Source organism: Adiantum capillus-veneris, chromosome 19, assembly GCF_014529385.1.
Source record: "Adiantum capillus-veneris isolate H3 chromosome 19, ASM1452938v2, whole genome shotgun sequence".
Classification (NCBI taxonomy): Eukaryota; Viridiplantae; Streptophyta; class Polypodiopsida; order Polypodiales; family Pteridaceae; genus Adiantum; species Adiantum capillus-veneris.
The window spans coordinates 874,675-1,163,032 of NC_140949.1; the positions used below are offsets into that span (position 1 = coordinate 874,675).

At 41.5% G+C, this 288,358-nt stretch overlaps 3 protein-coding genes, 1 long non-coding RNA gene and 2 pseudogenes across 8 annotated transcripts; 4 read left to right on the forward strand and 2 right to left on the reverse strand.

The window, feature by feature from the left end:
• Positions 1-12,007: 12,007 nt before the first annotated feature.
• On the reverse strand, positions 12,008-13,659 carry LOC147433449 (uncharacterized). The gene has a single exon (XM_086489723.1). The coding sequence runs from the start codon at positions 13,278-13,280 to the stop codon at positions 12,969-12,971; it is 312 nt and encodes a 103-aa protein (XP_086345849.1). The 5' UTR covers positions 13,281-13,659; the 3' UTR covers positions 12,008-12,968.
• Positions 13,660-15,433: 1,774 nt separating this feature from the next.
• LOC147433450 (uncharacterized) lies at positions 15,434-141,272 on the forward strand. 5 transcript variants are annotated; one of them, XR_015185265.1, is made up of 3 exons: positions 15,453-15,906; positions 86,900-86,997; positions 139,671-141,272. It is a non-coding gene; the product is annotated as an uncharacterized LOC147433450 (long non-coding RNA). The 5 variants fall into 5 exon arrangements; XR_015185268.1 differs by having other exon boundaries at positions 15,456-15,906; positions 86,909-86,997; XR_015185266.1 differs by lacking the exon at positions 86,900-86,997 and having other exon boundaries at positions 15,434-15,906.
• Positions 39,843-40,190, forward strand: LOC147433451 (uncharacterized). Its single transcript, XM_086490134.1, has one exon. It carries the CDS (start codon positions 39,876-39,878, stop codon positions 40,188-40,190), a length of 315 nt encoding a protein of 104 aa, XP_086346260.1. The 5' UTR covers positions 39,843-39,875.
• LOC147433452 (uncharacterized) lies at positions 40,215-42,689 on the forward strand. Its single transcript, XM_086490133.1, has one exon. It carries the CDS (start codon positions 40,215-40,217, stop codon positions 42,666-42,668), a length of 2,454 nt encoding a protein of 817 aa, XP_086346259.1. The 3' UTR covers positions 42,669-42,689.
• Positions 43,171-47,964, forward strand: LOC147433453 (uncharacterized; annotated as a pseudogene).
• Positions 141,273-233,780: 92,508 nt separating the features above from the next.
• On the reverse strand, positions 233,781-236,395 carry LOC147433454 (uncharacterized; annotated as a pseudogene).
• Positions 236,396-288,358: the final 51,963 nt, after the last annotated feature.

Sequence of the window (288,358 nt, forward strand, 5' to 3'; positions counted from 1 at the left end):
GGGATTTGCAGATGAACATGGTTTCTGTTTTTCTAACCTCCTCATCGTGGAAGAAATCTATAAAGACATGTAATGGCATAAATAGACTGACTCGTACTTGCTTGCTTGCAATGTTTGGTCGCAAACACTTCAAAATTTCCTGATGAAGCTTGAGTTTAAAACACTCAGAGGTTTCTGAAGTTGGAACTGGCCACTTTGGGGAATCTTGTTGGGGAAGAGGGAAAGGTTTCAAAGTGCCAAATCCATGGACAGAGCAAGGGGCGTTGTAAAAGTAGTCATAAAAGAAAAATCCCCTCTCTATGAGAGCTCTTCTCGCACTAGTTCTGTACATAAGTTCTCCCACCGAAGCATGAAAAGCATCAAAAATACCAATTATGCACTCAACTGGTTGCCTGTCTTCTTTGTTAGAAGGATAAATATCTGCAAAAACAAAAGATAAGAGAATGGTCACAAGAAATAGTCAACAAAATAACTTGAAGGATCTTTAAAGACTTTTTAGCAATATAGTAGTCACACAGTTTGGTCTATGAGCAGGAAACCCCAAAGGTGACTGTTTTAGTCATAGTTCGGAGTGCATATATGGATGCTCAATGAGCACCTCTTTCACTGTCTTTCTCGTTTGAGACAAGCGAAAATCTTTCACACGTCCTTTATAGCTGTTGATGAATTCATTTGACATCCGTTTTCTTCTTCTTGTTTGAAGCAGAACCCAACTACCAATGGTGACTGTGGTAGACATCTAGCGACCATGGTTTAAGTCAAAGCTATTGAATAGTTCCACAGATTTAACAGAGGCGGATGGTCATCGTGGTCGTCTTCCTTCCATCTCTGCTTCTATTAGCTGCGAAGTGACACTATGCAAAAACAATAAAAGAAAAGAGGCTCACTAGTTTACACAAGAATTAGTAGCTTGAAAAGTGTTCATCAAAAGGTGTGCCTCATTGAATGTGAGTTATGGTACATTCGGCGTTCGTCGCCCATGGCAGGGGAATAATTTGCACAAATCGCGTCGTATCTTCTTATTCAGATCTTTTTAACAGAAAAACCTCTTTTTTGAAAACACAAAAAATTGAAATAAAAATCAAATAAATTGGAGCTACCGTTGTGGTGACTCAAACTCTATTGGTCGAACAACATTCTCTCTCTAACGCCAAAAAGTCCTTTTTTGAGTCCAAACTTTTCCTAATGGCTTGCAGAACACGAGGTTGGAAAAGCACCATCGAGGAATAGTGTTAACGTCATCGACTACCCATCGTCTTCTATGATTTGGGATCCAATTCTAACAATATGTACATATATGCACAATGCATGCAGAGATTAGAATCTTGGACAAATTGCTTCGACTCCATCTTGACTATGCATATTCTATTAAGCCAACTAAACTTGCAGACGAGTGCATAGAAAAATGCGAGGCTTTGCTCTCTCAAATGGGTTTTCATGGTGGTCAAGTGCATCTAAAAAAGATCCCCCTCTTTCAAAAAGAACCGGTGATGTTTTGCAAGATGTTTCAATGGGTGGAGAAAAAGCCAGAAGATTTTTGAGTAACCATGACAACAAACAAGTTGATGCTATGTGGAACTGCTGGAAGGATCTTTGTATTATAACAACCAATGTCAAAAGTAGACCAGATGTAGCCAACAAACGCATGGAAGTATGAAAGAAGCTCGAGAATTTTTTGAAAGTTTTGAAACAACAAGTTAGCTCTGCTACTTATGCAGATAACTTTAAAAAGACAATAAAGCTTTTAATAACTAATATTACAGATGCTTGGGGAGCAAAAGACATCACATATTACTTGGTGAGTATTCAATTACTTTCTAAAGTCTGGATAGTATTTTACTTTGCATCCTATTAAGTTCAACTAACTTTTTTTTAATTTTAGCATATTTTGTACCTGCATGGACCATATTTTGCAAAACAAGGACCCCTTGCAACATGGAATACTCAGGGAATGGAAAAAACTCACTATCAAGCGAGGAATTCTTTTTTCAAATGTACGAGAAAGGGAGGTGGACAAAGAAGAAGCAATGCACTAAAGGAATCATTCAATTGGTTCTATAGGAGGCAATTACAACGGATGAGATCAAACAACCATGCTGCTCAACCACATATGGAGATTAATGCTTCACTTTGAAACTTTGTACTGAATCTTTCTAAAGAGATCCAAATTCAAAAAAGATATTTTGGTGCAAAAAATTGTCAACTTTACATCAGTTTTTTATTTATTTTTAATCTCTAGGCATGTCACCCCTATATCTCAAAAACTTTCTCCTTTTATAGCCCCCAAAAAGGTTGACATTTTTCTACTCAGCTGTTGCTGCATAGCTAGAGTAGCAAAGAAAGTATCCTGCTCTTGAGTCATTGAATCCTACATCATATCCAAACATTCGAAGTGCTGCTGCTCTCTCAAGTAGCATGATCTTGTTTGCATTGATTTGAAGGGGAGTGTGCCCTAAAAATCGTGACAATATCTTCAGTGCAAACATTGGCAACTCAGGATCTTCAAAATACTTCATGTGGAAAGCACAGAAGGTGGCACTATCCAATGTAGGCATGTAGTGCATGAGAGAGGAGGCAACCCTTCTTGAAGAGCTCTCTATTGCTTTCCTCTCGAGCCTTTAGCTCTCCCAAGAAAATTGTCTTTGTCAAGGAGTTCAATCTGCAAAACAAGACAATGAGTAATTAAAACAAACTTGAAAAAAAAGAAAGATTTCAGTAGGGAGATCACCTTTTGCAACTCATCTTCGGCAATGACTTTTTCTTGAAGGAGATTGCATGATCCGGCCATCTCTCTTATGTCAACTTCCTTTCCAATTTTTTTCAGCTTAAAGTATCTGCCAAAAGATTGGATGCCAAGCTCAACAAGCCTCTTCTCAAAATCCTCATCTTTGAGGGAAGGTTTTTCCTCTTTCACTCTTCTCATGCATAGAGCAAGTGCATCAGGAGCAGGCAAAAAATCTTTATTGGATGTATGAAGATCAAGTGCCAAAAACTCCTCTTTTGACTCTTCTTCTGTGTCAATAAAATCTTTGGCCACCTCAGAAGCTTCAGAAATGGTTGCAATACAGTAGTCCTCCCTCATATTAAGCAGACACAGGATATGATGGAGAGGGATATACTCTTTCCCATTGATAAAGAAGTCAGCAAGGTTTGGAATAGTAAGGGAAGCTTCAGATACCTCTACCTCATCTGTTGGCTCATCAATGACAGTACTAGCTCTAAATTGAGCCACATCAAAATTTGCACTCTCCTGCTCCTCAGTTGCAACATCAACTTCCTCCTCTTCTAGAATTTCACTTTTCTCAAGCTGCAAAACTGCGGAAACATTTTTATTTGTTGCCTCATCTGTATCTTTCACTTCATCAGCTTTGCCTTGGATGTCAACTTTAAGGAACAAAAAGAAAATAAAAGCAACTTCTTTTGGAACAAGGTTACAAGGCTTTAAATGTAATTGACAAGAAATGGTAGGTGGACAAACAAAGAAAGTCTTCTTAGAAAATCTTCCAAACCTCCTTGTTACTTTGCTCTTCTCAATTGAGTTTGTAGTATATTCGGTTAGATGATAATAAGTCTTGCCATCTAAAACCAAACACTTGCCTTCAACTGCCTCTTCAAACTCTTTGAATTCTTCTGCCAAGAAGTCCTTCAAATGGTCTAACAAAGCTGCAAGATCAAACACAGAGTTGAATATTTCATATGCTTTGGTGTACACCTCCATGTCACCACCATCCATCACAGCCACCAATAGTTTCTCACTTGGACTCTCCTCCAAAATCTCCTCCCAGCCTTCGTTCATAGTAGAGGAAAAGTCAACAGGTGAAGCTAGGTACAAGGTCGGGAAATACGCCCAAAGCTTTATAGAGCAAGGAGGGGGAGGGCTAAACTGAGAACAGAGCGCTCCACATTGGGTCTCAGAACCTCACTAGCACGAAGCGATAGGGGTGGGTTCCAAGACTAGCAACTTGCTCGTATCGCGTCGTGTCGGTGTCAATGAGAGGCTGACCCCAACGTTTGCAAATGAGTACCAGTGCCAATGAGAAACCCGAACCACGTGATATGCGTTGGACCCCGGCTGGCAACTGCCTACTTGCGTGTCGTGCGGGACGAAGCCACACCAAAGCGAACAAGAACCCCGAACGACGCGATAGAGGATGGACCACCGACGTGCAAATGCAAACAGGCGCGTCGTGCGGGACGAGAGGATTAGTACACAAAAACTAGTAATAACTCGCGTAGTATGGGACGAGTAAACGTGCAACATTAATAACATTCAAGACCAAGATTTATATAGGATCCAAAATATGACTGTTATTGACACGTGTCAGCCATGCATATGTGCCACGTGGCCTGCATACAACGGTCATCGTACGGACGGTTGTATGTATATAAAGCCTTGTCACGTGCTCATTCTTTGATTTCTCCCATACTCCACATTCGCGTCCTGTCGTCCTTAACTACCCGCACTTCGACTCATCTGCACTTTCGACTCAGCTAAGCTGTGAGTTTGTCCACTAAGCCAAGCTTCTTCTCAAACGACGCGACCCGGATGTGTCCAAGCATGTGGGTGCACCTTCTATCGCTTCGTGAAGGTCTTATTTCTTGATTTGTTGAAAAAGTCTTAGCATCCCATACGACGCGATACGGGCATGTTGCAAAGTCTGGGTGAGCCTCTTATCGCGTCGTGCAGGTGTTTTTGCTCGGCTTACTAAAAATTCCAGAGCTCGCATACGACGGGATACGGTGATGTTCTAGGGTGCGGGTGTGCCCTCTATCGCGTCGTACAGGACGTTTTGTGAGTTTTCTTTGGAGGTTCCGGTGCTCACATACGACGCGATAAGGACATACTCCACAGCGTGGGTCACCCTTCTATCGCGTCGTGTTGGTGTCACCCTTCTATCTCTCCCCAATACCATTCTCTTCACACACGGCGCGATAGGAACATCTTGTAGGTTGTGGGTGACGCGTCTATCGCGTGGTGCTGTGTTTCTTTACCCAAATGGCGAGGACTAAGCAGACTGCAAGGAAGGTCTACCAAGCCCCAACTGATCCAGAAATAGATGATGTTGAGAAAAATGCAGAGAAAGCACCCCCTCCACTACCTCATCAGAGGCCCAATGCTAGAAAAAGATTGAATTATCAGGTGAAATCCCTAAGAGAAATAAGAAAAGCACAAAATTCTACTTGTCTACTGATTCCAAAGCTCTCTTTCATGAGAGTTGTCAAAGAGATATCAGATAGACTTGTAAGCATGATGAATATCAAAACTTTTGTCTCAGTAAAGTGGCAGTCTCAAGCTGTGATGTGCCTTCAGGAAGCTGCTGAGGATTTTCTCATAGACTTTATGAATGATAGCTACATTGAAGCTGCATTTTCTCACAGGGTCACACTTATGAGCAAAGATTTTGTGCTTGTGTCAAGGCTAAGGTACAAGTTTGATAAGGCTCTTGAGCTCATTCCTAGTGAGGATCTTAGAGCCTTCCAAATTTTAAACATCCCTCCTTCTAGGCAGCAGAAAGATTCTGGGGTTGTCATTGAGGATGTTACACATGAGTACGAGACAAGAAAGGCCCAAGATATCAAAGCAGGAAAGGAAGTTGAGAGGGAGCAAGATATGATATCAGAGGATGCTATCCTTACAGAGCAAGCTGAAATTTTAAGAGCATCCAACTCTCTTCTTTATGAGAAAGTCACAGGCCAAATAGTAATGGATGTCTTCTTGTTTGGAGATACTGAGGCGTATTTGGACATATTTCCTCAAGACACAAGTATGATTGTAAATCCCAACATTGAGCTTGGTGACACTGTGCTCTATATCTGTTTTAGGTATGTGTTGCTCCTTTGCTAATTATTAGTGCATGTGCAAGGCGTCTAGGCACAAGGGGTTCATTGGGGCTTGTGTTTTCTTTTCCAGGTGTCTTATGAGGGATCTTCCAGAGGCTCTAGCTATGCAAATTTCCATTCTTGACCCTCTAGTGACACAGTGCCTTTTTAACAAGCAAGGAACCCTTTCAAGTTTTTTTTAATGATTTTAACATGCTAACCTGCAATTACGTATTATACCCCTATGTTGAAGGGTAAATTTTAACTCCTTACATGTTATTTTTAACATTTTGTGGTATTCTTAGCTAATTGTTTTTATTTTGTAGAGGACATTGGAGTCTTATTATCTTCAATCTTTTGGAGAAAGATATTATATTTATGAATTCATTGTCAAGTATCCATGGGAAAAGTAAACTGTAAGTATGAAGCATAATCTATGCTTGATGATAGCCCATTGTTTTCTATTAGTAGCTTTTTGATTCAATGTCTTCTTGCAGTGCTGCCAAACTTATTGTTGGTCACCTGAGTACCACAAATAAGGATTACAATATAGAATCTTTCAAGTACTACAATCAAAAAGTGCCTTTACAGACAGACTCAACATCTTGTGGATGGAAGGTACTTGCAAATGCATGGAGATATCTTGATTCAAGGTGCCGGATGACTACACTCACTGTAAGTGTGGCTCATGTATTTATTTTGATGTTTATGTATGTATGTACTCATGTCCTTTAGTTCCTTTTTCTATTTTTTTCAGATGCATGACTATCCAGAGTCTTGGGTCACGTGGGTGAGAGAGAAGGCTGTTTCTATGGTTTTGGAAAGATCAATAAATCCAAATGATCCAGAATCTCCTTTGCCACCAAAGAAAGATAGAGCCACCAAAGGTTTGGATGCAAAGAAAATGGATCAAAAGAAGAAAAGTCCTGCAAAGAAGATCCATACAAAGAAAAAGGATCACAAGAAGAGTCCTGCCAAGAGGAAGAGTCCCACGAAGAAGAAGATCCCTGCCAAGGGGAAGAGTCCTACCAAAAAGAAGATCCCTGCCAAGGGGAAGAGTCCCGCCAAGAAGACTACCAAGGGGAAGAGTCCCACTAAGAGCCCTGCAAAAAAAAGAGCAGATACAAAGGGCCATCCTATCCACTCACCATTGAAATTCAAGGTTCAAAAGCGTCGTACACTTAAGAACAGTAAGGGGGAGGCACCTAGCTCACCTTTCAAGCTACCATTCATGTTGCCAAAGAAGGTTGCCAAATCACCCAAGCCAGCCAGTCCTCAGGAGCCAAAGCACCAACCCCTGCCAAGTCACCTGTGCCAAGCCCTAAGGGGCCCAAAGCACCAACCCCTGCCAAGTCACCACCACCACCCACTCCTGAACTTTCACCCCCTTCTGAACACAAAAGGAAAAGGGTCTCTGAGGATGCAGAATCCTCTCAAGCAAAAAGAAAAGTGGAATTTCATGATTGATTAGTCCACAAAAGCTATGTACACTTTTGTTCATTTTGTCCATATGAACATATATATATATATACCCTTTGGTGATTCATAATTTTGTACTTCAAATACTTAATACCAACTATCGATTCTTAAATGTGTATCATGATGTCATGTAAGTTTAAAACAACATAAGTAATGTTCACAATAAGGTAGAGAAAAGATAAATATATTTGCAAAATGATTAAAATATTGAACTTGTTTTTTCAAGTCCTTGCAAGTGGCTCAAATACAACTCTTCTGGGGGGAAGGCATGTGATGCAAGAGGTTGAATTCTCCATCCTTGTGCTCACCACAATTTCATCCACTTTGAATCTATACTCGAGAGATGTTTCATCAAGAAACTCAAGAGATTCTCTAGCATCATTGAGTTTTCAATTTGTTGTTAGTATCAGGCTTCTATACTGGGTGTGTAGATGGACTGTGACCTTTAGTTCAAACTCTGGACAATTTTTCTCAGAGTCGAGAGGAACCCAGCTACCTAATTTGCTTCTCCATCTCCTATAGTCGTAGCCCAGAACTAATGATTGACGACATAGTTGATATGAGATAGACATAGAATTTGGGCTTACTCTACAACTAATATTGTCACCAATATGGAAAGTTTCTTTGGTGCTCCATCCGTCTCCAAGAACATTATCCAATTCAGTCATAGAAAGTCTTCTATTAAGCCACATCGTCTTTGTCCTCTGCAAGTCCATTGTTTTGAAACATGCCACAAAGACATGTATAGGCAAGAACCATTGAACTTTAATCCTTCTTGATATCCTTCCCGGAGACATAGCTTTAAGGATGTCTTCTTTGATCTTGGATTTGAAGCTTGATATAGTACATGCATCAGGAGCTTCCCAGTCAAGTGAACTTATGGTGGGAACGGGTAACTGATGTAGTTCTCCATATGCACCTTCTCGTGATGGAACTTTGTATTATGCAAAATAGACAAACAAATCCATTGTTTTGTAAAAGGAAGGTGGCTTGTCAGCATACATAGCATCTGCAATCCCTTTATGCATTGCTTTGAACGTCCCACTTAGACTCTCCACAGGCTGCCATTCCACAGCTGTTGAAGGAAATATATCTGGAATGGAATCAAAAAATGAGAAAAACAATGGGGTAATGAAAAAAATTCACTGTATCAAATAGTTCTTTTTGTACTTACAGTAAGAATTCAGTGTGGGATGTTCTTCCCAGTCTAACACCATATCCTTGGCCATGTACACATGTTGAACATTAGCTAGCCAGCCATTGTCGGTCACTTTGAAAGGAAGAACACGACCTTTCCAATGGTTTTTTACTTTATCGCGTTTAGTTCTCTTCACTCTGTGTACACCTTTGCATGAAGGAAGCATTGTTACCCAGTCATTCACACGAAAAGATATGGGCTTCCAAAGACCATCCTCTCTAACGTTATGAAAGTCACAAGAAGTTATGTTATGTGAAGGGCGACGTGCAAAAGACGCCATGGAAACTCAGAGATTAGAGAAGAAGAAAGAAAGTATAGACGGAAAGACTTAAAACCTCTCACAAACTAGAGAGCGAGAAAGGTATACGTTTGAAAAAAGTAAGTGATTTGTCATTAATGCCCTTGTTTTGAGAGCCTTCTGACATAGATTTCGAATCTTTTGACAACGCTTTTGTGAAATATAAAATAGAATAAAAGACGAGACTTCTTTACTTTGAGCCGCAAATTTAATGAGCTCTCTCGTCGAAAGCACCCAAATATAGCAGTTTCATCCTTATGATCAAGATATTTAGCGGTTCTCCGTCAAAATAGGACCACCAAAACCCACAATAGAGGAGACAAAAGTGCCATACTTTTGTATACGTGTCAAATAACTATTGGACTATTCCTTAATCCTTAGATTAACAAACAACCCTTTTTGAGTCGTTTTTGGCCCTAATGAGAATGCAAGGTAGGTTCCAGTGGTTTCTTCTCCTCCGCTTTCTTCTTATTGGAAGGACAGTTGGGTCGTATATGACATGTCTCTCCACACTAAAAACGTTTGTCTTCTGCTCTAAATTTTTGAAATTCAACAAAAAAAGAGACTCATTGTTTTGATTTAGGACCTTCTCACTTCTAAAACCGAGCAGAGATAAAAGAGAAAAACTGCTTATTATCATTCCGAGGCCGATCATAAAGTCTTTCTTGTCTAGCACAACAAGTGCTCGTCGTCTCCATCTTCTTGGGTATTCCAGGTATATGCATACTCTCAACTACTATCACTGACTCCGTCATGCAAGCTAGGGACTCATGTGTCCATGAAAGGTGAAACTTTGAGAAGAATAGTCCAAAAACGAATCAATGTAACTCGTGATTTTTTGTGTCTCCCTCTAATATAACCAACCCCACTTCTTCACATCAAGCTCAAAATTTGGACGTAAAAAGTGAGCATAAACTTTCTTCTTAAATTTAGAAGAAGTAGAAGGTGATTACCCATGAATAGAAAGTGTAAGCCATCAATTACTTGTAGTATCCTCTAGATACATAATCGTGTGTAGACTTCTCCGTGAAGTCGTGCAAAGGCAACATCAAATTGTCTAGTTGTAGGATCCCTCTCCCCATTGTAAGAATCAAACTTTGTCTTTGTCCTCCGCCTTGAATGTGCAAAACTTCTTCTTCTTGCTTTCAAGTCTACAGAACTCAAGAATTGCTTTAGACTTCTCACTCAAGTTGAGTGATGGTGCACTATCTATAGATGATGCACTAGAAACTACTAGAGAGTAGTTTGTCTTCTCACTTTCTTCTGAATCTAAAGGTTCTTTCCTCTTTCTCTTCAAAGAACGAGAAGAGATCTTCTTATGCTCTTTAAAGTCTTTCTAAACTGTAACACATGCAATCCCTCAAGCTCTTTTAAAGGTTGGTGTTATGGTCCTTGTTTTGGATTTTGCTTTAGTCCTACACCTTCACCACAAAGTGCATAAGGAGTTGTTTCAATTGCAGTTCTAGCCAAATAAGTGCCTGATTTCCCTTAAGAGAATCATAAGTTTGTCGAACCTCTACCAAAGAAAGACTAGTCCTCAACTCTGAAACTTTTTCGCGTAACTGAGCCATAGATGGCTCTCCTGATGTAGATGACGCCAAAACTATTTCTCCGGATAGGAAAGTCTCCTCTAATAGAAGAATGAAGAGATCCTCGTCTAATACTACTATAACAAAATCAAAAGCATACTAACTAAATACCACAACAATAATTGAAACAATACGACACAAAGAGAGAGAGAGAGAGAGAGAGAGAGAGAGAGAGAGAAGTAATCGACACAACACTAGAAAGATGGTTCGATCCCCCCTTTTCAAAGTATCTTTATTACTGGGTAATCTTTACAGCACACGAATGCTTTAAAACAACTAAAGTGAGCTTTTTGGGCGGTGAAAAGCTAGAGAGAGAATAATCGCCATCTTTTGTTCTAGTGTCCACAACACATTTCTAGAGAGGGAATGTATGCCCCACATGGATATCAAATGAAAGCTCTCTGAACAAGGATTCCAGAGAGAGGTCAATCACGAACATGAGAATGAGAGAGAGAGAGAGAGAGAGAGAGAGAGAGAGAGAGAGAGAGAGAGAGAGAGAGATGGTCATCTTCCTTGAGACTCCACGATATAGTAAGTGCCAATCTCAACCTGCAAACACCATACAAATTAATATGCTCACTAATAGACATGTCCAAACGTCCACGGATGCATTCACAAATATAAATACAGATATACTATGAATTGGTCTCTCTTTGAGATATCTCAAAGTCTAGGAGCCATCTTCCTTTACGTGCTTGAACCCTTTCCATAGTAAACTAGTCATTCCCAGATACTCCTTGTGTCTTCATTCCATTACCCTTCATGTGCACTAGTCCTACTATCAAATGTTTCCTTCTTGAACGCAACCCAGTCACCCCATTCAAAAAGTGACGCATTAGAAACGCGTCACTTTTTCATTATTAGAATTCAAAAACCCTAATTTTGCAACTGGATCTGCATCATCTTTGCAAGTTAAGAGGATGCTATTATGAATTGTTTCGCAAAAGCACTTGAAAATTGCGATCGCGTGCGCTGATCGAAGCGATTTTAATCTGCTCTCACCCAACCTACTCCCTATATAACCAATTCCATGCTAAACCCTAGACCACAGAACCCTTGTTCTCACATTTTTAGACATTTGAAATTTCCCAATACTGTGAAATTACTGTCAAATTCCCACGTGGACCTGCTAAAACTGCTACTGCTGTCTATCTACAAGGCCGCTGATGGAATGCATACACAGGGCCCCACGACATAAAAATCCAAAAGCTTAAAGCAGAGGCGTTAGGCCTCAATACAATCAATCTCATGAAACATGTGTAACCCCAACCTGATTTCAGCAACTTGTGAGCTTGCTTGTACCTCCAATAGGGATGAAAGGCGGATATAGGGGTCCAATTCACAAAACAACTATCTTGTACCTGTCCGCAAACGTAAGGATCGCTGCAACCAAAGACCCATGGCAGAAACCAAGACCAAAAAGAGCAGTAGAAAGAGATTTTTCAAAACCCGCACATTAGACATCTGAAATGCTTATTAGATAGTTCTAGCTTGAGACATTTGTTACAAGCCTGCCTTCCAATAATTACTTCAAACAATAAAACCGAGACACTCATTACTGATGGGAGACCCACAAAAAACAAAAAACAAACAAATTCTCAGCTTTGCTGCTGCTAGCATATCAAAAACAACAGACAGCATTGTTCTTTTAATTCATTTCTTTTTCAAACACTACCAAAACAAGCTAATTAGAAACGAGACCCCTCCGGTAATTGGGGGCCACCAAATCATATACACATTAGAATAGGATAGGAGACTGGCTAAGCTCGCAAGGCGGGTCGTGTGCCCTCTTGTTAGAAGATAGTACATTGTACGAGTTGTACAAAGCATGTCACCTAAATCACCATCACCTGGCTATCCTGTCCCATTCCGAAGATAAAGCCCACATATACCACTAAAACCATGACCATCTAGGAGTAGCGTGAGTCATACTTTTCTACATAGAAAAGTTGTGTCTGCTCATCTCTCTAGGCATCGTGCTTAACCTCGGCCTAAGCACCGAGATGCAACCAAAGCTAGTTGACCCCCTTCTCCGACGGCAAGAAATACCACCGGTCTTGGGCAATGTCATACACAAGAGGTGGCCTGAATCGTCCCTGCAACTCCCAATCTTCAAACACCATGTAGAATAGGCTTCCCTCTGCCCACCAGACTGTGAGACAATTGAAGACGGTAACAGAGTACTCATCAAGAGCCTCTGGCTTGTGCAAAAATGCACACGAGGCCTCCTGCACTGACTAGACGAGGACGACAGCGTCCCATTAGAATGTGTCCTCCAGCTGGGGCAAAAGGCTGCAGCCAATTCCCACAAGTAACTTGGACAGCGCCCCCTGACTTGGCTGCTGAAGGCTCTAAAGTTCCAGATGCGCTCATCACATGGGAGCAGTTGAGACATGACAAACCAGTACTCTTCTTGATCTTCTGTCGTCAAATCGCCTAACTCTGCCAAGGCAGGCCCTCTGAGCATCAAATTCCAATTTTTGCAAACACACCGGAGTTGGAAAAGCTGGCGAAGAGGCAACCGAGAGAATACAAGGTGGAATGCCAAGAAGTCCACATTGCTCATGCTTGGCTCCTCCGCGTTCTACCTTCCTAACCCACAACTCTGTTCTCCCACACGCACACCAATATCAAGCCCACTCAAAAGATTTGCCTTAGCTCTCTTTATCCAATCCCTGGTGGATAGCACCAAGTTCCAACGCCTCCTCTGCTCTTGCTCCTCCACAAGAGCGTAGAGATTACGTGACCAGTACTGCCCTTGCTGTTCTTTGTGTGCCGCAGCCGCATCGACTGCAGCGGCAGCGGCAGCAGCCTCCCAAACCCTTTTGGGCCGATACGCCTTCTTCTCCTGGAACAGAGGGCGGCCTCCGTCAGGACCTGCCCCTGCTGCCTCCATGAAACGTCGTTCCCTTTCATCCGCGCTTACAAAGGGTTCCTGGTGTGTATGTGTGTGTGCAATAGAGTGCCTCCCAATTTGCTTGTATATATTGCTATATAGTAGGTGATTCAATTTATTTAGAGGAAATTGAGCGGAGAATCAAGGGCGATTCTCCTTCAGCTTTCAGCTTTGGTAAGTGTGAACTGCCGCCCGTCGCCAGATGAACTTGAGTTCGCGTCGCCAAAACCTCAGTTCGCATGGGTAAGCTGGGCGTCTTGCATGCAGTACTGAGATGGGGGCGCCAAGGTGCAGGACGAAGATGGAAACACTCAGCAGAACTACGGCACGAGGAGCTGAGGAAGTTTTAGTTTTCTATGCAAAGAAAAAGCAGGTATAGGCAGCTTTCGAAGAGGGCTTCAATGGTCGTGCGATCGGGGATAACAACGTTCTCTTGTCTGCTTGCGTTCGAGTACTGGTTTTCGGTTTTACAGTTCCTCTTTGATACTTGAGAGTTGTAGGAAAAGGATCTTGTTAGATTCCTTGGATTAAAATAGGAGATGTTGCTGTTTTTTAATTAAAAAAACAAATCTGTTAAGTTTGAAAAATAGGAACACACATAAGTTCTGTACCATAGTTTTGGAAGTTTTTTTGGCATGCCCCCATGTTCCCTGCCCTTTTTGGCTGTTGAAAAATAGCTTTTTAGAAATCACAACCTGTAAATTTGTGATTGGCTCTTGAAAATAGTGGCCATTCACGAAAAACAAGTGTGCCTTGATTGTTTGATGGCTTGAACGAATAAACAGGTTTAAGATGTTAGAAATAGTTTCAATTCTTTGTTCACAAATGTTGTGAACACTTTATCTTTAGAAAACAAATTTATGTTTATCTTGATAAATTAACTTGTACACGGTTTAATGGATTAAAATACTTATGAGATAAACGACACATGAACCGCAAAAAATTTACGCATCTTTTTTATCATGTAGTGACTTGCTATTGAGACTTTATATAGATGTTATCCTATGTATATAGTATCTTATACTTTCTAATATATTCTTTTGAAGAACTTAGAACACCATATTTTCTTTCGATATTATATGTACTAGTGTGGCCGGCGCCCGGCGGCCTTCGGCCGCCTCTCTCTCTCTCTCTCTCTCTCTCTCTCTTTCTGCGTGCGCACTGTCTTCACTGTAGCCGAAGATGCAGGCCACACTGTCGGATGAAGCAAATTGCACCACGTGGCCCCCTAGATATCTCTCTGCTTAATAGATAGAATAGATGTAGATATGTAGATATATAGGCTGGATTCACATCGCCCGGCGGAAGAGCTGTGAATTCTCTGCGAGCCAATCAAAATGGCCCTCGCTCACTGCCTTGTTCACATAAGGCGGTGGAAGATGGTGACTGGTTGGGCTTCCACGTCGAGAAAGAATTACACTTTATCTCTTCCACCTTGCCCTCTTTTTCTTCCAACCCCCCCCCCCCCCCCCTCCCCTCCCCTCGCCCGTGAGCACTTCCACCTTGATGCTTTTCTTCTCCAGCCAATGGAGCCGCGCCATGCAAGCAAAGGGACCCAGGGCTGCTCCCGTCTTGTGTGAACGCCAGGCGGCGGCAGAGCTTAGCATGTCTATTTTCCGCCTGGAAGTAGTGGAAAGGTGCGGCACTTCCACCTCTCCAATCTGAACCCACCCATAGATATAGACGAGTACGGCCAGCCGCCTTCGGCGGCCTCTCTCTCTTCCTCCCTCCCCCCTTTAGTTTGTGCACAGGAGCTAAAGGAGTCCCTCTTTTGTTTGGACTTTAGCCTTCAGCTTGTAGATTACGCCACATGTAAAGATGACCCTCACTGCCGTTATAGAATACTAGTGTGGCCGGCGGCCTTCGGCCGCCTCTCTCTCTCTCTCTCTCTCTCTCTCTCTCTCTCTCCACCTGCGTGCGCACTGTCCTCACTGTTGCCGGAGATGCAGGGCCACACTGCCGGATGAAGCAAATTGCGCCACGTGGCCCCTTGAATGTCTCTCTGCTTAATGTTCCAATGCCACGTGTCGAAGTTTGCTGCATCCGGTGAGTTCCAATTTATATGAGTGAGGGGGAGAGAGGGAGAGGGAGAGGCCGTCGAAGGCGGCCGGCCGTACTAGTACATAGAATAGAGAATAGATGTAGAGCAGTTATTGGCATACCTTTTGCAACGTGTCCTAGCTTGTACTCGATACTTTGTAACGTCTCTTGTGACGTCTGCTTCTAGAACTCAATGCCCTCGCAACACCAACAAAAGCTCGAGTTAGCAAAAAACCAATAGAAAAATTTGCAAAATGATACGTTTTTGAGATGCAAAGGGATGCAAATTGGGTGGGTGGAGATCAAATAGCAAGTGTAGGAATGTAGAGGGTGGAGGCGTGCTGCTAGGGCAGCAGATGGGTGCTGTAGGCGGAGGCTAGGCTGGCTGCAGCTGAGCGGAGAGTTGGTGGAGCTGTGTGCGGGCACCGATATGGAAAAGGCGGGCAGGAGCAACAGCCTTACAGAAGGCGACATGCGACAGCAAGGAGTAGTAGCGTCAGCAAGCCAGCGAGCTCTTTGAACAGGGCGGCTGCTCTACAACTGCAATGTGGAGGCAAGCTGGTGGCGACAAGAAGCAACAGCAAAAGTAAGGCCCTATCACCTTTCGTAGCCTTATATATGTGTGTGTATGTGTGGTATGTATGCATGTGTGTATATGTATCGTGTGTGTGGGTATGTTTGTATATGTGTCCATTGTGTGTATGGTTGAAATATATCCACAAATACATTTATGAAAAATGCAAATACTTGGGTGATAGTGATACATATGGATTCAGTATGTGCATTTTCATATATATGTATTCATGGCACTTGTGGTACCATATGCATGTCTATACATAATCAATATTCATTATATAGAAGAGATAATTTACTTAGTGACGTTTTCAGTCATACGATTCACCAAGTCCTTGTTTGAGGATCAAAAACGTGTCACGGTGATTTTATTATGGAAATCATCGAGTAGTACCCCTTGGTTTCACCAAAGATCTGACAATGTAGCCAAGTAAGACTCTGTGTCCCATACCATCCAGCCTCATCCCCTCAAGAATAAAGGCATGTTGACCTAGCCTCACAAGCTCTCCACTAGCACTGTTGTAGTGGTGGTGGTCTTCACATGAGGTCTATTGACTCATAAATGTGACCACTAACAATGGACATGCTCACACTAACATCTGTACGCACTCTACACATCCATCCAATAAAGTCCTAGACTATATCTACTCTTCAGCGGCGGCAGGGATGTATTACTCCAAGTCTCTACTTACCAAGCTCTCCACTAGCACTGTTGTAGTGGTGGTGGTCTTCACATGAGGTCTATTGACTCATAAATGTGACCACTAACAATGGACATGCTCACACTAACATCTGTACGCACTCTACACATCCATCCAATAAAGTCCTAGACTATATCTACTCTTCAGCGGCGGCAGGGATGTATTACTCCAAGTCTCTACTTACCATGCGACCCTCTCTCTCCATCTTACGTAGCACTTTTCACAACCCCGACGGGTGAGACAGAGCGCTTGGCACAGTTTTACTATTGCTCACTAGCGTCCTCCGACTCTAGTTCTCAACTAGGGGGTGTTGCCAGATGGCTCCCGCAGCCCCTAGCTGCAAAATGGTGGCTACAATCGTGTGGTTTGTCAGACATGTGTCCATAAGCCGTTGATCAGGTAGCCGAGAAATCCTCCCACACTCATTTCAACCACCCAGGTGGCCTGCACTGACATGGAGCATAGCTTCGATTAATAGTCAGAAATAGTCCCCTGTTAGACTCTTATCTGTGTGGCACACAGCCGAGCTCCCTTTTCACGCATGGTCAATCATCTAGATTCCATGGAGCATGTGAATGAGCTTTACCCGATGCACTAACCCTGTCGGATGAGTCTTTCACAACTCCATGGCCTGAATCTAGTATGCAGTTCAAATGCATGAAGCAGAGAAGCTTTGATAAACTCCCAACTAAATCCGCACTCTCTCATCCATGGCAGCTCGGTGGGATCTCGTTTGATCACTAGAGTATATCTCTCTCGTCTTATGCTTGTGTTGTTAGCTACTATCCCATATTCATACGTTACAGAGGACCTGGCACAGTGCCACCATCACTCTCCAATAAACATATCACTAGGGTGTTGTCCAGGCACCAAGAGCCACAGGAATTGTGTCACACAGTCCCAAAATGCAATAGCACTGAGTCTCTCTCTCAAATCCACAGCAAGGGCAACTGCAAGTCATAACAGATAGCAAGTTGTATCTTACTAGTACTACTGATGGCTTGTTAAGTATTCGTTTTAAAGACGCACCGTGCTTGAGAGGCTTGTCAGGGGCTTTTGACAACACGTCATCGATGTGAAGCTTGTGCTCCTCATCAGGCATGTCCCTCACGCTGCATCCGATCAAAACAGCTCAATACCTCCTCTGCATTCTCATTTTCCAATACATCCTGTGATGAGTGTATTCCACATGACAACATTCAAAGCATGTAGTTCATTGAATACTTTTTGAACTTGATGAAGATGGCCACACTTGGCATACATGTGTATAAGAGCGTTTGCAACTCTGATGTTAATGTCCAACGACCCGAGCATGAACCTGCTCACCATCTTCTAAAGCCCGTATGCTACCACAAGCATTCAAAACACAAACAATGGTAATCGGTGTTGGAGTAAAGCCTCTGTATTGCATCTGTGCAAAGTAGTCAACCACTTCTCTACCAAGTCTGTGTAGGGCATATCTTGTGATTAGTGCATTCCAAATAATTACATCCTGCAAGGGAAGACCATCAAACACCTCTTGTGCCTTTGCAAGTGCACCACACTTTGCGTATATATTGACAATGGCATTACCGACAACAACATACTTCTCAAGTAAACCACCTTAATAATTTTTAATTTGGATGCTATATATATGTTGAGCAGGTTATTGGCGTACCTCTTGCAACGTGCCCTAGCTTGTATGCGAGATTTAGCAACATCTCTTCTTGCGTCTGCTCCCACACCTCGATGCCCTCGCAATACCAATGAAAGCTCGAGTTTAAAAAAAACCTCATCGAAAGTATTGCAAATGATAAGTTTTTGAGATGCGCGGTATGTAGTGCCCATCAAAAAAAGAAAAATCCATACAACGTATGGTGTGGAATTGGCACAGCTTCCTCCACATTTAAGTAATCCCGAAGGGAGTGTGCCCGTCCTTTGCCGCTTTTATCGTCTCTAGTGTTAGAGCCGCACTTATTCTTCTACTCTAGTGTTGGAGGCACTGGTTTTTAAAAATAATGTATTGGCAAGAAAGAACTCGTTACCTTTGAGTTGGTGTTGATTTGTATCTTCTAGTTGTCATCAAAGAAAGCATTGAGGTCATTGATGGAACATGAGCTCATCTTAATGCAACATGCTGCCCCTTCAACCAACCACCAATATTTGATGAACAAATGTCGACCAGGGCCAACAAACCGTGTCTTTGGATCTTTGACGGGATACATCCATGTAGGAGTAGGCTATGGCTATGGACTGGGAGCAAAGGGAGATGGTTATCATGGCTCACATAAGAACAGTGCGAGGAGAGAATGACGATGGGGATTAAGCAGGGCAGGGCAAGGTCCACACACGCATAGGAGATTCCGAGTGGTTGTATTTTTAGGCTATCGCGTCAGACGCAATATTATTATTAAAACTAGTATATTTGAACTTGGCTTTCACTTCATGGCCATCACCTTCAACTTGCAAGAACCCTCCATCTTTGGCGCCACTACACGCCCTCAGGCACTGCACAACACTAGGTGGTTCCTTCATCTGTTCACGCAATGCTCATTGCTGGCCAAGTAAGTGATGACAAACAAGCAAGCATCTTAGGACCTTTATAACCTCAACCAAATAGATATGTTGCCAATAACCAACCCATCACGACCTCAGGCTTGATGTGCTGGCAGCTTTTGTCAAAACCACACACGTCAAGTAACACACACCGTCCTCAGCCTTGCACTTAACATTGTCTCAACTCTTAATGCCCACTAAGTGGAAGAGAATAAGTTAAAGGGGGGCAGCAAGAGCGTTGCAGAGGTTGTAGAGTAGGTAGGTGGGAATGTTGAGCCAGCTTTTGTCGCTAAGTAAAGAGAGCGTTGAATGCTAGGTAAAAACCGTTGCAGTAGAAACTTCAGTATTATTGATTCCAGAGGACTGCTACTGTGTGTTGTTACAATAAACTGCATATGAACACCGCCCGATATTGACTACTAGGGCAGCTACATCTTTAGCGCTGCGTAATTGCACAAGCTAGGCGGTGAATTGCAGGATAGGTATTCGCAACGGAGAAAGGGTCACGAATTGTAAGCCGCTTCCATCTTTTTAACAGGGGTAGGATTGGGAAGAATCCTAGCCAAGGTACTGCCCAACTGTCGTGCAATCTGGCCAGGCCTTGGTTGGGGCACTGCGAAGGCATATCTGGCGGCAATAGAGCAGAAACGACAACGCCTCTGACTGTGTAAGGTAGAACTTTATCATCAGCCGCGTCTGCAAGGTGGAACATTGTGAGTCTGCAGCATCAGCCGCGTCCTGTGCAAGGCGTAAAAATTGCTTCGCTCTCTATTTGCTTTGTTTGGCAGCACAGAGTTGTAGCACAGAACGCTTCCGCTTTTTTCTTTTTACGTGCTTACTATATTTGTCCGATGACACGGCGCCAAGTGGCATGCTTCTCCTTGAGAACGGTCTTACACAATCAAGGGTAACAAGTGTGTAAGTGCAATGATTTGCTCAAGAAAAATACATCAAGAAAAATACATTTGAAATTTGTTTTGCTTAGTTGAAAAATAAGCTTGTGTTTTTTTTGCTTTGTTGAAAAATCGGTTCTAAATAAAATATTGCATTCAAGAAAATATATATTGACTCATGGAGATAGAGAGAGAGGAAGTGCTTGCATGAGGAAGTGTTTCGGATAGCAGTGGACGTGGGCTATTTTGAGGCATATCAGCTTGACATTCTAGATTTTGCATACACAAAACTCTCTGGAGATTACAAGCGCAACATTCGTCCACCATTCATTGAGGGATAGAAGAAGGATCCAATCAACTATTTGTATCATAATCAACAAGGGATATCCTTGACATGTGGGTATCTTAAGTCACAGGATGTCTGGAAGAGGTAGTGGCTGTAAGTTTGCCAGGGTTCTGGGCTCAGGAACCAAGAATAGAGCTGCAGGCTCATTTGTTTTGGGCTCTGCACGGATGCCTGTATGGGGCAAGTAAGGAAGTAGAATCTACTCTAAACAGCATATCATGGCTAGGCCATGTGTGGGCAGATTTGCCAGTGGTGCAGTTGTACCCATTTCTCGTCAATAATCCTGCTATAGCCACTAACATTATCAACACGTTGGTGCATTTGCTTTTGGAGCCGATTCGACTTACTCTACTCTTTCAACTGCGAGCTTTTGAGGCTTGCTGTTGGAACCCTCAAGCTCTTTGACATATGTATGGTAATAGGAGCCCACAAGAAGCACAAGAAATGTGCCAACAACTCTAGGCTATGATTGTATGCAAGCAACACGAAATGTTGTAAGGGAGGCTGTAGGAGGAGCGGCTATGATGTTGGGAGTAGGATCCTTCTGACTTGCATTGCCCCCAAAGGAGCTTTGTTTTGGATTGTCTCTTCAATGTAGCTTGGTGGGCAGACAGATTGCATGGACCTCACCAACTGCTTCACGCTCCTCTTACAATGATTCATCTTGCTGATCGCCCATCTCTGCATGCTCCCACATACTATTACATTTTCCTTGTCTCGATCTCATTGTACTATTTATACTTTGCCTCCATATTTCGCTCAACAAGTTAATAGCTAGTAGCATTCTCTATGCTCACAAGCTACTGCTGTTGTTACTATTTTGTGTATCCACCAAGATTGGGGCTAGGTTTGATTCACATATTCTCATGCATCTGTACCATCTCATGCTCATCAACATGAGATCTTTGAGATTGTCGAAGCTGAACATAACTGTTGCGGGGGTTCGTGTAAGATGCAACACCTTGCTACTGCTATTGCACAAGTACTAATTCTAGAAGTTGAACATAACTGATGTAGGGAACCCTTGAAGGTGCCACGAGAAGCGTGTGCAAGTGTAAGTGCGAGAGCACACACACACACATAGAGAGAGAGAGAGAGAGAGAGAGAGAGAGAGAGAGAGAGAGAGAGAGAGAGAGAGAGAGACCTGCTTTAGGTGGACCGCACAACAATGTTATTCTGTTGCAGCTCTTTATTCTGTTGTATTAAATAATAAGTGTATAATGGTTAAGTTAGTAGATGGGTTAGTAGTAAGTGGGATGTCCGGCCAGTTAGCCTGAATCCCAACAAACTCCCACTTGAAGGCCAACGCAGCCCAAGTGACCTGGTATGTACAACCTTGAAGCAATCTAGTGGCTTCAACCTATACCCATCAACTCACTGCAATGTATAAACCGCTCCAAAGCTAAGCCTTTCGTCAAAGCATCTGCTGGGTTGTTTTCAGTGTGTACCTTGACCAAATCAATGAGCTTTTTGGCCAAGAAATCTCTCACGAGATGATACCTGACTTCAATGTGTTTCGATTTGGAGTGAAACACAGGATTCCTTGCCAATGCAAGAGCACTCTGACTATCACAATATATCATTGGAGTCTCATCAATGCCAAGATTTTTGACCAAGTGAGATAACCATACAGCCTCTTTATTTGCATCTGACAATGCAACGTACTCTGCTTCCGTAGTGGAAGACGACGTACAATTTTAAAGACATGACCTCCAAGATACTGTTGCTCCAGCAAATATGAAAACATAGCCAGATGTCGATCTCCTATTGTCGACACAAGACGCATAGTCTGCATCCGCATAACCCACGATGGATACATCAATGTTCCCGAAGCGTAACCACCTGCCGACCGTACCTTTGAGGTACCTAAGAATGTGCTTCACTACTTCCCAATGCTTGCTGCTAGGATTTGCCATATATCGGCTTACCACTCCCACTACAAAAGCAATGTCTGGTCTTGTGGCCACCATAGCATACATGAGACTCCCCACTGCTGAAGAATATGGTACCTTAGCCATTTCAGCTCGCTCAACATCAGATTTGGGTGCATCTTCCTTGTTGAGTTTCAAGAATGCGTGCATTTGGTACTCAATGCTTTCTCCCCCTGCATATTGAAACGCTGCAAAACTTTCTCAATGTATGTTTCCTGAGATAACTCAAGAATACGACGTTTGCGATCTCTTTTGATTCGCATGCCAAGAAAGTGCGTAGCATCCCCCAAATCTTTCATTGTAAAATTATTGCTAAGTGTTTTCTTCAAGTCGGCAATTTTTACAATGGATTTCCCAGCTATAAGCATGTCATCAACGTACAAAACTAGAATGATCATCGAGCCATCATCCAGTTTTCTAGTGTACAAGTAGTGATCCTCTTCGCTCTTTTTATATCCTTGAGACCTCATACATGCATCAAATTTATGATACCACTACCTTGAACCCTGCTTTATGCCATAAAGTGTCTTTTTGAGCTTACATACTAGCTCCTCATGAGATGCCCTGAACAAACCCTTCAGGCTACTACATGTAAACATCCTCATCGAGATCTCCGTGAAGAAATGTTGTCTTCACATCCATTTGGAAAAGTTCCATGTCCTCAATCGCTACAAGACCAAGTACGGTTCTAAGTGTTGTCATCTTGACCATAGGTAAGAAGATTTCATCAAAATCGACTCTCTTTTGATGTTTCAACCCTTTGGCTACAAGTCTAGTCTTGTACTTTGGATTTGGATCACCTGAGGTAAATTTCTTCTTGTAAACCCATTTGCAAGGTAAACCTTTCGCATCATTTGACAGTTCTACCAAGTCCCAAGTGTCATTAGCCAGAATCAAGTTATACTCAGATTCCATAGCCTGCTCCCACTTCACCACATCATCCGTCATCATGGCGTCTTGCTAGCAGCTTGGCTCAACGCAATCGGTCAACATGATATAATCAAGACCTGGTTCAAAATGCACAGGTGGACGAGAGACTCTAGTAGACCGTCTCACTCCTTGACCATTACTATCACTACAAGAGGTTGTGTGCTCTTGTGACGCTGTTAGCGACGGAAATACACTGGGTTTTTATAATCCCCGGCGTCGCTAAAACCGTCGCTACGAGAGCGTCGCTATAACCGTCGCTATGATCGTCGCTATATAGAGACGCTCATAGCGACGGTCATAGCGACGGTTATAGCGACGTTTACACAGAAGTCTATAGCGAGGCTCATAGCGACGCTACAGAGCCATAAATAGCGACGTTTATAGCGACGCCCGAGAGAATTTTTTTTTGGTGACAGGGCATTGAATGCCCTGCCACCCATCAACCATATTGTACTTGATTCAGTTTTTAAAAAAAGTGCAAGGGTAGATAATAGACCCAAAATAGTCACCCACAAGACGCATTGTTTGCAAAATTGACAATTGTACACATCATAGGCAAAATGAATTGATTGGCAAATGTAATAATGACAATTGTACAACATCATAGGCATAAAGAATTGATTGGCAAAATGAACTGCGATGACAAATGTAATAATATACATGGTTCAAAAAGACGTATAAAATCCGTCTCATGATACATAAGCTATGAGAAACCCTAAACTAATGCTATCTAGCTACGGCTAAACTGACGTCGTCTAGTCAGACGTCTCATCGCGTCCAAGCGGCGTATCTGTCGGATTCTGCAAAAAAAGACAATAAGACAGCTTTCAGTAAGTATAAACATATAACGACATTTATAAAACAATACAAAAAATAGAAAAGAGTAAACCCTAATACTAACCATGCCGCCGCGAGAACTGAGAATGTCCATCAGGGCGTTTAAGCCCTTCCTGCCTGCGTACTCGCGCTCGTACGGTGTGGGATCACGTCCTGTCATCAACCACTGTCAAAACATACAAAGAATTCATTATGTTAGAATTAAAAAACTCATAAACCCTAAACTATCGAACATAAAGAGCAATGCGAAAACACTTACAAAATCGGCCTCAAATGATGCCCATCCACCGCTCCCCAAGTGGTGCGAGCTCCCTGCCTCTACTCGCGCTCTGGCTGCATCCTTTTGTTGCTTCCACTTGTCGGGATTCTCGCGCGCTGCTTTCTTCGCATTCTTCCAATCTTCTTTGGCCAGCCAATCTGGCCTGTTCCACCCATGCTTGATTGCTTTTTGCACTTCGGAACGCTTGTGTTTGCAGTATTCGTGCATTCGAATCTTCATCAGGTCTTCATTGAAGCGCTGATCCCATGTTGGAACGGAAAACTCATCATGAAGTATGCTGATGACTCTGTTTTTTAAATCACTTGGTACTTCACTCCATTTGTTTAGTATGTAGTGTCTAAACAGCTGAGAGCAAAGATCACGCATGCGCGAGATCACCTTCTTGCCGTCATCATCCATGATGATGCCGCTGCTGAAGTCGACGGAGTAAGGCAAGCGCTCTGGCCGGTGACGCGTGAACCTGGGTGTCCCGGCAGGGGTCTCTAGCGGCGTGTCAATGGGGGTACGGACGTCAGGTGTCTCCACCGGCGTCTGGGCCCCGAAGCGAGGAGTGTCGAGTGGGGTGGCTCCTGGCGGAGTAGGTAGAGGTGTGTAGCTGCTAGGAACAGTCAGCCGTGCAAAACCTGGCGTAGATGGCGATGCTGTGGCTGGTGTGGGGGCGGGCAAAGAAGGGGAGGGTAAAGAGCCTCGTCGAACACGAGGCGGTGTGGAGGCATCGATGGCGGAATCCCCACAACAACCGCCACCGCCACCACTAGAGCGTCGGTGTCTAGACGAGTGTGAAGCTCGTCTCGTCGACGCCGAAGCTTTGGAGCGCGCCGAATGCTCCGAAAGAGAGGGAGATGCGGATGGAGTAGGAACGCGCGATGATGCGCCAGAGCGATGACGCTCCACGTACCACTGTCTCTGCTGCGGTGACAAAGAAGAAAGAAACTCCTCATCATCCATACCTGCATTAAACACACGAATATTTAAACTTAATATTGAATGAATAGAGTAGACAATGACGCAAAGACCATTAAATACAATGACGTAATGACGCATATAACTACAATGACGCAATGAATTGAGTGATTAAAGAGGCAAGTCGAAAACTCAGAATTTTCAATCAAAAGATGTGAGCGCGAGTAGAAAAGAGCGTTATACACCATGGAAGGTACTTAGAGAGCCAGAGCTTTTACAACACGGAGCAAAATTGTTCAAATACAATATTTGTGGCTTTAAGAGATCTCTCTCTCATCCTCGCATAACTCAGCATAACTTCCTATATCTATATAGAGCTCTCCGTTTAAACACATATCCTCTGTTTCATTTTGTAGCTCCTCTGCATGCACCCCATATAGAGTAGTAGCATCTTGATGCTCGTCTGGCACCACCGCAGCGGCTTCTGATTGAGCATCTTCTCTGATCTCCTCCATTGATGCCGTTGTGATTGGCACATGGTAGCCTTCATACGTCCTTGCACTACGAGGGGCTACCTCTATGACGTACCACCAGTTTGATGTAGACTTTGTAGGATGAAATATTACCTGCCAGAGCCACATAACTTACATGAGAGCTTTCAAGCACATAACTTGTAAAAGGGGGATGTTAACTATTTACATACTTACTTGTTCACAATGCTCGGGTAGTAGGAAAATGTTTCTCAAACATGCACACAAGCTCCGCAGCATTTAGTTTGGCGAATGGTATGGAGTCTACGTTGATCTCTTTTTGTGAGATCCATTGCACCAGCTTTGCAAGTTTGTAGATTGTTTTACGGATGTCGAGAGACAAACATCCCTCAATGGCAACCGGTAAAATAAATTGTAAAGTATGTGCAGCAATGATATTAAAGTCCACATTTTATGCAATGATATTAAAGTCCACTATGAACGTACCTGACACATTTTATGCCAATCGTGTGACTTCAAACCGGTAAGCTTTCCTTCTTTAGTAAAACACGTTCGGAGCGAGTGCATTACGCCAGTGGGGGTCCGCAAAGATCGAATGGTCTCTTTTACTTTGCGTTCTTGGGCTCCTATGAAAATCCATGGTGCTTTAGGGAGTTTTATCGATCCATCAGACGCTGTTTGCGGCCAATATTGCTCCATACGATCCACATTTCTAAAGTCAACTCTGGCTCCCAAAGTATCTTTCTTGCCGGTCAGATGGTCCCATAGTAGATTACCCACATTCTTGAATATGTGCATTGGATCGAGCAAGTGATTGATCATGAGTCGAGGCCAGTATGGTAACTCGTACCATAGAGATAGTCTCTTCATCCCTGGAGGCAATCCGTCATCTCACATCTCCTTCTGCTCTAACCATGCTTGTGCAGAAATCCTTGGTGGCTCTCTTCCCAAAAAGCCGTCGCGTAACACATGATTCTCTGGAAGATACGCTTGATGACCTTCGTAGATTTGCTTCTTCAGTGAGGGCGCCCTACGTGCATTCAGTCTAGGTCCACATGTGACACATGCTCTGTATCCGCTTGTTTGAAGCCCTGCATGTATACACATGATAATAGATCAACTATGGGAAAAAACAAGATTTACAGTGTCTGAGTGAGGAGTGTCAATAGATCACCTGAGCATTCTGTTAGCCCGGGATAGTCATACATGGTCCACATTAGAATGCCTCTGATCAAAGCATTCCGTCGTCCTGTGTGTCGGCTCATATCCACCACCTCTATGCCAATCCACAATTGTTGTAGCTCTTCCAATAGTGGACGAAGATACACATCCATATTCCCCACTTTATATCGCCCTGGCACAATCAAGCTTAGCCATAGGTGCCCCTTCTTCGTAGTCAACCACGGGGGAATGTTGTAGTTGACGATGACAACGGGCCATACACTGTAAGATGTTGATCTTTGACCAAATGGATTTACGCCATCCATAGCCAGGCCTAAGCGCAAATTTCGAGCTTCCCTGGCAAAATCCGACCATGTTCGATCTATATGTTTCCAAGCTGCGCAATCTGCAGGAATTCGTAGCACACCATCCGAAGATTTATTCTCCTCATGCCATGATGCTAGGGCGGCCATGGACTTACATTCGAAGAAATGCTTGATGCGAGGAAGCAGAGGAAAATGTCGCAAAACCTTTTGTGGAATTTTTGTCCCGTGGAGATCTACTCGATATCTTTCGGAATCACATTTCGGACACTTCTCCATGTCTATGTATTCCCCTCTGAAAAGAATGCAGTCATTAGGACAAGCGTGGATAGAATTGTAATCCATCCCCAAGTGTCGCAAAATCTTTCTTGCTTCATCTCGGGAATCTGGCATCACATTGTCAGCTGGTAGTATGTGCTCTTTAAGCAATCTACACAACATAAAAATACGATACAGTCGTGTAAAAATCTATCAGATCATTATACATTTAGAGTTTTATTAAAGTAAACTAATTGTAATAGATCACCTGAAAAGCGCTGTGACGCTAGTGTCACTCCATCCAAACTTTGTCTGCATGTTGAGAAGAACCAGGAGTGCTTTCAATCTAGACATACGTGCTCCATTATACAATGGCGTATCGGCTTCACTTTTCATATCATCATAGATAAGCCTTTCTGAATCCATGATCGTCTCGATCATTTCATCAATCTCGGGCTCAAACATTGCCTCGTTGGGAATGTGCTCTGCATGATCATCCCCCGAGCTGTCAGAGGCTACATCTTGTGGCCTCACATATGCCGCTTGACCAAAGCGCCTGCGAACACGTCTATTGGGTTGCGAGATTGTTGCTTGTTGGCCAGCGTCAGAGTCCGACGAGTTATAATTGGCAACAACTCAATCTATAATAGATGGATCGAACTCGCCAAATTCGCGAACGTGCTGCAAAGAAACACGTCTTGTCCGTCGCACAGCATGCTTGCATTGATTACAAGGACATAAGACCCTCGTTGAGAGATAGGTGTTTCGGTTGGACGGTCCCACATCCTCGTCACTACTCATAATGAGGATAAAAATCTTATAACCTGGACAACAAATTTAATATTCTATTGGCATTCTTTGTCTTATCTCTCTCTCTCTCTCTCTCTCTCTCTCTCTCTCTCTTTACCTCACATTCTCTAGTCATGTCCAATCCTCGCACACCTTGGTCTAGAGGTGCACGGAGATCAGAACCACCGGGTTATAATCTCGTCTTTATTGGTCAATACCTATATTTGTGGGTACAAGAAATCTACAGACCCACGTCTACATGATACTGCATGTAGTGGACAAAACCCCTTTGCCTCTTCTCTAGCTGTAGCACTTCACAACATCTTAACATCTTTTCACAGTAGATCTTTTCACTGTTCGTCTAACTCTAAACCCTAAACCGTAAGTAATTCTTGCGTGGACTCGATCTAACGTAAATAAGCGTAAATCTAAATAAACGTAAATCTAACTAAAAATAAACCTAAATCTAATTTAACGTAAGTCTACATCTAACCTAATCTTTAACGTCTTTTGGGATAGTTTCCTACGACGTTGAAACTCTCTTCTTCTTGTGTGTGTGTGTGTGTGTGTGTGTGTGTGTGGGTAAACCTAAATAAACCTAAATAAACCTAAGTCTAATCTAATATAACATAAATCTAAATCTAACGTAAATTATGCTATATTAAAAACAAAGAACTAAACTAACAGGGATTATAAGAACCTTAAAACTGATTTAACACATAATTTTTCACATAACTCGGCAAGAGTTGGCATTCTCATCACTAAAGATGTGAGAGTTAACTTCCGGCGGTGACGCTGCCTCATCTCCATCCACATCTGACGACAGCAATTGGCCCTTTAGACCGTTCTTGCTCTTGTTACTAACTTTGAAGTTGCTGTTGAATGACTAGAGGTTGTCTAGATGGTCATTGTGTCGGGGATGTAGTGACTCTTGCCGCCCTGAAGATCCACCTTCTTCCCTATCTTCTGAAGACATTTCACCAGTACTTTTGGATTGACGGAGCCCACCATGAGTGAAGGCAGCAATACCCTATATTCCATTGAGGGCTTTCTTCACCCGCTTCATGCAGGCATCGTAGTCTATGGAGACCTAAATCTAATCTAATATAACGTAAATCTAAATCTAGCGTAAATAAACGTAAATCTAATTAAAAATAAACCTAAATATAATCTAATTTAACTTAAATAAACCTAAATCTAATTTAACGTAAGTCTACATCTAACCTAATCTTTAACGTCTTTTAGGATAGTTTCCTACGACGTTATAACTCTCTTCTTCTTGTGTGTGTGCGCGTGTGTGGATGTGTGTGCCAATAAAAAGAGATAAATGGTATAACCTTTCTATCACCCATGCCAAGTATGATAGATTGGTTATGCCATTTCCCTCTTGAATAATAGGTCTTGAGTTCAACTCCTCGTCGGCTAGATCTTTAGGTCTTTTAATTTTAATTAGTTTCCTACGACGTTAAATTAGTTTCTCTCTTTCTCTCTCTTTCTCTCTCAATGTGTGCGTTTTTTTGTTAACGCATGTTTTCTCTCTCTTTTCCTCTCTCAATGTGTGCGTTTTTTGTTTATGCATGTTCTCTCTCTCTCTTTTCCTCTCTCAATGTGTGCGTTTTTTGTTTATGCATGCTCTCTCTCTCTTTTCCTCTCTCAATGTGTGTGTGCATTCTTTGTTTATGTATGTGTGTGCGTTTTTGTTTATGTTTGTACTCTCTCTCTCTCTCTCTCTCTCTCTCTCTCAAAAACACTGTGTGTGTGTGTGTGTGTGTGAGAGAGAGAGAGAGAGAGAGAGAGAGGGAGAGAGAAAGAGGGGAAGGGAACATGAGAGTGAGGAGAGGGAAGGAGCATACCTGGCTCTCCTTCCTCTCCTCGTGTGTGTGTGTGTGTGTGTGTGTGGAGAAGAAAGAGAGAGAGAGAGAGAGAGAGAGAGAGAGAGAGAGAGAGTGTTACCTGCTCCTTGCTTGAGGGCGCCGAAAAACTCAGATGGGCGCTCTCTGTTATTTTTTTTGCCCAGTCGGCGTCGCTATGAGCGTCGCAAATTTACAAGTATATTTGCGACGCTCATAGCGACGCCGGGAATTTTTTTTTTGAGCGTCGCTGTGTGAGCGTCGCTAATATGAATAGCCTCTTGTAGTGTATCCGCGCCCTCTGGAGCATTGCTAGTGGAAGGTACATCACTAGCCCGCTGAGTTGATTTCACTGTCTCTGAGGCAACATCCTCAAAAGTGACTCTCCGAATCTCTATTTCTTTGATGGGTTTTTTATGCATCTTCGACTCATTAAAGATCACCTTTGAACTACGGATGACTCGACGAGATTGCGGGTGCCAGAGACGATATCCCATCTCTCTATCTGCACCATATCCAATGAAAATACATTTGTGTGACTTTGGCTCTAACTTCTGTCGAAGTTGTTTAGGCACGTGAGCATAACCTTCACAACCAAAAACACGTAGATGGTCATAGTGGGACTTATGTTTAGACCATAACTCTTCTGGAATATCATAGTTCAAAGGCGTACTAGGGGAACGATTTATAATGTGCACTGCGGTCAAGACGGCTTCTGCACAAAAGCCTTGTGTGAGATTTTCTCTAGAAAGCATGGCTGTGACTCTTTCCTGAATTGTATGATTCATGCGCTCAGCAACTCCATTCTGAGCTGGTGTGTATGGTGCAATAAACTGCCTTTTAATCCCCCTTTTAGCACAAAAATTGTCAAACTCCTTGGAGACACACTCTCCACCGTTGTCAGTCTGCAACCTCTTGAGTTTCATGCCAGACTGATTCTCAACGAGTGCTAAGAATTTTTGGAACACACGAAGAACTTGATCCTTATGTTTCAAAGGATATTCGAGTAGAGTCATCTATGAATGTCACAAAATAGCTGGCCCTCCCTAGAGATTTGGTTGACATAGGACCACAAACATCACTATGCACTAAATCTAGAGGTTTAGCGTGCTTTTGACCCGATGGTAAGTGCACGGACCTAGTCTGGTTGCCATAGATACAGTTTTCACAAACAAGAAACTCAACATAAGACAAGACAGGTAAGTAGCCAAAACGAGTCAGAGTTCTCATTCCTTTTTGGCTAATATGGCCTAGCCGGCAATGCCACAACTCAGTAGACAATAGCTCCTCTATAGATATGTAATCATGACCAACATTTGACACATGCATGGAATACAAGGTACCATGCTTCTAACCTCTGAGTACAACAAGATTACCTTTCCGTACTATCCACTAACCGTTGCCAAATGTGGTGTTGTAGCCCAAATCATCAAGCTGACCAATAGAAATCGAGCTTTTAGTCAACTTGGTTACATGTCTGACATTACATAAAGTAAAGTGCGTGCCATTCCTTAGATGCAATTTGACGTTTCCGACACCCTCAATATCTAGTTCGTAAGCATTAATAAGTCTCACTTTGCCACAAGAGTGAGAATAAGTAGAGAACCGCTCTCTATGTGGTGTCACATGGAAACTCGCACCAAAATCTACTATCCAATTATGTGCATATTGCACATCTTCTGTAACAAGAGCCTCTACAGGTAGATCTGCTATGAAGATCAATACGTTAGAGGTAAGTGGCATAAAAATCGCTGGAAGAGTCTCTACTACAATAGGAGCATTTGAAGATTCTAGCACATTGATCTCCTCTAACTTTGCTTTGCCCTTGTTTGAATCATCAGACTTAGAAGTGTCACCGGATTTTTTATCCTTCTTGCTTTGCTGCCATTTCCTGCAATCCTTCTTCACGTGCCCTTTTTTATGGCAGTGATAGCACTTGACATTACGCATAGAACCCCGAGACTTACTGCGTGAGCACCCACGTTCCTTGCTTTCGGCACGACTTTGAGTGCGACCTCTCTATCTATCACTAGCAACATACGCATCACTATCCTTCTTGCCTTTGAGAGATTTCCTGTGAATCTCCTCGGTAAACAGACTCCCAAGGACGTCATTGTACACTAGACCGGTTACTAGGTGCTGAGTTGCTAATCGTAGTACAGAACGTATCCCAAGACGAGGGTAAACTGCATAACAAGAAGATACATTTGATTTCCTCATCGAAGACCAAACCCTGAGTGGTCAACTGAGTGAAAATGATATTGAACTCATTAATGTGAGTAGAAATAGTGCCCTCTTTCTTCATACGAAGGTCAAACAACTTCTTCATCAAGAAAACCTTATTAGTGGCACTTTTGTTCTCATAATTGGAACACGACTTATCCCATACATCTCTAACAGTCCTTTCTCCAACTATAGTAAAGTACACAGATTCGGCCAAATGCAAACGGAGGGTAGATTTGGACTTAGCATCAAGTTTCTCCCACTCAACATTTGTATACTCGCCCTCTGGGCGCTCCATGACAGGATCCAACTAGCCTTTTTGTATAAGAACATCTTGAATCTGCTCTTTCCAAATAGCAAAATTCGTCCCATCAAATTTTCGGATATTGTAAATATCCTCTTCACCACTAGATGAAATGGCTGCAAACTAAAGATAATATGGCGATAAACATCGGTAATTCTGAGAAAAATTCGACAGAGTTTTCCCAGAAAAACTGACAGAATCTCAATCCCAAATTGTCACAAGAGATCAGTAACGCATCAAAAGTAATGCTCTTAGAGCATAAGACAGGCGCATCAACCACTAGCTATGCATAAAAAGTCAAAAAGCTGACCCCCAGACTACCAACATGACGTCAAATGCATCTAGCCCTCTCTATACATGTCCTATGGCGAGGCCACGAAAAAGGGGTACTCCAGCCTCCAACCGCAAGCTTCAAGGTGAGATTTCTCCTTATCCGAGTGTCGGAATTGGTTCTATGAAGTAGCTCTAGAATCCGGACGCTTAGGAGCACCTTTTAGGTCAAACTAGTTTCAGTTTTGGTGACTTGAATTTTGAAGATATTAAGCCCCAGGTAGGTGTCTGATGCTTTCTAGGATGTCCCAATCGAGTTTGGTTTGATTTGGAGTAGGTTAGCTTGTTGAAATGCTTGTTGGCGAGAGATCAATGTAATTAGTGGAAACAAAGATTATATGCTTGAGATGAGTTTAGAGATTGTTTAAGAAAGACTATATGGTCAATAAGAGATTGAAAACCTCTTGGCGTGCCTCCATGCCCTAGTCGAGTCACTTCGCTTCCTGTATTGACATTTTATGGTTGAGGATTCCAATTCGTCATAGGAGAGTGATAGGTATCGTGTAGAGGGAAAATCCCCGCAACAAAGAGGATAAGGAATACATTCCTTACTCTTTTCCAGAAGAGCTTTTTGAGCCTCTTGAATGGATGAAAATGCTAGCTACCATGGATATTTGCACAAATGAAACCACTCCCACTAAGTTTGTGGATGATGAAGGTTATGATTGTGCACCACTTTGGACGATACGAACCATCATGTTCGGATCCACCACACTTGTGCAAGAAAGAATCCCTCTTATTCAGCCGAACTGTGTTGGCACCAATAGAGGAACAAGAGGAAGAGTCACAAGACATCACGAGTGAGTTTAAAGCATTAAGGATAAAAGATGAAATCTCAATTCGAGATTTAACTCTTTTCACAAAAGACCCTGAAGTCTTCTATGACACTGAACTAGAAATAGAACTGGAAAATTCAGACTTTAGTGGTAGTGATAGTGGCAATCAGGTTGCTCAAAAAACCAGGGAGGATATCTATTTCGACTTTCCAAATCAAAAACCACGTAGGCAGCATAGGTATGCCCAAAAATGAGCCAAAAGCCGTCAAGGGGCTAGACCAAACCCAATGCCTCACATTAAAAACAAAACTCACTTCCTTGAGATAGTAAATGCTCATGATTGCATCAAGGATAAAGTTACAGGTTGTTACTTGACACAAGTCGCGGGGGACACAAAAAGGGAAAACGAGATTAAAAAAAGGAAATCGTACAAAGAACTTTCAGAAGGATGAGAACGTGAAATCGAAAGAAACACAGTCCACTAAATCAAAGATGTCATGTTTGTAAATGGAACAAAAATACAAAGCTTTAGAACAAACCCTGAAATACGTGTGGTCTACGGACTTTGAAAGTTCCAAATTTGAAAAGGAAGACAAACTACAAGTACCCCCACACTACAAAAGGTACACAGAGCAAGACCAAAGCATACTTATTGCAAATGCCTAGTAGAGCTAAACCTTATGCAGGAGTATCGTATGATGGGCCTGAAGACAAAAAGCGAATAGATCTAGCGGAACCAGGAGAAGAACCCAAGCCAGTTTACATAGCTACGGATCTTACTCTTGAAGCGGAAGACTATTTGGTGGCAACTCTTCGTGAATATCGTGATGTATTTGCTTGGTCGTACAAACATTTGAAAGGAGTCAATCCTTCTATATGTCAACACACCATACCCTTGAGAGAGGACACAAAGCCAAGTAGACAACGTCCTTACACCTATAATGAAACCTTTGCTAAGAAGATCAAGGAGGAGATAGATAAACTTAAGGATGCTAAGTTTATTTATGAAATTGAACACATTGAATGGGTTTCTCCCATTGTGGTAGTACCTAAGAAGAATGAAAAACTACGTGTATGTGTCAATCTCAAAAAAGTAAATGCAGCAACCATAAGAGATAGTTATCCTCTCCCAATCACGGAACATGTGCTAGAAAGAGTGGCATGTAAAGAAGCTTTTAGCTTTCTAGATGGTTTCTCTTGATACAATCAAGTGTCCATTGATCCTAGAGATCAGCACAAGATGGCATTTGCTACAGAATGGGGCATTTTTGCCTTTAGAAGAATGCCATTTGGGTTGACTAATGCTCCAGCCACCTTTCAAAGGTTGATGTCCATTCCTTCAAAGAGTACTTGAGATACTTTCTGGAAATCTATATGAATGACCTATGCGTTCACTCAATTATTCAGATGAAGCATGTAGAACATTTAAAGAAAGTTTTCAAAAAGTGTAGAACATATAAGATATGCCTAAACCCTGAGAAGTGCGCTTTCATGGTTAGACAAGGGAAAATTTTGGGAAATATTGTCTCAAAAAATGGCATTTCAGCGGATCTAGAAAAGATTAAAGTAATTTTGGAGTTGCCTAGGCTGTGCAATGCGAGAGAGGTGCAATCCTTTATGGGACACTATGGTTACTATAGACGATTTATCTATATATATAATATGCAGTGATTGCAAAACCTATGTACACTCTCATTACGATTTTCATTTGGATGGATGAATGTGAAACCTCCTTTCAGAAACTGAAAAAAGCTTTGACGAATGCACCAATCCTAAAAGCACCTGACTGGATGAAAATCTTTCATGTGCATGTAGATGCCTCCAATCTTGCTATTGGTTGCATATTAACTCAGCCTGGCAAAGGTAAACTTGATTTTTCTATCTGCTATGCTAGCAGGCAATTGAATAACGTAGAAAATAATTATACAACCATAGAACGTGAAGGGCTAGGTATGATATATGATGTAAAAAAATTTCGGCATTATCTACTGGCAAATCAATTTGTGTTCTTTGTCGATCATCAAGCCTTATTATATTTGGTCAACAAGCCATGCAACACTGGTTGAATAGTAAGATGGTTTCTTATTTTACTAGAATTTGACTTTACAGTTGTTGTAAAAAAGGGCACTACACATCAAAGGTCTGATCATTTGTCGCAAATAACCAATGGGGAGGCTCTTGATGGTGTAGATGATGATTTGCTAGATGCCTATTTGTTCAACATAGAAATGGTTCCAAGGTGGTATGAACAAATGATTCCTTTTCTTTCAATAGGAATTTGGAATTAGGAGTTACATCTAGCAGAAACATCTAGTATAATTCAACAGTCTTCTGCTATCATCTTATAGCAGGTCGATTGTATCGCCAAGGCACAAACCATGTCTTACGATTGTGTATAGATCCTAGTGATTATGAAGATTACACACATATTTCTATGGCTGGTCTTCATTTTTCCCTTGATCAAACAATCAAATGGATAGAAAGATTAGGTGTATATTGGCCTACAATATATACAAATACGAATGATTTTTTATCAAAAATTGTTTGTCATGTCAACTTAGGCCTCCCATACCCTATGCTACTTTGTTTCAAGTAACAGTAGCACCCAAATGGAGTAAGTACATAGTTGATTATTTGACTACTCATAATTTACTTGAACATGCAAATCGGGCTCGACGTAAAACCATTGAAATTGAGGCTCAGGAATATGTAATCATTGAAAATCAGCTCTATAAAAGGGGCAAGGATCAAAAGCTAAGACTTTGTGCAGCAGAACAAGAATATGTTCCTATCTTGCAGCAAGCTCATGCGGGGCTAGCAGGTGGATATTTCTCAGTTGATGAGACTACAACTAAAGCCATAATGATGTCAGGTTTGTGGTGGCCAACATTGTTTGGTGATGCTAAAGAGTTTGTAAAACGATGCAATGATTGCCAAAAAGCAAAACCACCAGTTAACACAGATAGCATGCCCTTACGACGTAGCGGGCATGTACGCACTTAAACATAGACAAAAACAATTTCATGATCAAATAATCATCTTCAAAGAATTTCAAGAAGGTGATTTGGTATTGGTTTATACTTTAAAACAACACACTTTAAAGCTCACTAAACGGGGTCGAGGTCCATATGTAATTGACTCACTTTCCCCTAGTGGTGCAATGAGATTAGCCACCTTGGATGTTGAACCTATGGCTAATTGGATAAGTGGTTGCTGATTAAAGAAATACCATCTCCCTCTCACACCTGAGATGGTTGATCAGATGCATGATGCCAAAGAGCGTAAACGACAAGAAAACTTGATGAAAGAACAAGCACAGGTAGAGGCTAAGTTACGCAAAGAAAAACGTGGAACACGCCAAATGCAAACTTGTGGAAAATGCCTACGGGTGCTGTCAGCCATGTGTCAAATCTCAGACATAGATGAAGACGACCTAGATCAAGGGCTCAAGCCAGCTATAGTTGCTACATTTGGTAGTAATGGCCTGGAATGTCAAGCTTTGATAGATACAGAAGCAGATGTAAGTACAATGCCTTATGGCATATTTAAGTCTATTCCTGACTTCACCCTGGTTTTCCACACGGGTTTTTTAGCATTCTTTGTCAATGACCTAGAAAATTACATAGACTATACTGATGTCTTTGTAATGATTCGTGACATTCCTGTGCACATCAATTTTATGTTATGGATGCTCTCTTTGAATTGGAAACTGTGACATTAGGATAGCCTTGGCAAAGAAAGTACAAAGGATATCCGGATTGGAGCAATGATCGTGTCTACTTTGCGACAAACAACAGGGTCACTTATCAAAATTTTCTAAAGAATGACGAAATTGATCAAGTCCCTACTGCTTTGAAGTATTCCCAGGCTATCACAGAGCCTCCTCCAACACCTAAGTTACACAAGAGTCCCCTCCAGTCCAATCACTAGCTGCAACAAGCTTCCAACATGAAAGGCTGGAAAGCATTGCCGAAGCTACAATCATTCAAGTGGTTGCTACCCCAAAGGCCGCTTCACCGTCATCACCTACATTGTCATCACTGTCACAACCCACAACAAAGTCCAAAACGCAAACAAAGCTTGTATGGAGACCCAAAAATAAACAAACGACATCTGATGGCTTGACGAAAAACCAGCAAAAGGTTGCAAATCTCTCTCCCACAACGAGAGCTTAGTCAAATGTCAACCAATCTTTTTGGGTGCACAAGGACTTACTTGTTACGAACCATAGGGGCGAACGCTTTATGTGGAGGCCAAAACAACCAACCATGGCATCTTTCAAGACCATACACAGACGCTCTTCCAAAGTTTTCAACCAAGTTCCCACACTTAAAGCAGCTTGGCAAACCCACATCTCTATGTCTGGAAGCATGTCCAATTAAATCAAATATCTCAATCACTAGGGGCAATACCAACAACAATTCACTATAAAGACATCTGGGTACAAAAAGATCAACCCAGCCATGTCACCTCAAAATTTTCATCCACCCAGCGTTCTACTCAAAGCACCTGGACCACGACAAGTTTGGAAATGGCTACCAAAAAAGGTGACAATTGCACAGCCCAACAAGACTTTAATAGGATCTACACAGCCTTGGCCAGAAGCTTCTACAGTCACAATTCAACCCCCGCCACCACCACCAATGATGTCTTCTGCGATAATAGAGGTATCACCCACATCAAATGTAATGCACAATATGAGTACACCTCTGTTATTAGCTAGGCTTGGCATTCGTCTCAAAGCTCTAGAACTTCAAGTCCAATTGTTTGGTGTTGAATCGTTGCTGATCCCACACACTAAACAACCTCACAGGAAACCTCGCATTGCATGCCCTTGAGAAACTGGCTCAAGACCCTCCTCTCGCACAACATTGTGTTCCCCATGCATTTTTCTTTCAGCGTGGTAGGGCCCATTATAAGGCAATGCATAACACTGTATCTTTTTACTCCCATGCACGGTACGTACATCGTATCAAGAGACACTCTGGAGCGGGAGGGGGGAGACATGACAAAGAGCGACAAAGTCTCCAAAGCTTCATGGATCCAAACAGGTCAAAAGGATCACAAGGATTAGCTTGTATGTATATCCAAATATAAAAAAAAAAAGAGAGAGAGATGAGTGAAAGTTTTTAAAGCGATTTTTGCTTATTTTCGTTAAATTTTTGGGAGTTTTTGTAAATAACTAACATATTTTGGAATTTTTTTGTTCAAAGGATTGTTTTGTGGGATATAATCTATAGTGCTTAAAGTATTGTGCTTGAACATTCTCAGAGTATTCTCAAAGGGTGCTAAGTTATGAATAGCCGCCGCTAAGAAAATAATAAAAAGTTTGTTTACTTTTAATCTCTAAAAGTTGTTATTTTCTCCATAATTACCAGCAAAAGGGCTTAAAAATGAATCCAACTGGATATAATTACAGCAAGTTATTAAACTAGACAATATTTCCATTTTATTTTATTTTATTTTATTTTATTTTCTAAATTTTGTTGTATTTTTACGATTGCTCTTGTGGTCACCTATTTATTAAAAAAACGCGTACCTTCAAGCCCAAACCGACGAAAAGAGGAGGTGTGACACAAAATAGGTGTCTAGCCAGTCAAAAAGGGGTTGTGATACAGCTTGGAGGACATTGGTGAAGTCAGAACAGGTAAAACAGTGACAGTTGAGTCAAAAATGGAATTAGTCAGGTCAGAAACTTATAGTATATACTCACAAAACCCAATTCATTTTTCATTGTGTGATCTTGTGAGAGAGAGACCTCGAGCTCTAGCTTTCATCGTGCACATAGTAAATCCTATTTGGATTTACTCCCAAATAGGATGTTCAAATGACAAAATGACATCACATGCATAAAGAGAAGTGTAAATTGACCACATCTAGAGAATCTAGTTGCAAGATATTGACCTCAAAAAAGATCAGTAAATCCGTCAAATTGTAAATCGGTCACATAGATTGATTTACTATCAAATCGGTCCTGCAGTAAATCGCTCCAACATATTGATTTACAATGTGAATTTTGATGAGTTTGTAAATCAACCAGATTACATCGATTTGGTCAGTAAATCAACGTGGCAGTAAATCGATCCAATGTATAAATCGATGGGATTGTGTAAATCGATCAATGAATGGAATTGATATTTCCAGAGTCTATGACAGGGCTCACAAGAATCACCGACCTGCAAGGGGTCAAGATGGAAGTCCTGCACCTCACAGAGAAGGCAGTGGAAAAAGCATTAATGCTGCCAACAAGCCCATATTCAGTGTTGGAGAGGAGGACTCAGATCTATTTGAGAATCCAAAGAAGATCAGCAACACATATAATAGTCAGTTGAAAAGTTCAGTGTTGGCTGGTCAAATCAGGGTGGTGCAACACATGTTTAAGTTGCCAAAGCAAAAGCGGCATACAATCCCGACATCTCCTTCACACATGCGGTAGATGAAGGGAGACGCAAGAAGATAAATGCCAAAAAGAACTGGAGGCAAGAAATCTTGGAAGCAGCCAAGCAGAAGACGGGGGTCTACGACCCCCCAGCCATGCGCCCCGTTGGTAAAGCGGGCCCTGAACGAAGACTCCAGGATGATTGTGAAGACGCGCGACTACCCGAGCCGGGCATGGCGACCTGGGTTGCTTGGGATTGTATCTTACGGGCTAGTTAATGTGCCCGACAAAGACCTTCGGGGGGTGAGAATATGCGTATGGGATCCGGGAGAGAAGTACCCATGCAGGGATGTTTCCGCTTGTGGAATGCGCAGAATAGCTGAGTTGACAGCATGCTGGGACATATGGAGCCGAGGCAAAGTTAAATCGGAAGAGCTGGAGCCGTTCTCTGGTTCTGATATGCAGTATGTAGCAAAACAAGGGCTGGCACAAAGGCAGCCTACGGATGGCCGATGGGTCCCACCTCGACAGCCAGGGACTAAAGCGAGTAGCCGGGGATGTATCACAATCGGGATGGGTCGAGCTGAGTCGAAGGACCAGCAAATAAATGAGATGCGTGGTGAGATAGGTAGGTGCAAGAAAAACGATATGTTGAGGCCAGAGAGGTATGGCCGAGGTATGTCCCCTCGACGAGGTGGGCTGGCCACAGAGAGCGAAGGCAACATAAATACGCAGCGCAAGAAGGCGGGCTCCGGTGAGCACCAGCCCGCCTTTCATTCGGGTAGCTGGGCTAGCCGAGTGATTACGCTCAGGTGTTTACACTTTAGCCGGTGCTGGTCCGAGTGGGCTCACGGAACACTGAGCAGTGGACGGTACGCCAGGCATTTTTGGACAGGATTGCTAACAGCACTAAGAGCGTGGGGCTCCCTAGTGAAGAGTGGGGTCACACTGATCATGGTCATGCTGCTCGCATGGTGGGCACTCGATGAGTGTCACGAGGAAAATCGATGCAAGGGAATGAAGTTCAGCAGGGAGAGAATGCGGCGGAGAATTACGCAGGGAACACCAGAAGAGGGGATGAATGCTCAATGGGTGACGCTGCCAGCAGCCATAGATGCACGGTGGATTCCTCCACGTCGCACTAACTGTGAAGGTTCGGGGCGGGACAAGAGGAAGCCCCCTAAGGTCAGGAGATGTTTGGATAGTTTGATGACGACTGATGCTGGGGACGGCTCAAAAACAGGAGATACGGTTGCTCGACGCAAAAAGGGGGCAAATGGTTTCCCTTGGCCGGTTGCTTGGACGACGAATACGTCAGGAAAGGAATTGGGATTCATACATGCGCGTGATGCTGGACGATGTAAGCCAAGTCTTGAGGCTGAAACACATTGCTTTCTGGGTAAGGTATATGTTCTCGATGAGGACATCGAACTTTTTTGGGGGAGGGGAGAGTGTTACGGGTCCCCCTTTTGGAGAGCATTTCGGGACCCTCCACCTCTCCTCGGCTCCTCGAGACTAGCTCAATTTCATGTTCCAAGGCCTCGAGGGCTCCGAGCCGACGAGAGGCCCCCGGTGTGGGAAGACCCGTTAGTGGAGAGAAGCATCGAGTGCTCGACTGGGGCTGATGCGCGAGAACGCCTCTTGGTGGTTTTAAGATGGTTAGGTAATAGGGTCGGATGTGAAGGCAATCTACGGGCGCCTAGGGGATTAAGGCCCAAATGCATGCAAAAGCCAGGGTTATCGAACCTTCGGGTTCAAGGGCCACGACACGGAGAAACAGGTAAGCTCCATCGCCTGGGCCGCGAGAGCGTGCGCCCGGCGGACTTCTATCGTGCCTGCTCAGAGGCGGGCATTGCTAGCACCCTGCGGGGTTGCCTTGGTCGTGAGCTCGCCCGAGAGCGGGAGCCACGAGACCTTTCATCACAGCTCAGAAACAGGTCGCGGGGTAGCCGAGAGCACCCTCAGCAAAGCAGAATCGGTACATCAGGCCTCAGAGCAGCTCCTTCCACAGCTCAGGCATTGAGCGCAGTCAGCAGGCCTCCTACTCAATCGAGGGCTGCTTTCGGAAACCAGGTACAGCGCCTTGAGCAGGGCTGTGCTCAGCGCACGCAGGTACAGCAAGCAGGGCCGACTCCAGAGGGGTTGTGCCCTTATCCCTACAGGTTGCACACGCAGATAGTAAGCAGACCTCCCCCTGTGAGGGTTGCGAGCCGGTCAGGATCAGCGCCCGAGAGCGGGCCTATTGGAGCCGCAGGTCATTCCCATTGTGGGGCTGCGCGCTTGAGTGCTCATTGTTACAGCAGGTTGTATTCGGGAGCAGGCCCGTGGGGCTGCTTAGTGCACGCTGGACAGTTTAGCAGATTTCGGGCGCAAGGCCCCTACATTATTTCTGGATTGTGGTTGGTGCCCGCAGTGGGCTGTGGAATTGAACTTACCCGCAGTGGGTTGTGGATCTTTTGCTCTGCCTGGTCTCCACTGAGCCAGAGCGTCGAGGCCCTTCGAGGCATGATTGCTTATCCACCTGGTCTCCGCTGAGCCAGAGTGCCGAGCCGGCTCAGAGGCTTTAGGCCGGTCTCTCGACAGAGACTCGAGCCCCTTTTTGTTATATGATATACGGGTGAGCTTAAGGCTCCGAACCTGATTGTAGCTCCTTTTTGGATTGAGCCTAGTTGGCTCCTCTAGTGACGCCGGCCACTATAGACCCGGCCACGGTTTGCTCTCGGGCTCGAGAAGCCCTCGTGTATTGATCTTTGCTGGAGTACTGTGGGTTCCCCGTTGTGCCAGACAAGGGGCCCTAACATTTGGTATCAGAGCCAGACCAATGGCTTCTTTAAATGCTGGGTTCGATGTGGAAGTAGCAGTTTTTTGCTTCAATATGGCGGTGAGCCGATTATGCGAAGGATTGGACAGTTGGGGCCAGTGCTTAACGTTGTCCTGGGGTGAAGGTGAAATGGAAGAGCGCTTGAGCCGCGGAAAGGAGGTAAAGGAAGCGTTACGCCAACTGGATCACACCTATGACAGGAATAAAAGGCGTTTCGATTGGGACTGCGAAGAGATGCTTCGAAAAGGAAAATGAATGCGAAAGGAGTTGAAGAGGAAGAGAAAAGGTATGCAAGAGGAGTTGAAGAGACAGGAACAGGAGCGGAAGGCGTTCCATGATGGGATGGCAACGGTATTGGGGCAAATAGACCGCGATGAGGAGATAAGAATGCTTCGTATGCTGGACCGTGAGGTGACACAAAGAATCGATGCTAGCTCCCGCCGAGGAGACTCTTCCCGGAGGGGATTGGATGTATAATGCAATGCACGATCGTGTGAATGGAGAGTGTGATGATGGTATGCTTGTGCCTGAGCTTTGTATGGCTCCAAACGCTCAGCTGAGTGTGAGCGATCGTGAAGGGCAAGTGGTAGCCCCTATTGTATCTGACCTTCCGTGTGTGGACGAAGGAGAAGAATGCATGAGTGAAGAGGAGTGGACAAGGAAATTGGATGCTATGTTTCCCGGCTATGTCGAGGCCCGTTATGAGGAAAAGCTACTGCAGGTTACCGAAGGTGATGCTGGTCATACCCTGTTGGAGGGGGAGTGGTTGGCTTGCGAGCGATACTTAACTGATAGGTACGGTACCCGTGAAGGAATTGAAGAGGAGCACCAGGTGGTCCCTGTTGACTCCTATCCCCCACATGAGAGGGGAGAGTTGGAACACGCAGCATGTAGCGACCTACAGGCTGCTGCATTCGAATTACCCGAGAAAAGGATTGTGGAAATATGTGGCAATAATCCAATCGTATGCGAAGAAGTGAGAGGAGACGCGGTGAATCTGGGATATGGCAGGTTGGTCTTGACGCTTGCGTGCGAAGTGATTACAGAGGATGCGAGTCGGGTGCAAGTGGTCATTGAGATGCGAGACTCAGCCAAGTATATGCTAACAATGATGCACAGTGATTGGGTCACAACATGGGTCAGGGAGATCCGGTTGGGGATGTATCCAAAGTGGCCTTATAGATTGAATGCGAGTGAGGAGCGGGCTGAAGTAAAGCCAGCAGGATCAGCCATCGCAGGACGGCTTTTTGGCTTCAAAGAGCAGGTCCCTGTAAGGACACCCAGGCATGGGGCTGAGGATGGCAGAGCTAGCCAGCTCTCGTATACGTCGCCCTTGTGAGGGGACAGTTGGTGAAAAGCGCGCGAAGCATAACCGTGGGGAACGTGAACCTCATGGACGGGCCTGACGGACCAGAGATAACGCAGCTAGAGGGCTGGGTGCCCCTTTACTCGAGACGCCGTGCGATGAGGCGGGCGATCTCCTCGAGGGCCGAGAGCTTTCAAGCCAAGGCAACCTGCGCTAAGGAGCCGGGCAAGATGCAGAGAGGTAACCAAGGAGGGGCCGAGTGTGTGCCCAAGCAGGACATGATGTGGGGACCTTGGGATAAAGAACCCATAATTTTTTTTTGTGATAAGATGCTGGTACGTGGACAGTATGCTCGCTGGGAGCAGTATCGAATGGGACAGCCGACTTGTTGATATCGAAAGACGGGGGTCTACGACCCCCCAGCCATGCGCCCCGTTGGTAAAGCGGGCCCTGAACGAAGACTCCAGGATGATTGTGAAGACGCGCGACTACCCGAGCCGGGTGGCGACCTGGGTTGCTTGGGATTGTATCTTACGGGTTAGTTAATGTGCCCGACAAAGACCTTCGGGGGGTGAGAATATGCGTATGGGATCCGGGAGAGAAGTACCCATGCAGGGATGTTTCCGCTTGTGGAATGCGCAGAATAGCTGAGTTGACAGCATGCTGGGACATATGGAGCCGAGGCAAAGTTAAATCGGAAGAGCTGGAGCCGTTCTCTGGTTCTGATATGCAGTATGTAGCAAAACAAGGGCTGGCACAAAGGCAGCCTACGGATGGCCGATGGGTCCCACCTCGACAGCCAGGGACTAAAGCGAGTAGCCGGGGATGTATCACAATCGGGATGGGTCGAGCTGAGTCGAAGGACCAGCAAATAAATGAGATGCGTGGTGAGATAGGTAGGTGCAAGAAAAACGATATGTTGAGGCCAGAGAGGTATGGCCGAGGTATGTCCCCTCGACGAGGTGGGCTGGCCACAGAGAGCGAAGGCAACATAAATACGCAGCGCAAGAAGGCGGGCTCCGGTGAGCACCAGCCCGCCTTTCATTCGGGTAGCTGGGCTAGCCGAGTGATTACGCTCAGGTGTTTACACTTTAGCCGGTGCTGGTCCGAGTGGGCTCACGGAACACTGAGCAGTGGACGGTACGCCAGGCATTTTTGGACAGGATTGCTAACAGCACTAAGAGCGTGGGGCTCCCTAGTGAAGAGTGGGGTCACACTGATCATGGTCATGCTGCTCGCATGGTGGGCACTCGATGAGTGTCACGAGGAAAATCGATGCAAGGGAATGAAGTTCAGCAGGGAGAGAATGCGGCGGAGAATTACGCAGGGAACACCAGAAGAGGGGATGAATGCTCAATGGGTGACGCTGCCAGCAGCCATAGATGCACGGTGGATTCCTCCACGTCGCACTAACTGTGAAGGTTCGGGGCGGGACAAGAGGAAGCCCCCTAAGGTCAGGAGATGTTTGGATAGTTTGATGACGACTGATGCTGGGGACGGCTCAAAAACAGGAGATACGGTTGCTCGACGCAAAAAGGGGGCAAATGGTTTCCCTTGGCCGGTTGCTTGGACGACGAATACGTCAGGAAAGGAATTGGGATTCATACATGCGCGTGATGCTGGACGATGTAAGCCAAGTCTTGAGGCTGAAACACATTGCTTTCTGGGTAAGGTATATGTTCTCGATGAGGACATCGAACTTTTTTGGGGGAGGGGAGAGTGTTACGGGTCCCCCTTTTGGAGAGCATTTCGGGACCCTCCACCTCTCCTCGGCTCCTCGAGACTAGCTCAATTTCATGTTCCGAGGCCTCGAGGGCTCCGAGCCGACGAGAGGCCCCCGGTGTGGGAAGACCCGTTAGTGGAGAGAAGCATCGAGTGCTCGACTGGGGCTGATGCGCGAGAACGCCTCTTGGTGGTTTTAAGATGGTTAGGTAATAGGGTCGGATGTGAAGGCAATCTACGGGCGCCTAGGGGATTAAGGCCCAAATGCATGCAAAAGCCAGGGTTATCGAACCTTCGGGTTCAAGGGCCACGACACGGAGAAACAGGTAAGCTCCATCGCCTGGGCCGCGAGAGCGTGCGCCCGGCGGACTTCTATCGTGCCTGCTCAGAGGCGGGCATTGCTAGCACCCTGCGGGGTTGCCTTGGTCGTGAGCTCGCCCGAGAGCGGGAGCCACGAGACCTTTCATCACAGCTCAGAAACAGGTCGCGGGGTAGCCGAGAGCACCCTCAGCAAAGCAGAATCGGTACATCAGGCCTCAGAGCAGCTCCTTCCACAGCTCAGGCATTGAGCGCAGTCAGCAGGCCTCCTACTCAATCGAGGGCTGCTTTCGGAAACCAGGTACAGCGCCTTGAGCAGGGCTGTGCTCAGCGCACGCAGGTACAGCAAGCAGGGCCGACTCCAGAGGGGTTGTGCCCTTATCCCTACAGGTTGCACACGCAGATAGTAAGCAGACCTCCCCCTGTGAGGGTTGCGAGCCGGTCAGGATCAGCGCCCGAGAGCGGGCCTATTGGAGCCGCAGGTCATTCCCATTGTGGGGCTGCGCGCTTGAGTGCTCATTGTTACAGCAGGTTGTATTCGGGAGCAGGCCCGTGGGGCTGCTTAGTGCACGTAGGACAGTTTAGCAGATTTCGGGCGCAAGGCCCCTACATTATTTCTGGATTGTGGTTGGTGCCCGCAGTGGGCTGTGGAATTGAACTTACCCGCAGTGGGTTGTGGATCTTTTGCTCTGCCTGGTCTCCACTGAGCCAGAGCATCGAGGCCCTTCGAGGCATGATTGCTTATCCACCTGGTCTCCGCTGAGCCAGAGTGCCGAGCCGGTTCAGAGGCTTTAGGCCGGTCTCTCGACAGAGACTCGAGCCCCTTTTTGTTATATGATATACGGGTGAGCTTAAGGCTCCGAACCTGATTGTAGCTCCTTTTTGGATTGAGCCTAGTTGGCTCCTCTAGTGACGCCGGCCACTATAGACCCAGCCACGGTTTGCTCTCGGGCTCGAGAAGCCCTCGTGTATTGATCTTTGCTGGAGTACTGTGGGTTCCCCGTTGTGCCAGACAAGGGGCCCTAACACCAGGTGGATACTAAAACTAACCTTACAAAGATAGTGGATTATGAAGATTCATTACCGGAATCTTGGTCAGATCTTCCTTCGCCATTGCCAGAGATGACTTTCCCTGAACTGTCTACATCTACTAAGGACGCCATGACTAGCCAAGAGCTACCCAAGATAGTATTATATCAGGAGGAAAGGGTGGGCTCCAGCCACCAACATGAACAAGAGCAGGAATATCCACGGCTAGGGGCAGGAATGCTAAATGCCTCATTTTTAACTCACCACAAGGAGACTTATTTCATCCCTTTGAGCTGGTGCCTAGAACTTCAGTGGTGACTACACTTGGGACAGATCTTGTTGATGTCAACCACTCTTTAGCTCGTCCAACAACATCTTTCCCTCAAGGTAAACATACACCACTCCTATTGTGGTCATTGAGCCCGTTAAATCAAAAGATTGGGAAATAGAAGTGCTAAAGGTAATGCGAAAGGCCAGGGAAGCACGAAAAACTACAGTCACCTACAACAGAGACATCAAAGGGGACAGAGAGAGGGGTCGAAGGATTAGCTTGTCTCCTTTGTGTGGAGTCTGGCACTATTTTAGTCTTTTGCTTTGGGGAATACTAGGGTGACGCCTTGTATTTTGAGTTCCACCTCTTGTGGTTAGGGTCATACTTTCTTTGGTTCAACATAAATGTGGCTTGTGTGGTTCTAGCTATGCTATGATAGATTTGGCATCCGACACGATGATCGGATGAGCTAACACTGAGTTATCTAGTGCTGTTGAGCATTGTGTGAGATTCATAGGTTATGGTTAGTCGAGACAAGTTGTGGATGAGTGATTTGTAAATCATTAGAGTGTGTGTGAGTAGGTCGGTCTCAATTTGACAAGCTAACGGGATTGCCTCCGTACACCTATGGGTTTGTCGTGTCCTTGGATGACAAGTATGTTTTCAGGGTTGTGCTTGCGAGTATGAGTAGGAGTGAGTAGCTCCCCTAAAACAAATAGGTAATTGGTATTTGGTTATGCAAAACCCAGGGCCTTGTGAGTCACTTACTTCATGTAAAAGGCCTTTAAAGTCAACTTAAAGAAGTAAGATTGCATCATGTTCTTAGAGCTAGTGCACCATTATAAGTAGTTTTGGTTGGAGCAATTGTGCTTAAGCCTCCTCTATTCGCCTTGTGAGTCACTTACTTCATGTAAAAGGCCTTTAAAGTCAACTTAAAGAAGTAAGATTGCATCATGTTCTTAGAGCTAGTGCACCATTATAAGTAGTTTTGGTTGGAGCAATTGTGCTTAAGCCTCCTCTATTCTAGGGAAGTGATTGTATGACCAACATTATTTAGTTCTTACAGATAGGGGAGTGCCCACATGGTCTGTCCAAGGGAGAAAAGAAATGTTTGTAAGGAAGGCATCAAGATATTGGCTCATCAATGATGATCTTTATTGCAAGGGTAGGGATCAGATTACTAGGAAGGTGCCTCTCTCTCTAGATATTTGGAAAATTATAGCAAGTTTTCATGAAGGTGTCTATGGAGGATATTTTGCATTAGATATCACTAGCATGAAGATTTTACAAGCCGGGTTTGTGTGGCCTAGCTTACGGAGGGATATGCATCATTGGTGCAAAACATACAAGGAGTGCCAAAGTTCCGGGGCTCAAAATCTTACCTATGAGCCACAGACTCCAATCCTTTCATACAGTCTATTTGAGAAATGGGAATAGATGCTATTGACCCTCTCCCTTCTACTCAATCTAGCAAACTCTACATTATCATGGGAGTTGACTACATGATTTGATGGGCTGAAGCAGTAGCAACCACTCACATCACTGCATGGCTAAGTTCACTTTTGATCATATTTGTTAGGTTTGGAACTCCACTGGAGATCATCTCCGATAAGGGACAAAGATTCTGAGACGACCTTTTTGGCGAGCTTATGGACAAGCTAGGGATCTCAAGGAGACACTCCATGCCTTATTATCCTCAATGCAATGGCCTAGTGGAGATTGTAAATGGCATGATTTGCAAGATCATCACAAAGCATGTGAACAATTGGCCTAGTGGCTGGGATAAGCATTTATTTTCAACACTTTGGATCTATAGAACTTCTTTCAAGACCTCACTAGATTTCACCCCTTTCTATCTTGTTTATATCAAAGATCAACTTTTCCCTATAGAAGTATAGTTAATTAGCCTCAAAGTGCTAGCCACAGAAGCAAAACTTGCTATAGCTCACCTAAAGAACTACATCTTGGATTTGGAGCACCTACAACTTGATAGAGAAGTAGCAATCTACCACTATGCTATCGTGTTGTGGAATGTCCATATTGTGAAATGAAGTCAATAAATTCCTTCCATATGCTTTTGGATGTATGAGAATGGATGCCACCATATACACATTGTACATATGCTTGTTAACGGCTGCCTTATGTGAACATACTTACTAGTGAATTGGATCCTTGGATACGGTGTTCTCAGGGAGGTCACCTAATAAAAATGTAACCTATCACGTGAGTTCAACAGAAGGGTATTTAAAGTTCTTGAAACTTACAGAAATATAGATACAGAAGGGCATTATTTTTTCAAATTTGAAAAAAACTTACAGATTTTAAAAGAAAAGGCCAGGGTATATTATATTCCTAAAAAAAACTCACAGATAAGGGGTTTTACAAACATGTCTTGAACGCACGTGATATGGTAGTTTTACACATAGTGAACCCCTCGAGACGGTGTTGTTAGTATTGGGTGACTCTAGAATATGCATATAGTTGTTTTGGAATGTTTCTAAGTGATTTTCATATGGCAGGATACTCATCTTGCCTACAAAGGTTGATGTGGATAGTCACTGTCCAAAAATAGTAACTAGTATGTGCAGAAGTCACAGATGTGGAGATGCTCACAAATGATCATAAAAAGTAAAAAACTAATGTTCTATACTAAATTTGAGCTTGAGGGAAGCATTCCACAAATTTAAATATCTTTCTCAGGCCGTTTGGCTTTTTAATGCTAAAAATGGATATTTTTGGGCAATAAATGAAGCTGACGTACTTAAATATTATGAAAAGTGACCCAAAATAAAAATCTGGTCCACATAGTTTTTTTTTTATAATGAAAGAAGAAATTTCAAAAAAATTGGTATTTATCTGACTCCGTTGGCATTTTTTGCACCAAAAGTTGCATTTTTTGGATAAAAAATGACCTGAAAATGGTCAAATCGGGGCCAAAATGGTGTGAAATGACTAAAATTTGACACATCAGTAAGAAGTTCCATGGGAGGTGTAAAAATGGCAAAAATTCTAGAAAAACTCCCCTTTTCTCACATGGACTTCATGCGTTCTCTAGGAGTGTGTAGTGCAGTCCCGCCTCTCTTGTTGCTACTTGTATCTAGGGTTGTAGGGTGTGAATTAGGGTTTCCTTCCTTCAATTTCATGTGTGGGGTTGATTATGGAGGGCCTTAAATCTCTTCAAAATCAGAATATGGGTGTTTTGAAGAAGGAAGCTCGAGTTCTCCAATCAACGAATTGAAATTAGAGGCGAGGCCGCAAGTTTTATTCAAAGAGGTTAGAGTTTCCATTGTCTTTTGTACTTCATGTGAGTTGAGCTATGATGGCTGAGCATAAAGTGGTTTTCAGATTACTTTCTTTTCAAATTGATTATGACTTTGTGATTCTTTTATCACGAACTCACCCTACAAGTCAACATCTACTACAGGAAAATCTAGGAGAGGGTTTGTGATTTCCCTATCACGAACGCTCTTAGTTTTTGAGAGCATACAAAGTGATTTAGGAAGAGGGTTTGTGATCTCTTGGTCACAAACACTCAAGAATCGGGGTAGTATCTTCTTGGTGGGTGTTTGTGATTTGTTAGAATTAGGGTTGCAGAGAAACACACACAGCTTGGAGAAGACGAAGGAAGCTCAAGGCACACAATAGAGAGTGTGTTACTTAGTGTGCAATGGAAAGATAGATAGCCCTAGAGTGATGGGCGTATATACAATGCACAGGGAAAAAAACCTCCTAAAGAGGGAAAAAATGCCCCGGCGGTCCTAGTGTGTTCACACACATCACTACCACATGTATATGGTAACAAATCCCCCCTGGAGTGATGCGTTGAACGAGAGCTGGCACATGAGTAAAGGGAAGTGCCATGCCCTAAGGACATGATCAGTCCACAAAGGGGAGTAAGCCCAAAGGTTTGCGGAAAGCTTCAAGCTTCTCATGAGACAATGCCTTTGTGAAAAGATCTGCAAGGTTGTCCTGTGTTGGCACATAAGCCAAGCTGATCTCTCCTGCTGAGAGCCTCTCCCTGACATAGTGGTAATGCACCTCAATGTGTTTTGTGCAAGCATGAAAAACGGGGTTCCTCGCAACTGCCAATGCGCTCTGACTGTCAGTGTAGATAGTGTTTGTAGTATCTTGTCCAACACCCAAATCAACCATAAGGTGTCTGAGCCATACACACTCAACCGTAGCTGTGAAGACTGCCCTGTACTCAGCCTCACAACTCGAAGTGGCCACAGTAGGTTGCTTCTTGCTCAACCATGATATACATGAACTGCCAAGCATGAAATAAAAACCACTTGTGGACACTCGCGTGTGAAAACAACCAGCCCAATCTGAGTCCGAAAAAGCATGTAAAATCCTCTTGACAGCCTGCCAATGCTTAGACCCTGGGCTATGCATAAATCTGATGATCTGTGAGACTGCAAACTAAATATTTGGCCTCATGTTGCATACATAAATGAGGCAGCCAACAGCAATTTGGTAAAGAGTGACATCAGCAGGATCGCCAGCATCATGTAGACTAAACTTCAAACTTGTTTCCATGGGAGTGGCAATAGGTTTGCAATCCTCAGCTCCAAACTTACATAGCAATGTCTCTATGTAACTTTTCTGACACAAGGCAATACCACCATCACACTGCTTAAATTGTATACCCAAGTAATGATGCAACAGTCCCAAATCTTTCATCTTGAAAGTAGCATTCAAATCAGCCTTAAATTCAGCAATATGTCTCTCATTTGGTCTAGTAGATCAGCAAATCATCGACATAAAGAACCACAATGAGAAATACATCATCCTCACGCTTTACATACAATGTGCTTTCTGTTGGACTGTTACGAAAGCCTCGTTTAACCAAATGAGTGTCAGCTTTCTCTGTGCGCTCCTTGCCGCACTGTCGAAGCAAGGGACTTGCCGATACACCGTGTACGAGCCGCAGACGGCTCCAAGCACACAACTAGTTTTAACTAGTAAGCTCAAAGAGGGCAATGGTGTGTCACTCACCGCCTTATGCTCCTACCGTAGAGGATTCCTCGCCGCGAAGAAGAGGGAGACGCCGCTACGCCGCGCTCAACCGCCTCGTCGCCGTCGTGCCGCCGCAACGCTCGATCGCACACACACTCTCACACTCTCTCTCTCTCTCACACGCACACACACAAGGAGATGGTGAAGGAGAAGGTGGAGATGGAGCAAGAGCAACTTCTATTGCATAATGAGAGAATGACTCAATTTTAGGTTTAATTGGCTTTTATGTGAGCTCACCCCATTCACACTTGGGCGCCCATGCTTAACCAACTAACCCTAGCATGTTCGTGTTAGAGTGCGCCTCTCATCGGCGATCACTCTACCTTTCCCTATTGGACCGACAAGCCCGGTGCCTGACTCTACTTAAATAAATAATACGGTTACAGTGTCCATCGTAGGCGATAGGGTGTCCGTGAGCCACGAGGGTTAACATTGCCCCCCTTCCTGATGTAGATTCCGTCCTCGGAAGCTATTGAGTTGAAGCTTGGTATGTCCATGTTGTAGAGCATCTAGATTTGAATCTGCAAGGCAAAGTCACTGTTTTAGCAAGCGAAATTATATTGCCATAAATCATGAGGGGAATGTAAAGTACATGTGGAAATGAGTAAATGCAAGATTTATGAAATGTTAAACTGCCATTAAGGACAAATAAATTGCACTTTAAGTAAATTAATTAATCAAGAGTTTTGAGCTTATGGGTGAGTCTATCAATTAGTTAGCTATGACTAAGGTTAAAACAACTACTCTAGTACTAGCTAAGCTAAGAAGATTATCTAAATGCAAGATTCTCTAATTATGCTTTTCAGCTTTGATTAGCCAACTTGCTCTCACAACTGCAAACAAAAGCTTGAAATGTTAACTGTAAGCTCAATGGAAGTCTTTTAATTATTTATTTTTTTTAATACTTTTTTACTTTGGGTCACAATCATGTGACGTGTGTGCTTATTTTGTATGTCCGGGGTTTTTTGCTTCTCAAGGAAAAGCGCCTACACTGGGAACCTCTAGGGCTCTAGTACCATAGACAATACATGTGAGTGAAGTACCAATTCAAGCCAGGATTTCTCTTCCAGCGTAAGATTTTTCATTTGTGGCACTTATGTTTTTTTTTTTTTTTGTGGTATTCGCACTAGTGTTTTTTGTTGTTTGAGTGAGCAAGCCTTTCTCTACCTAAAACATTCCTAAGGTCTCAAATACTCGGATAATTTTATTAGCTAGGCCTAGTGGTCAAGTAAATGAGTTAACCTAAAGTCACGGTCTCCTAATCTCCAGGCTCATCCATAAGATTAAACTGGAGTTCAATCAACTTAAGCAAAGACAAATTTATACATCTATAATGGCAGATAATAATCATAACTATTGCACTCAAACGAAGAATGAAAAATCATTATTAGCAATTACACATATCCACCAACATGAATCATGGAAAGTAGTACACCTGGAGGTATGGAGTGGCTCATTTCGTTGAAGCAGATGTCCTCAGCCATGTGGATGGAGATCCATATAAATCCTACCTAACACATCCAAAAACAGGCACTATACTTCTAGGAGGCATGTCAGTGTGAAAAATTAAAACCCCTAAAAAACAAACTCAAAACACAATCTAGATCCCTAACCTACCTATCTGTCACCCCTTTTAGAATCAAGGAAAGAGGATATTATATAAACCGGGCGGCCACCCTAAGGCTAGGCCTCTATCCTCATCATCTAGATAAATAAAATCGTTGTCCGTGAGGCCATAGTCTTCCTCGGTCTCTATTAGTTCCTCTTCATCATCCTCTTGTGCAAGCATGCTAATCAAGAACCTCGCGATGCGTGGATACTCATCTTGTGCAAAAGAATAAGCATGTGCCATTGGAGACACATTCGCTACTGGGTAGGGGTCACTAGTTAGCCATAGACGTATCAGCCATTCTAACTCCTCAAAATTTCTCTCACATGCAAGGCTCTCTATCAAATCTCATTCGCAAGAAAGTATAGGGTAGCATACGTAGAACACTTGAGGAAAAGACAAAGGGTACCTTTCATCAAAAATAGAAGTGCATGCCTCTGGTGAAGTAGCCATTTCTGACAAGACAGATAGATTTGGTTAGGCCTTTAAAACATAAGAGTTGTTTTTGTGTGTTGCTTGAATTGACACGGTGAATTTGGACTTATATGTAAGATCTGATAGGGTGCTCTCTCGTTGCTAGTCGCTCTTGATCTTTACTATTTTTGTTTTTCAGAGTATAAGGCTATATATATACATTCCCTAAGATTGGAATTGAGAGGTCAGGGAGGAAGGTTGAGAGGGGAGCGAGTGAATGATTGATGTTAGCAAACACTCCCCCCTTTCTTGGGTAGATCATACCTTTTGGAAGGAGGTCGTCACCTTTTGAAACCAATTGTTCCAAGTTGTTATGGGTGAAGGTTTTAACCAATAGTTTTCGACCGCCCTATGCGTTTCATCTAGTTGCAAGCGTGGTAAGGTACTCTCCCATGATTTTATTGGCAACGTTGTTGTAGGTGGTGAACTTACCCCGGGAGGTGCAAACTCTTTCGTGCTTGTATGGATATGTACAGTGGTAGGTGGAGGTTGTGTCGAAGCTTCTATTTGCGTATAGGAACTACATGAAGAGCAAGAAGCTTCATTTGATTTCCCTGTTCCTGAGCTAGGTGGAACAAATCGTTCTTTCTTTGGTACCCAAACTAGCTCTAGATCGGGTGTGTAACATTCCATGATTTTTTCTTTTCCGCGATTTTCAATTTGTTTTGGAGCCACAGGATTGGGTTTACATGGGCCAGGTGACAGGTAAGAGTACACTTTACGTTTGGGCACCCAGATTTGATCATTTCCTTCATAGTATCCTTGGGCTTCCAATAGTCGTTTAGGAATCCAACGCATCGTTTCTTTACATTTCTTGGAGTGAGTGGGACGGTTCTTACTAGGTTTCCGTTTTTTTGCATCAACCATGCTCACTACAGAGGCTTCAGGGACCCACTTGTATGTTTTCTCTGTTATATTAGGATGGTTCTTGTGTGTCTGAAGCTTTCTTTCAACTACATCAGTTGAAGCTCTAGAGAGTTGGGCTATGGGGACGTATGGTTCAACCTCCTGGACATGCAATGTCTTGGGTTTTATTTCCTTAGGCAATATCTCAGGGACTATGGCTTGAGTGGTAGGGCTAAGAGTTGGTTTTTGCGTTGTAACACCCCCAGTCCCCCAATCAATAGTGCATTTGGTGGCTATCATCCACGTGCGGCCTAGGTTTATATTACCCTCCATAGTTCCAGTAGGCATGACCAAAAAGTCTTGAGCTACAATTCCATTGTCATAACTGACAGAAGTGTGCCAGATTCCAAAAACCGTAGTTTTTTTCTTGTTGACACCCTTGACTTGGATAATACTCTCAGATAGAGGTGGCTTCCCTAACTGACACCACACCCCATAGTATAGCAGATTATATATAGCACCCGTGTCCAATAAGGCGTTATATAGCACTTTTCCATAGGCACTATTTAACTCAATAGGGTATCGTAGAGGTGTGTCAGAGTCCAACCCCTCCTCTTCGATTTCCACGTGGAATGCATTTGTGACTCCAAGGTTAGCCTCTCGTTTTTGTCTTATACGTTGTTGTCGCTCCTTAGCCTCAGCTTGAGCTTGTATCTTGTTTAACTCGGTTTGTGCTTTGGCGGCCTTCTTTTGATGAATGGCCCGTAGTTCTTCTTGGCTTAAAGGATCATAATATCTTTTGAATTTACTCCCATTGAGGAATCCAATGGTTTCAACTCCATCAAGAGTTTCCACACGAAGGGTACCTTGTGGGGTAATTTCACATACTACTCTATATGGTCCTTTACCAGCATATTTCAACTTTTTATTCTCTTTACGTACTCCATCCATAAGGACTTTATCACCAACTTTGATGTCCTTGTCCTTCACATGGCGATCAAACCACTTCTTTCTCCTATCCTTTTCCACAAGAGCATTTTGCACAGCCAACTGTCTCTCTTCGTCTAGTTTTTCTAAGATAAACAAACGCTCGGTTAAGGGGTTACCATTCCATCCTTCTTGCGAAGCTACCCTAAGACTAGGAATGAAAAACTCCCAAGGCATAACCGCTTCTTGGCCGTATACCATTTTGAATGGCGTACAATTAATAGCCACTTTATAAGCAGTACGATAAGCCCATAGAGCAGATGTCAACTTCAAATCCCAATCAGTGCGATGAGCTTCTACCGTCTTGGTTAAAATAGAGATTAGAGTCTTGTTGGTGCTCTCGGCTTGTCCATTAGCTTGCGGGTAATAAGGTGTAGACTTATGGTGGGATATCATAAAGGTCGTGGTAAGCTCTCTTATTACCTCATTTATAAAATGGGTACCATTATCACTAACAATTTCAAAAGGGCAACCAAATCTTGTGATAATGTTCTCAAAAAGAAACTTAGCTGTTGTCCTCGCGTCAGCTTTTTGTGAAGCCTTAGCTTCAGCCCACTTTGTTACATAGTCCGTAGCAACTAGAATATATCGAGATTGAGTGTTGCGAGCTGCGAGATAATTGGACCTACAAAGTCTAAGCCCCATTTTTCAAATGGTTGGATTACTTTAATAGGATGTAAGGGCATTCTGTCTTTGCGCTGTGTGGTCTTGTAACGTTGGCACTCATCACACCCTTTTGTAAAAAGTGATGCATCCTTAAATAAAGTTGGCCACCAATAGCCTGATTGTAGCACCTTTCTAGCAGTCAGGTCTCCTGAAAAATGACCTCCTGCTATGCCCATATGTGCTTCTTGCAAGATATACAAATATTCATCCTCGCGGGCACAACGCCTAAGAATATCATCCTTGCCTAATCTATACAGAGTTCCGGCAATCAAACAATAGGGTTCACATTCTTTTACTAGCCTTCGAGCGATATCCTTACGAAGTTCCTTGGGTGGAAAACCATTAACTAAAAAGTTAACAATGTTCTCACTCCATTCAGGCATAGTCTCAACTATGAATAGGGAAGTATCGGGTAATTCATCATCAACTCCTGTAGGGGCTTCACCATTGGGTATGCGAGACAAATGATCAGCCATGACGTGCCTTTTACCGGGTCTCACTACAATCGTGAAATCAAACTCCAGAAGAATTAACAACCATCGTGTGATTCTTCCTGTGGAGCATGGCTTGTTTACCAGATACAGCAACGCTTGATGATCCACATAAAATACAAACTTGTTTGCTAGAAGGTAGTAGCGAAATTTCTTTACTGCATAAACCATTGCCAAACCTTCTCGCTCTGTAGTGGTGTAGTTCCTTTCAGCATCGTTCAATTGACGGCTTGCAAAGCTAATGGGATAGTCCAATTTATGTTCTCCTGGTTGAGTGAGAACACACCCAATAGCAAAGTTTGATGCATCAATATGCACATGGAAAATGACATCCCAGTTAGGTGTCCTTAAAATCGGAGCACTTGCTAGTGTTTTCTTCAATTGTTCATAGGCCTGGTCACACTCTTCAGTCCATTTAAATTCAATGCGAAGCTTGTACAAAGGACGTGCTATCTCAGCGAAAAATAAAATAAACCGTCGATAGTAACCCACGTGTCCCATGAACCTTTGAACTCCCTTGTAATTGGTTGGTGGTGGTAACTCTAGAATCACTTTAATTTTTCTCTCATCGGTTGAGATACCATTCTTGGATACTATATGCCCTAAAATAACTCCATGCTTGACCCAAAATTGGCATTTGAATGGGTTCAATGAGATACGATATAACCTACACTTTTCAAACACCTTCCGCAAACATGATAGATGTTCTTTCCAAGAAGAGTAAACACAAAGGTCGTCTAAGAAAGCTTCACAAAACTCTCTCAAATATTCTTTAAAAGCAGTGTTTATTAATCGTTGGAATGTAGCAGGGGCATTTGTTAAGCCAAAAGCCATCACACGAAATGCAAACACGCCAAATTCTGTGATGAAGGCAGTTTTAGCTTGGTCCTCTAGCGCTATCGTGATTTGGTTGTAGCCTGAGTACCCATCTAGAAAGCTATAAGCTTCCTTGCCTGCAACTCTTTCGAGTACATGTTCGGAATATGGTAGGGGGTAATGGTCTCTTCTAGTAGCTGCATTAACTTTTTTGAGGTCCACGCACACCCTGAGTTTCCCATTCTTTTTTGGCACGATAACTATTGGAGACACCCATTCAGAGTGTTCAATAGGATATATGAACCCACATTTGATAAGCTTTTCTAGTTCTTCTTGAATGATCTTTGCGTACTTAGGATTCATCGGGTAGGGTCTTTGTTGTACGGGCTTCGCAGTGCTAATCATAGGGATTGTATGTTGGACCACAGAAGGTGGAATACCTTTCATATCATGGTATGTCCAAGCGAATACGTCCTTGAATTCCTTGAGAAGCTCTTTGAGGACCACCTCTTCAACTTCTGTGAGGTCTTGGGCAATAAAAACAGGTTTTGATTCTTCACCGGGGTCGGCTAATTCTATTTCTTTAACTATTGCCGGACCATCATAGATTCCATTATTCCCATCGATAGGTATTCTTTGGGCTTTTGTGTACACAACCTTTGCTTCCCCTGTGGTGTAAGATTTGAAATGTTCTGGTGCAGGATGCAAGTCTGTGGATTCTGGTTGTGCTTTGGTTTGTGCTTCTATTTCTGCTTTCTTGTGTTGTCGAGCTAACTCTTGGTTTTGACGCCTCCTTGCAGTGCGGCTCAACTTTGGCTTGTCTATGATCTCTAATTGGGCTATGTCATGGGGTCGTGGTCTACACCACAACATTTTGGAGATATTCACCCCAATTGTCTACCAATTTTCGATGAGCATCACATGCTCCTATATAACTGAGCCATTCTGCTGAGGATCTCTTCTTTTTTATCCTAGCACATACATTGGCTCGATATCGACGCCTCTTAAGGTTTTTCTTTTTCTTATTTGAGACCTGCTTTTGATTTGCATTTAGATCTGGCTCACTAAAGGAGTCCTCGTTGGTGTCCTCTTCACTCTCAGGGGAGCTATCATCGGTTGATGTGCTCGGTCCTTCCGAATGTTTTGACTCTGAACTTGCTCCACTCTCTAATTCATGAGATTCAGAATCCGTTTCACTCTGTCCAAGTCGTGTTGGTCAAAGTCTTCTATTGAGCTATCGGTGTCACTGTCAGATTGGTCCACAATTGCCTTGCCCTTAGAAGATGCATGTATGGCACTTATCATGTTCAGAGGTGCAATTTGTGGTACCTCTTCCCCCTCTGGTGTGACCCAAGTGGTTCCTCTATTTCCCCAGGTATCTATGGTTGCAGCTAGGTGTACCCAGTCTACGTTGTCTGATTCCGTCATACCCGGGAACACATCCATGTAAGGAGAATCTTGGCCAATGTCTGTATCCTTCTTACAAGTATAACAATATTGTAGTGGGGCCGAGTGAACTGTGGTGTCAGAGCAATGATCAATAATGGTTTTACTCCCTAAGGGGTGTACCTTACCAGTCACCAAATCCACTCTAAGGACAGAGTCTTGGAATTGCAAATAGACATGATTTTTAGACCAATCGTGAACCATTTGTGCTTCCCTCATGAATGGTCGTCCTAAAATCATTTCATATGACATAAGGTGTTTAGAGAAATCCATTACAATGAACTTATGTCGTACCTTGTGTCCTAGAACTTTGATCTTAAGATCCTTGAGCATCCCCATAGGTTTGGCTATGGTACCATTTGCCATCTTTACCACAATGTTAGTAACACTGAGGCGGGGTTTTCCCATGGATTCCCAACAATCTTTTGTAACGATGCTAACTCCCGCACCACCATCAAGAATTCCCTTTATAGTTAATCCCTTGGTAGTGATGGGTAGGGTCGCATTAGACTCGTCGCCTTCAAAATACTGCCCTAATTCGTCAATGGGTACCTCGATCACAGACTCGTGTCCATCTAAGTCAAGTGATTGCACATGATTTTCCTCATCAATCATAATCGAGTCAGGCCTATTTGGTTGCGTAAACTGCGGTAATCCCGTTCGTAGCTCTCCGTTAAGGAATGCTCGAAGTGCAAGGAATAACTCAGGATCTCCATATAGCTTTGCTATGATCGTGGTTCGGACCTCAGAAGACATGAAGTCCACTAGTTTGGCAACATTCATTGGCGTTTTGCAGGGTGTAGGTCCTTGACTAGGAACTGGTGAGGATGGAATCTCATATTCCTCAATGGGATTAGGTATTCCTTCGTTAAACATCCTTTCCAACAAGAAAGGTGTATGCTCACTTTCTGATGTCCCGTCCTCACTCCCTTCTTGGATGATACTAGATATGGCTAACGGTCTATGGTTCATGTGGGGTGGATGAACTTGCGTGGGAAACACTGTGTCATGAATTTTGACATGCATGGGTTCTGGTTCTAGTTTCCTTTGAGTCTCCTCCACTAAACCTCTTAGATGTTTCACTTGCTCAATCTCGTCTACTGGGTTTGGGTACGTCCCAATCTTATTTTTACGATTCTTCCCTTTTTGCCTCTGCGGTTTATCTTGGGGGTCTTGGATTGGATTTGGAAACACTTGTGGTGTTTTCAGAGGCTCTTTATGGTTTTCTCTTATTCGGTTTTCATTTGGTTCCATGTTACGGTTTTCTTTGTCAGTCTTTCCCTTTGTGGTATTGGTTCTAGTCTCCATTGTCTTGATTGAATCTGAATCATCCTCGAGGTCATTCATATACACGGGGTCATCTCCTGTTCCTATGTTTGTTTTGGAACTTGGCTTTGAATTTCCCGTATTCTGCGACCTCTTCCTTCGTGTCTTCTTTTTCTTTGCTTGGATAACTGACGCGGTATCTCTCTTCGAGGATATGGCCTGGCCCTTGAAGCATGGACCGTGTAATCGCATAAGCGGGTGCGACGGGTGGTATTGGCGATGTCACACTAGCAATTTCGACCAAATTTAGGGGTGTGATTTTAGGCGCATCTGGGTTATAGGGGCATTGGGCAATCAAGTGATCTATGCCACAACGATTACATGTGAGTATTGGCATTGCAGACGTGCTCCCTTGATTCATTTGCATCTGCGCAACATTCTTTTGCAGCCTAATAGGGCACTCCGCTGCCCGATGTGGTCCACCACACTCGTAGCATTGAAGAGGTGGCCTCCTAGCCTGGGTGTTGATATTTTGACCTCTGGATGGGAGAGCAGCAGCTTGATAAACCGGCTTGACTTGCCCCCAACAATCTTCCATGTAGTATATAGGACACTCTTCCAATGTATCAAGTCCGTAGGCAATACTAGTGTCTATTTCCTCCTCACAGCCATCTGCATAAGCATTAGATGGCTCGCAACCCACTTGGTTCATAGGGGCGACCCTTGGATGCGGGGGCTGCGGTCCTAGCACAGGAGGTGGTAACGATGTAGCTTGTACAATATTTTGAGATCTAGGGACCATGTGTTGCGGTAGTTGCTCAACAGGTGGAGCAGGCATCAATACAGGAGCTCGAGGTGCATCCGTCCAGGCTACAGGTGGTCTATTTGCCATCATACGTTTGATCATTAAACAATCCTTAGCTTGGTGACCATACCTACCACATGCGTTGCAAGTTCCATTAAATTTTACTCTAAACGTAGGGCACTCACTAGTGCTATGTGGACCTAAGCAAATGGAACACCATTGTTGCTCCCTTCTTGGATACATGTGACTATTTTGAGGGGGTCGATTATCCTTAAGAGACTCTTGGATTGCCTTGGTGAGGTCTGTCAAGAATGTCTCAAATACCTTTGGCTCATTGGCAATGGGCTTTGCAGTCATGGGTTCATACTCAATGGCTTGTGAGCTAGTGGATCTCGTGTCGGTAGACACCCTCATGCTTGCTATCATCAAGTTGTCCTCCAATTGGATTGCATTGGCAGTGACATCTTCCCAGGTTGTGATACCTCTAATCACTAGTCCATTATAGATTCCTTCATTTCTCAACCCTCGAATGAATCGATCAAGCAGTTGGTTATTGTTGAAGCGCTCATTTACAGGGCAACGAGAGTTTAAGTGCTTTAGACGACTAATGAAGTCTCTTACTGACTCTCCTTCCTTACGTTCGGCCTTCTGTAGCTGAGATGCTACACCCCAAAGCACACCTTCTCGTATGTACTCCTTTAGAAACAACCTTCGAAGGGTAGGGTAGATTGTTTTCTCGTCCACCCTTAGGGTCCTATACCAATCTCCAGCCTTCCCACTTAATGTCAAGCTTAAGGCATTGCACTTATGTAGTTCGTTGCGGTCCCCTAAGGAATCACATACTTGTTCAAACACTTCAATGTGTTTCATAGCATCTTCGTCCCCATTGAATTTTTGCGTGAGTTTGGCAATTTGTACTGCCTTACTTCTAGGCTCTCTATCAGATGCATGACGCATATTTTCCGCGATAGATCGACGCATGGTTTGAGCAAACGCTGCCAAGTCACCTATGTGAGGAGGCAGGGCCGGTGGAGGTACTCTTGGAATCATATGTGGGAGAGGGATGGGTACCGGTCTTGGCATATGTGTGGATGATGCAGGATATGGAACATAACCGGGCATAGGTCCACTGGGATAAGGGCTAGGGAGCGGCACTCGAGGAGCATAAGCAAGTGGTACAATTGGAGGTGTGGGGGAAATGTGTGCATAAGGGGCTAGAGGCACATACGGTCGAGGCCCCATATTAGGTACTACGACACTAGGTAGTGGCACTGCGCTAACTGTAGATGTCATCGGTACATTCTTTGTCAGGCTTATCCCTGGAGTGAGCACTGTGTTTTCCTTAATAGAGGGTTGAGCCAAGTTAGGGAAGCTAAAGTTGTCGCTCGGAGGCTCAGATTGCATAGAGACCCCAGGCGAAATGACGTAAGATGGGTCCATGGGACTCATTAGAGGAGTCTCCATTTGTGATAGAGTAGGCTGTTGAGCCTTGCTCGTATCCAGAAATCTCATGGGGCCAGTTGAGAGTATATTTACCCCTCGGTTTTGCCTTTCTGATTGAATAATGCCATGGATAACATTACAGATCATTTTCTGTTGATCTTCGATACTCGTGGCACTAGAGGTGGATTGTACAATCTCTATCCATCCTACATGGTCGGCGTGGCCAGAGTGTAGATCCGTCAACACCTCAGTGTGGAGGTCGTATGTCCAATGATCATTAATGAACAATCCTTCTAGAGTCGACGTGTTAACGGTTTCTTGTGAGGTAGAAGCAATGTTGCTCCCCGTGGTTTTACTTGTCACCAACGGTACTCTAGAGGGAACTTCTGAAGGAGGCAGCTCAACAGGGCCTTCTTGGTAAGAAGTTGGCAGGATATCCACATGGACACTCTTTGGGGGTGTGGGGTCCACGTGCGATGTGAAAGGAGAGTCCACTTCCCCACCCCCTTCGTGTGCTTCATTTGCATCAGGTTCCGAGCGAGTAGCTCTACCTAATGTTTCCATGAAACGGATAAACATACTAGTACTAGGCTGTGGAGCTTCGGGAGGTGCATGGCCTTCTCTCTCAGTGTTTTGGGTAGGGTTTGCTTCCATGATTTCTGAGTCGGAGGAGGAATCTCTAGCGGCTATTTTAGGGTTTTGGGTGGTGCTACCTTGTGTCTCCGCTGAGGGTCTAGATGCTATCGTGGATGGGTAATGGGTGTCCTTATGAACAGAGGCACCCTCAATATGCTCGTGTTCTAGCACTCGCCCAGAGCGTAAGTGCATGTGCTTTTGATACCCTAAGGTGTCAAAAAGCTGCTCTAGGAGGCCTTGTGACTAGTTTTTAGCGTGTTTTTTGTTTGTTTTTTTGCTAGATTTTTTAGAGCGTGTCGTGGAATGGGCCGTGTGATAGCTCGAAACGAGCGTATCGGTCAGAGGGTCGTGCCGTGCTTTACAGCCCTCCGTTTGGTCACTCTATGCTCTCGGAATCCCTAAAACTGTCAATTTCCAGTAGGGAACTAGGCCCAAACTAGAAAGTCTAAGGGTGCAAGTGGAAAGAGAAGGGAGGAGAGTGGAGGACTTGTCCCACATGCTCTCATTCTCTCTTGAGGGAGTAGGGTATATATATAAGAGTGAGTCTAGTATATATCAGAGGACTGAGGCCTGGGCCTGGGCATGGGCTTGGGCTTGGGCTTGGGGAAATGATCCCGATCCCGATCTACCTTTTATACAGACCAACCCGTCCGTTTTTTTTTGAGATATTATTTGGTACGCGTTTTGGTGCGCGTTGACCTCACCTAACTATTTACTGTCCCACCTACCTACTGACTTGCTAATCAGTGGTTCACCTACTTACTAACCTACTTAATTACCTAACTGTGCACAAACCAGAAAACACAGAAAATGCAGAAATTGAAACTTGACAGAACTGTGCAGTGAAAACACAGAAAATGCAAAAAAAAACGCAAGAAATGCTAACTGTGTGTAAACAGAAAAACAGAATTTTTCAACTGTCTAACTAATTACTGAATGTACGCAGCAGAAAAACAGAAAATGCAAACTGTGCGCATTGGAAAAACAGAATTAACAACTTGTAGAAAAAATACGCCTTCCTCTCCCTCTTCTTTCCTACTGCAAACCACTCATACAAGAAGCACAAAGTGCCTCTTGGGCTTAATGCAGGGCTATTCCCCGGTAGCGGCGCCAAAAATGTGCGCTCCTTGCCGCACTGTCGAAGCAAGGGACTTGCCGATACACCGTGTACGAGCTGCAGACGGCTCCAAGCACACAACTAGTTTAACTAGTAAGCTCAAAGAGGGCAATGGTGTGTCACTCACCGCCTTATGCTCCTGCCGTAGAGGATTCCTCGCCGCAAAGAAGAGGGAGACGCCGCTACGCCGCGCTCAACCGCCTCGCCGTCGTCGTGCCGCCGCAACGCTCGATCGCACACACACTCTCACACTCTCTCTCTCTCTCTCTCTCTCTCTCTCACACACACACACACACGCACACACACAAGGAGATGGTGAAGGAGAAGGTGGAGATGGAGCAAGAGCAGCTTCTATTGCACAATGAGAGAATGACTCAATTTTAGGTTTAATTAGCTTTTATGTGAGCTCACCCCATTCACACTTGGGCGCCCATGCTTAGCCAACTAACCCTAGCATGTTCGTGTTAGAGTGCGCCTCTCATCGGCGATCACTCTACCTTTCCCTATTAGACCGACAAGCCCGATGCCTGACTCTACTTAAATAAATAATACGGTTACAGTGTCCGTCGTAGGCGATAGGGTGTCCGTGAGCCACGAGGGTTAACATTCTCATACCAAGCACGAGGAGATTGCTTCAACCCATACAAAGCCTTCTTACATCTGCACACTTTGTCCTCTTGTCCTTTTATGACAAAACCGCGAGGCTGCATTACATAAACTTCCTCAAATATGTCACCATTCAAGAAAGCAGTAACAATGTCTGATTGATGTACATCCCAACCAAAATGAGCTGCCAATGCACATAGAAAACGTATAGTAGTCATACGACAAGTGGGAGCAAAAGTCTCTTCATAATCTATGCCTTTTTGCTGTGCATAACCCTTTGCAACAAGTCGAGCCTTATGGCGATCGGTCTCACCATCCGGCTTGCGTTTAAACTTGTAAACCCACTTCGTACCAATGGCCTTTTTGCCAGGAGGCAAATCACATAAATTCCATGTGTCATTTTCTATAAGTGCATCATATTCTGATTGCATGGCATCCATCCAATTTTGTGAATTCTGTGCTTCATCAAAAGACAGAGGCTCCTCAACATCATGTAAGCTAGACACAGCCAAAGCATAACAATCTGATGCATAAGATGCATGGCGAGAGCCTCAATGAGTATGACTAGACAAAGGTGCATCCAATTTACTGTCACGCAAAGTGTGCACCAGCCATTTTGTCATACCTCTAGCCTGCTCATTTTCAGCCCTTTCCTCATCAAGTACATCATGTACATCTGCATCAGTAATAGGCTGATCTAAAACATTTTCAGAAACCCCCATAGGCTGTACATTTGCCTCATTGGAACTTACATTCATATTTCCACCACTGAAAAGAGGCAACAAAGTGTCATAAATGTCCTGTGAGCTTACATTACTGTCTCTAGTACATGACAGTAAGGGCTGAACAGAATCTTCCACAAACACTACATCCCGAGAAACCAGAATACGTTTTGTTTGCGGATGATACAACCTGTAACCTTTTCTTTGAGCACTATAACCAACAAAAATACATTTGACAACCATATCATCCAATTTTTTGCACTACACTTGTGGCACCAAAGCATATGCCAAACAGCCAAAAACACGCATGTGCTCCATAGAAGGCTTTCTATCATGCATGCTTCATATGGAGTAATAGACTGCAAAAATTTTGTAGGACACCTGTTAAGTACATAAGTGGCACACATGATGGCCTCAAGCCAAAAAGAATGCGGCAAAGCTTGACTTTTGACCATACATCGTGCCATTTCCATCAGTGACCTGTTTTTCCTCTCAGCAACACCATTTTGCTGAGGTGTATAAGGCACTGTACATTGGTGTTTTATCCCACGACTAGCTAGAAATGCATTAAATTCATGAGACATATACTCCCCCCCTTGATCGGAATGGAGGGTGCCCATAGTACATTTCGACGCATTTTCAGCCATAGCTGGAAATTGTTTGAAGCACATAAAAACTTCGGAGTTTGCTTTAAGCGGAAATACCCATGCATGCCTGGAGTAATCATCAATGAAATTCACGAAGTACAGGTAATTGCCCAAGGACGGAGTTTGCATGGTCCCACAAACATCACTATGCACAAGCTGCAACCTGCATGTGGCCCGAACTGAACCATCCTTTGGAAATTTAGAACGCTGCATCTTACCCAAAATACTTCCTTCACAAACATGTTTGATAGGTGCTTCAAGAGGCGGCAAAGAAGCAACCATATCAGATTTCTGCAAACTCAGCAAACTGGAAAAATTTAAATGATCAAAACGTGCATGCCAAAGTTTTGCATCTGAAATAGCCCTTGAATCTGCAACAACATTTGCAAAATTTTGTCCACACTTGTCATACAAAGTGAGCTTATACAGCCCACGGCACAAAAGGCCAGATGCAACAATTTCATCACCAAAGCTGAGATCGTGAACTGTACATCTGTCATCCACAAATTTGACTACAAGTCCAAGTCTAGCAAGTGAGGATACAGACAAGAGATTCTTCTTGATCCCAGGTACATAAAGTGCATCAACAAGTGTGAAGGAACTGCCATTAGTAGCAATGAGTACAATCTCTCCAACTCCCTGAACTGGATAAGAGGCATTGTTGGCACAAGTGACTGAATTCCCATGAGGGACAGCAGACTCGAGAGAGGTAAACAATTCATGATGTGAGGTAATGTGCTTTATAGCACCACTGTCCAAATACCACACATGTGAATCTGCAGCAACTGGCAAGCATGCATCATGGACAGCAGGATTGTAAGTGCACTCTGTGCTAAAAGCCCATTCTGCATCAACATCAGCAACACAGTCTCCTTTCACAGAAGACTCAACAATGGCTGCATTTGTAGTGGAACCAGCATTTGCAGTGGAACCACCCTCTTTCTTCTTAGCCTCTTTGGCCTTCAACTTAGGACACGAATTGATCAAGTGATCATTGGCTTTACAATAATGGCAACACATCTTCTTTTTTTCCTTATCACCAGAATTTCCAGACGAATTGCTTCCAGCAGAAGCATTAGGAACATAATTTTTGCCACTCGCAATAGAACCATAAGAAGTGGCTGCATTGCTGTTACCACCCTTTCTTTGAGAAGCAATAAAAGCCTGTTCAACTGCACGCTGTCTAGTCCTGTTTTTTTTGGAAGGTGACTCTTGCAACAACAATGTGCATAATGCATCAAACTTGACAACTTCTGGATTTCCTTGGGTCATAAGTCTTCAAGTACTAGCAAAAGTCTGGTAAGAATCTGGTAAGGCATCAAGAACAGTCTGCACAAGGGAACTGTCTGAAATAACTTCACCTGCAGAAAAAATTATTTTATTTTATTTTTCAGAGAAAAAGATCCTTCTATTAGTTAATGAAAACTGCCCATAGGGCTACATCCACCTCTGCAAGAGAGGGCTACAACAAGCATGATGGGGAGACTCCCAATGAAAAAACAACATATATACAATGAGGCTAAATCAAGAGATGGGAGGAGGGAAGAGCCACACAGGTGGACAGTAGTGCCATCTGAGCACCCCCTGGACAATGGTGTAGAAAGGCCCAGGGCGCCAGAGTCGAAGGAAAGCCTCACGGTGCAAAAATAAGTTGCTCATTGATATCCTTGACACTAGCAAGGAAAGTGTCCATATCATCTTCCTCATGCATAATGTTCGACTCCAGCTCTTTATGCAACAAAGCAATTTTAGCAATATTGTGGCTTGCATAAAGACCTGCTAGAATATCCCAAGCCTATTTTGCAGATTTTGCTAAACGGATGTGAGGAACAATGGTGCGCTTCACTGACAACGCAATCAATGCATGAGCCTGCGCATCCTTAACATCCCAACGAGCTTGTTCTGATGTAGGCAAAACAACTCTAAGAGCTGCAATCCTTGCAGCAAGACCTGCAACATCCTCAACATTGCCTACATCCTCAGAACCAGGACGTACATCAATGCCCTGCACAATGTTCCAGACACCCTTTGATACAAGAACATGTTGCATCATATAAGCCCACATAGGGTAGTTGTCCCCATCCAACCTGTCCTTAGCAGCAAACATCTTGAACACATCTGTGTTGTTGTTGTCAGCCATGGTAAATGCTGCACCTGATGTGAAAGCTGCTCGAAAATAGGAGAAACGGAGCGGGAGCAACCTCTACTATATAGCACAAACCGTAGAAGACTATAAGACACCTGTTATGCAGAAAATGGCACTGACAGAAATTCTGTACAAAATGACGAAATAGCCTGTGCAGTACTGCTTGTAGTGGAAACGGAGGCCGAAATGAGCCCAAATCAAAATTCTGAGCAGACCAAGCTCTTTGAGTTTTCCCAAAATATTTGTCGACCTACGAACGCTTGCCAAAGCTCACTGAAATCGGACTCAAGTATGTCTACAAGATCACCAAGTTAGATACACCCACTATGCTGAGAGGTACATGGATCGCGATCCATGTTCCCTTTCAAAATTTTTTCTCCAAATTTTCCCATATTTTTATTGTGTGTAGACAAGGTCATAAGCAGGCTATATACCAATTTTCAACAAATGCTGAGGTTGAGGTACATGGATCGCAATCCACGTTTACCACATCTGGACTTGTCCTCTTAGGTATGTGCTATTGCCTGCAAGCTTTTATCCTGGCTATACCTGACTCAATTTGGAGTTGTCTATCAAAAGTTAGAGCTATTTTGGTGAACTGCACTTGAAACAGCACTCAAAACACTCAGGACCAGAACACAGGAACTTTCTCTTGTATCTTGGTCTATCGAAGGTATTTTCAGCTGAAAATTGAGATTTGGGGTGTCCTCAAGTATGTCTACAAGATCACCAAGTCCGATACCCCCACTATGTTGAGAGGTACATGGATCGCGATCCATGTTCCCTGTCAGTTTTTTTTTCTCCAAATTTTTCCAAGTTTTTATTGTGTGTAGACAAGGTCATATGCAAGCTATATACCAATTTTTAGCAAATTCTGAGGTTGAGGTACATGGATCGCGATCCATGTTCAACCATATCTGAACTTGTCCTCTTGGCAGCTTATTCTTGACTATGTCCACAAGCTTTTTCCCGACTATGTTCTAGACTAGGTGTGTGCTATTGCCCGCAAGCTTTCTTCCTAGCTATACCTTACTCAATTTGGAGTTGTCTATAAAAAGTTAGAGCACTTTTGGTGAGCTGCACTTGAAACAACACTCATAAACAGTCTCAAGACCAAAAAACAGGAACTTTGGCTTGTATCTTGGTTTCCAGAAGGTATTTTTAGCTCAAACTTGAGATTTGGGATATACTCAAGTATGTCTACAAGATCGCCAAGTCAGATAGCCCCACTATGCTAAGAGGTGCATGGATCGCGATCCATGTTCCCTGTCAATTTTTTTTCTCCAAAATTTCCCAAATTTTTACTGTGTGTAGACAAGGTCATAAGCTGGCTATATACCAATATTCAACAAATTCTGAGGTTGAGGTACATGGATCGCGATCCATGTTCAACCACATCTGGACTTGTCCTCTTAGGAGTTTGTTCTTGACTATATCCACAGGCTAAATTGAAAATCTTTTTGGATTTGGACTTGTTTTGACAGGTCAAATTGCCAACAATAGGTCTACACAGCGGTTTTGGTCTTTCACCTGTTTTGCTCCCTTTTGACCCAAATTTGCTCAATTTTTTCCACAACTGGACTTGGAGATATGTTTCCTTGTGTATGCACTACTGATCTGGAAGGTTTTAACTCAAGCTGTCACTATGGGAACATGGATTCCGATCCATGTTTGGAGCCCAAAATGACTTCTTTTGGTTCCATCAGAATCAGCATGATTAGGAGTTCCTATGGTATCAATTTTTTTGAAAATGGACCTCTGGATTGAAAGTTAGGTCAATTCTGGCACTTGCTCAGAGTACTTGGCAGTTTTGGGCTTTTGGACAAGTTTTTGATATCCAATTTCACTTTTGAAAAGAACATTAAACTCCTTGTGATGTCCTTTAACTATGACACAATTTGGCATCAATCTGTGACAAAGGAACATGGATTGTGATCCATGTACCTATGTGTCAGATTGCACTGAAACTTGGCACACAGCTTCCCCTTGGTCCACTATGTGGTTTTTGTGGGATTTGGACTTGTTTAGGTCAGGCAAAAGTCAATTCACAGGTCTGTTTTAGGGTTTTCACTGCCTTGAACTGCTTTTGGCTTTTTTCACCTAGTTTTTGAACTTTTTTGACAAAATTTCTTTGGGGACTTTTGTTCACAATGGTCTCTACTATAGGCTTGACAAGTTTTTTTCCAAAAATTTATCAGAGGTACATGGATCGCAATCCATGTTCTACCACTTTTGGACTTGAATTTTTGGTGTGCTGATAGCTTATGATGTTTGTAGATTGTCCCACAATTTTTTTTGGATTTGGATCAGTTTTGCCCTACCAAATCTGACTTCTACAGTCTGCTATGGCAGTCTTGACAATGTTCAGTTTTTGGCTCTTTTGACCACTTTTTACAACTTTTTTTGCATATGGTTCTTTTGGGAAAAGTATTTGTCTATGTGTCAGCTATCCACTCCGCAAATCTCAGCCAAAAAATTTCAATATTTTTTCATGAGGTACATGGATCACGATCCATGTTTGACCACATTTTGACATGAAACTTGCTCAGCTTGTAGTCCATGTTATGGTGATACTCTTCCCCAAATCTTTTTGAATTTGGACAAATTTTTCTTAGTCAAAAGTGAGTTTTTCTGTCTGTCCTGGGGTTTTTGAGTAGTTTCTGTATTTGGCTATTTTGACTAACTTTTTTCAATTTTTTGCTATGGCCCCTTTTGGCAAAGTTGTTCCACTAGTTATCAGGGATGTACTTGTCAAATATCAACCCAAAATGTGAAAAAGGTACATGGATCGTGATCCATGTTTGACAACATTTTTTCATGAATTTTGTTCTGTTGGTTCTTTATGCCTTGTATAAGTCAAATCTCACCCCTTTTTGAATTTGGATCCCAAAATCTCAAGATTTGCTCAATTTTGTGTCTGCAACGCCTGTTTTACTATTTTTGCCCTAATAGCCAATTTTGAAGTGATTTTTGAGTTTTTCTTTTAAGAAAACTTGATCAGACCAGTTTCCCACTGATGCTCACTGTAACTGGTCACTTTTCACTAAAAATGGATTTTTGGGGTACATGGATCGCGATCCATGTTCCTCCACAGATTCTTGCCAAACTTTCCAGATTGATTCTAGAGAGTATGTTGATGCCTTTGATCCACAAATTTTTGAATTTGGATCACTTTTGAGCTCTCTACCATCAAATTTTGATAATTTAAGAGTTATGATTGTTTTTGCCAAAATATGATTTTCACCCTTTTTTCCTTCAATCTTTTAGTCCAAATTTGATGGTGGTAGTTTCTACTTACCCTACTCCTAAGTACTGAAATGAAACATGAAATAAAAAAAAATTTCAACGGTACAAAATAAAGTCAAAACAAAAAACGGTACAGCACTCTGAAAGCATAGAGAAAATCGGAGAATGAAATGCTTTTGGCTATCTCACTCACAATCCTCTTTACCTATTGAGAATAGATCTAGCAAGTCCTCGACTTCTAGAATTTACCAAGCACTAAACCCCGTGTCTAACTGCTTCACCACTAAGGTGTAAATGGAATGGAAGACAAATCTTTGAAAAAGAACGCTCTAAATACGCACTAGGTCACTCACCATCTAAGGATCACATCCCTGGCAACGGCGCCAATGTTAGCGTATCGCCTCAACGGACGTCTACATCATAGCTTTCTAGCACTAACATAATGTCAATACTCAGGGAAAGTGACTCGGATAGGGCACGGAGACTCTATAAGATCGTCAATCTCACGAAGTGAACTTTAACAAGCAAACACACTAGCTCAACAAGCAAACCAACACTCAAAGATCAGGGAAATGTGCCTATGTCCTTTCTCACAACTCTAGGCCATCACGCCATTTTGGCACTCGAACGGACTCCAAATGCAATGAAACTTTAGGAGGAGGTCTAGGACACCTAGGGGCACTAACCTAGCAAGTCAGGTCGCAATCTGACAAGGTACCAAAATCACGACCCATCATGAAAATGGTCCTGAAAACTGTAACAAAACATGCCAAAAATGTCGTCCTATGGTCTAAGAACACTCTCCTATGGTCAAAACGACCAAAAACAATGATTTAAGCACTCAAATCTGCAATTATAGCTCACAAGCGTGTAGTCGCGAACCACAACAAAACTGACAATGCTTACACTTAATTTAAAGAGCAAAAAGAGAGGAACACAATGCAAGTTTTGGATTTGAAAATAGATTACCCAATCATTAGTTGTGTTGATTACAAGGTGAAGCAGAATCGTAGCTTTAGCATACATTTTTTGAGCTCTCCTCTTTCTCCAAAGATAAGCCTCCTTTCACATTACAATTATTAACCTTTATACCTAGGGCATTCTAAATGGCCAGTGGCCGGCTCACACTGACCTTTACAATTATCATGACATCATTACAACTCAGGGAATTGACCTGTTACTCTAGAATTAGGATCTACATAGAGTATCACTACACTAGCTCAGACAATTAATAGAGTACAAATGTGGTGTCTGGCTACGTGTTCGGCCAGGTGGGTGCCTGTTTGATCTGTCCTCAAACAAAATATTTCATTTGTATGCTCGATGTTGTGTGTCAATATTTTGGCTCATGTGTTTTGTGCATGCACAAACAAGCATCGTCAAGATGACATTATAAAGTTGAAATGAGCACCAATTTTGAGTATGTATTTCAATTGAAGAAGAATAGCAATAAATTGAGCAATATCCCGCATACTTTTAAGGATGCGAGTCAAAATGTATCAAGAGTGCAATCATGAACTTTAAAATATGCAATTACTCAATAATGTGCAAGGAAGAAAAATTTCAAATTGTGGTTACTTTGAGTGATGATTTGGTTTTCTGAGGACGAGGTGCTCAAATTGGTTCACACAAGCACATACACTATTTTTCTCTCTTGCATGAACACTGTACACACATCGAGCTTTGCCTTCCCTCTCGCCATACTTTCCATTGTTTTTGTGTGTGAGAACAAGCCCCTAACAGGGATTTTTTTCAACACACACACACACACACACACACATAAAATCAACTCGAGGGGCCTGCCTGATTTCAATGCCTGTGCCCTTGTTTTCTTCAGCTACCCCACCATCCACTCTCCCTGGCTTGGCGTTTTCGCAACACAACACACACATGATTGCCACCCTGGTCCTTGGCTCACAAAACAGGACACACACACACACACACACATGCTCTCTTGCCCACACGGGGGAAACTTTGGCGCATCCCACACACACTCACTATCTCTCTTTCGATTGCACACACCCGTTTTGGTGCTGCCCGTGCCCAGCCATCCCGTGCCCAGCCACTGTGCTCTGGAGTCGGGCGATTTTGGTGTGTTCTGGTTTCTGCTAATCCCGCGGTTGCCTGCCTGGTCGTCGGACCCTACGAGCTTTTGGGGGATATGTGTTCGAAACGTGAGCCAGGCAGGTGTCGGGCCTCTGGGTGTGGGAGGTGCGAGAGACTAGATGCAAAACACAAAGCAAAAGACTCTGAAAACACCTTAAATGCTTAAAAATTGACAACCGGAATGTTTTAAGCTACTAATGATTAGCCGAAGTGAAATTCGCTTACAAATGTTTGGCGTTAACGACAATGATGGTGTTAGGAGAGTTTAATGCTCTCAAATTAGATCATGATTGTAAATTTCTCATTTATGCCTGCCATTAGAGCCATTTGTAGCTGATTAGGACGTACATACCTGGTAAAATTCCTTGCTTGATGCCCTTGTAATTCCCAATTATAGTAGAGCGAGGTTACCCTCTCTCCTTCTTGCCTTACCGCTCCCTTATCTTGCTACTTAACCCTAGACTCCCTGAATGCTTGCCGAGTTCCGACCTCTGCTCTTGTCGAATTTCCTTCTCCTTAACTTTCCCTTTCCAAAATCTGCTTATCTGCTCTTGCCAAACTTCTCTCGCTTTATCTTTCCCTTGCCGAGATCTGCTTATCTGCTCTTGCCAGGCGCCCTTCTCGTTATTCAGCTAAGTCAAAGTCGAGGACGAGAGAGACTTCGTTCTTGCTTCTTCTCCCGCTTTGCCTTGCTTACCCTCTTTAACTTGATTACGGCCGAGAGAGGGATAGGAAACTCCTTGCTTTGATTGGAGAGAGAGAGAGAGAGAGAGAGAGAGAGAGAGAGAGAGAGAGAGAGAGAGAGAGAGAGAGAGAGAGAGAGACCTCGCCTTGCTTGCTCAAGTCTTGACCTCGATCTGCCTTTCTTGCCTTGGCTTGTTCAAGCCTCGCTTGGAATCCCCTTTAAAGCACCTTCCTTGCATGCAATTGCCTTGACCAAGCTCTGGGCCTTGGCTTGACCAATCTCACCTCGAGAGCCTTTGTTGCTTCCACCAAGCTTGAGAGGGAGAGAGAAATTCCTTCTTGCTTTGAGTGAGAAAAGCTCCCCCTCCTCCTCCTCCTCGTTTCTATTCTTGCTTCGGTTCTCAAGCTGACCAGAGAAGCCCCTCCTTTTCAACTTCGTTCCATTCCCCTAATATTTTCCTCGGCCCATCAGTCACGGCGCCGTGACTGACGTGGCACAGGACGCGGCTTGATGATGTGGTAGTCGACGGATCGAGCCGCTTCAAAGACGGTGAGAGTGGGGTTGAACAACGGCGTCAAGAGCTCCTGAGTGCATCATGTTCCTTGTTTGAGCTCATCCGAGAAATGCCTTGCCCAGGGCGAGCTCCTCTTCCTTCTTTGCGCCGTCTGTGCCGCCTGCTCACACTATCGACCCCTTGCTTTCCCTTATTTTTACACACACCTCTATGATTAGGGTGGCCAATGGATTATAGTGGGTGGGCATCCCTTAAGCTTATGACTTGGGCATTGGGCGGGCAAGACTCGGCTTAAAGAAAAAAAATACTAGGGCGGACATTCGGTCACCACATTTTGCATACATGCTGGCCAAGGCAATCCCAAGCACAGCAACTTCCTTCAACAATCCTTGACTAACAATATTATCAAGAATATTAATGCCCTTATCAGCTTCTTAGTGGAATTACACCTTCAAGATGAAAGCATAGGTGATTGCTTTGGCCTGAGAGAACTCCCTCCGCACTCGTTGAAAATAACCCGAAGCTTCTTACCGCATCCGTGTTGGGCACTCTCAAATCATTGCATTCCAAGAAACGTCATTTCGGACATGATGCTCTTCAAGTACTTATGTGCTTCTGTACGGGCACCACATTTAGCCTATTTAATTTCCAAAGCATATCGGTTTGCGGTATTCCTTGATTGAAGCTCAAAAACTCCTAGATGGCACTCCGACCTAGCCGACTAGACTGGCACGGGATCGGCCCCCAGTGAATCTTTAACGGCCCATAACTTGGCAACCGTAACTCTGATCACTGATCTGAAAAGACCGACACGCTCCACAAAGTGAGAACTTTAGGTCCATGCATTCATTTCATTTCTATCCCCTCAGTTGCAGTTGCCCAATCCGGTATGGATCTCCAATCGACTCAAACTTCAAACTGTCATAACTTCTTCACCGTAGCTCCAATTGACGAGCCATAAAGACAGGCCAGTAGAGCACTTCAAGCACTATGGTTCTAGATCATAATATCACATCTATTCTTGCTTTAAGGATAGCCCTTTTTGGCATCATTAAGGCATCAGTTGGCCTTTTAAAGCCGCATCTCGAATACACTAACCATTAAGCTTGGCCTATTAACAAGCCCTGGTCAGTAGTGCTCAGTAAATGTGTAGTCTTCAAAGAAGCTTAGCTTGCATTTTGTTACTCTTTTTCTCTTCATGGCAGCGGAGCTGCACGACATCCACCCCCTCTAAACCTGCACACCCTCCAGTCTGTGCCAACTGCACTTCAATTCGCATCTGCTATAGGTACCTTAAGCTCTTTTTCATCATCAGACTCATGTAATTGGTAAACATATGAAAAATGAAGTAAGGATTTTACCCTATCCACAATATTCTGCTTAATCATTAGGTAGCTGCACATCAAAAATCTCTGAACCACATCTGCCGTATCTTCAAAGCATTCAATTATGGAAAATATGTTTAGTGAACCCCGCCAGACTCAAGTACTCTAGTTAATGATACACATGGCTTGACCATTAAGCTCGCTTTAGGGAACCCTGTCAAGCTCAAATATGCCTTACTCTGTCTGCACACGGAATGGCCGTCAAGTCGTTTACTTCAAGTTCTGGTAGCAGAACCAACTCAAAAGATGTGAAGATACTTCATCAATTATCCAAAGAAGTCAACTGGAAGCCAGCCATGTAATCTTATTGAATGCATAACCAAAACTATTTTGACTTAGCATAATCTAGAAAACAAAACCTTGTACCATGCTACAAATAACTTTAGTAGCCCCCAGGATCAAATGGGATAATAAGGTCTTGCCCACACACTGGAGCAACATAACATCCACATGAGCATACATTTCCTGTATCAATCAACATCAAGCATTTCTGGTGCAAATATGCTACCCTTGGTTCATATAGCACGCAATTACTATGCATACTGATCAGTATCTATCCATATTGAATGTGCTTACGAACATCCTTAGAATCTCCTGGATCAAACACCATTCAGATCACATAGCATTCATGGTTTCCGCAATATATTAGAGCTTCACCTGAAGCATAGTGCAACACCCACATCCCGTAAACTATTGGCAACTTAAGCTCGTTACCAGAAAGCATTAAAGAAGTCTAACTCCCTTTTACTAGCAGCCAAGACATCATTGCCATAAGCATCAATAGGAATAGCATCCAAATCCAGTCACATCTGACACATTGTCCAAGCAAATGAAAAACCCTCTGCACTTTATGCAGTATCAAGGATGCTTTAGCATCATCACCCCCTCTAGCTTCATAGCGATCACAAAAAACCTTGGGAGTTTCTCGACCTGTATCATTAGAAGAATTTTCACATGTTGGGGGATTTCAGCTTGATCATGAAAAACAGCTTTATCAAGTAGATCTTCAACCATAACATCCTCGGGAAAATCACCCTTGGAAGTCTCAACATTAATCAAAACTGTAGGAGTTATCTCCTCATGCATCCCATGTACAAGCATAGATGTAAAATCCCTGTCTATAATCTGTTCACAATCAGCATGATCCGAGAAATCTTCATACTCATCCATATCATCCTTTGCTTCTTCATTTGCACTTAGCAATACATTATAGAACTATAAAGGCTCATCTGATACCCCCTCTGAAGAGGTATACACATTAGAAAGCTCTTCTATACTGCCATAAACATCTCCTTCAGATCTAGACAAAGATTCACCGATTATAGCATCCTCTTCTGTGATAGCAACATCTGCAAGCATATTGTTAGTAGCAAGCATAGGTTCACTGACATCCTCGTTCATCCTGTACTAGGTCCACAATTTTGGTCACTTCATCAGCTACTGTGTATATAATAGCTTTGTTTATGCAATCATCTGCAGCAAACATGTTGTCCTGTTTGCCTATAGTGCTGATAGTTTTAGAAATATCCTGTAGAGGTGCATCTGCTTGATGAACTCCTTCAGAATAACCCATGTCAAAGTCAACATCTTGTGAACCACTCGGTGTACAGTCTATGTCTTCACTGGAACCATTATTAGAGGCAGCATCCATGCAAGCAATCTTTGAAAAAAATTCATATAAGCCTGTTTCAACATTAAATTCATCATTTACCTTTTCTTTGTTGCTCAAAATAAGCTCCTCTCGAACTGAATTTGCTACTTCTAGCTCAACGTTTTCTTTGGCTTTACTTCTTGCAGAAATAATCTCCCAGAATTCATCATAGTTAAGGATGTGCATCTGATCCCCTTCACCTTTACTAAAGACAACCTTACTTCATTCAGTAATCTCCTTTATTTCCTGATCTAGAATCCTTGAGCTTTCGTAAATAAATTCCTCTACAAAATACTCCCACCGTGTGGGATATGCTTCTGCCAGTTCTTGAACCAGCTTTTTAAAATCCAAGTTTACAGCCTCCTTAAAAGTTGCAATCATTCGATCTTCTGGAACATTTCGACTCTTCATCTCAGCTTCGTAACATGCAATAAAACCTTCTGGATCATATCCTTGAAAAATATAATACCGCTCCCAAACAGCATCAAGTGCTAGCTCTACAGCATCATCAATCTGCTTTTTTAACTGCATGGCTTTTGCTTCCTGCAGACATCCCTAAAATAATTCCATCACTTTTGAAAAATTTGCAACTGCTAGATTTTTATCAAATCCATTGGCACTGAAATCTTCAATAAACTGCTTTAACTATTCTGGCATCTCCATCTTTACCTCCCACCCCGGCTCGTTTCGCATTGGGTTCACTAGAGATGTCGGGGGATATTTGTTTGAAACGTGAACCGGGCAGGCCTCAAGCCTCTGGCTCTGGCAGGTGCGAAAGACTAGATGCAAAACACAAAGCAAAAGACTCTGAAAACACCTTAAATGCTTAAAAATTGACAACCGGAATGTTTTAACCTGCTAATGAGTAGCCGAAGTGAAATTCGATTACAAATGTTTGCCGTTAACGGCACTGATGGTGTTAGAAGAGTTTAATGCTCTCAAATTAGATCATGACTATAAATTTCTCACTTATGCCTACCATTAGAGCCATTTAGAGCTGATTAGGACGTACATATCTGGTAAAATTCCTTGCTTGATGCCCTTGTAATTCCCAATTATGGTAGAGTGTTAACCCTCACGGCTCATGGACACCCTATCACCTACGACGGACGTTGTAACCTACGATGGACGTTGTATTATTTACTTGTAGAGTCAGGTACCGGGCTTGTTAGTCCTATAGGAAAAGGGTAAGAGTGATCGCCGATGAGAGGCGTACTCTAACTGGAACATTCAAGGGATTAGTTGGCTAAGCATGGGCGCCCAAGTGTGAATGGGGTGAGCTCATATAAAAGTCAACTAAACCTAAAATTCACTCATTCTCTCATTTGTGCAATAGAAGAGTGCTCTTGCTCCATCTCCATCTCCATCTTCTTCTTCACCTCCTTGTGTGTGTGTGTGTGTGTATATGTGAGAGAGAGAGAGAGAGAGAGAGAGAGAGAGAGAGAGAGAGTGTGGGCGATCGAGCATTACGAAGGCATGGCGGCGGCGAAGCAGTTGAGCACGGCGAAGCGGCGCCTCCTTCGCGGCGAGGAATCCTCCACGAAGCAAGCGTAGAGCGGTGAGTGACACACCATCGCCTTCTTTGAGCTTACTAGTTTAGGCTTGTTGTGTGCTTGGAGCCATTTGTGGCTCGCACACGATGTATCGGCAAGTTCCTTGCATTGACACGTGCGACATACACGCACATTTTTGGCGCCATTGCCTGGGAATGTTGTGCATTAAGCTCGAGTAGGACTCTGTGCTTCTCCGTGGTGCAATTTCAATTATAGGAAAGGTAGGGAAGGAGTGTGTGTGTGTGTGTTGAGAAGAGGCATTTGGTGTTATACTGTGTGTTTTTTTTGTTAATGGAGATTTCAAAGGTACTGTATTTATTCTCTCTGTATTAAGGTAGTTAGTTTTTTTTGTTAATGGAGATTTCAAAGGTTCTGTGTTTATTCTCTGTGTATTAAGGTAGTTAGTTTTCTGTGTACAGTAAGTAGGAAGTAGATTAGTGAGAGCTAATAGAGTGTGTTAGTGTGTAAGAGTAGGTGTATTAGTTAGAAGTAGGTAGATAGAGTGTGTGTGTGTGCGCTCTTGCGCAGGCCGCGGTGACCTTATCCTATTAAATAATAATTTTAAAAAAATCTTTAAAAAAGAATTAATTAATTAATTAAATAAATAAAAAGGTAGGACCGGGATCGGGAATATCTCCCAGACCCAAGCCCAAGCTCACGCTTAGGCCTAGGCCTCAGTCGCCTTAAAAAAAAACGAATTTTAGCTTCACACGTAGCTCAAAATCGATTTTTTGAGGACCAACGGAACGTCAGATGCCGGAAAATTGTGCTGTAAAGCACACAGCGACCCTCTAAGTGATACGCTCGTTTCGAGCTATCACACACTTTAATCAAAAAAATCAAACATTAAAAAACATTAAAAAAACATCAAAAACAAGAAAAAATCAAGTAGAAAACGGGGTGCAAAACACCCACAAAACAAAGCAAGTAACCTTTAAGGGTACTTGCCGACACTTGTAGGGCACCCAAAGCACATGTATCTATGCTCTGGTCGTGTGCTAGAGTCTGAAAAACTAGCTAGTGCTTCAATTTACGGGGGTACTCACTATCCTTCCACGCTAGGGTCTACGCCCTCTGCAGGGATCCAAGGTAGTGCAACCCAAGACCCCAATATAGCGGCTAGCGACTCCTTCTCTGACTACGATATTATGGAAGAGCATCTTACACAAAGCCCCGGGGGAACAAATGTAACCGTGCCTAGCTGGGCCCAACAACTTGGAACTAGTGTTTTTAGCTGTTTGATGGAAACTTTTAGTAGAGCTACGTGCTCTGAACCTACGGCTAGTGAAGTAAACGAAGGGGGTGGGGAAGTAGAATCACCATTCACATCTCCTATAGACCCCACACTTCTTCAGAGTGTCCACGTGGACATTCTACCTACCTCATTTAATGAGGGCCCTAGAGAGCTACCACCTTCCAAAGTCGCCTCTAAGGTAGCCGTGACTAAAAGTCAAAACACGGGAAGCAACAGTGCATCCATCTCACGGCAACCCTCTAGTACACCAAGTTTGGACGGGGTATTTCTCAATGAAAATTGGGAATATGACCTACACATGGAGACTTTGACCGACCTATACATGGGCTACACATACCATGTGGGTTGGTTAGAATTTGTACAATCCACATCTAGTGCCACTAGTCTAGAGGAACAACAACACATGATCTGCAATGTCATCCATAGGATTATCTAGTCCGAGAGGCAAAATCGAGGAATAAACATACCTTCGACGGGTCCTATGCAATTTTTAGACACGGGCAAAGGGAAACAACCCACTCTATCACAAATGGAGACTCCCCCAGTGAGTCCCATCGATCCCCCATATGTTGTTTCGCCAGGGGTCTCAATGCAATCTGATCCCACAAGTGATAGCTTTACTTTTCCAAGTCTAGCTCATCTTTCACTTGATGACACCATGGCTACCATGCCTACCCCAATGATGGGGATGCCAAGAAACACGCCATGGACCTCATTTGTTAGTAAAGCACCACTACATGGTAGCTCAATGCCTGCAACAGTACCTACAAGTGTGTATCAATCGTATGCACCTATGGCTCACACTCATGTAGTCCCTAACCCTCCCATTGTTTCAACTACCTATGCTCCACAACCACAATACACAAGTTCTTATTCCCATGGGACTATACCGGCTAGCATTAGCATGTCACATCCGACGTCTGCTATGCCTAGGGCCACTCATATGAACTATGGACCACCACATGGCACAACATCGTACCCAACGTGGAACCCAAGGGCTTCCTATGCGCCAAGCCCAATTCCAATACCTACTCCACATGTAGTCTCTGGAGCACCTTCACCCACGGTGCCTGCTCACTTAGCTGTCTTGGCAACATTTGCTCAAGCTATTGGTCGATCTATTGCTGAGAATATGCGTAACACGCCTGATAGAGAGCTTAGAAGTAAGGCAGTACAAATAGCCAAGCTCACACAAAAATTTAGCGGAGACGGGGATGTGAGGAAGCATATCGAAGTGTTTGAAAAAATATGCGATTCTCTAGGAGAACACAATGACCTACATAAGAGCAATGCTTTAATCCTAACCTTAAGTGGAAAGGCTGGGGATTGGTATAGAACCCTAAGGGTGGAAGAAAAAACGATTTACCCTACTCTTAGGAGACTGTTCTTAAAAGGATACATACGAGAGGGAGTGCTTTGGGGTGTAGCCTCTCAGCTTCAGAAAGCCCAACGAGAGGAAGGAGAGTCGGTGAGAGACTTTATAAGTTGCTTGAAGCATTTGAATTCTCGTTGTAATCCAAATGAGCGCTTCAACAATAACCAATTGCTTGATAGATTCATTAGGGGATTACGACATGAGGATATCTACAATGGCCTAGTCATTAGAGGTATCACCAATTGGGAAGCAGCCACCACCAAGGCGATCCAATTGGAGGATAATTTAATGATTCAAGGAGAAAGAGTGTCTGTTGAGCCTAAATCTATTAGCTCACAAGCATCGGGGCATCAGCCAATGACCCTAAAGCCTATTGCTAAGGAGCCAAAGATATCTGAGATGACTTTAGCAGATCTCACCAAGGCTATTCAAGAGAGTCTTAGAGACAATCATGCTTCGCAAAACAATCATATGTATCCAAGAAGGGAGCAACAATGGTGCTCAGTATGCTATGGACCGCATAGTACCAGTGAATGCCCTACTTTAAGAGTAAAATTCAATGGGAACTGCAATGCATGTGAAAGGTATGGTCATCAAGCTAAGGATTGCATAGTATTTAAGCGCGCGATGGCCAATAGACCAACGTTAGCATGGACAGACACACCTCGAGTGCCTGCATTGATGCCGGCCCCACCTCTTGAACAAACATCACAACATAGGGTCCCTAGGGCCCAAAATGTTGTTCAAACAACACCCTTACCACCTCCAGTGCTAGGACCGCAACCACCACATCCGAGAATCACTTCTGTGAATCAAGTGGGTTGTGAGTCATCTATTTCTTGTTTGGAAGGCTATGAGGAAGATATAGATCCTAATATCGCCTATGGGATGGATGTGCTTGAAGAAAGTCCACAATACTACATGGAGGACTATTGGGGACAAGGCAAACCTGTATATCAAGTAGCTGCTCTTGCGGCAAGAGGCCCAAATATCAATTACACTGCTAAGAGACCACCTCTTCAATGCTATGAGTGTGAAGGTCCACATCATGTAGCCGAGTGTCTTATTAGGCTACAAAAGAACGCCACACTAATGCAAACCAATCAAGCAAGCACGTCTACAATGCCGATACTCATGCGTAATCGATGTGGCATAGATCATTTGATTACTCACACGATCGATGCTCCAAAAAAAAAAAAATATTCTTGAGGAAAGAGACACGACATCAATTGCCCAATCTCAGAAAAAGAAGAAAACACGAAGAAAGAGATCGCAAAAAGCAGCGAAGTCAGACCCCAGTTCAAAGACCAACATAGGGACTGGTGATGACCCCGTATATATGAACGATGCTGAAGAAGATTCTGATTCAGGTGAAACCATGGAGACCAAAAAGACCAATAACATAGAAACCAATAAGGAAGATCTTCATGAGCCATAAGGGCCAGGATCCAAAAAGAAGATAGGAACTTACCCAAACCCTACAGAGGAGATTGAGCGAGTCAAGCAATTAAGGATTTTGGTAGAAGATACCCAAAGGGATCTAGAACCAGTACCTAGGAAGATCCAAATTACAGACACTGTGTTCCCTACGCAACAACAACCTCACCAAGTCCATAGACCCTTGGACATACCTAGTGTCATCCAAGAAGAAAGTGACTTAAAGTCATGGGAAAGTGGGCGTACTCACTTCTTGATGGAAAGAATGTTTACAGAGGGACTACATGATCCTATTGAAGAAATGGAGATCCCATCTTCCCCACGTCAAGGGACTCAAGGCCAAAAGGTACCATTAAACATTGCCAAATTGATGGATTTCATGTCTTCAGAAGTTAGAACCACCATCATGTCCAAACTATATAAAGACCCCGAGCTAGTCTCAGCTCTTTGAGCCTTCGTCAATGGAGAGCTGAAGTTTGGGCTACCACAATTTGCACAGGTGGATGGAGCTGGGGAGATGCCAATAGAGGAGGAACACATAGATCCACAACCCAACCTAGATGAGAAACTTGTTATAGAAATACCTGTTAACAAGTTGGGACAATACTTTGAGGGTGATGAATCCAATGCGACTATACCAATCACTACTAAGGGATTAACTGTGAAGGGAATCCTTGATGGTGGAGCTGGGGTTAGCATTGTGACTAAAAATTGCTGGGAAACTATGGGAAGACCTCACCTTGCGACCACAACCATAGTAGTGAAGATGGCCAATGGGTCGATTGTTAAACCTATTGGGATGCTAGAAGATCTCAAGATCAAGTTCTTTGGACATAAAATAAATATTACCTTTATTGTTATGGATTTATCCAAACACACTATGGCATCGAAGATGATCTTAGGACGTCCTTTCATGAGGGAAGCAAAAATGGTGCATGATTGGTCGAAAAACCATGTCTACTTGCAGTTCCAAGATTCTGTCATTCGAGTGGATCTTGTGACGGGTCGAGCACATCCTCTAGGAAACAGGTTTATAGTTGATCATAGATCCGATACCACAGTTCACTCGGCCCCATGGCAGTATTGTTACACGTGTAAAGCGGACACTGATGTTTGGGAATATTCTCCTTATATGGATGTACTACCTGGGATGACTGAGTCAGAAAATGTGGATTGAGTCCACCTAGCAGCAACCATAGATACTTGGGGAAACAGGGGGATGACCTGGGTAACACCTGAGGGGGATGAAATGCCCGTATCCTTAAATATGCTACAAGCAATGCATATAGCTTCTTACAAGACTCATCCTAATGTAACGAAGAAAACATTCAAGTGGGTCCATAAAGCTTCTTTAGCGACCATGGTTAGTGCTGAAAAGCAGAAGCCTTGTAAGAAACGTTCCACTCGCTCCAAGAAATGTAAGAAAACGTGGCGTGGGATTCCTAAACGACTATTGGAAGCCCAAGGCTACTATCAAGGAAATGATCAAATCTGGGTGCCAAAACAAAAATTGTGTTCTTACTTGTCACCGGGCCCATGTGAGCGCAATCCTGTAGACCCAAAACGAATTGACAATCGCGAAAAGAAAAAAATCACAGAATGCTACATACCCGCTCCAGAGTTAGTTTGGGTATCAAAAAAAGAACGATTTGTTCCACCTAACTTAGGAAGGGGGGAGTCCCATGAAGCTTGTAGCTCCTCATGTAATGCATCCATAAAGGTAAAAGCTTCTTCACAGCCTCCACCTACAATAGTGGACCTCCACAAAGCTACAAAGGAATCCACACCTCTTAGTGTTCGAGAATCACCTAATGAACCACTTCAAGTTCGATCCTGGGAGAGTACCTTACCACCCTTGCAACTCGATGAGGCACCTAAGGTAATACAAAACAACTGGTAAAAATCTTCACCTATAACAACTTGGAACAACTGGTTTCAAAGGGTGACGACATCATTTCAAACGGTATGATCTATCCAAGGAAGGGGGGAGTGTTTGTTGACATCCATCATTCACTTGCTTCCCTCTCAACCTTTCTCCCTGACCTCTTAATCTCCCAATCTTAGGGAATGTTTATATAAAGCCTTATACTTACAAAAAACAAAAAAGCAAAGAGAAAGAGCAATTAGCAAACGAGTATGCACAATAAAAGTCAAAACATTGACTCAGACCTACACATTCGCATCCGGTACACTGAAACAGAAACCTATGCCATAAAACACCTTTGATCCTCATCACTCGAGTGATGGAGGGTAGGTAGAATTAGTACGATAGGAGTGTTTCTGTTTTAGAGTTGAGTGATTAGCAAAGTCCACTGATGTGCCTCCTAGAGGTATTCTTTGATTTTCTTAGTGTGTACAGGAACGTGTTGCTGTGGTTAGGATTTGGACCTTCATGGAATCTTTCTCTCGTTCACACTTCAGATCAAGCGCGACCATCAACACAAACAGGTGTTTCTTATCCATTAGCATTTCCCCTTATCTTTTTGCATCCATGATTGTCCGCTTTGATTGTGATTGGTAGCATAATATTCAGCGCATTTGCTTAGTATCAAACATTAAATTCAATGTAATTTTTTGTCATAATCACTTGTTTAGGTTTAAAAATCAAGCAGTCCGACTAAGCTAGTTTGACCAAGTTAGGTGTTAGAGATCTCCTCTTAATACCATGGGGAATCCCTTCCTAATAATCAATGGTTACTTAGGTTCTTAATCCGATTTAGGCAGCATTGTGTGAAATGTACTAGGGCTTTCTAGTGGGCTTGACCTTATTGACCTTTAGCTTAAGTAATATAAAGGGAGTTTACTAATGTGATGAGCCTGGGGAGGGTAACAGTGTTATATGACCCCCCAAAGTTACAAAATTAAAATGTTGAAAATGAACAAACAAAAAATCAAAGTGTCACAATGTAAAATCTTAAGCTGGAAGAGAAATCTCAGCTTGATTGGGTACTTCACTCACATGTATCGCCTATGGTACTAGAGCCCTAGAGGTTCCCAGTGTGGGCGCTTTTCCTTGAAAAGCAAAAACCCAAGGCATACAAAATAAGCACACACATCAAAATTGAATCACTGTGAAAAGCCTTTGGGGGGTCAAAGAAAAGGTAATCAGTCAGGGTATGATTTCATGAGAAATTCCTTTTATCGTAGCTTAACTACAAGGTCTTCTAGGTATAGCCTCTCGTTAGCCCTCGAACATGAAATACTTGGCTGATTAAACAACTTAATTGACCAGAGAAAATTAAGAAGCTTACCCATGGTATTAATAGTCAATCTCTAGTGCCTTTTGTCCGTTAAATTAGCGACCCCAGACTTGTTTAATTTTTTACCTTTACATCTGTTTATGCATTTGATTACCTTACAATTTAATGTTTATTGCTGACAAATTGTTTAAAATTTTGTTACCAATCAATTTGTATGCCTAAAAGTGCATATGCTTTTTAATCGCTTATGAGAATTCCATTATTGTGCCAATGTTGTTTGATTTTGCAATGATTGAAGAAGGCTAAGGACATTCATCTCAAATGCTCTTCCACCTTGACCAACAAGCTTCAACTCAATAGCTTTCGAGGACGGAATCTACATCAGGAAGGGGGGTATGTTAACCCTCACGGCTCACGGACACCTTATCACCTACGACGGACGTTGTAACCTACGATGGACGTTGTATTATTTACTTGTACAGTCAGATACCGGGCTTGTCAGTCCAATAGGAAAAGGGTAAGAGTGATCGCCAATGAGAGGCGCACTCTGTTGAGCGAGCCAGCAGAGGATCACACCCACATTTTTGCTCACACTCATCATTTTTGTAACCATTGATTGTAATAAATGTCTTTCCGACATTGATTTTGAATTGAGCCATTCATTAAGTAATTGGACTCAATTGAGTTTCCAGCTTGTAATCCCGAAGTAATTTCACTCGCTGATGTAATTAGTTAGAGATGTTCTCACCTCCAAGGCTGAGGTATATAAGCCAAAGTTTTTGTAACCTAAGGGGATTCGGTTTATTAATCAAAGTGAGTTTTTGAGCGCCGTGACTGTGTCTGAGAGAGAGTGAGAGAGAGAGAGAGTCTTATCTACTTGCTACGTGAGCTACGGAGCCGCCATCGGAGAAGCGACACCGCCATTGTTAGCGACGGCGAGAGCTACGCACTGATACCAAGAGTGCGCGCTATCGGCTTCTATGTGTGGTAAGTTCCTACGAGCTTCGGTGTGAGTTTTCTTCCAACTCGTGTGTCGGAATAGAGCATGCAGCATATCTATAGAACCACAACGAGTAGAGCTACACATTAGTATCATCGAGGTCAAGTTTCGATCACTTGTATTTTTCGGCCTGTTTTCATACGCGTTTACCACACGGAGTGGTTATAGGTTGATTTTGCAGTTCAAGTCTTTAGGGTGTTGTTCTTACCTAGTGCATAGACTTCCCCTTGAGTTTGAGATCGATTCAATGATTCTAGATCCTGTTTCGTATAGCATTCGTTCGTAGTACGGGTTTCAGTCACTTGCGTATTTTAGAACTTAGATTTGATTTCCTTAGTAGTGATTGTCATTAGAAGGTCGATTAGGTGATTTGACACCCAGCTAGTTGTTTCCATGCGCCTGCGGGTCAAGCTTCGTCCTCGTCTGACAAATTCTGTTGTTGGTTGAGTTCTCGCTATTTAGCTTCCGCTAGCGGCGTAACCACCATAACATTTGGCGCCGCTGTCGGGGACGAGAGCCCTAAGTAGGTGACCTTAGACTAATCCTACGAGGTGAGTCGTATAAACTACTTTGTATACTTTAGTTAGAAAAGATCTAAGAGTGGTGGACTCCGAAGATCTCGAGAGATACTAGGAAGTGGGGTATTCCTGGGTCTTCCGTGTTGACAGTATTTTTAGTTTAGCTTAGATTTGTTTGTTGTTTTGTTGGTGTTGAGTAGTTGTTGATAGAAGAAGAATTTGCTAGTCCGTGAGTGGCAGTGGATCTGTTTAAAATCACAATTACCAAACCCATTTTATGATTAGGAATAGCTTAGGTAGGACTTCATTTGATCTTGATCTAGAGCTAGTAATCATTGGAGTATTTGCTTGATATGGTTGATTGCATGTTAGATCACTAAACCGTCGAGTTAGTAGTGAAACTTGCAATAAACAAAAGTCAGAGAAATTTTCTGTGTATCTGGGAGTTGCTGAGCACTTGAGAAAGCTTTAGGAAGGATTCTGTGCCAAGAAACTGGAAATCTGCAACTTTAGACATCATACGCGTATGATGTCTAAATGACCAAACAGAGACCAAAACAGAAATTTTGACTTTACCAAAGTGTTCAAAAGGGGGGTTATACCTTAATTTCAACTTAAAACAAGAGCATTAACACTCAAAGAAACCCAAAAAGACAAGTCGGAGTCCAAGAAACGCAAAGAATAGAAAATTTTGGATTCAGATCTTGTTTTTACATTCAAACCTGACAAAAACACTTGAAACTCAATTATAAACATTGGATAAGGCTTAAAACCAAGAATAGTCAAAATCTGGGACAAAAGACATCATACGCGTATAATGTCTTTTAGCACATCCACTGCTTATTTTTGATATCTGACTTGACAAGATTGTTGCAAACACTGTAGAAAGCATAAATATCAAGTATTGACCCAAATTGATGAAAAAGACATCATACGCGTATGATGTCTTTGACCTAATTTTGGACATATTTTGATACTTTGCCAACACAGATCCATTGCAATAGCTGTTTAGAGGTTATATTTCAAGTGTCATCCCATTTGGATCACAATTGACCCAAAACAAGTCAAAAGCGGAAAATTGCCAAGAAAAGCCTAAATTAGCCATAACTTGCTCAAACAGAGTTCAAACTAAATTTTGTGAGCGGACAGAGCATAAGGGGGCTACTGAGAGTGAGCATAACCAAAATAGTCTAAATCTGTGAAAAAAGACATCATACGCGTATAATGTCTTTTTCAGCATAACTGCAACAAAATTCTCACTTGATGAAACAGAAGTTGTCCGACTGACAAAATTAAACAATTGACTAAGTATCAATCAGTTTGGATCAATTCTGATCACAAAAACTTGGGGAAAACAAATTGCCGAGACGGAAAAGTTAAAGTCCTTTAGGGGAATTGATGAATTTGAGATCGGGCAGGAATCTCCAGAATAACCAACCAAAACAAGGGGAACAAGCAAGTGTCATATCAACCGAGGGAAGTGTAAACCAAAGTTGGGTGCAACCATTAGAGCCGATCTTTGAAGGAAGTGTCTCTGATACTTCTTCGGAGAGATCTTACGAGATTTTCACCGAACACTTGGAACACTTGAACCTGAACAACAGAGAAAATATGGCAGCAGGATCATCAAATCCTTCCGCCACAATGAAGCTATTGTTCATAAAATACCAGTACGACAATGAGCAAGGTGCCAAGATCTACAAAGATGGAATGGACCTCTATTGTGTAAAGATAGAAGATAGACCTAGTGAGTTCAAGGACTTAGTGCCTGTGAGCTATAGCGGAGATAGATATCTAGATGACGAGGGTACCATGTACTTGGTAGTCCTAAACCCTAACATTGTGGACAAGTGGGGATTGACGGGCACCAAAGCCAATGTAGATGAAGAACTTGAGGAGAAAGCACCAATAATGAACTTACCTGATGCGAGGTTAAGAAGAGAGAATGAAACTACAAGGATCAACACTGATAACATCTATGTGGGGCTATACAAATATAATAATGGGGAGCAAGATCTCTATTATAGATGTGAAGAACCCTACACCGGAGAGTTGACAGAACGAAAAAGACTTTATGTCTTTACCTACACAGAGGGATCGGAAGTGAAAATTGCCGCTTAGTATGGGAGGTAATACTCAACAATGGGCAAGAAAGAATTAGAAGGATATACATACTTTGGGGGACCACTACATCAGTATTATGTTACTTTTAGCTCACAAAGACCAGCACCAACAAATGGAGGGCAAAACCCAATGACGACAGGAGGACAAAGAACTCAGGCTGCTGACTCTTTCAGTCAACCTCAGTACTCGAAGCCCGGACCAATGGGATTATTACATTCGAGAGAGTCAATGGATACGAATTGAGGTAGTGCAGTTCCAATCCACACATATACCACTCCAGGTCCAAGGTTCGAAGCGGAACCATCACATTTACCTCCTAGTAGTAGATTCAGGGCGGGGGAATCGACAAGGGTAACCCAGGAAGTCCATGATGCTAGAGAAAGCTTTAGCCGGGACACAGGAGCAATGAGATTGGTAGCAGACCATAGACGTATGAGACCATCTCAAGTAGCGAAGTGTATGTCAAAGAAGTATGGTGGTTCGGGAGATCCGTATGCACATGTGTCACTCTTTAAGCAAGTCTTAAGAGCTGAGCAGATAACAGATTTCCATACACAATACGAGGGATTTGGTCTTACTCTAGAAGGTACGGCATTGACATGGTTTCAACCACTGAACATAGGGGGATTCCATGACATTGACCATTTTCTAAGAGAGTTTGCTGAGGAATTCTCAAAACAAGGGATTAAGCACAATACGGTCTCACAAATATATGCTTTTAAACAGAGAGAACACGAAAAAGTGAAGGAAGCTTCACTTCGCTTCAAACAATACATTGAGAGATGTCCAGTACGTGAACGACCACAAGATGACAGACTATATGTTCTCTTTATTGAGGGACTGAGAAACGACACTCTCAAGAAGGACTTGCACTTGAAAGCTTGTACCAGTTTCGAGCAAGTGACGAGAGAAGCATTGTACTTAGTGGATAACTGTACGGTTTATGGAGAGGTGTCAGCGGATATAGATTTCGCATCCAGTAGCTCTTTCTCCGTAGCGAGCGAGACTACCACTAAAAAGAATGTTCAAACAACAACCATGCCAAATGTAGAGCAAATGATAGAAGAGGCTCTAAAAAGGATGGCACCATACCAAAAACCATTGCCAAAACCACTGAAATGGTGTGCTATTGAACAAAAATGGACAAACCATCCAACAGAGGAGTGCTATTACAACAAAGGGTATGTAAGGGAGTGTCAATATGTACCTCCTGCTCAATTAGCACCACCTCAAGTACATCCAGTACCTCGATACCCAACGGGAAATGTACCAGGACCTATGGGGATAGAAAGACCGCAACCGGTATTGGGACACCAACCACCTTTACGAGGAGCAAGACCAGTGGGCATTAGATATGCACCAACCTTAGAGAATTAGGAAGAACAAGCCCTAGTCCCTGTTCAAGCCTATTATGAAGAATCTGGTGCACACATGTCTCCAATTGTGTATTACCCACCAGAAGAACCCAAACAACCAGAACCATGGGGCATGATTGGGAATGTTGGAATACCAACAGTTACAAGTGCTTCTGATGAAGAGAGGTACAATTTGGACGCAAGAACATTGATGTTCATAGCTCATGGAGGGTTAACAGGACAAAGACCATCCTATCCACAAAGGACGAATCAAATGGGACCAAGACCAACACTAGGACCCTGTTACAAGTGTGGAGGTGACCATCTGATGAATGTTTGTCCACATACGGAAATCATTAGAATTAACGCTTATTGCACTGAGTGTGGGGTTACTCACCTTATTGAGGATTGTTCAAAGAATCCAAACAAAGTGCAAAAGACGACATTGAATATGCTAGAAACTATTCCTACCAGCAGTGGGTCTGAAAATGAAACTCTGATACCAACGCAAGTTGTTACTAGAGCTCAAGCTAAGAAAACCACTAGAGAACCTGAGAATGGAAAGTTAGCGACCGAAGTGGTTAGTCAAGGACCGCGGAGTCAAAGAAACACATGGAAAGCTAGAAAAGCACGCATGAAGTTGAGAAAAGAACGTGAAGACGCTATTCTAGCTGAGGAACTAAAGAGAACTAAAGATAGATTAGAAAAACTTGAGAGTCAAAACGGGAAACGAGAGATGAGCCCGGAAAGAACGAAACAAAAGAGTATCAAAGAAACGACGAGCTTAAGCTCAGGGGGATCAGTGCTAGTCGACAAAGTACACGAACCATTGGACGCACTGATGAGAGCTTACGAAGCTAGGTTAAAGACCAACCAAACACAAGAACAGAGGTGGATGACATACCCAAACGCGGAATTGGAAAAGCAGAGACTTGAAATGTGACAGAGAATGATCGAGACTGCAGAAGCCTTATTAGAACCACCAAAAGAAACAATAAATTGTGGAACGGAAAACCCAATTCAGCAAGAGACTATCGTTTCACGGGTATCTGAAAAGACTCCCAGTGCACAAAAGCCTGAAAATACACACAAGGATGACCGCATAGTGTTGAACACAACCGATCAAGAGATAGAGAGTTTTCATCCAGTCATACAGAGGTCTTACGGAAGAGATGATGATTACAATGAATTTTGGAAACAAGTGAGAGAGGCAAACTTTGCAAACGAGCTAAGTTGCCAAGCTAATCAGACAAATTGGGAAAAGGACATCAGGAATCCTCCCATAGTGGAATTTGAGGCAGGATCTCAAGTGGACTTGGATCTGCAATCTTACTGGGGAGATGGGGGCTCTGTTAGAACAATGGAGAGCAAACCTCATTCACTGAATACCTTACCTTCATACTTAGGAGAGTATGAAGCAAAATCCGAGATTAGAGCACTTCCCTCACGAAGAATCTCATCAGAAAAAGTCATGGACTCGCAAGGATTGATAGAGATCTTTTCAACACCAGTGACATGCACTATCTCTCTAGCTGAGCTTTTGAGGTTAAGACCACATATGTGGACCACTGTAGGAAAATGCTTGGAGAAATTTGGGGTAAAAGACCCAACATCGAGACTGCAAGAGGGTATACAAGAGCTGAGTAAACCACAAAAGAACGCTAAGCCTGTACCCTTAAACAAGGTCGGAGAGTATTGCGAAGGTGAAGAGGGGAATACAACCTTACCAGTTGAATTCCAAGGAGTAAACACGATGGCAATACTAGACAGCGGAGCTGGGGTAGCCATTGCTACAAAAGAAATCTGGAAAAAATTGGGAGAAACCAGCAATAAGGAAGACTAGGTTGAAACTCCAATTAGCAGATGGACACATGGAGAAACCTGTGGGGTTATTAGAGAAAGTTGTAGTGACTTCTTGCGGCATTGAATACGAACATACTTTTGCTATTGTCGATTTTGGCAAGGAGAATAACTATGATATCATACTGGGAAGACCATTCATGAGACAGTTGAAAATGGTCCAGGATTGGGGCTACGATCACATATACCTGAGAAATATGGAAACCACTACACGTGTGAACCTGAAAGACCATAGCTACAAAGATGTGAACCGAACACCGGTGGAGGAGTTTGATTCTGCTACTTTGGCGGGATCCGAATTTCCAGCTTGGTTAGGTAAACCCAAGGAGTTATGGATGTGTGGAGCTTCGAAATGTGGAAGTCTGAAACGAGAAGAATGTGTTTTAGAAAGGGCTATCGAAGACGAAGCTTATATAGGAGAACCCTTTCCAGAGGACACGCTTGAACCATTAGAATGGACACACATTCTAGCAACCCTAGATGTTTGTGCAATTTCGGATGGTCCCACAACAAAATTTTGCGACAAGGACGGATACGACGTGGTTCCGTACTTCATGTTGAGAACTGTACTCGAAAAAGAAACTGAAAAGAACGATACACTGGAAAAGGAAGATGAAGAGGAGGTGTTTCACGACATTTCCGATCATCCAGAGTGGGGAAATGAAGCAGACAACGAGTCAACGGACAATTCAAGCGGAAATGAAGAAATTATAACGGATGTCCGATTTTATGATTTTCCGAACCAAACTAAACAACGCCAGAAACGCTATAGAGCAAAGAAAAAAACAAAGGGGGTTAGAACCAATCCGATGCCTAGAATAAGAGGAAAAAATCAATTCCTAATGCTAGTAAAGGCGGAAGATTGTGTTAAGGACAAGGTTTCTGGAAGAATGAGAGGCAATGATCAAAAGAGCTTACGAAAAAACAAAAGAGGCTCAAGAAATCGAATTCAAAGGAATGGAACGAAAACTGAAACTGAAAAATCAGAAAAGAACAAGTGCAACAGAGAACACACGGAGTCCAAGCTAGAACGTAGAAACAAGTACAGAGAGCTCAAGAAAACTCTGAAAGAAGTTTGGACGACAGAAATTGAGAGTGGAGAGGACGAAAACGCCAAAATCAAGGAAAACATGGATGTTCCCTCTCACTATAGGAAATTCACAATAGAGGATAGGAAGGTGATATTAACCCCACCTATGCGAGAGAGGAAGGAGAACGAATCTTATGACGGACCGGAGGATGCAAAAAAAGTTGATTTAACAGCTCCAGGTGAGCCACCTAGTCCGGTGTACATAGCCACAGATTTGTCTCTAGGCGAGGAAGAGAGACTTTTGAGTGTTCTCAGAGAATATAGGGATGTGTTTGCATGGTCTTATAAGGACTTAAAGGGAGTTGACCCATCGATATGACAACACACAATCCCACTGAAACAAGACGCAAAGCCTAGCAGACAGAGACCATACACATATAATGATACGTTTGCTAAGCGAATCAAAGAAGAGATACATAAGCTAATGGAAGTGAATTCATATACGAGTTTGAACACACTGATTGGGTATCTCCAATTGTGGTAGTACCCAAGAAGAACGGAAAACTCCGAGTGTGTGTCAACTTAAAGAAAGTGAATGCTGCAACAATCAGGGACAATTATCCCCTGCCGATAACTGATCATGTTCTAGAGCGTGTATCAGGGAAAACAGCCTACTCCTTTCTTGATGGTTTTTCAGGATATAACCAGCTAGCCATAGCACCGGAAGATCAACATAAAACAGCTTTTGCAACTGAGTGGGGAATCTATGCTTATAGGGTTATGCCTTTTGGTCTAACCAATGCTCCCGCAACCTTCCAGAGGATGATGACGCATGCTTTCAAAGAATACTTAAGGTTGTTTCTAGAAATATACATGGATGACTTATGTATACATTCTCTTCTGAGAGATGAGCATCTAGAACACCTAAGAAAAGTATTTGAGAAATGTAGGACATATCGCATTTGTCTCAATCTTGAGAAATGTGTGTTTATGGTCCGACAGGGCAGAATTCTGGGACATATTGTCTCACAAAACGGATTATCCACGGATTTAGAGAAGATAAAAGTTATAGTGGATATGCCTAGACCAACCAATGCGAAACAAGTACAGAGCTTTATGGGACATTGCGGATATTATAGACGATTCATTTACATGTACGCTATAATAGGCAAACCACTTTACAGGCTAATAGTGAACTTTGAATGGACAGAGGAGTGTGAGGAATCGTTCAAGAAATTGAAAGAGGCACTCATTACTGCTCCAGTCTTGAAATCACCAGATTGGGAGAAGATATTCCATGTGCATATAGATGCTTCGGCATATGCAATAGGATGCATTCTGGCTCAGCCAGAAGAAGGAAACATGGATTTTCCTATCTGTTACGCCAGTCGACAACTCAACAATGCAGAGAAGAATTATACCACAACAGAGCGAGCAGGATTAGGAATGATATATGTTGTGAAGAAATTTCGGCATTATCTTCTAGCCAACAAGTTTGTGTTTTTTACGGATCACCAAGCCTTGCTCTACCTAGTAAATAAACCATGCAATACCGGGAGAATAGTGAGATGGTTCATTATCTTACTGGAATTCGACTTCACGGTAGTAGTAAAGAAAGGAAAAACACATCTTAGAGCTGATCATCTTTCGCGATTGACGAATGGATGCTGGATACTGATGCCTTTAATCTCGTTTTCCCTTTTTGTGTCCCCCGCGACTTGTGTCAAGTAACAACCTGTAACTTTATCCTTGATGCAATCATGAGCATTTACTATCTCAAGGAAGTGAGTTTTGTTTTTAATGTGAGGCATTGGGTTTGGTCTAGCCGCTTGACGGCTTTTGGCTCATTTTTGGGCATACCTATGCTGCCTACGTGGTTTTTGATTTGGAAAGTCGAAATAGATATCCTCCCTGGTTTTTTGAGCAACCTGATTGCCACTATCACTACCACTAAAGTATGAATTTTCCAGTTCTATTTCTAGTTCAGTGTCATAGAAGACTTCAGGGTCTTTTGTGAAAAGAGTTAAATCTCGAATTGAGATTTCATCTTTTATCCTTAATGCTTTAAACTCACTCGTGATGTCTTGTGACTCTTCCTCTTGTTCCTCTATTGGTGCCAACACAGTTCGGCTGAATAAGAGGGATTCTTTCTTGCACAAGTGTGGTGGATCCGAACATGATGGTTCGTATCGTCCAACGTGGTGCACAATCATAACCTTCATCATCCACAAACTTAGTGGGAGTGGTTTCATTTGTGCAAATATCCATGGTAGCTAGCATTTTCATCCATTCAAGAGGCTCAAAAAGCTCTTCTGGAAAAGAGTAAGGAATGTATTCCTTATCCTCTTTGTTGCGGGGATTTTCCCTCTACACGATACCTATCACTCTCCTATGACGAATTGGAATCCTCAACCATAAAATGTCAATACAGGAAGCGAAGTGACTCGACTAGGGCATGGAGGCACGCCAAGAGGTTTTCAATCTCTTATTGACCATATAGTCTTTCTTAAACAATCTCTAAACTCATCTCAAGCATATAATCTTTGTTTCCACTAATTACATTGATCTCTCGCCAACAAGCATTTCAACAAGCTAACCTACTCCAAATCAAACCAAACTCGATTGGGACATCCTAGAAAGCATCAGACACCTACCTGGGGCTTAATATCTTCAAAATTCAGGTCACCAAAACTGAAACTAGTTTGACCTAAAAGGTGCTCCTAAGCGTCCGGATTCTAGAGCTACTTCATAGAACCAATTCCGACACTCGGATAAGGAGAAATCTCACCTTGAAGCTTGCGGTTGGAGGCGCTCGAATTGTGATATAATGCTCGCGATGTTGGCATCCATGCGTAGCTCTTGACGTTGCTAACACGATTGTGCTCTTAGATTTGCAAATGGTGGAGCGTGCGGTGCGATGCAAGCTCATGGAAATACACAATACGAGAGAGAGAGAGAGAGAGAGAGAGAGAGAGAGAGAGAGAGAGAGAGAGAGAGAGAGAGAGAGAGAAATCCTATCCGCTGATTGTTAATAATGACTTAACGTTTTCTAAAGTTACAAAAATGTCTTTTATACCCCAAAGACTATGGTTCTCATATGTACATGGGGTTTTGACTCAAACTTATAAAAATTGAGTCATTCTGATCTGACAAGTCTATCTTACAATGTGGAAGCACTTTTGGCCCCGTAATCCACTTAAAAAGCTAAAAGAATATCAAGTGAAAAAGTTCAATATAAAGGAATATCACTACAAGGGTTGAGGCTTAGAAGGATGTAGGCGTTAATATATTCTTTGTAGCCGCTATTGCAGAATCTTGCAACACTCCCCCCTCCTAGTTTATGTCGTCCCTAACATGGAGTCGCCATAGGCTTTGTCTTTGTGCAAGCAGATGCATTCCCACCTTGTATTCCTTTGTGGCTTCCAGATCTGTGACAGTAGAGACTTGGGCATATAACTGATTTTGTAGTTCTATGGCTTGATAAGCGACAAATCTTGCTCTTAAATCCGCAATCTCTAGGCCAAAAATCTTTGTATTCAAAGTGAAAAATCCTGTATAGAAGGCCTCCTCAAAAGTAGCCATGAAGCTTGAGGGCATAAACATGAGCCTTGTAAAGAGCCCATATAAGATATTATATGTTGACTGCTTACTAAGATCGTAGGCAAGAGCTCTATTGCCTTCAAGATACGACATCCAAGGGGTCTCAATGACCTTGGGTCTATGATACATTCGGATGCATGCCAACATCGTTTGGCATATCTTTATCAGCATCTGACATGTCAAGTCTGGGAATCCTTCAAACACAATGAGGGCCACTTCTAAAGTTTTTACCATATATTTTTCAATGATCTTCCCTGTTGGCCCTGGTAGAACTGGATAGTTCATCCATGCTGTATGTATCCTTTGGAGATGTTCATGATGTTTCCAGGTTCTCACTCTTGCTACATGACAGAATGTCTCATCTTGCTGTACAGCTTGCGGCGCCCTTAACCAGTGCACCTTGTTTTCTGGATACTGGGCAAGCCAAGCTTGTCGCCACCTCGGTTGCTCTTTCACAGACTTCATCTCTTGAATGATTGCCACCTTTCTGAATTCACATTCATATCATACTAGAGGTAGAGGCAACATTCTTGTGAGCCATTCTTTTTTCAATGTTGTGGGCTTGATTAATTGGATATTTAGAGAGTTGAGGATTTTAATCTCCTATTCAAGTGTTTGTTGCCAAAGCTGATCTTCTTCAGTTGTGATCTTGCTTTGTAGTTCAGAGATCAGTCTTTGAGTGAGCACTTGAGTGTTTTGCCTTTGTCTATTTCGAATGATGTGTCCACATCCATCTGTTTAGATCCCTCTGTCTGTGTTTGTCCTTGTCGTTCTTGAGGGGCGGAGGATGTTTTTGCACCAGGGGTTTCACTCTGTGAGGGCAGTTGATACGTGGCTCCTGGTGCTGACTCCTGTGGTTGCTCTTCATCATCCGGGCGCTCCTCATCCTTGAGAGGAGAGAGTGGTGGCCGGCATTGTAACTCGGCTTGTAGGGATGCCACCAACTCTTGAAGTCTCAGATTTTGAGCTCTCAGTACTTCATTCTCCTCCTGGAGTTCCTCCTCTTTTGCTAGTGCGGATGTCGTAGCATCTCGTCTCAGTTGTTGCTCTAGACGTAACTCCCTTTCTAATTGTTTAACTTTGTCAGATTCCGTTGAGCTGCTTGTAGAGGCTTTAGTGAGTCTGGCCGACCTCAGGGTTGTCTTGAGTCGCTCCACTGATTTTGGACCACTGATTGAAGCTGGTTGTTGTCTTGTCGCAACATTTGAACCTCGATAAGTGTGTCTTCTAGTTCATTCTCCAAAGTATGCTTTATAGCATATATTTCATTCAGCTCTTGATAGGCATGTTGCGCTTGGCGTTCATCTTTCTTGGCCAGAAAATATACATTATGCACTCGGTGTTGGAGCTGGCTGAACCCTCTGTTCAAGTCAGTCCATGGCCCTGTAGAGGTAATTTGCCTTTATAAATCTTCTTCAATTTGTGGCTCTAATGCAATTGGTTGTTGAGGTGATGGTGGAGCTTGGGGAGACACAGCCTTCTCTGCGGCCTTTCCAATATTGGTCTCTGTTGGTGGGCTGGGCAGTGTTGCTGCTCTCTCTTCATGTTCATGTTCGGGTGCTGGATGTCCAAAACTGGTGGGCTGATAGGAGAAGGAGACCTAGGTGACAGTGGAACCTCTATTGGCCTAGCTTGTGTCTCCATGTTACTCTAATCAGAATCGAAATCTATATGAGGATTATCTTGATTTTTCATTTCAGATTCAGAGTCAGTGTCCGAGAAGGATTCCTCTTCTCTCCTTGCCTTCCTAGCTTCCCTTCTGGCTTCGTGTGCTTCCCTTTTTGCTCTGCCTTTCTGGAGTTCTTCGTATAGCTCATCCACTCTTTCCATTAGTGGGTCTCTTACAGATGGATTCTTGGTGCATAGATGGCTTTGTTCTGGCACCCACTTCTCCTTGAAGTCCATCCGTTGCTTTTTGAATTCTTTGGTCATTCTTTCTCTCTTAGCCTTTTGCTGCTCAAACTCTTCTTTTGCTCCCTGTTTGGAGGTCATGGGCTTCTTGCCCTTCGTATCAGCCTCTTCTGAATCAGTTTCCAACTTCATATCAGGAGTTTTGTTGGAGATCCAGTAAAGATTGAGTTAATTGAAGGGGCAAAGCCAGTGAGACAGAAATAGGTAAGCTTCTGGATGCAGGGTTTATTGTTTTAGTTGATAATGTTGAATGGGTAAGCCCTGTAGTGGTCACTCCAAACAAAGATGGGCGTTGGAGAGTTTGTATTGACTACAAGCCGTTGAATGTACTAACCAAAAAGGATCCTTACCCTTTGCCTTTTATTGATCAACTTTTGGATGCAGTGGCTGGCTTTGAGAGACACAATGTTTGTGATGGTTATTCAGGGTACTTCCAATGTATTCTTGCTCTTGAAGACAGAAATAAGACTACTTTTATTACCCCATCGGGCTGTTACTATTTTTGGTGTCTTCCTTTTGGACTCACTAATGGGTCAGGAGCTTTTGAATGGAAGGTGGATTGGGTCTTTACTCCTTTCCTTGGGAAATTTGTCAAACGGTTCATTGATAATTTTTGTATGTATAGTTCACGGAAGGAGCATGTTCAGAAGTTAGAAATGACATTTGCTAGGTATGATGAATGTGGGCGTCAATTATACCCTAAGAAATGTCATTTGGCACAGCCAAGTGTGAAGCTTCTTGGACATATGATCTCAAAAAATGTGGGCGTCAATTATACCCTAAGAAATGTCATTTGGCACAGCCAAGTGTGAAGCTTCTTGGACATATGATCTCAAAAAATGGAATTGAGGCAGATCCAGAGAAGGTAGAAGCCTTGTTGTTACTGTCATCACCAAAAGATACTAGGCAGCTGGCTACTTTCATTCAGAAGGTCAAATATTTGTCTCGATTCATACCCTTGGCATCACAACTACTATATCCATTACAAAAAGTGGTTAAGAGTGATCCGTTGGAATGGTCATATGGTTGTGATGAGGTGTTTGAGAAAGTTAAGGAGGTTTTAAGTGCACTCCCGTTATGCAAGCTCCTGATTGGGTAAAGGACTTTTACGTCAATCCATCACTAGGAGATGATGCTATGTTGTTGCAAAGAGGGAAGGAATCATAGTATATGAAGCCTATTTATTATGCTAGCAGGGTGAAGACCCCTCACGAGAGAGATTACTCTGAGATTGAATTGGTAATGATAAGTATGGTATATGCTTGCAGACGATTCAGACATTATTTATTGCAAAGACCGTTTACTTTTCTTACCATCTATACATTGCTTCCACGGTTGTTTAATAACTCAAATATATCAAAGATAGTGATGTGATGGGTTATTGATGTTAGGTAAAGGCGGTGTGCCTCACCGTGCTTTGCCCGTGTCCATCGGCCAGTGTCCGACTGCCCACATTTATCTCCTTATTCTTTATACATACAAAGAATAAGGAGCTCTCACTCACACTCTTGAATGATACTCATACAGTGAGATTTGGGAGCTCTACTCCACATCTTGTGTCGTTCTCTCTCTCTCCTTCTCACTCTCCGCACACGCACCGTATCCGCGCACTCACAATTGGTATCAGAGCTATGGCGACCGCGGAGAGCACGACGGCTTTGAGAGCTTCGAGACGATAGCTCGCTCGCTCTCGGCGGTGGAGAGATTAAGAAAGCTTGGAAGCTTTGTGAGAATGCAATGGGAGCTTGTGAGCTCAATTGAGAGTGATGTATGCTCTTGTGGAAGCTCAGAAAGGAGTGTGGAAGATTGTGTGTAAGTGAAGGTGCTGCCCTAAAACTGTGTGCACAGCAGCACTGTTTTCAGATTCGTTTTTCTCCTTGTAGAATGCAGATCTGAGAATTCTGTCCACTGCACCCATCCGTTCTGACGTGGTCTACAACTTTGCAGAAGAAACTTTTTGCAACTTCCTTACCGTTTTGCTGATATTTAGCTCAGACTGACTGTATACAGAAATTCCAGATTTTCTGTTGTCGCATTGTGTGCGAGTTTGATGGACTTTTGGAAGCACGGGAGATGCTTGAAGTTGAGTGCATAAATTTTGAGCTGAAGATGCAATTGCAGCTTGTGTTAAGCTTGTGGTTTGAGGATTTTTTGGTAGACTTGGGCAACGAAGTACGGAGGCGTTTACACACCATCGAAGCAGTCTCTTGAGAGACGCAGTTTTTTTTTTTGGGCAGTCACAGGTTGAGCAGATATTTGTGTACTAGATTTGCAAGTGTTTGCAATGATGTATGCAAAGTGTAGAGATTGGTGCATGCATTTGGAGTGCGGTTTGATGCGCTTTGGTTGCTCATGGTTTTAAGCGTGCAGTCAGTTTGGTTACTCATTTTGTGGCCGTTTTACTGACAAAACTCTGGCGAAATTTTCCCAGGAGTTTTATGCGCATTGTTGGTGCGATCGAGATTGCGATTGCTTATAGCACTCAAGATTTGTGTGCAGTGTTTTTCCTTTTGGGTGGTGCATTGTGAGCATGTTTTGCTCTGCTTTTTTGGTCTTGAGTTGTGTGTGCTCGGCCATTTGGAGCTACCAGTTTTGACTCCCGGCTACAGGTTGAGTCTAGTACTCCCACAGGTGTTGCCATTTGCAGTTGAGGACATCTTCTGCAGTGTTTTGGCTTGCATACCGGTTTCGACACAGCAGGTGTCTTGAGCTTTTGCTTTGTGTATGCTTTTGTGGGATAGTGGTTGGAGATTACTCGCCATAGTTTGTGATCGAGCTTGGCTCTCACATTGACAGGTTTTGTCAGTTTTTGGACACAGTTTGGTGTTCTTGTACCCACTCTCGTAGGAGTGAGGATTTATGTATGCTATGGTTATCTGGCACATTGGTCATTCATTGACACATTTTGGCAGCAGTTTTTCACTCACATATGTATGTCATTTGTAGCGCCGTTGAGTGATACTCCGGCTAGAGCGATTTGGCTTTGTGTATGACTTTGTGAGGTGATTCCAGACGAGTACATTCCCGGATTGGCCATTTGGGCATTTGTTGTTGTCTCCATTGAGATTTACTGTTGAGTTTTTGCTCCAGTTACAGAGGAGACTCTACCGCAATTTTGCCAGATATGTATGCCTATTGTAGAGGCTAGTGTGCTTGACCTCTTGGTCACCTTCTTTGCTTGAGACAGTGGTTTGCTCTCGGGTGGGAGAGTTTTGTTATCTCGAGCATTGTTTGCCATAGTGTTTGGCAGTTTGGATTGCGACGTGTATTTGCATCCATCTCTTTTGCCCGCAAATTGTGGTTCTAGTGGGAGACCTTCTGCATACTTTGTGCATCGAGCTATTCTGCACTTGCTTTTTTGGTTTTGTCTCAGTTGTGTGGTTGCCGACAGTTTTTTGGATTGGTTTTACTGCTCTTTGGTTGTACAGGTTGCCAGACATGGCAGTATGCACGTCAGAGTTTGAGCTCTTTGTTACGAGATTTGATGGGTCAAATTTCGCATGGTGAGCTCGCATATGCTTGATGCATTGACTTGTTTGGGCCAGGCATTGCCATTGCAGGGCAAGGATGCGAGGCCAGAGTCCATGTCTGACAGTGCGTGGGAGGACTTGGATTCACTATCGCGGTCGACGCTTATGTTGAGCCTAGTAGAGTCAGTCTATTGCATAGTTATGCATGCACGTACAACTAGAGATTTATGGCAGTTTTTGTGTCAGAGATATGGCACCTCATAGTCCAGAGATGCGCCTAGAGAGAGATGCAGGTCTCAGAGACGAAGACTGCACACTTGTTGGCATTGTGGATACACAGGACACATTCAGATGCGTTGTTTTCGCAGGATGTGACAACGCAAACGTCAGTACAGGTTGGATGCTTCAGCTTTGACTACATCGGAGGCAGATGTTGTGTATGAGGTTACACACGACGGTGAGGTCGTTCTTGCTTCCATGTTTACTCCTGAGGTTCTCATGTCATGTGATGGCACATTACCTTCGCAGTGGATGCTAGATACTGATGCTTCATTTCACGTCTCGCCGAGACGCGAGTACTTTTGCTCGTATGCTAGCGGTTTGCTTGAACATGTGCGCTTGACTGATGGTTCAGTCCATGACATTGTTGGTGTAGGAGATGTTCGGATGTCATTGCCGAGTGGAGCAATGCTAGTGCTGAGGCATGTCCGCCATGTGCCAAGTTTGACTCGGAGTTTGGTCTCCATGAGTCAGTTGAGAGACAGTGGATGCCATGTTGTGCTAGATGAGCACGGTTTTAGTTTGCATCGTGGACAGCTTGTTTTAGCTCGAGGTGCTAGTGTTGATAGCACATATCCGATGCATGTTAGTCGCGTGAGAGATGGCACTATCTCTGTGACATTGTTGCAGCCGTGTAGACAGCAAAGATGGGTTTCCTTTGCTAGTGGGTTGCATGCTGCCTTGCCTTTGTGTCAGCAGAGCAGTGAGACATTTGTGTCTGTGCCTACTGAGGTTAGGCAATTAGAGCAGGCAGGCTCTTGTGAGACACATCAGGTTGTGCATCTGTCTTGTGGTGACGTTCACGCAGACAGTGGTATCTCTGGGGATGCACACCTTGGTCCGTCATCCATTGAGATGACATCGGTTGAGCCAAAGACCGATGCATTGTTCTATGATGCATCTGATACGTTTGAGGGCGACAGTGTCCTTGAGACAGTTGTGTGTGATTGCAATGGTGCTAATTTTTCGGTTTTGCAGTCATTCTCAGCAGATATGCCTTTGCCAGAGGATGCTGACATGGTGATGCATAGTCAAGTGGTTCCTGATGAGGATGCATATGGCACTGAGTTTGCTGACAGGGATAGGTTGGCACACATAGTGCATGTTTCGTCGGCTTTCGGGTCTCTCATGTCTGACCTTTTGGTCTTGAGACCTGATCTTGCTTATGCGGTTGGTGCATTTGCAGTGGGAGTTGTTAGTCGTGCAATGACTGACACTGGCATTGTGCATTGTGGAGCCATGCAGGTTGTCACTCAATACCTGCATCAGGAGTGTCATCGTAGCTTTAGCTATAGTGGTATGCATGTTGCATCTACACTAGAGCGGTTACAGAGTGAGCCAGTGGGCATAGGTTGAGAGCCGTCTTCTCTCACCTTTTGTATATACTAGTTGTAGGCTAGTCTTCTCGCCACTTATCGGCACACAGCCTTTAGTGGGAGAATGTTAGGTAAAGGCGGTGGGCCTCACCATGCTTTGCCCGTGTCCGTCGGCCAGTGTCCGACTGCCCACATTTATCTCCTTATTCTTTATACATACAAAGAATAAGGAGCTCTCACTCACACTCTTACATGGTACTCATACAGTGAGATTTGGGAGCTCCACCCCACATCCTGTGTCGTTCTCTCTCTCTCCTTCTCACTCTCCGCACACGCACCGTATCCGCGCACTCACAATTGAACTACAAGAATTCGAGTTTACCTTCTTGGTGGAAGAGAGTACTCGAGCTACTTTGGCTGATTTGCTCACTTACAAAGAAACTCCTGTTTTGGTCAAAGAAGAAGTTATACAAAGGAAGATGGTGGAAACTCCTGCTATTTCTAATGCTTCATTACTTTTATTTGATGGCTCCTATCAGAAAAGCCATCATGCTGCATCGAGGGGAATTGTTATCTATGATGTACAGGGAAATCTTGTGAGGAAACAAGGGCTGAAGCTTGATGCTAGAAGTAACAATGAAGCAAAATACATGGCACTTGAGAGTGGATTATACATTTGTTTACAGTTGGGGATTAAACGTTTACAGATCAAAGGTGATGCCTTATTTGTTGTGAAGCATGTCTTGGGAGTGTGGTAGAATAAAAACCCTAAGCTGAAGAGCCTGTGTTTTAAGGTTAAACAGTTACTTAAGAGTTTTGAAGCATGGAGTTTGCAGCACATTGTTAGATCTCAAAATGAAGAAACTCATGATGCAGCCCAAGAAATGATTACTTGTGTTTTTGTGTTGAAAGCTGACGCTCCATTGTATCATGGAAGGGAAGTGTTGTCAAAGGAGGTGGACATTCTGTTAACTAGTGATTTGCCTATGGACTTACCATCATCAAAAAAATATGCCTTTATGAGAAGGGCCAGGAAGTACAAAATTCTTAATGATGTGCTTTATATGAAGGGAAGTGATTTGGTGTTGCGTTGCATACCCACGAAAGAGGAGATTTATAAGATTTGGAGGAGAATCATGAAGGTTCTTGTGGAGGTCATTTTTCCATGAAGATTATGTTACATAAAATCTTACAAGAGGGTTATGTTTGGCCGAGTATTCAACAGGATGTGAATCACTGGTGTAGATGATGTTTGTCTTGTCAGAGAATGGAAAAAAGAGTGTTAAGGCCTGAGTTATGAAAGACAATTTTAGCATTCGATGTGTTTGAGAAGTGGGGCCTCGATGTTGTTGGGCCATTACCTATGACTAGTAAGAGAAATGCTTACATTTTAACAGCCGTGGATTATTTTATCATGTTAGAAGCCAAAGCTGTTAAACAGATTACCAGTAAAGAGATGGGGAAATTTGTGTATGAACACAATTGTTGCAAGTTTGGTGTGCCCTTAGAGTTATTATCTGACAAAGGGCTAGGATTCAGAGGTGAAATGTTTGACTTTTTATGCAAGAAGCTCAACATAGAGATAGATATAGCACACCTTATTATCCACAGTGTAATGGTCTCAATGAGAGATTCAATGGAGAACTGGTGAAAATTTTGATGAAAATGACTCAGACACATGGGAAGACTTGGGATTCAAAGTTGCCTTGTGCTTTATGGGCATATAGGACTGCTGTCAAAACAAGCACGGGATTTTCTCCATATCATTTGGTTTATGGTAAGGAGGCTTTGCTACCTACTGAAGTTGAGATTCCTGCCCTTAAGCTTTTGTCACTGGAAGATGAGGGGAGAGACACTTGGCTAAAAAGGTTATTGAGTCTACAGTGTTTGCAATTGGATAGGACCTTGGCTTTGGATTACTATGAGGAAGTATGTAAGAAGGCTCAAATGAAAGCTAATGAATGTGTGAAGGATAAAGGAATTGAACAAGGAGACCTTGTTTTGCGTTACAACAGTAAGTTGGATAACACTTTTCAAAAGAAGTTTCAGATTAAATGGGAAGGTCATTTTACTGTTGTGAACATGTTTGAAAATGGGACTTATCAGTCGGCTTATTTCGATGGTGTGGAACATAAGTACCGTATGAATGGTTACAGATTAAAGAAGTATTTGGTACGTCTAATGACAATAGTTACTGAGGACATGCTATCAATGGAAGATAAAGATCTGGAAGTTGTTGAGGATGTGAATGAGGTTTATGGGGATGAGCTGCAGCAATTGTTTAACCCAAAAATCTCTGCTTGTCATGAATGACCACGCAGGCAAGGGGGGGTCAACTAGCTATGTCAGGCATTTTTTGGAAGAGCATAAAGTCAAAAATCTATGCTAAAAAGGCTTGTCAACTACCCTCATGTACACAATGTACATAGTGCTTCCAGTTTGTGAAAGCCTTTGTGAGTTTTCGATGTGTGAAGCTGTGTTTTCTTATGCTTATGTGTTGGAGTTTTGGGCTTGAAGAGCCTCTGGAAGTCAGTCTAAGAAGAGAGTGATCAATCATGTTTTAAAGCCTAGCAGTTGGACACTCTGATCTCAAGATATGCCCATTGGAAGTTTAGTTTTGTGGTTGGGAGGCCTTGTGAAGGCTTTGCCTTTTGGTTGGCAGGTTGACTTCATTGGTAAGGCCTGGATCAAGAGTCCTGGAGTTAGTCAAAGTCGATGGCTTGACATTGTGCTTTACTGTGTGATCATGGGAGATCGGGGCAGTAGATGGCACCTTCAGGAAGATCGGCTTTGTCCAAGGTCCCTATCAATTTTTAAATGTTTTGATGAGAAAATGTGGAAATATATGGGAGTGACCATCGTGGGCTCTTGTCAAGATTTTTTAGAACTCCGTTTGGACTTAGGAGTGTGAGGAAAGGCACTTGAGAGTTCTTGGAGTTTTTGGTTTGGGTACAGTGAATTGGGGGGGTTAATATGTGACTGCTACAATTATGGGTTATCATGTGAGAAAAAATGGGTGAAGGATTTCTGGAGATTCCACATGTTTTGGTCTCCGTGTTGTGCTTTACATCTCCTCAATCTGATGCATGCGTCATGAGTTATGTGTTTTCCAAGTGGGACGGTCCTCTTTTAGTAGGCGATTGCAGATTCACATGGTTGAAGGCGATTTGACCAACTTGATGGAAAAAATTTAGAAATGATGATGTTAAAGATTTCTAGAGATATGCCATGTCATGAGCTCCGCGACGGGCTTTTCGGCATGTATAATGATGGCCGGAGTGGTGTGCTACCCTGCTGGGAAGTTGCACTTGAGAGGGGTCTTCATGCAAAAATTTCAAGTTTTAGGTTGAAAGAGTTGGGAAGATGGAAGAGGGTGCCATGTGGCTGGAAATTATCCCACATAGGGGGGATTGAGAGGGAAAGAGGGGATATATAAGGAGGAGCAAGACCTCATTCTATGTATCAAGTGGAGAGAGTGTGGACTCCTTAGCTCTCAAGGCTCCTTGGGGGTTGGGCTCTCCTTTGACGCACCTGTGTGAGCGTGTGGGTAGGCTGCCAGATTGGACCAATTTTTGAAAGTTGACTTGAGGCCCAAGGCCACCGACTCCAACAAATTACCTTTCCAAATTTGATACCCCCAAATGTACCAATCAAAAAAGGGTCTCATAGAGATCACGGTTGAAGAAGATAAACGGAGGTGATTTGAAAAAACTAAAAGGAGTAATCCCCTTTTTAATAGCTACAATTTTGTGCAAAACCCTTTCTATTCCAGAGAGCTCCTTTTTGGAGATTTTATCAAGACCTATCAATTTCAGAAGGTCATAACTTGCTCATATTTTGTCAGAATTAAGCATGTGAATGCTCTACAAACATCTACGCGAGCTAGTCTACGCCCTCATGTTCTCAGATTTTCCTAATTCCAAGTGTGCTTCTCACTAGAGTTTCTTCCAGATTTTTACAGGTGGTTTTCGAGCTTTTGTGTCTTTTCTTTCTGAGACGATGTGAGGTGTGATAAGCTATAGAGGCATTCATTTTCCGTGTCGTTTGCACACCACAACACCAATAAGAGGATAATCTTGTAATTGCACATTCCTTTTTTGAGGAGACCGATGAGGATGCGTTCGACTCTGATCCACCTCTACGATACCCTATTGAGCTACTAGTCCCTATGGAAAAGTCTTATATAATGCCTTATTGGATACGGGAGCTCAACATAGTTTGCTATCTTATGGAGTGTGGTGTCAACTAGGCAAACCATCCTTATCCAAGAGTCCTATCCAAGTTAAGGGTATTAATAAGAAGCAAACTACACCACCTTGAGTTGTGTCTTATTAGTTTGGCTTTGTGTAGGTATCATGACCTTAAGTTAACCCTAGTTACTTTATTTGTTGGTTAGAATTGGTAAATTGTTTATTAATGGTAGTGCCCTTAGAGTGCTTTAGGCTATGATTGTCTAGTTTATCTCTAGCACTCCCTCATGAGTTGTGAACAAATGAAATTTGGAAGTCAATGTGCCCGAGCTTTACGCTTAAGTTGGTATTCGAGACCACGAGTCTCCCAGCTACTTTTGGTGCATTCTTCATGTCAACTATTATATTTGCCAAGCTGGTTTTTTTTTTTATAAATAAAAAGCTAGAAGAACGAGTCTTGTACTCCCCTGTGAACAAGCAAATGCATTTGGATTGTTAGTAAGCTCGTGGGTAGATACTTCTCAACCATGCAAACACACTCAATGGAATTAGCACGAGCCACAACAATAGAATCCTCTCGTATCTCTTTGGAAGAGATCCATCACACCAAGTTGCTTATCCTCTATATGCAGGATAGCACCTCTTCTATCAAACGCCCCTTGATCGCAATTGGAAGTATAAATTGTAGGAACTTATGCCAGTCGTGCGTCTTCAGACCTGACAGTTGATCATGACGGGTGAATGTCATTTTGAGACATCGCATACATCCTATGGTGTCTTGAACTTTTAAATCACCCTTTTTACTTGTCACTCTCCTTGCTTTTTAGCAGTAACCATGGCACTCTTGGAAGCTTTGTTTGGCCTCTGGTGGAGATAGTAGTCCTTAGCTCTGGCATCTTCTTGACAAATTTCAAAATCATCTGGTTGCAATGTATGGAGAATGGACAAGTGCTTCATTTTTGAAATGGGGTGTCCATGTCCTTGCTCCCAATGATGGCGTCATTCTCAAACATGCATAATACCACATTGGACATGACCAAGTTGACCTTCACGCAAGTGGTGGCCATCAGGAACGTCACGATGGTGGCCTTGATAGATAGTCTTTTGAAACGACCCAGAATAGCGTGCATCCAATGAGGGCCCACAAAGTGGACATGCATGGCATCCCAAAATTGTAAGACCTATATTTAGAGATAATTAGTCCTACAAGAGTTGGATCTAGTGCTTTGAGGAAAGGAAACAACATAATCACCACTACCAAAACATTCATCGTACCCTAGCTAATCATGCATAGTCCACATAAGGATTCGGTGCACTCTTGCTTGTCCTTGTTGCAAAATTGGTTCGGATGCATCTGTAATGTCGATCCCATGCCATAACTCTAGCAACTTATCCCCACCAAAAGGTGCGAGGTAAACATCCATGTTTTTTTTGCCTTGAATTTCCTAGGCACAATCAATCAAATATCAGGTGACCCTTCTTGATAGCAAGCCATGATTGGAGGTTTTTAATTGACAAGACACCATGCCATGTACTCCATGACAATCTCCTCAAGCCAAATGGATTGACTCCATCCATTTCCAAGCCCAATCATACGTTACATGGTTCACTCTTAAAATTAGGCCGGGTTTCCTCAACGTGCTTCCAAGCCTTGGAATCAGCGGGCACCCAAAACGTTGCATCAATGGATCTGTTCGTAGCATTCCATTGAAGACCTACTTAGGAATTTTGGGAATTATTCAAGTCCCATTTCTTATAATGCTATTAAAAAACTTAGTATTTTTGTGTAGTTTGAGCTATCATCTATTCACGGTTACACTTTATGTTTCATATACCCTTTAACACATATCTATAGGGATATGTGTATTTATATACATACTTATATGCATCAACTACAATGACATCAAAAGAATGAGGGAAGCATGGCATTAAACTCAATTTGCATTATACAACATTATTCATGTAGAAAAAGTTCTTTGAATCAGTAGCTCAAATTTGAGACATTAATGTTAAAGAGTTGGCTATATCAGCACTCATGAAAAGAATCTACAATAATAATAATAAAAAAAAGAATTGAAGGGACCTCAAAATAGTGTGGTGTTTAGAAAAACCAAGATAGAAAATAAAATCCAATTCATATATTTACATGGATCCAAGTATTTTACAACTCATCCGAGGAAATGATACTATGTCAAGAGGCTCAATGACTATAAATACATCATTAAACTTTGCGTTTTCTCATGTATTGCTCCAATACGTACAAGGCCTGGGGGATTCACCATGGAAAACGTATCGCACCACATAAGTGCAAGGGAGGGGGGTTTTTTTACAAGTTACATAAGTGTATACGTTATGGGCAGACCCCCAATAATTTATCTCGTAAGCTTAAAAATAAGGGAGGGGGTATCATATTTATTGGTTGGGGGGGAGAGTGAGAAAAGGAAAAAATGAGAGGAAGTTTTTGTGTTTCAAAATCATTGCTTCCCAAAAGAGTCTTCCCTTGAACTTTTGAGTCAATAGCTACAAAGATCCATGCAAGAACTAACACTGCTTTGTATCAATTGATTGTTTTGTGATTATAGTTCATTTGTTGAGGGATGAAAGCGATAAAGAGTTTGTGTAAATGCAAATTTACACGAATAACCTAGCACAACTATATGACAATGTTTTTTGAGTAAATTAGATGGGGCAGAATTGGATGAGTAGCTAGAGTGCAAGCTAAACGGGTACATAGTTTGAAAGTCAAACTAAGACACATTGAGAGTACATCTAGTTATCAACATAAGTAGTCCCTTAGTACGTTGCCAGTCACTATGTTACATGCTCTTTGACTAGTTTTACTCAGTTAGATCATGTGAGACCTAAATTTTATATGTAAGATAGGGGTATGATAATTTTTTGCATTGATTGTCGTATAAGAGTAGAAGGGGGGTCATATTCCCTAATATGAGTGGTATATAGGGATTTTATCAAAGTTGTCCGCTCGCACGGGGCGTCCCGTTTTATATATGGAGTGAATCCCCCGGGGTACAAGGTTTCTCTATCACAAGCTGCTTCATTTACCAACATATTGCAAGTATACTCTCGTTTGTCCCTTGCATAGATCCAACCAAGTAACCATGCAGTGATTGTTCTCTCCAAAAAACTTTCAAGCCCTTATATTGATTGATTCCACATTTTTGGAAAAATCAAGTAGGTTCCAGACATATTCCAAATTACACTGTAAAGGGCCTCGTCAAAAATTAAGGTATTATTTCCATCCAAATCATGGAAAATTCTCCATGCTACATCCAAGTTCTTGTGGTATACAAATCGATATCTAATTACAAGATCTGTCTTTTGGCATGCTACCTGTCCTGCTATGACATTAAATTTTTGATGGTGTTGTGGAAAGCATAACTCAAGAGTATGACAAGTCCTTTGCAATCTATTAGTGCTCCAAATCCACACCTCAAACCATTGCATGCAAAAATCAAGGAAAGTAAATGCATCTTTGCGAATAAAATACATTTGTACTCTCTTCAACGAGATGAATATGTTTTCCTCAATCTGGGCATACATCACCATGTTTCATTTCAATGGTCTTAAGTAAAACACCATTAAGTTCAAGGATCAATACTCTTCTTTGTTTCCATATAGTATCTGAGGGTGGTGGAATCAGTTTCCTTCTAGGCCTATGAGTCCTCAATGACATGTGCCACCTCAATAGTAATTGCTTTGTACATTTGAAATCAAATTTATATGCTTCAGAATCTCCTGTTCCAAAACAAAGGCATGATGGTCATTGGAAGAGATATTATTTTCAATTAACACACTGTGCACCAACATTATTTATTTTATCCATGATATATATATACTTAAACCTTGAGAAGACAACAAAAGAAAACATTTTTCTTCAATACACAGAAGAAATCTTGTACAAAGAGCTCCAACCACAAAGATAAAAGAGAGACTTCTTTTCCAAGGTTGAATAACATCTAGTTGATGAAATATAAAAGTGTACATATTTGGTTCATGTTCAAATAATTGGACCCAACACATTGTTTTGGCCGGAATACTAGAGCCAAACACATTGTTTTGGTCAAAATCTTCTTAACGCATGTCCAACACTCTAGATGTATGTGAACATTCCAGGTGATCGAGTCAACGTGCATGCCAAGCCCTTACTAGTTGTTTTCTTCCACCTGCAATAACAAATATGCTAGATTAGATAAAAATTTGATTTTATATTTTATATTTTTTGATAAATCTAAAGTGAGTCCTACCCATAAGCTTAAGTAGGCCTTTTGTAGCTTTGATATGTATGCTTTTTTTGCAACTCCGCTAATGAAATGACCACGACCATACCCCAAGATAGTAGCATAAGCAATAGCATGTTGATCACTCAATTTTTTTTTTTTTGTGAGACAATTTTAACAAGTTCAGCTGGTTTGAAGATAATAGTGGCACAACAAACTTGGATGCCAACATAGCTGGATCCTTTCTTAAGGATTTTACTACTTTCTTGCCCCTACTTTCTTGAACATAACTTAACTTGTTATTGCACAATGGTAGTTGTGAAGATGCTCAAGATGAGCTTTCCACTTCGACTGAATTGTTGTCAAGTTCTTCCCTTAGAGCTTGGACATTGAACATGCCCCATTCTTCCATAATGTCTTGAGACTTTGTAAATAGGTCATGAACCTCTGTGATTGGAGATTATCCTAGCCGATTGAGTGAAATAACAGATCGAATGTCATCTGTATTATTTAGATTTAAAAGGTATGGTAGAAGCTCATTGCAAAGAAGATAGTCAGGCCTCCCTTGAAAACTTTCAGGATATAAGCAGTTATCTTTTGGGTTAATACATCCCTTGAAAGGTCTATCATCAATGAGCAATGTATTCTTTTCAAGAGTGTTCACATAAGTGCAAACATTCTTTTGTAGCATGGTGGACCAAATACCAACATGAAAGTACTGACATATCTCATCCAAAAATTCAAAACAACCCGGGCGAACAGCAATTGTGGTGTGCCCAAGGTCAATTTTGACACAATGTGTACATGGATGCCTCTTGTCTTCTTTGCTGAGTAAAACTCCATTAAGATCAAGAATGAGTGCATGTTTCTTCATGCTGATTGCATGAGCAATATTTTCTGCATACAATACAAAAGAATGATAACAATTTAAGGTTTTGCACTTATAAATCTCAAAACAAGTGACCATATATTTGCAACACAGAATTGTAAGTTGCACACGTTTATTTATGTCTCATACTCCCATACTCATCTATAATGATGTCTCCTAAAAGTGATTGCATTTCTCTATTGATGTGGGAAGATTGAAAGACTTGTTTATCTCCATCTCTCTCAAAAGAATATAAGCTTTCAATTGGCCTACGTTTTCGTGCATCAAGACGTAGCTCCTCAACGTTGATGTCTACTTGTGGCACACTGGATCCTTGATTTGAATGTCAATTTCACCTGCAAAGACAACATAATAGAAATTTGTATTATCTTCCAAAAAGGGCCATATCTATACTAATCACATTGGACAAATAAGTACCTTTGTTTTTCTCACCAAATTCAATCCCTTGCTCCTTTTCTTGAATGCTTTGGACTTTGTTTGTATTTGGTGTCGCTTTTCCAGTCCCTTTGTCAATTTTTTCTTGTATGTCCTTGGTTGCAAGCATCGCTTGGAGCTCTTCATTGGCTTCACCCTTCTTCTCACAACCCTCTTTATCCTCATCTCTTTGAGGCATGTTGTTAGTGTCGTGTGAAGGTTTTGGAGAATTTTTCACAACAAAATCACTTTGATGCTCTACCACCACCATCTCCTCTTCACTATTCCTAATGTCACTTTCATGAATTTGGGTCTCTCCAATTGTAGGTAGCATGTTCTTGCTCTCTTTAGTCATGTCATTTGAAGTTTTTTTGAGAGGTTTGTTCTACAAGATCACCTTTATGAAACTGGGGCTCTCCAACAATGGTGGGTAGCACTTGTGCTGCTTGAGATATGTTATCTTTGTCTTCTATTTTGTTGTCTTCATCTTAAGGATGAAAAAAGCCAAATTTTTACCTATTTAGAAAATAGTCTAGTGGATTTTTAATAACCATAGAATCCATTTCATTTCCATCATCTAACCTAGACGTTTTATGCTAGAAAGGCACATTAACACAAAAAAGCTCACCTAGAATGATACCTAAAGCACATTTGAAAAGTGAGTCTTAATATTAAGCTCCAACCTAAGGCTTAAGTCTCAAAGTTTAGGCTTTTGTTTCAATCCTAAAAATTAAGTCTCAAAATTTATGCTTATGTTTGAAGTTTAAAATGTAAGCCCTAAGACCCTTTTAGTCTTCTTCATTCACTATGTGAAAACCTTTTTATAATATGTGCACTCAAGACCTAATTATAAAACCCCTTATCTATGAATTTTTCAAGGTATCATCCAATTTTCTTCATAATCTGTTATTTGTAACATTTTTTTGCTACAATGCTCATGAGACTGGACTCATATGGTAGTGCTACACGAACATACAAAGGCAAGGCTCGAACTTAAGTTCGATCCAACACAATAAATTTCAGTTTCTTGTTATAGAGTACGACTCTTTCTTAACATATGTAATTGCTACAATAGGATATGAAAATTGTGAGCTTCACTTGGAAGTACTGAGGTAGGATTCTATGACAAGGACTTTTGTCGTTGAAACTCATACACATGATCACGTGATGCTCACCTAAAATGCTACCTATTTCACATTTGGAGGTGAAGCTCAAACTTAAGTTCATGCCTAAGGCTTAAGTCTTAACCTTTAAGCTTATGTTTTAAGTATAAGGCTTAAGTCCCAAGCATGTCTAGTCTCAACACATTCACTATGTATAAAATTATTATATTGTGCACATCTAGGGCCTATTCAAAAAACCTCTTAACAATGAATTTTTCAAGGTATGATCCTTTTTACTTCATGATCCGTAAGCATTGCTATTTGGAAGATTATATTACTACAATGCTCTTGAGATTGGCCTAAGACGGTAGTGCTCATGAGCTCGACCTCACATGGTAGTGCTACACTAACATGTGGAGGCAAGGTTCAAACTTAAGTTCGAGCCTACAAACTAAATTTCAATGTCTTGTTAGGTACAAAGACATTATGAGTTTCACGTAACATTTGCAAGTGCTACACTGGGATATGGATTTTCAAGTCTCACTTAGAACAACTCAGCCAGAACTTTTGTGATTGAAGTTCATACACAAGTGCTTCACTATCTCTCCTTGTTAGGCTTGAAGTTAAGTTTGAGCCTTGTTGAGCCAGCAGAGGATCACACCCACATTTTTTCTCACACTCATCATTTTGTAACCATTGATTGTAATAAATGTCTTTTCGACATTAATTTTGATTTGAGTCATTCATTAAGTAACGGGACTCAATTGAGTTTCCAGCTTGTAATTCCGAAGTAATTTCACTTGCTGATGTAATTAGTTAGAGATGTTCTCACCTCCAAGGCTGAGGTATATAAGCCAAAGTTTTTGTAACCTAAGGGAATTCAGTTTTTAATCAAAGTGAGTTTTTGGAGCGCCGTGACTGTGTCAGAGAGAGAGAGAGAGAGAGAGAGAGAGAGAGAGAGAGAGAGAGAGAGAGAGAGTCTTATCTACTTGCTACGCGAGCTACGGAGCCGCCATTGGCGAAGCGACACCGCCATTGTGTTAGCAACGGCGAGAGCTACGCACAGATACCAAGAGTGCGCGCTATCGGCTTCTATGTGTGGTAAGTTCCTACGAGCTTCGGTGTGAGTTTTCTTCCAACTCATGTGTCGGAATGGAGCGTGCAGCATATCTATAGAACCACAACAAGTAGAGCTACGCATTAGTACCGTCGGGGTCAAGTTTCGGTTACCTGTATTTTTCGGCCTGTCTTCATACGCGTTTACCGCACGGAGTGATTATAGGTTGATTTTGCAGTTCAAGTCTTTAGGGTGTTGTTCTTACCTAGTGTATAGACTTCCCCCTGAGTTTGAGATCGATTCAATGATTCTAGATCCTGTTTCGTATAGCATTCGTTCGTAGTACGGATTTCAGTCACTTGCGTATTTTAGAACTTAGATTTGATTTCCTTAGTAGTGATTGTCATTAGAAGGTCAAGTAGGTGATTTGACACCCACCTAGTTGTTTCCATGCGCCTGCGGGTCAAGCTCCGTCCTCGTCTGACAAATTTTGTTGTTGGTTGAGTTCTCGCTATTTAGCTTCCGCTAGCGGCGTAACCGCCATAACATTTGGCGCCGCTGCCGGGGACGAGAGCCCTAAGTAGGTGACCTTAGACTAATTCTACGAGGTGAGTCGTATAAACTACTTTGTATACTTTAGTAAGAAAAGATCTAGGAGTGGTGGACTCCGAAGATCTTGAGAGATACTAGGAAGTGGGGTATTCCTGGGTCTTCCGTGTTGACAGTATTTTTAGATTAGCTTAGATTTGTTTGTTGTTTTGTTGGTGTTGAGTAGTTGTTGATAGAAGAAGAATTTGCTAGTCCGTGAGTGGCAGTGGATCTCTTTAAAATCACAATTACCAAACCCATTTTATGATTAGGAATAGCTTAGGTAGGACTTCATTTGATGCTGATCTGGAGCTAGTAATCATTGGAGTATTTGCTTGATATGGTTGATTGCATGTTAGAACACTAAACCGTCGAGTTAGTAGTGAAACTTGCAATAAACAAAAGTCAGAGAAATTTTCTGTGTATCTGGGAGTTGCTGAGCACTTGAGAAAGCTTTAGGAAGGATTTTGTGCCAAAAAACTGGAAATCTGTAACTTTAGACATCATACGCGTATGATGTTTAAATGACCAAACAGAGACCAAAACAGAAATTTTGACTTTAGCAGAGTGTTGAAAAGGGGAGTTATACCCTAATTTCAACTTAAAACAAGAGCATTAACACTCAAAGAAACCCAAAAGGACAAGTCGGAGTCCAAGAAACGCAAAGAATAGAAAATTTTGGATTCAGATCTTGTTTTTACATTCAAACCTGACAAAAACACTTGAAACTCAATTATAAACATTGGAGAAGGTTTAAAACCAAGAATAGTCAAAATCTGGGACAAAAGACATCATACGCGTATAATGTCTTTTAGCACATCCACTACTTAATTTTGATATCTGACCTGACAAGATTGTTACAAACACTGTAGAAAGCAAAAATATCAAGTCTTGACCCAAATTGATGAAAAAGACATCATACGCGTATGATGTCTTTTACCTAATTTTGGACATATTTTGATACTTTGCCAACACAGATCTATTGTAATAGCTGTCTAGAGGTTATATTTCAAGTTTCATCCCATTTGGATCACAATTGACCCAAAACAAGTCAAAAGCAGAAAATTGCCAAGAAAAGCCTAAATTAGCCATAACTTGCTCAAACAGAGTTCAAACTGAATTTTGTGAGTGGACAGAGCATAAGGGGGCTACTGAGAGTGAGCATAACCAAAATAGTCGAAATCTGTGAAAAAAGACATCATACACGTATAATGTCTTTTTCAACATAACTGCAACAAAATTCTCACTTGATGAAACAGAAGTTGTCCAACTGACAAGATTAAACAATTGACCAAGTATCAATCAGTTTGGATCAATTCTGACCACAAAAACTTGGGAAAAACAAATTGCCAAGACGGAAAAGTTAAAGTCCTTTAGGGGAATTGATGAATTTGAGATCGGGCAAGAATCTCCAGAATAACAACCAAAACAAGGGGAACACGCAAGTGTCATATCAACCGAGGGAAGTGTAAACCAAAGTTGGGTGCAAACATTAGAGCCGATCTTTGAAGGAAGTGTTTCTGATACTTCTTCGGAGAGATCTTACGACATTTTCACCGAACACTTGGAACACTTGAACCTGAACAACAGAGAAAATATGGCAGCAGGATCATCAAACCCTTCCGTCACAATGAAGCTATTGTTCATAAAATACCAGTACGACAATGAGCAAGGTGCCAAGATCTACAAAGATGGAATGGACCGCTATTGTGTAAAGATAGAGGAGAGACCTAGTGAGTTCAAGGACTTAGTGCCTGTGAGCTATAGCGGAGATAGGTATCTAGATGACGAGGGTACCATGTACTTGGTAGTCCTAAACCCTAACATTGTGGACAAGTGGGGATTGATGGGCACCAAAGCCAAAGTAGATGAAGAACTTGAGGAGAAAGTACCAATAATGAACTTCCCTGATGCGAGGTTAAGAAGAGAGAATGAAACTACAAGGATCAACACTGATAACATCTATGTGGGGCTATACAAATATAATAATGGGGAGCAAGATCTCTATTATAGATGTGAAGAACCCTACAACGGAGAGTTGACAGACCAAAAAAAACTTTATGTTTTTACCTACACAGAGGGATCGGAAGTGAAAATTGCTGCTTACGACAAGTATGGGAGGCAATACTCAACAATGGGCAAGAAAGAATTAGAAGGATATACATACTTTGGGAGACCACTACATCAGTATTATGTTACTTCTAGCTCACAAAGACCAGCACCAACAAATGGAGGGCAAAACCCAATGATGACAGGAGGACAAAGAACTCAGGCTGCTGACTCTTTCAGTCAACCTCAGTACTCGAAGCCCGGACCAATGGGATCATTACATTCCAGAGAGTCAATGGATACGAATCGAGGTAGTGCAGTTCCAATCCCCACATATACCACTCCAGGTCCAAGGTTCGAAGCGAAACCATCACATTTACCTCGTAGTAGTAGATTCAGGGCAGGGGAACCGACAAGGGTAACCCATGAAGTCCATGATGCTAGAGAAAGCTTTAGCTGGGACATAGGAGCAATGAGATTGGTAGCAAACCATAGACGTATGAGACCATCTCAAGTAGCGAAGTGTATGCCAAAGAAGTATGGTGGTTCAGGAGATCCATATGCACATGTGTCACTCTTTAAGGAAGTCTTAAGAGCTGAGCAGATAACAGATTTCCATACACAATACGAGGGATTTGGTCTTACTCTAGAAGGTACGGCATTGACATGGTTTCAACCACTGAACATAGGGGGATTCCATGACATTGACCATTTGCTAAGAGAGTTTTCTGAGGAATTCTCAAAACGAGGGATTAAGCACAATACGGTCTCACAAATATATGCTTTTAAACAGAGAGAACATGAAAAAGTGAAGGAAGCTTCACTTCGCTTCAAACAATACATTGAGAGATGTCCAGTATGTGAACGACCACAAGATGACAGACTATATGTTCTCTTTATTGAGGGACTGAGAAACGACACTCTCAAGAAGGACTTGCACTTGAAAGCTTGTACAAGTTTCGAGCAAGTAACGAGAGAGGCATTGTACTTAGTGGATAACTGTACGGTTTATGGAGAGGTGTCAGCGGATACAGATTTTGCATCCAGTAGCTCCTCCTCCGTAGCGAGCGAGACTACCACTAAAAAGAATGTTCAAACAACAACCATGCCAAATGTAGAGCAAATGATAGAAGATGCTCTAAAAAGGATGGCACCATACCAAAAACCATTGCCAAAAACACTGAAATGGTGTGCTATTGAACAAAAATGGACAAACCATCCAACAAAGGAGTGCTATTACAACAAAGGGTATGTAAGGGAGCGTCAGTATGCACCTCCTGCTCAATTAGCACCACCTCAAGTTCATCCAGTACCTCGATACCCAACGAGAAATGTACCAGGACCTATGGGGATAGAAAGGCCACAACCAGTATTGGGACAACAACCACCTTTACCAGGAGCAAGACCAGTAGGCATTAGATATGCACCAACCTTAGAGAATCAGGAAGAACAAGCCTTAGTGTCTGTTCAAGCCTATTATGAAGAATCTGGTGCACACATATCTCCAACTGTGTATTACCCACCAGAAGAACCCAAACAACCAGAACCATGGGGCATGATTGGGAATGTTGGAATACCAACAGTTACAAGTGCTTCTGATGAAGAGAGATACAATTTGGACGCAAGAACATTGATGTTCATAGCTCATGGAGGGTTAACAGGACAAAGACCATCCTATCCACAAAGGACGAATCAAATGGGACCAAGACCAGCACTAGGACCCTGTTACAAGTGTGGAGGTGACCATCTGATGAATGTTTGTCCACATACGGAAATCATTAGAATTAACGCTTATTGCACTGAGTGTGGGGTTACTCACCTTATTGAGGATTGTTCAAAGAATCCAAACAAAGTGCAAAAGACGACATTGAATATGCTAGAAACTATTCCTACCAGCAGTGGGTCTGAAAATGAAACTCTGATACCAACGCAAGTTGTTACTAGAGCTCAAGCTAAGAAAACCACTAGAGAACCTGAGAATGGAAAGTTAGCGACCGAAGTGGTTAGTCAAGGACCGCGGAGTCAAAGAAACACATGGAAAGCTAGAAAAGCACGCATGAAGTTGAGAAAAGAACGTGAAGACGCTATTCTAGCTGAGGAACTAAAGAGAACTAAAGATAGATTAGAAAAACTTGAGAGTCAAAACGGGAAACGAGAGATGAGCCCGGAAAGAACGAAACAAAAGAGTATCAAAGAAACGACGAGCTTAAGCTCAGGGGGATCAGTGCTAGTCGACAAAGTACACGAACCATTGGACGCACTGATGAGAGCTTACGAAGCTAGGTTAAAGACCAACCAAACACAAGAACAGAGGTGGATGACATACCCAAACGCGGAATTGGAAAAGCAGAGACTTGAAATGTGACAGAGAATGATCGAGACTGCAGAAGCCTTATTAGAACCACCAAAAGAAACAATAAATTGTGGAACGGAAAACCCAATTCAGCAAGAGACTATCGTTTCACGGGTATCTGAAAAGACTCCCAGTGCACAAAAGCCTGAAAATACACACAAGGATGACCGCATAGTATTGAACACAACCGATCAGGAGATAGAGAGTTTTCATCCAGTCATACAGAGGTCTTATGGAAGAGATGAGGATTACAATGAATTTTGGAAACAAGTGAGAGAGGCAACCTTTGCAACGAGCTAAGTTGCCAAGCTAATCAGACAAATTGGGAAAAGGACATCAGGAATCCTCCCATAGTGGAATTTGAGGCAGGATCTCAAGTGGACTTGGATCTGCAATCTTATTGGGGAGATGGGGGCTCTGTTAGAACAATGGAGAGCAAACCTCACTCACTGAATACCTTACCTTCATACTTAGGAGAGTATGAAGCAAAATCCGAGACTAGAGCACTTCCCTCATGAAGAATCTCATCAGAAAAAGTCATGGACTCGCAAGGATTGATAGAGATCTTGTCAACACCAGTGACATGCACTATCACTCTAGCTGAGCTTTTGAGGCTAAGACCACATATGTGGACCACTGTAGGAAAATGCTTGGAGAAATTTGCTACAAAAGAAATCTGGAAAAAATGGGGGAAACCAGCAATAAGGAAGACTAGGTTGAAACTCCAATTAGCAGATGGATACATGGAGAAACCTATGGGGTTATTAGAGAAAGTCGTAGTGACTTCTTGCGGCATTGAATACAAACATACTTTTGCTATTGTCGATTTTGGCAAGAAGAATAACTATGATATCATATTGGGAAGACCATTCATGAGACAATTGAAAATGGTCCAAGATTGGGGCTACGATCACATATACCTGAGAAATATGGAAACCACTACACGTGTGAACCTGAGAGACCATAGCTACAAAGATGTGAACCGAACACCGGTAGAGGAGTTTGATTCAGCTACTTTGGCGGGATCCGAATTTCTAGCTTGGTTAGGTAAGCCCAAGAAGTTATGGATGTGTGGAGCCTCGAAATGTGAAAGTCTGAGGCGAGAGGAATATGTTTTAGAAAGGGCTATCGAAGACGAAACTTATATAGGAGAACCCTTTCCAGAGGACACGCTTGAACCATTAGAATGGACACACATTCTAGCAACCCTAGATGTTTGTGTAATTCCGAATGGTCCCACAACGAAATTTTGCGACAAGGACGGGTACGACGTGGTTCCGTACTTCATGTTGAGAACTGTACTCGAAAAAGAAACTGAAAACAACGATACACTGGAAAAGGAAGATGAAGAGGAGGTGTTTCACGACATTCCCGATCATCCTGAGTGGGGAAATGAAGTAGACAACGAGTCAACGGACAATTCAAGCGGAAACGAAGAAACTATAACGGATGTCCGATTTTATGATTTTCCGAACAAAACTAAACAACGCCAGAAACGCTATAGAGCAAAGAAAAAAACAAAGGGGGTTAGAACCAATCCGATGCCTAGAATAAGAGGAAAAAATCAATTCCTAATGCTAGTAAAGGCGGAAGATTGTGTTAAGGACAAGGTTTCTGGAAGAATGAGAGGCAATGATCAAAAGAGCTTACGAAAAAACAAAAGAGGCTCAAGAAATCGAATTCAAAGGAATGGAACGAAAACTGAAACTGAAAAATCAGAAAAGAACAAGTGCAACAGAAAACACACGGAGTCCAAGCTAGAACGTAGAAACAAGTACAGAGAGCTCAAGAAAACTCTGAAAGAAGTTTGGACGACAGAAATTGAGAGTGGAGAGGACGAAAACGCCAAAATCAAGGAAAACATGGATGTTCCCTCTCACTATAGGAAATTCACAATAGAGGATAAGAAGGTGGTATTAACCCAACCTATTCGAGAGAGAAGGGAGAACGAATCTTATGACGGACCGGAGGATGCAAAAAAAGTTGATTTAGCAGCTCCAGGTGAGACACCTAGACCGGTGTACATAGCCACAGATTTTTCTCCAGGCGAGGAAGAGAGACTTTTGAGTCTTCTCAGAGAGTATAGGGATGTGTTTGCATGGTCTTATAAGGACTTAAAGGGAGTTGACCCATCGATATGACAACACACAATCCCACTGAAACAAGACGCAAAGCCTAGCAGACAGAGACCATACACATATAATGATACATTTGCTAAGCGAATCAAAGAAGAGATAGATAAGCTAATGGAAGCTGAATTCATATACGAGATTGAACACACCGATTGGGTATCTCCGATTGTGGTAGTACCCAAGAAGAACGGAAAACTCTGAGTGTGTGTCAACTTAAAGAAAGTGAATGCTGCAACAATCAGGGACAATTATCCCCTGCCGATAACTGATCATGTTTTAGAGCGTGTATCAGGGAAAACAGCATACTCGTTTCTTGATGGTTTTTCAGGATATAACCAGCTAGCCATAGCACTGGAAGATCAACATAAAACAGCTTTTGCAACGGAGTGGGGAATTTATGCTTATCGGGTTATGCCTTTTGGTCTAACCAATGCTCCCGCAACCTTCCAGAGGCTGATGACACATGCTTTCAAAGAATACTTAAGGTTGTTTCTAGAAATATACATGGATGATTTATGTGTACATTCTCTTCTGAGAGATGAGCATCTAGAACACCTAAGAAAAGTATTTGAGAAATGTAGGACATATCGCATTTGTCTCAATCTTGAGAAATGTGTGTTTATGGTCCGACAGGGCAGAATTCTCGGACATATTGTCTCACAAAACGAAATATCCACGGATTTAGAGAAGATAAAAGTTATAGTGGATATGCCTAGACCAACCAATGCGAAACAAGTACAGAGCTTTATGGGACATTGCGGATATTATAGACGATTCATTTACATGTACGCTATAATAGGCCAACCACTTTACAGGCTAATAGTGAACTTTGAATGGACAGAGGAGTGTGAGGAATCGTTCAAGAAATTAAAAGAGGCACTCATTACTGCTCCAGTCTTGAAATCACCAGATTGGGAGAAGATATTCCATGTGCATATAGATGCTTCGGCATATGCAATAGGATGCATTCTGGCTCAGCCAGAAGAAGGAAACATGGATTTTCCTATCTGTTACGCCAGTGGACAGCTCAACAATGCAGAGAAGAATTACACCACAACAGAGCGAGAAGGATTAGAAATGATATATGCTGTGAAGAAATTTCGGCATTATCTTCTAGCCAACAAGTTTGTGTTTTTTACGGATCACCAAGCCTTGCTCTACCTAGTGAATAAACCATGCAATACCGGGAGAATAGTGAGATGGTTCATTATCTTACTGGAATTCGACTTCACGGTAGTAGTAAAGAAAGGAAAAACACATCTTAGAGCTGATCATCTTTCGCGATTGACGAATGGAGAAGACCCTATAGGAGTAGATGACGACATGAAAGACGCGTACTTGTTCAATATAGAAATGATACCGAAGTGGTCTCAAAATGTCGTTGGCCTATTAACCTATGGAGGAGTGTTTGATAAAAGAGAATACAACCAGAAACATATTGCTATTCAGCAATCCAAGAATCTTCAATTGGTTGCAGGAAGGTTGTATCAATTGGGAAATGATCATATTTTACGACTATGCATCAATCCTGAGGAATATAATATATATCTGCGCGAAGCACATGTTCAGGAATGTGCATTTCATTGTTCAAGAAGGAACACATATAGGAATTTGTTACAATTGGGAGTCTATTGGCCAGGAATAAAAGAAAGCGTACATGAATATGTCACTGTATGTATTGTATATTCATCAAAACCGCCAGCAGAGTATTCGACATTATATCAGATAATGATCGCTCCAGATTGGAGTCAGTATATTGTTGAATATCTCACAAATAGAACTTTCCCAGAAGGAACGTCTAAAGCTCGTCAGAAATCTATAGAGACAGAAGCTAGAGATTACGCTTTAATAGGAGATCAACTCTATAAGAGAGGTAAAGACAACCAGCTTAGGATTTGCGCATCAGAGACTGAGTATGTGATAATACTAGAGCAAGCTCATGGAGGAGTAGGTGGAGGCCATTTCTCAGGTGATAAGACAGCAAAACTTGTCTTAGCCGCAGGAATATGGTGGCCAACATTACATATGGACGTTGAGGAATACGTTAAACGGTGCGATGACTGTCAGCGGACCAAAGTATCACTTAAAAGAGATGATATGCCGCTTAGACCAATGATGGGGGCAAGAGATTTTGCAAAATGGGGGATTGATTATGTCGGACCCATTTCACCTCTTGCACAATACATCATTGTGGCTACAGACTATCTAACAAAGTGCGTCGAAGCAAAGGCAACGCAAAAAGCAGATGCCAGGACCACGGCACAATTTCTATATGAATACGTCTTTGTACGATATGGATTGCCAATAGAAATTGTGAGTGATCGAGGCACACATTTTATAAATGAAGTGATAGAGATCCTTCTAGATGAATTCATGGTAATCCATAGGAAATCAGCCCCGTATCATCCACAAGCAAACGGACAAGCTGAAGCAACAAACAAAACCATATGCACGGTCCTTACGAAGATTGTATCTGAGTCGAGAACTGACTGGAACCAGAAGTTGCATTCAACATTATGGGCATATAGGGTAGCATATAAAACATCAATAGGAACGACCCCATATAACATGGTTTTTGGGCTAAATGCTATCTTACCAATAGAATTCTTGATTTCAACCTTAAGGGTGGCTAAGGATCTAGAGTGGACAGGGCACGAGCTTTCTGATAGAATAGATGACCTGGAAAATATAGATGAGCTTCGCCTAAAAGCAGTAGCTTCTATCTACGCTCAAAAAAGGCGACAAAAAGAATTTTTTGATAAGCATGTGCGGACTAAAGAGTTTAAGGTTGGGGACTATGTCCTAGTTTACACTCTGAAACAGCATGCTAAGAAGCTTAAAAAGCGAGGGATGGGACCTCTGGTGATTAAAGATCTATCACCAAGTGGAGCCGTCAAGCTTGTTACATTAGACGGAGAAGAAATGCCCAATTGGATTAGTGGATGCAGAGTGAAAAAGTATCTTTTGCTGCTAACCCAAGACATGCTTCTCAAAATACATCAAGAAAAGCTGCGTGTCCAGAAAAAGAAAATGATTTTGGAGGAAGCGCAAGCCGAGGCGAAGGAAAGAATGGAGAAAAGAAAACTACTACGTCAGAAACAGCGCAATGAAGGAGCAATACGAATAAACGCAGTCAGTACAACAGAAATGGATAATGACAACGAAGAACCCATCATTGAATGCAAAGTAGGAACCAACCAAATCAAAGCCAGAGCACTATTGGATTCTGGAGCTCAAGCTAACCTACTTTCACTCAGTTTGTATAGACAATTGACAAATGACACTAAACTACAAACTGCCAAGCAAGAGTTAAAGAGTTACTCGGAGAATTCAATCAAAACTGTCGGATACACAGTTTTACATATACAGATTAACCAGTATGTGTATCCTCATATGTTTTACGTGGTTGAAGACCAAGCTACACAACAACCATTATTGCTAGGACAACCATGGCAGAAGCAATACAATGCAATGATTGACTGGAGTTCTAAATCAGTGCTTATCAAATACAAAGGTGAAAGTCAATCAGTTAAGTTCACCAAAGGAGAAGAGCCAACTCCAAAGGACGAATCCAAAGACAAAGGTAAACAACAACCAGAGAAAAAGAAGAAGCAATGGCAACCAAAAGTTTCTATACAACCGGATTACTCTTCGACGAGGAATTCTCAACAATGGATAAGGAAGACAAGCAATAATATAACAGCTCAACCTTGGGAAAAAACGGAGTCAAAGTTGGTATGGAGACCAAAAAAGGTTGTGCCAGAGAACACAAAGGTGGAAAACAGAGTCTTCAATACCAGACAAAAAAGTGATTCCAGACAATCAAGGACAGTGAAACAGATCTGGATTCCAAAGAAGTTCATGACGGCACAAAGCTATAGCAAGCAAATTTGGATCCCAAAGATTTGTAAACAGGAACTCCCTTCAGTACAATCAACGGAAACTCCTAGGTATTTCAAGGCGAGGAAATCAACACAAAGGACAAAGCAGGTTTGGGTCGCAAAGAGTTTGTGGCAAGCACAAGCGAAGCGGAAGCAGATTTGGATTGTGCAAAAGAACAACAAGGTAAAGATGAATCCATCTACTGATTCTACTACCGAAGTATCACAAACCCAAAACCCGACCACCAATCCTTCAATCAAACAAAGAGCAGCTTTATTGGAAAGACTGTTGTATCATCGCTCTGCAATTGCATTGGGAACTTATGACCAAAACAACTACAATGCTTCGCCCACAGACACTTCATAGTCGTCCGGGAGGACTCAGACTAGGAGGGGGGGAGGTATACAGGTATACAGGAGTTACAAAGCAGCTACAAGCGCCAAAAACAAAGAAAAACAAAAATTATATTACAAGGGCAGTGTCTTACATGATTTTGCAATTTTTATGTTTGATTGCGGATATTGATAATATTTATGCCCTTATATACCTTGTTTTGCAACAAGAAGAGATCAAATGATGAATTTGGGTCTCTAGACGTGTAAATATCACTAAATAAGAGTGTTTTTGGAGCTAAAAAGTGGTAATCTAAGTTCAGAAATCACAAATAAGTGTATATTCATATACACAGGGTTACCAACTATTTATTGTGTATGTGTGGAATTTTTTGGCTTCAATTTGCTATTTTCCTTTATTTTTTATGATTTTCTTGATAAAAGTAAAAGAAAAATAAAAAAGTAGGTGAAATGAGATCTGAAAAAAGAAAAGAATAGACGGCGATGGTCCTAATGACAAGGGCAACCCATGGTAAAAATTGGGTACAATTCTGAAAAAGTTGCGGAAAGCCCGAAATGACAGAATTTTGGCAAAGTGAACAGATTTCTCACAAACAGGTCAAACGGAGTCCAAATTGAGAAATTTCAAATCCTAAAGTGCATTTCACGACGAGATAGGAGCACATGTCAAATTTGGTAACAAGTGATCCGGAAAGTCCGAAGTTAAGTATTTTTCACTTCACTTTCAAGCTCATTTCCACTATTACTTCTTGGAGAGAGCAAAGAGCACACAGGAGCATCCAACCTTCTACCGCCTTCTACTACTGCTACGAGAGCTCAGAGGACACCAGACATGAGAGGTAGACTCGTTGCCATAAGCTTTTGATGATTATCGTTAACTTTTGTCGCGAAAACTGACCAAAACCAAGAAACAAGAGCAGACGGGGAATGGGGAAGAACGCTAGGTAGGGGCACAACCGCCTAACCAAACCTTGCAAGAACTTAGAGGTGGGTTACCCTAGCATAGAAGATGGGTTTCTAACATTCAAAGCTGGAGAAAGAACGACTTGAAAAACCCTAGGTCAAAAGAGCCTGCAAGAGGCAAACAGGAAAAAGTTGTCGAAACGACACGAAACTTCACATGAAGTTCAACCACATCAAGGACAATGCAACCATGGAGTATCTCCTGGTTTGGATCACCAAAAGTAGGTCGGAACAACCGATTCGGCTGCAGACACACAAAGCGTCATTTTGGCATAACGGCTAAAATTGACGACCAAATGACATGAAACTTCACAAGCAGCTTCAAATATACATGGATGACTTATGTTTGCAAGCAAAACCCAAAAGAAAGCTGATTCACTTACCGATGGTGAAAAAGACGCTTTCGGGCAACCAAATGGAGAAAGATGGAGAACCGGGAGCCAAAGTCAAGTTCAACCAAATAGGTGGCTTCACAACATATCCAATGAGCTAGAAATGCAACTCTCGAGAAGAAAAGTTGAAGAAATTCAACTCCAAGGCAAAAATACGACTTCGGAGACTGAAATGCCTATAAGGGGGCTTTTTAGCTAAACTGATGACTTTTTAAGTTGAAAACTAGTTAGCAGGGCTTAGGGCACTAGCACAAAGCATTCTTTGCACAAAAAGACCAACATTTCAAGAAAAGACATCATACGCGTATGATGTCTCACAGCATGATTTTCACATCCATTTCAACATTTGAGTGCAGAGCCTCATTCCACATGTTAATCACATCCCATGAACCAAGTATCATGAGAATTGGAGTTAGAAAACCCAAGGAAAACCAAAAAGACGCAATTTAGGCCATAAAATTGATTTTTGGTCATAATTTTGTCAAAATAACTCCAAACTCATTGAAACTTTGTAGGATTGTTGATTAACACATCTATAAGCTATCTGGAACCAAAAAGCACCATTTTGACACAAAAGACATCGTACGCGTATGATGTCTATTTGCACTTACAGAGCCAAAATTGCTGATTTGACATCATACATCCATTATATATATCTAATACATGTTACAAATGAAGTTTGGAACCATTTGGTCAAGTGGATCACCCCATTAGTCCAATTGAGGGAAAATCCTTCATCCAAAGCCTATTTTAGCCCAAATTCAACATACTCAAGTCCAAACCAAGATTTGAGTAGAGACAGTCCTTCACTAGTACATGGGGAGTCCACAGAATCAATCCCGTGAAAAATTGATGAAAAAGACATCATACGCGTATGATGTCTCCAGAGCCATTTTTAGCCCAAAATCTATCCAAAATTCATAAATCCACTGAATAAGCCTATCTAAAGCCATATCCAAGCTTATAGAGAAATTTGGTCCAAAAATACACTAAAAAACATCATACGCGTATGATGTCTCACTATGTGATTTTGGCACCTCAGGGCTTCAACCACCAAACAGAAGTGATCTACATGCCATTTGAAGGTGAACCACCAAGTTTTATCCAATTTGGATCATAAAATCCAATTCCCTTTCAAAATTTTGCCAAGAGCTTGATCTGGACTAAACTGGCCAAAACTTGACCAAATGGGATCCAAACTCAAATCCAAGCATATGATACTCATGTATACACTATCAGCTACAAGCACAACCAATATGAAGTCATTTTGACACAAAAGACATCATACGCGTATGATGTCTCCAGCATGATTCTGAGCCCAGTTTGCATATTTTTTCACCTACTCTACATCCTTAGGCCCTAAATAGCTCAAGTTTCAATTTTCAAGTCATTTGAATAGTTAAAAGCTTCATTTCGGCTTTCAGTACTAAAAAGACGCTAACTTCTGAAAGTGGAGTTACAGGATCCATGGATTCCGCCAAGTTATTGGCAACGAAGAGAAAAAGACCGACAATCAAAGATGCTCTTGCAGAAGCGGAACCCTTTGACATTCCAGCAAAAACCCTCAAGCCAACCAAAACTTGGGTGGAGGAAGCAGTACTGGAACAAGAGGGAATAAAGATCTACCAGGGGACTTTCAGAGATCCTCAAGGGCAAGCGGTGGATATACCGATGATCCCACAAGAATTGGTGGATTATAGCAGGTCAGAGAACATCAGCAGGTACCTGGAAAGGGCAGACTTGCATAGATTCTTCACCTCGAGACCATCAGGTGTAGATACAAGAAGAGTGTATGAGTTGGCAACCTCCATTCAGAAGGATGGGAAAGCCACATTGACAGCAATAGATGGAGAGAAAGTAGAGGTACAGATCACTCCACAGCTCATTGCAGATGCATTGAAACTGAACAACAAAGGGAGCTCTGTCAGGGAAAGAAGGGAGGCTATAGAGGTTTATGGGTCCAAGAAACAGAATGCAACTTATGGAGATATGGCAGACCAAAGAGCGGCAACCCTTTGCCGACTGTACAACCAATTTCTCCATATTTGCAGTAAAAGACCGCAAAAGTATACGACACCGCCCCATGCCATTGCAACTACCATCACATGGGCATTGAAGAGAAATATGCCAAAAGAGGTGAATTATGCTCAACACCTCCACAAGCAAGTAATTGCCATGCACAACGAGAAGCCAAAGTATATAGGAGGAGCTGAAGTTCTGACAGAATAGCTTATGAAGCTGTTGGAGCCAGAGATCAATGGCCAAAGGTTCCCTCCCAGAATGAGTGGCTTAGAGAAGCCGATGAGGAGGAAGAACAGCCTGAAGTATCCAAGAGGGCGTCCATAAGAGCACGCAGGAAACTAGAAATAGTTTCAGAGCCTGAAGAGAATGTGGATAAGCCGATTATGAAGAAAGCAAAGAAGAAGGTTGCTCCCAAGCAAACCAAAAGTCAGAAAGCGGCACGAATGGAAAGACTAGTGGAACAGTTTAGAGCGGAAAGAGCTCTAAAGGGGGACTTTGAAGAAAAGTGGGTTCCAGACCCCACTAAAGTCGGAACTAGCTAAGCCAGGCCACATGTTGATCAATATGATCAATATATTAGAGCTTATGAGGAGTCAGAGGCTATACTGGAGCAGCAACCTGTCGAGCCATACACTGAAGAGGAAGTACAACTTTTAAAAGCTGAGCTGAAAAAGGACGACAAGGGGAAGAAGAAAGTAGATGAGTCTATTGAACCTCAAGAGAAAGACGGGCAAGCAAACAAAGGGAAAGACAAGATGACTGAGGACAATCAGCCCTCCTTTACTGATGTACCAAGCCCGAAGAAGACGGAAATCATTGTGGAAGAGACCACAGTAGAGATGGACACGGCTGGTATGGAAAAGCAGGCGGCCGGGACCAAAGAAAAGGAGATAGATCCAATTCAGCAAAAGAAAAACGATTATGAGGATCTGGTAGCGATAGGGTACACTGAAGAAGAGGCCCTTGAGGCAGTTTATGGGATCACCCTACAAAAACAAGATGATCGGAGAGTGACGGAGGAAAAAACAAAGAGTACAAAAGAAAGTGAAGAGAAACTGGACGAACAGAACGTACTAGAAGAGCCGAAGCCAGTGGAGGTGGTGGCCAAAAAAGCTTTAGAGTTGACAGATGAAGATGAAAAAGACATGCACATGGTGCATGAACTGCTCAACAAGATCAAAGAAAGATCCAAAGCAAAGGAAGTGGAGATTGAGACAGCCAAACAAAGGGAAGCCGAGTTGCAGAGGAAATTAGAGGATGCTATGACTGAATCTGAAAGTCATAAAGCATCACTCTACGATGCGGAAAACGAGAGAGATGGCTTGATACTCCAGCTAGCCGAGGCTTCAAGAGAAGTAACAAGTGCACAGGAAGCAAGGGAGCGGATGGAAGACGACTTGGAGGCGGCTAAAGATGAGCTCATTGAGCTAAGGGAAAGAGTCGAGCTCCAAGAAAGAACAATCACTAAACTCAGGACTACCCCTAGAGCTAGCAGAGCAGGAACTGAACAAGAGGGAGCCCTTGTACCAACTCTGGAAGACCAGGTCCGAAGCTTACAAAGAGAGCTAAGATTAGAGCAAGTGCAAAGGTTGCACATTGCGGAGGGATCATTGGCAGCAGAGAAGAGGCTCACTTTAGAAAATCAAACACTAAGAACAGAGAATGAGACCCTCCGCAAACAGCTCCAAGATCTACAAGAGCAACAAAGAAGAGAGACAGAGACACCACAAGAAGGATCAGATGGAGCAGCCATAGAGCTACCAGAAACTGGAGAGGCAACCACAATTGAAGATCCAGCCCCAGTTCAAGAGGTGGCCTCAACTTCAGGAATCTCTGAAGAAGAAGAACAAAGGCTCCATGACCAAATAGAAAAGTCAACAGAGGAGAGTGCCAAGGCGGAAATGGAATGGGAGAGGAGACTCCTAATCTCCATTAGACTTCAGGGATTAGACACAAAAGTGCTCCATGAAGAGTGGATGCAACCCAGCTTGCCTTTCCCTTTGATGAAGTTTGAAGTGATAAAAATGAAAAAGAGAATAGAGGAGGAGCAGTATGTCGCTCTTTACGAAGGCGACATCACAAAAGAGGAACAATCAAAAAAGATTGTAGATTCGCAGCCTAGATGGAGGAAAGGTTGGTTGAACAAATACCCAGCCTACCTCATCTACTTGGTAGAGGCACCAAAGGAGATTCGGGAGGATGCAACCTTCTGCCCGGTGCCAAGAGTCAGAAGCTGGAAAGAGCATGGCAGGATTGCAGAAAAGAAGCCAAATTGGCTTAATTACCCAAGGATGCCAGGACGAAAGGCAGGAGAGAGAATAGGTAAAGCCTACATGGTGAAAACCCTAATGGGCACCATCAAGCTCTTTACTGGCTCTCCTGACCTTTCGTGTCACATGCTCAAGAAAATTTGCAGGACTCTCTTAGCTTGCATTGAAGTGTTCGCGCCAGATAAAGCCACGACCTCGAGTCTACTATCGACGGCCGACACAGTGACTGATATGATGTATGACCTTTCATTGCAGCCTTCTCCAAAAGTGTTGCACCTCCTATACCAGAGGATTATGTTTTTGCCTAGCTTCCACATGCAAACATTCGAAGAAGCTTTCTACACCGGCTTTTTCACCCACGAAAGCAAAATATTCGGCCCAACCTTGACCATCGGCAACCTGCGATACGAATCATATTTACAGATGCTCAAGACGACAGGACTTTATTGACCAAGCATAAAGGTCATGTCAGGGACGACATGAACGCGGAGGGGGGGAGTGTTGAGCGAGCCAGCAGAGGATCACACCCACATTTTTGCTCACACTCATCGTTTTTATAACCATTGATTGTAATAAATGTCTTTCCGACATTGATTTTGAATTGAGCCATTCATTAAGTAACGGGACTCAATTGAGTTTCCAGCTTGTAATCCCGAAGTAATTTCACTCGCTGATGTAATTAGTTAGAGATGTTCTCACCTCCAAGGCTGAGGTATATAAGCCAAAGTTTTTGTAACCTAAGGGGATTCGGTTTATTAATCAAAGTGAGTTTTTGAGCGTCGTGACTGTGTCTGAGAGAGAGTGAGAGAGAGAGAGAGTCTTATCTACTTGCTACGCGAGCTACGGAGCCGCCATCGGAGAAGCGACACCGCCATTGTGTTAGCGACGGCGAGAGCTACGCACTGATACCAAGAGTGCGCGCTATCGGCTTCTATGTGTGGTAAGTTCCTACGAGCTTCGGTGTGAGTTTTCTTCCAACTCGTGTGTCGGAATAGAGCATGCAGCATATCTATAGAACCACAACGAGTAGAGCTACACATTAGTACCATCGGGGTCAAGTTTCGGTCACCTGTATTTTTCGGCCTGTCTTCATACGCGTTTACCGCACGGAGTGGTTATAGGTTGATTTTGCAGTTCAATTCTTTAGGGTGTTGTTCTTACCTAGTGCATAGACTTCCCCTTGAGTTTGAGATCGATTCAATGATTCTAGATCCTGTTTCGTATAGCATTCGTTCGTAGTACGGGTTTCAGTCACTTGCGTATTTTAGAACTTAGATTTGATTTCCTTAGTAGTGATTGTCATTAGAAGGTCGATTAGGTGATTTGACACCCACCTAGTTGTTTCCATGCGCCTGCGGGTCAAGCTTTGTCCTCGTGTGACAAATTCTGTTATTGGTTGAGTTCTCGCTATTTAGCTTCCGTTAGCGGCTAAGCGCCATAACACACTCTAACTGAAACATTCAAGGGATTAGTTGGCTAAGCATGGGCGCCCAAGTGTGAATGGGGTGAGCTCATATAAAAGTCAACTAAACCTAAAATTCACTCATTCTCTCATTTGTGCAATAGAAGAGTGCTCTTGCTCCATCTCCATCTCCATCTTCTTCTTCTTCACCTCCTTGTGTGTGTGTGTGTGTATGTGAGAGAGAGAGAGAGAGAGAGAGAGAGAGAGAGTGTGGGCGATCGAGCATTACGAAGGCACGGCGGTAGCGAAGTGGTTGAGCGCGGCGAAGCGACGGCTCCTTCTTCTTCGCGGCGAGGAATCCTCCATGAAGCAAGCATAGAGCGGTGAGTGACACACCATCTCCTTCTTTGAGCTTACTAGTTTAGGCTTGTTGTGTCCTTGGAGCCATTTGTGGCTCGCACATGGTGTATCGGCAAGTTCCTTGCATTGACACGTGCGACATACACGCACATAGAGCGAGGTTACCCTCTCTCCTTGCCTTACCGCTCCCTTATCCTGCTACTTAACCCTAGACTCCCTGAATGCTTGCCGAGTTCCGACATCTGCTCTTGTCGAATTTCCTTCGCCTTAACTTTCCCGTTCCAAAATCTGCTTATCTGCTCTTGCCAAACTTCTCTCGCCTTATCTTTCCCTTGGAGATCTGCTTATCTGCTCTTGCCAAGCACCCTTCTCGTTATTGAGCTAAGTCGAGGTCGAGAACGAAGGAAATTTTGTTCTTGCTTCTTCTCCCGCTTTGCCTTGCTTACCCTCTTTCACTTGATTACGGCCGAGAGAGGGATAGGAAACTCCTTGCTTTGATTGGAGAGAGAGAGAGAGAGAGAGAGAGAGAGAGAGAGAGACCTCGCCTTCCTTGCTCAAGCCTCGACCTCGATCTGTCTTTCTTGCCTTGGCTTGTTCAAGCCTTGCTTGGAATCCCCTTTAAAGCACCTTCCTTGCATGCAATTGCCTTGACCAACCAATCTCACCTCGAGAGCCTTTGTTGTTTCCACCAAGCTCGAGAGAGAGAGAGAGAAATTCCTTCTTGCTTTGAGTGAGAAAAACTCCCCCTCCTCCTCCTCCTCGTTTCTCTGCTTGCTTTGGTTCTCAAGCCGACCAGAGAGAGAGAGAGAGAGAGAGAGAGAGAGAGAGAGAGAGAGAGCAAGAAGCCCCTCCTTCTCAACTTCGTTCCATTCCCCCAACTTTTGCCTCGGCCCATCAGTCATGATGCCATGACTGACATGGAGTGGGACGCGGATTGATGATGTGGCAGTCAATGGATCGAGCCGCTTCAAAGACGGCGAGAGTGGGGCTGAACAGCGGTGTCGAGAGCTCCTGAGTGCATCATGTTCCTTGCGCAAGCTCATCCGAGAAATGCCTCGCCTAGGGCGAGCTCCTCTTCCTTCTTTGCACCGTCATAACTTCTTCACCATAGCTCCAATCGATGAGCCGTAAAGACAGGCCCGTAGAGCACTTCAAGCACTACAATTCTTGATCATAATACCCCATCTATGCTTGATTCAAGCATAGCCCTTTTTGGCATAGTTAAGGCATCAGTTGGCCCTTTAAAGCCGCATCTAGCATACACTAACCATTAAGCTTGGCCTATTAACAAGCTCTGATCACTGCTCAGTAATATGTAGGCTTCAAAGAAGCTTAGATTGCATTTTGTTACTCGTTTTCTCTTCATGGCAGTGGAGTTGCACGACAGCACACATACACGTGCACTGTAGGCAATTCATTGCATGCAAGGAGAATCAGTAAGGCAAGACAACCATGCTCACCCACATTCCCCTCTTTGTCTGTCCCGTAGCTCGCTACCAACGACAGGCTGACGCTAGCCGTTCTATGTTGCAGCAAGGAGAATTAAAAAATAATAAATCAATTTTAAAAAAAACAAAATAAAGCTTCTCAAGAGGTGAGTCCCACCTCCCTCATCCTTGCCATGTGGATTGTAGCTCAAGTCTTGTGTTGAAATAAATTACCTCCATCATTGAATGCGCCTTTATTGGTCGAGAGGATGGTATCGTAAATACGGATCAAAATTGGGCTATTAAGGGTCGACATTGACTAAAAAATAAATTCTTCCTAATTGCATGGAGCATTCATTGTATGCACATAGATTGTGATGGGTCAATGACATTTGGTACAGGGTTGCAATGATCAAATGCTTTGATTGATCAAAAGTCCTTTAACAAGATCTTCTTTGCATATGGGGTTCATGTTTGAGGGATTACGTTAACTGCTTGGTTGAAACACTTGAGGATGCACCAAAGTTGTATTTAATTATTTTAGTGCTTAAATTGAATGAAAACCACTCATAGCACTAACCATTGTGTTGGTGTAAAATGATCGTATGATTGCATAGCACTAAAATTGACCTTCTTGAGTGGCCAAAAGAGAGCATTTTGAGATTATGGTTGATCATTTTTGTGTTGAATGACCTAATGTTAAAAATCACTAATGATTTCAGTTGTTTTGAAGGATTGTGGGCAGGTGTGTGATTTCCATTGATCCAAGAAGGGGTCATCATTGCAATGTATTGCAAAATGTGGCTAGTTAGAGCCATTGACTAAAAGTTGTATATATGCTAGCTCATAGCTTGGTCAACAGTGAAATTTTTTCCATCTTGAGCTAGTTTTTGCCCAAGTTTTTGATCTTTCAAGTACATAATCTGGCTATTGAGAGCCATTTATTTTTATTTCATCAAGTTGTAGTCATCTCTAGCTCATAGCATGCTCTAAAATTGTAGAATTTCATGAGCTAGTTGTTCGTCAACTTTTTGAAAAGCTTTAAATTGTAAAATTCGGCTTTTGAGAGCCACTTTATTTCATTCAAAAGTTGAATTATTTTCAGCTCTTGGCTTGTTTTAACTCCATATTTCGTTGAGCTAGAAACTAATCAACTTTGAATCATGCATGAGAGATGGTAAAAATTGCAAAATTTGCCTATGTAGAAGCTCATTTTATCTCTCATGGTTGATATGTATGCATAAATTTGCTACTTTAGAGCATCATATGCATAACCAAAGGAACTGTTTTCCCTTTGGAAAATTTGGGTATGCAAGACCCTAGCTTTAGGTTTTCATTAATGTTTTTGTGTGCTTTTTTGGCTTTCAATAAAAGGCTTTGGAGCTTGCGTTCACACTTAGCTTCAAATAAAAAGATCAAGAGACTTCTCTACACAAATGGGGATGCTTGCTCAAGGATGCTCAAAAGAGCATGAATAGGTGTAATCCTTCCATGATTTTGCTCTTTTTCATCTCTTCATTTTCTTGCTTGGCTTAAGTGAATTTGCTTCTAAGCTATGGTTTTTTCATATTTGAAAGCTAGGCATCCTAAAGTTTCAACACTTTGCTTTGTGAAAATTAACTCATCAAAAAATTAGGTTTTATGAGTGCTAATCATAGGTAATTGGCCTTGACCTTAGGTTAATGTAGGTTTATTTCTCATTAGTCCTAGACTCTTAGTGATAGTCTTAATAGTCCATTTATTTTTAACATGACCTAGGGCTATGATTAGGCTTTAGTCTCTTTAGTCCAATTGACATACACATCCTCAGTTGGAAGCAATAAAAATGTGCTAAAAAATGAATCAATGAAGCAAAAAAGTGTCAAGAAAAAGTAGCAAAAATGCTATTAAACACATGAAAATCAAAATCTATATGTTATGTTGTGTCTATGTGAGGCCTAGTGCCTTATTGGAACTTGGCAGGCAAGGGGAATCACCTTGGCTCTCTTGGTCAAGGATGATAGGGGTTAGCCATCGCCTTGGTAGGCTAGTAGGCTTTTCGAAGACCTTCTTGAGGGTTCAAGAAGCCGAGAGTCACACCTAGACTTTCCTTGGGGTGGTAGCCTTGTGATTGTGCTTTATTTTTCATTAAATGACAAAACCAAAACTTCCATGAGATTCAAAAAAGATATGACAATGTACTAATAGAATTAGGAGCTTTTCTATAGCTTGTAGACATGCTAAACTTGAATGATTTATTAAGACTGTTCACATAGCTTTTAGGCTAGTAGGTTTATGAACTTGCATTAGCCTAGGGCCATAATTGATTGCTTGTGTTTCATGCATAAAACTAGAATTTCAAGTGGTTTAATCTTCACAATAGTATAGATGTTTTTTTGCTTTATGTTGTTTAGTTTTTGACTATGATTGACCCATCTTTTAGAAGCAAAAAATCACTTTGCATGATTGTTCATTGTGCTTCATGTTTTTTTCATTATTGGTGGCCTTTGATGCTCATTACTTGCTCTTATGTTTTGCAGCTCAACATTTCTTCCATGGACTTGCTTTCTATTATGTCATCGCGTCTTGCTTCACTGGCACACGAGGATGTGTGCCAAATTAGGAAGGGGAGAATGTTAGCAGCAGTTAACACTGGCTATACCAAATATGCATCAAGCACAAGATATCTATGGATGTCACAATATTTCCCACACACTTTGTAAAGTCTTGGAGTTCCAAAGTTGTATTTGGTAGTTTGACGGCTCAAGATTAAATCCATAGTAGAAGGGATTGTGGTGAAATCCCTTAAAAGGAAGCCTTGAGGCTTCATTCTTGAGTATCCACTCTTGAGGATCCACTTTTGAGAGCTCCTCTATCTAGAGTGTTCACTCTTTGGCCTAACCTTGAGCTTAATGTCTATGCTTGAGAGGCTAGTGCTAACCATTGTAATTAGAGTAAGCTCGAGTCTTGATTAATCTAATTCTTATTTTCTCATTAGTCTCTTATTCTCTACACTTCATCTTGTCATGGAGTAGTATTACTCTTTCATTATTCTAGATTTGAAAGGTGTATGTGCTTCTTGCTAGTAACCAGTCCTCTTCTTCCAATAAGCATTCGATTTGTGATATTTAGCATCACTAAATAGGTTGATTAAGTTGGGTCTTAATCTTGTAATTAGTGTGTGTGCCCTATTATTTTCTTGTGTGTAGATAGGTTTTATGAAGCTCTAACACCATTCACTTCGCGTGAGTAGCTATTGATGAAGTGCCGTGATTGACGTGTGGTAATTAGCGTGTGATTATCATTAGTGTGCTTGGGGTTTCTAGTCTATAGCAAGTCAGACTTTGGTGGGCTTGATGTCTGAAGGAGATTAAGTGATTAATGATTAGAGTAGGTTTAGAGTAAGTCTTTTCATGGCTAATCTCTACTTGCAATGGAGGGATGATCTCTTGAATCCTCTATTCCATTCGTCCTAGGCTCGTGCTTCCATGCCCTAGCCGGGTTACCGATCCACGGATTGATAATTTTGTGGGTTACGATTGAGTCGTGCTACAACGCCTCCCTAAACACACACACCGCCCCACCTTCTTGCCTCCCACGCTCTCTCTCTCACTCTCACATCCCTCTCTCTATCGACACTTAAGGAGGGGGGGAGAGAATCAAGTCTCTCTCTCTCCCCCTCGCTTTCTCCATTACACACACACACACACACACACACACACACACACACACACACATAGACACACACACTCTCCTCTCATGCTCTCCCTCTTCCCCTGCCTCTCATGCTCTCTCTCTCTCTCTCTCTCTCCCTCTTCCCCTCTCTCTTTAAAAATCTCTCTCTCTCTCAAACCATTAATTCTCTCTATAATCAAGTCTCTCCCTCTCTCACTGCACCATACAGAGACACACACATACACACAATCATCACACACACACACACACACACAAAATTCACAATTGCACACACAGACACACACAAGCTACACACAATTCACATGTACAACTAGACACACACACATACACAATTATACATGCACACCCATGCAGAGACACACACACAACAACAAACACAAGCACACTCACATGAACAATTACACACACACACAGAACTGACAAACATATACAAGCTACACATGCACACACACCACCATACACACATGAAGACGAACACACACATATGCACAAATTGATAAATTCAAGAAACACACACGCATGACACACACGTCAGGATACACATGCACACACATGAACACATAAGATCAGAGGATCTCTCTCTCTCTTTCAACAACAGCAAGGAAGATGACCCGGATGCACACATCAAAGGCTCTCTCTTCCCTACACGGCCAGCAGTATGGATACAGCTCATGCAAGCAGAAGCCGGAGCCACACACAAAAGCGATATGAGCGATCACACATAAGAAGAGCAAGTGGCGAAGCAACTGAAAAGTACCCGTAGTCATCATCATGACTGGAATATTTATCTAGAAGCAACCTCAACAAGAGCTCTTGACCACTAGCACGGTTATCATCGATGATGGGCGAAGCGATCATCCATCGACACCTTACGAAACATGACCAAAAACCTCATGACAGCTACCCACCCGTGACAAAACCCTTGTAATTACCTAGCCTTAATCAACCCTAGATAATCAGCCTTTATAGCTAGATATGTAAATAGCTATCCCTCTCCTCTCGCTATCCCCTCCTCTCTCTTTCTCTCTTCCACCTCTACTCCTATTCTAGCCACTAGGGCTAAAAGATAACCTATCTCTATACCATCTCTATTATCCATTGGGTAATCTAGGAGAACCCATGGCATGGAGAAACCTCCATCGCCTATATAAGCATGCAGTTTTTTAGGCATTGGGGAATAGAAGGACATTAGGAAGATTGGGGAGAGAGTAATATCACAATGAGAAGGGGAGAAGTAGAGAGAAAACACCACAATCTAGTAGGAGAGGATACCATAATCTTAGACACATGATGAGCCATACATGGGGTGAGAGACACTTGATTCACTGGATGAACACGTCATGAGCACCTTATGATACACTTGCATGAAACAATGACATTAGGGCTAGAGCAGGGCAATAATCTCTTCATGGCAAGAGAAGGCTTCAACATCATCATGAACTCCATCAAGTAGCATCCTCTTTACCATTCTCATATACATCCTAACTATGGTGACTCTCCCCACACTTGGATTGTGCCCGAAGGTGATGGGAATACCTCCCTTTGTTCTCATTATTCCCCTCCTTGGCGCCTACAAACAACCCTCTTATGTGAGGTTCATCATTTTGTTCCTACATGCAATATAATACAAGGGTTTTCCCAATTTGTATGTGCAGTTTGCTATATGCATCCTTGCCCTATTTACTACACTACAAAGTTTCCTTATTCTCCCTAAGTCATGCTTGTCACATATATGGATTCTTTTGTAGTTTATAGCCCGAGAACTATGGCGTAACTCCGTTATGGCTCCAATCCTACCCGTTTTACTCTTTGTCCTTTCTTCTTGATATTTTGTTGGGCGTTAGGTTGGTCATGATGTTTATGATCTCTCTCAATTGTCACAAGCCAGCCCTCATGGGCCTCCTCGCTCCCCACACAGTGTCCTAGCGGCTGCAAAACACTAGGTGGTGCCCCATATCTATATATACACACGCCGAAGGTGACCCATGGAGGCTGTACAAGTGGAAGGTGTAGATGTCGCCTCCCTCCTCACGTGCGTTTTCCACCGATCATTCTTTGGTGCCCCCACTGAGGAACTCTTAACACCTTTAGTTTACAAGACTAAAATGCTAATGTTTTGTGATGGATCGGTGGATACTTGAATTTGCAAACTAGACTACTGAGGAGGAGGATTCTCAAGCAAGCTTGGTACATCTTATAGAAATGCTTCTTCCAGGGTGAACTGTCACTAAGATTGAAGAGGTGGTAAGGCCCTCATACCCTACACAAATTGTGTTTATCTCTCACCATCCTCACAGGCGTAAGAAGAAGTCAAAAGCCATCTAGGAATCAGCTTGTAGTCAACAAGATCAAGTGAATGAGTGCAACTTTTGTGGAGGAAATGGGTGTTGCCTTCATCATTGACAACCATGAAGGTACTCTTGCAATTGTAGCATTTGAAGTGGCTCCAGGCTACGACACCCCTCCACCTCCACCACCACCACCTCCAATTGCCACAGCACCAGGTAGGAATCTTCGAGACCTACGGAGGCTTCTTTGCACAAGAGGCCCCTCTCTCTCAATTGCAACCAGGAGGGCACGTTCTCACCATTGTGCAAGAAGAGCCTCTCCTTCCTATATTTCGGCATCCTCACATGAGCAAAGATCTAGCCCAAGCAGCATGGATTCTCCATCGTCTTCCTAGTGACTTGGCGGGGTTGGTCATTGACAAAGTCTTTGACACTAGTTTTGCCTAGAGAGAGAGAAGCACTCTCCATATACAAGGGAAACTCCTATGTAACTACGACTGCTCCGACAACATTGTAGCTTTCTACATCTTGGTTCACCTTGGTTTGATAAGGGAAGTGAAGCTGACCACCTACTTAATCTCTCCTTGTTACACATACCCTACTCTGAAAATTAAGTGAAGGAAAATTTAGGTTGTTTCAAGAGGTAGCAAGGGGGGAAACTCTCAACCTAGAAAAGTGTGACTTTTTCTTCTTGTGGCTACATAAGGTAGTGTTATAACATGAAGAGATACTAGCCCTCAAGTACAGCCTCCCAGCACCTGTAAGAAATATTCCTTTCCAAATCAGATTCTAGGAAAGTGTTTTTATTCTCACATCCTGTGGTCTCCTTAGATGAGCCGTGAATTAGCCACAACAACATGGATTCTGCATCGTCTCCCGATTGAGCTAGCAAGTGTCGTTATTGATAAGGTCTTGAGCACTGGCCTAACTTGGAGGGAGGAACAAACACTCTTCATACAAGGAGTGTTACTACTGCAGCAACCACACGACAACGATATCTCAGACTGTCTCATTGCAATCCATTTAGGGGTGGTAAAATTGGTAAAGCTCACTACTTATCTCATTAAACCTGTGTATGTAGAGGATGACACACTTGTTCGTAGGAAGGTACGCACTGAAGGAGCAACAATTCCGCCTCTTCCAAGAAGTTTCAAGAGGATATGTGCTTGAATTAGAAACTAGCGACGAGTGGCTTTTGTGGGAGCACCGTTTTGGCTTAAATTTTTAAGAGACCTACATCAACAACTACAACTTTGCCCGCACAAGGAAAGAATCCCCACACATTGAGGAAGAATGAATCCAGAGAGTCGGTCCTTCAATAAAGGCGAACCATATGCTCCACCGTGCATTCATTCTATCAGTGTCATCCTTAACCGGAAGATGAACTTTCAACAAATCATCACCACCATGTTGGGTGCACAACGTTTGTAGGAGATCAATGTCTCAAGCCATGTCTCAAGCCAGCTGTTTGTCTTACCTTTTATCAACTACCAACTCTCTTTCAATATTGTTATCTATGTTCTCATGTAGTATGTTGTAAAGAAGAAAAAATACAAAAAAACCTTTTCTTCTAAGTTTGCAGTCTCAATTTCAAGTTTCTTTCAAGAAAACATCATGGCATGTATTTCTTTCCCGACGTTCAGTGGTAAGAAGGGAGAGGATTCAGTCACACTGAGTTCCTGGAAAACTTTGAGGTCGCATTGTGATCTCCAACTGAGATGATGATGCATCTAGAGTGCGATTTTTTCCTCCACTAATGAAAGTAGAGTCTAAGTCTTGGTTTATTGATTTACCATTGGCTACTAAGCATGAATGGGATCTGCTTAGGGCCACTTTTCAACAAATTTTTGGTGAAGGTATCTCCCTGGAGAAGCTCTGGGAGAGATTGAAGGAATTGAAGCAAGGAGGTTTGCTGGAGTATGATACTTATGAGTCCAAGTTTGTGGACTTATGGGAGCGATGGGTTGAATCATTAGATGTAGGTAAAGGAGCACCCGACTTTCTTAAGAAGGATCGGTTTATTGCCAGTTTATGGTCACCATTTGTGAGGGCCATGCCCGGGGACCACCGGCTATACCATCTCCACATGGATACAACGTGATCTCCGACATCCGTCCTGCTTGAGGCCGACACAAAGACATGACTCCTCCTGCTCTTTGATGCCAACTCAAGGGGGTGATAACATTCACTTTCTCTCGTATGGATCCCTTAGCCCCGAAGAACCTTTGCTTACCGATCAAACTTACCAATCGAAGTCATCAGAATAACTTGGAACTCAACCTTCCAGGGTCAACTGGTGGGAGTTCTCTAATTCACCCTTGGTTCAAGATTATTGATGCTTTTTTCCCGGTTAGAACCGAGAACAGCCATCAATGCGTTCCCCTAAGGTGAGTGTATTATAATCTACAAAAATCCCTCGATCCCAAGTTGTTCCCCGCTCCGTAGATCGGAATCCCTTTTTCCCCGCTCTAGACTTAATTGCTAAGACAACATAAAGTTGGGTTCAACTTTCCGGCCAACAATTAACCCTCTAGAATCCGCCCACCCACCGAACCGTTTGATAAATGCACCTTCACAAGGTAGTACTATGATACTAGAAAACAATATTCCAATCATGGTGAACCAAGAATACATTTCAAGCATTTGAAAGCAGCATGCAAACTGTTGCATACCCTTGCAAATGTGCATTTATCAGGTTGTTCCCACCTTTTCCTTTATAGAACATTTTTACTTCCTTTTTTCCTTTAATATTACTAAGATTATCTAGTTATCTTTCAAGCAGTCACATATACTTCTCCAAGCATATCCCTATCCTCATCCCAGGACCAAGGTATCCTGTCTCCTTCGCCACGTGAGAAGGCGACACCTTTACACAGATTCCAATTCTTATTTTTCTTTATCTTGTGTGGGAAAGGCTTCAAAAATAATCTACTTTAGGTTCCTTTAAAATAAATACTCCCGAGAAGAAGAGCAAAGGTCCGGCTGATGAGGACAATTGCGGAATAGCCCATTTAGGTTCCTAGCCTTTCCAAGGTTCCTTTTTCCCAAACAATTTGAAGAGTTCCTTAATTAAATCACATCCTCCTCCCTTATCATGATCCCTCCATGCATCCTTTTTCCTTCCTCCTTTTCCCGTCGGCATCAGGCCTACTCGGACTAAGCCGGTTTCCATACGCATCCGCGGGTCACATCCACCCGGTTGGGACACACTCCCATTCAATCCCATTTCTGGGGCAATGAATGAACCCTGAGCTCAAACATAGACCAATGGTTATCAATCCTAGCCAAAACGAACCATCCCCCGTTGTATCCCATAGGTAAACACCCGCGCCTGCCTTTTTCCAAATAGGAAGACAAGTTTACACTTAAATCGCTATGTTATGCTAGGGCTATCCATGTCATTCTTCTCGGTAAAGTTTTTAATCTTAGTTTAAATTTTAGATTAAGCTCCTTGAGTTACAAACCCTTAATTCCTAATTCCTTTTAGTTTTCTATTCAAACAAGACCTTAAGAAAACAACGAATCTCATGGAAGTTTAAGGCTTTGTCTCTATGTAAGTTTCAAGTTATCCCCGACTTCGATGAATCCCATTTCGGTCCCTTTTCATCATTTTCCATCCATGGGGCATCTCCATGGAAGCGTTGGGAGTTTTATGTTCAAGCAACATGGTCACGACATCCGTGAAGCTATCCCCTTACTCCCCCCTTCCAATTTTCAAAACAAACTTGACAGCAGACAAACTTGAAATGAACAATGCATATGCTTTCTATAATGAGTTTTTGCTTTGGTGTGATCTATGCGTGGTACACACAAAACATTCGAAATGCACCAACTTACAACCTTGGGAAACTAATCAAAACTTCCCTTGAGTGCTTATGCAAGAGTAAAACACTTCTATGCATGGTAGTGTAAAATGGCAAAGTTCCTAAGAGTGGACTTGCTAGTGTATCGTAAAATATGCATGTAATAGCGTATGAATGATTAACAAATTCTTCTTTAGGAAGGGATTTATGCGTCACTTTACTATCGTGGAGAGGATTAATCAAGTGGCTTAAGGTTTCGGAACCTTAATGTGTAGATAGTAGGGTCTTCTCCATGCTTTGGAAGAGTAACGGCAAATGTATTGACGTGGCCGTATCTTTTCCGCTTTCCTTTGCTTGAAAACCTCCAATTTGGATATGGGAATAGAGAGAGGTCAAGAAACTAAAGCTAGGGAAATCTTGTAGGTTAAGAGAGAGAAGGTGAAGAGAGTAATGATAATTTGGGTTATGGTTATGGCTTCTCTTGATGAGAAAGGGACGTGTAGGTTTGTGTGTGAAGGAGGATTAGCATTGGCTTTTCATGGCTCACTATCAAGCTTGCACTATCATAATGTGAAGACTCCTTTTAAAATTATTTTGATAAGGCTCTTAACTTATTGTGATAATTTACTTTTCATATCTTGATATGCTTCCTTCCTTTTCAAAGCTTCTCCAACAAGCTACTTATGCAAGAAGCTTCTTTTCCTACAAGTGGCTTATGCATGAAGCTACTTTTCTACAAGTGGCTTATGCATGAAGCTACTTTCCAACAAGTGGCTTATGCATGAAGCTACTTTCCTACAAGTGGCTACTTTTCAATTCAACAAGCTATTTTCAACAAGTGGATTTTTTTCAACAAGTTACTTTTTTCACCTTACCCTATTCTTTCTTTGTTTTTTTATGCAAATTTTTTTCTTGAGATAAAACTAATATTCATGCATCGGTTATATCCATGTTCCCATGGTGAAAACCAAAAGTGTCTCATGGGTAGCTAGGGTGCTTTACTTGATCGTATTCGAAAAGTCGACGGCTTAGATATTTCAGCAAGAGTAAGGGCTAAGAGGAGGACCTTACACCATTGAAGGAGAAGGTGAAAGTGAGTTTCCTTGTAGCTTATGAGTTGGTAGTAGAAGTGGCCTGGCTGAAAGATAAGAATTTGCAAATGCAAGCAAAGTCTTCCGAGTCAGGATATTCAAACACAGCCTACACCACCCTAATAGCAGCATCAACCACTCAAGCAACACAATCACTAGAGGTAGTAGATAATCAACAAAATCTGCTGAATTGCATCACAAACTAGCTAGAAAATTGGTATGTCCACTTGATACAACAAGGGAGGATTCCAAAACCCAACCTAGACCAAGGAAGAGGGCAAAGGAGACAAGATCAAGAGCATTACTGCTACAATTGCAACCAAGCTGGCCAATGTATGTATTACTGGCCTTATCCTAGAAGGCAAAATTTCAATAGAGGACCTAGACAGAATCAACTCTCTCCACCAAAGGTGAGAGCACCACTAAGGCATCCACTGCCAAATCTTCCAGTTAGAATCTTACAACCACCTGTGCAACCACCACCACCACCACTACCACCACAACAAGTTATCCTTCCACCATTACCTACTCCAGTAGCAAATACTCAGAATGTAAGTGTGATTGGCCTTGAAGGTAAAGGCAAGGTGAAAGAGGAAGTGCAACAGCCCACGGTAATGGCCAAGGGTAAAATGAAGGTAGCAGCGGAAGCAATGGGAGTAAAGCATGCAAGGCACGGAGGAGAGAAGGTAAACACACAAGGAGAAACTTCATGAAAGTCGTCGCAGTTGCGACGTAAAATGGAGATCATTGATTTTGCAGTTGGTAAAAGTTTTGACCCGTATGATTTGGTTCAGGATGTGTCTGCACATGGTCCACATATCACTTGGCCCCAATCACTTCACCTCGCACCCAAAGTGCGGAGGCAGTGGACGAAGATGGAAAGTATAAGGAATTTAGAATCCAACATGGATGGGGCCATCTCAAGGAGAAATTTGGACGACATTCTACTAGTGATGGATGCCCACATCAAGGGGTAGCGGATATCAAATGTCTACATAGATGGAGGAGCACAAATTTGTGTGATGAGTGAGCAAATGATGCAACGATTAGGTTTGCAGATAAGTAGGATGGCACCATGCCAAGCCAAAATGGAAAACAATGTGAAGGTAAAATGTGTGGGAATTGTCAATGCAGTTAGGGTTAAGGCTTTTGACACTGAAGTAGAAGTTTAAATCTTTGTCATGCCCCACTAAGGGGAGGGCTATCCGATCATCCTAGGTAGACCATGGCTTATGGCTATGTGAGAAAAGCAAGGCTGGAGCACATGCATGCACTAAATGAGGAATGCAAAAGGTAAGGAGATACTCTACAACATGAAGATTGGTGAGCAACGCGACATCAACCTTGAAACCACTAAATATGAGTTCTCTAGCGACTCAAAATCAACCTTAGGTGAAGAATCTACCACCATAGAAGAGACTGACAGTGACATTGAGATCATGGGAGTCACTTTCAAGGATGAATATGATAAGATCATTGGGATATCAATGGTGCAACATCATATCAAGCTGAAGGATGGAAGCAAACTTGCGGTGCAGAAACTACGGCAATTGGGTGTAATTCAGCAAGAGGCTTTGCTTCAGGAGGTAAGAAATCTCTTAAATGTAGGTTTCATTTATCTTGTGGAAGATTCGGAGTGGATTTCTCCCATAGTAGTGACACCAAAGAAAAATGGAAAATGGAGAGTTTGCATCGACTACAAACCTCTCAATGCAGCCACAAAGAGAGACCACTTTCCTCTTCCCTTTCAAGATGAGATCCTAAAAGAAGTGGCATGTTATGAGCTATACACATTATGTGACAGCTACTCAGGGTATTTTCAAATCCAAATTGCAGAAGAAGATCAGAAGATGACAACTTTCAGCATGCCTTGGGGTTGTTTTTCCTATAGGGTAATTCCGTTTGGTCTCACAAATGCTCCAACAACTTTTTAGAGATTTGTAACTTATTTTTTCCGACCATACTTTGGCAGCTCTATAAGGGTGGTCATTGATGATTTCTGCATCTATAGTTCTTGCATATTGCACCTAGAAAATGTGTATGAAGTGTTGTCTAGGTTACAATCATTGGCTGGACAATTGAATGTGGATAAATGTCACATTGCAGAGAGTCAGGTAACTCTATTGGTCATGTAGTTTCAGTCAGGGGCATTGAAGCTGACCCTAGCAAAGTTCAAGCCTTGGTGTCACTCCCTTCACCAACCTCGGCCAAACAACTCATCTCATTTCTACAGAAAGTAGGTTCATCCACCTGCTCTCTCAAGTGGTTCTTCGTTTACAACAGTTGGCACATAGGGATGTCTTTATTTGGAGTCAAGAAAGTGAGAACCAGTATGGTGAAGTAAAGGAGTTTTGGAAACTCTACCCACCATCTCACCACCTCAATGGAGAGAGACATTTTATGTCAATCCTAGTGCAGGCAATGACACACTTGGGCTGTTTTAATGCAGAAGGATAACACAACTTCCTTTATGAGACCTATCTACTTTGCTAGTAGGGTGATGACTAGGTCAGAAAAGGGTTACACTGATGTAGAACACATGGTTCTTGCACTCATGTTTGCAATCACAAAACTTAGGTCCTACTTGTTACCCAAGAAGTTTGTAATCCTAACCATGGAAGAGGTTTTCCCTTATGTCTTGAAGCATATGGACGTGTCTCCTAGAATTGTGAAATGGCTTGTGCACCTACAAGAATTTGACTACACTGTGCAGGTTGAGAGCTCCACTTGAGCTAGCCTAGTAGGCATCCTCACTCATTGTCATTTTGAAAAGAAAGTGAAGACAAAGTCAAGCACTGAAGAGTTATCCACTCCACCACCAGTCCACTTGGAGGATGCCCACTCCCTCTACTTTGATGGGGCTTACAAAAGGACTAATGATAAAGATGTTGTAGGCATTGTCATTTTTAATGAAGCAGGAGAGATAATCTTTTCTATAGGAAAACTACTTGAGAATGCACACTCCAACAATGAGTCCAAATACCTAGCTCTTATATTAGGGGCTAGAATGGTGCAAGACACATGATATCCAAAGACTAAATGTATTTGGTGATGCTTTACTATTGGTCAAACAAGTCAGAGGCACTTAGGGCCTGTAAAAACCAATGCCTATTAGCACATCTCCGACGAGTCAAAACCCTTTTCAACCACTTTCAAGTGATCCAATTTTTTCATGTGTCTAGGACCGGAAATCAAAAGGCTTATGGTTGGCAATTGAGAAACTAATAGAGATTTTTGTTAATGTTATGAAGTAAAATTACCTTCATTCCAAGGATACAATGCCATGCATGATATTGTGCAGTTTTTAGAAACATGGGAGTTCCCTGAAGGTTTCACCAAGAGTCAACGCTTCTGGATCATTTGTAAGGCCACCATATATTGGCTCATCAACGATACTCTATATTGCAAAGGGAAGGACCAAATCCTTTGGCGAGTGCCTTTATCCCGGGAAATTATGGAAATCATTTCAAGCTGCCATGACAGTGTTTGTGGCGGGCACTTTGCACTAAATATCACCAGTAGGAAGATTTTGCAAGTAGGACTCATTTGGCCCAGTCTCAATAGGGACGTGCACCATTCGTGTAGAACATGCACACAATGTCAAAAATCTAGAACTAGAACCCTAGTCTATGAGCCACAAACTCCTATCCTTTCTTTTGGACCTTTTGAAAAATGGGGAATTGATGCCATAGGACCTCTTCCTAGAGCAAATTCTGGTAAGCAATATCATTATGGGCGTGGATTACATGACCAGATGGACAGAAGCTGTAGCAACCAAAAGGATAACAACTAAGGAAGTAGCGAAGTTTATATTTGAAAATATTTGTTGCAGGTTTGGTACTCCACTCGAAATCATCTCAAACAGAGGGCCAAGTTTTCGAGCAGATCTGGTTGGTGAGTTAATGGAGAAATTGGGCATCTAGCGATGACACTCCACACCATACTACCCTCAATGCAATGGGTTAGTAGATAAGGTAAATGGTATGATATGTAAATCATCACTAAGAAGGTTAATAACAGACCAGGTGATTGGGATAAGCATTTATCAGCAGCGTTATGGGCCTATTGCACATCATTTAGGACCACTCTTGGTTACATTCCATTCAGCTTGTCTATGGTAAGGAGGCCATTCTACCCATTGAAGTGAAGTTAGCAAGCTTAATGGTGCTAGATAGGGGTAGTGATCATCCCAAGGAGAGGATAAAGAAGTGAATGTTGGATTTGGAATGCTTGGAGCTAGATAGAGAAGATTCCATCAGCTTCTATGCCACTCAAGTAGAGATCAGACGACTCAAATTCAACACCACACTCATTGCAAAGGGATTGCAAGAAGGCATGCTAGTCCTCAGATATGACAACCGCTTCGACACACGTAAAGATACCAAATTCATGCCAAGATGGGAAGGCCCCTATGTCATTTTACACAAGCATTCCAATGGACGTTACTGCCTGCAAGATGTCAACGGATGCATCCATAAAACTAGAGTCAATGGTTGGCGACTGAAGCCTTATTTTCATAGGTTTGAACCATCACCTTTTCTGGAATTCTCAATGGAGGATTCTTCACCCAACAATAGTTCACCATCAGATCCTTAACTAGAGGTATGAATACCTCTAGCCTATAGGGAGGGATATGAGGAGGGGCTTTTCCGTGTGGGAAGCCCCTCTCTCTACTTTTTTTAATTAAAACAAACAAAAAAAAGAAAAAAGAAAATGAGGAGTAGGGGGTGGCGTGGCCACCCACTCCCTCTCCCTTTCACTCACTCCGCCCCACTCTCCCCCCCTCTTTGCATGCGCGCACACACCCCACCCCACCTTCTTCCCTCCCATGCTCTCTCTCTCACTCTCGCGTCCCTCTCTCTGTTGAAACTTAAGGAGGGGGGGGGGAGGGAGAGAGAGAGAGAATCAAGTCTCTCTCTCTCTCTCTCTCTCTCTCTCTCTCTCCCTTGATTTTTCCATTACACACACACACACACACCCTACTCTCTCTCTCTCTCTCTCTCTCTCTCTCTCTCTCTCTCTCCATGAATAAAACACACAATTTGTACAGAGTGTAGCAATTTTGGCGACACTCACATTTTCTATTAAGCTCAAACACGGAAGAGCTAATGATGTCACAATTGCAGGTTACACATTTGGCAGAGGATTCAAGTATATAGAAGGATGGCTATAACTCAACAAGGCCCCTAAAAGATTTTATTGATGTAAAGCCGATCAATGACATTTTGACATTTTTTTAAAGAAAAGCTACCATGTGTTCTCTCGCTTCCCTTTGTATGAAGGTGTTGAGTTTTAAATGTGACTAATTGTTATTTTTCAAATATTTTCACAAGGGATGAGTCAAGATTTACCAAGGTTCTTGGTTTACACATCAAGTAAAAAAATCGGGCCACAACAGTTCAAATGACATCAATTAAAAATTTCTTTTTCCAGACATTGGGAATAAAAGGTTTTTTGACTGCACGTGAGCACATTAAACAAAAAGGCTCTTTGACTACATGTGAGCAGGTTCTATGAATTGTTTGTTTTAAAAAAGGGGAAAAAAAAGAGATTACACTTTAAGTTGTGATTTTTCTATGCCTCTCCAAGACTTATCCAAGTAAATGCATTCATATGCTTAGCTTTATCTTCCTACACATGCGCTGCCAGGAAGAGCTTTCTAAAAAAAAGGCTATTAGCTCACCTTATATACAAGCTTAATCGTTTAGCTTTTCATTGCACACTAGCCATATCACTTTTAGAGATTGCACAAGCAATCCTTAGATCTGTTGCATACGCGCTCTCTCTCTCTCTCTCTCTCTCTCTCTCTCTCACACACACACACACACACACACACACACACACACACACACACACACACACACACACACACACAAACAATCTCTCGTTTTTGCTCTACATCGCACATCGGCCATCACATCCTTACACACCTTGTGATTACGCAAACAATTTGTGGCTCTGCCGCCCCCACTCTTCACTATCCCCACACACACACACACACACACACACACACACACACACACACACACACACACACACACAGGCACACGCACACGCACACACACACAAAAATTTTTCGAAGAACAACGAAGCCATGACGGACAACAACCTCGGACATCATCCATATTGGGTGAAATCATCAGACACACACACACACACACAGTGTTGGGGCAAGGATTACACGGGTGTCAACTCACATAAAACCTCATCAACTACGAACCTGCGAAATTCACTCGTATTCAATATGGCATCGTCAACAAGCAATCAGGTTAGCTAATACATAACAATCTCATGTAGGCTTAATAAATAGCTTTATGTTACATACTGAATAAAAGAGACAGTCCTTCTCTTGGATAAGACATTGTTTGTTACTTTTGATTTAACTTGGTCTTCAAGCAAGGATTACAGTTCGTGTATCATTGGGTAAAATTAACATAGATCAAGGGTTGCACTTTGCTGAGATGTCTTTTCCTATGATAATTAATAGCTTCCACAAAAGAATACTAACGGCTCCCTAACCCTTTGTGTTTCTTTGTGTGTTTTTACAACATAGTATGACAAGACATGATAAACGATCTTATGGCAAATGTTTAATATTAGGCATACTGTTAGTTTTAATTCCATCTCACTCATTGTAAGATTTCTTATTTTATTTTGCAGCAGGTGTTAAAGATAAACTTGTTAAAAAAGTGACTTTGAAATATGTTTTCCATCTTTTGCTTTACTTAGGGCACATATCACTGTACCTCATAATTGCTAAAAACAACTAATACCCACACAAAAGCCCCAGATTTATCTCACTCCTTGTATTGTTTCTCATTGTATTTTGAAGTAGGCTGTAAACAGCAACTTATAACTATTAGGGTACTGTGAAAGGTAAGTGTTTTTCATCTCTCGTTTTACTTTAGTTATGTAGTAACACACCTCATGATTACTAGAAACAATTAGTACCCACACAAAAGCTATTTTTTTCCATCTATAGTTTTACTTAGGTTATGTATTAATACACCTTATGATTATTAGACACATTTAATATCCTCACAATAGCTAAGTTTTACCCATAAATTTATAATTATACTTCAGGAAGAACATGTGAAGGAAACCCAGAAACAGGTAAAGGCAAAATAAATCATCATCAATCCGAAGGAGGAAAGCCGCTTCAAGTATCTACCCTCGGGAAAACTCCGCCCATCTGCTATACGTGATTTTCCTGAAGGCTGTCAACCTGCATACTCTCAAAAACCTGCAAAAATCATTTCTAAAAGAGTATTACCCCCTCGAAAAGCAAAAAACTTACCACTTAACGTGTATAAGGAGAGTGAGGGAGTGTAGGGCTGTGTGACAGTGATAACAAACAGAATAGACTGTTTGGATACCTGTCTTCCCATCAGAGGTAGCCCAATTTCTAACTGGATATCTATGTTGGATGGTGGCAGGTATAGGTATATTCTCTCATGGTCTAGGAGCTCGTCCAGTCTCCTACAAGATCGATTGTACTAATAAAATTGGAAGAATAAATTCTATTATCTTTTTCATGTCCATTGTCATAGCATTGTCCTTTTGTTATATTGTCATTATCAATAATCAATATTGGGTTCTATTTTGAAGGGATAATAAACATAAACACACACAGAACTGATGAACATATACAAGCTACACACGCACACACCACCATACACACATGAAGACGAACACACACATATGCACAAATTGATAAATTCAAGAAGCACACACGCATGACACGCACATCGAGATACACATGCACGCACATGAACACATAAGATCAAAGGATATCTCTCTCTCTCTCTCTCTCTCTCTCTCTCTCTCTCTCTCTTTCAATAGTAGCAAGGAAGACGACCCGGACGCACACATTAAAGGCTCTCTCTTCCCTACGCGGCCAGCAATATGGATGCAGCTGTTAGAAGCTGGACAAACCCCACGGAGACTAACTACTCGGAGGATTATCATATTTTGTGTAATTATTCATTTATTGAGCAAACCTGATTTTTCACCTTGTAAATATTGGGACTTACAGAAGTTTCCAGATTGTATCCCAGTTTTGATAGATAGATGGAGTAGTTGGTTGATTTTGGAACTTTAGGGTTTGAGAATTGTAAGGTATATATACCACTTTTTGACCTTAATGAAAAACCTTTTGTCATTTTTGAAACAAGTTTTGAAGTCTGTGAGTGAGCGTACTGTGTACGAGAGAGAGTGTGAGATTCATCTTGACGCTACATGTGCACCGGTGGTTGGAATCGAGTGCGGAGAAGTGCAGCGTGTTGCCCCTGACGAGAGCTACGCGCGGATACCTACATTGCGTGCGTACGGTCTAGTTTTGCAAGCTCCTTCTATGAACTTCATCTGGTGATTGGGTGAGCATACGTTGTCCGATTTTGCATTGCAGCATATCCACGCGTTCACATTGAGTAGAGCTACACATTACGCACTTTATATTTTGGAAACGAAGACCTTTCGATTTCGGCCAGACATCCTACGTGATTTTACACTGGGTGTTTTGGGTTGGGATTTTGGTTCATAGACCTTAGGGAGAGCGACCTATTGGTGTTAGTAGTGTCTCCTTCAAGTTCTATGGTGTTTCGAGATTGTTTGATGGGTGTTCGGCTCTAGACAGCATTGTAGGAAGTTTTCTCTTATACACTCTTGAAGGCTGTGACTTAGACAATTGGTAGAGACCTCTGTAGGAATTAGTTAGGAGTCGGTCGAGTGTAGGTTGACACCTTATGCTTGCTTCCATGCGCCTGCGGGTCGAGCTTCGTCCTTAGCTGACATTATATGTTAGGTGAGTTCTCGCTGTGCTGACGTCCGTCGCGGCGTATTCATCCAACATTGGCGCCGCTGCCGGGGATGAAAACCTTAGGTAGGTGACCGAGACTAATCCTTGAGGATAGGGATTTTTGTCTTGCCAAAAGTCTTGTTTTACATTTAGATAGGATCAGAGGGTGGAGGACTCTCTAGGTCTTAGAGGGATTCTAGGAAGCGTGTGTCTGGCCTAGATCCTTTGACTTAGGTAGACCAAGATAGTTTTAGGTAGTAGTCGAGTTCTTGAGTAGGAAATGGAGTGGTTGAAGCGGTGAGAGGAAAGATTGAGAGTCCAGAGAGGCCAGAAAGCGACCAAAACACCATTATCACCATTTCACATGATGAGTAGGAGTAGAGTAAGTAGGACATCATGATTCAGGATCTAGAGCATTTCATGTTTGTATACTTGCTTGGTAAAGTCATCACAAGTTTGTAAAAGACGCAAAAGTGTATTTGAAAGCCTAAGAGAAGTCCAAAAGTTACTGTGAGTGTTTCTGATAGAGCTACAGAGCATTAGGAGCATTTCTGTCAAAAAAAAAAAAATTAATTTCAAGCCAGGAGACATCCTACGCGTAGGATATCTACATGCTAATATGGTGGGAATTTTGGGATTTTGAGTCGACCAGTGTGTTCAGAAGGTGGGGTTTACCCTAATTTCAACTAGAAAGTGGCAATCTAACCATATCTTGATAGGATAAGGCCAGGGAGACTGAAATTGCCCGACATCCTACCCAAATTGTGCCAAAACATTATTTTAAGACCAAAACCATAATATGGTTGCATGAGCATGTCTTGCATGATATATTGAATGACTGAAAGGGGTTTTACCTCATTTGGGTGAGAAAATTGGGTTCAAAGCAGACTTTAGCACTTTTGACTGAAAAAGGCAAGAACAACTAAAATTGGGGTATTTTGAAATCCAAACCAAAATCTAAGCATACCATTGGGTTACTGACATCAAGGGGAAACTGTGGGTCAAGTCTGGGGTCAAATAGGCCAAAAAGACATCCTACACGTAGGATGTCTTTTGTGTGATTTTGGACTCCAAACCAAATTTTGAGTATACCAAAGTGATCAGCAACTCAAGTGGAGCCTGTGCTTTGAGTTTGAAGCCATTCTGATGAAAAAGACATCTTACGCGTACGATGTCTAAAGCAAGAAATTGAAGCCAGACATTGACAGTGGGCATAGCAATGTGTTGTATAGCCTAAGGCAAACCTCCTAGTCAACTTTGGTCCAAATTGGAGTTGATTAGACTGATCAAGATCAGCAACAGGCTGTCGGAACAGATTTCTGACTCATTGATCAGCTTATAGGTGTCCAAATCAAAAAGTAAAAATAGTTGTGGGCTCAGCACATCAAGGGGAAACCATAGTGCAAAAATCCAGGCAAAACAAAGTAGGAGAGATCCTACGCGTAGGATGTCTATAGGGGCTTACTGAAGAGAAAATTTGACTGGGCTTAGATAGTGAGATTCCATTTGACTTAAGGGTTCTAGAACTTCTTTCAGAAGTGAATTTGGACCTTGTTTGTCCAATTGACGGAGCAAAGATTGAATTTAGACTTTTTCACATGAATTGACCAACGTGCGAGGGAAGTACAGTTCCATATTAGCAGACCTAATCCAAAACATTAGCAGTGTATAAAATACATTAGTGGTTGAGATTAACTCTCCAGTTATACCAATCATTACTAAGATAGCCTCTAGCAGATAAATGCTTTGATTCAATTGCCAAAATTAAACGCTTGTGTACAGGTATATTCAGCAACAAAGCAAGAAGTTGTGCGGAAACTGATCCTTTGTCAGGTGAGTGGTTGGATTTTTGATAAATTGCATTGTTAAGTTTGATAAATTTAAGATCAAGAAGATACATTGTTAGAGACCAGAAGGTGGCAGGTGACCGAGGTAGCTTAGTGTCCACCGAGGAGAGTGTAACTCAGGCAAGGCTAGATCCGCTAGCACCGATTATTGAGGAAGGTAGTGATACTGACACTTCGTCAGACAAATCTTTCTTCATGATGGGAAGTCAACAGCCAGGAGGTTTCACCTATGACGGACCGATGCCAGGAGGAAGCACCTCCCTAAATCCTTTGAATGATTCCAAGCTCACTGTGATCTTCTTAGAGGGAACAAACTCGAGGGGAGCCCTAGTCTATTCTGACTATCGAGGGCTCAAGTGCATTTGTATTGAAGAGAGGCCAACACAGAGATTGGAGATAATCCGAGTCTATGATGATGGAGATAGATTCCGAGACGAAAAGGGGAACCACTATCTGATAGTTAGTAACCCTGAAGATTATAACAGATATGGAGATAATGTGGCGAAAGGAAAAATGGTTTCAGAAGCTCAAGAACCACCACCAAACATTGATCGACCCGGAGCTATTTTTATGTATGATAAGAAAACAACCAGGGTTCCAACTTATAACGAGAACGTGGGAATCTACAAGCATGAGAGTGAGGGTATAGTCGCTTAATTTTGCATCAAAGAACCATACATAAACGAATTAAGCAAAGACAAGGTTCTTCTTATGAAACTGCTATGGGGAAGGGTATAGTTTTTGTTGATAGATACGGGCGAGAATACCAACGTATTCTCCCAGAGGAGGTAGAAAGGGAAATAGGTCTAGGAGCATCAGCATATGCCCCTGAAGAAGTGCCAAGATCCACCTACACCCCAAGTAAGTCGACAAATCCGTTTTGTAATGAGTATGACGCTACCTCACATTCCACCCGACCGCAAGCATTCAACAACCAAAACCAACCAACAAACCAACTATCATTGCAGGCATGGCTCTGACAGAGTGCAACATTGGAACAAGACCGAAATCGAGATGGTTATCAGGCCGCACGAGGGCTAAGGGATTTGCAAGAACCACCACTCTATTCAAGGTATCAAGGAGAGAGTAATCCAAAGACTCAAGGGTCAATAGAGCCTGGAGGGCCACCCATAGAACGAGTTCGAAGAGATGAACCATCTCTGGTGAGAACTATTAGAAATTATGGCGTAGGAGCACCACTGGGAGAGGAACCAGTCTATTATAGAAGACCTGAGGAGGTATATCGATTGGGACGTGGAGATCCAATGATGAGGTTTGTAGACCATCGAAGAATTAGACCTTCTGAAGTGCAAAAATGGGTAAACAAGAAATACACAGGAAGCAGAGACCCAAGAGATCTTGTAGAAGCCTTTGCGCATGTAATTAGAGCCGAAGAGGTGTTAGACTTTCCTACCCAATTTGCAGGGTTTGGACTAACCCTAGAGGATGACGCTGCCACTTGGTTTGACTCTGTAGAGCATAGAGACTTTGAGTCTATGGAGGAAGTGTTTGACGAGTTTATCGAGGAATTCTCACAAAGGGGGATAGCTCATAATACCGTCTCACAAATCCATAAATTCAAATAGAAGGTGGGGAATCTGTACAAAAGGTAGCCCTAAGAATAAAAAGATATGTTAAGTTATGTCCGGTGGAGGAACTACCAACTCAGTCCAGACTCATGCTGATATTCATCCAAGGACTAAGGAATGAAGATCTCTAGAAAGACTTACATATGAAAATAAGCACGACGTTGAATGAGTTGATCAAGGAGGCTCTTTACCTTGTGGACAATTGTGCGGTCTACAAAGAGGGGGAGTTCAAGGACCTTTACGACGATTCATCTTCACAACAAAGTGGAAGCAAGTCTTCTAAGACAGCACCAAAAGGAGAAGTAGCTGTAAACCAAGAGCAGCTTGTAGATGAAGTGCTAAAAGAGATTAACTTGTACGCCAAACCCCAGGTTAAACAACCCAAGTGGTGTGCTATTGAACAAAAATGGACAAACCATGGGACCGAGGAATGTTATTATAACAAGGGATATGTGAGAGAGAGACCTTATGCTCCCCAAGCTCCGGTAGCTTCTCCTCAAGTTCCACCGATGCCTAGGTATCAAGAAGGCAACCTACCAGGACCTGTAGGTGTAGAAAGACCACAATCGGTGTTGGGGCAACAACCACCCCTACCAAGATTACAACCAGTCGGTATAAGATACACACCAACCGTAACCGAATCAGAGGATAAGGCTTTGGTACCTATGCATACATATTATGAAGATCCCAATGGATATGCGGCAAACTCTGTCTATTTTCCACCAGAAGAACCCTCGACTCTAGAATCATGGAGCATGATAGGAAGTACAGGACCACCAATAGCTGCGCAGGCAGCAGGAGAAGGGAGATATAGTTTAGATGAACAAACATTGTTGTTCATAGCCAATGGAGGCATGGGCGGACAAAGACATGCATACCAACAAAAGGGAGCTCAAGGAGCACCTCAACAACCCAAGGGACCCTTCTACAAGTGTGGTGGAGACCATTGGCTAAGAGACTGTCCTCATGATGAAATCATTAGAGTCAACGCGTATTGCACTGAGTGTGGAGTTACTCATTTGATTCCCGATTGCCCTAAAAACCCGAGCAAAGGAGCAAAAACCACCTTAAACATGCTAGAAACAATACCTTCCAACGGAGGGTCGGAAAATGAAACAATCATAACTATTTAGGCAGTAACACGAGCCCAAGCTCAAAGAATGACGAACCAACCCATAGCTGAAGAGCCAAAAACCGATGCCCAAAGTTCAGAAACAAAAAATCAGAGAAGCACTTGGAAAACTAGAAAGGCGCGTATAAAAGCCAGGAAGGAACGAGAGCAAACAACTCTATCCGAGGAGTTAAAACATACAAAGGATAGATTAGAGAGGTTAGAGGATCTAGCTAGCCTAAGTTCACACACCACGGAAACCATAGCACCCAAGGAAATAGCAGAGCCTAAAAGTGCAGGATCAGGAGGATCTGTACTGGCAGAGACAAGGTAAGTGAGCAATTGGATGCGCTTCTAAAAGCTTATGAAGCTAAACTCAAAAAGAACCAAACCCAAGAGCAAAGGTGGATGACTTATCCATATGCAGAAATAGAAAAACAAAGGTTGGAAATGTGTAAAAGGATGATTGAAACAGCTCAATCATTGATGGAAGACCTTCTGGGTAAACCTGCAAATTGGCATGAGGCACTAGCTCCAACCCCTATCCAACCAACTTTAGAGAAACATGTAGAAACAAAGGAAAGACTCACTAATGCCTATGAGTCCAGAGGAGAGACTATCATAGTGCCAAATACCACAGATGAGGCAAGTGACGGGTTCCAACCTAAAACATTGACAGAAATGGGTAAGGACTGTAACAGTCTAGATGATCTGTGGAAGAAAATCCGTGAGGCCAACGAGGCTAATAGGATGAGTAACCACATGTATAGCACAAGAAAACAAAAGAATGTAACCTTACCTCCTATTGAAGAATTTGAGGCAAGGTCACAAATGAACTTTGAGATACATTCACAAGGGGGAGACCAAGGATCAATTAGTTTGGGACACAACCAACCAGACTCGCTGAGAACTTTACCCTCTTACCTAGGAGGGTATGAAGCCAGGTCGGAAGTGAGAGCAATCCCATCTCAAAGACTTTCTTCTAACAAAGTGATGGATTCACAAGGATTGATTGAGTTATTGTCCACCCCGGTGGCATGCACAATCACATTAGCAGAACTCCTAAGGTTATGACCAAACATGTGGACCACAGTAGGTAAATGCCTAGAGAAATTTGGAGTGAAAGACCCCACCTTGAGGCTACAGGAAGGGATCAGAGAGTTGGACATACCTCAATTAAACACTAGGCCAATACCATTAAACAAGGTTGGAGAGTATTGTGATGGGGAAGATGGAAACACCACGCTACCAGTAGAATTCCAAGGAGTAGTTTCCAAAGCTATTCTTGACAGTGGAGCGGGAGTTTCTATTGCCACCAAGGAAATCTGGAAAAAATGGAGAAAACCAGCTTTGAGAGCTACCAGAATGAAATTGCAATTGGCAGATGGGTTCATGGAGAAGCCTCTAGGACTCTTAGAAAAAGTGATTGTCACTTCGTCCGGAATCGAGTATGAGCATACATTTGCAATAGTCGATTTCGACAAAAAGAACAATTATGAGATCATCTTGGGACGACCATTCATGCGACAATTGAAGATGGTCCAAGATTGGGGTTACTACCACATATACCTTAGACATGGTGAGACAACAACTAAAATACACCTGAAAGACCATAGTTACAAAGATGTGAACCAAACACCTGTGGAAGAGTTTGATTCAGCTACAGTAGCAGGATCAGAACTCCCAGCATGGTTAGGGCAACAAACAGAGCTTTGGATGTGCGGAGCTTCACATTGTGGAAGCTTAAGAAGAGAGGAATGCATCTTAGAAAGAGAAATTGAGGACAAGGAGTATATTCCGGAACCTTTCCCTGAAGATGCCTTGGAACCTCTAGAATGGGAACACATACTAGAAACATTGGATGTTTGTACCATTACAGATAGTCCAACAACAAAATTTTGTGATAAGGATGGCTATGATGTGCTACCCTACTACATGGTAAACATTATACCAGGAGAAGATGAGACGATAGAACCACTGGGACAAGAAGAGTTTTATAACTCCTTTGAACATCTAGAAGAAAATGATGATGCAGATAATGAGTGTTCAGAAACCTCAAGTGAGTGTGGAAGGGAAGCCGAGAATATCAAGTTTTATGATTTTGCTAATCAACACCCTAGACGCCAGGAACGCTATAGGAGGAAACGAGCAGGAAACAAAGTGAGAGAGAACCTGATGCCCATGATAAAAGGTAAAACTCACTATTTGATGCTTGTAAAAGCAGAGGATTGTGTAAAAGATCAAATATCAGGAAGATTCTCAAAAGATCGAAGGGAAAGAACGCGAGAGGAAATAAAACAGGTACGAAAAGCTAAAACAGAAACAAAATCACAAAAATCTCAAAAATAAAAAAAAGAAACAACAAAAGACCAAGAGTGGACCAAATTGGAGCTTAAACAGAAATACCAAGAACTGAAACAGTCTTTACGTGAGATATGGACTACGGAAGAAGATAGTGATGGTAAAGGGGAGTCAGAAAAGGGAAACATGAATGTACCATCACACTATCGGAAATTTATCATCGAGGACAGAAAAATCATCATGACACCACCAATCAGGGAAAGAACCAACCAAGAATCTTATGATGGGCCAGAAAATGCAAAAAAGATAGACCTTGCAGAACCAGGTGAAAAGCCTCAGCCGGTCTATATAGCAAACAATTTAGAGCCTAAAGAAGAAGAACGGCTAACACAACTTCTCAAGAAGTATAAAGATGTGTTTGCATGGTCCTATAAAGACCTCAAAGGAGTTGATCCATCGATATGCCAACATACAATTCCTTTGAAATCAGATGCAAAACCTAGCAAACAACGTCCTTATACATATAATGACACATTCGCTAAATGAATCAAAGAAGAGATTGATAAACTGATGGAAGCTGAATTCATCTATGAAATCGAACATACAGATTGGGTGTCACCCATTGTGGTAGTTCCCAAAAAGAATGGAAAACTACGAGTGTGTGTAAACCTCAAAAAGGTAAATACTGCCACCATAAGGGATAATTACAGAACATGTACTTGAACGGGTAGCTGGAAAACGGGCTTATTCCTTTTTGGATGGGGTTTCAGGATACAACCAACTGGCAATAGCAAGGGAGGATCAACACAAAACAGCATTTGCCACAGAATGGGGAATTTATGCGTATCGAGTTATGCGGTTTGGCTTAACTAATGCCCCAACTACCTTCCAAAGGTTAATGATGCACGCGTTCAAAGAATACCTAAGAATATTCTTAGAAATTTACATGGATGATCTTTGTGCACACTCTCTTCTACGAGAGGAACATATTGACAATTTACAAAAGGTCTTTGAAAAATGCAGGACATATCGAATGTGTCTTAACCCGTAAAAGTGTATATTCATAGTTAAGCAAGGCCGCATCTTAGGACACATTGTCTCAAGAAATGGCATAACCACTGACCTAGACAAAGTCAAAGTCATTGTAGACCTACCCAGGCCTACTAATGCGAAACAAGTGCAATCCTTCATGGGACACTGCGGATATTATCGAAGATTCATATACATGTATGCGGTTATCGCACAACCTCTGTATCGTTTGCTAGTCAATTTCGATTGGACTGAGGAGTGTGAAACTTCATTCCAAAAGCTGAAGGAAAACCTTATATCAGCACCTGTACTGAAGGCACCAGATTGGGAAAAGATATTCCATGTTCACATTGATGCTTTTGCATATGCAATCGAGAGTATTCTGGCTCAACCTGGAGACGGAACAATGGATTTCCCAGTTTGTTATATAAGCCGACAGTTAAACAGTGCGGAAAATCACTACACAACCACCGAGCGAGAAGGGTTAGGAATGATTTATGCTGTAAAGAAATTTCGGCATTATTTGCTCGCAAAAAAATTTGTGTTCTTCACAGATCATCAAGCTCTTGTAAATAAACCATGCAATACAGGGAGAATTGTACATTGGTTTATTATATTGCTAGAGTTTGACTTCACAGTGGTGGTCAAAAAGGGTAAAACCCATCTACGAGCCGATCATCTTTCAAGGATACACAACGGGGAAGCTCCTGAAGGAGTAGATGACGACATACCAAATGCTTATCTTTTCAATGTTGAAATGGTACCCAAATGGTCTCAGGAAATTGTTATCATTCTTTCCTTTGGAAGTGGGTTTAATAATATGGAATACAAATCCAAACAACAAACAATTCGACAAAAAAAAAACTTTCAGTTGATAGCAGGACGGCTATATCATCTAGGATCGAACCAAATCCTACAATTATGTATAAATCCGGAAGAATTCGAGTGCTACCTTGAAGAAGCATCCACGTGAGCTTTATTGATGCAGCGATTCCACCTTCCGTTCATGCATGCATCACAAAAGCATGCCAACTTTCTTGTTGCAAGGGCAGTTGGATCCTGCGGGTTGTGACCACGAATAGCATGCAAAGAGCGAGTTTTTGCCACAGTGGCACAATTCCACTTAACTTCCCTATTAACATCTGCCTCTTTAACCTCCCAGAACACACAATCACATTCCCTTTCTTTTGAAGGATATGATGCAGGTGCTCCATGCAATAGGTTGGCCTGGCAATAAGCAACCACATCTGCTGCACACTACAATATAGCTCCATTAGGTTTTAGTTGTTCATGGGTCAAGGTTCTTTTCACAACTGCTCCTGCACCATCATGATCGCCCTTGCCATGCCCTGATCCAAAGAAGAACCAGCTTATCCCAATCCTTGTGAGTCCACCATATCTTGCAACAAAATAGAAAGGACTGGCTCCCTTGAATTGCAAGGCCGCACCATCTGACCACGCCCAATGTTGTTTACAAGGGACCACCCTCTTGTTGTAACCAGTCACCGTGTAGCATGAAGCAATGTTGCACAAACAGTGTGTCATGGACCCTATCATTTGATATGAAGAAGTGGATTGTTTTGACTACCTCCCCTGCCTTGCGGTAGTACGTTATGTGTACAAAAATAGTTACTTGACTAGAGTGCCAATGCATTGACTGAATCTCATTTTGCTCCTTGAAGGTGTAATTTTCAGCAAAGTCAACAACTGAGACAATGAAATCATCCGGAAAGCGAAGTATACAATCCTTAAATTGTTGTCCTTGCCATCGTGGCACATAGTTATGAGTGATGAAGAGCCTCAACTTGGTCTGCAACAGTCGAAGAAACTCCCAGCACTACATTTCTTTATGCAAAAGATCTTTTCTTTTCTTATTGTTTCCATGCCTGTCTTTTGCTTCTACATACGCAAATACTTTCACATTAATACTCTTACCTAGCTTTGTTGTTTCTAAGCAACATAATTCTAACTTCTTTACTCCACATATCTTACAGTCTCCCATTAGGCATTCCCTTCTATGGAAAACTGCATCTGTTGGCTTTGGACAGAGAACGGACTCCCACATCTGTGTGACACCTTTGAACGTGTGATGTGAAGCCAGGCAGCCGCTGCTAATGTTCTTGCCTATAGCACAGATATTGCATACACAGTTGCAACATGTATCATGCAGCCCAAAAGCACGAGAGCGCATGTGGTTCAGTGCATCTTTCAAAAAGGTCATTTGCACATGGTATTCGCAACAACATGTGTACCTATCCTTCAGCCTCGTGCAAAAGAATGGCTTTAACATCTCAAACATCCTCATGCCAATCTTGCAATCTGGATGTTTCTGTTTGAATCTTTGAAAGAGCTCAACCTGCAATATCCATATTTGATTAGTATGTTTACTAGGAGAAATAATCCAAACAGGACTATATGCATTGCTACTTAATACATCCACTATTGAAACAAATTGGTGTGTTAAACAGCACATTGTATGGTCCTAACATGCATGTAACTGGGTATAACATTGTATACTAAGCATGCTAGTTAGCATGCTGAGTATGATAACTAGAATACTAGCTGTGCTAACAAGCACAGCTATGCTAACTAGCATAGCTGAGTATGCTAAATAGAATACTAGCTGTGCTAACAAGCACAATCAGTGTGTAGTGTAGCATACGAGGCATACTCATCAGCATGCTAGTTAGCATGCTGAGTATACGCATCAGTATGCTAATGAGTATGCTAGTTAGCACAGCTAGTATGCTAACTCAGCATGCTAGTTATCATACTCATCAGCATGCTGAGTTAGCATACTAGCTGTGCTAACTAGCATACTCATTAGCATACTAGCTAGCATACTCATCAGCATGCTAGTTAGCATGCTGAGTATGCTAACTAGCATACTAGCTGTGCTAACAAACACAGCTAGTATGTAGTAACAAGCACAATCAGTGTGTAGTTTAGCATACGAGGCATACTCATTAGCATGCTAGTTAGCATGTTGAGTATACTCATCAGCATGCTGAGTATGCTAGTTAGCATAGCTGAATATGCTAACTAGTATACTAGCTGTGCTTACAAGCATAATCAATGTGTAATTTAGCATATGAGTCATTGTTAACCACATCAATGTGTGCTAAGAAGAATAGAAGGTATGCTAACTAGCATACATATTGTGCTAACCAGCACACTTATTATGTTGAATAGCATAGCTAGCACACTACGAATGCTAACTAGCATAAATCAGCTTAACCGTTATGCTACTTAGCATTCTCAACTGTGCTAACTAGCATACTAATGAGCATGCTAGTTAGCATTGCTGAGTATGCTAACTAGCATACTAGCATAAAACAGCTTACCCATTATGCTACTTAGCATTCTTAGTTGTGCTAACTAGCATACTCAGCATGCTAGTTAGCTAGCTGAGTATGCTTACTAGCATGCTATATTGCTAGTTAGCACAGCTGAGTATGCTAACTAGCATACTAGTTGTGATAGCAAGCAAAATCAGTGTGTAGTTTAACATATGAGTCATGGTTAACCACACAAAGTGTGCTAAGAAGAATAGAAGGTATGCTAAATAGCATACATATTGTGTTAGCCAGCACACTTGTTATGTTGAATAGCATATCCAACACACTAGCATAAAAGGTGTTAATGTAGCATACATATTGTGCTAACCAGCGTAGTCCTCAAGATCACTAGGCATGCTAACTAGCAGAATATTTATGATGAACACCATACCCACCATACAGGAATGCTAACTAGCATATACCATAAACCAGCTTACCCATTATGCTAGTTAGCATACTACGAAAGGTAGCTAGCATACTCATTGTGTCAAAGAACATACAGAGCATGCTAGTTAGCATAATAGGTATGCTAACTAGCATAAAGGGTGTTATAGTAGCTTACATATTGTGCTAGACAACATATTTATCATGCTAAACAACATACCCATCACACTAGGAGTGAGACTATGCTAACTAGCACGGCATACATAGCATAACATATTGTGATAACTAGCATGATCTGTATGCTAGGTAGATTACTAGCATGCTAGAATGCATAAGTTATGGCGCAAGTATGTCATTGATCACCTGAGACTCATCCAGGAGGTGCACAGGGTGTTTTATGTATCTTTTCCTTCCCACTCTCTTTCGACAAACATCCTTCTCGAGTCTCCTCTGTCCAAAATGTGTAGACCAATTCCTTAATTTCATTTGTGATAGGGCTATGACGGTGTTGCTTGTGACATTCAACCAATGAAAACAGTCGAGCATTGACACTAGACCTCATCTGCAGTGATTTTGCTTTGAACAAGCTACGACGGTCGACTTTTAGGACCTTGGAGAATTTGGCAATAGACATGTTTTCCTTTGAATTTATCATCATCTGCAATGCTGCATTCTTCAAAAACAGCTCGTCGTTAGAAGCTGGCTGCTTGACGATAGCTAGTGTGTTATGGACATTGGAGACAATTGCACTTTGCACAGCAGTCTCCTCCTCTAAAGACTGATCACGGATTGCCCGAACAAGCGGATGTTGAGCAACAAGATTCCAGATTCCAGATTTCGCACTTTGCTTCTTTGTTGAGACCTTCAGTCCTGCTCTTGAAATCTTTCACAATCTCAAAGGACATTTTCCTTTTCTCCTCATCGTCGACGGCATGATTTCCTCATTTAGTTGTCATCTGTCAGTGCTCACGCTGTTTACGCTTTCTTTATGTCTCATATTTCCTGATAATAGAAAAAGCTGGATGCTGGTAGTTGTGATTCATTTCTTGTAATGGCTCCCTTCTTTAATGGATCCCTTCTGCCTCCATTTCTAGTGGCAATAATTTTGTCTGCTGGTTTTCCATATCTACAAGTCTGCTAAGCTTTGACAACTCAACTTCGAGGCAAGAAGCAATGCGAGAGAGAGAGAGAGAGAGAGAGAGAGAGAGAGAGAGAGAGAGAGAGAGAGAGAGAGAGAGAGAGAGAGAGAGAGAGAGAGAGGGAGGGAGGGAAGGAGGGAGTAGGAACAAGGCAAACTATAAACTGGTCTGAGAGTGAGACAAAGAGGGAGTCTGTGCTGCAGAGAGAGAGAGAGAGAGAGAGAGAGAGAGAGAGAGAGAGAGAGAGAGAGAGAGAGAGAGAGAGAGAGAGAGAGAGAGAGAGAGAGAGAGGCCACACCCCACGTCATCGTCGTAACCGAAAACAGAGTCCACACCCCATATGGGAGGGAACAAATAATATATCTTATGGTTATTAAAATTTCAAACTTCACTTGCTCTTTGGTTTTGAATAGATGCTAACAAGCACCTCTTACTAGCATTGTCCGGGACACCAAAAAGCATGACAAGTTAACATGCTTATAACCATATACATCCTAAGTATGACAATTCTCCCCACACTTGGATTGTGCCCGAAGGTGATGGGAAGACCTCCCTTTGTTCTCATTATTCCCCTCCCTGACGCCTACAAACAACCCTCTTGTGTAAGGTTCATCATTTTGTTCCTACATGCAATATAATACCAAGGTCTTCCCAATTTGTATGTGCAGTTTGCTATATGCATCCTTGCCCTATTTACAACACTACAAAGTTTCCTTATTATCCCTAAGTCATGCTTGTCACATATATGGGTTCTTTTTTAGTTTACAGCCTGAGCACTATGGCGTAACTTCTTTATGGATCCAATCCTACCCGTTTCACTCTTTATCCTTTCTTCTTGCTATTTTGTTGGGCGTTAGGTTGGTCATGATGTTTATGATATCCCTCACTTGTCACAAGCTAGCCCTCATGGGCCTTCTGGCTCCCCACACTGCGTCCTACCAGTTGCAAAATTCTAGGTGGTGCCCCCTATCTATATATACACACACCCAGGGTGACCCGTGGAGGCCGTACGAGTGGAAGGTGTAGAGGCCGCCTCCCCCCTCACGTGCGTTTTTCATCGAATCGATCACTACTAGGGGGAACACAAATGGATAGGGAGGAAGCTTTAAAGACAAATCTAAAAGCCACACAACTAAGGTATCCTACCATTGATATGTATTGGGATCTCCATGAGAGCTAGCGGCCTAGCCTAGTGAGGACTATAAATGTAGTGGGTCAAAAGTGCGATATGGTCTTGAAGGAGACTTTTACACTCTCACCAAGATAATGCTTAAAGCTAAATACTACTCCTACTTCTATTTTAAATGCAAGAATGAGTGGAAATATGGACAAACACAATCAAAAACCCAAAAATCTCTATTTACTGCAATCAATTGCTCAACACAATAAAAACCTAACTCCAAGCATGGACTCAATGCAGAAAGCATCCAAACCAACAACTAGAGTCACCTAAACTATATGGTAACCAACGAAGAACACTTGACTCCTCAGTCTACCTTAAAGTTTGACAAGCCTCTCCGACTCTCCTACCTAAGGGTATAGAAAAAATAAACTATAACACTCAGGCAACAAGTAGAGAAGAACTTTATTGCGACTATCTTTGGCTAGTGTAAGTCCTACATCCCTGGCAATGGTGCCAATATTGACAAATCTCCATGATGGATGCCTAGCAAGAATTAAAGTTTGTAGTTTCATTAAGTTTAAGTTCAAGTTTAACTTAGACCATCCAATCCAAGAGTTGACAATTCAGAATGGTAGAATGACCGCGATTGGCACTGCACCCAACCTTCATCTTATCGAATGATTGAGGGCTTGAAAGGCTTAGATTTTGGCCTAGTATCCCACATCCATGATTGGAATTGCAAGAAACCTCATACATAAACAAAACAAGAAAATTACACAAGAGGCAACTTAGAGCATGAGCTACTCCTTGCATCGCAAATACACACTCAATCACCACAAGAAGACTATGAACATGATGCTAAGAGTATGGAGAAGCATACAAGAAGTTCCATTGAATTAGCATACACGTAGAAAGCACAATGAGTGTGCGAGTGTAGGCCATTCTCTTCACCACAAGCTCCAAGAAGATAACTTACAAGCTTGTCTAAAAAATGAGAGCTTTTGGCTGTTATACCTAGGGCAAAATTGGGTATTTCTAAAGTGATATAAAAAAGGGTTAATTACAACCTTGAGAGCCGGCTATGACTCTAATGAAATGACTTTTACGAGATCCATCTGAAACCTGGAACTCCATAAGTTTTCAAAAATTACAATGCCAGCTCTAGGAGCAAAATTTATATATGAATCAAAACTAAGATGTTTGATGTAGGGGCGTCCTTGAAGTGGCTTTGGCTCATCTTTTGCTACTTTGGTGCTATATCCTCTGTCAACATCAGGTGATAGATCAGTGGCTATATAAGCTGGTCGAGGTTCTTATCCTAGTTCCACTAGATGTATCTTCTTCGGATCCTCAGGTTTATCATATGACTTTCTTGGTTCTGCCCTTTCTCTTATAGGTTGTTCAATAAGAATCCTGCAATCTTGAATAGTATATTTTTTATAGTCTGAGGAGACACTTATACCATCTTTCTCGGATTAATCATCTTTGTCACTTTCCATCTTTGTTGTCCATACTTCTTGCAACATTTTCTTTAACTCCTAATATTTTTTCCATTGCTCAACCCTTGTCCATTGCGGTTCCTCGATAGTTTTGGTTGGTAGCGTTGTTTTAGTTTTCTCAACCCTGTTTGGTTTCTTTTTGTGTTTCTGTGTTTCTCAAGGATTTTGAGCGAATATTCTTGATATCTTATCCTTAATACAATCATGAACCCCTACAAATATTAGATAAGTGGTTTTTTTGTTTAAAACAGGCATCAGATTACCTCATATCCCCTTTTTGATTCTCTTTTCTTGATAGTGTCTCTATCTACGAGGTTTTTGATTTGAGAAATTGAAATAGGTTTCTTGTGCTGACCCCGATCCACTATCTCCATACTGCTTTGGTTGCAATGGAAACACGTGCACCACTATCTAGAATGGTCGTAGTTTTCACACCTTGGTATTGTATGGGCAGTGTTGTGTTTCCATCTTCTCCTTCACAATATCCCGTACTTTGTTAATAGAAACTGGTTTGGTGTCTCTCTTTGGTGCTTCCTAATCCTTTGTCTCTCGTTCCATGGTCTCAATAGGGTTTTTGATACCCATTTTCTTAAGGCATCGTCCTACATTCTTCCACATTTGAGGTCTCAAAGTAATTCAGCCATCATTAATGTGCATTTTACGGGTGTTGACAGAAATTCATGTAAACCCCGAGCATCTATAATTAGCTTATGAGATTTATTTTGTGAAGGCAGAACTATGATATTTGAACCTTCCACATAGAGTTCTATATAAGGTGGCAATTTCCTTAATGTTTCATCCCTACTATCTTTAGTCATCTGTGCCCTCATCTCCATATAAAGATTACATCTCTAGGTCTATCATGCCCTTGTCAAGATCGACTTCTTCAATGGGTGCATCTTCTAATGTATGACTTCCATCCTTGGCCCCTCTAACCATATCCCATAGTTTCTCAGGCTAATTTTCATTAATCGCTCGTACATATTGAGGTCCTTAGTAGAAAGATCCATCGGTTGAATTTTCTACTCGATGATTATTTAGCTCATTATTTTCTCTCAGTGCATTCTCCTTAGTTACTTTTTGAGGTGTTTCATTTTCCTGTTGGTATAATCTTCATTCATTACTAGAATTTCAACTGGTGTAGCTAGCTTTGGATTTTGCTCATCCCTTATTTTTGCCCTAATGGTTTCCTGGATTGTCCTAGATTCCTCAGGTAGTTGAGGTATTACCCTTTCATGCATAGGCATAGCAGGTAAAGATTCCATGAGAGCTTGTGCGGTCTCAATCATTTTTTGCACATTTCTAGCCTTAGCTTTTCTAGTTTCGCATTTGGATAAGTCATTCATTTGTTTTCTAATGTCTGGTGCTTTTCCATTCTCGCCTCACAGGCATCTAATCGCTTCTAATGGCTCAAAGTTCTAACGGCTCTTGTGACAACTTTTAATGACACTTTGTCGTTTGACTCACAACCACTTGAAGAAGGTATGACCTCCACAATGTTCACGGTAGACTTGCCCTTTTCTCAGGATGTTGTGGACAATCTTGGAACAAATGCTTTCTTCCACAATCACTACAATATGCTTGAGGAGCATTGCCTACATTTTGTGCCACATTATTCATCATATTAGGGACATTGTTAACCGCATTAGTAGGATGGGTTGGATAGTCCCGTGCTAAATGGTATCCTTGGCATCGGTAACAAGGCACTAAAGTCCTTTATGGTTTCTATTGTTGTCAATAAGGTCTTTGCGGATAAACATGCTGTCAAGCTTCTCCCTGATTGGCTATGAACATTAACATTCCTTGGCTTAGAGTGAATCCTTTGCCTTGAGGTAAAGTACCTAATCTCAGCTACGAACTTCTAGAGGTTGAGTCATTGTTCTCTTGTTCATAAGGCTCTGTAATCACCGGATCAATTTTGTAGGACTAATGATAGCCATAATTTTTCTCATTGTAATACGATTGCATCAGCATTAAGGCATGTACTTCTAGATACTCATCTTGGTATACATATCTCACAATTACCTGGTTATCTACTGGCAATGGAGGTTGATATTCCAAAATAGGTCTCAGAATCTTCGCTCTTGTTTGAGGATTTATTAATTCTAGCACATATCTAGGCCGTGGTGGTCTTGCTCTATTCTATTGATACTGAGGGTTTGTAGCTATATTTGGATGGTATTGGGGATTCTCTTGATACAATCTCTCCATAACCTAACCTCTATTGTAATAACATTCTTCAGTGGTATGGTTTGTATACTTATTCTCAATCGCACACCACTTCTATCTAGGCAGCTGTTGAGGTAACACAAGACACTGATGTGCTGGATGATCTCCTCTACATGTCATACAACGTCTCATTTGAGGAATCCTCTGGTTTTGATTTTGTAAATTCTGATTCATTAGCTTCATCAACTCATCAGCTAACTTTTCAGCATTCACAGGTTGCTGTGATGGATTTGTTCTAGACATATTTTCCTCATTGGAGATACAAAACAAGTCATTAGATGTGGTATCACTATCTTTTGATGCCTCTCTATAGATTTGCTAATTGCCCACTAGGGATACAGCCTCTCTCAAGAGTTCTTCTAACATTGCATACTTCTTCAAGTGTAGGTCTTTCTTATAATGCGCGTTCTTGATTCCTTTAATGAACAACACTTTTTGTGGATCCTCTTGAGGTTTCTCATGTGGAGGGCATCTCTTAATGTATTATTAAAGTGCAAGGCAGCTTCTCATACTTTTTCATTATCTTTCCATTTAAAGGAGTGGATTTGTGGCATAGTATTATGCTTGATTACTCTCATAGAAAATTGCTCTACAAAATCTTGTAGCAACTTTTCTATTCCCATAAAATCTTCTCTTTTAAATGGTTGGAACCATGTAAGGGCTGTGCCTTCCAAAGTAAGGCCAAAACCTTCAAATTGAATATGTGGTTCTATGATATTTTCAGCTCTAAGCACTTGCTTAAATGAAGTAGAATGAGCATGACGATCTGCTTGCCCATTGTACTTTGAAGTCATGCACTTGGCAACTTGAGACAGTTTCATTGGTCTAGGCTTCACTACAAATATTCTAATGCCACGAATTCCCATGAAGCGTTCATCCTTTAACAAAGGGGTTGGAGCTCTAGGTGAAACTCTCGGTCCCTCTCTAATAGGTTTATCTGACATGATTCATTCAATAGAATTTGGCATTGATGACTCTATAACGGTTGTAAAGCCATCTTTCGTTGGCATAGGTTTTGACTTGCAACTCACTCTTACTCCAAGATCTGAAGCTCTAGGGGCAAATGATCTTGTCACTCTTGTGTCTTCAACATGATTCGGAATTCTATTTACCTTGTCCCCATGAAACTTACTTCTTCTCTTACTAGAGATATACTAGTCACTTGGTCCATATAGATGACAGAAAAGGGGTCTCCCATAGAGGAAATCTTTTCCATATCTAACAAATGTGCAAACCTATATTTGTGTCCGTTGTTATCTACCAATATAGAATGTTGTCCAGTCTCAAACTGATAGGTGTATATGTATAACCTTTTTGGGTTGGTATGCTCTCTAGGATGGATGTCCTTTCTCATGTAGTAAAGGGATCCAAATGGCATTGTCAATTGATACAACCCCACCTTAGGATTATCTACCACCACTCTTTCTAATTCCTTGATGGAAATGAATCTTGTTCTAACATCATTTTTCAATGGTGGTCGTTCTGATCCTTCATCCACTTTCTCTTTTATTTCAGTCATATTTGGATAATCCGTCCTAAGATAAGCAGTTCCAAATTCATCAAAATGACTGTCTCCTCTAAAGTATGCCTCGGCTTTTTCAAGATAATCACTTTCTTTCAAGTCTTCTCCAACATAATAAAGGTTATAACTATCCAGATAGATTCTAGCTCACTTTGGGTTGGTGTAAAGATACTGTAAAAGCATCTTTGACCTCTCCTCATGAGATCTAGAAGTCCCTATGGGTTCCATCTCTCCATGTAAATCCATGCTTGGAACTCTATCCATATGGAAGAAATAAGCCGATTTTGAAGAAATTTCAGAGACGAATTCCTCGTTAATAGTGCATAATTGTTCAATCTTTGCTTGATTAACACTCTCTTCCATGGATACTTGACTTACCTGGCCTCTTGGTAGATTCTCTCTTGACCTATATCTAAGTCATGATCTCAAGTACATAAATAGATAAAAGGTAAGAACCCAATCTGGTACTTGAATTATTTTTTACTTTTGATGTTGATGGTTGATTCTTCACTCCACTAATGCATTTGACTCCTTATCTGTACAAAATCACCTTCAAAACTATGCACTAGTTGAGTATTGTCAATAGAACAACATCTGCTTTAGACTACTTGTTGCGAGAGTGAGAGACGGGCCGCTTGTCTTTGTCAGCTTCTTTAAGCTGCGAAGATTCTCCTTTGGATTTGGTGGAGGAGGTGTTGTTGGCTCCACGAGGATGTCAGGCGTGATGTAGTAGCCAACAACTATGCTAACACCAATGCAATTTTCAATGGAGAAAGAAGTCAGTTCACTTCTACCCTAGGTTGCACTTATTGGTGGAGTGAATAGAACGATGGCAATGACCGTGTGCACAATGACGCCTTGTGCTCCAAGGCCTTCGTCTTCTTGGGATTCTTTGGCAAGCAGGTGGAGGCACCTCTTCCAGGCTTAGTACAGAGATGCCAAGTAGGAGGGTTTTGATGAGAACTTTCAGTGCTTCTAGGTCTTCTTCCTCTTGGGTGATCCAGTTAGAGAATTCATGGAACCACTCATCCATAAAAAAAACCCAGGCATACTCAGTCTTGTAAAGTGCAAAGGGGACAAGCAAACGTTCCTTCATGGGGGCACCAATGAAATGATGGAGGGAAATTGCATGCTAGGAGGGGTGTCCTCTACACCTCCTCCCGACGTCCGGACTCCACGATCATCTTGGGTGGAATACTCATCCTGCATGAATTAGGGTAGAGTGGGGGAGGCACCACCTAGCATAGAGCAGCTAGGACGCATGGGAAATATCCCGTGTGTGTCAAGAGTATTATCACACTTGGCTAGGCAGCCACAAGCAAATGATACAATACCACCCACGACACAGGCTTAAGACAGGATGTAGATCAAGATGCGGGGAACAATGTGAGTGGCTTGAGATAACTAGGTTGCCTACCATGATGAGTGAGATAGACAAGAGACTTTGACATGTAGATACAGAGATTGCAAGAATGCTTCTACTACGAAAGAGTGAGAAAAAGATGACCAACACACAGACATTTGAATCTCCAGCTTCTAGAGTGAAGGGAGAGAGAGAACGAGGAGAAAATGACACAAGACTATGTGGAAACCTAGCTTTATTGCTTGATGGTACTTACAATGTCCCAAACACGGGGGAGCAGGCTTCCAATGCCTAAGGAGAGAAAGAAATTAAAGGGAGAGGGGAGAGCTTCTCATGCCATCATATGCGGTGCGGGTTGCCATATGGTGCATGGTGAATACTCGAAGTTAGCGAGGTTAGCACGTTAATGAGAGGTTAATTGAGGGGACACCAAGACGATGCAGCTACTAGCAGTGTCGATCACAAGCTTTGAGGGTAGTCCAGGGTAGCATCGTGTTAGTGCACTCAATCCTAAGGTGATCATGGTGCCTTACGGGTGACAGTGAATGCCTTACGTGCATGAAGTGGTCACAACTAGCAAACCAACCATGGTGTTGGTGGGGATGATGGTGGTGGTGAAATTTCCAATGCTAAGATGCCCATGCTTGCAAGAAGCATGATGCCATAAGCTTCCCAACTTGTGAAGTGCATCATGTGCCTAGTGGTGCATGAGGTGTTGAGTTGCTTCCATGATGTGGTGTGTGTGGTGAGACTCCCTACACTCTCCCTCCCAAATGCTCATCACTATGCATAACCTCACTGTGTGATGGTTGGGTCTCTTCTTGTGTTCTCCCCCTTTGTGTGTTGTGAAGGCCTCTTTATATAGTCTTGAGAGGTGGTCCTTACCCATTGGTCATTACAACTGTCCATTGGTCATTGCAGGTAGCCTAGATGCCTCTCTAGTGAGAGAGAGAGAGAGAGAGAGAGAGAGAGAGAGAGAGAGAGAGAGAGAGAGAGAGAGAGAGAGAGAGAGCTAGAGAAGGAGAGAGGGTAGAGATAGAGAGAAGGGAGGTAAGAGTGGGGTAGGGGAATTTACAATTCAGTAGCCGTTGGCTAGGTTATTAAAGAGGAGGTATATTGGGGTATTTACAGTGGGTGTTGTTCAGGGTGGGTAGTCGGTGCTAGGTTATGCTGTTGGTGTCTTCATGCTGCTGCTCCTGGTGCTTTGCTAGCCAATGCCGTCATGTCGTATCGGCTGAGATTGTTGTCAGTGTGTGCATGTGTGTGTTCATTATTGGACTTCTTCCTTGAGATGGTATCCTTTTCATGGTGCTTTGGTTGATGCTGCATTTGTACATGTGTGTGTATTTGAATTGTCATACATGGTCATATAAGTGTATGTTTGTACATGAGTGTTTTCATGAGTGCATGTGTGTGTGCTTGTGATAATGAGAGAGAGGGTGATAGTGGACACATAGAGAGAGGGAGAAAGAAAGATAGTTTCTTGTGTGTGTACGTGCAAGTGGGTGGCTGTGGGGGGGGAGAGAGAGAGAGAGAGAGAGAGAGAGAGAGAGAGAGAGAGAGAGAGAGAGAGAGAGAGAGAGAGAGAGAGAGAGAGAGAGAGAGAGAGAGAGAGAGAGAGAGAGAGAGAGAGAGAGAGAGAGAGAGAACATTTGATTGTGTGTGTGTGAGAGAGAGAGGGAGAGAGTAACTGGGTGGTGTGTGTGGGTAACAGAGTGTGCATGTGGGGCTGGCTAGGCAATCAACCATGCAAGGAGATGTGTGTGTGTGTGTGTGATTTTTGGTCAGTCAAAAACTGCTTGGCAATGTGAGAGAGAAGAGAGGAAGTCTGAGTGAGAGGGAGAGGGTGAGTGTGAGGGGAGAGGGTGAGGGTGTGGGTGTGGGTGTGGAGGTGTGTGTGTGTATGTGTGGGTTTACTGTGTGCTCTAGCCCTCAAGGGCATAGAGAGAGAGAGAGAGATACAGAGAGAGAGAGTAGGGTACAAGTGTGTGTGTGTGTGTGTGTTCATCAGGGCAAGGGCGAGGGAGAGAGAGGCTGAGCGTGGGGGGCATGGTGCACAAGCCATAAAAGGGGGGAGGTGGGTGTTGGCGGGATGCGAGAAGAAAAGGGGGGGGGTGGTCATCATCGCTAAGCATGGGAGAGGGGGGTGGCCCAACGTGGCCACGCCATGCTGGACACCTCCTTTTCTCTCTTTTTTTATATATTTTATCGTTATCATAGCCCCACCTACTCAAGGGAGGGGTCTCATCGAGAGAGAGAGAGAGAGAGAGAGAGAGAGAGAGAGAGAGAGAGAGAGAGAGAGAGAGAGAGAGAGAGAGAGAGAGAGAGAGAGAGAGAGAGAGAGAGAGAGAGAGAACTTTTTGGCTTCACTAGTAGTGTTTCAAGTTCCTCCACCCTAATTTCTCCTCCATTGAGTGATGAACTATAGCGATTGAATGTTTTTTCCATCCAAGATGGGTCCCTCCTTCATAATGTGTACCACGGACAAAGACATTCGGCGTCAAATTTTATGTGTAGGGCACCCAGACATAAGAAAGACTTATGCACTTGTAAGACGACAATTTCACTGGCCAAGTTTGCACAAAGAGGTGCAAGATTGTGTGCTGCACTGTCCTAAGTACCAAGTGAACAAAGCTAAGCGCCTTAAGGCAGGTGGGCTTTTGCATCCATTAGAGATTCCCAATGGTAAGTGAGAAAGCATTTCTATGGATTTTATTTTAGGTTTACCAACTACTGCACAAGTTCATGGCTCAGTGTGGGTAGTCGTAGACCGAGTGACTAAGATGTGTAAATTTATTTCCACAAATTCAACTGCTAAGACTCCCAAACTAGCACGGCTATTCATTGACTAGCTTTATTGACTCTATTATCATTAGTTCATTTGTGCCCGAGTTATGTACTACTCTTGCTGCTCTTAGCCAAGGTCTTCCTAGTAGTACATCATATGAGTCCCCCACTTCCAGTATCGGAAAGGAGGTTTCAAACTTCACCCATGCCATCAGATGGGCACATCCCCCACCATTCCTATAGAATCTTCTATAGTTTGATCTGCCATTCTCAACCTGAAGGGTGCTAGCTTGCATTTTAGGCCCAGTTGTTTCTTGACCCTCTTTGACATGATGTTCACTCCTAAGCCTCCATCCAAAGTTGCTTTGTCCACTAGTTTCCAGTGCTTCTTGACTTTGCATTCCACAGTGACCATAGGTGCCTAATTATATCAGATCCTAGACTTATTCACTTTGTAAGCAGTTTCCAAGTCCGCTTTCTTCAATAGCTCTTCCACTGTTGGCTCCACCTAGACCAATCAAAACATTTCTAAGGAAATTTTCGTTATCCTTTCATGTATGTTTTTCCAAAGAGCGCTCTTTGCTTTCTTTTCTTATGTGTTTTGTGCCTCCATGACCTCATCAACCCATTGCACATTCAGAATGTTGGCATCTTGGCACCCCCTTTTCTTTCGCTGGTGTTCTTCTTTCTTCCCCTATTTAGCTAAGTTCTTGTTTTGGACCTGTTTCTTGACCCAAACCTTGGTGTTGGTATTTTTAGTTGCTCTTCTCTGGTTTTGGGCCTGTTTCTTGACCCAAACCTTGATGTTGGTCTTTTTAGTTGCTTCTCTCTGGTTTGGGTCCCTGACTTCTAGAATGTACTCATGTTGTGGGGGCCTCTAGATGGCAGTTTTGGGTAGGATTTTTGTGCCATATTTGCAAGCTACCCTAAGGCTAGGGCTCCTTGTAGGGTCTCAAGTGCCACCACCCTTACCACTGGTGTGGATAGTCTAATGGGGCATTCCTCCCTTGGGTGTCCCTTGCGCTCACAATAATCACTTATGATGCATTCGCTTGTTGAGTGGGTGTTATCTTGATAATGGATTCACCATAGCTCTACCTTGGCTGGAATCTTGCTTCTCACTCCATATAATTCTTGCACTTTCTTTTTGAGCTATTTTGGCTCATTCTCCCAGCCCTTGGTCTTGGTGCATTTGCTACCTAGTTCTTCCTCAGAGTTGTTGGTGTCCTTTGAGCTACTAGAGTCACTCGAGCTAGTGTCTTTCTTCTGTTTCTTAGCTTCTTTCCACTCCATCTTCATTGCTCTCTAAATGAGCTCTTCAAAGGTCTCTGTGGGGGGTGGTTATCTCTAGATTTTCCACCCCTTTGAGTGAATCTTCTTTCAAAAACCACGCCCTGAGACCCTTGTGTCTTGGTGGGGAAGAAAAATGTCTTACCAATTGTTTGATTTCCTCCACAAATTGCATGACACTGGCCTTTTTTTTGTTAATATTCTCCAGCTGTCTGAGTCCTTCCTCATCAATCGTTTCATCCTTAAATCTCTGGAAAAATGCACTGGACATGGACTTATAGGTCGTCAACTGTTCAGGCAAGTAGTTGAAGTACCATGTCTAAGCTGTTCCTCTTAATGTCTAGGAAAAGTAGACCCTCTAGTTTTTTCTAAGCAGTTCCTTGAGGCTCACCAAGCTTTACAAGGCTTGAAGATGTACTTGAGGGTCACTCCCTCTCTTACCTTTGTACTCAAGCATCTTCAATTAACAATAACTAGCTGCTTATCGAGCAGATTTGGCGGTAGCCCCTCTGGTTATCTTTCTACTAGGGGTTCGACATTTTCTTCCCCTAGTTCTAGCTTTGAGTGATCTTCCTAATCCAACATCACCCTATTGAGCTCCTCGATGTCTTGTCTCTTCTTGGTTCTACCTAGTCTTTTGCTCGGTGGATTGCTTGGTCATGCCCTCTCCTCTGTGGTGTCCTCCATGGTTGATACTCTTTCTTAGAGTTTCCCCAGCAGGATTGCCAATGCTAACTTGAAGAGTTGCCAATCCATAGCTATGCTCTGTTATTGGGTTAGTCGACCTAGCTATAGCCCATGGCTATACCAACACCAAATACACAAAAGATAGAGAATAAAGGAGACAATAGACAGAGGTAGACAACATGGTGTACCCACCAGAGAACCTAATTTCTTTGTACTAATCATGTCTAAATGCGTACAACTAATCATCTCAGAGCTAAAAATAGATTAAAATGGTGTGAGGAGCACCCATATACTCCCACACCCAACTCATATACCGCAAGCACTATGCTATTGTTGCTTTGTACATCCCTGAATTCTCGTGTCTTCTTCCTCATATAGCTTGTCTGGACCACCCGTTGAGCTTCTTGAGTCTTGTTTTATATTCCAACTGCTTGCAATTGGATTCTTCTTTCTAACAAGCACCTGGTAACTATTGACTCTTTTGAAACTTGGCATCATATACTTAAAGGAGCTCCCCATAAGATCGCAGTCTATATAGATCACAAGAATTTGAGTACTCCATGTCATCCCATGACTTGAATCGTCACCAAGCAAGGTGAAGTGGCATCTTATTGAGGTGTGACTTTATTATTTCTTATAGGCTTGGCCATCAACAAGGTAAGCCAAATGCCTTATCTAGAAGGTCCTACCTTGCACCTAAAGAAGGAGATGCAACATTTGATCAACAAGAGTTGGTAATATTGAATCTTGAACAGCTTACTTGCTAAATGCCACCATAAGCAAGGCTCCAAAATATTCTACTTTTCTTGTCCAAAGTGAAGAGGAAAACTACAAAGGACCCATTTTCCTAGAATATCAAAAGGTAGTTGTAAGGACAAGGAAGTGTTAAAGAGGAATTACAAGAAATTTATGGGTTGATGTACTATAAAGGTCTCCTCTATACCTTGCCAAGCTCAGCAGGCTTGGAGATACTTCAAAAGAGGCATGACTCCAACAACATGACATTTTAGGGTCAATAATACAATTGAGCTTATATCATGTGACTTTTGGTGGCCTAAAATGTGGAAACTTATCAAGGAGTATGTGGGCACTTGTGAAACTTTCAACAAATCCAAGGACCCTCGTCATCATCTTCATGGATTACTTCATCCCTTGCTTATCCCAAGAAAACCATGGTCATCCACATCCATGGATTTCATTGTGGAGCTACCCTTGTTGCATGAATCTGACTCCATTTTGGTGGTCATTGACCGGTTTATAAAGATAGCACACTTCATTCCAACCACCAAAACCATCACCTAAGAAGGTATGACCAAACTCTTCCTACAGCATATCTATCATTGTCATGGATTACCTGATGACATAGTGATCAAGGCTGACAATTTTCCTGTAGCTTTTGGAAAAGCCTTTTCAAGCTACTAGAAGTACATATAAATTTCTTATTAGCCAATTACCCACAAAGTGATGGAAACATAGAGAGAGTAAATCAAGTCATCAAGCAATAGCTGCATTGTGCAATCAGTTATCATCAAGATAATTGGGTGAATCTACTACCATTGGCAAAGTTTTCTTACAATAACATTAATCATGCTTCTACTTGCCACACCCCATTCTTTGATAACCATGGTTAACATCCCAAAATGTATATCCATGTAAATCATCAAGTGAAGAATCTAGTTGCTATAAAACTTTCTCTATAGTCATCCAAAATTCATGAGGATTTGAGGATGCACATAAAAGAAGCTCAAGAGAATTACAAGAATAATGTAGACCATCATTGGATGTGACACCCAACATACAAAGTGGGGGATAAAGTATGGCTTCTACATCATGATTTATGCTCCTCTTGTCCTTGCCAAAAGCTATATTGTAAGGTCTCTACTTTCAAATTTCACACAAGTTCTATTACGCATTTGAATTTTTTTAAACCATCACTCATTATTTAAGATATTCAAGTTCAAATTATGAATCGTAGGTTGAGAAAACCTAGAATTTAAAATTTATGCTACAAAATTCTGACATGTTTAGCTATATGAATCACTAACTAACTTATTGCAAGACTTATTTACTGATTGTAGAATTTTCTCTTACTACTGTAAAGTTAATATAAGACTGTAAAGTTTAACTTAAAAATGTAAAGTAAATTATCATTAAGGAAATAAATAAAATAATTATAAAGACAAAAGAATACACAAGGATGACAAATGAAGGCACATGGACTCACATAGGAGGGGACAAAGTGGGACACACTGTCACATGAAAAGGAGAGGCTAGTCTTGACTAATCTTAATGAGGGGGGGGCTGTGTGGCCTTATCTTTTGATGATAATGACAAAGTGGTCAAGCTGATGGGTACCACAAGGGTACCAAAAACGTGGGTATGATTTTTGAGAAAAAAAATAATTTTTTTTTTTTTGGAAATTTTTTTTGGACGTTTTCTTTTCTGCTATAAATAGAGCATCCATGCTCACACTTTAAACATAGAGATTGCCTCTATAGCGCTCACGAAGTGCTTCCACTTCTCTTAGAGAGAAGGCGTCCACAAACCATTAAGGGAGCAAAAACTCTAGTGGACTAATAATGTGCGTATTAATTAAGCATTCAATTAACTTTAGGAATGATGTATGTTTGCTATCTCTTACTCTAATCTCTCTAATAGATTAGTAAGATTCAATTAGTTTTAAGAAGGATATGTGTGTGTAGTATCTTTTACTCTAATATCTCTAATAGATTAGTAAGATTCAATTAGTTTTAAGAAGGATATGTGTGTGTGTGTGCTATCTTTTACTCTAATCTCTCTAATAGATTAGTAAGATTCAATTAGTTTTAAGAAGGATATGTGTGTGTGCGCTATCTCTTACTCTAATCTCTCTACTAGATTAGTAAGATTTAATTAGTTTTAAGAAGGATATGTGTGTGTGTGCTATCTCTTACTCTAATCTCTCTAATAGATTAGTAAGATTCAATTAACTTTAAGAATGATGTGTGTTTGCTATCTCTTACTCTAATTTCTCTAATAGATTAGTAAGATTCAATTAGTTTTAAGGAGGATATGTATGTGTGTGTACTATCTCTTACTCTAATTTCTCTAATAGATTAGTAAGATTCAATTAGTTTTAAGAAGGATATGTGTGTGTGTGTGTGCTATCTCTTACTCTGATTTCTCTAATAGATTAGTAAGATTCAATTAGCTTTAGAAAAGGATGTGTGTGTGTTCTCTTTTACTCTAATCTTTCTAATGGATTAGTGAGATTCAATTAACTTTAGAAAAGATGTGTGTGTATGTTTTCTCTTACTCTAATCTCTCTAAGTATACCTACTCTCTCTAGTTAGTACATCTTCACTATTAACTTATGCATAGTTAATTGAAAGTTAATACATAAGAAAACTCATCTTATTTTTATTATACATGATGAAATTCTCATTCAACAATTTTATTGTCAATTAGATTAAGTAGAATTTTGAATAATACTAAAAATTGATTTAGTTGAAGTATAGAAATGGAAGTTAGAATTGGATTAGAAATGTCATGCATAAAAGTAATGCAGTCCTAAACTTTCACTCATAGTTTACACACTTAATTTTTGATTAATTAAGATTAACAAATATTTGATGTAGAACAACAACACTAAGTGTGAATCCGAGTTGGCGAGGGTTCAAATTACAGACTCTCTTTGGGAACAAGGAGATTACTAGGGAAATTGACCAATTTAAAGTTCTAAGTGTATAACATAAGTGTAGTACAAAAAAATGGCTCCAAAGCCTGCTCGAACACAAGGCGCTAATGATCATGAAGCCGGTACAAGTAACGAGGGAAACTCCTGTGGAACATGCTATGTCTCCACCAATCGGACCAATTGGAGCTATGGTACAGATTAGTATTGCAGTTTCAAGTTATGCATCATTGCATATGCGAGACCATAGGAATATATTATTTACCTTATGAAAAGAAAACACGGACCGAAACCAAGGGGCTTAACCCCAAGAAACTCGGCATATGTTTGACAAGTAGGAAAGAATGTCTGGTTAAACTGGTTGCTATAGGAAATAATGTTTGTCCAAAACCTTTGGTAGGGTTTCTCTCAAGTCTCTCTACTTATTAGCGCTGGTATTATGTGGCAGTTGTCGAGGCGTGAGATACGCCCAGGATGGCACCGCTGATGCTATGGTGGGAGTACACCGAGATTAGCCTAGCTGGATACTGCAGTTTTGTTTTGCTGTGGCATGAGGATGACGCCCAGATTGGCACCGTTGTTGCTGTGGCAGGAGTACGTCCAGATTAGCACAACGAGTACTTGTCGAGCGGTATGGGACGCTCATGAGGACAAGGGGTTTTATATAATGTATATACCAATCGGACATAATAGCGCCAGTAGAAATTCTTAATTGAACCTAATCCAAGGGTTGTTGGTTTAAAATTGGACAACTTCTTGTTTGACTATTGTTTGTAATACTGTTTGAAGGGCTGTTTTAACGAACCAGTATCATAAATAAAGTAAAGGAACATGTATGTTTAAACAGTGTGGTAGTAATTAGATAACAAAAGAAGGGTGAGTGTGGTGTGGAAAGTGGGAGAATGATACTCCGACGGTATCATTCTATGGACGGGTGGACCCGATAAGTCGGGTAACTTTCCAACGCTAGAATTTTTTTTATATTAGTCATAAATCTTAAAAGAGACAAACCTTGGTGGCTGTGCTTCTGAAACATGGGGAAAAAAGTGCACAGGTTGGTCACTCTAAGATTTATACTTTTAGGTATAATTGATTATAAATAGTTTTTAGATAGGGTTATGGTGGTCACGCTTCACCATAGCGAGATAAGACCAATCCTTCACTAACGGTTCATGCCCGTGGCTACGTAGTAGCTAAGGCAATGTCCGTTGGTTTTTCCTTCTCAGGATTGGAGACCTATCAAAGGTACTCCGCTCCTCTCGACAAGGGGCAGGGACCTCACATATATTACAAGAGGCTTGCACCATTCTAGAATCTAGTTCAAGTCAATCCGGTCTCTTATCATCTTCAGCTATCCTAGTCTATGAAACTTCATCTAGTATTTCATGTCCGAGTTCTAGAGCCTTGTTGCACATCCAAAATTCCAGGAAGAACCTGGCATCCTCCACCTCTAGTTGAGATCAATGGGTATGAAGAATATGAAGTAGAGAAAGTTCTTGTTGTTCAAATTTCATGAGGTAAGCTACATTATCTTGTACAATAGAAATGATATGATGTAGCAAAAGAATATGGGAATGGTTATCTAATCTTCAATGAGAACCTCTCAAATTTTAGGAGCTTCACCATCAATATCCATGGAAACCAAATTTAATTGATACAAACACCACTGCTCCTCGTGGAACGCTATCGTGACACTACTCAGTCAAGTTGTGAAAAACTTTGGGAGTGTCTCATTTATTTCAATTAGTATTGTTAAAAGGAAGATTTAGGATAGACCACAACACCATATGATCTCAATCAGTGAATTTAGAATTTTTAGTAATGTTTGGACTATTTTTGGATATTTTGAATCGCATCCTCAATAGGCATAATAGGTTTTTGACCATACATCAACTCAGCAGACAAATACCTAGTGACTGTACTATGCGTAGTACAATCAGTCCATAATGCATAAGGGAGTAGCCTTGGCCACTCTCAAATCTTACCTCTGCATGCCTTAGCCAAAGTTTTTACAATAGGTGAATGTCCTTGTTCACTTTTTCCATTATCTTTTGAATTATAATCTATGGTGAGAGCAAGTTTTATGTCCATCCTTGAGAAGAACTTCTTAGTTTTCTCCACATCCAACTCACCTCTGTCTGCATTTATTTTACCAACACAACCATAGGACAAACAACTTCTTCCAAAAGAAGTTTGCGTAGCACAATTGTAGTTTTGTTTCTTAAAGCTCAGCCTTTGACTTGATTTGTCAGATCCTCTCTAGCAAGCACAAAATATTACATTTGCCAAAGACCCATAAGCATAGTCACCAAGTCAACCACCCATTTATAGTGAAAAGCTAATGGGTAGCTAGGATGTAATTCATCACGATATCGCACATTGGAATACATCTAGCATGTAACACAAGTCTCTACAAATTGTAGCACATCTTTATACATACCTTTCCAATATCTTTCTTTGATCGTGGAAAAAGTGGCCCATACACCTCGATGTCCGGCCCATAGACTTTTATGGAATTATTTGATGAGCTGATGTTGAGTCTCTTTGTTGCATACCACCCTCTTTGTAGTTCCGCTTCTTTGATTTGGATGCTTCCATAAATACCCATTCTTCAAGAAATACCCATATGCTTTCGTTAGCAGTAAGCTAACACGGACACCATTTTTCGGAGTTTTCATTGTAAAACACTTATTATTTTAATAAATTGGGAATATTGTAACTCCTAGATTCTCGGAGAAACTCTCTAATTACTGAGCCAGTGCTACAAGCTTCTAGACTGAATTAACCTGTCACTACCCAGCTTTGATAGAACTCCGAGATTATTAGTTTTGACCACCAAAAACCTTGGCTAAGGTATAAAAGCCAATTTTTGTAAGTTATTTTCAAGTTTTTGGATAATGAAATACATAGCGTGAGCTAATGGCGCTCACTCCTCTCCTTCTCGCACTTCCTACTCCCTCTCCGGTTGTCACATTGCAGTAGCGTTTGTTGCATTGCAATCGTAGGTAAGAGCTCTACTCATTGACATAAGCAGTTCACAGTAACTCGTAGCTTTTGGCGTCGTCAACCTGCGGCCTAATTTCATCATAACTAAGAATTTACACTTTCACATAAAAAACTAAGCATAGGTGGGGTATTGGGACATCATTACGAAGCATTTAGATGCATTCTGGGTCGAAAACGACTAGGTCAAAAATCCACTGCTGTTAATAATTGCAATTTTGGAATTTGACCTAAAGTGGAGTTTGAGACCATAGGCATGTGTGTTTCGGTCTTATAAACATGTCCTAAAAGTTTCGTTACGTTTGGATGTTATTTGATGCTGTAACGGATGTGATTTTTTTGTTGATGAGCGATTGGCTTTTGGTGATTTCAGTCACTTGAGTGTAGCTTGAGTTAGATGCGAGTTTTAGTTGTTTTCCGAGAGATTGACACCCTCTTGTAGCCTCTATGCACTAGTCGAGTCAGCTTCGTCCCATGGATTGACAAATTAATCGTGGTTTTGCTAATACTGCGATAAGATAGGATGGTGAGGTTAGACATGCATCCCACATTTGGCATCGTTATACCGGGGATCGAAGAGACCTAAACTAGGAAAAAACATGAGCCTCTTATGAAGTTATCCTTTAACTTCCTCTAGGATTTCCTAGAGTTCAAAACTTTCTTTTAAAAATCGCATAGCTTAAGATTGTCGTCTTTTGCTGTGTAGAGGTAGCTTGGAAGTAATCGTACTTGCCAAGTGCCTTTAGGATTATAGGATTGTAGATTTAGATTAGGATTTGGCGGAATGATTGGTAGACGAGACAAGTCTTAAGATCAAGACTCTGAAAATCGTAAAAGACAAGAAAACGAGTGTTTGTGGACACTTTCCACAACCCCATTGCATAAGAATATAGGAGTAGGGTAAGTAGGATCGGAGGTGGATTTCAGAACATTGCTCTCTCTCAAAGAATCAAGTGTTAGTTGTTATTGGAAGTTACAGAAATTCAGGTCTACGGCTAGAAATAGCACAAAAATACTCGAAACCACTCAATCCCACTGGAGAGTAAGCCTAAAAATTGTCTGAACCAGTTGGTAAGCTCAAGGACACTTCAAGGTAAAAATTTCAAGAGTTGGCCAAAACTCAGATTATTTACTTTTTCTTGACATTTTAAGCCAAATTAAGTTTTGACTTGATTCATAGGCTTAAAATAGCTCATGTAAAGACTATCTTTGAAAAAATTACAAAAAAGTGTTCATTTCAAGCCTGAAGCTAATAACCGCAATTATTAACTTTTAGCTCAGATTTGACCAAGGTTCATACAATTGACTCATTGCATGTGCACAAAGAACTTTTGTAAAGGCCCAAAAGATTTGGATCACCAAATTGGTCAAAAATTGGATAAAAACTAAAGTTTGTACTGAATTTTTGAATCTTGAGTGTAAATTGGGAAAACATTTGTCCAAACTTGATGAAATTTGTCTCATAGGCTTATAATGATGTGATAAACATGTGCATATGCTCAGTTGACCAAAAAGATGCAAAAGGTTACCAGTTGTTGTAAATAATAGCGATTATTTACATCTATATTTTTTAACTTTTTTGACCAAGTCAGTATACCACTAGTTTTAGATGTTGTAATAAGCCCAAAAACCAAATTTGGTAAGATTTGGATCACTGGATTGAAAATTGTGACCAAATTTGCAAACTTAGTCTGCGGGACAGTAAATTGATGACCATTTGACCAAAAATTGTCCAAACTTTATGAAACTTGGCTAGGGACCTTAACTTGAGGTGCTTAGCAAATCTGTGGCAAAGTTGGGGCAAAAATTTACAAAAAATTAGCTGGAGTAAATAATCACGATTATTTACATCTGCTTCAAAACTTGATAATTTTACAAATGTGGGTATACCGCAAGGTCAAGCATATCAAGTAGACCCCACAAATCAATTTTGGTGAAATTTGGATCACAAAGTGTCAAATTCTTGAAATCAAAGTCTACAGACACAAAACAGTTGATAAACTTGATCAGATTTTGTCCGAACTTATCCAAGGACTTTAACAGGTTGTATACTTGCCAAACCAATCCAAAAAGTGTAAAAACCTAGCAAAAGTACATAATTGCGATTATTTACTACTGCTACCCAGGGATATCAGTTTTGATTTTTGAACTTATACAGTGTTAGACCAGCATAATACAAAGCCACCGAGAAATTTTGGGTTCAATCGGATCCAAATTGGTACATGTTCACTCAGTTTCCAGATTGCAGATCAATCCTTTGAATTTTTGCTAAAGTCGAATCTGAAAGTCAAGTTTTGACTCAGATAGCTCGAGTTGAAGTGATACACATAGACCAATCATGAAAGTTAGCAAAAACTCTACTGCCTTTATAGAAGGATAGCTAACTTGATCAAATTTGTACATGAATCAGGTTGCAGACGAGGAATCAGTAGCTTGACAGAGGTTGCAATCGAATCAAGTGGAAATTGATGTCAAGTCAATTCAAAAGTAAGTACTCTAACCAGGGCTTCATAAGTCTATATGAACCTTAGATCTGGTCGTGTACTAGGAAATCAAGGCATACTCGGAGAGACCTCCAGTAGAGTATCCACCGAAGAAAGCATAAATCAAGGCAATTTCTTGCACACAATTCTTGAAGAAGTCTCAGACATTTTTTCAGATTCAACATCTGAAATGTCTTCTTACTCGACTCACTCGAAAACCGGAATGACAATGCGCTATAAGAATATACTCTCTTTTTATAATACTAACCGCCATGGAGCTCAGGTTTACCTGGACCCTGATGAGGAGTATGCTATTTGCATTGAAGATCATGGTATTGAGTTCGAAGAAGAGATTAGGGCAAACAAACAAGGAAAAATGTACATAGGTTTAAATGGAACTCAATATTTACAAGTTGAAAACCTTGACGTGATAGACAAATGGGGGTTAGAAGTAAACACCATAATCCGTCAGCGAAAGAAGGACCACCAACTTTAGAATTCGAGGGATACGACAAAGTAGATTTGAAGCCTTTGAAACGGCTTAGTACGGATAATCCTAGGATCGGAGTCTATTGCTGGGAGATAGAAATGTAAAGGATCTCATATGGACTTTGCATGCCAAGCCATGACAACTAACGGCATGAAGATCATCTATATCTTCAAGATCAAAGACAAGGGATCAAGAGACCTACCAACCTACCTGTTTATGGATTGTTATATAAGAACAAATTTGTTATGATGACTCCTGAGGAGGTAGAACAAACCAAATACCAAGGGTATTCCATAAGGGATTGGATATTGGGACAAGGACCAGAAACAATTTCAAGAGATGAACACCATGAGAGATCATCTGAGAGTAATGTTAGGAAACCAAAAACCACCTCATCATACAGAAAATCGGGTGACACTAAGGCCAGTCCAGGGCTACATGAGTCACTATTTCCAACAGACTGGTTTGAAGGACTCGGAACAGGACCAATTGCCAGGAGACCGGGAGTTCAACCAAACAGACACGTCAGACCAGCTGATTTTCAGAAATGGGTCAGAAAATATAGTGGATCAGGGAATCCATACGACTACTTAGCAAGCTTTAAGCAAGTGCTAAGAGCAAAACGTATATTCGATTTCCATACTTAACTCGAGGCATTTGGAATGGCATTATATGGAAAAGCATTGACATGGTTTCAAAACATTCCACCAAGCTTAATCATGGACTTGAACACATTAGCTCAAGGATTTATACCTGCTTGTTCCAAAACAGGGATCAAACATAATACGGTAGCTCAAATCTACAACTTTAAACAGAAACATGGTGAGTCTGTTAGTGATTGTGCAACTCGAATGAAGCAATACATTGCCAGATGCCCAGAGCTAGAGATACCTACAGAAGAACAACTAGTATAATTGTTTCTAGAAGGACTGCTAAACAAAGAACTTCATGCTAGACTCTATAGCAAGAAGCATGCAACCCTAGAAGCGTGTGTGTCAGATGATATTGACTTAGGAGACAATTGTGATATTTTCAGCGAAGAAGATGTCCCTAAGGATAACCAAAGTGAGAAAAAAACATCCACAAAACCAGTACAAGTGGGAACGGCTGCTGCAGAGCCACTTTCAACCATAGAATACATGCTTAAAAGGATGAATGACATGATGAACAACATGCAAAAAACACCTATGAGGGGACCATGACAAGGGATACCTCAACAGAGACAACCAATGTTAAGGCGGTTACGCCGCTAGCGGAAGCTAAATAGCGAGAACTCAACCAACAACAGAATTTGTTAGACGAGGATGGAGCTTGACCCGCAGGCGCATGGAAACAACTAGGTGGGTGTCAAATCACCTACTCGACCTTCTAATGACAATCACTACTAAGGAAATCAAATCTAAGTTCTAAAATACGCAAGTGACTGAAATCCTTACTACGAACGAATGCTATACGAAACAGAATCAAGAATCATTGAATTGATCTCAAACTCAAGGGGAAGTCTATAAACTAGGTAAGAACAACACCCTAAAGACTTGAACTGCAAAATCAACCTATAACCACTCCGTGCGGTAAACGCGTATGAAGACAGGCCGAAAAATACAGGTGATCGAAACTTGACCCCGATGGTACCAATGTGTAGCTCTACTCGTTGTGGTTCTATAGATATGCTGCACGCTCCATTCCGACACACGAGTTGGAAGAAAACTCACACCGAAGCTCGTAGGAACTTACCACACATAGAAGCCGATAGCGTGCACTCTTGGTATCTGTGCGTAGCTCTCGCCGTTGCTAACACAATGGCGGTGTCGCTTCTCCAATGGCGGCTCCGTAGCTCGCATAGCAAGTAGATAAGACTCTCTGTCTCTCACTCTCTCTCAGACACAGTCACGGCGCTCAAAAACTCACTTTGATTAATAATCTGCATCCCTTAGGTTACAAAAACTTTGGCTTATATACCTCAGCCTTGGAGGTGAGAACATCTCTAACTAATTACATCAGCAAGTGAAATTACTTCGGGATTACAAGCTGGAAACTCAATTGAGTCCCGTTACTTAATGAATGGCTCAAATCAAAATTAATGTCGGAAAGACATTTATTACAATCAATGGTTACAAAATGATGAGTGTGAGCAAAAATGTGGGTGTGATCCTCTGCTGGCTCAACACTCCCCCCCTCCGCGTTCATGTCGTCCCTGACATGACTTTTATGCTTGGTCAATAAAGTCCTGTCGTCTTGAGCATCTGCAAATGTGATTCGTATCGTAGGTTGCCGATGGTCAAGGTTGGGCCGAATATTTTTGTTTCGTGGGTGAAAAAGCTGGTGTAGAAAGCTTCTTCGAATGTTTGCATGTGGAAGCTAGGCAAAAACATAATCCTTTGGTATAGGAGGTGTAACACTTTTGGAGAAGGCTGCAATGAAAGATCGTACATCATATCAGTCACTGTGTCGGCCGTCGATAGTAGACTCGAGGTCGTGGCTTTATCTGGCGCGAACACTTCAATGCAAGCTAAGAGAGTCCTGCAGATTTTCTTGAGCATCTGACACAAAAGATCAGGAGAGCCAGTAAAGAGCTTGATGGTGCCCGTTAGGGTTTTCACCATGTAGGCTTTACCTATTCTCTCTCCTGCCTTTGGTCCTGGCATCCTGGGATAATTAAGCCAATTTGGCTTCTTTTCTGCAATCCTGCCATGCTCTTTCCAGTTTCTGACTCTTGGCACCGGGCAAAAGGTTGCATCCGCCCGAATCTCCTTTGGTGCCTCCACAAGTAGATGAGGTAGGCTGGGTATTTGTTCAGCCAACCTTTCCTCCATCTAGGTTGTGAATCTACTATCTTCTTTGATTGTTCCTCCTTTGTGATGTCGCCTTCGTAAAGAGCGACATACTGCTCCTCCTCTATTCTCTTTTTCGTCTTTAGCACTTCAAATTTCATCAAAGGGAAAGGCAGGCTGGGTTGCATCCATTGTTCATGGAGCACTTTTGTGTCTAGTCCCTGAAGTCTAATGGAGATTAGGAGTCTCCTCTCCCATTCCATTTCCGCCTTGGCACTCTCCTCTGCTGACTTTTCTATTTGGTCATGGAGCCTTTGTTCTTCTTCTTCAGAGATTCTTGAAGTCGAGGCCACCTCTTGAGTTGGGGCTGGATCTTCAATTGTGGTTGCCTCTCCAGTTTCTGGTAGCTCTATGGCTGCTCCACCTGATTCTTCGTGTGGTGTCTCTGTCTCTCTTCTTTGTTGCTCTTGTAGATCTTGGAGCTGTTTGCGGAGGGCCTCATTCTCTGTCCGTAGTGTTTGATTTTCTAATGTGAGCCTCTCCTCTGCGGCCAATGATCCCTCCGCAATGTGCAACCTTTGCACTTGCTCTAATCTCAGCTCTCTTTGTAAGCTTTGGACCTGGTCTTCCAAAGCTGGTATGATAACTCCCTCTTGTTCGGTTCCTGCTCTGCTAGCTCTAGGGGTAGTCCTGAGTCTAGTGATTGTTCTTTCTTGGAGCTCGACTCTCTCCCTTAGCTCAATGAGCTCATCCTTGGCCGCCTCCAACTCATCCTCTAGCCGCTCCCTTGCTTCCTATGCACTTGTCACTTCTCTTGAAGCCTCGGCTAGCTGGAGTATCAAGCCGTCTCTCTCATTTTCCGCGTCATAGAGTGATGCTTTATGACTTTCAGATTCAGTCATAGCATTCTCTAATTTTCTCTGCAACTCTGCTTCCCTTTGTTTGGCTGTCTCAATCTCTACTTCCTTTGCCTTGGACCTTTCTTTTATCTTGCTTAGCAGTTCATGCACCATGTGCATGTCTTTTTCATCATCATCTGTCAACTCTAAAGCTCTTTCTGCCACCACCTCCACTGGCTTTGGCTATTCTAGTGCTTTCAGTTCATCCAGTTTCTCTTCACTTTCTTTTTTACTCTTTGTTTTTTCCTCCGTTCCTCTCCGTTCATCTTGTTTTTGTAGGGTGATCCCATAAACTGCCTCAAGGGCCTCTTCTTCGGTGTATCCTATCTCTACCAGATCCTCATAATCATTTCTCTTTTGCTGAACTGGATCTATCTTCTTTTCTTTGGTCTCGGCCTCTGGCTTTTCCAAATCATCTGTGTCCACCTCTACTGTGGTCTCCTCCACAATTTTTTCCGTCTTCTTAGGGCTTGGTACATCAGTCATAGAGGGATATCTGTCCTCAGCTTCCTTGGCTTTCCCTTTGTCGGCTTGCCCATCTTTCTCTTGAGGCTTAGTAGACTCATCTACTTTCCTTTTCCCCTTGTCGTCTTTTTTCAGCTCAGCTTTTAATTGCTGTACCTCCTCTTCAGTGTATGGCTCGACAGGTTGCTGCTCCAGAATAGCCTCCGACTCCTCATAAGCTTTAATATATTGATCGTATTGATCAATATGTGGCCTGGCTGAGCTAGTTCCGACTTTAGTGGGGTCTGGCACCCACTTTTCTTCAAAGTCACCCTTTAGAGCTCTTTCCGCTCTAAACTGCTCCACTAGTCTTTCCATTCTTTCCGCTTTCTGACTTTTGGTTTGCTTGGGAGAAACCTTCTTCTTTACTTTCTTCTTAAGTGGCTCGTCTACATCCTCTGCAGGTTCTGAAACTACTTCTAGTTTCCGGCGTGCTCTTGTGGATGTCCTCTTGGATACTTCGGGCTGTTCTTCCTCCTCGTCGGCTTCTCTAAGCCACTCATTCTGGGAGGGAACCTTTGGCCACTGATCTCTAGCTCCAATAGCTTCATAAGCTATTCTTGTCAGAATTTCCGCTCCTCCTATGTACCTTGGCTTCTCGTTGTGCATGGCAATCACTTGCTCGTGGATGTGTTGAGCGTAATTCACCTCTTTTGGCATATTGCTCTTTAATGCCCATGTGATGGTGGTCGCAATGGCATGGGGTGGTGTCGTATACTTTTGCGGTCTTTTACTGCAAACATGAAGAAATTGGTTGTACTGTTGGCAAAGGGTTGCTGCTCTTGGGTCCGCCATATCTCCATAGGTTGCATTTTGCTTCTTGGGCCCATAGACCTCTATGGCCTCCCTTCTTTCCGTGACCGAGCTCCTTTTGTTGTGCAGCTTCAATGCATCTGCAATGAGCTGTGGAGTGATCTGTACTTCTACTTTCTCTCCATCCATGGCTGTCAATGTGGCTTTTCCATCCTTCTGAATGGATGTTGCCAACTCGTACACTCTTCTTGTATCCACACCTGATGGTCTCGAGGTGAAGAAACTGCGCAAGTCTGCCCTTTCCAGGTACCTGCTGATGTCTTCTGAACTGCTATAATCTACCAATTCTTGTGGGATCATCGGTACATCCACCGCTTGCCCTTGAGGATCTCTGAAAGTCCCCTAGTAGATCTTTATTCCCTCTTTCTCTAATACTGCTTCCTCCACCCAAGTTTTGGTTGGCTTGAGGGTTTCTGCTGGAATGTCAAAGGGTTCCGCTTCTGCAAGAGCATCTTTAATTGTCGGTCTTTTTCTCTTCGTTGTCGATGACTTGGCGGAATCCATGGATCCTGTAACTCCAATTTCAGAAGTTAGCGTCTTTTTAGTACTGAAAGCCGAAATAAAGCTTTCAACTATTCAAATGACTTGAAAATTGAAACATGAGCTATTCAGGGCCTAAGGATGCAAGGTAGGTGAAAAAATATGCAAAATGGGCTCAAAATCATGCTGGAGACATCATACGTGTATGATGTCTTTTGTGTCAAAATGACTTCATATTGGTTGTGCTTGTAGCTGATAGTGTATATATGAGTATCATATGCTTGGATTTGAGTTTGGATCCCATTTGGTCAAGTTTTGGCCAGTTTAGTCCAGTTCCGGCTCTTGGCAAAATTTTGAAAGGGAATTGGATTTTATGATCCAAATTGGATAAAACTTGGTGGTTCACTTTCAAATGGCATGTACATCACTTCTGTTTGGTGGTTGAAGCCCTGAGGTGCCAAAATCACATAGTGAGACATCATACGCATATGATATCTTTTAGTGTATTTTTGGACCAAATTTCTCTATAAGCTTGGATTTGGCTTTAGATAGGCTTATTCAGTGGATTTATGAAGTTTGGATAGATTTTGGGCTAAAAATGGCTCTGGAGACATCATACGCGTATGATGTCTTTTTCATCAATTTTGCATGGGATTGGTTCTGTGGACTCCCCATGTACTAGTGAAGGACTGTCTCTACTCAAATCTTGGTTTGGACTTGAGAATGTTGGATTTGGGCCAAAAATAGGCTTTAGGTGAAGGATTTTCCCTCAATTGGGCTAATGGGGTGATCCTCTTGACCAAATGGTTCCAAATTTCATATGTAGCATGTAATAGATATATATAATGGATGTATGATGACAATTGAGCAGTTTTGGCTCTGTAAGTGCAAATAGACTTCATACGCGTATGATGTCTTTTGTGTCAAAATGGTGCTTTTTGGTTCCAGATAGCTTGTAGATGTGTTAATCAACAATCCTACAAAGTTTCAATGAGTTTGGAGTTATTTTGACAAAATTAGGACCAAAAATCAATTTTATGGCCTACTTTGCGTCTTTTTGGTTTTCCTTGGGTTTTCTAACTCCAATTCTCATGATACTTGGTTCATAGGATGTGATTAACATGTGGAATGAGGCTATGCACTCAAATGTTGAAATAGATGTGAAATTCATACTGTGAGACATCATACGCGTATGATGTCTTTCCTTGAAATGTTGGTCTTTTTGTGCAAAGAATGCTTTGTGCTAGTGCCCTAAGCCCTGCTAACTATTTTTCAACTTAAAAAGTCATCAGTTTAGCTAAAAAGCCCCCCTATAGGCATTTCAGTCTCCGAAGTCGTCTTTTTGTCTTGGAGTTGAATTTCTTCAACTTTTCTTCTCGAGAGTTGCATTTCCAGCTCATTGGATATGTTGTGAAGCCATCTATTTGGTTGAACTTGACTTTGGCTCCCCGTTCTCCATCTTTCTCCTTTTGGTTGCCCGAAAGCGTCTTTTTCACCATCGGTAAGTGAATCAGCTTTCTTTTGGGTTTTGCTTGCAAACATAAGTCATCCATGTATATTTGAAGCTGCTTGTGAAGTTTCATTTCATTCGGTCGTCAATTTCAGCCATTATGCCAAAATGATGCTTTGTGTGTCCGCAGTCGAATCGGTTGTTCTGACCTACTTTTGGTGGTCCAAACCTGGAGATACTCCATGGTTGCATTGCCCTCGATGTTGTTAAGCTTCCTGAGAAGTTTTGTGTCATTTCGATAACTTTTTCTTGTCTGCCTCTTGCAGGCTCTGTTGACCTAGGGTTTTTCCAGTCGTTCTTTCTCAAGCTTTGAGTGTTAGAAACCCATCTTCTATACTAGGGTAACCCACCTATAAGTTCTTGCAAGGTTTGGTTAGGCGGTTGTGCCACTACCTAGCATTCTACCGCATTCCCCGTCTGCTCTTGTTTCTTGGTTTTGGTCAGTTTTCGCGACAAAAGTTAATGATAAGCATCAAAAGCTTATGGCAACGAGTCTACCTCTCATGTCTGGTGTCCTCTGAGCTCTCGTAGCAGTCGTAGAAGGCTGTAGAAGGTTGGATGCTCCTGTGTGCTCTTTGCTCTCTCCAAGAAGGTAATAGTGGAAATGAGCTTGAAAGTGATGCGAAAAATACTTAACTTCGGACTTCCCGGATCACTTGTTACCAAATTTGACATGTGCTCCTATCTCGTCATGAAATGCACTTTAGGATTTGAAATTTCTCAATTTGGACTCCGTTTGACCTGTTTCTGAGAAATCTGTCCACTTTGCCAAAATTCTGTCATTTCGGGCTTTCCGCAACTTTTCCCGAATTGTACTCAATTTTTACCATGGGTTGCCCTTGTCATTAGGATCATCACCATCTATTCTTTTCTTTTTTCTGATCTCGTTTCACCTGCTTTTTTATTTTTCTTTTACTTTTATTAAGAAAATCATAAAAAATAAAGAAAAATAGCAAATTGAAGCCAAAAAATTCCAAACATACACAATAAATAGTTGGTAACCCTGTGTATATGAATATACACTTATTTGTGATTTCTGGACTTGGATTACCACTTTTTTCCACTTTTTAGCTCCAAAAACACTCTTATTTAGTGATATTTACACGTCTAGAGACCCAAATTCATCATTTGATCTCTTCTTGTTGCAAAACAAGGTGTATAAGGGCATAAATATTATCAATATCCGCAATCAAACATAAAAATTGCAAAATCATGTAAGACACTGCCCTTGTAATATAATTTTTTGTTTTTCTTTGTTTTTGTCGCTTGTAGCTGCTTTGTAGCTCCTGTATACCTGTATACCTCCCCCCCTCCTAGTCTGAGTCCTCCTGGACGACTATGAAGTGTCTGTGGGCGAAGCATTGTAGTTGTTTTGGTCATAAGTTCCCAATGCAATTGTAGAGCGATGAAACAACAGTCTTTCCAATAAAGCTGCATTTTCTCTGTTGTTCAGGTTCAAGTGTTCCAAGTGTTCGGTGAAAATCTCGTAAGATCTCTCCGAAGAAGTATTAGAAACACTTCCTTCAAAGATCGGCTCTAATGGTTGCACCCAACTTTGGTTTACACTTCCCTCGGTTGATATGACACTTGCTTGTTCCCCTTGTTTTGGTTGGTTATTCTGGAGATTCCTGCCCGATCTCAAATTCATCAATTCCCCTAAAGGACTTTAACTTTTTCGTCTCGTCAATTTGTTTTCCCAAGTTTTTGTGGTCAGAATTGATCCAAACTAATTGATACTTGGTCAATTGTTTAATCTTGTCAGTTGGACAACTTCTGTTTCATCAAGTGAGAATTTTGTTGCAGTTATGCTGAAAAAGATATTATACGCGTATGATGTCCTTTTTCACAGATTTGGACTATTTTGGTGATGCTCACTCTCAGTAGCCCCCTTATGCTCTGTCCACTCACAAAATTCAGTTTGAACTCTGTTTAAGCAAGTTATGGCTGATTTAGGCTTTTCTTGGCAATTTTCCGCTTTTGACTTGTTTTGGGTCAATTGTGATCCAAATGGGATGAAACTTGAAATATAACCTCTAGACAGCTATTACAATGGATCTGTGTTGGCAAAGTATCAAAATATGTCCACAATTAGGTCAAATACATCATACGCGTATGATGTCTTTTTCATCAATTTGGGTCAAGACTTGATATTTATGCTTTCTACAGTGTTTGTAATAATTTTGTTAGGTCAGATATCAAAAATAAGCAATGGATGTGCTAAAAGACATTATACGCGTATGATGTCTTTTGTCCCAAATTTTGACTATTCTTGGTTTTAAGCCTTCTCCAATGTTTATAATTGAGTTTCAAGTGTTTTTGTCAGGTTTGAATGTAAAAACAAGATCTAAATCCAAAATTTTCTATTCTTTGCGTTTCTTGGACTCCGACTTGTCTTTTTGGGTTTCTTTGAGTGTTAATGCTCTTGTTTTAAGTTGAAATTAGGGTATAACCCCCCTTTTGAACACTCTGGTAAAGTCAAAATTTCTGTTTTGGTCTCTGTTTGGTCATTTAGACATCATACGCTGAAGCGGTCCGGGGCGGGCAACAAGAAGAGCAACCTCTAGACACCCTTCAAGGCTCCCGTGCTGCTCAATGGGGCTGGGGCACAACACAACACAAACCAAAACAACAAACCCACAGCCAAATCCCAACTACACAAGGGGCACCACCTAGTTTAAGAGCGAACTAGGACGCAAAAGAGGAGAATCGTTAGAGCAACCCACAAACAAGCAAGGAATTTACACTAACCCTAACACCAATGGAACACTCTCACACACTAGAACACGAGAGAGAGAGAGAGAGAGAGAGAGAGAGAGAGAGAGAGGGAGAGAGGGATGGTGCTCGGGCTGCTTTGAAGTGTATCGTTAATGATCAAGCAAACATAAATATATATATGTAAGAAAGAGAGAGAAGGGGGAAGGGGGTGATGATTGTTGCACTAATGCCTTCTTACAAATCTGTCATGACCAATCAAAGTGAGATTAGCATTTGTTCAACATAGCCTGAGTAAATTACACAACAACACATCACAAGAAAAAAGCCACCCCAATCACTGTCTTAAGGCCAGGGGAGTCCTCTCCACCCTGTCGTCCTCTTACAGCATGTGGGATTTATGGCTAAATTGATAACAATACCCGGAGACAAGCTATCAAGAACTTAAATAAAACACCAAGACACTTACACATCATTATTGTCCATGACTTCACGTTGGAAGGGAGACAAGGTATCCATGCTTAGTCCAAATTCACCCTCCTTGATTCAGCAAATGTTGGGCTTACACTAGTAGGAGAAATGATAGATTTCCTACTCTCAATTGAATGATCACTCTCTCTTACAATGGCATAGAGTTCCCTTGCTAATCACCCCTAATACAACACATACCTATGCCTAATGCCAATGAGATTCCACTCAAGAGATCCTTCTCAAGAGGTTGAGCTTGGCTTCTCAAGCTATAGCATGGTGCTCTTTCTTCCCCCCACTTTTTGTGCTAGCTATACCCTCCTTTTATAGCAATTTTGAAGGCTAGGGTTACTCCTCTAACCATGGTTGGGTTAGATTTTCAGCAATTTATCTAATTTTGTTTGCTTGGAATTATCAAGAAGTTGGTGGGGAAAGAGAGAGGAGAGAAATGGAGGTGATAGGACTTCTCATAGTGGGTTAGTGTTAGTAGAGTTAGTATTAATTTACAAATGGAATTGGATATTTACAATGGGAGTATCCATGTAGGATACAAATAAGGAAGAAAAACTCTTAAGAGGTAAGAAAAGGTGGATTTATTACAAGGTTGATGCTCCAAGTGTCTTGAGTAGGGCCAATTTTGACGCTTGTTGACGGTCCACTAGCTTGACGGTACATTTTTTCTCCACTCTTGACCTTTCTTGAGAGACAAGGTAATTGAAGCTGAGTAATCAACCACCATGAGGCTGTCTTTTAAGAGAAGAAGCTGAATTTTGTGGTTTTTTTGGATAGATATAGGTAATTTGGAGGAGGAAAAATGAGACTAGGTGGTCAATTTTGGAATGGAATTGTGTGTGGGAGGTATGAGTTCACCATGGTTTCTATTATTCTTCAAGGTTGAGGAGAAGGTGAGTAGGGTGCAGAGAGGAGTGGTGAGAGAGGTGGGGATGATGAGTGGAGAAGTGTGTGTGAAAGAGGAAAATGATAAAGTGGAAGAGAGAGTGTGGTTGCATAGCATGGGAAAACTGGGGCCCACTAATAAAATCATAGCTCACAGCTCGTACCTCAAAAAAATATGAAAAACTTTGAGGCAAAAGTTCAGCCCACGATCTACAACTTTTGTTTGTATCACCTTTTCAAATTCGGAGAGCAAGTGAACTTTAAAAATTCAGCAAAACTGACCGTTTGTTTCCACTGCACAGGGTCCTTGTGGGGTCCTTCTTTGGATGATTCTTTTGAATACCTCCAAGAGTGAGCCCTCCATAGTGCATGTATGCATGCCACCTACCCTTGACCTTATTTGGTAGGTCTATAATTGAAGATATTGTTGAGATCATGATATAAGTGAATAGTACAACTAAGAAAATCAAATATTGAAGGGTCTAAAAAATATGTACATGTCAAATATAAATAATATAAGTGGAAAAAATATAAAGGGGTCAAAAGAAATCTCTCTCATTATGAGGCTACCATAAAAAGATAAATATTTTTGGTGTTCTAATTTTTAAGAAAAAAAACAAAATAGATGTAGGAAGGGAAAAATCACAATAGTGAAAAAATATACACATAAATAAAACTAGTTTTTTTGGATTTTTGTTGGGGTGGAGTTACACCAAATATAAGAGAAGCTTACATGAAAATATTTCTATATGGAATAAAGAGTATGAAAAATGGTAAGAAAAATTGTGGTAATGGTGAGGCAATGTACAGAGCATAAATAACACACACCTAGGTAAAAATATTTAAATAAATACCAAAATAATTATGAAAAAATCTTTTATTTAGGCCCTATATACAAAGAAATATTTACATACGCATGGGCCATAATATGCTTATATTTTTTATATGTTTTATTTTTTTGGCTCAACTAGCCCAATGACTAGCTAATTGAGGGTTTTTTATTTCAGTAAGGAGATATGGGAAATGTCCCCTAACTCACACGCACCTATATACAGTGAAAGGGTGAGGGTAACCACAGTGTTTGAGTGATTTGATAGGGTGAGATAACTCACTATGGCAATTACAGAGAGCCGAAAAAACGGCTATCATTAGCCCTCCCCCAGGATGATGGTATATTCATGTACCATCATAAAGAATCTTTTCCAAAGAGAGTGCTTCAGAGTCCTTGACAAGATCTTCATTGTTTGGCCCCTTGGAATTTTGGTTTGTGTTACACTCATGCTTCATGGAACAATACTTACATGGGATAGTTGCCTTTTGCTCTGGTAGATCCTTTGGTAGAAGGCGACTCAAGTAAGGCTTCAAGCGATAGCCGTTTACCTTCCTGGAGTGCTCTTTCCCATTCAAGTCCATAAGTTGATAGTAACTTGAATTGAAATCCTTCTTGAGTATGTATGGCCCCTGCCATCTTGTTTCAAATTTGGCATCAAAACGATTATCGAGTCGATTGTCATACCTTAGCACAAGATCTCCTTCATTGATGCCTTTGTCCTTTAGTTTCTTGTCAAGCTTCTCCTTTGTCTGTGTGGCTTTCCTCTTATAGCACTCGTATGCTGCTTCTCTTTTCCACTCAAGCTCAGCTAAGGTAAGAAGTCGATCCATCCATGCTTCTTGATCATCTTGTGCTGATTTGCCATGAAGTCGCATTGTTGGAATGTTTAGCTCAATTGGCTGTAAAGCCTCTTGACCATAGACCAAGTGAAATGGTGTGAACTCCGTGGCTTCCCTATATGTGGTTCGATATGCCCACAAGGCACCATCCAAGAAGTCATCCCACAACTTTGTCTTGTTTTTCACCATCTTTCTAATGATGCCTACAATGACACCATTAGCTTTTTCTACCAAACCATTTGATTGGGGATAGGAGGGTGTACTGTGACGATGTAGAATGTGAAGTTCTTCACAGACTTCTATGAGCAATCCCTTTCTAAACCCTGGACAATTATCAGAAACAATCTCCAAAGGTGTGCCAAATCTACAACAAATGTGAGTGTAGACGAATTTGCTCACTGTCCTCTCATTTACCTTTGCCACACTTTGTGCTTCCACCCACCTAGTCATATAGTCTACAGCCACTAGAATGTAGAGTTTACCATTTTTTGTCCTAGGCAGAGGACCCATAGCATCAATGCCCCACTTTTCAAAGGGTCCATTTGCAAGCACGATTTGCCTTGGACCATAAATCAATCTTCTATTCCCATTTACTTGACAATTGTGACAACTTTTACACCAATGTTGGACATCCACATGCAGACTTGGCCAAACATACCCCGCAAGAAAAATCTTCTTCACAGTTAATTCTTGGGAAAAATGACCACCACATGCCTCTTCATGCAAACCTTTTAGAATGGCTGGAATTTCTGCTATAGTTGGTACTCTTCTGCACACTTTATCCTTCCCTCTTTGATAGAGGGAGCCTTCTAGGAAGAGATACATGCTTGCCTTCTTCATGAGTCTCCTCTTCTGAGCTTTTGTGAAGTCTGGTGGAAACTCACCCTCCAAAATGTAGCCAATGATGAGAGCCAATGACTCCAATCCCTGGTACCTCGGTTGCTTCACAGCAGCTGCCACCATGATGACCTGCACTTCTTTCTTTACACATGCAACGGCTTGTTGTGCAAGTAAATCAGCATCTTCATTTTGTTTACTAGGAATATGATATAATTGCACCTCCTCAAATTTGATTAAATAGCCTACGGATGGTATGAACTTTGGCCCTTAGTCTTTCATTTTTGCATGCCCAAATGCCTAAAATCTGCTTCACAATGAGAAGTGCATCCCCTTTTACCATGAGACGTTGTATACCATGGCCAATGCATATTTTTAAACCATGAAGTAGTGTGTCATATTCTGCTTCATTGCTGCTAGCTGAACTTGGTAGATTGAACTTCTCTTTCATGACCACCTCTCCACTTGGGTTGAGAAACACTAGCCCTCCCCCTGCTTTTCCAGTGGCTCGACGAAAAGCTCCATCAAAGAACAAGGTAAAAGCATTAGGAATACTTTTTGGTGGTGGCAATGGTAGGGTCTTTACTTCAGGAACCTTAATCTCCTTTTCATGCACCCTATAAGTGAGAATCCCTGCCAATTGTGCACGCACACTATCTTCTACCTTGAAAGAGTATTGAAACTCTTGCAACTCCATAATCCACTTTGAGATCCTAGTACTAAGATTCATTTGAGATGACACCCAAGGGAACAAATTCTCTGCGGTGAGGATTACAAAAGGTTTTGGGAGCAAGTAGGATCTAAACTTTCTTACCGCAAACATGAGAGAAAGCATCATGAGTTCTGCCTCTGTGTAGCCTCTCTCTAAAGCATTCATGACCCTACTAGCAAAGTAGATGGGCCGCATCCTGGTACTATAGGGATCTTGTTGTAGCAAAACTGCACCAATTGTTTCTTTCCCAGCACTAGAGCTAACAAAGAATGTGTACTCCCAACAAGGAGGCATGAGTGTTGGTAGCTCTGACAAAATGGCTTTAATGTTACAAAAGTACTCTTCAAGCTCATCAGACCATGCAAATTCTACTTGTTGTGTCAACTTTTGCAAAGGGTGAAGTAACTCCGAGGCTAAGTGAATGAAGCGTGACATATACTTCACCTTTTGAATGAATGAGATGACCTCCTTAAGACTCTTGGGTGATGGTAGCTCAATAAGAGCCTTTGCCTTTGAAGGATCCACTTCAATGCCTTTGTAAGAAACTTTATGACCAAGCAAGATTACTTCATCCTCACATATATGGCACTTGTCGGGGTTGAGTTGACCTCCCATGTCGTAGAGCTTCTTTAAACCTTCTTCTACCCTTTGTAGATGCAATGATTTTGAGCTATAAATATAGAAATCATCAATGAACACCCTAATTGACTTTCCAAAGAATGCTTGAAACACCATATTCATGAAACGTTGGAATGTTGCAGGAGCATTTGTCAGACCAAATGGCATGACTCTAAAAGCATAACAACCCCAAGGAGTGATAAAGGTTGTTTTCAATTGATCCTCCAATGCAATCCCTATTTGAAAGTAACCTGAGTAACCATCGCACACAGTGTACTTCTCATGACCAGCTACCTCATTTAGTATCTCATCCTGGAATGGGAGGGGAAAGTGATCTCTTTTTGTTGCCTCATTGAGGGGATGATAATCCACACACACCCTCCACTTGCCATTTTTCTTAGGAGTGACAACAACAGGAGAGACCCACTCTGAATTCTCCACTGGATAAATGAAACCTGCTGCTAGAAGCTTTCTTACCTCCTTGAGTAGAGCCTGTTCCTTTATAACTCCTAGCCTTCGTAGCTTCTGAGCTTTAGGTGTGGCCTCAGGATTTAACTCAATCTTGTGTTGAACAACATCTACCCCACGCATGTCGGTGTAGTCTTTAGCAAAAAACCTAGGAGACTTCCTTAGCACACATTTGAACTCCTCTCTTTCATCCTTTGTAAGTGTTGTTGATAGCATACCTTCCAGCATCCCTTCATCTTGAACACCTTCGTTCTCTTGAGAACCTACCTCCTCCAAGCCTTGACAAGAGGTCTCTTGGTTGCTTGGCTTAAACCTTACCCCCATGACTTCGATGGAAGACTCCTCTTCAGTAATGCTGCCGCTACTTTCTTCTTCTGAAGTGCTATCGGTCCAACCTTCTTCCGTCTCACTTTGAGATGATTCTTCATGGAGCTCCTCTTGGCGTTGTTCCTTCATGTCAAAGAAATCCTTCTTATGATTTTCGTTCCTGCAAATTAGCTTTCCACTCTCCCAATCCTGCAAAGCTTGCATTTTCATTAGCCATGGTCTCCCTAGGATAAATGGGTAACCATTTCCTTTGGTAGATATGACATAGAAATCCACTGCCTTCTTAATGCCAAAGGCCTCCACAAAAACATTTTTACAAATGCCTACACACCTAGCCTTGCTATTGTTTGCCATCTTGACTTTGATTTCAGGTGTCTCATGGATGTGCATGCCTAGTCTTTGCATGAGTCCCTCTGTCATGATGCAAATTTGTGCACCCCCATCCACTAGACCTTTCCTAACCAATCTTCCTTTGATGTAACAGTCTAGCACCGGTGTAATGTCCTCATTCATTTCAGCTTGTGCAATTTTTACAACAGGCACACTCTCTTTTACCTTTCTCCTAGTGCTAACTGCCCTTGTTAAATCCCTCCTAACTTGTGGACATAATGCAAGAAATTGAGGCCATGAAATATCAGGACCCTTACCTCTCATGTCTTCCAACAAGTTGTACGGAGCCATACCATGTCCAAGAGGGAAGTCTTGGAGGTTGATACGACGTCGATTCCTCTTGGTTTCCTTGGTCTCCTTTGCCTTCTTGCCTTGTCCATGGTCACTCTGTGATGTGACTCCTTCTTTCTCTTTACCTTTTCCTCGGCCACGCTTAATGCCATTGGCTTCCATGTCAACCTCATTTGAATTTGTCACCTCTACCACATGCACATTTGGATCTGGCAAAGGTGGAACTCCTTCCACTCCTTGTGGAGGTGGTCTTGCTCCATTTGTCCTTTGTATAAGCCGTGGTTGCTGACTAGTTCCTTCACCTGCATTCATCACTGGGTAATTCAAGATATGGGTAATTTGGAGGAGGAAAAATGAGACTAGGTGGTCAATTTTGGAATGGAATTGTGTGTGGGAGGTATGAGTTCACCATGATTTCTCTTATTCTTCAAGGTTGAGGAGAAGGTGAGTAGGGTGCAGAGAGGAGTGGTGAGAGAGGTGGGGATGATGAGTGGAGAAGTGTGTGTGAAAGAGGAAAATGATAAAGTGGAAGAGAGAGTGTGGCTGCATAGCATGGGAAAACTGGGGTCCACTAATAAAATCATAGCTCACAGCTCGTAGCTCAAAAAAATATGAAAAACTTTGAGGCAAAGGTTCAGCCCACGAGCTACAACTTTTGTTTGCATCACCTTTTCAAATTCGGAGAGCAAGTGAACTTTAAAAATTCAGCAAAACCGACCGTTTGTTTCCACTGCACAAGGTCCTTGTGGGGTCCTTCTTTGGATGATTCTTTTGAATACCTCCAAGAGTGAGCCCTCCATAGTGCATGTATGCATGCCACCTACCCTTGACCTTATTTGGTAGGTCTATAATTGAAGATATTGTTGAGATCATGATATAAGTGAATAGTACAACTAAGAAAATCAAATATTGAGGGGTCTAAAAAATATGTACATGTCAAATATAAATAATATAAGTGGAAAAAATATAAAGGGGTCAAAAGAAATCTCTCTCATTATGAGGCTACCATAAAAAGATAAATATTTTTGGTGTTCTAATTTTTTAGAAAAAAAACAAAATAGATGTAGGAAGGGAAAAATCACAATAGTGAAAAAATATACACATAAATAAAACTAGTTTTTTTGGATTTTTGTTGGGGTGGAGTTACACCAAATATAAGAGAATCTTACATGAAAATATTTCTATATGGAATAAAGAGTATGAAAAATGGTAAGAAAAATTGTGGTAATGGTGAGGCAATGTACAGAGCATAAATAACACACACCTAGGTAGAAATATTTAAATAAATACCAAAATAATTATGAAAAAATCTTTTATTTAGGCCCTATATACAAAGAAATATTTACATACGCATGGGCCATAATATACTTATATTTTTTATATATAGTTTTTTTTGGCTCAACTAGCCCAATGACTAGCTAATTGAAGGTTTTTTATTTCAGTAAGGAGATATGGGAAAAGTCCCCTAACTCACACGCACCTATATACAGTGAAAGGGTGAGGGTAATCACAGTGTTTGAGTGATTTGATAGGGTGAGATAACTCACTATGGAAATTACAGAGAGCCGAAAAAACGGCTATCAACGCGTATGATGTCTAAAGTTGTAGATTTCCAGTTTTTTGGCACAGAATCCTTCCTAAAGCTTTCTCAAGTGCTCAGCAGCTCCCAGATACACAGAAAATTTCTCTGACTTTTGTTTATTGCAAGTTTCACTACTAACTCGACGGTTTAGTGATCTATCATGCAATCAACCATATCAAGAAAATACTCCAATGATTACTAGCTCCAGATCAGGATCAAATGAAGTCCTACCTAAGCTATTCCTAATCATAAAATGGGTTTGGTAATTGTGATTTTAAAGAGATCCACTGTCACTCACGGACTAGCAAATTCTTCTTCTATCAACAACTACTCAACACCAACAAAACAACAAACAAATCTAAGCTAAACTAAAAATACTGTCAACACGGAAGACCCAGGAATACCCCACTTCCTAGTATCTCTCGAGATCTTCGGAGTCCACCACTCCTAAATCTTTTCTAACTAAAGTATACAAAGCAGGTTATACGACTCACCTCGTAGGATTAGTCTAAGGTCACCTACTTAGGGCTCTCGTCCCTGGCAACGGCGCCAAATGTTAAGGCGGTTACGCCGCTAGTGGAAGCTAAATAGCGAGAACTCAACCAACAACAGAATTTGTCAGACGAGGATGGAGCTTGACCCGCAGGCGCATGGAAACAACTAGGTGGGTGTCAAATCACCTACTCGACCTTCTAATGACAATCACTACTAAGGAAATCAAATCTAAGTTCTAAAATACGCAAGTGACTGAAATCCTTACTACGAACGAATGCTATACGAAACAGAATCAAGAATCATTGAATCGATTTCAAACTCAAGGGGAGGTCTATACACTAGGTAAGAACAACACCCTAAAGACTTGAACTGCAAAATCAACCTATAACCACTCCGGGTGGTAAACGCGTATGAAGACAGGCCGAAAAATACAGGTGATCGAAACTTGACCCCGATGGTACCAATGTGTAGCTCTACTCGTTGTGGTTCTATAGATATGCTGCACGCTCCATTCCGACACACGAGTTGGAAGAAAACTCACACCGAAGCTCGTAGGAACTTACCACACATAGAAGCCGATAGCGCGCACTCTTGGTATCTGTGCGTAGCTCTCGCCGTTGCTAACACAATGGCGGTGTCGCTTCTCCAATGGCGGCTCCGTAGCTTGCGTAGCAAGTAGATAAGACTCTCTCTCTCACACTCTCTCTTAGACACAGTCATGGCGCTCAAAAACTCACTTTGATTAATAATCTGCATCCCTTAGGTTACAAAAACTTTGGCTTATATACCTCAGCCTTGGAGGTAAGAACATCTCTAACTAATTACATCAACAAGTGAAATTACTTCGGGATTACAAGATGGAAACTCAATTGAGTCCCGCTACTTAATGAATGGCTCAAATCAAAATTAATGTCGGAAAGACATTTATTACAATCAATGGTTACAAAATGATGAGTGTGAGCAAAAATGTGGGTGTGATCCTCTGCTGGCTCAACAACCAATTAGGCCACAAAAATGGTGTGCAATTGAGGGTAAATGGAACGACCATGAGACCCACAAGTGCTACTTCATACCAAACTATGATGGGAATGTTCAGTACGTACCCATGAGGCCACAAGGACAACCCATGTACATATATCAGCCTAATATGGCCCAAGCTCAAAGACCACCAATGGATATGGAAAGACCTCAACCTGTGTTGGGACAACAACCTCCGTATCCAAGACATAATGTAGTGCTTGTAAAGTACATGCACTCAGAAGGAGTCATAGATGAACAAGCATTATTGCCTGTTACCCCCTATGCGGAGCCTAGTCCATCTACAGTAATGGTAGAAGGAGAATGGTATAATTCACATCCACCACCAATGGAAGAAATCGTGACTGATGCTCCACTAGATCTCGCACCAATGTATTATTTAGCTAATCAAGGTGTCAGACTCCCCATGGGAAGACCCATGATTAAGCCAAGAACAAGAAACCGTCACAAATGTGGTGCAGATGATCATTGGAAAAATGAATGTCCAGAGCCTGACAAAAACCTCAAACCAATTGAAGCCTACTGCATAAAATGTTGAAAAAAGGGAGGACACTTTTCAGAAGATTGTCCTAAAACCCTTTAAACAAGGATAAAACAATAGTAAACATAGTCCAAATGATACCTAGTAGCTTGTCAGAGAGTGAACCGATTGCTCCAATCAAGGTATTCACTAGAGCCTAGGCAAAGAAAAAGAAACACAACTCCTCTGATGATTTGGAAAATACAAAAGTTTCCTCTCAAAGAATCAAAAGAAGCAAAAACAAAAGATATGAGATGAGAAAACAAAAAAAATGGATTGAAATCGAGGAGAAAGAAAAAAAGCTAGTCCAAGAAAAGGTGAAAGAAACTGGAAGTGAAATCAAGGAAACAACCGTGAAATCTGGAGGATCTATTCTGGTTGATAAAATTTTTGAGCCTATTAATGCAGCCTTGGAAGCCTACCAAGCAGGACTTAAAGCAGGCCAGAACATGGAAAACAAATGGAAAAAATATCCTTCTCTAGACATGGAAGCAGCTAAGCTGGAAGCTTATCAAAATTTGGTAAGAATCACGCAAGAAATGCTGGAAAAACAAAAACCCAAGTTTGAAAGTATCGCAAAACCTGAGGAGCTTGTAGTAAGAGAAAATAAAGAAAAACCTGATGTGGTTGTAGAACCCCACTATGAAACAAAGAAACCAGAACTTATAGTGCTGCACAACAAAGATGCCATAGATGGAATTCCATTCGTAGAGGAAGACTGGCCAGGAAACTTATGGGAAAAGGTTAGAGAGATCAATGATGGGATCTTAACTCTAAATTCAGCTCCTATAGAGGAAGTTTGATTGGATAATCTACCTTCTGATGTGAACATGGATGTACAATCCTTGTACGGGGATTGCGGATCTGAAGCTTCAGGAACGTTGAAACCATTGACCTTGAAAACATTACCTTCTTACTTGGGAGATAATGAGGATGAATCAATAGTGTGTAAGAACACTCAAGTTAAAAGAGCTGAACATACCCTAGAAGTAGACAACATTCATTCAATCATGTCTACACCCATCCAATGCACTCCTACCTTGGGAGAATTGTTAAAACTCAAACCATACTTATGGAATGATCTACAAAAAACCCTAGAGAAGGTGGGAAAAACGGGGCTAATCTCAAAAAATTTAGGAAAATTGAGAAACGAAATGGACAACAAAGAGATTCGATTTGTTCCCATGAACAAAGTTGGAGAATATTACGAAGGGGAAGAAGGAAAAACGAAATGGACAACAAAGAGATTCGATTTTTTCCCATGAACAAAGTTGGAGAATATTACGAAGGAGAAGAAGGAAACACCACCCTCCCAATGAAATATAATGATATTGAAACCATGGCAATACTGGATAGTGGAGCAGGCATAGCCATAGCCACAAAATCAGTATGGGAATCCTAGGGACAACCAGCCATCGGACAAACTCGAAATTGGCTGACAGACACATTGAGAGACCATTAGGGCTGCTTGAAAAAGTGATAGTCAATTCCGGTGGAATTGAATATCAACACACTTTTTCTATAAAGACCATATTAGGTAAAGTGGGAAAATCCCAATTCCCAGGTTGGACAACTTTCAATATATCATGTACAAAATATAGAGATTTTGTCAAAAATTTGAGTTTTCTTAAGGTCTCATTCCACTTTATGCACATACAATACACAATGAAAACAACTAAAATACCATGGTTTCAATCAATTGGATTATTAGGAGACGAGTATATTGCATCCATTATCGTTGTCTATGTTCTACTGTCCTACCTACAACTTATGTCAACATGGAGAGATTGGTTTCTAGGTCCACCACTTGTCCAAGTTAATGTAAAAGTGACTCAAGGTTCACAACTTGTGAAAGCAAGGATCCATTGAGGAATACAATCCACTTGGCTATTTTTCCTTAATTTATTGCATGTGACATTCAAGCAAGGTCCACTTCTAATCTATAACTTCTTAATTTGAGGCATGGGGCATACATAAAATATGTAGCATATGCTCTATTGCCTCATAGGAAGGTTGGTTTCAAGGTGCACTTATCCATGCTAGCCTATCTTGGAGAAATGATGGAGCTTGCTTCTCTCCTTGTTTCAATGGAGACTAGCTTGGACAAGTGGTGGACCTTTGCTTCTCTTTATGTTTCAATAGAGTTAGCTTGGACAAGTGGTGATCTTGGAACAAAACCCCCATGTAAAACATATCATGGGTATTCCAAGTGATTAGAAAGATTACCATTTAAGATATAACCTTATAGGTTAGACAAATGGAGCTTGGCTTGGAGAAATGGTGGACCTTTGATTCTCTCCATGTTTCAATGGAGCCTATCTTGGAGAAATGGTGGAGCTTGCTTCTGTCCATGTTTCGATGGAGCCTAGCTTGAATAGTTGGTGGACCTTTGCTTCTCTCTATGTTTCAATAGAGTTAGATTAGACACGTGGTAGATCTTCAAACTAAGCCAACTACTATCAATGTTTCCTAGCTTGGACAAGTGGTGGAGTGTTTCTCTACTCCATGTTTCAATGGATCTTAGCTTGGACAAGTGTTGGACCTTAAAACAAAAACCCCATGTACAACATAGAATGGATTTTCTAGATTTCAATGGAGTCTAGATTTAACAAATGGTGGAGCTTGTCTTCATCCATGTTTCAATGAAACTAGCTTGGACAAGTGGTGGACCTTGTAACAAACCCCCCCATGTACAACATATCATTGGTTCTCTAAGTGATGGGAAGGAATACCATTCAAGATATAAACTTATAGCTTGGATAAGTAGTTGACTTTAAAACCAAATTCATCATAATACAATGGAATACAGGTTAGCCAATTCCTAAATCTTGAGACTAAACCTCCCATGCTATTAGAGATAATATATTGGATAAGTGGTGGACCTTCTATTATTTTCCCATGCCTAGTTTAGACTACCGGTACACTTTGTAGCTATAAAGGTTGGACGAGTTGTGGAGCCTTGTTTCTATCCATGTTTTAATGGATCCTAGCTTGGACAAGTGGTGGACCTTGGAAAAAAGCTTCCATGTACAACATATATGAGGTTTTCCATGTTTTAATGGAACCTATCTTGGACAAATGGTGAAGCTTGCTTCTCTCCATGTTGATTTTGGAACTACCTTAGACAAGTGGTGGAGCTTTGCTTTTCTACTCTTCATAATACAATGAAGTATAGGTTGGTTACATGGTGAATCTTAAGGCCAAACCTCCCATTTTACTAGAGATGATAGGTTGGACAAGTGGATCAACCTTCTATTATTTCTCCATGACTATATTGGACAATTAGTAGACCTAACATCTCTCTATGTTGTCTAGAGATAAGCTTGGACAAGTGATGGACCCTGCTTCTCTCTTCCCTTGGTTTACTAGTTTGAAGACTCAGTATATATACTTTCTTAGATTTAGCTTAAACAAGTGGTGGACCTTGTATCCACAATCTTAATTCATTACAAAAAAGTATATGAAAAAATAACATAGGAATCTTGGTTTGAAGGTCACGGAATTAGGTTCCAAATGCACATAATAATATATTTTCCACCCATAATAAAAGAAAGTTAAATATGTTATTACCAAATGACAAAGGTAACGTCCAAGAATTCTAGCTTTGCATCTTGTCAGATCTAAATCTTCATCAAGGCGTCATGCATGTATACATCAACTTTCAAGCCATTCAAGAATACATGCACTTAGATTTCATAGTTTTGTTTTCAAAGTCTTTTAGGTTCTAAAACTCTTTCACGTAAAGTATGTAATGACAAAATTCTTGAAGCAAACATTTGTGCCCAAGAAAAAGATCCCTCTCACATATTTAAAGTCCATGAATTCTCTGATCCATACTTACAAGTTTTATTTTGACATCAAATATCAATTCTCTCATAGTTACAAATAAATGCAACCTCGATATGAATTGACAAAAAATGAATTTCTTTTACTATATGACCCAACATAGGCCCCAATCAAATAAAAAATGAGTCTCCAAAAATTTGGGTGCACTCTAGCAATACATCAGAGTCCCCTAACAATAGGATGCACTCCAATAGTACATTGAAGTCCCCTTAGAGTAGGGTGCACTCCATTCAAGTGTTCATAAAATTGACACACCTTTGTTTTTTTTATAAAAAAGACTATATGAAATTATACAAATGTTGAAAGATACACACTAGAATAAAAAAAGCATCTTATGGCCATATTTATTCAATTCTTTCGTGTTGACAAGTACACACCAAGGACATAATTTGTCTCAGAATCACTATACTGATTTACAATTGTGTTGTATGTATAGACTCTCTTATCTCTTGCATACAACCATCCTACCAACCATGGAATTATGGTTCTCTGCAAGAAGTTTTGAAGTTGCTCGGAAGTTTGCCTCCACATCTTTGGAAATATAAGATATGTCCCTGGCATGTTCCACATCACCCTATATGGAGTGTCATCAAAAATTAAGGTATTGTTTTCGCTAGTAGCATGAGTGGTTTTATCTCAAGATTCACCACTTTTTCACTCTATGTCATTATATTAAGAATATTTGGGTATTAAGGTCCACCACTTGTCCAACCTATAAGACTATATCTTAAAGGTTATTCTTTCTCACCACTTGGAGTGACCATGATAGGTTTTACATGGGGGTTTGATTCCAAGGGCCACCACTTGTCCAAGCTAACTCTATTGAATCATAGAGAGCAGCAAAGGTCCACCACTTGTCCAAGCTAGGGTCCATTGAAACATGGAGAGAAGGATGCTCCACTATTTGTCCAAGATAGACTCCATTGAAACATGAAGAGAAGCAAGCTGCACCATGTCTCCAAGATGCTAGGCTTCATCAAAATACCTTAAACGCACGATATTTTGTACATGGGGGGTTTACATTCAAGTACCACCACTTGTCCAAGCTATTATCACTAGTAGCATGAGTGGTTTTGTCTCAAGATTCACCACTTTTCCACTCTATGTCATTATATTAAGGATATGTAGGTGTTAAGGTCCACCACTTGTCCAACCTATAAGTCTATATCTTAAAGGTTATTCTCTCTTACCACTTGGAGTGACCATGATAGGTTTTACATGGGGATTTGGTTCCAAGGTCCACCACTTGTCCAAGCTAACTCTATTGAAACAGAGAGAGAAGCAAAGGTCCACCACTTGTCCAAGATAGGCTCCATTGAAACATGGAGAGAAGGATGCTCCACCATTTGTCCAAGATAGGCTCCATTGAAACATGACAAGAAGCAAGCTGCACCATGTCTTCAAGATGCTAGGCTCCATCGAAAAACATTAAACCCACGATATGTCGTAGATGAGGGGTTTACATTCAAGGTCCAACACTTGTCCAAGCTATTATTGGTAGTAGCCTGAGTGGTTTGGTCTCAAGATTCACCACTTTTCCACTCTATGTCATTATATTAAGAATATCTGGGTGTTAAGTTCCACCACTTGTCCAACCTATAAGGATATATCATTAAGGTTATTCTTTCTCACCACTTGGAGTGACTATGATAGGTTTTACATGGGGGTTTGGTTCCAAGGTCCACCACTTGTCCAAGCTAACTCTATTGAAACATAGAGAGAAACAAACGTCCACCACTTGTCCAAGCTAGGCTCCATTGAAACATGGAGAGAACGATGCTCCACCATTTGTCGAAGCTAAGTCTATTGAAACATGGGGGGTTTACGTTCAAGGTCCACCAGTTGTCCAAGCTATTATCGCTAGTAGCATGAGTGGTTTTGTCTCAAGATTCACCACTTTGTCACTCTATGTCATTATATTAAGAATATTTGGGTGTTAAGGTCCACCACTTGTCCAACCTATAAGGCTATATCTTAAAGGTTATTCTTTCTCACCACTTGGAGTGACCATGATAGGTTTTACATGGGGGTTTGGTTCCAAGGTCCACCACTTGAATCATAGAGAGAAGCAAAGGTCCACCACTTGTCCAAGCTAGGCTCCATTGAAACATGGAGAGAAGGATGCTCCACCATTTGTCCAAGATAGGCTCCATTGAAACATGAATAGAAGCAAGCTGCACCATGTCTCCAAGATGCTAGGCTCCATCAAAATACCTTAAACCCACGATATTTCGTAGATGGGGGGATTAATTTCAAGGTCCACCACTTGTCCAAGCTATTATGGCTAGTAGCATGGTTTGGTCTCAAGATTCACCATGCAGTTTTCCACTCTATGTCATTACATTAAGAATATCTTGGTGTTAAGGTCCATCACTTGTCCAACCTATAAGGCTATATCTTAAATGATATTTTTTCTCACCACTTGGAATGTGCATGATATGTTTGACATGGGGTTTTGCTCCAAGGTCCACCACTTGTCTAAGCTAGATCTATTACATATATATTATACATACAATATTCAACTAGATTCCCTACCTATCATGTCGAGTAGCATGGATGTTGTAGCTTTAAGGTCCACCACTTGTCCAACCTATACTCTCTTATGTAAGGGAGATCTCGCTATAAATTCAAAACCTTCCCGCCTAAATTTAAAATTCAAAATCTAATTGCCTAAATTTAAAATATCCCTCCCAAATTTTAAATATCCCGCCTAAATTTTAAAATACCCCGCCCAAATTTTAAAATTCAAACTTTTTTATAAAAATTTAAATTTTACCACTTAAATTTAAAATATTCCACATAAAATTGATTTTAAATTCAAGTTTACCACAAAAAGATATCATTATACCACCTAAATTCAAATATGCAAACCTCCAATCGTTATATTGTACATAAATTCAAACAAATTCAAATTAACAAGCCTAAACTGATATTAGTTTGCATAGATATGAATTTATCACACCTAAATTATGTCACCATGTTAGAGAGAGTGGTTAGAGAATTTGAACAAGGTCCACCACTTGTCCAACCTAGATACCAAGAAGGATTGAGTGTACAAGGTATTGATTGGAGGTCCTTATAGTCCACTGGTCTCAAGGTCCACCACTTGTGGTAAGGGTCACCAAAAAGTGTATATATTCATCCAAAGAAATACACGTATTTTTGGTCTACATGTCCTAGTTTCAACCATTTATGTCCATTAGGTGTATCACTAAACAACACTACTATTTTTGAGAAACAGAAGTTACAATCATATCTACAAATGGATTAGAGGAAAATCAGCTCAGCATACATCCAGAACTCGCTACAAGAATCGACTTTAACAGATCACGCAAGTAAGTCTTCTATTCAAGTTTACTAGTATTACAATGTGTTAGTTATTTGTGATATTTATGTATGTATATATACTATGTGTGCATATCGTAATTAAGTGTAATTGTGTATCTGCATTATGTATGAGTATTACAATGAAATAACACAAATATACATACATACACATAGATAATACATACGCACACATACATGAGCATGTATTTTGAAGAGAGAGATAGCAAGATACAGAGATAGATAGATAGAGAGAGAGAGAGAGAAATACCTGTTTTCTAGAGAGAGGAGAGAGAGAAAGATAACAGATTTCACTGTGTTTATGTATCTGGAAGAGAGGAAGACGATGTATGGGAATATGTGCATGTATTTTCAAGAGAGAGACAACAAGATAATAGATTTCACTGTGGTTATGTATGTGGAAGTGAGGAAGACGATGTGTGGAAATATGTGCATGTATTTTCAAGAGAGAGACAACAAGATAACAGATTTCACTGTGGTTATGTATGTGGAAGAGAGGAAGACGATGTGTAGGAATATGTGTATGTGTGCGGGGATATTTTTAAACTACGTATCTCTGTCTTTTGACGAGAGAGTGTGTGTGCAAGAAGAGTTACAGAGAACCATCTTCTCTATATGAAGAAAGAAAAAGAGTGAGAGAGAGAGAAATACCTGTTTTTTCTCTATTCGTGAGGAGTGCAATGTCTCCTGAGAAGAAGCTATGCCCGATCTTGCCCTTCTGGAAAGCGTTGCATACGCTGCTGTTTCTTTATCTTGTGCGCGAACTTTCAATCCTGTGCGCTCCACCTGTGTGTTGTGTACGATGCCGGGCTTGCTCCTCTATGTGCGCGTATACTCCAACTGTGTACGATCCGTGTGCGCTTTCTGTGTGTTTGCTGCTCACCTGCTTTCTCTGTGTGCGTTGCTCGTGCGCTCTCTCTATGCCTAATCTTGATAGGGTTTATTAGAATGCCACGTATGCTACAAGTCCATGTTTTATCATAGGATTAAAAAAAACAAAAGTAATATAAAACATTAACCAATTCACACAACCAAAATTAAAGAAATCATGGTTGAAAATATGCCGCCCCTTGACCCCGCCCGGGGCGCTGCCCCGGACCCCGCCCAGAACAATATCCCAAAATCAGCCTCCCAAGCCCCGCCATCGAGAGCGCTATATTCCACATCCCCATCAAGAGCGCTACCCCCAAACCTCACGTGGAAGCGCTGCCTTGTCACCCCATTGTGGCATTGCCCTAAGACCCCGCATCTGGAGTGCTAAATGGGAACATTCTTCATTAGTGAAATTTTGAACATAAATTATATTTAGCATATACTTAAATATAATACAAATATTAACATATTAACTATACTACTAATTTACTATAGCAGTTCTAGATTATGTCCCATACTATATTTAAGGTGCCAAAGGTTTGGCCTTATGGTCCTAGATTTAGCCAAGTGGTCAACACATATAGGACCAAGTGCACATTGTGCCACAAAACTTGGCCACCACTTCACTTGCCAAAGTTTAGGCCACATGGTCAATCCTAAGTTTCCAATGTTCTTATTATGTCACCTTTTGCCTCGTGGAAAACCTAGGCTTGTTTTCACATACTCAGGCACTTCAAGCCATAATAAATTTTTATTACTCTTCGGCAACCCTTTTGTTCAAGTCTTTGAAAAAACGTTGCTTAAGGCCACCCTAAACCATTTTCATTTAGGGGTGTCTAAAACTAGCTTTTTGGCAATTCGAGAAGAAAATGGTCAAAGTTTTATACTTTGTTTTAACCACTTGACCAATTCAAATATTGGAAAGCAAGGTCTTGTAATAATTTTCTTTGGACATCACACATTAAAACTAGGTCCCTCACTTGTCCAAGCTATGCTCTAATACAATAAAGGGCTTTTGGTTTCAAGATGCACCACTTTCCCAACCTTGATTCCATTAAAGAAGCTAGCTCTACTTAGACATTTAATAGCAAGGTCCTGTAGCAGTTCACATTGAACATTTTCCATGGCAGCTAGCTCCACCACTTATCTAAGCTATGCTCTAATACAGTAAGGGGGTTTTGGTTTCAAGATCCACCACTTGTCCAAACTTGATTTGGGAAGCAAGGTCCTATAATAGTTTGCTTTGGACATTCACCATTACAACTAAGTCCACGACTTCTCCAAGCTATGTTCTAATACACTAAGGACGTTTTGGTTTGAAGGAGAACCACTTGTACGACTTTGTTTTTGGAAGTAAGGTCTTTACATAGTTCACCTTGGACCTTGGACATTGGATACTACAACTAAGCCCACCACTTGTTCAAGCTATCCTCTATATATAGCCAAAGGGTTTGGGTTTCAAGATTCACCACTTTTCCAACCTTTCTTCCATTAAAGAAAGGAGGGGCATTATAACTAGGTCCACCAATTGTCCAAGATATGCTCTGATATAGAAAGGGGATTTTGGTTTCAATAATCCACCACGTGTTCAACCTTGCAAGACTCAAGGGATACTTGGACATTGGAAAGCATAGTCCTATAGTAGTTGATAGGTGGCAGTGGGTATAACAACTAGGTCCAACCTATGCTCTCATATAGCAAAGAGGATTTGGTTTCAAGGTCCACCACTTGTCCAACCTTGCTTCCATTAAAGAAATGAGGGGCTACGTAAACATTGGCAAGCAAGGTAGAAAGGTCCTAAGGTATTTCACCTTGGATATTGGGCATTATAACTAGGTCCACCACTTGTCCAAGCTATGCTCTGATATAGAAAGGGGATTTTCATTTCAAGGTCCACCACGTGTTCAACCTTGCAAGACTCAAGGGATACTTGGACATTGGAAAGCATAGTCCTATAGTAGTTGATAGGTGGCAGTGGGTATTACAACTAGGTCCAACCTATGCTCTCATATAGCAAAGAGGCTTTGGTTTAAAGGTCCACCACTTGTCCAACCTTACTTCCATTAAATAAATGAGGGGCTACGTAAACATTGGCAAGCAGAGTAGCAAGGTCCTAAGGTATTTCACCTTGGATATTGGGCATTATAACTAGGTCCACCACTTGTCCAAGCTATGCTCTGATATAGAAAGGGGATTTTCGTTTCAGGGTCCACCACGTGTTCAACCTTGAAAGCCTCAAGGGATACTTGGACATTGGAAAGCATAGTCCTATAGTAGTTGATAGGTGGCAGTGGGTATTACAACTAGGTCCACCACTTGTCCAACCTATGCTCTAATATAGCAAGGATGCTTTGGTTTCAAGATCCACCGTAATTTCCAACCTTGCTTCCATTAATATAGCAAGGAGGATTTGGTCTCAAGGTTCACCACTTGTCCAACCTATGCAAACCTTTTCCATGTTGTAGCATGATTTTTTGTTTGAAGAGTATTTTTCTATAACTATGGATTTAACAATGTAATCTTTTTCACTTACAGGATGGACTTTGAATCTGGGGAGAAAGTACATATGATACTTGACAATGAAATTGTTGGTATTGGCTGTGTGTGTAGAACAGATCCAGATTCCACTTGTGGTGGTACAAAGATAGGGCAAGGAAATGTCTCCATACTAGTGGAGGAATGCTTGAAGGATGTGGTCCTACCTTTTCCTACAATGGATACTTCATCTCTCCAAGGCTCATTATGGAGTGTTGTTCGATGGTCAAAGCTTCTTTTGCAATCTTTTGTATTAAATGGGAACTTAATTGATCCACAGGAAAGCTACAATGGTGATGAAGAACATGATCATTCTGATCCTCTAGTTAGAGATGCAATACCTATGACAAGCCCAGAATTTGAAGCAATGATTCAAGAGTCTTGGAGAAATCAGAGGGTCCTTTTAAAAGATGACACAATGATGCAAACCATGAATGAAGGGACCATCTTATATGTATTTCCACATGATTATGTCAACTTTCAGGAACTTGGTCCTGATTGTGTGGGTGTGGGTATTGAAAGAGAAAATGAAAGCATTGATGATGTGGTTGAAGTGGGTAGCATCACTTTGCTAAAGTGGCCCATCAAGCAGACAACAATGTTGAATGGGAGCCCATTACAACGATTTGTTCCTGTTGATGGCATGCATGCTACATATGAGGATGTATCCAACGATGACAATGTTGGAAAAAAACTTGATGGGAGTAATGTTGTCCAGTTGTCAAGGAAGAGACGATACACTTTCATGAACAGGACTCAAAAATCAAAAGCAGCACCAGATTCGACTTTTTACCTTTCAAACAAATCAATTCAAAGGGTATCATGCATTGATTGTTGTGCACAAAAATGTTGCCAGTTTGCAGATCGTGATATGGTGACAAGGTTACGACAACAATTTTGGGGAGAGTCTCAAAAATCACGCACTAATTATGTTTATGATGTTCTTTCTATATGTTATCAGAAAGATGAGAAGTCACGATACCAATTCAGGCTAAATGGCTCTATTGTTTGTTGTAGAGCATGGTATGAGCTACATGGAATACCAAAGGCATCATTTTATCGATACAAGGAGAACTTTGAAAATGGTGTGCGCCAATATGTACATGGGAAGACATGTACATTGAGAAGGGGACTTCAACATACTAGTTTAGCAAGAGCACTACTAAATGAGTTTATGGAAAACAACTCTGAGAAGATGCCACATAGAAGTAGAACACTGCTAGATGGCTCAAAAGAGACTCAATTGGTGATTCCATCAACATACAAACAAGTGGATATTTTATGTGAAATCAACACGACACTTGACCAAATGGGCTATGAGAAGAAGCTATCCCAATCTTCTTTTGGTAGAATTTGGAACAAAGAGTACCCACATGTCACTTTAACAAAGACGAGTGAGTTCTCTAAGTGCAATATTTGTAGCTCAATCAAGGCAAGGTTAGAAGCTAAACCTTCTCTTGAAGAGAGAGCTCTTCTCTTGAGGGAGAGAGAAGTTCACATGGCACAACAAAAGAGTTTCAGAAGCCTATATTATGCATGGCGCACGTATTCAGAAACTCAACCACAAAAATATGTATGCATAATCCATGATAAGATGGATCAAAAGAAGACTGCCATTCCTAGATTACGCATTGTTCCCAAGGGTGTGGATTCAGGATATAATCTGCAGGTGGCATTGATTGGCATGATCACTCATGGACATGGAGAAGGTCATTATGGACACTTTGTCTTGAATGGTTTGTGGCCAGCTGATCCAAATCTTACAATTGGCTCAATTGCTAATTGTTTACATAACCTAGAGAGGATAGATAAGCATCCTCTTGGTGATCTAGTAACAAATGAACTTCCAAGGAGCAATATTTCATTACTACATGCTTTGAACTCAAGGGATGCTTTGGACTACCATAACTTGAGTGATGGAAAAGAGCCCATTGTGCAGTCGTCAGAAATTGCAGAAGAGGAATTGGGGTCAACATTTCGCAGATTGCCAGAGAACTTGTTGCTACAATTGGATAATTGTGCAGGGGAAAACAAAAATCGATACTTATTTGCCTATTTGTCAATGCTTGTTGCAAGGGGTGTTTTCAAAACCATCCAGCTGGGATTTTTAATGGTTGGGCATACACATGAGGACATAGACGCCATGTTTAGTAGGTTTTCAGAGAAGCTGAGAGTTACACAAACCTATACTTTGCCACATTTGATGGATACATTACGAAACAGCTCATCTTCATCTCCAGCTCCATTTTTTCTCACAAAGATCCCCAATTTCAAGCAATATTGTGATGGCTATCTTTGTGATGGACAAGACATACTTGTTGGACATTCCAAACAGCTTCAGTTCAGGTTCTTTATGCAGGATGAGACACCAATGATGCAATATAAGGCACATGTAGGTGTATCAAGTTGGAGTGGAAGTATTTGCCTTTGGAAAATAGACACAGAAGGCAAGCCAATGTTACCACATGGAGATCCACCTCTAGTACAAATGGCGGAGGATGTCAAGGCCCACGAAGAAGTCATTTTGGGGCTAAAGAACTATATAAAATTTTGGAAAAATTTAGGGAATGGTTCAAGTATTCCGCGATATTATAGACCCGTGATAGATTATTGGAGTAAGGTAATTGAAGAGATTGGAAAAGCAATCATATCAGAGGGAGTCTTGTATGAAATGTTTTGGCCAAAAACTCAAGAATATTCTCACCTACAAAGCACTACAATGAATTTGCAACAAGGAGCAAAAAGATTCCTAGGCCTTGAAGAGTTGAACAATCATTTTTGTGGGCCTCAACGAGATAGGCCAAGGGAAGAGTTTGACCCTATGTCTGATGTGCACCAAGGTGACTTTCTTATGCTTGTTCCGAGTCACACAGAAATCTATCCAGTGTGGCTTGCAATGGCTTTATCTGACATTGATATTTAGCGTACATCACCAAACTACAGAAAACTCTTGATTCAATATTGGGCACCTTGCGCGAGAAAAAGTGGGATGACAGATACTCAAGCTTACAGAAATTGTTGGAAGGGTTATTGGGCTGTCAACTATAAGGACCCACAAGTGTGGGAAACTGTAGATGCAATTGTTTGGTCCTGGAGACCCAACAAAGAAGGACCATTTTCTAGAATAAAGATTCCAGAAAGGCATGCTCTAAAAGCCAAAGAAGGCCTCACTCGTGCACATCAACCACACTTGGATCAAAGTTCAGATATGGTATCAAATGTGGAGTAGAATTATGTGGAGCTTCTATTGTGACTATACTAGTCAGTTTGTAAACAAAATCTTTTTTGTATCTTCCTTTGTTTTATGTAATTTATAGTTATTATTTAAATCCATGTGTTGTACATCCTCTTGACTTTTGGTGTTTATCAACACCACAATCCTATGAGATTTTCACTTTATTTACTAACCACACACCTCAAATTTTCCCACTTTAAGTGGAAAATTCCCAAATTACATGAATTTAGTCGATTTGGAGATTCCCATAATGTGAGATTTTTACCAAAATACCTAATATGGTCTTTATAGTAGACTTTGGGAAAAAACTCAATTATGAAATCATATTGGGAAGACCTTTCATGCGACAGGAGTTAGGTCTTCGAGCGAGATTTTTTTTTTTTTTTGGCCGCCCTCCCTAGCTCTCCTTCCTCCTCCTTCCTCCTCTTGCCGCCCATGTGCCTCCTCCCCTCCACTTGATTCTCCTCCTCCAACATCCTCCTCTAGCCGCCATCCTCCTCCTCCTTACTCATCCCTCTCTTCTACCTCATTCCCCTCCCTCTCTCTCTCTCTCTCTCTCTCTCCCACTCTCTCTCTCTCTCTCTCTCTCTCTCTCTCTCTCTCTCTCTCAATCTTCCTCATGTGTCCTTTGTCTTTCCCTATCCCCCACTAAACTGTGCTTACTCTCTCTCTCTCTCTCTCTCTCTCTCTCTCTCTCTCTCTCTCTCTCTCTCTCTCTGTGTGTGTGTGTGTGTGTGTGTGTGTGTGCTCCTCCTCAGACCTTCTCTCTTCTCCTTTACCACACTAATCCCTATACCGCCGCCCACATTGCAATATGGTTTTCTAACTCCTACACCCCCCCTTCTCTCTCTCTCTCTCTCTCTCTCTCTCTCTCTCTCTCTCTCTCTCTCTCTCTCTCTCTCTCTCTCTCTCTCTCTCTCTCTGCTCCTCCTAAGACCTTCTCTCTTCTCCTTTTCCACACTAATCCCAATACCACCCCCCAAATTGCAATATGGTTTTCTAACCCCTACACGCCCCCTCTCTCTCTCCATCTCTCCATCTGCTCCTACCCTCTCTCTTCTCCTCTACCCCACCAATCCCTACCCCTCCTCCCACATTGCGATGTGGTTTTTTATCTAATTGAATAAAAAAGAAAACAATTACTCTGACTTGGGTGCATGTTCACGCTATCGCATGCTAAAATCATTTAGGCTACAATATTCGCATTCTCTCTCTCTCTCTCTCTCTCTCTCTCTCTCTCTCTCTCTCTTTCCCTCTCTTTCCCTCTCTCTCTCTCTCTCTCCCTCTCTCTCTCTCTCTTTCCTCTCTCTCTCTCTAGTTCTCTCTCTTTTCTCTCTCTCTCTCTCTCTCTCTCTCTCTCTCTCTCTCTCTCTCTCTCTCTCTCTCTCTCTCTTGTGCTCCTCCTCAGACCTTCTCTCTTCTCCTTTACCACACTAATCCCCATACCACCGCCCACATTGCAATATGGTTTTCTAACTCCTACACCCCCCCTTCTCTCTCTCTCTCTCTCTCTCTCTCTCTCTCTCTCTCTCTCTCTCTCTCTCTCTCTCTCAATCTGCCTCATGTATCCTTTGTTTTTCTCTCTCCCCCACTAAATCATGCTTACTCTCTCTCTCTCTCTCTCTCTCTCTCTCTCTCTCTCTCTCTCTCTCTCTCTCTCTCTCTCTCTGCTCCTCCTAAGACCTTCTCTCTTCTCCTTTTCCACACTAATCCCCATACCGCCCCCCACATTGCAATATGGTTTTCTAACCCCTACACCCCCCCTCTCTCTCTCCATCTCTCCATCTCTTCATTTTCTCCTACCCTCTCTCTTCTCCTCTACCCCACCAATCCCTACCCCTCCTCCCATATTGCGATGTGGTTTTTTATCTAATTGAACCAAAAAGAAAACAATTACTCTGACTTGGGTGCATGTTCACGCTATCGCATGCAAAAATCATTTAGGCTACAATATTCGCATTCTCTCTCTCTCTCTCTCTCTCTCTCTCTCTCTCTCTCTCTCTCTCTCTCTCCTCCTCATACCTTCTCTCTTCTCCTTTTCCACACTATTCCACATACTTCCCCCCACATTGCAATATGGTTTTCTAACCCCTACACCCCACTCCCCTCTCTCTCTCCATCTCTCCATCTGTACATATCTAAAACCAAATAGATTAAAACAAAGATAGAGAGTGGATAGTAATAAATGACCCAAATAATAGTATTTATTTGATGATGTTAACTGCTGAACATTGCTGTGTACACAATTATCTTGGTCCCTCATCACATGTACATATCTAAATCCAAATAGATTAAAACAAAGATAGAGAGTGGAGACTAAAAAATGACCCAAATATTTTTATTTATTTGATGACGTTGAGTTACAATATAGCAACTAAGCATTGCTATGTACAAAATGTTCTTGGTTCCCTCATCACATTTTAGGATGTGCCATGACAGCATCTCCTCGAAGGCCATGTGTCGCCTTTGTTGTGTGCTCAGCTTCCCCACCATTCGCTGCAAAAACTACAATCAAATTTTGGTTAGGGACAATGCTCTTAGCCAAAAATACATTAATACTGAAAGTTTACTAAGAAGTCGTAGAAGAGAGTATTTGAAACCAATCACCTATTAAATGAATCCTATGACACACATTGTGTACCCTGTTTGAAAGGCGTGTTCTTGATATCATCCGATGCTAAGCCAGGATATGCATGAAGACCTTCTAGATATTCATGAGGAGCACATTGTCATTGCTCGCTCCATCGTAAATCCTTACTATGACAAGCGTATGTGGTGGGTTTTCAATTGCCTTCTTAGGATTGTCATCTACTAGAATGGTGTCAAGAGGGTCCTTGATGTATGAGGCTACCAATTCAGATCTGAAGTTCTTCACAAACACCAAATTGAATTTTGGATGCTTGTCTTCATAGTGCCTCTCTTCACAGTGTCCTTGATGCAGGCAAAACTTGAAAAAATGTCTCACCATACCCAGCCTCTTTGTATTTACTCTTAATTAATGAGGGTGAGATTTTGCTCTTGCATGGAGCTCCAAACCCCTACATCAAATAGCTGAAACATCACCCTCAGCAATAGCAATATCCTTAGTCGCAATGACACACCCATTCGCCCTACATTTAGTATATTTGAGCATGGGAAGAAGCACTTTCCCATCGCCATCGTTTCAACAGGAGACCGTTAACATCGAACACTATGAGTTTCCTTTTGGCATGGCAAGAAGGAAGTATTCCTGTGCCTTCATGACGATCAATTACCAAATGGATCTTTCTTAGCATCATATTAGGAGGGATACATAATTTTGTCTTTCACACTACTCGAGGAAGAAAGGCACTTACCATTACATAGATGTTGCAATTCTTCCATTGACTCTTGTCGATCTAGCAATAGTACATGTCAACCCATTCGCAGCCCCGGACGTGCAAGAAGACCACAACCAGCATACATTTGTAATACTACATTACTCTCATCTATATAGAAAGAGAGTAGCTTCTCGTGTAAAGTTGGACTTCTCTCCATGCCCCCTGAAGAGATATCATCATTCTAAATGCATGTCTGGAAATTTAGATAAGCAAATACAATGGAGGTGAACTTGTTGAAAACTCACGGCATACCTCACCAAGGATAGCCATCCATTTTGAGTTGCCAATGATTGGTGTTATAGTAATCACAAATAACATCCGAATCAGGCTTTTGATTCAATATGTCGGCACCAATTTTGCGGAATACAATGATTTCCAAGCATCGCATCTGTGGGACTTAAGACTCATAATGAGGACACACTCTATCACACACTAATTTTTCAAAGCAAAGTAGTTTTACCTAGCACAACACCACCATGAAGGTTGAATGGAGTAGCACAAGGACGATAGTTGTATGGTCAAGATAGTACCCATTTTGATTTTCTAGGCTCGATAATGCCCATGCATGTTCTCGACAACATATCAACACTAGATTTCCCTTCTCATCAAGATACTCCTTGGCAATACCAAAAACCTTTTGGATTTGATTGATTTTGAAATGGTTCCATTTGGGGATACTGGGTAATGTTATCCTGATGAAGCTTGTGTTGGTTGATAGATGACAAAATATTGCATTGCAACCTGCATTTGTTGTCCCGCCTCGCACCCGAAAGCTTCGCCTAGCTACTATAGCAGTTTTTGTGAGTAGGGCACCTACATCTCCCTTGCCCATCTTGTCAGCTGCTCCCATAGGATCAATAGCTAAAACCGCAGAATCTGATTTTAAAGAAATGAATATCCAGTTAGTAAGGTGAGACAATAATACCAGGAGTACCTCAGGTTGTTAGCATACCAGAGCTATGTGACATTGAATTTTGCACTTCATCATGAGGTGGAGTGTTGCATTGCACCATGACATCTAGATATAACAAACAGGTAAGTGACTGTATTTTAAATACTTAAATGTATCTTCTCTTTGTTGCTACACACTTGCTCACTTCCAACAAGAAGAGCAAGCTCTTCACGGTGACCAGTCTTTGCTACAATAGACAATCCTGTTGAAACTTTGGTTATTGTGCCATTCGCATCATTTGTATCCACCCACTACAATAAATACCTTGCTTACTGCACAACACATACCACAATCAATCATTCCATACTTACGAGGTAGACTGATAATTTTTGGCATTTCCTTAGAGCGTATGGCATCCTGCAATCCTTCACTTTCAGTGACACCTGGTGGTGTATATGAGTAGGCTCTTGTAGGTTTAGCAGTTGGAGAAGGCGGCACATCACTTTTGTCTTCATCATCCTCAAACTCCAAAGGACATTCACCGTCGCTGCGCCTTGGTTCACGATCCTCCTCCTCCTCTTCTTCGTTATATGTCTCCTCAGTCACAACATCTTTTCCTTTTAGGGAATGTAGGTTCGTACCCTGGCAAAATTAATTTCACGGGTTGCGGTTAAATCCCCACATGACTTGAAAATAGTTTAACTATGTTTTTGTATGCTTTTACCTCTTCTTGTTGTCTTTTAACTCTGTCGGTCTCTGCCTCCTTGAACTGCTCCCGCTCGTTGGGGGGGAATGTGTCCTTTGCAAAGTCAATGAAAAGAGGATGCTCAACATAAACGTTTTTGGGCCACAATGCTGCACATTGTTCTTTCGTATACATGCATGCAGTGTGCTTCACATTGAGCCACTCTTTTGTAACTAGAACTTTATCTGTCCAACCCATGTTCCGCACCCATATGGTATATGTTTGCCAAAATATACTTACTATCATCCACTCAAATTTTTTAGCATTAATGAATCAATTAGGACAAGATTACATACCTCTAAAATGCCCGTTTGGCGGCCTTGTTAGTACCCTCCTTCTGTTTCTGCTTTGTTAGCTTTGAGTCCACTTTTCAATCTCTCTCACTCCACTTCATACAATGTGCGATTGTACCTCGATTGCCACTCCCTTATAGTTGTCACAAGGGTGTCGTTTTCAGGGAGACGACACAATTTCTTCAGCAAAGCATATTGTCTCATAGCCTCTTTCACAAGTCGATTCCACCATGTCTCTCAACGTAACCAAGTGCGAAATACGGAGTGGTCGTCTACATTATTACATAACTACGCGTTATTTGATACTATACTCTCTCTTGTTTGAAACATTTAAGCAAAATGACCTTACTTAGTGCTGATTTTAGGCTTGGATATAACGTGGTTGAGTCATTGCTAACCAAGGCCCTTAGCATGTTGCTACGATGATCGACTGGTAGGTCGACGCATGCAAGACTATATATTCGATCATCTGTCAACCACTTTGGTCTCCTGCTCCAGTCTATGTCCATAAGGAATCTAGAAACAAATGTTAAATTTTTTTAAGCATCACGTGAATGTAAACTTAACTCCCTTTGAAAGAAATCCCTATTAGTCTTACCTCCATCACTCTTCTCCTAAGTTAGGATCTGCAATTGCAAATGCCCGTTGCGTATTGTTTCGGGCTTTTTTGTCAGCCTTATAGAATGCATTATGGTAATGGGTAGTGAACTCCTCCATTGAGAGCTCATTTCGCTTATTACTCACAGATTGCAAAGCCTTTGTATACTTTGCCTGAATCGTGACATTAGTTCATTGTTTGTTTGATCCACTACATTGTCATGGTGAGAATAACCTAAAGGACAATGAAACTTACCGGATATAGGAGTTGGGATAGCACAATAAGAGGAACCTTGTACCAGCATCTTCGCAATCCCCCAAACTTATTCATTTAAGCATTTAATTCTCATTGCAATCATCCTATAACATCTTCCTCCAAACCCTTAAGCAATGTATCCATGTTGGTTGTGCCCATTGCTCTTACCATACATAGCATATCTATGAAGGAAGTTTTTACGTAGCCTTTGTCATTAATGTTGTGGCAACAAAACTTACACCATTAAAAGACTAGGAAGCGATAATCATGCTATAGCTAAGCTTATCGAATTGACTAAGAAGCAATACTCATGCTATGGCTAAGCTTATCGATTCGACTAGGATGCATTAATTATGTTATAGCTAAGCTTACCGATTCAAGCATGCCACCACAGTGAGAACTTCTCCCTCGTTCTCTTTAGTGACCTTAACCTTGCAGGCTTGCACACAGCAATGGTACTTAGGCTCCTCTTTGTGAACTGCATAGCAAAATTATCTTGCATAGTTTCAAAAAATTCATCTCATCTTGATAATGAGTCAGAAACAAAAGTGTAAAAAGTAATCTACCTGTATCAATTTTTGCATTCCATGCCCAAAGACGGTGATTACCATCCCATGTGTACAACATTTTTCCTTTCACGTCCCCCCACCCGGATTTATGCAATTGTTTCTCAAAATACTCATTAAGTTGCATCCAGATTGGATCCCAGGTTTTTCGAATAGCATGACTAACTTCTACTGAATCTAGATCTGGAGTCCTTATTGAAAGCATGAACCTGGAACCATGTGTAACATATCCATTTCTAGAGAACTCCAATGCTAGATTGTGCACACAATCTTTCACTGGCCGTACCGGTGGATGTGGTAACAAATGGAACTGGTACTTTGTGAGTATCCTGTATAACCGTACTTGAATAGTTTTCAATCTTGTAGTTTTGTCAGGAATGTTAGATGAGCATACCATTCTAGAAATTACCAACCTGAAGGCGGTGCAAAGTGTCAGCAAGCAAATCCCATTTTAGCGTGGATTTATCGATAATAGTAGAAAGACCGCGATCTTCATCCCCGCATCCTCTCTTTTGTCATCTTCTTCACTTGAGTAGTTTACAATAGGGACCTGATCCTTTGATGGTGCTGGTACCTCGGATTGTGTAGTTCCCTTTGCATTGGCTTTCATTGGCTTCTGCACTACTTTCGCTTTGGTGACTTCTTTCTTTGTGCTAGCACCTTCCTTTTTCAAAGGAATTCTACCCTTTTCTTTGGGGGCTCCCAGCTAGGGTCCTCTTCTTTATGTGCTCGTGTGACCCGCTTGCTTTCAACAACTTCATTTGCTTGATCTGCACTTCTTTTCTTGACACCCGTCGACTACTTGACCATAGGCCAATAATTATTAGCCTAGGTTACTGGCAAACAACGATTAATTTCATGAGTAAATAGTACAATAAACTCCAGTGGCTTACCTCTACAGCAAGAGTCTTTGGAGGAGGCTTTGAAACGCTTGGTTTGGGCATAGCACCCGATGATATGCTAGTGGCTCTTGGAGCGATTGGTACTAAACCTTTCCCTCCAGAGGATACAGTTCGTTGTCCTTTTTCCTGGACACAAAATGTTAGGTGTTTCTTGCAAAAGAGATCATGTAAGACTGAATAAAATTAAGAGGTCTCATTACCAATTCTCTTACTGGCCATGCCACAACTGTACCCACTGTTGCACCTAAGGTGCACACATCATCGTCAATGGGTGGAACATGTGGCAACATGAGACCGGGAGCTGATGCTGATTGGATAGCTACTCCCAATGTGCCTCTAGGCAACTCTCTTCCATGTAGCTTTTCGTGGGGTAGAGACTATATCATAATTCCTTTCCCAACTTCCTTGCCCTTGCTTAAGAGCACCACATGCTCATTCTTGCTAAAAGACAAATTTTTCGTAGCCATCTGTTTCCCGCAAAAAATTGAAATGAAATCTATAAATATCAATACTATTACACACTACTTCCCTCAGGTTGTGATGTTCTTCTTGATACTCACATAAGTTTCATTTTCACAAATGAAATCCTTACGGGGGGAGAGGGAGAGAGAGAGAGAGAGAGAGAGAGAGAGAGAGAGAGAGAGAGAGAGAGAGAGAGAGAGAGAGAGAGAGAGAGAGAGAGAGAGATCATGGATAACTACATTCTAAACATCAATTGTCATCAATGAACAAATTCTATGAAGATGGTAACCTATATATTAACTGTACCAACACTACTATACTAGATTGCATGTGAATAATGAATCCCAAAAAAATAGAATGCTTCGGCATTTGTTCAAAGGGCTGACCTATACAACCAAATGCGGTTGAATGTCCTCTAGATGAGATTTTCTCCAATACTGCCACACCTTCAACAAAGTAACATGGGTTTTGTTTAGTCTTACATCAACATAAATATATATATATATATATATATATATATATAGAGAGAGAGAGAGAGAGAGAGAGAGAGAGAGAGGATGACCGACAGAGAGGACAGGGATGGAGAGAGGGAGAGAGAAAAAGAGAGGGAGAGGGAGGATGGCCGACGGAGAGGACAAGGATGGAGATAGAGGACTAGGAGGAGAGGTGAGTCGGACAAGAAGAGGAAGAAAGAAAATTGGTGGGAGGGCTACAGGAGGAGGGAAGAGGAGAGAGGTAGAGGGGATGATGGATAGAGAGAGGATAGCTAAGAGGGGAGGAGTGGGTGAGAAGGAAAGGGGTAGAGAGGGAGGATAATGGGATGAGGTGGTAGAGAGGGAGGAGGAGGAAAGAAGGGAGGACCATACCTCTCTACAGCAACAACATCAAATGGTCCTCTCAATCTTTACTCCTCTTTTTATAGTGTAGATAGGGGAGAGAGAAACACACATATAAAACACACACAAACACACAATAAAGGCGAACATGCTTTGCTGAAAATTCAAGCAACAACAAGCGTAGATCTAGATCAGCACACTCTGGTATTTGCTTAACAGGATGTGTTAGGCTTGTTTCTGAAGATGCACTTGTTCCCAGGGATAGACAATCTGTCAAACTAGCATCATTAGAAATAGGTCGGACTTTTTATGGAGATGTAGCTAAGAATTTGTCTACAGACATTTTTGTTGGTACTGCTCTGTGCGGAATATATGCAAAGGCTAGACTGGAGACACATGCAGAAAATGTACCATGGGGACATCATATCATGGAATACAAGGCTTTCAGCATTTATCAAGGAAGGCCAGGGTGAAAAGTCATCCCTGATGTTCAGGGAAATGCAGATGGAAGGCATGAATTCAAACAAGTGAATGTTTATGATTGCATTGAAGGCATGTACCAGAGAAGCAAGCAGGTTTCATTTCGTGACTTCTCTCTTGAAAGCCTGTGGCAGCATAGATGTAGCCAACAAGGGAGAGAAATTCCATGATGAGGTTGCAGAGTAGGGCTTGCTGCCTAATAAGAGTGTGCTTGGTACTGCTGTGTTGGGCATCTATGCCAAATGCTGTTGCCTTGTGAAAGTGAAACAAGTGCTTGAAGAGATTCACTTCCTGGGATGTTATTTCTTGGAATACACTAATCACAGGATACATGGAGCAGGCAGAAAGTGAGAAAGCTCTGATTTGTTTCAAGTAGATGGGGCATGAGTGAATCTCTTCAAATTATATCACCTTTGTTAGTAGCTTAAAAGCTTGTGGCACCATCGAAGATGGTCAAAAGGGACGATGCAAACATATTGATATTGATGGAGGGGGGCTTCTTAAGACATAACGATATTAGATGCAGACATATCGCACAATCAAAGAAGGGGATGTTAATTATGAGGAATTGGGCGTAAAATGCAAAAAATCATGTTGGAAATTATCCCTAATGATGGAGGTGGGTGCATGTATTAGAATCGCGAGGGGTGGTGTAGCTCGGAGACAGGAGATAGACTTACGTCTTTTTTTTGTGCTTCCTTGACCGCTTGCCTCTGTGTGTGTGTGTGTGTGTGTGTGTGTGTGTGAGAGAGAGAGAGAGAGAGAGAGAGAGAGAGAGAGAGAGAGAGAGAGAGAGAGAGAGAGAGCACTTACTTGGGAATCGAGAAGGTGCTTTCTTGGCAGTTGAGGCCTGCATAGGTGCTTCCTTGGGAGTCGAGGCCTGTGTAGGCACAGAAGGCAAAAAAAGAAGTAGGGAGCAATAGCAATAATATTGCTATTGCTCCCTTTATTTTTTACTTTAAAAAGGCAAAAAAGGTAGCAATATCGATATCGCTATTGCTCCTTTTTTTGGTTCAACAAAAAAAGGAATTTTACCCTCCTAGCTTGCATACGTCCCCAGCTTCATTAATAGGGCAGTTAATTGACGAGATTGATGCAGCACTTGGTTTATTTTAGGATATGAAGTTCAAAGGCTATTGCCTAGATACTCATACACACAGCAGCCTCGTCTGAGGATTCTACAAGGCAGAGAGAATTGATGATGCTATTGAACATTTTGCAGCCGCTCCGGTAGCAAGCGAAAGTTTGGAGCTTATTGCTTATAGTTCAATGCTCGGTGCTTTTAGTATAGCCAGGAGATTTGATGTAGCGGCTGTACACTAGATAAGAAGACATACACCTCCTTGATTGTGTCGCTTAATCAGGCTAGCAAAGTAACAGAAGCATTTGAAGTGTTTGAATATTTAGAAAAGAGCAATTGTGAATTGGACCCTTGTGTGTTCAACTATGTGATGAATGGACTTTGAAAAGCAAGCAAGATGGAGCAAGCACTACAAGTCTTGAAGGAGATGAGGGCTTTGGGTGTGGAACCTAGCGCAGTGACATACAGCACTTGCCAGAGAGAGAGAGAGAGAGAGAGAGAGAGAGAGAGAGAGAGAGAGAGAGAGAGAGAGAGAGAGAGAGAGAGAGAGAGAGAGAGAGAGAGAGAGAGAGGGATATTGTTGGGGATAAGCCTCATATTCAACTACTAAACAACTCTAGTCACAAGCATATCAAAGAGATCTAAGTCTTAGGGAAAAACCCTAATGAGGCACATGGCAAGAAAGTTCTAGAGAAGTTAGAAGCAAACCTATATAAGAGTAAGCTCTCAAGCCAATTTTGGTATCACTTGTATGAAGCCTTTTCATAATATCAATGGTACTTACTTTTATCCTCCATGAGTTTTCTCTATTTCTAGCACAAATAGCACCAAAAATCTCAATAGAATTAGAGTTATCTCAGTTCTTCAATCAATTTCAAGATGTTTTTATCAATGATATCCCTAGTGAATTACCACCAAAAAGAGGGGATGATGATCATTCTAAAGAAGTCTTTTCAGGGAGTTCCTTGCTTAACAAGTCTCCTTATAGAGTCTCACAAGCTCAATAAAAGGAGATTTTGAGGCAAGTGAATGAGCTAGAAGAAAAAGGAATGGTAAGACCTAGCTCATCTCCATTTTATTCACATGTCTTGCTAGTGCAAAAGAAATATGGTGAGGATCACGATTAAGAACAAGTTTCTAGTACCTCGGATAGATTGCCTATTTAGTAAGCTACATGGATCTAATTACTTTAGTAGAATAAATAGCAAAAGTGGCTATCATCAAATAAGAATTGTGCATGAAGATATTACTAAGATGGCCTTTTGAACTACCTTTGGCCTTTATGAATATCTAGTCATGTCAATTGGTCTAACAAATGCCCGCGCTACTTTCAACCGTATAATGGACAAGATTTTTTGACCATATAGGAAGCTCACTGACATGTTCTTTGACAACATAATCATCTATTCCAAATCTTTGGACGAGCATAAGGAGCATCTTTAGGTAATTTTTCAAGCTTTAAGGGACAATAAGTTTTATATTAATCAAAAGAAAAGTAAATTCTTTTTAAAGGAGATTAAATATTTAGGCCACGTTATTTCCAAAGATGGAATTTAAATGGATCTAGAGAAATTAGAAGTAATAAATGGATGGCCTAAATCAAACAATCTCCATGAGTTAAGAAGACTTATTGGCATGTGTGCTTATTATAGACGCTTTATTGAGAAACTTTCTCTCAAAGCTGGTTAGTTACATGATTTAACTAAAAAGAACTTAAGTATGTATGGACACTAAAAGAAAAGAAAGCGTTTGAATCACTAAAAACGAAACTCACTTCACAACCTCTCTTGATGTTACCTAATCTCTCAAAGAGATTTGAGGTACAATGTGATGCTTGTGGATTGCCTCAGAGCTGTTTTGCTCCAAGAAGGACATGCCATAGCATGTGAGAGTAGAAGACTACATCCCGAGGAAAAGACTCTAGGAATATATCAAAAAGAGATTTTAGTTGTTCTACATGCCTTAGAATCTTGGAAACATTATCTTTTGGGAACACCTTTTATTTTAAGAACTGATCATCAAAGCCTTAAATGTTTCACAACATAAATGAGGTGGGCAAACTTTCTCACTCACTTTAATTTTCATATTTCTCATATAGTGAAAAAGAATAATCAAGTGGCCACTGATGCACTTTCACCAAGGGCACAAGTCAATGTCTTATCAATAGTAAACCACAATGACCTATCTTTTATGATAGATGAGTATGCTATTGATCTTGATTTTAAAGATGTGATATCAGTCATTGCATTAGGGAAGAAATAAGAACCTTTTACTCTTCAAGATGGTTATCCTCTCTGTGGAAGTAGGCTATGCATAACAAAGACTCTTCGTGAGAAGATATTATATGAATCTCATGATCCACCCTATGCTGGACATAGAGGGATTGAAACTACATTGAAAGCCATGGAATGTATTTCTATTGGCCTACAATGAAAATGTTCATCCATGACTATGTCTCACAATGCATTCTATGCCAAAAGACTAAGTATGATAGAGGGAAGCAACCTAGCTTACTCCAATCTTTATCTATTCTTGATTCATCATGGGAGAGTATATCCATGGATTTCATCTTTGGATTGCCTAAGTCTATCCATGGCAATACAAGAATATGGACAATAGTAGACATGTTTAGCAAACAAGCTCATTTTATAACTATCAAGAAGACTATTAAGGCACACAATATGGCAACCCTCTTCATTTCATGAATATTTAAATACCATGGCTTATCTCCATTAAGACATATAGGGACCCTAGAATGACTAGTAATTTTTGGAAGGGGCTCTTTGAACATCTTGGTACTAAGACTAATTTCTCTTTGGCCTACCACCCTCAAACGGATGGCGAAAGTGAAATTTCTAACTCCACGATACTTGATCTACTCAAAGTCTATGTCACAGATGTAGATCAAAAGAATCAATGGGAAAAGTATCTACCCCCTATAGAGTATGCTTAAAATAATACTGTACATAACTCTATGGAAAAGGCACCTTTTGAGGTAATTGAAGGTAGACCTAAAATCTCATAGATTTAAAGACACATGATAAAATCTTTGCAACAACAGATGAATATAGTAGAGATTTGAAGGAATCCTTCCAAAAGATCAAAGATGTTATATTCATTGCTTAACAAAAGAAAAAGGTTGCTGCTGATAAGCATAGGAAAGCATTGATTTTCAAAGAAAATGATTGGATCTTGCTTAAATTTTCTGAGGATCGATTAAAGTATACATCGGGTAAAAATTGGCAAGGACAATCTATTGGCCAACAAAAGTACTATGCTAAGCTAGCATGAGGAAATTATGGTCCTTTCCAAGTACTTAAGCCTATCAATGAAATGGATTATTAACTTAAGCTACCCAAAAAAAGACTTATACAAAATGCTTTTTATGTAAGTTTAATAAAGCATTATAAAGGACAACCCCCGAGCGAGCCTATCATAGAGGACCCACCAAATTTTAAAGATCAAGCAGAAATCCTTTAACTAGAGAGCATCCAAAGATATGAAGATAAGGTTCTACAAAATGGTAAGACCATTAGAAGGTATCTTATTAGATTTAAAAAATATACTTTTGAATATGCTAGGTGGGTGCAAGGGGTATAGTTAAAAGATAGTTTGCATCTTGTAAAATCTTGCAATGACTCCTTGGAGTAAGCATCATGTATATAAATGCTTTTAATGAGTAAAGATATTTGACTGTAATCTCTCTCTGTTTCTTTTTCTTTTATAATTTATGGAGTATGTATACTAAGAATCATACTTGCGGCATAAATCTTTCTCCCAAGTACCAAGTAGACTTTCCATTTATTGTGGAATGGTGATATGTGGATCTAAGTAAAGACATGCATGAGACATAAAGTCTCCCAAGTACCAAGTGGCTTAGTCAGCCACTCTCGAATGATGTCAATGGACAAAAAGGGACCCTTTGTCCAACATGTTATAGGATTAAGTAATGGCTTATCTTCCCTACTCTATAGTTGAGGACGACTATGATTTTAAGGGAGAGGTAATGTCATAAAAATTATTTTTTCTAACTTTCCTACAAATTTTGTCATCTTAAACTGAACATTTAAGAGAGAAAGACACCAAGAACAAGAGGTAGAAGATTAATTGGTTATTGGCTATAATCTAGTTTTAATGAAGTCAAAAATATGAAGGATGTAGCCTAAAGTAAAAAAGGGATCCTTTATAGGATTCCAATGAAGCTAAAAGGTCTAGGGGCAAGCTTCACTATGCATCCAAAGAACTGTACAAAAGCCACACAAGAGAGCTTTTGAAGAGTGAAAAGGAAGGTATATCTTACTGACATAAACATTGAAACTTGGTTTACTCTAAAGCTTGGTACTTAGTAGATTATAACTTAGATATAAGACAAATAGGCTAGAGGAATTCTAAGTAAAACACATAAGAGCCCTAGGCAATTTTCCATTAGAAACCTTAATATAAACTTAAAGTAAGTGGGGTCAACCATACCCAAGGTGGAAAGCTACCTTACATAAGACTATCTTGGATGCACCTCCCCTAGTCAGCACCTACACCCACTTGTAAACTTTGAATTCTCTCTCTCTCTCTCTCTCTCTCTCTCATTCTCTCTCTCTCTCTCTATATATATATATATATATATATATATATATATATATATATATATATATTATCTCATGAGCCCTCTTGAGCCCTTGGACACATGGCACGATGCTACACCACCTAACAAATACATGGAGCCATTTCATTGGCTAACAGAGCACATGGACCAATAAATGTTAAACCTTCTATTTCATATATAAAGGATGCCAATTCAAATTGACATGGGGTCAAGAACTTGTCAACATTCTCACCTTGTTGCTTCATGCATGAAGTTTCTCCATTGGCTAGCCTCCGCATTCATCCAATCAAATGAGTCTTTCTTTCTCATGTGTATGCAAAGAGAAAATTTGAATTCTCTTGGGAGACAAAAAGGAGAAGATAACACACACTCTACATATTGTGAAGACTCCCTCTCTTGTGAAGAGCAAGGAGTTCCTACATCAACACACTAGGCTATGGATGCAACTCCAAGCTAGTGTGTTGCCTACATCAATACACTAGGCTATGGATGCAAATCCAAGCTAGTTCCATGCTCAATATGCAAGCTTATCTTCTTCTTCTATTATACTATTATGCTAGCTATGCAAGGGATATCCTCTCTTGTAAGTAGATGCATTAGGACCTATACTTGTTTCTTGTTGATTACTTCTCATTCCTCTCAATCTACCTTGATCCCCGTAGCTCTCTTCATCTTCGAAGGTATTTGAAGCTTTGGGATAGACGTCCCACCCAAGGTAATGGTTAAGCACATGAGATTTTCCATATCCATGTAGTCATGAATCTCTTGTGAGAAAAAGTTTGCATTGTAATGAACTCTCTCCTCTGATTGGATGAAGAATAATGTACGATTGTTTTGGAGGGGGTTCGGCTCCAAGTAGAATCCGGTCTCCAATTGTTGTCCATGTTTTTTGTGGTTAATTTTGCATAGTTGTGTATTAGAATGATCATTTGAGAGTAGCACAAGTGAATTTTGCAACCTGCACTCTCTCCTTTGCTTATCTAGTCTCTATTCTTCTAGAAAAGTAACAAGAGAGTCTCTTTCTCTGTTTTTGTCACTCTATTTCCATTGTGCATAAAAGGAATAGGCCAATTCTTTGACATGAGGTCTTCGATGGTATCTACAAAGAAAGACACTTCAAACACTTCTTAAATAATTTCATTATCCTCTAGAAAATCATCATGTATCAAATTTTTTTGTACACTTTGTACATAAAGTCGCTCAGTTCTTTGGAAGTATTTAACCTTCTTGAAACATAATGATTTAATCTTTGTCAATCCTATGAAACTTTTAGAAATAGCTTCATTCATGTCTAGATTAGGAAAGAAACTTTCCTTTTTCTACTCCTACAATCCCACTTTATAGTGGTACATGGCCAAACCCCCTCATTTCCTTGTATTCCTAAAACTCTTTAATTGACTTAAGAAGCGATTTCTCTCTAAGAGTTTCACAATTCCTTTCATGGTTGACACAAACACTTAGAAACTAAACAACGTTTTTTCCATCCTTACTCCTTATCCTTCCATAGGCAGACCCATCATCTAATACCTTTGTTTCCATTTTCACTCTTGTGATATAGGACTATCCAAGCATGAAAGGATATATTGACATCTTCTACACAAAAAAGTTTTGCTCATCTTTCACATCCCCTATGGTCACTCTAACATTTGGGCATGCTCCATAAAGGACTCCTAAAATGAGTTATTTGCTACTCTAATTATCCAACCACAATATGCATCCATTGACCACTTGCATTTGTTTATACAAGCTTTTGGACATGAGATCTATTTTTGGAGCATGGTGTATTAGGAAAACAAAAAGCTCTTCAAGATTGGTAGCAATCTTCCACATTCTCCTTTTTCTCTTTGTCTTCTATCTATATTCCTTGTGCTCTCATTGTTTCACCTTCTTCCTGTTGATGGATGGACTCTATTAGAGTCCACCTCTTCCTCTTGATTATGTCAATTATCTTCTCATGAAACTCACGCTTGGAAATGCCAAGGACTTCACCTAAGGTAAAATCTACCTTGCTATTTAATATTCTCTCCTATAAAACCTTCTTGAGGTTTGTAGTAACCTCAATATCTGATTGTATGAATGGATTCTTTGGCTTATTTTTTACTATTTTTTTCCTCTTTCCTCTTGTAGCTTCTTCCATAGGCACTTTGAAACGAAGTACCTCTTGTGATGGAATTGTGCATGGAGGCATTGTGTCTATTTGCAGATGCTAATACACGTCAAAAGTCACAAGTGGCATATACTATTTTTTCCACTTACAATACCTATTTTTGGGTTATGACATGATGTACATTGTGTATTTGGACACCATGTGAGTTCGAAGTTGTATTTGGAGTCAGCCATGATGCCTAGGTTGGAGACAAGGAACCCGATTTTATGCACCTTTTGGACAGCCACCCATATTTTAGACAGCCATTCATCTTTTCAAACCCTAGGTATATAAGTGAGTTTGCAGCAATGTGTAAAGGAGGCTAGTTCATTTTCAAAGATATAGGGTAGATAAGAGAGTTCAAGCTTGTCGCTAGGCTATGGAGATAAAGATGCTACGTGCATATCTTTTTGGTTTGAGATGAAGATTAGTACTTTAATTCCTTCCACTCTTGTCTCTTTCATTAACTCTTTTTTTTATTGATGTGATTAATTTCTAATGAGTGTGTAGATTAATGATTAATGATTAATCTTCTTAGAGCTTCTATGTTATTCCTCTTGTGTGTGTTTCATGGAGATGTGCACATGCATGCTAGAAGTGCTTCTCTCCATGCGTGCATTCCGTTGGTGTAGATTAAGATGCATTGCTTGCATTTGTCCCTTGAGTGCTATTAGTGTATGTGCTTGTGAGATTAGTAGGGTTTGCTAATTAGCATATGCATTGATTATTAGTATCCACACTCTTATGTGTGTAGAGCATAGACATTGTTGAGAGCTCTAGGAATCATTAGAGAGTGACTAGACTTCCATTAGTTTGATTCTCACCTCATCCCCTTCTCTACTAGTCTCACCTCTCTCCCAATTTCTCTAGATCGACTATCACATACGAGAGAGAGAGAGAGAGAGAGAGAGAGAGAGAGAGAGATTTCCATGCACTGGCCAATTTTCTTACCTCCTCGGATTGAAATTATGGTGATTCAATTGCTACTACAACATTGTTCAACATTGGTGCCGTTGTCAAAGATGGGAAGCCTAAGCTAGTGGAGTCGTAGGATAGGGATTGAGGTAACTAGTTTTCTAACTTTATTAGTTTAGGTGAAGGGTTGTGCATGAAATTGGTGTGGAATTGAGTGATTAAATCTATGTGGGTGCATCAATCTTTGTGTGCATTATACATAAACACCCCTGTTGCATGCTAATTCCCCTAATCCCATTACCAATCTTGACTAATTTTTGAGTCTACACATATTTATGTGCCTAATTAGAGGTTAATTTTTCATGGTCTTGAGCTCATATGTGAAAATCGCTTGCATTTTTGTTTAGTTTTGAGCCAAGATTGGGCATACATTGTATCTCTAATTGGAGTCTAATTGATTACTATTGGATTTCTAAATGGTTGCTCTTGAATTGCCATTGTAGTTGTGTTGTCATATCATTTGGTTTTAGAGAATCTACTTATAGTTGTGCACAATTTGGTTGTAAATTATGTGTGTGCAAGCACTTTGGAATGAAATTTCATGTGCGTACATCGTTTATGCATCAAATGGTAGAAATTGAATTAAAATGATCTCAAATTTTTTATTAATTGATTGGAATGATGCTTAATTGAGTGCTTGGATTGTGTATGCATCCAAATTTTGTGCTTAATTTGTGTGCAATTTAATGGTGATTAGCACTTACACACATGCTTCAACTTAATTTTCACTACATTTATCTGTGTGCACATCTAATTTTGGGTGTTTGTGTGTCCATCCATATTTAGGGGGGCAGGTGTGTGCACAATAGGAAGAGGAGGCATATGCACCATCCCCTAGAGAGTGCACGTGCTTCTACCTTGATTTAGGTGTGTAAAGTGCATGTCATTAACATTAGGTTGGTAATGAGACACTTTTATGTCCTATCCACTAATCAATTTTCTTAAATTATTTGAGGATTTTAAAATGAAATTTCGCATACTATATATCCACAAAGTTGGCTCATGAGCTGAAAAAATCTTGACATTTTTTTGGAATATCAATTTCACCTTTAACATTATCTTTGTACAACATTTCTCAACAGATGGCTAGAAAATAGCCTTAGTAGTTCTTAACATTTTGTGATGCTTCTAATGAGAATCACATGCTTAAATTGAAAGTTATAGCTAAGTTACAAGAATCTTCTAATCCTATTAATTTAGTCTTTCTTTGATTTTTTTGGTGGCCTTACTGAAATCCAGAGGTAATTTTTATTGTGTAGCTCGATTTCATAACATGAATATATTCTTCTTTGAGTTTTGGGCCACCTAATACCCCATATAGCTAACTATAGATTGATGATTGATTTTTTCAATTCAACAAGAATTAAGCCATTCTAAGTAACAGGTACATTTTTCTAAAGATTACTTATTTCAAAGGCAAAGTATTGATTTTTTCAATTCAACAAGAATTAAGCCATTCTAAGTAACAGGTACATTTTTCTCAAGATTACTTATTTCAAAGGCAAAGTATGTAAACATTGTACATTTTAATACTTTACACTGATAAGCTCTACATTTTCCTACATATTGTGCATTTTTTAAGTGGTTCTAAAGGCCATGATGCGGAACCCAGTTTTTCTTTGTATGCTACTTTTTGTTTAGCATTGTTGTGCCCAAGATTATACTAAATGGGAGCTTTATGATACGTTTGATATGCTCCATGGCTAGTTATGAATTTAAAGGCCTAACAAAAACTTAAGAAACACATACTTAGTGGTAGCAATGATCGCGGCTTTATAGACTTTGATGATAGTTCAGCAGATTAGAAAAGATGCAAGTTTATTATACATTATTCTAGGTTGCAAAAACAAAATTGTGAGGCTAAAACAACCATATGGCCTGATTTCCAACCCACTAAAGTATACGGAAAAAATTTGGAGGCTTAATATGACCAAATGGTGAGAAATTTTTAGGGTTACTCATCTTTTCCGTAAGTATTGGTCTTTGAACTTTAAGCTCGAAAAAGGATTTTCCAAAAAGAACCAATCTCTTATGAGATTGGAGGTTTTTTTCAAAACCGTGAAAAGACACTTTTATGTCATGTTAGGTTACCAACCTAGTATTAATAAAGTGTGTGTACTTAGCCTATGTGAGAGAGTTTTTGCCATTTACTAGAGGGGGTGTGTATCCCACTTTCACTTTTCCACAATTGGGTGTGTAGCCCACTATCCCTTTTCCACTAAAGAAAGGAGAAAGTCTTCTCTTCCAACTTTGGTGTGTAGCTCAATATTCCTTTTCCACTAAAGGAGGGACCAAGTCTTCACTCCCAAGTTTAGGTGTGTAGCCCACTATCCCTTTTCCACTAAAGGACGGATAAGGACTCACTGCATGGTATGTACCACAACTCCCTTCTGCAAGTGTGGAGATTGCAGTATGTTGTTTAAAGCTCCCCTTGATAGCCACATGGGGGTGAGTATTCAAGTGACACTCTTCTTATTGTCACGGAAGGAAGAGGACAGAGTGGCTTTTCCCCTAAGATCCTAGAGGGGGAAGTATTAGATGGGACCCTTTTATGAGAAATACAATTGGATATATAAATGTTGTGCTTTGTGCTCCCAAACACAACAAACAATTAAGACATCTAATGTTAGAGTAGTGAAACAAGTAAGCAAAAAGTGGAAACAAAGCATCCTGCAAGCATGAGAGTACGTGTGTATGGTAGTATTGAAGCAACCCCTAACAGACGGGATCCGTCTATTAGGGCCCAATATGATTGTCGTTGTAGTATTCTAGGAATGCATTTTACTATGTTGTTGTTACTTGCCAATTTAGATGCTTCCAGATTTTGGACCTATCGTACCTTGTTATGACTCACCACCTAGAGTTTTTTCTTATTAGTCTGGTTTTAAGTAGGTATCATGACCTTAGGCTAGCCTTAATAACTTTATTTTCTAACTAAAATTGGTAAATTGTTTATTAATAGGTAGTGCCTCTAGAGTGCTTTAGGCTATGATTGTCTAGTTTATCTCTAGCACTCCCTCATGAGTTGTGAGCAAGAGACTTTGGAAGTCAATATGCCTAAGCATTATGCTTAAGTTGGTATTCAAGACCACGAGTCTCTCAGCTACTTTTAGCGCATTTTTTGCATCACTTATTATATTTGTCAAGCTAATTAAAGTAAAAACAACAAAAAGTTAGAAGAAAGAGACTTGTACTCCCAGCTATTTTTCGAGAGCTTCCACAAGAGCTTTTCCCTGGCAAAAACGGACCACAATGAAAAAAGCACTTTGAAAAGGAACAAGAAGAATACATAAGACACCCACATGCTTCCTTGCACTCCCTTTTGTTCACTCTTATGTGTGTTATGCGACAAGATAACTAGTCCTCAAACACCGACAAGTATTCTTAGGGCTCACTTCTTATTGATAGATCATTTGCAATTTGAGTTGGTAGATCTCATACTATGTTTAGACTAGGATTATACTTACCTTACTTAGTATCACTCTAACAGGCCATGACTTGGGTTTGCAACTCACTACGAGTACTACTTTATTGTTTTACATTGGCAATGTAACACATCATAATTTCTACATTTCCATGTTTACAATGTCTCATTGTCTCCTGTTCTAGCGTTTCATTACATATTCCACTTGTGTTTTCACCTTTTTATCTTTTTCTACTGCAGATACACTATCCAGGATCTATGCGGACGATGCATGGAGTCCAATTCGCACATTCATAACTTTTGAGGATGGAATCTACATCAGGAAGGGGGGCCTAACCCATGGCAAGCATATATCTTATGGCTGTATTGTTTGAGCCATGGATCGGGTATGTAACATTTAATGGCCTAATAACTTATGTGTAGCGGAAATTAGCATGAGCATAGTGGGCATTTCATTAGAATAGATTCCTAATGAGAATTACAAGAGTGCTTGGGTGGAGAGAGCAACAAAAAGCATAACACCTAGTTAGATAGCATCAACAATACTTTCAAAAGAGAGAGAAATTAAGCTATTGACAACAGTTGAGGACCAGATTTGCATGGAGCCAGTCCCCCCCTCCAAAAGGCTTTGTATTATGGTTTCTCCCATCAAGAGAGACATTGTACAATACAATTCTTTGTGTTCCTTCAAGACTAGCTAGTGCAATGAAGATGGAAGCTTCATGCACTAAGCAAAACACTTAATCAAACACAACTTGAATTATCCCCGTTCTCAGACCCAAGACCTCACACACATTCGAAGATGGTTAGAGCTAGCAAGGTATGAGAGTAGATTGAGAGGAAGAAGGAGTATCTTACGAGAAAGATGTACATCTCCTCACATAATCACTCATATTAGCATAGCTTAGCTTAGTAATTAGCTTGGTAGAGAAGATGAGCATGCATTGAAGCTTGGCTCTTGGTTGGATTTTCATCCACATGCCATGAGAGTGTTGATGTAGGCTTCTATCTCACAAGCTTGGAGTAGGTGATGAGCTCTCCATTAAAGCTTGGGAGGAGATAGAGTATTCTTTCTTCACACATGGTCAAGTGTGAGTGTGTGTGTGTTAATGCCAAGCAAAAATCAGCCCCCTCTCTCTCTTGGGCGAGCCCTTCCTGCTAAATTGGTCTCGCTTTTGCCTCATTGGACCTCCCCAAGTCAAGCCAATGGGTGTTAAGCAGCATAAGTGATAGCCTTCTGACATGTGTCCCCCTTTCCCCTTTTGTGAGAGCTTTAGGTAATTAAATAATTAAACTAAACTCTCATTGGACCCCTTTTCCTCCTGGCCAATAGGAATTTGGCAAGCCATTGGGCTCTTGAATACTCATTGGACCCCTTGGGAGACTGCCCAATAGTCTTCTAGGAGACTTAATTCTCGTTGGTTTCTTTTATTAAATGTTTTTAAATTAATTAAACTAGATTTACTCTAGCTTAATTCTCATTGGTCCACTTCAAGGGTCTTCCAATAGGAATTGGGCACACCTTAAGGGCATCTAGCCTAGGGAGCTGACATGTGTCCCTAATTCCCTTTGTGTAAAGGGAGCCTATGTGTGTGTGTGTCTTTGTCTCTCATCCCCTACTAAATGGGCTCGCCCCCTCCTTTGTAGGATTTGACGAAGACTTTTTTACACACACTAAGTATCCAATTTTCCCTAGGGTTGACCTTTGGACACAACCTTTGAATTTTGGAACCTTAGCATTTTGGAAGTCTTAATGGGCTGAACCTTAGGGTCTTTTTAGCCCATTGTTTCACATGGATTTTTTGCAGATGGCCCCCCCTTTGGATCCCTATTTTCCCTCCTTTGGATCCCTACTGTGGCCGGTCTTTGTCTACATATTTGTGGATGGATTCATTGGGAGAGAGCTTTAAGCTTCGCCATTCGGTGAGTACTTTGTCTTTGGCATCGTTGGCCAAAAACTGCTTCATAATGGAAGCTCTTAAAGCCTTCCATGTTCGTGGAGCTTCACCGTTGGCTCGTAGGCTAGACCACCATTGTGCATAGCTACATGGCGTAGCTTTAGAGGAATCCGTGAAGCCCTCATCTCCAAACGCCGCATCGAATTGCTGGATAAAGGCCAAGACTTTGTCCGTAGCACCAAATGTACCATCATAGGTAAGGAAAGAGATGCTCTTCCCTCCCTCTTTGAATTTCTTCATCTTGGACGACCTCTTCCATGCGGCATAGGATTTCCTATGGCCTCTTCTTTTTGATGGTTCAAAGGTTGCACCATCACTTTCTTCAGAGGGTGAAGAATTTGAAGAACGTGGAGAAGAGGGTGACCTCTTTCTCGCCTTTTTCTTGTCTTGATCTTTGTCATCTTCACCATAGCTTTCATAAGAGGAATAGGATGAAGAAGATGGAGACGAGGGTGTCCTCTTTCTCGCCTTTTTCTTCTCTTGCTTTTTATCATCCCTCTTTGAATTGTGGTGAGGAGAAGAATACGATGGTCTTCTCCGCTTTGGTGGTGATGGAGAGCGTTTAGCCCGCCGTCTTCGTGGAGCCATCTCCGCCGAGGTGGCGGGAGACTCTCTTCTTTCTCGTTCCTTCGGTGGAGGCTCTTGAGTTCTCCTATGGGAAGGAGATGCATCATCAAGAAGTAAATTCTTGAGCCCGTCATAAGGATTCTCTTCTTCTTCCCGAATCAGAGATAGACCTCTTTTGGGAGTCTCACAATGAGGCTTCCTAGGTGTTCTCTCGTCATGGTGATTAGCTTGGAGAATCCCGTGAGCACAGAGCTGCCGTTGCACTTCACTTTGGAGAGATGGATTGCCCATGGCTTGTTGAAGCCTAGAAACAAGATAGTTAACAAGCATCGAAGCATCATTAGTAGCTTGCTCATGAGCAAAATCAAAGTTATCAACATTAATTTCACTCTCTTTACTATTGTCAGCCATTCTAACAAACTTTAGGTGTAAACTTTTTAGGTGTACTTTGGCACTTCAAGCCCTAGTTGCTACTCCTCTTTACCCCTTTAGAAAAAGCACTCAAGCTACTGTACCCGCGGCTCGAATACCATTAATTGCAAGGAATAGAAGAGAGGGTCTTTCAACACCAAAATAGCACCGGCTCCTATCAAGCTTCTAATAGCTCAATAGTGGTTAAGCCATAGGCAAGCCCCGTAGGACTCCACTATTAAGACCATAGCTCTCGACGGTGATGCCCCGTTAACTGCACGAAGGCAGGCGCACTACAAGGCTTGAAAAATCCCTATTCTACTTACTCACAGGCAATTAATAATACCAACCATTTGTAGCTAGCTTGAGGACCTCCCTTCTTGAGCAAGAAAAGAGAAACCTTGAGCTCTGATACCAATGTAACATTCAATGGCCTAATAACTTATGTGTAGCGAAAATTAGCATGAACATAGTGGGCATTTCATTAGAATAGATTCCTAATGAGAATTACAAGAGTGCTTGGGTGGAGAGAGCAACAAAAATCATAACACCTAGTTAGATAGCATCAACAATACTTTCAAAAGAGAGAGAAATTAAGCTATTGACAACAGTTGAGGACCGGATTTGCATGGAACTGGTCCCCCCCTCCAAAAGGCTTTGTATTATGGTTTCTCCCATCAAGAGAGACATTGTACAATACAATTCTTTGTGTTCCTTCAAGACTAGCTAGTGCAATGAAGATGGAAGCTTCATGCACTAAGCAAAACACTTAATCAAACACAACTTGAATTATCCCCATTCTCAGACCCAAGACCTCACACACATTCGAAGATGGTGAGAGCTAGCAGGGTATGAGAGTAGATTGAGAGGAAGAAGGAGTATCTTACGAGAAAGATGTACATCTCCTCACATAATCACTCATATTAGCATAGCTTAGCTTAGTAATTAGCTTGGTAGAGAAGATGAGCATGCATTGAAGCTTGGCTCTTGGTTGGATTTGCATCCACATGCCATGAGAGTGTTGATGTAGGCTTCTATCTCACAAGCTTGGAGTAGGTGATGAGCTCTCCATTAAAGCTTGGGAGGAGATAGAGTATTCTTTCTTCACACATGGTCAAGTGTGAGTGTGTGTGTGTTAATTCCAAGCAAAAATCAGCCCCCTCTCTCTCTTGGGCGAGCCCTTCCTGCTAAATTGGTCTCGCTTTTGCCTCATTGGACCTCCCCAAGTCAAGCCAATGGGTGTTAAGCAGCATAAGTGATAGCCTTCTGACATGTGTCCCCCTTTCCCCTTTTGTGAGAGCTTTAGGTAATTAAATAATTAAACTAAACTCTCATTGGACCCCTTTTCCTCCTGGCCAATAGGAATTTGGCAAGCCATTGGGCTCCTGAATACTCATTGGACCCCTTGGGAGACTGCCCAATAGTCTTCTAGGAGACTTAATTCTCGTTGGTTTCTTTTATTAAATGTTTTTAAATTAATTAAACTAGATTTACTCTAGCTTAATTCTCATTGGTCCACTTCAAGGCTCTTCCAATAGGAATTGGGCACACCTTGTGGGCATCTAGCCTAGGGAGCTGACATGTGTCCCTAATTCCCTTTGTGTAAAGGGAGCCTGTGTGTGTGTGTGTGTGGCTTTCTCTCTCATCCCCTACTAAATGGGCTCACCCCCTCCTTTGTAGGATTTGAAGAAGACTTTTTTACACACACTAAGTATCCAATTTTCCCTAGGGTTGACCTTTGGACACAACCTTTGAATTTTGGAACCTTAGCATTTTGGAAGTCTTAATGGGCTGAACCTTAGGGTCTTTTTAGCCCATTGTTTCACATGGATTTTTTGCAGATGGCCCCCCCTTTGGATCCCTATTTTCCCTCCTTTGGATCCCTACTATGGCCGGTCTGCTAGCTTAACCAATATTCTAGCTTTTTCTCCCCTGGTACCTCCCCACATTAAATGATCAGTTTAATATGAGAAAATCATTTAGGAGAATTAGATATTGATTATTATGACAGGGTCGGTTCCACTAAATGATTAACATGCTTTGTTGATCATTGCTTGTATTTATAAGATGCACCACATTTAAGGTTAGCTTTAGGGATGGCCGCCCGAGTGTGAAAGCCCATATATGAAAGTGGCCAACTCCTATATAAGTCATTGTAAACCTAAAAACCTTCATTCTCTCAAGTGCTAATACAAAGTTCTCTTGCTCCTCTACCTTCTCTATTTGCATTATTGCACTCTAGTGCATTATTGTGTGTGTGTGTGTGTGTGTGTGTGTGTGTGTGTGTGTGTGTGTGTGTGAGAGAGAGAGAGAGAGAGAGAGAGAGAGTGTATGTGATCGAGCTTGGTGTTGGTATGAGTGGCGGTGGCAAGGATGTCAAGCGGTGGTGGCTAGCTTCTTCTTCATCGTGGACACAAGGATCCTTCATGACGACAATGTAGAGTGGTGAATGACACACCCTTGTTTTCTTTGAGCTTTCTAAGTTCGCATGGTTGGGATTTTGGAGCCTTCGTGGCTCACATACAGTGTATGCACCCTTGCATTGACACATATGATAGAGCGTACATTAGTTCACGCCTAGCATAGTACCTGCATTTGGGCCAACCACACCTACGTTCTAGAGGAAAATCATGGTAGCACTTCGGGCCAGCTACACTTGTAGTACATCAATACCAATGTTTTGTTTATGTGATAGAAGATCACTCCACATCAATAGAGTAGCCCATCACCTATGAATCTGCCCCCGCATTTTTCAATTTAGTAGTGTCAGAACCATCACCAACACATGTTTTTCATCTGGCCTACACTAGGTAGTTGTTGCTCACTTCCTAGTACCATCAGTACTTTGGTCCATCAGTATCTCAACATCAGCACCTAGTACCATCAATTTTAGATAGTTCTATCATGAAGGATTGTCAAGAAGTTCATCAACACATTAGCATCAACACCAAATACCTTCACTTCCTAGAAAATCCATCATGAAGGATTCCTTGGTAAGTTCATGATCAACTTAGTACCGCATCAACATTCAGCACACATTGTATTAGCATCTATGCAATTGAAGTAAGTACAATTCCAAGAATGGAGTGGGAGGGACATTAAGGGCCATCTGATGCTAAAATATAACTACTTAGTCTAAATAAAAACTGCTATTTTTAAATAATGAAAATGATTTTCATGAATTAAATGTGCACATATGAATGATTGGATCCACAGGTTTTAACGAATACAAAACACAAATATTAATGACCGTTATGAATTCTCCCATTGTTTGGGTAGTGTAGAATAATCGGACATAGAATAGAGTGTGCCAAAATGATCGAACACGTAAATGAAGATGGGTTTTTAAGACCATCGAGTGCGTTTGCATTAAAAACAGATTAATAAGTTAAGTTTTGGGGATGCCCGAATAATATGTTATTGTATTTTTAAATGTTCATGTTCCCGTCATTTTTTGCAAGTAATTACCAGGTAAAGTTATCGGGGAAACTTGTGATATTAAATGTGAGAAATTTTTTGTTTAATGTATTTTATGTAGGGGGTCAAGTGATTTAAAATATGGGCCATTTTTAAGCAATGGCCACCCTAGTTTCAAGAGGGGCAATTTAACCTAAGCTTAAGAAAGTAAAAATGTACGATTTCTCTCTCCAGCAGCGTGGAAGTTTTTTGAGAGCCCATCGTGGACTGCATGGGTAAGTTTTTATGCACTCACACTTGGCAGTTGCAATTGATTGCAACTCCTCTTCCATTTATGGGTAAAATCGTCATTTTTCCTCTTCTATAAAGCAGTCACGATTTTACTCAAACAAGTGATTGTAGGCTGAATTCACAGACACATATACACACAGTGGTGAGAGCCTCTCTCTCTCTCTCTCTCTCTCTTTCTCTCTCTCTCTCTCTCTCTCTCTCTCTCTCTCACACACACACACACACAAACACACACACACACACACACACACACACACAGTCTTCCACACAATAGCTTGTGTGAGAATTCTGTGTGTGTGTGTGTGTGTGTGTGTGTGTGTGACCTTGTGTGTGTATCTCCAACGCAAGGGGTACACACTCAGCCACAAGCTCTCTAAAGACGAAGCAAGTACTCAACAAGCATTTCCTACGCAAGAGAAGACACGAGTAGCACACTTCCGCATAGAGGAATTGATGTTCAAAATGACAAACACAGCCAAACAAGCATCAAAACAATAGTTTTCAGCAAAGGAGTTTATCAAAAATTGCTTCAATTGAAACCTTACAAGCCAGGACCAACATGCAAGCAGGAGAGAATAGATTCAAATCAGCCTTTTGGATTGTGCATTAATTTGAATACGAGTGCTTCTTGTCTTGTGACAATAGTATTAGAGCAAGGTCCTCTCTCTTTCTCCAGAAAGAGGGATGATTCTTGGCAGGTCCTGATGGTAGGACAAGGAGAAGAGCTTGCTCTTCTCAAGAAGCGGATGGTGGAAATGCAAGCAGCACTTTCCTTGCCTCAAGTCAAATAGCTCCTCAACACCCTGGCAAAGCCTGCTCGATACATTCTTGAGCCAGAGAAAAGGACTCAGATAGGAACCTCTTAAACTCCAGAATTCTCTTTCATGCACGAATAGAAAGGACCTTATCTTTCCTCTCCTAAGCATTTGCTTGGGAGCATAAGGGAGGAAGGTCCATAAAGGCCAGAAGCATCCCCGCAACAAAAGGAGAAATTAGCCATCCTTGTGCATAAGGACTCGCATGCAATTTCTAAATTGGGGAGCTCGCACCATCATCACCATTCAAAGAAGAAGAAACAGAACACTTTCAAGGTGGGAGATAAAGACATCAAATTTGACTACTACAACGGCCAATGTGACACGCTCAAAGCTACGACATGTCAGTATGTACCTAAAAGATACAACGAGCAACTGGTTGCTGACAATGATTCTTGAAAGATGGCAATTGAAGACTTGGGAGGATTTCAAAATGCAATTCTACCATCCGTTTCTCCCTCCAAACTGCTAGAAGGATGTGAAGAAGGAATAGGATTGGCTCTCTTAAAAAGAGCACGAGTCCTTCAGCACCTATGTTGACAAGTTTTGAAAAATCCTTCTTAACGTGACTCCCTTTATGAAAATCTTTGATGAGGAGAAGATGTGGAAGTTTGATTTTAAAATCTATAGATAATTTAGAGATTTGCAAAAAATATATCCTTTTTTAAATTTATTTTTGTAAGTTTTAAGGGATTTTAATATTGTTCGGTTGAGCTCACATGATAGGTGCATTTTTTATAAAGTAACCTCTCTGAGTTGCCAACTCTACGGTTTTGGATCTCCTTAAATGTTATGTATCTAATCGCCAAAACAGATTGGGAAAAGTATTGTCTTTAGTTGAATTTTCCTATAACAACATGATACACTCTTCCACTAGTAAAGCTCCTTTCGGAATAATTTATGACAAACCTCATCTTCCACCTATTCTATGGACCAAGGAGAATATTTTTGCTATAGATGAATTTGTTCATGATTTCAATTCAACTTATGCTCAAGTCAAAAGAGTTATTACACGCTCTCAAAAAAAGCATAAAAGAGGTGCAAATAAGCATAGACGACACTTTGAGTTGTCTCTAGGCCAGTATGTTCTTCTCAAATTTGAGAAGCCTCACTCAACGTGGCAATAAAGGAAAAATGATGAAGCATTTAAACCGCTACTATGGTCTCTTTCACATAACAAAATAGATTAATGATGTCACTTTCAGATTGGATCTTCCTATTAATTGGAATATCCACAATGCTTTCCATGGTAGCTTACTCCGGCCTTATGTTGGTGAGCATCTTGTAGAACCCGTTCGTCAAAAACCTCTTGAAGTTGAAGACAAAGAAGAAATTCTAGTTCTTAAACAAATTATTCATCATCAAGAAAGGCAACCTAAGTCTGGAGTAATACATCACAAGTACTTAGTAAATTTTAAGGATTATTCCCCTCTAGGTTCTTAGTGGATGATCGAAAAAGACTTACAATCTTTTCCCGATATCCTTAGTAACTATTTAGAAGCCTTACAACTATAGATGCCAGAGGGATGTAACTACTTAGTCTAAAGCATAATTAAATGTGTACATATGAATGATTGGATCCAAAGTTTTTAACAGGTACAAAACACAATATTAATGATCGTTATGAATTCTCCTATTGTCCGGGAAGTGTAGAATATTTGGACAAAGAGTAGAGCGTGCCATAATGATCAAGCACATAAATGAAGATGGGTTTCTAAGACCACCGAGTGCATTCTCGATTAAAAACATATCAATATGTTAATTTTTGAGAATGCTCGAGTAATATTTCATCGGGTTTTTATGTATTCATGTTCCCATCATTTTATGCAGGTAATTACCAAGTAAAGTTCTCGAGAAAATTTGTGAAATTAAACGTGAGAAAATGTTTTTTTGATGTTTATTTTATACAGGGAGGTCAAGTGGTTTTAAATATGAGCCATTTTGGGACAATGGCCACCCTAGTTTGAAAAGGGGTAATTTAACTTAAGCTTAAGAAAGTAAAAATGTACATTTTTTCTCTCCAACAGCGTGGAAGTTTTTTGAGAGCCCATTGTTTGCATGGGTAATTTTTTTTGCACTCACACTTGGCAGCTACAATTGATTACAACTCCTCTTCCATTAATAGATAAAATCATCATTTTTTCTCTTTTATAAAGTAGTCACAATTTTACTGAGATGAGTGGCTGAATTTCACACAGACATACACATACAAGGTGGTGAGAGCCTTTCTATATCACACACACAGTATTCCACACAGTAGCTTGTGTGAGCATTCTCTCTCTCTCTCTCTCTCTCTCTCTCTCTCTCTCTCTCTCTCTCTCTCTCTCCCCTTGTGTGTGTGTATCTCCAACGCAAGGGCTACACACTTAGCCACAAGCTCTTTAGAGGCAACTCAATAGGCGTTCCCGACGCGAGAGAAGACATTAGTAGCAAACTTTCACATACAAGAATCATTTTCCAGAATCACAAACGCAGCCAAACAAGCATCAAAACAGCAATGTTTAGCAAAGGAATTTATCAAAAATTGCTCCAGTTGAAGCCTTACGAGCTAGGAGAAGTTATCAATGTGCGAGCAAGAGAGAATATAGACTCAAATCAGCCTTTTGGGTTGTAGGTAAGTAGATTTCAAATGTAACTACTTAACACTAGTTTGGTACCAAAACAGGACACTTTAAGTGTCCTTTTTTAACAAATTTAAATTAAATGCTACTTGCATTAGACGGTTTTTTTAAGAAAACACTCTTGATATGCTTAAATATGTTAGCTAGAGGGTCTTTTCAAAATATAACCTTGCATTTTAGAATCTATCATGATCAAGAATTATACTCATCAAGTTGACCCTCATAAGATTGCGATTGACGCTTTGAGGAAATTGCCTTTATAAGCTCAAGAAAAAATAAAGTGACCTTGTAGAAAATTTTAGATGACTCTTCCACAATGTTGCTATAGATAATTGAAAGTTTCATGTGCAAAAAAATTTCCTTTGAAGTATATAAAATGATGGAAAGTTCCATGTGTTTGATATGGTGATTTCAAGCATATCATTGTATACAAAGAAAAAATATGTTTTTGATGTATTTGTGAGTTTTAGAAAGCGATAATTTTCTTGCCCTTTCCATTGAGCACTCAAGGTGGCAAGTAGAAGGGCTTTGGTACGCAACAAGTATTGGATCATTTTAAATATTCAAAACTGCATAAGAGAAAACTTTCATATTTTCATTCTTGAGACATAAGCATTCAAAACCTCAAATAATATCAAACTTTCCATGTAGATCAACTAAATGTATCAAAGTACTTGGTATATACACATTTGGGGTGCCTTAAACCTTGGTTTCAATGTTATTATGGAGAACTCAAGATTTTTAAGAGTTTTTGCACGATAAAAAATTCAAGATAGAGTTCAAGCAACGAGTTTTACTTGAGTTAGGGAACCCAAAAAATATGTAGTTTCTTAGTTTAAACATATAAAGTCATTTGTAGTTGTCAAATTGCACTAGAATAGTCCCAACTAACAATCCAACCATGACTCTCTATTACAGAGATGATGAGGATAGAACTCAATTGTTTTATGAAAAAGAGTTTTCCTTTAAGGTCCAAGCAGAAGAAGAAAAAATACTTTATGTATTTTTTAAAGAGGAACTCATAGATCCAATTTCTACAAAATTTGTGGACAAAGATGGTGTTGAATACAAGCTAGTATTGGGAGCAAGCTTGATGAAACATACGATTCATGGAACCCCCATTACTCTTGCTCTATCACATATAATTTCTAGAACCAAACCTAGAGCCTCAAATGAACCAACTATGATGCATGTGAGTCAAGAGGGACCAAGTTCACATGCTATGAATTTCCCCGGATCAATAAGGCATGAACCAAGGGGAACTGTCTCTTGGATGGAACCCCCAAAGAGTGAACCATTGAGTCAAACATGCCATTCAGACTTGCACCCTCCAAGAACAACTTTAAGCAAAGAAAATTCCAGAAAGGTACGACCATCTCATTTTCAAAATGGGTATGGAGGTATGATGGGTCGGGGGATCCGTATGATCACGTGGCATCATTTAAACAAGTACTCAAAGCTGAAAAAGTGGTGGACTTTCACACGCAATATGAAGGATTTGGCTTGTCCTTGGAGGGGAAAGCCTTATCTTGGTTTCAAACACTAGAGCCACCAAAGTACTCAAAGTCTGAGCAAGTATAAGAGGGTTTCATAATGACCTTCTCAAAAATGGGAATCAAACACAACACCGTTTCTCAAATTTACAAGTTCAAATAGAAACCACATGAAACAATGAGAGATTGGGTGAATAGGATGAGTCAATACATCTCAAAATGTCCTTCAAGTGAAATCTTAAGTCAGGAAAGACTGGTCTCCTAGTTATTCCTTGAAGGTATATTAAAGAAGACCCTTCATGTGAGCTTGTATAGCAAGAAGTATAGGACTCTTAATGATTGTATTCAGGATGCCATTGACTTGGATGACAACTATGATATCTTTGGCAATACCTCCTCTCACATCTCAAGATCGAAAAATCCCACGATGAAAATCAAGTGAAACGGGAAGGTCAAACCATCCAAATTCTGCTGAAGCCATAGCAGAAGAGGCATGAAATGAATGAGCCTAGCTATGAGGCAACCTCAATGCCAACCACAAATGAGAGTACCAGGACAGGTAGAACCTGCTTTAGTAAGGCCGACTAACAAGTGCTGCAACATTGAAAACAAATATACCAATCATGAGACACATGAATGTTATTATCTTCATAGACATAACAACCTAGTGTATGCTCAGTCCACACCGAAGCCTTACGTGAGTGCAGCGCCACCACCCAAGTACCAATTTAATCTAGAGACAAAGCTAATTCCTCAAGGTGACAAGCCAAAGTCGGTATTAGAACCACAGCTTCCCTACCAGGAGCGACAACTCAGGTACTAGTGTGGTTTTCTTAGCCTAATGAGGCTAATGAGGAAACTGCCTTAGTACTTAATTCTCCCTATTACACGAAAGAGCCATATGAACCATATTTGGCAATACTAAAAGACATTTCAGCAAGTGGTTCAATGAGTGTGGTCTCATTTCAACCTGGAGAGGACCAGTTACATATGAATCAAAACACATTGTGGTTCATTGCTAACAATTTAAGAAACACTCAACGAAAGCCAAGAGAGGGGGGATGCTATAACTGTGGAAGTCCTAATCATTGGGCTCGTGAATGTCCATATTCTCATCCACCAGTGGCACCCTTAAGACGTACGTGTGAGGGTTGTGGAGTCAAGCATTTGTTGCAAGATTGTCCTAAAAGTGCTAGAAGGTAAAGGACCTATAACTCCGATGAAAGTCATGGAAGTTATTCCATCGCCAAATCAAAGTTCAGCGGAGGAGAGTGAATTGATAATAAACAATGAACCTATAACACCTATCCAAATAGTGACAAGATCTCAAGCCCATAAGGAGAAACTCAAACAAGAAACAAAATCAAAAATTGAGACTGAGAAATAACATGAAACTGGTAAGAAAACAGAAGCTAAAACATCTTCTGTCTCAGTAAGAAGAAATTCTTGGAAGGCTAGAATAATAAGGAAGACAAAAGAAAATTAAGAAGGAAAAAAAAGAAGCAGCTCATACAGCACTAAGAAGTGATGAAAAAGAATCTAAGGAGAGTGGCTCAGTATTGGTGGAGAAAGTTTTTGAACCATTGAACACTATGCTCGAGGCCTATGAAGCTCGATTAAAAACTAATAAAACCCTAGAAGAGAGATGGAAGACATACTCTAATCCAGTGATAGAATATAGAAGGTTAGATTTATGCCAGAGACTTTTTGAAATGACACAGTACCTTCTAGAGAAACAAGCTCTTGGGGACATATGACACCATCTGCAATTGAAATTAAACCACATGAAGTGAACCTAAACTCAAGCGAGAGCTTAAAAGAAACAAACCACTTGGTTTGAAAAGAGGAACCGATGAAACAAAATCTAGAGCCAAATGCAAAGGATCGGGAGTTGGATACTCGTGTAGTGCCTGACTCAGATGAGGTGGAGATTATGGAAGTACCAGAAGTAAGAGAGGATTGGCCTAACCAGTTGTGGGAAGCCATACAAAACACAAAAGATGGTAGCTTGACATTAAAGTTTGCTCCATTAGAAACTGTTTACGAGCATTTGCAAAAGAATGAACACGATCTAGAATCATTATACATAGATGTGGGGTCACAACAATCAATGGAAAGTAAGGCCCCATATTTTAGAACACTTCCTTCATGTATAGGGGAGTCAAAACATGGATCAGTAGTTAAGAAACTTTCTTTTCAAAGGAAGCTTTCATCAAAAGAGTTAGACATGGCTAACTTACGGGCACTTATGACTACTCCTATTCATTGTACAATCACTTTGGCGGAATTGCTAAAGCTCAGGCCAAACATGTGGAATGATCTAGGTCATTGCTTATAAAAATTGGGAATATGTGATCCGGACAATCTCCTAAAACAAGATCATGATGACTCAAAAACAGTGGTAAAATCAGTAAAACCTGTTCCTATTAATAAAGTTGGGGATTATTGTGAGTGTGAAGATGGCAACACCACTCTACCCGTGGAATATGCAGGAGTGAAAACACTTGCAATATTGAATAGTGGAGCGGGAGTAGCCATTGGCACCAAGAACCTATGGTAGCAGTGGGATAAACCAGCCATTCAAAAAATGGGACTGAAGCTACAATTGGCTGATGGATATTTAGAGAGACCTCTAGGAATCCTTGGGAAAGTCATTGTCTCTTTGTGTGGAATTGAGTATGAACATACCTTTGCCATAGTGGCAAGTTTTGATATCATATTGGGATGTCCTTTCATGAGACAGCTCAAAATGATTTAGGATTGGGGCTATAACCATCTCTACTTGAGACAAATGAATGTGCTAATACAAATAAACCTAAGGGATCACTCATATAGGGATGTGACAAAGACCAGTGGAGGAGTTTGACTCTACCACAACAAGAGAGACAAATTTTCCCCCATGGTCAAGTGGAAACACTCATCTATGGATGTGCGGAGCTTCAGAATGTGGAAGTTTAAAAAGAGAGGATAGTAACTTAGAAAGAGATAAAGAGGATAAGGAGTACATTCCTAACCCTTTTCTAGAGGAGCTATTTGAACCTCTTGAGTGGATGAAAATGTTAGCTACCATGGATATTTGCACCAATGAAATCACTCCCACTAAGTTTGTGGGGATGAGGAAGGCTATGATTTTGCACCATTTTGGATGATACAAACTATCATGCCAGATCTGCCACACTAGTGCAAAAAAGAACCCCTCTTAACCAGCCAAACTCTGTTGGCAACAATAGAAAAACAAGAGGAAGAGTCACAAGATCTTACGAGTGAGATTAAAGCGTTAAGGATATAGGATGAAGTCTCAATTCAAGGTGTAACTCTTTCCTCACAGAACCCTGAAGTCTTCTATGATGTAGAATAAAAAATGGAAACAGAAAATTCAAATTTCAGTGGCGACGAGAGTGAAATAGAATCTAACAAGATTGTTAAGCCAACGATAGAAACCTATTTTGACTTTCCTAACCAAAAACTAAGAAGGAAACATTGGTACGCCCAGAAACGAGCTGAAAAATGTCAAGGGGCTAGACCAAAACCAATGCCACAAATTAAAAACAAGAATCACTTCCTTGACTTGGTAAATGCTAATGATTGCATCAAGGATAAAGTCACGGGATGCTATTTAACACAAATAGCAAGGCCACCAGAATGAAAAATGGGATCAAAAAAAGAGAATCGTGCAAAAAACCTTCAGAAAGAGGAAGACATGAAATCAGACAAAACACGATCAACAAAATCAAGAATGTCACGTTTGGAAATGAAACAAAAATACAGAGCTTTGAAACAAACCCTAAAATACATGTGGTCGATGGAGTTTGAAAGTTCTCCTTCTGAACAAGAAGACAAACTACGAGTACCTCCACACTACAAAAGATACACGGTGCAAGATCTTCGTATACTTCTACAAACCTCTGATAGAGATAAACCTCAGGTGGGAGTATCATATGATGGGCCTAAAGACACAAAGCAAGTAGATTTAGCTGAGCCAGGAGAGGAACCAAAACCAATGTATATTGCTACAGATCTTACCCCTCAAGAAGAAGATTATTTGGTAGCAACTCTTCGAGAATATTGTGACGTATCTGCTTGGTCGTATAAACATCTGAAAGGAGTTGATCCTTCCATCTGTCAACACATAATACCCTTGAGAGAGGACGCAAAGATGAGTAGACAACATCCATACACCTACATGAAACCTTTGCTAAGAAAATCAAGGAGGAGATAGACAAACTTAAGGATGCTAAATTTATTTATGAAATTGAACACAGTGAATGGGTTCCCCCCATTGTGGTAGTGCCCAAGAAAAATGGAAAACTATGGGTCTGTGTCAATCTCAAGAAAGTAAATGCAGCAACAATAAGAGACAACTATCCTCTTCCGATCATGGAACATGTACTAGAATGAGTGGCTGGTAAAGAAGATTTTAGCTTCCTTGATGGTTTCTCTAGATACAACCAATTGTGTATTCATCCAAGAGATCGGCACAAGACGGAATTTGCTATTGAATGAGGAATTTTTGCCTTTAGAAGGATGCCTTTTGGGTTGACAAATGCTCCAGCCACCTTCCAACGATTAATGTCTCATGCCTTCAAGAAATATTTGAGAGACTTTTTGGAAACATATATGGATGACCTATGTGTTCACTCAATGATTTGGGTAGAACATTTAAAGAAGGTTTTCAAGAAGTGTAGGACATACAAGATATGCCTAAACCCAGAGAAATGTGCTTTCATGGTTAGACAAGGAAATTTTTTGGGACATATTGTGTGGGACGCATGTCTAACCTCACGATCTTATCTTATTACAGTATTAGCGAGAACCACGATTAATTTGTCAAACCATGGGACGAAGCTGACTCGATTAGTGCATAGAGGCTACAAGAGGTTGTCAATCTCTTGGAAAACAACTAACAACTCGCATCTAACTCAAGCTACACACAAGTGACTGAAATCACCAAAAGCTAATCGCTCATCGGCAAGCAAATCACATCCCTTACAACATCAAATGACATGCAAACGTAACAAAACTTCTAGAACAAGTTAATAAGACCTAAGCACACATGCCTATGGCTTCAAATCCCACTTTAGGTCAAGTTCCAAATCACGATTATTAACACTAGTTTGGTACCAAAACATGACACTTTAAGTGTCCTTCTTTAACAAATTTAAAATAAATGCTACTTGCATTAGATGGTTTATTTAAGAAAACCCTCTTGATATGCTGAAATAAGTTAGCTAGAGGGTCTTAAAAAAATATAACCTTGCATTTTAGAATATATCATGATCAAGAACTATACTCATCAAGTTGACCCTCGTAAGACTGTGATTGACGCTTTGAAGAAATCGCCTTTATAAGCTCAAAAAAAAATGAAGCGACCTTGCAGAAACTTTTAGGTGACTCTTCCACAATTTTGCTATAGATAATTGAAAGTTTCATGTGTAAAAAAATTGACTTTGGAGTATATAAAACAATGGAAAGTTCCATGTGTTTGATATGGTCATTTCAAACATATCGTTATATACAAAGAAAAATATGTTTCTGATGTATTTGTGAGTTTTACAAAGTGATACATTGCTTGCCCTTTCCATTGAGCACTCAAGGTGGCAAATAGAAGGGCTTTGGTATGCAACAATTATTGGATCATTTTAAATATTCAAAACTGCATAAGAGAAAACTTTCATATTTTCATTCTTTAGACATAAACATTCAAAACCTCAAATAATATCAAAGTTTCCATGTAGATCAACTAAATGTATCAAAGTACGTGGTACATACACAATTGGGGTGCCTAAAACCTTGGTTTCAATGTTATTATGGAGAACTCAAGATTTTCAAGAGTTTTTGCACGATAAAGAATTCAAGGTAGAGTTCAAGCAATGAGATTTAATTGATTTAGGGGGCCCAAAAAATATGTAATTTCTTGGTTTAAACATATAAAGTCATTTTTAGTTGTCAAATTGCACTAGAATAATACCAATTTTATGAGGGGACCTTTGGAAGACCAAAATTATGCTCTTATTTAGCACGTGCTCAAGTATGAAATTATGTCTATAGCTTGCATGTCACTTGAAAACTTATCTTTGAAGTGAATTCTATTGTTCTGTAACACTACGTGCTAACACTTGGCTTTTATAAACATAAAAAAGACCATCTCTACAAAAAGATATAATCATTTTATGATTTTTTTGGAAAAACAGCTTGAAATTTCACTAAAATTTATCTCTTAGAACTTACCATAATTCTCTCCATACATACTGTATTTTGATATACAGAAAAATCCAGTGTTTTCTTTCCCTCATAACCAATCTATGGTAGAAGCAAGGTGTTAAAAACTTCTTTTTACCTTGACAAATAAATTGCCAAAACTTGGTAGGAAAACATGACACTTAAGTGTCCAATAACAGAACTAGTGTTAATAATAGTGGATTTTTGACCTAGTCGTTTTTGACCCAGAATGCATCTAAATGCTTAGCAATGATGCCCCAATACCTCGCCTATGCTTAGTTTTTGATTTAAAAGTGTAAATTCCTAGTTATGATGAAATTAGGCCTCGAATCGACGACGCCAAAAGCTACGAAATACTATGAATGGCTTACGTCAATGCGCAGGTCTCTTACGTTCAGTTGCAATGCAACAAACACAATCGCAATGTGACAACCGGGGAGGGATTAGGAAGAGCGACAAGGAGAGGAGTGAGCATTATTAGCTCATGCTGTGTATTTCTTATCCAAAAACTTATAAAAAACCTTACAAAAATTGGCTTTTATGTCTTAGCCAAGGTTTTTGGGTGGTCAAAACTAATAATCTCGGGTTCTACCAAAGTTGGGTGATGACTGGCTGATACAATTTGGAAGCTTGTAGTCCCGGCTCATTAATTACAAAGTTTTCTTGAGAAAATAGAAGTTACAATATTCTCGATTTATCAAAATAATAATTGCTTTACAAAGAGAACTCCAAAAAAATGGTGTTCGTATTAGCTTGCTGCTAACATTCCCCCCCTCCTCGCCTGTGTCATCCCTTGACAAAGCTTTATGGGCTCTTGCATATCCTTGTATAGACTTTCTTTCACTTGTAATAGTTCTGCTTGATGAGAGGGTACGACAGGGATTGTTGGTGCCATTAAGCATTGATCTAATTGGGAGTGAGTTGACTGATGTTGACAGAGTGTAAAAATCTCAACTCCCAATCCATAGCGGCTTTCCACTGCTCATCCATCTCTAGGGTGATCTTCTCCTTCAGTGCGTCTTCTTCAACTTTTGATAGCTGGACCATTGGCACTGTGTCTGCATCTCTGATGTGAACCTAAAAATCTTCATCACCACTCTGCTCTGCTGTGGACTGTGTCTCAAACTCAGCAAATGAGACCGAGGGTATGTCTATCTGTGGCGGCTCTGAAGTGCATGCCTCTTCCTGCATATCTGGTTTTCCATCTCTGAGAAGTGCTATCTCCTTTAGGAGCTCCTCCTCTCTTTGAACCCTCATCAGTGTGCCAGGTCCTTGCACTGTGATTGTTCTAACTTTAATTCCAATTCTAAGTCCTGTTTTTGATTTGTCAAGTGCCATTGTACACTTCATCAGTTCCTTCGATCGAGGCCAAGCTGGATCTCAAACTCAGCAAATGAGACCGAGGGTATGTCTATCTGTGGCGGCTCTGAAGTGCATGCCTCTTCCTGCATATCTGGTTTTCCATCTCTGAGAAGTGCTATCTCCTTTAGGAGCTCCTCCTCTCTTTGAACCCTCATCAGTGTGCCAGGTCCTTGCACTGTGATTGTTCTAACTTTAATTCCAATTCTAAGTCCTTGTTTTTCTTTTCAAGTGCCTTGTACACTTCATCAGTTCCTTCGATCGAGGCCAAGGCTGGATTTTCTCTGATTTGTCGTAAGAAAATGGCATGATCATTGATTCTCTGTTCAAAATATCGTAGAGAAGTATTGGCAACATCTAACCGCTCTTGAATTTATTGAGCTAGTAGAGAGGTCGTAAGAAGTTCAATTGTAGCTTCTGTCAGCTGCTCGTCCTTGGCTTTGCAGGAATCAGATAATTTGGTTAGTAAATCACCTAACTCCTTCATTTCTTTTTGTTGTTTATCTCTGGCTATTTGATGTTGTTCTGCTTTTGCCTTCAGCTCTTGCACCTGCCTTTGGAGATCAATGATGACAGCCATCCTGTCTTCTAGCTCTCCTTGAAGAGCGTCGATCACCATTTCAAGTTTCTTGGCCTTTGTGCTGCGGTTTAAAGCTGCTAAACGGAGTCTCTCCATCATTTCTTGCATCTGACATGCATATTCATTGACCTGTATTATTACTTCATCGTTGGACTGCCACTCCTCCTGTCTTTCTAGCTGGAATGTGCCTGCAGCCTCGTGTGTTGCTTCTTGTTGCATCGCAGTTGCTGGTGGTTCTTGTGTAGAGGTAAATAGTCAGTCATCTTCTTGGGTATCCTGAGGCTTTGATGTCTCAGCAATTTCTGGCCGAGTAGAAATGGATGGTGTTGTCTCAACCCTTGCTGTCTCTTCAGGTGCCGGCCGTTCTTTCTTCTCTCGATCGGGCTCCGTCTCATGTGCAATGATAGATGAGTTTTTCACATCTCCTTCTTTATTAGTCTCTTTTTCAGATCTATTTGCCTGCTCCTCGTCTGGCTTTTGAGTCTCTTCACCTTTCTTCTCCTGTTCCGGCTCGACTTCTTTTTCTTTTTGTCCGTCCGGGTGGTTATCCTCTCGTGTAGATTTTGGTTTTTGGGTGGTCTCAGAATCTTTCTCTCGGCTTCTTCATTGGTGTCTTTGCTCGCAGGTGATGGTGGTTGTTGGACGGGAGCGACTCACACACCCATGAAGTGCATGCAAACACTACCTAGATCAACATAATGTCAATCGAGGACACAGATGACATGATAGTCACACGGAGGAAATCTCTTTAGCATGTCAGGCTGAGACCATCCTACACATACAACACTCTGGAAGGCCAACTATACCACAATCAAGAACCTCACTGCTCTCAACTACACCACCTAGCCACATACACACATACGGAAGGTAACTCACCTAATCATGCCAGATTCGTATGAAACTTAAGGAACACCATCCCCTCACTAGGATACACCTATCCCTACGCTTCTACACTCAAAACCCTCACTCTAAACCCTTCTGCGGAAAACGCGTAGGATGACAGAGCAGAATTTTGAAAGTGCCTGAAACTAAAATTTATGAGTACCTATGCGTAGCTTATGTCACCACGATTCTATAGACTACTAGCATGCAGAAAACAGACATCGTTTGATACACTTACGGACACAAATAGCTCGTAGATGCATCGGCGTGTGCGCTTCGTCTCGCGTGGAATGCTTGGCGTTGTCACGTAGCTCTCCTCGAGCCTACAACAATGGTGTAGTCGGATCTCCAATGTGTTGAGCGGGCCGGGTGTAGCGAGAGGATAAAGCTCACGCTCACTCTCTTTCTCTCTCACACACAGTAGACGGCAGCGCTCAAGTTTTGATTATGATAAAAAGTCTCCCTTTACAAAATGACCTAGGTACGTACCTTATATACTAAGGCTACCTTAGGTTTAACAAAAATGGGGCTGAAAGGGTCAAATGGATTTGTATTGACAATCTGGAAGTGCCATTGCACCCCGGCTTCTAAAACTAGAATAACTACTCATTACAAATGACGTTTATAGCCATAATCCGCAGCATTTCATAACTCGCAAAAGATAAGACTTTGGTACGAAACTTGAGTTATGTTATGTTGTTGACCCAGCGATCAACACTCCCCCCTTCTGCGTTCTGTCGTCCCCGACATGACCTGATTGTCGATGGCGGTGTGGTCTTTGATGTACTTTTGTTGTTGTAAAGAAAGTATAGACTATAGCCTTTGCAGTAGCTTGTCTTGTTCGTCCAATTTGATGTACATAGTCTTCACATGATTCAAGAAAATCATAATTGATGATGAACTTTATGTCTTTCACATCCACGCTCCAAGCTGCAGCATCTGTTTCTATCATTATAGGTCTATTGCCAGATCTAAATTAAAAAAGAACCCAATGTCGTTTAACTTGACTCTTATCATCATGGATAAAGAAAGCTCCATCCATCACTTGCTCCAGCAAATCTGTCAATTCGGAGTATTTGTGATTCTCAAAAACAACTTCTACAATCTGTAGAATTGAGTGATTGGATTTCTGATCTTGTGAGCCAATGACAACTTTGTAAGGATTTTGTAGAAATTGTATGGCTAAACCCTTAACTTCTTTAGGCCAAGTTGCACTCCAATGCAAAGTCTTTTTTTCAGGCCAAATTTAGGACTTAATTATTCTAATTTGAGGTTCAAAACCCTGCCGAGCATTCGATGCGCATTATCAAGGACAAGCTTTTGAGATCCTCTGATTACTTTTATGTCTGCTCTTTGTCATTGAGGACTTCTTTGTTCTTGAGTTATGTTGTGTTGTTGACCCAGCCGTCAACACTTTGCTGTCGTTTTGGCTTCATCTGTTGCACTGCTTGTATCTTTGTCGAACCACAACAAGAATTGTGATCCATTAGAACGGACATCTATCATCGCAACCATTCATCTTTTGAGATCCTTTGATTACTTTTATGTCTACGCTTCTTCATTGGGGACTTCTTTGTTCCTGTGAAATCATGTTGTTAGTGTTGTTTGCAGCTTTGTCATTGTAGGCCATTCTTCGACTCGCCATTGAGGAGAAGTATGCTATGATATGAAATTAGTGCTCCAATTCATTTGTCAATTGATTTGAGTAGCATTTCCTTATTGTTGATGTAGAAGGAATATGTACAAGAGGATGGTGATAGGTGTCTTTAGATTAGGGTCTAAAACCTGGATGACCAAAGGGAAAAAAACCCGGTGGGAAAAAAAATGCCTTTGGTATACGCTCTTATTGGAGTTGAGCAGTTGAACGTGAAGTACATGTTCATGAAAGGTGAGTTCTTGGGTGAAACACGGAAAGAGTGCATGATGCAAGTGCCAATTATGGGACACTCTATATGCATATGCGAAATTTGTCAACAAAATCATGCAATGTGAAAGAAGGAGATGATGGGTGTTTCGAGGAATAAATGTAGCACATGTGACATCAAAAGATGTCTCAATAGCTTCCACATTTCCAAGAAGGGTTATCGATGTAGAAGTTTATCCACTCGTATCTCACTATGCTCAGTACGTGAGTGTCTTTTGGACCTTCTCCTTCACTTCACTAGACTTAAGTACTTAGACTTCGACTCTTTTGCTCACCTATACAACATGAGCGACACAACGTAAATATGCTCAACTCTTCCAACTTGAGCAGTACCTAGAATAGCTAAGACGCTTAGACCACAAAGAATATTACTTGAAGCTTTGGGACTAACACCTCATTCATTTTGTGGCTTAGCTACTCGACTCTTGACTTGTATGACCTGTCGGTTGCATGTTGACACTGCTTTGTGACAAGTTCTTCGGCTGTTGTAGTGGCTGCTGAGACATACTTCGTGAAGTTTCATCGTTTTCCTATACCTTCTTCTCTTTGTAGTGCTCAGGCCTCTCGTCAGTCTTTTCTTCATGTGGATTATGGATTTTTTTATTTTTTCTTAATAATAAACAAAGAAAATCTTAAAACAACTCAACAGAAGAAAAATCACTCAAATAGAAATCTAGATGCTATGTACACTATACACATGTCCCTAGGGGCTCATATATGGATTTTGTCCCCATACTCCTCTGTAACTCTACTATGAGGGCATATACTCTAAATTTCGTCAAAAATTTATCACAATAAAACGCAAAAATTCAATGCATCTCACAAAACATTGTCCTCTAATAGTCATAATGTTAGGTCCGCATTCAGAATGCCTCCCCCCTTCCTATTTGGAGCCATCCTTTACGACAGGGTATCGCAAAGGGTATGGGTTGTGCTTGGGCAATTAAAAGTTGTGCCTATGCAGGCCTTGTAATGTAGCCCTATTATGCATTCACAGTCAATGCATGAAAAAGATTTATGTTGTGCAAGATGTGGGTATAAGCAATTTGCTTATTGGCATTTGTTGGCGAGGCTTCCTATTCTAAGCAATGTAATGGTCTTTGAAGCTCCTGTATCATTGCTTGATTGAAGCGACTTGATCTCTTCTAGCTGTATTGTAATCATAGGAAGAATTGTAAGAATTCAAGCGGCAATGCATTGACAGCAGTTTTGTTGTTCTTCTTTGGGACCCATTTCTTTGCGATTATTGGTTGTTTTGTTGCTGACGCTCGTTTGGGAACCCATACTTGCCCGTTCTTTGTTTGTGTTTGAAGAGACTTCTTTGGGATCCACTTTTTTGTTGTGTGAGTCAACAGTGGTCTTTGCTTCAGCCCTGGTACGCTTGGTTGGGGATGGGATTCAGGCGTTGAAAGTTGATACTGTGGTTGTTTTGGAATCCAAATGAATTCCTGACTTTTTCGTGCTTGAATCAACTTTGTTGGAGCCCAAACCTGAGTTGTGAAAGCTTGCAATTTTGTGATATTCTTACCCGTTTGTGCACGCTTTCCTTGTTTTTGTTTTGGTGTTGGATCTTGTGATTTGTCATTAGAAATCTTTGTCTTCTTGATCCATATCTGTTTTTGGCCGATCTGGCTTTTTGGTATCCAGATTTGTCGAGCTTTTTGGCTTTGACTTGTTGTCCTATTTTTTTGACGTGTCATGGTTGTTGTTGAAGGGGTTGGTGATAGTGATGGCCTGAGTTGATGATAGGGGATGTCGTAAGATTCATCACTATCGCTACTATCCTCAGTAAGGTTGACTTCTTGTACTTTCCCTTGATTTTTTGGCTGGTAGTGGAAAGTTACTGTCTATTTGCTCGTGGGTGGTAGTTTCTTAGAGCATTGTTAGCTCGTTGCTCTGGTCGTATTCCTCCTAGCTGAGTCTTTGCATCCTCATTAGGAGCCATGTATGAGAATGTTTGTGGTGGCTGTGTCTTCACCGAGGACTTTGGAATCCACTTTTGATGCACTTTACGTGTGTAGCGATGACATTGATTACCGGGTCGTTGATCTTCTTGAATCTTGAAGTGTTCTACAGAGTCATAGAACTCGTCGTCTTCTTCATCTTTTGATTCTCCACATTTCTTTGTTTGCTCCTTATTTCGAGAGCTTGTTGATGTCCGGATCTCTTCATTTTCCTGGATTACACTCACTGCAAAATAAGGAACGACACCATAGCCATTTTCATCACAAAACTTTGTTGTGGGAGCATCCTCCACGGCGCACACGTCCAGAGTAGCCAAGATGTGTTCCCATCCAAAAGGCTCTAACTCTTCTTCAGGAAATGGTTATGGGATATAGTCCCTATCCTCTATAACTCGCTCTAGGATACATTCCTCACGTTTCAAGCTACCACATTGTGAAGCTCCAATCATCCACAGTTCTTTAGGCTTACCTAACCAAGCTGGTAGTTCTGATTCTACTACTGTGGTGGAATCAAACTCCTCAACCGGTGTTCTCGTCACATCCCTATAGCTATGGTCCCTCAAGTTTATCTTTGTTATGGTTTCCATATGTCTCAGGTATATATGGTCATAACCCCAATCTTGGACCATTTTCAATTGTCGCATGAATGGTCTTCCCAGAATGACGTCATAGTTGTTCTTCTTGCCAAAGTCAACAACAGCAAAAGTGTGTTCATATTCAATGCCACAAGAAGTAACAAGTACTTTTTCTAGCAGTCATAGGGGCTTTTTCTTGTGTTTTGCAAGCTGCACGGTCATTCGTGTAGATATCAAGGCAGGTTTTCCCCATTTTTTCCAAACCTCTTTGGTTGCAATGGCCACACCAGCTCCACTGTCAAGGATTGCCATGGTCTTAACACCATTGAATTCCACAGGAAGGGTGGTGTTTCCCTCTTCTCCCTCGTAATACTCGCCTACCTTGTTTAATGGCAGTGGCCTAGTATTTAGTTGAGGCAAGCTCTTTGATGCCTTCCTCGATTTGAGTCATTGGGGTTTTTACACCAAATTTCTCTAGAAATTTACCCACATTAGCCCACATGTTTGGTCTTATTCTGAGAAATTCGGCTAACATTATTGTACAGGTGACTGGGGTAGATAGAATATCTACTAGCCCCTTTGAATCGATGGCCTTGTTTGGAGACAGACTCTTTGATGGGACTACAACCACATCTGACTTGGTCTCGTACTCTCCCATGTAGGACGGTAGTGTTCTTAGCGAATGGGGTTGACTATCCATAGATTGTACAGATCCTTTGTCGCCCCAACATGATTGCACGTCTAGATTCATTTGAAATCCAGTCTCAAATTCCTCTATTGGTGGTAGAAACACTCCTCGTTCATCACTAGTCTTGTCTACTCGTCTTCTTAGGTCATCGGCTTCATTGGCCTCTCTGACTTGTTTCCACAATTTGTCAAGACCCTCTATCTCTTTACAGTCCTCAGCTATAGCTTGGTGAAATCCCTTGGAAGAGTTATCCATGGTATTCAGTACTATCCTTGGTTCTAATGCTAGGTCTTTGAGGTTTGGTATGTGTTCATGACTACAATCTGGCTCTTTTAGTTCCTGGGTTGGTGGGATTACTTGTGTAGGCATGACACGGATCACATCCTCAGGTTTTGCAACTGGTGGTTCTAGTAAATCTTGGGCTGTTTGAATCATTTTCTGGCACATTTCAAACCTTTGCTTCTCTAGTGTTGCATAGGGATATGTCATCCACCTGTGTTCTTGGGTTTGGTTTTTTTTGAGCCTCACATCATAGGCTTTCAAGAGGGCATCCAATGTCTCATTAACCTTTTCTGCCAATACAGATCCTCCTGAACTAGCACTTCTCGGTTTCTCATCCGTGGATGGTTCTTCTAGAGGTTTAACCATCTATGTAAGAGAAGGTGCCTCCTTTTCCTCATGTTGTTTTATCTTCTCCTCAGCTTCGGTAAGCTTCTCAGCTAGGGATTTTTTCTCTCGTTCCGTGCGTGCTTTCATCCTAGTCTTTCTAGCTTTCCAACTATTTCGTTTGCTCTTGGTTTTTTGACTTGGTGCGTCTGTCTTTGGTCCATCATCTGCCTTTGGACTTGTGTCACTTTCCATGTTCTTTGTCTCTGGATTCTCATTAGCTTTCTTTTGGGCTTGTGCTCTCGTAACCACTTGAACTGGTACAACATTTTCATTTTCTGAGCTACTAGGTAGCTGAACAATCCCTAATACATTTGTTGTGATTTCCCTAATTTGGTTTGGGTTTTTTGGGCAATCGGGGATCAAGTGAGTGATGCCACACTCAAGACAATAGGAATTTACTTCAGTGATCTCCGTATGAGGACATTGTTTGACCAAGTGGTTGTCACGACTTTTGTGACAATCTGTCTCTGGTTGAGGAGATTCTTTTAGCATTTCCTCTTGGCTATAAGCAAGCTTTGACCTAGATAAGCCGCTATTTGCAATGAATCGCAATATCCTTTCGTCCATGTCATACCTTCTTTCTTTCGACTGAAACCCAGGAGGTGGAGGTTGTATCGGCCTCACCACTCCATGTGTTTCTCTCACATTTTGTTGCTCCGAAGGGTAGTACTCACTTTGGTTGCTATACCACATTGTAGCTGGTACTGGCGTTGGTTTATTTGATGCTTCTATCATTGGCATGTATCTCATGTCTACCGGCATTCTAGCACCTGGCAGCGGAGGTTGTTGTCCTAAGACAAGCTATGGCCTTAAAACTCTTACTGGTCCTGGCACATTCCCCGTAATGTATCTAGGTCGAGTAGGTGCTTCTGGAATAGGTTGTACATACCTCTCCCTAGCATTTTCCATGCTATAATAGCACTCTTCCTCCGTATGGTTCATCCATTTTCTCTCAATTTCACACCACTTTGGGTCTCCCGAATCAGACCTTACAAGAGGAATCAACCTCTTGACCAAGTCGTCGATAAGCTTTTCTTGATCAATAGGTGCCGTTGGCTTGGCAATGGACTCACTTATCTGTGAAACACTGTGCTGAGAGGATGTGTCATCTCCTTGACTCTTTAAGTCCTTTTCTTTGTATGCCTCACAGTTATCCACTAGATAAAGAGCTTCTTTGATCAACTCGTTTAGCGTCATCCTCCTTATCATTTGCAGATCCTTCTGAAGGCCCGCATGTCTCATTCCCTGGATAAAGATCAGCATCAGTCGTGCTTGCATAGGTAATTCCGCTCTTGGATACAGCTTAACATATCTCTTGAGCCGTAATGATGCTTTACGTACTGATTCATTCTCTTTCTGTTTGAATCTATGGATTTGCGAGACCGTGTTGTGAGCAATGCCTTTTGGCAAGAATTCTTCAATAAACTCCTCAAACAGCTCATCTAGGGTCTCAAAATCCCAATTTTCCACCGAGTCGAACCATGTAGCTGCATCATCTTCTAGAGTCAATCCAAATCTCACAAATCGTGTCGCAAAATCTGAAACTTCCTCTGCTCTTATCACTCTTCCAAAAGCCGTTACGTGATCTCTCGGATCTTTATCTCCGGAGTATTTTTTGTTTACCCATTTTTGGACTTGGGATGGTCTAACTCGTCGATTGTCTACAAGTCTAACCAGAGACTCTCCCAATCCTTCTCTCGTTATCGCTCTTGAAGGGAATCCTCGTGGCTCTCTTCCTGGAATTCCTATAGGAATTCTCGTGTTTGGTGGAGGCATTTGTGGTCCTTCATTAACCAAATATCCACCTCTTTCTAGTACAGTCTGTGGATTTGTGCTTTCTACAACTTTGTATTCTCGTCCATACTTGTCGACAACTATAGATCTCCATTGACAGTCGACTCCGTATGTGTAGACATATAAGTGCTTGTAATCCGTTATCTCTTCTAGGTATGGATCTGAGCACCTATAAAGATTGACCTCATTGTCGTCAATGTATTTATATAGTCCTTCACTCTCATGACCAATCATCCAAACTCTCTCAACAAGATGGATCTTTATCAATTGCAAGTTTGGAAGATCCATTGTGGGAGGATATTCCTCTATCGTCGGGATCTCCAAGCTTGTGTAAGCTGCGTTTGAATTTAGGGTAGACATGATTTCTGGGCTTAAGAGCTCTTGCTTGGTTCAAGTAGACTTAGTCCATTGTGTTCAAGTGCTTTAATTAGGGAAAAGTCGAAACTATGTCCAAAACCGCAACCGTTTCGTCACAATTCTTGCAAATTATCGCTTTCAAACACCCCTGACTTCCGGATGAATTTTGAGGCCTTAAACGATGCTTTTTTTTAAATTGAGATCTGTAGAGCTGCTCTCAAGCTACGTTTTGATATAAAAACTTTTCCGATCCGATACCGTTTGTGAAAGTTATGGCCAAAACGGTGAAATGCAGTTTAGACTGGTCAAAATGAGTCCAAATTCAATTTTAAAAGAAGATTTGGGATCTCTGTGACACTGTGAACACTTCTGTATGGTCAAAATTACAGTTGGACCCTAAAACTGGCCTAGAGACATCCTACGCGTAGGATATCTATATGCTCAGAATTTAACAAAATTTTGGTCCAGAGACTCCCCTTAAGTCCAACAACACAATGGTATGCTCAGAATTTCATTTGGACCTAAAAATGGCCTTGAGACATCCTACGCGTAGGATGTCTGTTTGCTCAGAATGACTTGAAATTTTCACCCCAGACTCTCCTTGATGTGTTGATCACAGTGGTGTGCTCATAGGTTGGTTTGGAGTCCTAAATCAAGCTAGAGACATCCTACGCGTAGGATGTCTAACTGCTTAGATTTTGTCCAAACTTGATCCCAAGATTCTCCTAGTGCTCAGCAACCCAATGGTATGCTTAGATTTTAATTTGGATGCCAATAGGTCAAGATTTGGGCTGCATAAGCTTCTAGTGCACTCCAAGAGTAGGATGTCTGACAATTATTGTCTTTGCTTGGTAAATAGGCCAAACAAGGTCCAAATTCACTGTTGAAAAAAGTTCTGGAATCCTTGAGACACTTAGAACCTCCCTATATGGCCAAAGTAGAATTTTGATCACTTTATGAACCTGGAGACATCCTACGCGTAGGATATCTTTTTGCTCTGTTTCAGCTCAAACTTGCACTGTAGCTTCCCCTTGATGTGCTAAACTCCCATCTCTTTTTAATTTTTGATTCTGACACTTGTAGGCTGGTCAAATGATCAAGAATCTGTTCCAGAAGCCTGATGTCTATTCTGATGAATCCAAACTTGGACCAAAGATTCCCCTAGTCTTCAGCAACCCACTGGTATGCTTAGATTTGAGTTTGGATGTCAAAAGACCCCAAAACTAGCTATTCTTGCCTTTTTCAGTCAAAAGTGCTAAAGTCTGTTCAATCTTCCTTTCACTGACCCAAATGAGATGAAATTTATCACATGTACTCAATACAACATTTAGAACATGCCTATCGATTCATCCTATGGTTTGGTCTCAAAATTAGGCCTTGGAAACAATTTGGGTAGGATGTCTGGCAATTCTCGTCTTTTGGCTTTGATCTGTCAAAATTTGGTCAAATTTCCACTTTCCATGTGAAAATAGGGTAAAACCTACCTTCTAAACACACTGGTAACCTCAGAGTTTCAAAAAAATGCCCAGATCACCCTGTAGACATCCTACGCGTAGGATGTCTACTACTTATTTTTTCAGACTGAAGTGTCCCTGATGCTTCCTTATGCTCTCAGCAAGTGCAAGTAGGCTTCACAATTGCAAAAACATGCAAAAATCACTCAATTTAATCCTTTTCTGAAATTTTACGTTTTTTGACTCCGCCTTTTGGCTTTTGGTCAAAAAAAATAGGGAAAAACACTCAAGTCAATATGTTACTAGGGTAAAACCTACCCTCTGAACACACTAGTCAACTCAGAATTTCAAAATTTCCACCATATCACCCTGTAGACATCCTACGCGTAGGATGCCTACTGATGAAATTTTTGGTAGAATTCATCCACAGGCATCCCCAAGTCTTGAGCACTACTTTCCAAACATTCCTACCAGTTTTTATGCAAAATTGTGCTCAAAATCTTAAGTTTCTTGTTTTCACGTTTTTGACACTCCGTCTTTGGTCTTTTGGGTGTCAAGAGTTGGTCAAAACTCTGGTTTCAATGTATACTTAGGGTAAACCCCCCCTTCTAAACACACTGGTGCAGTCAGAATTTTCAAATTTGGTCTCCAGAACCCCCTTGAGACATCCTACGCGTAGGATGTCTATGTTTACAGAATTGCACGTTTTCTTCACAGAACCCTTGCAAATGCTCTTTTACATGCACAACATCAGTCAGTCATACAAAAATATCGACAAAAGCTTGTTTAATGCATTTTTACCCTCAAAAGCACACTTTTTTGTGATTTCAAATGCAATCAAGCACTTTAGCAAATAATTCAGTGCTGAATAGCTCTAGATTAGAATCGGATCACTTACCTAAAGCTACTCCTACAAATCATATGGGGTTTTGCATCTATGAGTAGAAAAATGCTTCACTGCCACACACGGACTAGTAAACGCTTTTATCACCTCACAAATCACTCGACCACCAACAACTACTCTAATCCACAGATCCTAACTAAACCTATCTAGTCGCAGACCCTCGGCAAGACACACGCTTCCTGGCTATCCACTTGATCGCGAAATATCCTCTTCCGGATCCACTTAAGAAAAACGCTTTCTTTAGCCGAAACTAAATCAAGCAACCATCACACGAGTGTTAGTAGGAAACCTACCCCGGCAGCGGCGCCAATGTTGGACGGGAGCGACTCACACACCCATGAAGTGCATGCAAACACTACCTAGATCAACATAATTTCAATCGAGGACATAGATGACACGATAGGCACACAGAGAAAATCTCTTTAGCTTGTTAGGATGAGACCATCCTACACATACAACACTCTGGAAGGCCAACTACACCACAATCAAGAACCTCACTGCTCTCAACTACACCACCTAGCCACATACACACATAAGGAAGGTAACTCACCTAATCATGCCAGATTCGTATGAAACTTAAGGAACACCATCTCCTCACTAGGATACACTTGTCCCTATGCTTCTACATTCAAAACCCTCACTCTAAACCCGTCTACAAAAAACGCATAGGACGACAGAGCAAAATTTTGAAAGTGCCCGAAATTGAAATTTATGAGTACCTATGCGTAGCTTATGTCTCCACGATTCTATAGACTACTAGCACGCAAAAAACAGACATCGTTTGATACACTTACAGCCACAAATAGCTCGTAGATGCATCGGCGTGTGCGCTTCGTCTCGCGTGGAATGCTTGGCGTTGTCGCATAGCTCTCCTCGAGCCTACAACAATGGTGCAGTCAAATCTCCAATGTGTTGAGCGGGCCGGGCGTAGCGAGAGGATAAATCTCACGCTCACTCTCTTTCTCTCTCACACACAGTAGACGGCAGCGCTCAAGCTTTGATTATGATAAAAAGTCTCCCTTTACAAAATGACCTAGGTACCTTATATACTAAGGCTACCTTAGGTTTAACCAAAAATGGGGCTGAAAGGGTCAAATGGCTTTGTATTTACAATTTGGAAGTGCCATTGCACCCGGCTTCTAAAACTAGAATAACTACTCATTACAAATGACGTTTATAGCCATAATCCGCAGCATTTCATAACTCGCAAAAGAGAAGACTTTGGTACGAAACTTGAGTTATGTTGTGTTGTTGACCCAGCGGTCAACAGTGGTGGACTGGGCATGGGATGGTCTTGTTGTTCTGTATGCGGTGAGATGGGTCAGAGAGATCCATGACTTTGCTCTTGGTTAGCCGTTTCCTTGGCTTGCCTTTGGTCTTCCATCTCCTTAGCTTTCTTCGCAGCTTCTTCTACCTCTTTCAGATTTAGCACTTCAACCTCTTGGTACATTCTGTCTAAATATTTTGTTGGATCTCTAGTTTCTTTTTGTGTGTGATGCTTTGTTCGAGGGCCTTTAAGTCCAGCAGGTACCCATTTTTCTGGGTCCTTCCCTTGTGCTTTCCTACTGTGCTGGTACACCTGTTTTTCTCTCTCAAATCGAGCTTGCTTTTGCACAGGCTCCTCTTGGTGGGCGGCCACATCTTTTCTTTTCATCTCTTCAATTCTTTGTCTTCTTTCTTCGTTGTCAGAGCTCTCGCTGTTGTGCCTTTCTGGCAAGCTGTCAAGTGACTCATCATTAGATTTATGTGATCTTTTACCTGACCTTGTAGTTTGTGGAGAGGGTGGGTTGTGCTACCAAGATCCATGTATTCTGATCAGGGACAGGTGATAGCATGTCGACCATGCCAATGGCATTATACACTATTCTAGTCAACACCTCTAGCGTGCCCAAGTATGTGACTTTGCCTTCCTTCTTGGTGCCATTCAAGGTCGTCAAGAAATATTGCACGTGGTCCACTGGTTTCCTTGGGGTCGACTTGAGAACCTGAGTGAAGGTGGTGGCCATGGCGTGATTTGGTGTTGTGTACCTTGGTGGCCTTTTTGCCAGAAAATGGAAGTGTTGATGGTACAAACGGGCTGGCTCTTCCACCTATTTGTGGATGAGATCGACAAATGTAGCTGCAGCTATCTCCTTGGTAAATGTGCCTACGGTTTTCTTGTCTCTTGCTTGCATGGTCATTCCTTCAGTGGGCAGTCTGAGTGCCTCTGCCACTATCTCTTTTTTGATCCCTACCTCGACCTTGTTCCCTTGGGTGTTGGATATCTGTGCGGTTCCGTCCTCTTTGATGGTGGATAGAAGCTCGTAAGCTTTCCGAAAGTCCACTCCGCAAGGCTCTTGTTTGTAGAAATGCCTAAGCCCCAACCTGCGGTTAGCCTCTTTTGCCTCTGGCTTGGTAGTTATATCATAGACTTCTTTGGGCAGGAGTTGCAACTCCACCTGATGCCCCTCTTCACTTTTGAACGTGCCAGTGAAGACCGTGGTGTGGTGCTCCTCCAACTGTTTTCTAGAAAGGTAGGATGCCTTTGCCGCTTTGACTAACTCGGGGTCTAGTTGATATGCGGGCAGTTCTTGTAGTTTCTCTTTTTGGTTTAGCTTCTTCTTGGCCCTCTCAGCTACTTGCATTGCTCCTGTTCAGTGAATAGAGTGCAAAGTTAGCCGATTTATTGAAATTATCTCTGGAATGTCTTGTAGACTGCAATGCTGACAATTTGGTCCAATTTGCTTCAAATCAATTTTTGAACAAGCAAAGATGCATAAAATCATGCAAGGAACAAAACTGTTTGGTCAAAACAAAAATTTGCAACCAAAGTAATTAATCGCGATTATTTACAGCTGAGGGAAATTTCCAGCTTTTTGCAAAATTGGCTTTATAGGCTTGAGTATATACCAAATATATGCTCTGAGGGAAATATGGGCTCATTTGGATGCACAGGGTGAAAATGGTACCAGATTTTGGCTTTAGGTCTCTGAAATAGTAGATATAAAGGAAATTTGAGATTTTGAACTCCAAATTGATTCAAAATTGGCTAGTGACTTAACACATCATGTACTTTGGATGTATGATAAAAAAATATCTAAATTTTCCAATTTTGACCAGAAAGTAAATAATCATGATTATTAACTTTTCTTCCAAAATTGATATTTTTTGGTACAAGTTGGTTTTCGGCATTTTATGGACTTTGGGTATGAGATATGAAGTGATTTCGATCCAGAAATGTGGTCCATAACACAAATTTTGACTTGCAAAGACTTCTTTGTGTTTTTTGACAATTTTACAAGTAATGGGTGGTCATTTTGGCTCATACTTGATTTTTGGCATGTAATAGGTGTGTACACATGATAGGTGAGATGATTTGACAATTTACAAGTAAAACTGATGCAAAAGTAAATAATCGTGATTATTTACTACAGTGACAAAAACTTTGCAAAACCTACAAATTTTGACCTAGACATGTTTCATACACCTAGTACAAGTCTTAAAGTAAATTTGGTTAAGTTTGGTCATGTCGGCATCACTTTGTGCTCCTTTGACTCTGAAATCACCGCTTTTTGTGACTACACTTTCTATCGGGTTGATCGGTCAACTTTGAGGCTATGGACTTGTCTGCAACATAGTCGTGAAGCAACCTGTCTAATTCTGGCTCATTTGGAGTCAGTTTGGCCTTGTATGTCGAATTTGACGCTTTGTAACCTTCGAGCCATTTTCTGCTGTTCGAGGGCTTTGCTTGATGGATTTCACCAAACCAATCATATACATTGTATATGGACCTCATTAGCAAGCCATCTGTGGAGTCAGGTCAGAATTCTGGCATTTGCCAAAAACCTAACTTTTCTATTGGGGACCCCCTCGACCCTAGCCAAATGGTCATCTGATGGTATAGCAGAGTTCTATTATGTTAGGGCATGCTATGGTTCAAATCCCATACGGTTTGGTCAAGCTGAAAGGCCGCTATGGTCAGTTTTGGGTCGTAGGTCTTCGTGCACTGCTCGGCTTCTAGGGTTGGGCTTTAGACTTGGGCTTTAGACTAGCCATCGGCCGTACAACATGGATCATAGTTGAGTAGAGAACTTACCCGCCATGTCTCGTGTGAGACGGTGCTAAAAAAGGTCAACTGTGGGCTCCGGAAAAGTTGCATGAAAGAGGCCAAAATCTCTCTCTGCAAAGGCTCCAAGTGGAAATGAGGTGGTTTTAGCCTACCATGGATATCTACACCCGGACTTCCCGAACCAAATTTCCCTAGATTCCCCAGTTAGTCCTACTAGGCTGTGAAATCTATGCTAGACTCAAAAAATTTCCTGATTGAATTCTTGTAGCTCATTCAGCAAGAATTTTACAAAAGTAGGCATGACTGCCTAATTTAGGCTTTCTGCTTCCATCTGCTGATTTTATTTAAAAAAATTGCGCTTGTCTGCTTTGTCTTTCTAATCACTATCATGTCTGTCATTTTTCCATCTAAGTTTCCTGGCTATTTATTATTAGTTTTTGACCTACTTATTTGAAAAAATCAAAGAAAATAGCAAAATGCTCTAAAAAAGTGAAGTGAAAATCCAATAATTAAAAAAATCCCTTGAAAAACATAGCTTTATCGTTTTTTGTTGGATTTTTCTGTTTTTAAGCCTCATTATCAACAAAAATGATGAAAAATACCCAAAAAATGACTATTTTTGATGATTTTTTGATAGTATATACACTATTTACACTCATCAAGAAGATATTATCAGTGAATTTTTCCTTGATGATGAAATATAAGGGCATTATTAGGTAATTTTGCAAAAAATCACACGTTAACTTCAAACTTTTTCCTCCCTTTGCAAACATTGCCCTTAATTACTTAGTACTTAGTGCCCTTCCACCCCTCCTAGATGGCGTACTCCACGACGACTGCCTGCATGGGTTGAACAATCGTGTCTATGCATAGCCCTGGTTGGCTCTACCATGATATGAAGATCAATGCAATTCAAACCAATAAGCGGTGCGAGAGCTGGGTCTTGAGTAATTAGCTCAAGGGTTTCTAATGTCGAGGTTTGTTGCTGGTGTCTCACAAAGAGCAAGTCTTGTAGCTTGTGTGCTCTTTGTTTAATTATACCATCAAGATGTTTCAGCACACTGATTGCTTGAGCTTTTGGTAGCACTTTCGACTGTTGTTGAGGTTTTTCTCACCATTGGTATCTTGGTCGGTTTGGTCTTGCATGGTGTGGTGGAGTCTTTTGAGACTTAACTTGCCATTGCTTGATTGGTTTTACGGTTTGTGAAGAAGATAAGTGATCCTTTTTCTTCCAAACCATTTCCGTGTTAGGTTCCTTGCTCGGAGATGCTCGTCTCTGTGTTTTAATCCTTGGAACCTTCTTTTGTTTTATCGGTGCAGTTTTAGGCACCCAAATCTGAAACGGTTTGTCCTTAAGCTGTGCTTTTGGTACCCAAATATGCCTGACTCCTTGCATGCTACCTGTAGCATTTGATTGTTGAGGGGATGAAAAAGATTGACTACTTCGTGGTTTGGTCTACCGATTGATTCTTTTCCATTCCTCCTTGCTTGGTGCAATTGGAACAATGAGTTGCCCTCCTTTAGGTGATAGCTTTAGTTGATTTGTATCCCAATCTGGTATTGCTTTGTACATATGCATCCAAGGAATTCCAAGAATCATCATTTCATTCATGTGTTCATCTGGAAAGCATACAAACTGATGAGGACATGAACATCCATGCTGTTAGGAAATAAGTCGTAGCTAAATAGATAATTGAGTACATTACTTAATGGAGAGAGACAGATTTATATACACGAGATTATAGAGTAGAGAGAGAGAGAGTACACACGATATACGTGGTTCACCCAATGTGGGCTACATCCACGGGAAAGCAGCCACTCAATGGCTTTAGTACTTCAAAACAAGAAGTAGTTTACAAAGGGATTATACCCTTAATGGAGCTCCCGCCTTGCTTCACTCTCACCACCTCACACTCACCTTGTTGCATCAACTTCACACTATGAAATGTGTGTAGAAATGGCCTCCTTTTATAGGCCAAAAGGGATGCCCTCTCTTATGAGAGACAGCCATGTGTAGCCGCCCTTGTGCGAATAAGTCTAAATCGGACCCTCCAATCCGCCCATGTGTGGCCACCCTTGAGAAGACAAGTCCGCTTTTGAATTCGGCCACCGGCCACCGGCCATTGACTTTCGACCACCGGCCACCGGCCATTGACTTCCGACCACCGGCCATCGGCCATTGACTACCGGCCACCGGCCAACCGACCGGTTGTTTTTCGACCACTTTTCGGCCGCCGTCTAGCCATAATATTCCGGCAAAAAAGAATATTCCGGCCTTTAAAGTTGCCCCTGATTCTTGTCTGTGAAAATTTTGGTTTCCGGTGAGTGATTTTCCTTCACGCACGATGGATTCTCCTCATAATGGGGGCCTTACAAATGTGTGCTTTTACCACAGAAAATTACAAGGGTAAATCAGGCTCCATACTTAACAATCTCCCACTTGGAGACTGATCTCCAAACCAAACCTGTAACTGCTTTCCATTCTGGCTTCTTATCCTTGAATGCCGATTGAAGATGAGCAAAAGCTCAACTTCTCCTTGTTGACCACCTTTGTAAACATGTCTGCAGGATTTTCGCTTGTATGCACCTTTCCTAGCTTTAGTTGTCCCTCTTCCAAAAGAGTGCGTATGAAGTGATATCTCACCTCGATGTGCTTTGTCCTTGAATGAAAGGCTGAGTTCTTTGCAAGATGGATAGCGCTTTGGCTATCACTATACAAGACATAATTGTCTTGTTTGAATCCAAGCTCTTCTAAGAATCTGTGAAGCCACAGAATTTCTTTGCTTGCCTCCGTCATTGCTACATACTCTGCTTCCGTAGTAGAAAGTGAAACCACTTTTTGTAGCTTTGAAGCCCAGCTTACTGCTGTGCCTCCAACCGTGAACACATAGCCAGTAGTGCTCCTTTGAGTATCTTTGTCACCTGCCATATCTGCATCAGCATACCCTTCTAGAAAAATATCAGTTCCTCCAAAATACAAAGCATTTGTTGTTGTCCCTTTTAGATACCTAAGTATCCACTTCACAGCTTGCCAATGCTCTTTACCTGGGTTGTCCATGAACCTACTCACAACTCCCACTGCATGTGCAATGTCTGGCCTTGTCCAGACCATAGCATACATTAGAGAACCTACCGCTGCAGCATATGGAACTTTAGACATATAGGCTATCTCCTCTTGCGTCTTTGGACACATATCCTTCGTTAGTTTAAAATGACCAGCCAAAGGTGTAGAAACTGGTTTTGCATTTTGCATTGCAAACCTTTCTAGTACCTTCTTGATGTAATCTTCTTGAGATAGCTATATTGTCTTCTTCGTCCTGTCCCTTGATATTTTCATACCAAGTATCCTCTTTGCAGCACCTAAATCTTTCATTGAAAAATATTTGGATAGCTCCTCTTTTAGGTCTTTGATGTCCTGCATGTTAGCACTTGCAATCAACATGTCATCAACATACAACATTAGGATGATGAATTTCCCATCTCCCAAATTCTTCGTGTAGATGCAGTGATCCGAGTTGCATCTTGTGAATCCATGATCCAACATCCATCGATCAAACTTCAAGTACCATTGTCTTGATGCTTGCTTTAAACCATACAAGCTCTTCTTTAATCTGCAAACCATTTTCTCCTTACCTTTTACTTCATACCCCTTTGGTTGAAGCATGTAGATTTCCTCCTCTAAGTCACCATGAGGGAATGCCGTATTTACATCCACTTGCTCAAGATTTAGATCATGAGCAGCCACAAGGCTTAAGACAAGCCTAATTGAGTTCATTTTTACAACAGGAGAAAATATTTCATTGAAGTCAATACCTTTCTTTTGAGAAAACCCTTTTACCACAAGCCTAGACTTGTACCTTTTCTCCCCACCTTCTTCTTTCTTTAGTTTGTACACCCATTTGTTTTGAAGTGCCCGCTTACCTTTAGGCAACTCAACCAACTCCCATGTTTGGTTGCGATGTAGTGAGTCCATCTCCACTTGCATGCTCTTCGTCCATTCTTCTTTGGATTCATGTTGCATAGCTTCTTCATATGATTCCGGCTCTCCAGAATCTGAGATCAAGAGATGGTTGAAGGAAGGAACAAACCTTTCTGGAGGTCTACTTGCTCTTGTAGATCTTCGGGGAATATGTTGAGGCTCCTCATTTGGTTGACGTTGTTGCACATTGTCACCGTTTGCAGTCCTTGAGTCTTCACTGTCCTCAAGCTCCATGTACTCATCACCTGTTTCTTTTGTTTGTTTTCTTTCCAAGTAATCTTTGTACATATTTTGTTCGTTAAAAATTACATCCCTACTCCTTAAGATTTTACCTTCTTCAGGATTCCATAGGCGATACCCAAAGTCTCCTTCTCCATAGCCAATGAAGAAACACTTTTTGGACTTTGCATCTAACTTTGATCTTAGGCTTCTATCTATGTGCATGAAAGCCTCACACCCAAACACTTTGAGAAATGAATAATTCACCGGTTTACCTGTCCATGCCTCTTCTGGAACTCCCCCATCCAATGCTGTTGAGGGTGACCGATTGATTAAGTACACAGACATACTTACAGCTTCCGCCCAAAGCTCAAGCGGTAGGCCTGCATGTAGCCGCATGCTTCGTGCTCGTTCCATGATTGTCCTGTTCATCCTTTCCGAAATCCCATTTTGTTGAGGTGTCCTTGGGGTAGTACTTTGCCTCCGAATTCCATTGCTAGCACAAAAGATTTCAAAAGCTTGGCTGCAATATTCACCTCCATTGTCGGCTCTGAGGCATTTAACCTTGGTACCTGTTTCATTCTCCACAAAGGCTTTCCACCTTTGAAATATGGAAAATACATCGGATTTATTCTTCATGACATAAACCCATGTTTTTCTAGTCGCATCGTCTATGAATGTTACATAGTACAATGAGCCACCAAGTGATGGTGTACTTGCAGGACCCCAAACATCAGAATGAACCAACTCAAGTTTTTTATTTTTTCTTTCATTTCCTGATTTTTGAAATTTTACCCTCTTTTGTTTACCATAAACACAATCTTCACAGAACTCTAAGTCCACTTCTTTCAAACCTGGTAGAAGCTTCTTTGTTTGAAGGAT

Bases quoted from the DNA above. Each gene is read 5' to 3' on its own strand.
- LOC147433449 (XM_086489723.1), bottom strand. From the start codon at position 13,280: ATGGAGGCAGCAGGGGCAGGTCCTGACGGAGGCCGCCCTCTGTTCCAG.
- LOC147433451 (XM_086490134.1), top strand. From the start codon at position 39,876: ATGAATGGAATTGATATTTCCAGAGTCTATGACAGGGCTCACAAGAAT.
- LOC147433452 (XM_086490133.1), top strand. From the start codon at position 40,215: ATGCCAAAAAGAACTGGAGGCAAGAAATCTTGGAAGCAGCCAAGCAGA.